The sequence below is a fragment of the Pleurodeles waltl genome, chromosome 3_2, assembly GCF_031143425.1.
Source record: "Pleurodeles waltl isolate 20211129_DDA chromosome 3_2, aPleWal1.hap1.20221129, whole genome shotgun sequence".
NCBI classification, from domain to species: domain Eukaryota; kingdom Metazoa; phylum Chordata; class Amphibia; order Caudata; family Salamandridae; genus Pleurodeles; species Pleurodeles waltl.
Genome location: NC_090441.1, coordinates 217,328,448 through 217,616,805, shown reverse-complemented (window position 1 = coordinate 217,616,805; position 288,358 = coordinate 217,328,448). Strand labels below are relative to the sequence as shown.

The following is a 288,358-nucleotide window of genomic DNA, read 5'->3' as shown; positions in this document are numbered from 1 at the left end:
GACACATAACAAACATACTGAAAACATAGTGTTTTCACTATGAGCACTGAGGCCTGGCTATCAGGATCCCAGTGAGACAGTGAAAACAGTGACAAACACTCTGACATACACTCACAAACAGGTCAAAAGTGGGGGTAACAAGGCTAGAAAGAGGCTACCTTCTCACACAACCCCCCCCCCAAACGAAGGACAATAAGGCTAACCTTGGCCAGTTGAGACTTTATTGTCTAAGTGGTGATAAGTAGAGAGTAGCTCTGCAATAGACTGGTTACTCCCTTTATCATCCACTATATGGTTACTTCCCTGTGGGGATGTAAACCACCCTGTTTGAAGTTTTTTAGCTAAGCAACAATGTGAAGATGTATTTTCAGAGTTTCTATCAGTAAGTTTTAGTTTAGAGCAGTGGGAATTGTCCACTGAACCTATTTGTAGTGATGGAAATGCCAGACGGGGATGCTGTCTCAGAAAAGCCATAGCTGGGCAAAAACTTTGTCCATCTGGGTGGAAGAGAGAACAGGGATGCTGTTTCTCTTGAGTTGGAGCAGGGCAGGGATGCTGTCCTATGAGCTCCACACTAGGGCAGGGATGCTGTCCTAAGTGTTGTGAGGTAGTGCAGGGTTTCTGCACTAAAGTTTCTCTGGGAGGGTTGGAGGGATGCTCCATGTTAACTAAAATGGTGCTCTTTTTCTCACCAATGTTAGTTATCCCACAGAGAGGTACTTCCACCTCAGGGAGTACAGTTTTGCCAACTGATGATTCCCTTGGAACAGGTGCCACCCCAGGAGAGGTTTCTCCCACCACAGGAATAGTATCCTGAATGGTAGGGTGGTTAGGGGATACTGTGATACCCTTTTTACCTGTTGATGGAGAGGGATCCTGAGTTTTCAGGCCTTCTCTCCTTTGCTTTTTCATTTCACTTGAAATGAGAGGGAACAATTCCTCAGGGATGCCCAGCATGGCTGCATGGGCATAAAACTCTACATCAGCCCAACCTGAGGCCTCTAGGTCATTACCTAAGAGACAGTCTACAGGTAAGCTAGGTGATACCACCACCTGCTTAGGGCCAGTATCTCCACCCCAACTAAACTGAATTATAGCTAAGGGAAGAAACTTAGTGGAGTTATGGACATCAATAATCTTATACTGTTGTCCAATGATGTGTTGTTCAGGAGGCACTAGGTTTTCAGTCACCAAAGTGAAACTGGCACCTGTGTCCCTGTAGGCCAAGGCCTCAACACCATTTATTGAAACTGTCTGCCTGTACTTATCCATTGTAAGGGGACAAGCAGCCAGTGTGGCAAGGCCAGTGCCACTAGGTGTGACAGAAACTGTCTTGGGACTGATTACATCAGTTTCCACTATGGACCCATAAGTGAACCCAACTACACCCTTTGCTTGACTGTTGCCAGCAGTCCCACCACTAGTACCACTACTGCTAGGGGCACTAGAGCTTGATGTATTAGTGGTGGTAGGCTCAGGGGGTTTACCTGGACAGGACTTATCCCCTGGCCTATGGCCTCTGTTTTTACACACAAAGCACCAAGGCTTTTTAATGTGTGCAGGTTGGGAAGAAGAGGAAGAATTTGTTTTATCCCCACCCTCTGAAGAGTGTTTAAGATTTGAAGTGGGATCTTTGGTTTTACCCTTATCCCCATGCTTATCTTGAGATTTTTCACCATCTTTCTTCTTATTGCCATCTTTGTCACCCCCTGTATGAACTTTTCTGTTCACCCTTGTTCTGACCCATTTGTCTGCCTTCTTTCCCAATTCTTGGGGAGAGGTCAGATCAGAGTCTACCAGGTACTGGTGCAACACATCAGACACACAATTATTAAGTATATGCTCTCTCAGGATTGTGTTATACAGGCTTTCATAATCAGTAACTTTACTGCCATGTAACCACCCCTCCAAGGCCTTCACTGCCTGGTCAATGAAATCAACCCAGTCTTGTGAAGACTCCTTTTTGGTCTCTCTGAACTTTATCCTGTACTGTTCAGTGGTTAAGCCATAACCATCCAGGAGTGCATTCTTAAGAACTGTAAAATTATTGGCATCACTTTCTTTCACAGTAAGGAGCCTATCCCTACCTTTTCCACTAAATGATGGCCATAGGATAGCAGCCCACTGCTTTTGAGGGACATCCTGTACAGCACAGGCCCTCTCAAGTGCAGCAAACCACTTGTTAATGTCATCCCCCTCCTTGTAAGGGGGAACTATCTTGTGCAGATTCCTGGAATCATGCTCTTTTGCAGGATGACTATGGGGAATACTGCTGCTGCCACCATGGGTATCTAAACCCAACTTCTGTCTTTCCTTCTCTAATTCTAAAGACTGTCTATCCAAATCCAGCTGTTGCTTCTTGAGCTTCAGTCTGGTTTGTTCCACTCTCAATCTATTGAGCTCCCTTTCTAACAATCTGTCATCAGGGTGGGTGGGAGGGACATTTCTAGATACAGAGGTATGATGGGAATGAACAGAAGGAGACCTGTCCCTTACAGAGGGCACCCTAACAGCTTGGCTACCAGTATAATGTGAGAGCACACCATCAGTATGGTGTGATTCAACCTCTGTACCAACTATGCTAGACTGTCTAGTAATGGGCAGGCTGAGAAGTTTCTTTCCTGAACCTTTTCCTGGGGGAGTCCCTGGATCAGATTGAGAACCATTAGCTACTTTTTCACCAGATTGGGCACTTATGGCCTTATCCTGTACTCTAAGCATATTAATTAACAGTTCTAAGGAAGGATTCTTCCCTACACTCAAACCTCTCTCTATGCAGAGACTCCTTGCTCCTTTCCAGCTAAGGTGATCATATGCAAGTTTGGACAGTTCAACATTTTTTCCTGTGCCAGACATTTTTTTAGAGAGAGTTAAAGTGATAGAAACAGAGAAAAAGTTTTCAGAACTTTTTGGAAAGACAGAAAAAACTTTTTAAACTTTTAAGAACTTTTTTGAAAGTTTTAGAAGTACTTTTCAGCACTTAGAAAAGAGTGCAAAGAGGAAATGCAAAACTTTTTGGCTATGTGTATATACACTGACCTTGTTTTGTATATTTTTCTCTTATGAAAAGTACAATGACAAGAGTGGTAAGTAGTCTCAAGCACTTATCCCACCACTGCACAACCAATGTAGGAGGCTGGACTGGCTTGTAGTGAGTACCAAGGGGCACTTGCACCTTGCACCAGGCCCAGTTATCCCTTATTAGTGTATAGGGTGTCTAGCAGCTTAGGCTGATAGATAATGGTAGCTTAGCAGAGCAGCTCAGGCTGAACTAGGAGACGTGTGAAGCTACTACAGTACCACCTAGTGTCATATGCACAATATCATAAGAAAACACAATACACAGTTATACTAAAAATAAAGGTACTTTATTTTTATGACAATATGCCAAAGTATCTTAGAGTGTACCCTCAGTGAGAGGATAGGAAATATACACAAGATATATATACACAATAGCAAAAATATGCAGTATAGTCTTAGAAAACAGTGCAAACAATGTATAGTTACAATAGGATGCAATGGGGAAACATAGGGATAGGGGCAACACAAACCATATACTCCAAAAGTGGAATGCGAACCACGAATAGACCCCAAACCTATGTGACCTTGTAGAGGGTCGCTGGGACTATTAGAAAATAGTGAGAGTTAGAAAAATAACCCTCCCCAAGACCCTGAAAAGTGAGTGCAAAGTGCACCAAAGTTCCCCTAAGGACAAAATAGTCGTGTTAGAAGAATAATGCAGGAAAGACACAAACCAGCAATGCAACAACTGTGGATTTCCAATCTAGGGTACCTGTGGAACAAGGGGACCAAGTCCAAAAGTCACAAGCAAGTCGGAGATGGGCAGATGCCCAGGAAATGCCAGCTGCTGGTGCAAAGAAGCTTCGACTGGACAGAAGAAGCTGAGGTTTCTGCAGGAACGAAAAGGGCTAGAGACTTCCCCTTTGGTGGACGGATCCCTCTCGCCTTGGAGAGTCGTGCAGAAGTGTTTTCCCGCCGGAAGGACGCCAACAAGCCTTGCTACACGCAAATCGTGCGTTTGGCGTTTTTGGACGCTGCTGGGGCCCAGGAGGGACCAGGAGGTCGCAAATTGGACCTGCAGAGAGAGGGGACGTCGAGCAAGACAAAGAGCCCTCACTGAAGCAGGTAGCACCCGGAGAAGTGCCAGAAACAGGCACTACGAGGATGCGTGAAACGGTGCTTGCCGAAGTTGCACAAAGGAGTCCCACGTCGCCGGAGACCAACTTAGAAAGTCGTGCAATGCAGGTTAGAGTGCCGTGGACCCAGGCTTGGCTGTGCACGAAGGATTTCCGCCGGAAGTGCACAGGGGCCGGAGTAGCTGCAAAGTCGCGGTTCCCAGCAATGCAGCCCAGCGAGGTGAGGCAAGGACTTACCTCCACCAAACTTGGGCTGAAGAGTCACTGGACCGTGGGGGTCACTTGGACAGCGTCGCTGGATTCGAGGGACCTCGCTCGTCGTGCTGAGAGGAGACCCAAGGGACCGGTAATGCAGCTTTTTGGTGCCTGCGGTTGCAGGGGGAAGATTCCGTCGACCCACGGGAGATTTCTTCGGAGCTTCTGGTGCAGAGAGGAGGCAGGCTACCCCCACAGCATGCACAAGCAGTAAAACAGTCGAGAAGGCGGCAGGATCAGCGTTACAGAGTTGCAGTAGTCGTCTTTGCTACTTTGTTGCAGGTTTGCAGGCTTCCAGCGCGGTCAGCGGTCGATTCCTTATCAGAAGGTGAAGAGGGAGATGCAGAGGAACTCGGCTGAGCTCATGCATTCGTTATCTAAAGTTTCCCCAGAGACAGAGACCCTAAATAGCCAGAAAAGAGGGTTTGGCTACCTAGGAGAGAGGAAAGGCTACTAACACCTGAAGGAGCCTATCAGCAGGAGTCTCTGACGTCACCTGGTGGCACTGGCCACTCAGAGCAGTCCAGTGTGCCAGCAGCACCTCTGTTTCCAAGATGGCAGAGGTCTGGAGCACACTGGAGGAGCTCTGGACACCTCCCAGGGGAGGTGCAGGTCAGGGGAGTGGTCACTCCCCTTTCCTTTGTCCAGTTTCGCGCCAGAGCAGGGGCTAAGGGGTCCCTGAACCGGTGTAGACTGGCTTATGCAGAATTGGGCACATCTGTGCCCAACAAAGCATTTCCAGAGGCTGGGGGAGGCTACTCCTCCCCTGCCTTCACACCATTTTCCAAAGGGAGAGGGTGTCACACCCTCTCTCAGAGGAAGTTCTTTGTTCTGCCATCCTGGGCCAGGCCTGGCTGGACCCCAGGAGGGCAGCTGCCTGTCTGAGGGGTTGGCAGCAGCAGCAGCTGCAGTGAAACCCCAGGAAGGGCAGTCTGGCAGTACCAGGGTCTGTGCTACAGACCACTGGGATCATGGAATTGTACCAACAATGCCAGGATGGCATAGAGGGGGCAATTCCATGATCATAGACATGTTACTTGGCCATATTCGGAGTTACCATGGTGAAGCTACATATAGGTAGTGACCTATATGTAGTGCACGCGTGTAATGGTGTCCCCGCACTCACAAAGTTCAGTGAATTGGCTCTGAACAATGTGGGGACACCTTGGCTAGTGCCAGGGTGCCCTCACACTAAGTAACTTTGCACCTAACCTTTACCATGTAAAGGTTAGACATATAGGTGACTTATAAGTTACTTAAGTGCAGTGTAAAATGGCTGTGAAATAACGTGGACGTTATTTCACTCAGGCTGCAGTGGCAGGCCTGTGTAAGAATTGTCAGAGCTCCCTATGGGTGGCAAAAGAAATGCTGCAGCCCATAGGGATCTCCTGGAACCCCAATACCCTGGGTACCTCAGTACCATATACTAGGGAATTATAAGGGTGTTCCAGTAAGCCAATGTAAATTGGTAAAATTGGTCACTAGCCTGTTAGTGACAATTTGAAGTAATGAGAGAGCATAACCACTGAGGTTCTGGTTAGCAGAGCCTCAGTGAGACAGTTAGGCACCACACAGGGAACATATACATGCACACCTATGAGCACTGGGGCCCTGTGTGACAGGGTCCCAGTGACACATACATATAGGCCACAAACCTATGAGCACTGGGGTCCTGAACAGCAGGATCCCAGTGACACATAACAAACATACTGAAAACATAGTGTTTTCACTATGAGCACTGAGGCCTGGCTATCAGGATCCCAGTGAGACAGTGAAAACAGTGACAAACACTCTGACATACACTCACAAACAGGCCAAAAGTGGGGGTAACAAGGCTAGAAAGAGGCTACCTTCTCACACTGTCATAATCAGTAACTTTACTGCCATGTAACCACCCCTCAAAGGCCTTCACTGAATGGTCAATGAAATCAACCCAGTCTTGTGAAGACTCCTTTTTGGTCTCTCTGAACTTTATCCTGTATTGTTCAGTGGTTAAGCCATAACCATCCAGGAGTGCATTCTTAAGAACTTTGTAATCATTGGCTTCACTTTCTTTCACAGTAAGGAGCCTTTCCCTACCTTTTCCACTAAATGATAGCCATAGGATAGCAGCCCACTGCCTTTGAGGGACATCCTGTACAGCACAGGCCCTCTCAAGTGCAGCAACCCACTTGTTAATGTCACCCCCCTCCTTATAAGGGGGAACTATCTTGTGCAGATTCCTGGAATCATGCTCTTTTGCAGGATGACTATGGGGAATACTGCTGCTGCCACCATGGGTTTCTAAACCCAGTTTCTGTCTCTCCTTCTCTACTTCTAAGGTCTGTCTATCCAAATCCAGCTGTTGCTTCTTGAGCTTCAGTCTGGTTTGTTCCACTCTCAATCTATTGAGCTCCCTTTCTAACAATCTGTCATCAGGGTGGGTGGGAGGGACATGCCTTGAAACAGAAGTATGGTGAGAATGGACAGAAGGAGACCTGTCCCTTACAGAAGGCACCTGTAGAAGGCTGGACTGGCTTGTAGTGAGTACCAAGAGGTACTTGCACCTTGCACCAGGCCCAGTTATCCCTTATTAGTGTATAGGGTGTCTAGCAGCTTAGGCTGATAGATAATGGTAGCTTAGCAAAACAGCTTAGGCTGAACTAGGAGACGTGTGAAGCTACTACAGTACCACTTAGTGTCATATGCACAATATCATAAGAAAACACAATACACAGTTATACTAAAAATAAAGGTACTTTATTTTTATGACAATATGCCAAAGTATCTTAGAGTGTACCCTCAGTGAGAGGATAGGAAATATACACAAGATATATGTACACAATACCAAAAATATGCAGTATAGTCTTAGAAAACAGTGCAAACAATGTATAGTTACCATAGGATGCAATGGGGACACATAGGGATAGGGGCAACACAAACCATATACTCCAAAAGTGGAATGCGAACCACGAATGGACCCCAAACCTATGTGACCTTGTAGAGGGTCGCTGGGACTATTAGAAAATAGTGAGAGTTAGAAAAATAACCCTCCCCAAGGCCCTGAAAAGTGAGTGCAAAGTGCACTAAAGTTCCCCTAAGGACAAAGAAGTTGTGTTAGAGGAATAATGCAGGAAAGACACAAACCAACAATGCAACAACGATGGATTTCCAATCTTGGGTACCTGTGGAACAAGGGGACCAAGTCCAAAAGTCACAAGCAAGTCGGAGATGGGCAGATGCCCAGGAAATGCCAGCTGTGGGTGCAAAGAAGCTTCTACTGGACAGAAGAAGCTGAGGTTTCTGCAGGAACGAAAAGGGCTAGAGACTTCCCCTTTGGTGGACGGATCCCTCTCGCCGTGGAGAGTCGTGCAGAAGTGTTTTCCCGCCGAAAGAACGCCAACAAGCCTTCCTAGCTGCAAATCGTGCAGTTAGCGTTTTTGGACGCTGCTGTGGCCCAGGAGGGACCAGGACGTCGCAAATTGGACCAGGAGAGAGAGGGGACGTCGAGCAAGACAAGGAGCCCGCTCAGCAGCAGGTAGCACCCAGAGAAGTGCCAGAAACAGGCACTACGAGGATGCGTGAAACGGTGCTCACCCGAAGTTGCACAAAGGAGTCCCACGTCGCCGGAGACCAACTTAGAAAGTCGTGCAATGCAGGTTAGAGTGCCGTGGACCCAGGCTTGGCTGTGCACAAAGGATTTCCGCCGGAAGTGCACAGGGGCCGGAGTAGCTGCAAAAGTCGCGGTTCCCAGCAATGCAGTCTAGCGAGGTGGGGCAAGGACTTACCTCCACCAAACTTGGACTGAAGAGTCACTGGACTTTGGAGTCACTTGGACAGAGTCGCTGGATTCGAGGGACCTCGCTCGTCGTGCTGAGAGGAGATCCAAGGGACCGGTAATGCAGCTTTTTGGTGCCTGCGGTTGCAGGGGGAAGATTCCGTCGACCCACGGGAGATTTCTTCGGAGCTTCTAGTGCAGAGAGGAGGCAGACTACCCCCACAGCATGCACCACCAGGAAAACAGTCGAGAAGGCGGCAGGATCAGCGTTACAGAGTTGCAGTAGTCGTCTTTGCTACTATGTTGCAGGTTTGCAGGCTTCCAGCGCGGTCAGCAGTCGATTCCTTGGCAGAAGGTGAAGAGAGAGATGCAGAGGAACTCGGAAGAGCTCTTGCATTCGTTATCTAAAGTTTCCCCAGAGCCAGAGACCCTAAATAGCCAGAAAGGAGGGTTTGGCTACTTAGGAGAGAGGATAGGCTACTAACACCTGAAGGAGCCTATCAGAAGGAGTCTCTGACGTCACCTGGTGGCACTGGCCACTCAGAGCAGTCCAGTGTGCCAGCAGCACCTCTGTTTCCAAGATGGCAGAGGTCTGGAGCACACTGGAGGAGCTCTGGACACCTCCCAGGGGAGGTGCAGGTCAGGGGAGTGGTCACTCCCCTTTCCTTTGTCCAGTTTCGCGCCAGAGCAGGGCTAAGGGGTCGACTGGCTTATGCAGAATTGCAGAATTGGGCACATCTGTGCCCAAGAAAGCATTTCCAGAGGCTGGGGGAGGCTACTCCTCCCCTGCCTTCACACCATTTTCCAAAGGGAGAGGGTGTAACACCCTCTCTCAGAGGAAGTCCTTTGTTCTGCCATCCTGGGCCAGGTCTGGCTGGACCCCAGGAGGGCAGATGCCTGTCTGAGGGGTTGGCAGCAGCAGCAGCTGCAGTGAAACCCCAGGAAGGGCAGTTTGGCAGTACCAGGGTCTGTGCTACAGACCCCTGGGATCATGGGATTGTGCCAACTATGCCAGGATGACATAGAGGGGGCAATTCCATGATCATAGACATGTTACATGGCCATATTCGGAGTTACCATTGTGAAGCTACATATAGGTAGTGACCTATATGTAGTGCACGCGTGTAATGGTGTCCCCGCACTCACAAAGTCCGGGGAATTGGCCCTGAACAATGTGGGGGCACCTTGGCTAGTGCCAGGGTGCCCTCACACTAAGTAACTTTGCACCTAACCTTTACCAGGTAAAGGTTAGATATATAGGTGACTTATAAGTTACTTAAGTGCAGTGTAAAATGGCTGTGAAATAATGTGGACGTTATTTCACTCAGGCTGCAGTGGCAGGCCTGTGTAAGAATTGTCAGAGCTCCCTATGGGTGGCAAAAGAAATGCTGCAGCCCATAGGGATCTCCTGGAACCCCAATACCCTGGGTACCTCAGTACCATATACTAGGGAATTATAAGGGTGTTCCAGTAAGCCAATGTAAATTGGTAAAATTGGTCACTAGCCTGTCAGTGACAATTTGAAAGAAATGAGAGAGCATAACCACTGAGGTTCTGATTAGCAGAGCCTCAGTGAGACAGTTAGTCACTACACAGGTAACACATTCAGGCACACTTATGAGCACTGGGGCCCTGGAGAACAGGGTCCCAGTGACACATACAACTAAAACAACATATATACAGTGAAAAATGGGGGTAACATGCCAGGCAAGATGGTACTTTCCTACACAACCCCCCCCCCAAACGAAGGACAATAAGACTAGCCATGACCTGATGAGTCTTCATTGTCTAAGTGGAAATATCTGGAGAGTCCATCTGCATTGGAGTGGCTATTCCCAGGTCTATGTTCCACTGTATAGTCCATTCCCTGTAGGGATATGGACCACCTCAACAATTTAGGATTTTCACCTTTCATTTGTTTTAGCCAAAGTAGAGGTTTGTGGTCTGTCTGAACAATGAAGTGAGTGCCAAACAGGTATGGCCTCAACTTCTTCAGTGCCCAGACCACAGCAAAGGCCTCCCTCTCAATGGCAGACCAACGCTTTTCTCTAGGGGTCAACCTCCTACTAATAAAAGCAACAGGTTGATCCTGGCCCTCAGAATTAAGTTGTGATAGGACTGCCCCTACTCCTAATTCAGATGCATCAGTCTGGACATATAATTTTTTAGAGTAACAAGGGCTTTTCAGGACAGGTGCAGAGCACATGGCCTGCTTCAGCTCCTCAAAAGCTTTCTGACAGTTTGCTGTCCATAATACCTTTTTAGGCATTTTCTTGGATGTGAGGTCATTAAGAGGGGCTGCAATGGAGCCATAGTTCTTAATGAACCTCCTGTAATACCCAGTGAGGCCTAGGAAGGCTCTCACCTGAGTCTGAGTAGTAGGGGGAACCCAATCAATAATTGTTTGGATTTTCCCCTGAAGTGGTGCAATCTGTTCCCCACCAACAAGGTGTCCCAGATAAACCACCTTACCCTGCCCTATCTGGCACTTTGAAGCCTTGATAGTGAGGCCTGCCTTTTGCAGGGCCTCCAAAACTTTCCATAGGTGGACCAGGTGATCATCCCAGCTGGAGCTAAAGACAGCTATATCGTCCAAATATGCTGCACTGAAAGCCTCCAGCCCTTGCAGGACTGTGTTCACCAACCTTTGAAAAGTGGCAGGTGCATTTTTCAAACCAAAAGGCATTACAGTAAACTGGTAATGGCCTCCAATGGTTGAAAATGCAGTTTTAGGTTTAGCATCTTCTGACAATTTGATCTGCCAATACCCTGCAGTCAAATCAAAAGTGCTTAGATACTTGGCAGATGCCAGTGTATCTATGAGCTCATCTGCCCTGGGTATAGGGTGAGCATCAGTTTTGGTTACCAGGTTGAGACCTCTATAGTCTACACAAAACCGCATTTCCTTCTTTCCATCTTTGGAATGGGGTTTTGGTACAAGTACCACAGGAGAAGCCCATGGACTTTTAGAGTGCTCAACCACTCCTAGTTCTAACATTTTCTGGACCTCTTGCTTTATGCAGTCCCTGACATGGTCAGGCTGCCTATAGATCTTACTTTTGACAGGTAAACTGTCTCCAGTATCTATAGTGTGCTCACACCAAGAAGTGGTACCTGGCACAGTAGAGAAGAGTTCAGAAAACTGACCCAGGAGATTTATGCAATGGTCTTTCTGCTCAGCAGTAAGACAATCAGCCAAAACTACACCTTCCACAAGAGCATCTTGTTCTGTGGAAGAGAAGAGATCAGGTAGAGGATCACTGTCTTCTTCCTGTCCCTCATCAGTTGCCATGAGCAGGGTGAGATCAGCCCTGTCATAGTAGGGTTTCAGGCGGTTTACATGGAGTACCCTAAGGGGACTCCTTGCAGTGCCTAAGTCAACTAAATAGGTGACTTCACCCTTTTTCTCAACAATTGTGTGGGGACCACTCCATTTATCTTGGAGTGCTCTTGGGGCCACAGGCTCCAAGACCCACACTTTCTGCCCTGGTTGGTACTGAACCAAAACAGCCTTCTGATTATGCCATTGCTTCTGGAGCTCTTGGCTGGCCTGAAGGTTTTTGCTGGCCTTTTTCATGTACTCAGCCATCCTTGATCTGAGGCCAAGTACATAATCCACAATATCCTACTTAGGAGCTTTTAAAGGTTGTTCCCAACCCTCCTTTACAAGTGTGAGTGGACCCCTAACAGGGTGTCCAAAAAGGAGTTCAAAGGGGCTGAAGCCCACTCCTTTCTGGGGTACCTCCCTGTAGGCAAAAAGGAGGCATGGTAGAAGGATATCCCATCTCCTGCGGAGTTTTTCAGGGAGACCCATAATCATGCCTTTGAGAGTTTTATTAAATCTCTCCACCAGTTCATTTGTTTGTGGATGATAGGGTGTTGTGAACTTGTAAGTTACACCACACTCCTTCCACATGGCCTTTAAGTATGCAGACATGAAATTGCTTCCCCTGTCTGATACCACTTCCTTTGGGAAGCCCACCCTGGAAAATATTCCCAGGAGGGCCTTTGCCACTGCAGGTGCTGTAGTGGTCCTTAAAGGAATAGCTTCAGGATATCTTGTGGCATGGTCCACTACCACCAAGATAAACCTATTGCCTGAAGCAGTAGGAGGGTCAAGGGGGCCAACTATGTCAACCCCTACCCTTTCAAAGGGAACCCCAACCACAGGCAGTGGGATAAGGGGTACCTTTGGGGTGCCACCTGTTTTGCCACTGGCTTGACAGGTTTCACAGGACTTACAAAATTCTTTTGTGTCCTCAGACATCCTAGGCCAATGAAACAAGGGGACAAGCCTGTCCCAAGTTTTCATTTGTCCTAGATGCCCAGCTAGGGGAATGTCGTGGGCAAGAGTTAGGAGGAACTTTCTGTACTCCTGAGGAATCACTAATCTCCTGGCAGCTCCAGGTTTAGGATCCCTATGCTCAGTGTACAAGAGGTTGTCCTCCCAGTAAACTCTGTGAGAGTCACTGACATCCCCATTAGCCTGTTTGACAGCTTGCTGTCTTAGACCCTCTAATGTGGGACAGGTTTGCTGTGCCACAATCAGCTCCTCTCTGGCAGGCCCCCCTTCACCCAAAAGCTCAGCAGTGTCTGCTTCCAGCTCCTCTGGTGTAGGTTCTGCACAGGGAGGGAATTCTTCTTCCTCAGAAGTTGAATCCACTGTAGAGGGAGGGATAGTAGGAAGTGGTTTGCTTCTACTAGCCCTAGCTTTAGGAAGCACTTGGTCCATTGTTCCAGGATCCAAGCTTCCCTGTCCTTTTTGCTTTTTGGACTGAGCCCTTGTCAAAGCAAAAATATGCCCTGGGATGCCCAGCATTGCTGCATGGGCCTCCAACTCCACATCTGACCAAGCTGATGTCTCCAAATCATTTCCTAGTAGACAGTCTACAGGTAAATCTGTGGCTACCACAACTTTCTTTGGACCAGTAACCCCCCCCCCCCAGTTGAGATTAACAACAGCCATGGGGTGGCTAAGTGTGTTGTTGTGAGCATCGGTTACTTGGTACTGGTGACCAAGTAGGTGTTGTTCAGGGTGGACCAGTTTCTCTATGACCATAGTCACACTGGCACCAGTGTTCCTGTAGGCCTGAACCTCAACACCATTTATTAGGGGTAGCTGCTTGTACTTATCCATATTAAGGGGACAAGCAACTAAGGTGGCTAAATCAATAGCCCCCTCAGAGACTAACACAGCCTCTGTGGCCTCCCTAACAAGGCCAACCCCAACTAAGTTACCAATAGTGAGCCCAGCTACTCCCTTGGATTGGCTATTAGTAGGTTTGCTCCCAACACCACTGCTATTAGTAGGGACACTAGGTGTAGCAGTAGGGGTTGTAGTGGTAGGAGGCTTGGTGCTTTTCTTGGGACAACTGGGATCTGTTGTCCAATGGCCTTTTATTTTACATAAATAGCACCATGGTTTCTTTTCCTTGTTTTGATTAGAAGAGGATTTGGGCCCACTACCCCCACCAGAGTGTTTTTGTGGGCCTGATGAAGACTCATTTTTAGATTTGTCCCCACCCTTGTCAGAAGACTTACCATCCTTCTTCTTGCCATCTTTGTCACCCCCTGTATGAACTTTTCTGTTCACCCTTGTTCTGACCCATTTGTCTGCCTTCTTTCCCAATTCTTGGGGAGAGGTCAGATCAGAGTCCACCAAGTACTGGTGCAACAAATCAGACACACAATTATTAAGAATATGCTCTCTCGGGATCAAGTTATACAGGCTGTCATAATCAGTAACTTTACTGCCATGTAACCACCCCTCCAAGGCCTTCACTGAATGGTCAATGAAATCAACCCAGTCTTGTGAAGACTCCTTTTTGGTCTCTCTGAACTTTATCCTGTACTGTTCAGTGGTTAAGCCATAACCATCCAGGAGTGCATTCTTAAGAACTGTAAAATTATTGGCATCACTTTCTTTCACAGTAAGGAGCCTATCCCTACCTTTTCCACTAAATGATAGCCATAGGTTGGCAGCCCACTGCCTTTGAGGGACATCCTGTACAGCACAGGCCCTCTCAAGTGCAGCAAACCACTTGTTAATGTCACCCCCCTCCTTATAAGGGGGAACTATCTTGTGCAGATTCCTGGAATCAGGCTCTTTTGCAGGATGACTATGGGGAATACTGCTGCTGCCACCATGGGTTTCTAAACCCAGTTTCTGTCTCTCCTTCTCTACTTCTAAGGTCTGTCTATCCAAATCCAGCTGTTGCTTCTTGAGCTTCAGTCTGGTTTGTTCCACTCTCAATCTATTGAGCTCCCTTTCTAACAATCTGTCATCAGGGTGGGTGGGAGGGACATGCCTTGAAACAGAAGTATGGTGAGAATGGACAGAAGGAGACCTGTCCCTTACAGAAGGCACCTGTAGGAGGCTGGACTGGCTTGTAGTGAGTACCAAGGGGTACTTGCACCTTGCACCAGGCCCAGTTATCCCTTATTAGTGTATAGGGTGTCTAGCAGCTTAGGCTGATAGATAATGGTAGCTTAGCAGAGCAGCTTAGGCTGAACTAGGAGACGTGTGAAGCTACTACAGTACCACTTAGGCCCTCATTACGACCCTGGCGGTTTGTAACCGCCAGGGCCGCGGGACGCGGTGGCACCGCCGACAGGCCGGCGGTGCCCCGCGGGGCATTCTGACCGCGGCGGCTTAGCCGCGGTCAGAGAAGGGAAACCGGCGGTCTCCCGCCAGTTTCCCGCTGCCCCCAAGGAATCCTCCAAGCCGGCGCAGCTTGCTGTGCCGGCTTGGGGATTCCGACTCCCCCTCCCGCCATCCAGTTCCTGGCGGTTCTCCCGCCGGGAACCGGATGGCGGGAGGGGGAGTCGCGGGGCCCCTGGGGGCCCCTGCATTGCCCATGCCAATGGCATGGGCACTGCAGGGGCCCCTGTAAGAGGGCCCCGCTTGTATTTCACTGTCTGCATAGCAGACAGTGAAATACGCGACGGGTGCAGTAGCACCCGTCGCACCTTCCCACTCCGCCGGCTCGATTACGAGCCGGCTTCATGGTGGGAAGGTCGTTTTCCCCTGGGCTGGCGGGCGGCCTTTCGGCGGCCGCCCGCCAGCCCTGGGGAAAACTTGGAATGCCGGCCGCGGTCTTCAGACCGCGGTGCGGTATTCCTGCGGCGCAACAATGGCGGGCGGCCTCCGCCGGCCGTCAAAGTTGTAATGAGGGCCTTAGTGTCATATGCACAATATCATAAGAAAACACAATACACAGTTATACTAAAAATAAAGGTACTTTATTTTTATGACAATATGCCAAAGTATCTTAGAGTGTACCCTCAGTGAGAGGATAGGAAATATACACAAGATATATGTACACAATACCAAAAATATGCAGTATAGTCTTAGAAAACAGTGCAAACAATGTATAGTTACCATAGGATGCAATGGGGACACATAGGGATAGGGGCAACACAAACCATATACTCCAAAAGTGGAATGCGAACCACGAATGGACCCCAAACCTATGTGACCTTGTAGAGGGTCGCTGGGACTATTAGAAAATAGTGAGAGTTAGAAAAATAACCCTCCCCAAGACCCTGAAAAGTGAGTGCAAAGTGCACCAAAGTTCCCCTAAGGACAAAATAGTCGTGTTAGAGGAATAATGCAGGAAAGACACAAACCAGCAATGCAACAACTGTGGATTTCCAATCTAGGGTACCTGTGGAACAAGGGGACCAAGTCCAAAAGTCACAAGCAAGTCGGAGATGGGCAGATGCCCAGGAAATGCCAGCTGCTGGTGCAAAGAAGCTTCGACTGGACAGAAGAAGCTGAGGTTTCTGCAGGAACGAAAAGGGCAAGAGACTTCCCCTTTGGTGGACGGATCCCTCTCGCCTTGGAAATTCGTGCAGAAGTGTTTTCCCGCCGGAAGGACGCCAACAAGCCTTGCTACACGCAAATCGTGCGTTTGGCGTTTTTGGACACTGCTGGGGCCCAGGAGGGACCAGGAGGTCGCACATTGGACCTGCAGAGAGAGGGGACGTCGAGCAAGACAAAGAGCCCTCACTGAAGCAGGTAGCACCCGGAGAAGTGCCAGAAACAGGCACTACGAGGATGCGTGAAACGGTGCTCGCCGAAGTTGCACAAAGGAGTCCCACGTCGCCGGAGACCAACTTAGAAAGTCGTGCAATGCAGGTTAGAGTGCCGTGGACCCAGGCTTGGCTGTGCACGAAGGATTTCCGCCGGAAGTGCACAGGGGCCGGAGTAGCTGCAAAGTCGCGGTTCCCAGCAATGCAGCCCAGCGAGGTGAGGCAAGGACTTACCTCCACCAAACTTGGGCTGAAGAGTCACTGGACCGTGGGGGTCACTTGGACAGCGTCGCTGGATTCGAGGGACCTCGCTCGTCGTGCTGAGAGGAGACCCAAGGGACCGGTAATGCAGCTTTTTGGTGCCTGCGGTTGCAGGGGGAAGATTCCGTCGACCCACGGGAGATTTCTTCGGAGCTTCTGGTGCAGAGAGGAGGCAGGCTACCCCCACAGCATGCACAAGCAGGAAAACAGTCGAGAAGGCGGCAGGATCAGCGTTACAGAGTTGCAGTAGTCGTCTTTGCTACTTTGTTGCAGGTTTGCAGGCTTCCAGCGCGGTCAGCGGTCGATTCCTTATCAGAAGGTGAAGAGGGAGATGCAGAGGAACTCGGCTGAGCTCATGCATTCGTTATCTAAAGTTTCCCCAGAGACAGAGACCCTAAATAGCCAGAAAAGAGGGTTTGGCTACCTAGGAGAGAGGAAAGGCTACTAACACCTGAAGGAGCCTATCAGCAGGAGTCTCTGACGTCACCTGGTGGCACTGGCCACTCAGAGCAGTCCAGTGTGCCAGCAGCACCTCTGTTTCCAAGATGGCAGAGGTCTGGAGCACACTGGAGGAGCTCTGGACACCTCCCAGGGGAGGTGCAGGTCAGGGGAGTGGTCACTCCCCCTTCCTTTGTCCAGTTTCGCGCCAGAGCAGGGGCTAAGGGGTCCCTGAACCGGTGTAGACTGGCTTATGCAGAATTGGGCACATCTGTGCCCAACAAAGCATTTCCAGAGGCTGAGGGAGGCAACTCCTCCCCTGCCTTCACACCATTTTCCAAAGGGAGAGGGTGTCACACCCTCTCTCAGAGGAAGTTCTTTGTTCTGCCATCCTGGGCCAGGCCTGGCTGGACCCCAGGAGGGCAGCTGCCTGTCTGAGGGGTTGGCAGCAGCAGCAGCTGCAGTGAAACCCCAGGAAGGGCAGTCTGGCAGTACCAGGGTCTGTGCTACAGACCACTGGGATCATGGAATTGTACCAACAATGCCAGGATGGCATAGAGGGGGCAATTCCATGATCATAGACATGTTACATGGCCATATTCGGAGTTACCATGGTGAAGCTACATATAGGTAGTGACCTATATGTAGTGCACGCGTGTAATGGTGTCCCCGCACTCACAAAGTTCAGTGAATTGGCTCTGAACAATGTGGGGGCACCTTGGCTAGTGCCAGGGTGCCCTCACACTAAGTAACTTTGCACCTAACCTTTACCAGGTAAAGGTTAGACATATAGGTGACTTATAAGTTACTTAAGTGCAGTGTAAAATGGCTGTGAAATAACGTGGACGTTATTTCACTCAGGCTGCAGTGGCAGGCCTGTGTAAGAATTGTCAGAGCTCCCTATGGGTGGCAAAAGAAATGCTGCAGCCCATAGGGATCTCCTGGAACCCCAATACCCTGGGTACCTCAGTACCATATACTAGGGAATTATAAGGGTGTTCCAGTAAGCCAATGTAAATTGGTAAAATTGGTCACTAGCCTGTTAGTGACAATTTGAAGTAATGAGAGAGCATAACCACTGAGGTTCTGGTTAGCAGAGCCTCAGTGAGACAGTTAGGCACCACACAGGGAACATATACATGCACACCTATGAGCACTGGGGCCCTGTGTGACAGGGTCCCAGTGACACATACATATAGGCCACAAACCTATGAGCACTGGGGTCCTGACCAGCAGGATCCCAGTGACACATAACAAACATACTGAAAACATAGTGTTTTCACTATGAGCACTGAGGCCTGGCTATCAGGATCCCAGTGAGACAGTGAAAACAGTGACAAACACTCTGACATACACTCACAAACAGGTCAAAAGTGGGGGTAACAAGGCTAGAAAGAGGCTACCTTCTCACACAACCCCCCCCCCAAACGAAGGACAATAAGGCTAACCTTGGCCAGTTGAGACTTTATTGTCTAAGTGGTGATAAGTAGAGAGTAGCTCTGCAATAGACTGGTTACTCCCTTTATCATCCACTATATGGTTACTTCCCTGTGGGGATGTAAACCACCCTGTTTGAAGTTTTTTAGCTAAGCAACAATGTGAAGATGTATTTTCAGAGTTTCTATCAGTAAGTTTTAGTTTAGAGCAGTGGGAATTGTCCACTGAACCTATTTGTAGTGATGGAAATGCCAGACGGGGATGCTGTCTCAGAAAAGCCATAGCTGGGCAAAAACTTTGTCCATCTGGGTGGAAGAGAGAACAGGGATGCTGTTTCTCTTGAGTTGGAGCAGGGCAGGGATGCTGTCCTATGAGCTCCACACTAGGGCAGGGATGCTGTCCTAAGTGTTGTGAGGTAGTGCAGGGTTTCTGCACTAAAGTTTCTCTGGGAGGGTTGGAGGGATGCTCCATGTTAACTAAAATGGTGCTCTTTTTCTCACCAATGTTAGTTATCCCACAGAGAGGTACTTCCACCTCAGGGAGTACAGTTTTGCCAACTGATGATTCCCTTGGAACAGGTGCCACCCCAGGAGAGGTTTCTCCCACCACAGGAATAGTATCCTGAATGGTAGGGTGGTTAGGGGATACTGTGATACCCTTTTTACCTGTTGATGGAGAGGGATCCTGAGTTTTCAGGCCTTCTCTCCTTTGCTTTTTCATTTCACTTGAAATGAGAGGGAACAATTCCTCAGGGATGCCCAGCATGGCTGCATGGGCATAAAACTCTACATCAGCCCAACCTGAGGCCTCTAGGTCATTACCTAAGAGACAGTCTACAGGTAAGCTAGGTGATACCACCACCTGCTTAGGGCCAGTATCTCCACCCCAACTAAACTGAATTATAGCTAAGGGAAGAAACTTAGTGGAGTTATGGACATCAATAATCTTATACTGTTGTCCAATGATGTGTTGTTCAGGAGGCACTAGGTTTTCAGTCACCAAAGTGAAACTGGCACCTGTGTCCCTGTAGGCCAAGGCCTCAACACCATTTATTGAAACTGTCTGCCTGTACTTATCCATTGTAAGGGGACAAGCAGCCAGTGTGGCAAGGCCAGTGCCACTAGGTGTGACAGAAACTGTCTTGGGACTGATTACATCAGTTTCCACTATGGACCCATAAGTGAACCCAACTACACCCTTTGCTTGACTGTTGCCAGCAGTCCCACCACTAGTACCACTACTGCTAGGGGCACTAGAGCTTGATGTATTAGTGGTGGTAGGCTCAGGGGGTTTACCTGGACAGGACTTATCCCCTGGCCTATGGCCTCTGTTTTTACACACAAAGCACCAAGGCTTTTTAATGTGTGCAGGTTGGGAAGAAGAGGAAGAATTTGTTTTATCCCCACCCTCTGAAGAGTGTTTAAGATTTGAAGTGGGATCTTTGGTTTTACCCTTATCCCCATGCTTATCTTGAGATTTTTCACCATCTTTCTTCTTATTGCCATCTTTGTCACCCCCTGTATGAACTTTTCTGTTCACCCTTGTTCTGACCCATTTGTCTGCCTTCTTTCCCAATTCTTGGGGAGAGGTCAGATCAGAGTCTACCAGGTACTGGTGCAACACATCAGACACACAATTATTAAGTATATGCTCTCTCAGGATTGTGTTATACAGGCTTTCATAATCAGTAACTTTACTGCCATGTAACCACCCCTCCAAGGCCTTCACTGCCTGGTCAATGAAATCAACCCAGTCTTGTGAAGACTCCTTTTTGGTCTCTCTGAACTTTATCCTGTACTGTTCAGTGGTTAAGCCATAACCATCCAGGAGTGCATTCTTAAGAACTGTAAAATTATTGGCATCACTTTCTTTCACAGTAAGGAGCCTATCCCTACCTTTTCCACTAAATGATGGCCATAGGATAGCAGCCCACTGCTTTTGAGGGACATCCTGTACAGCACAGGCCCTCTCAAGTGCAGCAAACCACTTGTTAATGTCATCCCCCTCCTTGTAAGGGGGAACTATCTTGTGCAGATTCCTGGAATCATGCTCTTTTGCAGGATGTCTATGGGGAATACTGCTGCTGCCACCATGGGTATCTAAACCCAACTTCTGTCTTTCCTTCTCTAATTCTAAAGACTGTCTATCCAAATCCAGCTGTTGCTTCTTGAGCTTCAGTCTGGTTTGTTCCACTCTCAATCTATTGAGCTCCCTTTCTAACAATCTGTCATCAGGGTGGGTGGGAGGGACATTTCTAGATACAGAGGTATGATGGGAATGAACAGAAGGAGACCTGTCCCTTACAGAGGGCACCCTAACAGCTTGGCTACCAGTATAATGTGAGAGCACACCATCAGTATGGTGTGATTCAACCTCTGTACCAACTATGCTAGACTGTCTAGTAATGGGCAGGCTGAGAAGTTTCTTTCCTGAACCTTTTCCTGGGGGAGTCCCTGGATCAGATTGAGAACCATTAGCTACTTTTTCACCAGATTGGGCACTTATGGCCTTATCCTGTACTCTAAGCATATTAATTAACAGTTCTAAGGAAGGATTCTTCCCTACACTCAAACCTCTCTCTATGCAGAGACTCCTTGCTCCTTTCCAGCTAAAGTGATCATATGCAAGTTTGGACAGTTCAACATTTTTTCCTGTGCCAGACATTTTTTTAGAGAGAGTTAAAGTGATAGAAACAGAGAAAAAGTTTTCAGAACTTTTTGGAAAGACAGAAAAAACTTTTTAAACTTTTAAGAACTTTTTTGAAAGTTTTAGAAGTACTTTTCAGCACTTAGAAAAGAGTGCAAAGAGGAAATGCAAAACTTTTTGGCTATGTGTATATACACTGACCTTGTTTTGTATATTTTTCTCTTATGAAAAGTACAATGACAAGAGTGGTAAGTAGTCTCAAGCACTTATCCCACCACTGCACAACCAATGTAGGAGGCTGGACTGGCTTGTAGTGAGTACCAAGGGGCACTTGCACCTTGCACCAGGCCCAGTTATCCCTTATTAGTGTATAGGGTGTCTAGCAGCTTAGGCTGATAGATAATGGTAGCTTAGCAGAGCAGCTCAGGCTGAACTAGGAGACGTGTGAAGCTACTACAGTACCACCTAGTGTCATATGCACAATATCATAAGAAAACACAATACACAGTTATACTAAAAATAAAGGTACTTTATTTTTATGACAATATGCCAAAGTATCTTAGAGTGTACCCTCAGTGAGAGGATAGGAAATATACACAAGATATATATACACAATAGCAAAAATATGCAGTATAGTCTTAGAAAACAGTGCAAACAATGTATAGTTACAATAGGATGCAATGGGGAAACATAGGGATAGGGGCAACACAAACCATATACTCCAAAAGTGGAATGCGAACCACGAATAGACCCCAAACCTATGTGACCTTGTAGAGGGTCGCTGGGACTATTAGAAAATAGTGAGAGTTAGAAAAATAACCCTCCCCAAGACCCTGAAAAGTGAGTGCAAAGTGCACCAAAGTTCCCCTAAGGACAAAATAGTCGTGTTAGAAGAATAATGCAGGAAAGACACAAACCAGCAATGCAACAACTGTGGATTTCCAATCTAGGGTACCTGTGGAACAAGGGGACCAAGTCCAAAAGTCACAAGCAAGTCGGAGATGGGCAGATGCCCAGGAAATGCCAGCTGCTGGTGCAAAGAAGCTTCGACTGGACAGAAGAAGCTGAGGTTTCTGCAGGAACGAAAAGGGCTAGAGACTTCCCCTTTGGTGGACGGATCCCTCTCGCCTTGGAGAGTCGTGCAGAAGTGTTTTCCCGCCGGAAGGACGCCAACAAGCCTTGCTACACGCAAATCGTGCGTTTGGCGTTTTTGGACGCTGCTGGGGCCCAGGAGGGACCAGGAGGTCGCAAATTGGACCTGCAGAGAGAGGGGACGTCGAGCAAGACAAAGAGCCCTCACTGAAGCAGGTAGCACCCGGAGAAGTGCCAGAAACAGGCACTACGAGGATGCGTGAAACGGTGCTCGCCGAAGTTGCACAAAGGAGTCCCACGTCGCCGGAGACCAACTTAGAAAGTCGTGCAATGCAGGTTAGAGTGCCGTGGACCCAGGCTTGGCTGTGCACGAAGGATTTCCGCCGGAAGTGCACAGGGGCCGGAGTAGCTGCAAAGTCGCGGTTCCCAGCAATGCAGCCCAGCGAGGTGAGGCAAGGACTTACCTCCACCAAACTTGGGCTGAAGAGTCACTGGACCGTGGGGGTCACTTGGACAGCGTCGCTGGATTCGAGGGACCTCGCTCGTCGTGCTGAGAGGAGACCCAAGGGACCGGTAATGCAGCTTTTTGGTGCCTGCGGTTGCAGGGGGAAGATTCCGTCGACCCACGGGAGATTTCTTCGGAGCTTCTGGTGCAGAGAGGAGGCAGGCTACCCCCACAGCATGCACAAGCAGTAAAACAGTCGAGAAGGCGGCAGGATCAGCGTTACAGAGTTGCAGTAGTCGTCTTTGCTACTTTGTTGCAGGTTTGCAGGCTTCCAGCGCGGTCAGCGGTCGATTCCTTATCAGAAGGTGAAGAGGGAGATGCAGAGGAACTCGGCTGAGCTCATGCATTCGTTATCTAAAGTTTCCCCAGAGACAGAGACCCTAAATAGCCAGAAAAGAGGGTTTGGCTACCTAGGAGAGAGGAAAGGCTACTAACACCTGAAGGAGCCTATCAGCAGGAGTCTCTGACGTCACCTGGTGGCACTGGCCACTCAGAGCAGTCCAGTGTGCCAGCAGCACCTCTGTTTCCAAGATGGCAGAGGTCTGGAGCACACTGGAGGAGCTCTGGACACCTCCCAGGGGAGGTGCAGGTCAGGGGAGTGGTCACTCCCCTTTCCTTTGTCCAGTTTCGCGCCAGAGCAGGGGCTAAGGGGTCCCTGAACCGGTGTAGACTGGCTTATGCAGAATTGGGCACATCTGTGCCCAACAAAGCATTTCCAGAGGCTGGGGGAGGCTACTCCTCCCCTGCCTTCACACCATTTTCCAAAGGGAGAGGGTGTCACACCCTCTCTCAGAGGAAGTTCTTTGTTCTGCCATCCTGGGCCAGGCCTGGCTGGACCCCAGGAGGGCAGCTGCCTGTCTGAGGGGTTGGCAGCAGCAGCAGCTGCAGTGAAACCCCAGGAAGGGCAGTCTGGCAGTACCAGGGTCTGTGCTACAGACCACTGGGATCATGGAATTGTACCAACAATGCCAGGATGGCATAGAGGGGGCAATTCCATGATCATAGACATGTTACATGGCCATATTCGGAGTTACCATGGTGAAGCTACATATAGGTAGTGACCTATATGTAGTGCACGCGTGTAATGGTGTCCCCGCACTCACAAAGTTCAGTGAATTGGCTCTGAACAATGTGGGGACACCTTGGCTAGTGCCAGGGTGCCCTCACACTAAGTAACTTTGCACCTAACCTTTACCATGTAAAGGTTAGACATATAGGTGACTTATAAGTTACTTAAGTGCAGTGTAAAATGGCTGTGAAATAACGTGGACGTTATTTCACTCAGGCTGCAGTGGCAGGCCTGTGTAAGAATTGTCAGAGCTCCCTATGGGTGGCAAAAGAAATGCTGCAGCCCATAGGGATCTCCTGGAACCCCAATACCCTGGGTACCTCAGTACCATATACTAGGGAATTATAAGGGTGTTCCAGTAAGCCAATGTAAATTGGTAAAATTGGTCACTAGCCTGTTAGTGACAATTTGAAGTAATGAGAGAGCATAACCACTGAGGTTCTGGTTAGCAGAGCCTCAGTGAGACAGTTAGGCACCACACAGGGAACATATACATGCACACCTATGAGCACTGGGGCCCTGTGTGACAGGGTCCCAGTGACACATACATATAGGCCACAAACCTATGAGCACTGGGGTCCTGAACAGCAGGATCCCAGTGACACATAACAAACATACTGAAAACATAGTGTTTTCACTATGAGCACTGAGGCCTGGCTATCAGGATCCCAGTGAGACAGTGAAAACAGTGACAAACACTCTGACATACACTCACAAACAGGCCAAAAGTGGGGGTAACAAGGCTAGAAAGAGGCTACCTTCTCACACTGTCATAATCAGTAACTTTACTGCCATGTAACCACCCCTCAAAGGCCTTCACTGAATGGTCAATGAAATCAACCCAGTCTTGTGAAGACTCCTTTTTGGTCTCTCTGAACTTTATCCTGTATTGTTCAGTGGTTAAGCCATAACCATCCAGGAGTGCATTCTTAAGAACTTTGTAATCATTGGCTTCACTTTCTTTCACAGTAAGGAGCCTTTCCCTACCTTTTCCACTAAATGATAGCCATAGGATAGCAGCCCACTGCCTTTGAGGGACATCCTGTACAGCACAGGCCCTCTCAAGTGCAGCAACCCACTTGTTAATGTCACCCCCCTCCTTATAAGGGGGAACTATCTTGTGCAGATTCCTGGAATCATGCTCTTTTGCAGGATGACTATGGGGAATACTGCTGCTGCCACCATGGGTTTCTAAACCCAGTTTCTGTCTCTCCTTCTCTACTTCTAAGGTCTGTCTATCCAAATCCAGCTGTTGCTTCTTGAGCTTCAGTCTGGTTTGTTCCACTCTCAATCTATTGAGCTCCCTTTCTAACAATCTGTCATCAGGGTGGGTGGGAGGGACATGCCTTGAAACAGAAGTATGGTGAGAATGGACAGAAGGAGACCTGTCCCTTACAGAAGGCACCTGTAGAAGGCTGGACTGGCTTGTAGTGAGTACCAAGAGGTACTTGCACCTTGCACCAGGCCCAGTTATCCCTTATTAGTGTATAGGGTGTCTAGCAGCTTAGGCTGATAGATAATGGTAGCTTAGCAAAACAGCTTAGGCTGAACTAGGAGACGTGTGAAGCTACTACAGTACCACTTAGTGTCATATGCACAATATCATAAGAAAACACAATACACAGTTATACTAAAAATAAAGGTACTTTATTTTTATGACAATATGCCAAAGTATCTTAGAGTGTACCCTCAGTGAGAGGATAGGAAATATACACAAGATATATGTACACAATACCAAAAATATGCAGTATAGTCTTAGAAAACAGTGCAAACAATGTATAGTTACCATAGGATGCAATGGGGACACATAGGGATAGGGGCAACACAAACCATATACTCCAAAAGTGGAATGCGAACCACGAATGGACCCCAAACCTATGTGACCTTGTAGAGGGTCGCTGGGACTATTAGAAAATAGTGAGAGTTAGAAAAATAACCCTCCCCAAGGCCCTGAAAAGTGAGTGCAAAGTGCACTAAAGTTCCCCTAAGGACAAAGAAGTTGTGTTAGAGGAATAATGCAGGAAAGACACAAACCAACAATGCAACAACGATGGATTTCCAATCTTGGGTACCTGTGGAACAAGGGGACCAAGTCCAAAAGTCACAAGCAAGTCGGAGATGGGCAGATGCCCAGGAAATGCCAGCTGTGGGTGCAAAGAAGCTTCTACTGGACAGAAGAAGCTGAGGTTTCTGCAGGAACGAAAAGGGCTAGAGACTTCCCCTTTGGTGGACGGATCCCTCTCGCCGTGGAGAGTCGTGCAGAAGTGTTTTCCCGCCGAAAGAACGCCAACAAGCCTTCCTAGCTGCAAATCGTGCAGTTAGCGTTTTTGGACGCTGCTGTGGCCCAGGAGGGACCAGGACGTCGCAAATTGGACCAGGAGAGAGAGGGGACGTCGAGCAAGACAAGGAGCCCGCTCAGCAGCAGGTAGCACCCAGAGAAGTGCCAGAAACAGGCACTACGAGGATGCGTGAAACGGTGCTCACCCGAAGTTGCACAAAGGAGTCCCACGTCGCCGGAGACCAACTTAGAAAGTCGTGCAATGCAGGTTAGAGTGCCGTGGACCCAGGCTTGGCTGTGCACAAAGGATTTCCGCCGGAAGTGCACAGGGGCCGGAGTAGCTGCAAAAGTCGCGGTTCCCAGCAATGCAGTCTAGCGAGGTGGGGCAAGGACTTACCTCCACCAAACTTGGACTGAAGAGTCACTGGACTTTGGAGTCACTTGGACAGAGTCGCTGGATTCGAGGGACCTCGCTCGTCGTGCTTAGAGGAGATCCAAGGGACCGGTAATGCAGCTTTTTGGTGCCTGCGGTTGCAGGGGGAAGATTCCGTCGACCCACGGGAGATTTCTTCGGAGCTTCTAGTGCAGAGAGGAGGCAGACTACCCCCACAGCATGCACCACCAGGAAAACAGTCGAGAAGGCGGCAGGATCAGCGTTACAGAGTTGCAGTAGTCGTCTTTGCTACTATGTTGCAGGTTTGCAGGCTTCCAGCGCGGTCAGCAGTCGATTCCTTGGCAGAAGGTGAAGAGAGAGATGCAGAGGAACTCGGAAGAGCTCTTGCATTCGTTATCTAAAGTTTCCCCAGAGCCAGAGACCCTAAATAGCCAGAAAGGAGGGTTTGGCTACTTAGGAGAGAGGATAGGCTACTAACACCTGAAGGAGCCTATCAGAAGGAGTCTCTGACGTCACCTGGTGGCACTGGCCACTCAGAGCAGTCCAGTGTGCCAGCAGCACCTCTGTTTCCAAGATGGCAGAGGTCTGGAGCACACTGGAGGAGCTCTGGACACCTCCCAGGGGAGGTGCAGGTCAGGGGAGTGGTCACTCCCCTTTCCTTTGTCCAGTTTCGCGCCAGAGCAGGGCTAAGGGGTCGACTGGCTTATGCAGAATTGCAGAATTGGGCACATCTGTGCCCAAGAAAGCATTTCCAGAGGCTGGGGGAGGCTACTCCTCCCCTGCCTTCACACCATTTTCCAAAGGGAGAGGGTGTAACACCCTCTCTCAGAGGAAGTCCTTTGTTCTGCCATCCTGGGCCAGGTCTGGCTGGACCCCAGGAGGGCAGATGCCTGTCTGAGGGGTTGGCAGCAGCAGCAGTGAAACCCCAGGAAGGGCAGTTTGGCAGTACCAGGGTCTGTGCTACAGACCCCTGGGATCATGGGATTGTGCCAACTATGCCAGGATGACATAGAGGGGGCAATTCCATGATCATAGACATGTTACATGGCCATATTCGGAGTTACCATTGTGAAGCTACATATAGGTAGTGACCTATATGTAGTGCACGCGTGTAATGGTGTCCCCGCACTCACAAAGTCCGGGGAATTGGCCCTGAACAATGTGGGGGCACCTTGGCTAGTGCCAGGGTGCCCTCACACTAAGTAACTTTGCACCTAACCTTTACCAGGTAAAGGTTAGATATATAGGTGACTTATAAGTTACTTAAGTGCAGTGTAAAATGGCTGTGAAATAATGTGGACGTTATTTCACTCAGGCTGCAGTGGCAGGCCTGTGTAAGAATTGTCAGAGCTCCCTATGGGTGGCAAAAGAAATGCTGCAGCCCATAGGGATCTCCTGGAACCCCAATACCCTGGGTACCTCAGTACCATATACTAGGGAATTATAAGGGTGTTCCAGTAAGCCAATGTAAATTGGTAAAATTGGTCACTAGCCTGTCAGTGACAATTTGAAAGAAATGAGAGAGCATAACCACTGAGGTTCTGATTAGCAGAGCCTCAGTGAGACAGTTAGTCACTACACAGGTAACACATTCAGGCACACTTATGAGCACTGGGGCCCTGGAGAACAGGGTCCCAGTGACACATACAACTAAAACAACATATATACAGTGAAAAATGGGGGTAACATGCCAGGCAAGATGGTACTTTCCTACACAACCCCCCCCCCAAACGAAGGACAATAAGACTAGCCATGACCTGATGAGTCTTCATTGTCTAAGTGGAAATATCTGGAGAGTCCATCTGCATTGGAGTGGCTATTCCCAGGTCTATGTTCCACTGTATAGTCCATTCCCTGTAGGGATATGGACCACCTCAACAATTTAGGATTTTCACCTTTCATTTGTTTTAGCCAAAGTAGAGGTTTGTGGTCTGTCTGAACAATGAAGTGAGTGCCAAACAGGTATGGCCTCAACTTCTTCAGTGCCCAGACCACAGCAAAGGCCTCCCTCTCAATGGCAGACCAACGCTTTTCTCTAGGGGTCAACCTCCTACTAATAAAAGCAACAGGTTGATCCTGGCCCTCAGAATTAAGTTGTGATAGGACTGCCCCTACTCCTAATTCAGATGCATCAGTCTGGACATATAATTTTTTAGAGTAACAAGGGCTTTTCAGGACAGGTGCAGAGCACATGGCCTGCTTCAGCTCCTCAAAAGCTTTCTGACAGTTTGCTGTCCATAATACCTTTTTAGGCATTTTCTTGGATGTGAGGTCATTAAGAGGGGCTGCAATGGAGCCATAGTTCTTAATGAACCTCCTGTAATACCCAGTGAGGCCTAGGAAGGCTCTCACCTGAGTCTGAGTAGTAGGGGGAACCCAATCAATAATTGTTTGGATTTTCCCCTGAAGTGGTGCAATCTGTTCCCCACCAACAAGGTGTCCCAGATAAACCACCTTACCCTGCCCTATCTGGCACTTTGAAGCCTTGATAGTGAGGCCTGCCTTTTGCAGGGCCTCCAAAACTTTCCATAGGTGGACCAGGTGATCATCCCAGCTGGAGCTAAAGACAGCTATATCGTCCAAATATGCTGCACTGAAAGCCTCCAGCCCTTGCAGGACTGTGTTCACCAACCTTTGAAAAGTGGCAGGTGCATTTTTCAAACCAAAAGGCATTACAGTAAACTGGTAATGGCCTCCAATGGTTGAAAATGCAGTTTTAGGTTTAGCATCTTCTGACAATTTGATCTGCCAATACCCTGCAGTCAAATCAAAAGTGCTTAGATACTTGGCAGATGCCAGTGTATCTATGAGCTCATCTGCCCTGGGTATAGGGTGAGCATCAGTTTTGGTTACCAGGTTGAGACCTCTATAGTCTACACAAAACCGCATTTCCTTCTTTCCATCTTTGGAATGGGGTTTTGGTACAAGTACCACAGGAGAAGCCCATGGACTTTTAGAGTGCTCAACCACTCCTAGTTCTAACATTTTCTGGACCTCTTGCTTTATGCAGTCCCTGACATGGTCAGGCTGCCTATAGATCTTACTTTTGACAGGTAAACTGTCTCCAGTATCTATAGTGTGCTCACACCAAGAAGTGGTACCTGGCACAGTAGAGAAGAGTTCAGAAAACTGACCCAGGAGATTTATGCAATGGTCTTTCTGCTCAGCAGTAAGATAATCAGCCAAAACTACACCTTCCACAAGAGCATCTTGTTCTGTGGAAGAGAAGAGATCAGGTAGAGGATCACTGTCTTCTTCCTGTCCCTCATCAGTTGCCATGAGCAGGGTGAGATCAGCCCTGTCATAGTAGGGTTTCAGGCGGTTTACATGGAGTACCCTAAGGGGACTCCTTGCAGTGCCTAAGTCAACTAAATAGGTGACTTCACCCTTTTTCTCAACAATTGTGTGGGGACCACTCCATTTATCTTGGAGTGCTCTTGGGGCCACAGGCTCCAAGACCCACACTTTCTGCCCTGGTTGGTACTGAACCAAAACAGCCTTCTGATTATGCCATTGCTTCTGGAGCTCTTGGCTGGCCTGAAGGTTTTTGCTGGCCTTTTTCATGTACTCAGCCATCCTTGATCTGAGGCCAAGTACATAATCCACAATATCCTACTTAGGAGCTTTTAAAGGTTGTTCCCAACCCTCCTTTACAAGTGTGAGTGGACCCCTAACAGGGTGTCCAAAAAGGAGTTCAAAGGGGCTGAAGCCCACTCCTTTCTGGGGTACCTCCCTGTAGGCAAAAAGGAGGCATGGTAGAAGGATATCCCATCTCCTGCGGAGTTTTTCAGGGAGACCCATAATCATGCCTTTGAGAGTTTTATTAAATCTCTCCACCAGTTCATTTGTTTGTGGATGATAGGGTGTTGTGAACTTGTAAGTTACACCACACTCCTTCCACATGGCCTTTAAGTATGCAGACATGAAATTGCTTCCCCTGTCTGATACCACTTCCTTTGGGAAGCCCACCCTGGAAAATATTCCCAGGAGGGCCTTTGCCACTGCAGGTGCTGTAGTGGTCCTTAAAGGAATAGCTTCAGGATATCTTGTGGCATGGTCCACTACCACCAAGATAAACCTATTGCCTGAAGCAGTAGGAGGGTCAAGGGGGCCAACTATGTCAACCCCTACCCTTTCAAAGGGAACCCCAACCACAGGCAGTGGGATAAGGGGTACCTTTGGGGTGCCACCTGTTTTGCCACTGGCTTGACAGGTTTCACAGGACTTACAAAATTCTTTTGTGTCCTCAGACATCCTAGGCCAATGAAACAAGGGGACAAGCCTGTCCCAAGTTTTCATTTGTCCTAGATGCCCAGCTAGGGGAATGTCGTGGGCAAGAGTTAGGAGGAACTTTCTGTACTCCTGAGGAATCACTAATCTCCTGGCAGCTCCAGGTTTAGGATCCCTATGCTCAGTGTACAAGAGGTTGTCCTCCCAGTAAACTCTGTGAGAGTCACTGACATCCCCATTAGCCTGTTTGACAGCTTGCTGTCTTAGACCCTCTAATGTGGGACAGGTTTGCTGTGCCACAATCAGCTCCTCTCTGGCAGGCCCCCCTTCACCCAAAAGCTCAGCAGTGTCTGCTTCCAGCTCCTCTGGTGTAGGTTCTGCACAGGGAGGGAATTCTTCTTCCTCAGAAGTTGAATCCACTGTAGAGGGAGGGATAGTAGGAAGTGGTTTGCTTCTACTAGCCCTAGCTTTAGGAAGCACTTGGTCCATTGTTCCAGGATCCAAGCTTCCCTGTCCTTTTTGCTTTTTGGACTGAGCCCTTGTCAAAGCAAAAATATGCCCTGGGATGCCCAGCATTGCTGCATGGGCCTCCAACTCCACATCTGACCAAGCTGATGTCTCCAAATCATTTCCTAGTAGACAGTCTACAGGTAAATCTGTGGCTACCACAACTTTCTTTGGACCAGTAACCCCCCCCCCCCCCAGTTGAGATTAACAACAGCCATGGGGTGGCTAAGTGTGTTGTTGTGAGCATCGGTTACTTGGTACTGGTGACCAAGTAGGTGTTGTTCAGGGTGGACCAGTTTCTCTATGACCATAGTCACACTGGCACCAGTGTTCCTGTAGGCCTGAACCTCAACACCATTTATTAGGGGTAGCTGCTTGTACTTATCCATATTAAGGGGACAAGCAACTAAGGTGGCTAAATCAATAGCCCCCTCAGAGACTAACACAGCCTCTGTGGCCTCCCTAACAAGGCCAACCCCAACTAAGTTACCAATAGTGAGCCCAGCTACTCCCTTGGATTGGCTATTAGTAGGTTTGCTCCCAACACCACTGCTATTAGTAGGGACACTAGGTGTAGCAGTAGGGGTTGTAGTGGTAGGAGGCTTGGTGCTTTTCTTGGGACAACTGGGATCTGTTGTCCAATGGCCTTTTATTTTACATAAATAGCACCATGGTTTCTTTTCCTTGTTTTGATTAGAAGAGGATTTGGGCCCACTACCCCCACCAGAGTGTTTTTGTGGGCCTGATGAAGACTCATTTTTAGATTTGTCCCCACCCTTGTCAGAAGACTTACCATCCTTCTTCTTGCCATCTTTGTCACCCCCTGTATGAACTTTTCTGTTCACCCTTGTTCTGACCCATTTGTCTGCCTTCTTTCCCAATTCTTGGGGAGAGGTCAGATCAGAGTCCACCAAGTACTGGTGCAACAAATCAGACACACAATTATTAAGAATATGCTCTCTCAGGATCAAGTTATACAGGCTGTCATAATCAGTAACTTTACTGCCATGTAACCACCCCTCCAAGGCCTTCACTGAATGGTCAATGAAATCAACCCAGTCTTGTGAAGACTCCTTTTTGGTCTCTCTGAACTTTATCCTGTACTGTTCAGTGGTTAAGCCATAACCATCCAGGAGTGCATTCTTAAGAACTGTAAAATTATTGGCATCACTTTCTTTCACAGTAAGGAGCCTATCCCTACCTTTTCCACTAAATGATAGCCATAGGATAGCAGCCCACTGCCTTTGAGGGACATCCTGTACAGCACAGGCCCTCTCAAGTGCAGCAAACCACTTGTTAATGTCACCCCCCTCCTTATAAGGGGGAACTATCTTGTGCAGATTCCTGGAATCAGGCTCTTTTGCAGGATGACTATGGGGAATACTGCTGCTGCCACCATGGGTTTCTAAACCCAGTTTCTGTCTCTCCTTCTCTACTTCTAAGGTCTGTCTATCCAAATCCAGCTGTTGCTTCTTGAGCTTCAGTCTGGTTTGTTCCACTCTCAATCTATTGAGCTCCCTTTCTAACAATCTGTCATCAGGGTGGGTGGGAGGGACATGCCTTGAAACAGAAGTATGGTGAGAATGGACAGAAGGAGACCTGTCCCTTACAGAAGGCACCTGTAGGAGGCTGGACTGGCTTGTAGTGAGTACCAAGGGGTACTTGCACCTTGCACCAGGCCCAGTTATCCCTTATTAGTGTATAGGGTGTCTAGCAGCTTAGGCTGATAGATAATGGTAGCTTAGCAGAGCAGCTTAGGCTGAACTAGGAGACGTGTGAAGCTACTACAGTACCACTTAGGCCCTCATTACGACCCTGGCGGTTTGTAACCGCCAGGGCCGCGGGACGCGGTGGCACCGCCGACAGGCCGGCGGTGCCCCGCGGGGCATTCTGACCGCGGCGGCTTAGCCGCGGTCAGAGAAGGGAAACCGGCGGTCTCCCGCCAGTTTCCCGCTGCCCCCAAGGAATCCTCCAAGCCGGCGCAGCTTGCTGTGCCGGCTTGGGGATTCCGACTCCCCCTCCCGCCATCCAGTTCCTGGCGGTTCTCCCGCCGGGAACCGGATGGCGGGAGGGGGAGTCGCGGGGCCCCTGGGGGCCCCTGCATTGCCCATGCCAATGGCATGGGCACTGCAGGGGCCCCTGTAAGAGGGCCCCGCTTGTATTTCACTGTCTGCATAGCAGACAGTGAAATACGCGACGGGTGCAGTAGCACCCGTCGCACCTTCCCACTCCGCCGGCTCGATTACGAGCCGGCTTCATGGTGGGAAGGTCGTTTTCCCCTGGGCTGGCGGGCGGCCTTTCGGCGGCCGCCCGCCAGCCCTGGGGAAAACTTGGAATGCCGGCCGCGGTCTTCAGACCGCGGTGCGGTATTCCTGCGGCGCAACTTTGGCGGGCGGCCTCCGCCGCCCGTCAAAGTTGTAATGAGGGCCTTAGTGTCATATGCACAATATCATAAGAAAACACAATACACAGTTATACTAAAAATAAAGGTACTTTATTTTTATGACAATATGCCAAAGTATCTTAGAGTGTACCCTCAGTGAGAGGATAGGAAATATACACAAGATATATGTACACAATACCAAAAATATGCAGTATAGTCTTAGAAAACAGTGCAAACAATGTATAGTTACCATAGGATGCAATGGGGACACATAGGGATAGGGGCAACACAAACCATATACTCCAAAAGTGGAATGCGAACCACGAATGGACCCCAAACCTATGTGACCTTGTAGAGGGTCGCTGGGACTATTAGAAAATAGTGAGAGTTAGAAAAATAACCCTCCCCAAGACCCTGAAAAGTGAGTGCAAAGTGCACTAAAGTTCCCCTAAGGACAAAGAAGTCGTGTTAGAGGAATAATGCAGGAAAGACACAAACCAACAATGCAACAACGATGGATTTCCAATCTTGGGTACCTGTGGAACAAGGGGACCAAGTCCAAAAGTCACAAGCAAGTCGGAGATGGGCAGATGCCCAGGAAATGCCAGCTGTGGGTGCAAAGAAGCTTCTACTGGACAGAAGAAGCTGAGGTTTCTGCAGGAACGAAAAGGGCTAGAGACTTCCCCTTTGGTGGACGGATCCCTCTCGCCGTGGAGAGTCGTGCAGAAGTGTTTTCCCGCCGAAAGAACGCCAACAAGCCTTGGTAGCTGCAAATCTTCCGGTTAGCGTTTTTGGACGCTGCTGTGGCCCAGGAGGGACCAGGAGGTCGCAAATTGGACCAGGAGAGAGAGGGGACGTCGAGCAAGACAAGGAGCCCTCTCAGCAGCAGGTAGCACCCGGAGAAGTGCAAGAAACAGGCACTATGAGGATGCGTGAAACGGTGCTCACCCAAAGTTGCACAAAGGAGTCCCACGTCGCCGGAGACCAACTTAAAAAGTCGTGCAATGCAGGTTAGAGTGCTGTGGACCCAGGCTTGGCTGTGCACAAAGGATTTCCGCCGGAAGTGCACAGGGGCCGGAGTAGCTGCAAAAGTCGCGGTTCCCAGCAATGCAGTCTAGCGAGGTGGGGCAAGGACTTACCTCCACCAAATTTGGACTGAAGAGTCACTGGACTGTGGGAGTCACTTGGACAGAGTCGCTGGATTCGAGGGACCTCGCTCGTCGTGCTGAGAGGAGACCCAAGGGACCGGTAATGCAGCTTTTTGGTGCCTGCGGTTGCAGGGGGAAGATTCCGTCGACCCACGGGAGATTTCTTCGGAGCTTCTAGTGCAGAGAGGAGGCAGACTACCCCCACAGCATGCACCACCAGGAAAACAGTCGAGAAGGCGGCAGAATCAGCGTTACAGAGTTGCAGTAGTCGTCTTTGCTACTATGTTGCAGGTTTGCAGGCTTCCAGCGCGGTCAGCAGTCGATTCCTTGGCAGAAGGTGAAGAGAGAGATGCAGAGGAACTCGGATGAGCTCTTGCATTCGTTGTCTAAAGTTTCCCCAGAGACAGAGACCCTAAATAGCCAGAAAAGAGGGTTTGGCTACTTAGGAGAGAGGATAGGCTACTAACACCTGAAGGAGCCTATCAGAAGGAGTCTCTGACGTCACCTGGTGGCACTGGCCACTCAGAGCAGTCCAGTGTGCCAGCAGCACCTCTGTTTCCAAGATGGCAGAGGTCTGGAGCACACTGGAGGAGCTCTGGACACCTCCCAGGGGAGGTGCAGGTCAGGGGAGTGGTCACTCCCCTTTCCTTTGTCCAGATTCGCGCCAGAGCAGGGCTAAGGGGTCCCCTGAACCGGTGTAGACTGGCTTATGCAGAATTGGGCACATCTGTGCCCAAGAAAGCATTTCCAGAGGCTGGGGGAGGCTACTCCTCCCCTGCCTTCACACCATTTTCCAAAGGGAGAGGGTGTAACACCCTCTCTCAGAGGAAGTCCTTTGTTCTGCCATCCTGGGCCAGGCCTGGCTGGACCCCAGGAGGGCAGATGCCTGTCTGAGGGGTTGGCAGCAGCAGCAGCTGCAGTGAAACCCCAGGAAGGGCAGTTTGGCAGTACCAGGGTCTGTGCTACAGACCACTGGGATCATGGGATTGTGCCAACTATGCCAGGATGACATAGAGGGGGCAATTCCATGATCATAGACATGTTACATGGCCATATTCGGAGTTACCATTGTGAAGCTACATATAGGTAGTGCCCTATATGTAGTGCACGCGTGTAATGGTGTCCCCGCACTCACAAAGTCCGGGGAATTGGCCCTGAAAAATGTGGGGGCACCTTGGCTAGTGCCAGGGTGCCCTCACACTAAGTAACTTTGCACCTAACCTTTACCAGGTAAAGGTTAGACATATAGGTGACTTATAAGTTACTTAAGTGCAGTGTAAAATGGCTGTGAAATAACGTGGACGTTATTTCACTCAGGCTGCAGTGGCAGGCCTGTGTAAGAATTGTCAGAGCTCCCTATGGGTGGCAAAAGAAATGCTGCAGCCCATAGGGATCTCCTGGAACCCCAATACCCTGGGTACCTCAGTACCATATACTAGGGAATTATAAGGGTGTTCGAGTAAGCCAATGTAAATTGGTAAAATTGGTCACTAGCCTGTCAGTGACAATTTGAAAGAAATGAGAGAGCATAACCACTGAGGTTCTGATTAGCAGAGCCTCAGTGAGACAGTTAGTCACTACACAGGTAACACATTCAGGCACACTTATGAGCACTGGGGCCCTGGAGAACAGGGTCCCAGGGACACATACAACTAAAACAACATATATACAGTAAAAAATGGGGGTAACATGCCAGGCAAGATGGTACTTTCCTACACAACCCCCCCCCAAACGAAGGACAATAAGACTAGCCATGACCTGATGAGTCTTCATTGTCTAAGTGGAAATATCTGGAGAGTCTATCTGCATTGGAGTGGCTACTCCCAGGTCTATGTTCCACTGAATAGTCCATTCCCTGTAGGGATATGAACCACCTCAACAATTTAGGATTTTCACCTTTCATTTGTTTTAGCCAAAGTAGAGGTTTGTGGTCTGTCTGAACAATGAAGTGAGTGCCAAACAGGTATGGCCTCAACTTCTTCAGTGCCCAGACCACAGCAAAGGCCTCCCTCTCAATGGCAGACCAACGCTTTTCTCTAGGGGTCAACCTCCTACTAATAAAAGCAACAGGTTGATCCTGGCCCTCAGAATTAAGTTGTGATAGGACTGCCCCTACTCCTAATTCAGATACATCAGTCTGGACATAGAATTTTTTAGAGTAAGAAGGGCTTTTCAGGACAGGTGCAGAGCACATGGCCTGCTTCAGCTCCTCAAAAGCTTTCTGACAGTTTGCTGTCCATAATACCTTTTAGGCATTTTCTTGGATGTGAGGTCATTAAGAGGGGCTGCAATGGAGCCATAGTTCTTAATGAACCTCCTGTAATACCCAGTGAGGCCTAGGAAGGCTCTCACCTGAGTCTGAGTAGTAGGGGGAACCCAATCAATAATTGTTTGGATTTTCCCCTGAAGTGGTGCAATCGGTTCCCCACCAACAAGGCGTCCCAGATAAACCACCTTACCCTGCCCTATCTGGCACTTTGAAGCCTTGATAGTGAGGCCTGCCTTTTGCAGGGCCTCCAAAACTTTCCATAGGTGGACCAGGTGATCATCCCAGCTGGAGCTAAAGACAGCTATATCGTCCAAATATGCTGCACTGAAAGCCTCCAGCCCTTGCAGGACTGTGTTCACCAACCTTTGAAAAGTGGCAGGTGCATTTTTCAAACCAAAAGGCTTACAGTAAACTGGTAATGGCCTCCAATGGTTGAAAATGCAGTTTTAGGTTTAGCATCTTCTGACAATTTGATCTGCCAATACCCTGCAGTCAAATCAAAAGTGCTTAGATACTTGGCAGATGCCAGTGTATCTAGGAGCTCATCTGCCCTGGGTATAGGGTGAGCATCAGTTTTGGTTACCAGGTTGAGACCTCTATAGTCTACACAAAACCGCATTTCCTTCTTTCCATCTTTGGAATGGGGTTTTGGTACAAGTACCACAGGAGAAGCCCATGGACTTTTAGAGTGCTCAACCACTCCTAGTTCTAACATTTTCTGGACCTCTTGCTTTATGCAGTCCCTGACATGGTCAGGCTGCCTATAGATCTTACTTTTGACAGGTAAACTGTCTCCAGTATCTATAGTGTGCTCACACCAAGAAGTGGTACCTGGCACAGTAGAGAAGAGTTCAGAAAACTGACCCAGGAGATTTATGCAATGGTCTTTCTGCTCAGCAGTAAGACAATCAGCCAAAACTACACCTTCCACAAGAGCATCTTGTTCTGTGGAAGAGAAGAGATCAGGTAGAGGATCACTGTCTTCTTCCTGTACCTCATCAGTTGCCATGAGCAGGGTGAGATCAGCCCTGTCATAGTAGGGTTTCAGGCGGTTTACATGGAGTACCCTAAGGGGACTCCTTGCAGTGCCTAAGTCAACTAAATAGGTGACTTCACCCTTTTTCTCAACAATTGTGTGGGGACCACTCCATTTATCTTGGAGTGCTCTTGGGGCCACAGGCTCCAAGACCCACACTTTCTGCCCTGGTTGGTACTGAACCAAAACAGCCTTCTGATTATGCCATTGCTTATGGAGCTCTTGGCTGGCCTGAAGGTTTTTGCTGGCCTTTTTCAGGTACTCAGCCATCCTTGATCTGAGGCCAAGTACATAATCCACAATATCCTGCTTAGGAGCTTTTAAAGGTTGTTCCCAACCCTCCTTTACAAGTGTGAGTGGACCCCTAACAGGGTGTCCAAAAAGGAGTTCAAAGGGGCTGAAGCCCACTCCTTTCTGGGGTACCTCCCTGTAGGCAAAAAGGAGGCATGGTAGAAGGATATCCCATCTCCTGCGGAGTTTTTCAGGGAGACCCATAATCATGCCTTTGAGACTTTTATTAAATCTCTCCACCAGTCCATTTGTTTGTGTATGATAGGGTGTTGTGAACTTGTAAGTTACACCACACTCCTTCCACATGGCCTTTAAGTATGCAGACATGAAATTGCTTCCCCTGTCTGATACCACTTCCTTTGGGAAGCCCACCCTGGAAAATATTCCCAGGAGGGCCTTTGCCACTGCAGGTGCTGTAGTGGTCCTTAAAGGAATAGCTTCAGGATATCTTGTGGCATGGTCCACTACCACCAAGATAAACCTATTGCCTGAAGCAGTAGGAGGGTCAAGGGGGCCAACTATGTCAACCCCTACCCTTTCAAAGGGAACCCCAACCACAGGCAGTGGGATAAGGGGTGCCTTTGGGGTGCCACCTGTTTTGCCACTGGCTTGACAGGTTTCACAGGACTTACAAAATTCTTTTGTGTCCTCAGACATCCTAGGCCAATGAAACAAGGGGACAAGCCTGTCCCAAGTTTTCATTTGTCCTAGATGCCCAGCTAGGGGAATGTCGTGGGCAAGAGTTAGGAGGAACTTTCTGTACTCCTGAGGAATCACTGATCTCCTGGCAGCTCCAGGTTTAGGATCCCTATGCTCAGTGTACAAGAGGTTGTCCTCCCAGTAAACTCTGTGAGAGTCACTGACATCCCCATTAGCCTGTTTGACAGCTTGCTGTCTTAGACCCTCTAATGTGGGACAGGTTTGCTGTGCCACACTCAGCTCCTCTCTGGCAGGCCCCCCTTCACCCAAAAGCTCAGCAGTGTCTGCTTCCAGCTCCTCTGGTGTAGGTTCTGCACAGGGAGGGAATTCTTCTTCCTCAGAAGTTGAATCCACTGTAGAGGGAGGGATAGTAGGAAGTGGTTTGCTTCTACTAGCCCTAGCTTTAGGGAGCACTTGGTCCATTGTTCCAGGATCCAAGCTTCCCTGTCCTTTTTGCTTTTTGGCCTGAGCCCTTGTCAAAGCAAAAATATGCCCTGGGATGCCCAGCATTGCTGCATGGGCCTCCAACTCCACATCTGACCAAGCTGATATCTCCAAATCATTTCCTAGTAGACAGTCTACAGGTAAATCTGTGGCTACCACAACTTTCTTTGGACCAGTAACCCCCCCCCCAGTTGAGATTAACAACAGCCATGAGGTGGCTAAGTGTGTTGTTGTGAGCATCGGTTACTTGGTACTGGTGACCAAGTAGGTGTTGTTCAGGGTGGACCAGTTTCTCTATGACCATAGTCACACTGGCACCAGTGTCCCTGTAGGACTGAACCTCAACACCATTTATTAGGGGTAGCTGCTTGTACTTATCCATATTAAGGGGACAAGTGTAGGAAAGTACCATCTTGCCTGGCATGTTACCCCCATTTTTCACTGTATATATGTTGTTGTAGTTGTATGTGTCACTGGGACCCTGGTAACCCAGGGCCCCAATGCTCATAAGTGTGCCTGAATGTGTTACCTGTGTAGTGACTAACTGTCTCACTGAGGCTCTGCTAATCAGAACCTCAGTGGTTATGCTCTCTCATTTCTTTCCAAATTGTCACTGACAGGCTAGTGACCATTTTTACCAATTTACATTGGCTTACTGGAACACCCTTATAATTCCCTAGTATATGGTACTGAGGTACCCAGGGTATTGGGGTTCCAGGAGATCCCTATGGGCTGAAGCATTTCTTTTGCCACCCATGGGGAGCTCTGACAATTCTTACACAGGCCTGCCACTGCAGCCTGAGTGAAATAACGTCCACGTTATTTCACAGCCATTTTACACTGCACTTAAGTAACTTATAAGTCACCTATATGTCTAACCTTTACCTGGTAAAGGTTAGGTGCAAAGTTACTTAGTGTGAGGGCACCCTGGCACTAGCCAAGGTACCCCCACATTGTTCAGAGCCAATTCCCTGAACTTTGTGAGTGCGGGGACACCATTACACGCGTGCACTACATATAGGTCACTACCTATATGTAGCTTCACAATGGTAACTCCGAATATGGCCATGTAACATGTCTATGATCATGGAATTGCCCCCTCTATGCCATCCTGGCATTGTTGGTACAATTCCATGATCCCAGTGGTCTGTAGCACAGACCCTGGTACTGCCAAACTGCCCTTCCTGGGGTTTCACTGCAGCTGCTGCTGCTGCCAACCCCTCAGACAGGCATCTGCCCTCCTGGGGTCCAGCCAGGCCTGGCCCAGGATGGCAGAACAAAGAACTTCCTCTGAGAGAGGGTGTGACACCCTCTCCCTTTGGAAAATGGTGTGAAGGCAGGGGAGGAGTAGCCTCCCCCAGCCTCTGGAAATGCTTCGTTGGGCACAGAGGTGCCCAATTCTGCATAAGCCAGTCTACACCGGTTCAGGGACCCCTTAGCCCCTGCTCTGGCGCGAAACTGGACAAAGGAAAGGGGAGTGACCACTCCCCTGACCTGCACCTCCCCTGGGAGGTGTCCAGAGCTCCTCCAGTGTGCTCCAGACCTCTGCCATCTTGGAAACAGAGGTGCTGCTGGCACACTGGACTGCTCTGAGTGGCCAGTGCCACCAGGTGACGTCAGAGACTCCTGCTGATAGGCTCCTTCAGGTGTTAGTAGCCTATCCTCTCTCCTAGGTAGCCAAACCCTCTTTTCTGGCTATTTAGGGTCTCTGTCTCTGGGGAAACTTTAGATAACGAATGCAAGAGCTCATCCAAGTTCCTCTGCATCTCTCTCTTCACCTTCTGCCAAGGAATCGACTGCTGACCGCGCTGGAAGCCTGCAAACCTGCAACATAGTAGCAAAGACGACTACTGCAACTCTGTAACGCTGATCCTGCCGCCTTCTCGACTGTTTTCCTGCTTGTGCATGCTGTGGGGGTAGTCTGCCTCCTCTCTGCACCAGAAGCTCCGAAGAAATCTCCCGTGGGTCGACGGAATCTTCCCCCTGCAACCGCAGGCACCAAAAAGTTGCATTACCGGTCCCTTGGGTCTCCTCTCAGCACGACGAGCGAGGTTCCTCGAATCCAGCGACTCTGTCCAAGTGACCCCCACAGTCCAGTGACTCTTCAGTCCAAGTTTGGTGGAGGTAAGTCCTTGCCTCACCTCGCTGGGCTGCATTGCTGGGAACCGCGACTTTTGCAGCTACTCCGGCCCCTGTGCACTTCCGGCGGAAATCCTTTGTGCACAGCCAAGCCTGGGTCCACGGCACTCTAACCTGCATTGCACGACTTTCTAAGTTGGTCTCCGGCGACGTGGGACTCCTTTGTGCAACTTCGGCGAGCACCGTTTCACGCATCCTCGTAGTGCCTGTTTCTGGCACTTCTCCGGGTGCTACCGGCTTCAGAGAGGGCTCCTTGTCTTCCTCGACGTCCCCTCTCTCTGCTGGTCCAATTTGCGACCTCCTGGTCCCTCCTGGGCCTCAGCAGCGTCCAAAAACGCTAACTGCATGATTTGCAGCTAGCAAGGCTTGTTGGCGTTCTTTCGGCGGGAAAACACTTCTGCACGACTCTCCACGGCGAGAGGGATCCGTCCACCAAAGGGGAAGTCTCTAGCCCTTTTCGTTCCTGCAGAAACCTCAGCTTCTTCTGTCCACTAGAAGCTTCTTTGCACCCGCAGCTGTTATTTCCTGGGCATTTGCCCATCTCCGACTTGCTTGTGACTTTTGGACTTGGTCCCCTTGTTCCACAGGTACCGTAGATTGGAAATCCACAGTTGTTGCATTGCTGGTTTGTGTCTTTCCTGCATTATTCCTCTAACGCGACTTCTTTGTCCTTAGGGGAACTTTAGTGCACTTTGCACTCACTTTTCAGGGTCTTGGGGAGGGTTATTTTTCTAACTCTCACTATTTTCTAATAGTCCCAGCGACCCTCTACAAGGTCACATAGGTTTGGGGTCCATTCGTGGTTCGCATTCCACTTTTGGAGTATATGGTTTGTGTTGCCCCTATCCCTATGTTTCCCCATTGCATCCTATTGTAACTATACATTGTTTGCACTGTTTTCTAAGACTATACAGCATATTTTTGCTATTGTGTATATATATCTTGTGTATATTTCCTATCCTCTCGCTGAGGGTACACTCTGAGATACTTTGGCATATTGTCATAAAAATAAAGTACCTTTATTTTTAGTATAACTGTGTATTGTGTTTTCTTATGATATTGTGCATATGACACTAAGTGGTACTGTAGTAGCTTCACACGTCTCCTAGTTCAGCCTAAGCTGCTCTGCTAAGCTACCATTATCTATCAGCCTAAGCTGCTAGACACCCTATACACTAATAAGGGATAACTGGGCCTGGTGCAAGGTGCAAGTACCCCTTGGTACTCACTACAAGCCAGTCCAGCCTCCTACATTGGTTGTGCAGCGGTGGGATAAGTGCTTTGAGACTACTTACCACTCTTGTCATTGTACTTTTCATAAGAGAAAAATATACAAAACAAGGTCAGTGTATATACACATAGCCAAAAAGTTTTGCATTTCCTCTTTTCACTATTTTCTAAGTGCTGAAAAGTACTACTAAACTTTCAAAAAGTTCTTAAAAGTTTAAAAAGTTTTTTTCTGTCTTTCCAAAAAGTTCTGAAAACTTTTTTCTCTTTGTCTATCACTTTAACTCTCTCTAAAAATGTCTGGCACAGGCCAAAATGTTGAACTGTCCAAACTTGCATATGATCACCTTAGCTGGAAAGGAGCAAGGAGTCTCTGCATAGAGAGAGGTTTGAGTGTAGGGAAGAATCCTTCCTTAGAACTGTTAATTAATATGCTTAGAGTACAGGATAAGGCCATAAGTGCCCAATCTGTAGAAAAAGTAGCTAATGGTTCTCAATCTGATCCAGGGACTCCCCCAGGAAAAGGTTCAGGAAAGAAACTTCTCAGCCTGCCCATTACTAGACAGTCTAGCATAGTTGGTACAGAGGTTGAATCACACCATACTGATGATGTGATCTCACATTATGCTGGTAGCCAAGCTGTTAGGGTGCCCTCTGTAAGGGACAGGTCTCCTTCTGTTCATTCCCATCATACCTCTGTATCTAGAAATGTCCCTCCCACCCACCCTGATGACAGATTGTTAGAAAGGGAGCTCAATAGATTGAGAGTGGAACAAACCAGACTGAAGCTCAAGAAGCAACAGCTGGATTTGGATAGACAGTCTTTAGAAATAGAGAGGGAAAGACAGAAGTTGGGTTTAGATACCCATGGTGGCAGCAGCAGTATTCCCCATAGTCATCCTGCAAAAGAGCATGATTCCAGGAATCTGCACAAGATAGTTCCCCCTTATAAGGAGGGGGATGACATTAACAAGTGGTTTGCTGCACTTGAGAGGGCCTGTGCTGTACAGGATGTCCCTCAAAGGCAGTGGGCTGCTATCCTATGGCTATCATTTAGTGGAAAAGGTAGGGATAGGCTCCTTACTGTGAAAGAAAATGATGCCAATAATTTTACAGTTCTTAAGAATGCACTCCTGGATGGTTATGGCTTAACCACTGAACAGTACAGGATAAAGTTCAGAGAGACCAAAAAGGAGTCTTCACAAGACTGGGTTGATTTCATTGACCATTCAGTGAAGGCCTTGGAGGGGTGGTTACATGGCAGTAAAGTTACTAATTATGAAAGCCTGTATAACACAATCCTGAGAGAGCATATACTTAATAATTGTGTGTCTGATTTGTTGCACCAGTACCTGGTAGACTCTGATCTGACCTCTCCCCAAGAATTGGGAAAGAAGGCAGACAAATGGGTCAGAACAAGGGTGAACAGAAAAGTTCATACAGGGGGTGACAAAGATGGCAATAAGAAGAAAGATGGTGAAAAATCTCAAGATAAGCATGGGGATAAGGGTAAAACCAAAGATCCCACTTCAAATCTTAAACACTCTTCAGAGGGTGGGGATAAAATAAATTCTTCCTCTTCTTCCCAACCTGCACACATTAAAAAGCCTTGGTGCTTTGTGTGTAAAAATAGAGGCCATAGGCCAGGGGATAAGTCCTGTCCAGGTAAACCCCCTGAGCCTACCACCACTAATACATCAAGCTCTAGTGCCCCTAGCAGTAGTGGTACTAGTGGTGGGACTGCTGGCAACAGTCAAGCAAAGGGTGTAGTTGGGTTCACTTATGGGTCCATAGTAGAAACTGGGGTAGTCAGTCCCAAGACAGTTTCTGTCACACCTAGTGGCACTGGCCTTGCCACACTGGCTGCTTGTCCCCTTACAATGGATAAGTACAGGCAGACAGTTTCAATAAATGGTGTTGAGGCCTTGGCCTACAGGGACACAGGTGCCAGTTTCACTTTGGTGACTGAAAACCTAGTGCCTCCTGAACAACACATCATTGGACAACAGTATAAGATTATTGATGTCCATAACTCCACTAAGTTTCTTCCCTTAGCTATAATTCAGTTTAGTTGGGGTGGAGTTACTGGCCCTAAGCAGGTGGTGGTATCACCTAGCTTACCTGTAGACTGTCTCTTAGGTAATGACCTAGAGGCCTCAGGTTGGGCTGATGTAGAGTTTTATGCCCATGCAGCCATGCTGGGCATCCCTGAGGAATTGTTCCCTCTCATTTCAAGTGAAATGAAAAAGCAAAGGAGAGAAGGCCTGAAAACTCAGGATCCCTCTCCATCAACAGGTAAAAAGGGTATCACAGTATCCCCTAACCACCCTACCATTCAGGATACTATTCCTGTGGTGGGAGAAACCTCTCCTGGGGTGGCACCTGTTCTAAGGGAATCATCAGCTGGCAAAGCTGGACTCCCTGAGGTGGAAGTACCTCTCTGTGGGATAACTAACATTGGTGAGAAAAACAGCACCATTTTAGTTAACATGGAGCATCCCTCCAACCCTTCCAGAGAAACTTTAGTGCAGAAACCCTGCACTACCTCACAACACTTAGGACAGCATCCCTGCCCTAGTGTGGAGCTCATAGGACAGCATCCCTGCCCTGCTCCAACTCAAGAGAAACAGCATCCCTGTTCTCTCTTCCAGCCAGATGGACAAAGTTTTTGCCCAGCTATGGCTTTTCTGAGACAGCATCCCTGTCTGGCATTTCCATCACTACAAATAGGTTCAGTGGACAATTCCCACTGCTCTAAACTAAAACTTACTGATAGAAACTCTGAAAATACATCTTCACATTGTTGCTTAGCTAAAAAACTTCAAACAGGGTGGTTTACATCCCCACAGGGAAGTAACCATATAGTGGATGATAAAGGGAGTAACCAGTCTATTGCAGAGCTACTCTCTACTTATCACCACTTAGACAATAAAGTCTCAACTGGCCAAGGTTAGCCTTATTGTCCTTCGTTTGGGGGGGGGTTGTGTGAGAAGGTAGCCTCTTTCTAGCCTTGTTACCCCCACTTTTGGCCTGTTTGTGAGTGTATGTCAGGGTGTTTGTCACTGTTTTCACTGTCTCACTGGGATCCTGATAGCCAGGCCTCAGTGCTCATAGTGAAAACACCATGTTTTCAGTATGGTTGTTATGTGTCACTGGGATCCTGCTGGTCAGGACCCCAGTGCTCATAGGTTTGTGGCCTATATGTATGTGTCACTGGGACCCTGTCACACAGGGCCCCAGTGCTCATAGGTGTGCATGTGTATGTTCCCTGTGTGGTGCCTAACTGTCTCACTGAGGCTCTGCTAACCAGAACCTCAGTGGTTATGCTCTCTCATTTCTTTCCAAATTGTCACTGACAGGCTAGTGACCATTTTTACCAATTTACATTGGCTTACTGGAACACCCTTATAATTCCCTAGTATATGGTACTGAGGTACCCAGGGTATTGGGGTTCCAGGAGATCCCTATGGGCTGCAGCATTTCTTTTGCCACCCATAGGGAGCTCTGACAATTCTTACACAGGCCTGCCACTGCAGCCTGAGTGAAATAACGTCCACGTTATTTCACAGCCATTTTACACTGCACTTAAGTAACTTATAAGTCACCTATATGTCTAACCTTTACCTGGTAAAGGTTAGGTGCAAAGTTACTTAGTGTGAGGGCACCCTGGCACTAGCCAAGGTGCCCCCACATTGTTCAGAGCCAATTCACTGAACTTTGTGAGTGCGGGGACACCATTACACGCGTGCACTACATATAGGTCACTACCTATATGTAGCTTCACCATGGTAACTCCGAATATGGCCATGTAACATGTCTATGATCATGGAATTGCCCCCTCTATGCCATCCTGGCATTGTTGGTACAATTCCATGATCCCAGTGGTCTGTAGCACAGACCCTGGTACTGCCAGACTGCCCTTCCTGGGGTTTCACTGCAGCTGCTGCTGCTGCCAACCCCTCAGACAGGCAGCTGCCCTCCTGGGGTCCAGCCAGGCCTGGCCCAGGATGGCAGAACAAAGAACTTCCTCTGAGAGAGGGTGTGACACCCTCTCCCTTTGGAAAATGGTGTGAAGGCAGGGGAGGAGTAGCCTCCCCCAGCCTCTGGAAATGCTTTGTTGGGCACAGATGTGCCCAATTCTGCATAAGCCAGTCTACACCGGTTCAGGGACCCCTTAGCCCCTGCTCTGGCGCGAAACTGGACAAAGGAAAGGGGAGTGACCACTCCCCTGACCTGCACCTCCCCTGGGAGGTGTCCAGAGCTCCTCCAGTGTGCTCCAGACCTCTGCCATCTTGGAAACAGAGGTGCTGCTGGCACACTGGACTGCTCTGAGTGGCCAGTGCCACCAGGTGACGTCAGAGACTCCTGCTGATAGGCTCCTTCAGGTGTTAGTAGCCTTTCCTCTCTCCTAGGTAGCCAAACCCTCTTTTCTGGCTATTTAGGGTCTCTGTCTCTGGGGAAACTTTAGATAACGAATGCATGAGCTCAGCCGAGTTCCTCTGCATCTCCCTCTTCACCTTCTGATAAGGAATCGACCGCTGACCGCGCTGGAAGCCTGCAAACCTGCAACATAGTAGCAAAGACGACTACTGCAACTCTGTAACGCTGATCCTGCCGCCTTCTCGACTGTTTTCCTGCTTGTGCATGCTGTGGGGGTAGTCTGCCTCCTCTCTGCACCAGAAGCTCCGAAGAAATCTCCCGTGGGTCGACGGAATCTTCCCCCTGCAACCGCAGGCACCAAAAAGCTGCATTACCGGTCCCTTGGGTCTCCTCTCAGCACGACGAGCGAGGTCCCTCGAATCCAGCGACACCGTCCAAGTGACCCCCACAGTCCAGTGACTCTTCAGCCCAAGTTTGGTGGAGGTAAGTCCTTGCCTCACCTCGCTGGGCTGCATTGCTGGGAACCGCGACTTTGCAAGCTACTCCGGCCCCTGTGCACTTCCGGCGGAAATCCTTCGTGCACAGCCAAGCCTGGGTCCACGGCACTCTAACCTGCATTGCACGACTTTCTAAGTTGGTCTCCGGCGACGTGGGACTCCTTTGTGCAACTTCGGCGAGCACCGTTTCACGCATCCTCGTAGTGCCTGTTTCTGGCACTTCTCCGGGTGCTACCTGCTTCACTGAGGGCTCTTTGTCTTGCTCGACGTCCCCTCTCTCTGCAGGTCCAATTTGCGACCTCCTGGTCCCTCCTGGGCCCCAGCAGCGTCCAAAAACGCCAAACGCACGATTTGCGTGTAGCAAGGCTTGTTGGCGTCCATCCGGCGGGAAAACACTTCTGCACGACTCTCCAAGGCGTGGTGGATCCATCCTCCAAAGGGAAAGTCTCTAGCCCTTGTCGTTCCTGCAGTATTCACAGTTCTTCAGCCTAGTAAGAGCTTCTTTGCACCAACCGCTGGCATTTCTTGGGCATCTGCCCATCTCCGAGCTGCTTGTGACTTTTGGACTTGGTCCCCTTGTTCCACAGGTACCCTCAGACAGGAATCCATCGTTGTTGCATTGCTGATTTGTGTTTTCCTTGCATTCTCCCTCTAACACGACTATTTTGTCCTTAGGGGAACTTTAGTGCACTTTGCACTCACTTTTCAGGGTCTTGGGGAGGGTTATTTTTCTAACTCTCACTATTTTCTAATAGTCCCAGCGACCCTCTACAAGGTCACATAGGTTTGGGGTCCATTCGTGGTTCACATTCCACTTTTGGAGTATATGGTTTGTGTTGCCCCTATCCCTATGTTTCCCCATTGCATCCTATTGTAACTATACATTGTTTGCACTGTTTTCTAAGACTATACTGCATATTTTTGCTATTGTGTATATATATCTTGTGTATATTTCCTATCCTCTCACTGAGGGTACACTCTAAGATACTTTGGCATATTGTCATAAAAATAAAGTACCTTTATTTTTAGTATAACTGTGTATGGTGTTTTCTTATGATATTGTGCATATGACACTAAGTGGTACTGTAGTAGCTTCACACGTCTCCTAGTTCAGCCTAAGCTGCTCTGCTAAGCTACCATTATCTATCAGCCTAAGCTGCTAGACACCCTATACACTAATAAGGGATAACTGGGCCTGGTGCAAGGTGCAAGTACCCCTTGGTACTCACTACAAGCCAGTCCAGCCTCCTACAGCTACTTAGGAGAGAGGATAGGCTACTAACACCTGAAGGAGCCTATCAGCAGGAGTCTCTGACGTCACCTGGTGGCACTGGCCACTCAGAGCAGTCCAGTGTGCCAGCAGCACCTCTGTTTCCAAGATGGCAGAGGTCTGGAGCACACTGGAGGAGCTCTGGACACCTCCCAGGGGAGGTGCAGGTCAGGGGAGTGGTCACTCCCCTTTCCTTTGTCCAGTTTCGCGCCAGAGCAGGGGCTAAGGGGTCCCTGAACCGGTGTAGACTGGCTTATGCAGAATTGGGCACATCTGTGCCCAAGAAAGCATTTCCAGAGGCTGGGGGAGGCTACTCCTCCCCTGCCTTCACACCATTTTCCAAAGGGAGAGGGTGTCACACCCTCTCTCAGAGGAAGTTCTTTGTTCTGCCATCCTGGGCCAGGCCTGGCTGGACCCCAGGAGGGCAGATGCCTGTCTGAGGGGTTGGCAGCAGCAGCAGCTGCAGTGAAACCCCAGGAAGGGCAGTTTGGCAGTACCAGGGTCTGTGCTACAGACCACTGGGATCATGGAATTGTACCAACAATGCCAGGATGGCATAGAGGGGCAATTCCATGATCATAGACATGTTACATGGCCATATTCGGAGTTACCATGGTGAAGCTACATATAGGTAGTGACCTATATGTAGTGCACGCGTGTAATGGTGTCCCCGCACTCACAAAGTTCAGGGAATTGGCTCTGAACAATGTGGGGGCACCTTGGCTAGTGCCAGGGTGCCCTCACACTAAGTAACTTTGCACCTAACCTTTACCAGGTAAAGGTTAGACATATAGGTGACTTATAAGTTACTTAAGTGCAGTGTAAAATGGCTGTGAAATAACGTGGACGTTATTTCACTCAGGCTGCAGTGGCAGGCCTGTGTAAGAATTGTCAGAGCTCCCTATGGGTGGCAAAAGAAATGCTGCAGCCCATAGGGATCTCCTGGAACCCCAATACCCTGGGTACCTCAGTACCATATACTAGGGAATTATAAGGGTGTTCCAGTAAGCCAATGTAAATTGGTAAAAATGGTCACTAGCCTGTCAGTGACAATTTGGAAAGAAATGAGAGAGCATAACCACTGAGGTTCTGATTAGCAGAGCCTCAGTGAGACAGTTAGTCACTACACAGGTAACACATTCAGGCACACTTATGAGCACTGGGGCCCTGGGTTACCAGGGTCCCAGTGACACATACAACTAAAACAACATATATACAGTGAAAAATGGGGGTAACATGCCAGGCAAGATGGTACTTTCCTACAAAAAGTACAATGACAAAAGTGGTAAGTAGTCTCAAAGCACTGATCCCACCGCTGCACAACCAATGTAGGAGGCTGGACTGGCTTGTAGTGAGTACCAAGGGGTACTTGCACCTTGCACCAGGCCCAGTTATCCCTTATTAGTGTATAGGGTGTCTAGCAGCATAGGCTGATAGATAATGGTAGCTTAGCAGAGCAGCTTAGGCTGAACTAGGAGACGAGTGAAGCTCCTACAGTACCACTAGTGTCACTTGCACAATATCATACGAAAACACAATACACAGATATACTAAAAATAAAGGTACTTTATTTTTATGACAATATGCCAAAGTATCTTAGAGTGTACCCTCAGTGAGAGGATAGGAAATATACACAAGATATATATACACACAATACCAAAAATATGCAGTATAGTCTTAGAAAACAGTGCAAACAATGTATAGTTACAATAGGATGCAATGGGGACACATAGGGATAGGGGCAACACAAACCATATACTCTAAAAGTGGAATGCGAACCACGAATGGACCCAAAACCTATGTGACCTTGTAGAGGGTGCTGGGACTATTAGAAAATAGTAAGGGTTAGAAAAATAGCCCACCCCAAGACCCTGAAAAGTGAGTGCAAAGTGCATTAAAGTTCCCCACAGGACATAGAAGTCGTGATAGGGGAATTCTGCAGGAAAGACACAAACCAGCAATGCAACAACAATGGATTTCCAGTCGAGGGTACCTGTGGAACAAGGGGACCAAGTCCAAAAGTCACAAGCAAGTCGGAGATGGGCAGATGCCCAGGAAATGCCAGCTGTGGGTGCAAAGAAGCTGCTACTGGACAGTAGAAGCTTAGGTTTCTGCAGGAACGACAAGGGCTAGAGACTTCCCGTTTGGAGGACGGATCCCCCACGCCGTGGAGAGTCGTGCAGAAGTGTTTTCCCGCCGAAAGACCGCCAACAAGCCTTGCTAGCTGCAAATCGTGCGGTTAGTGTTTTTGGATGCTGCTGTGGCCCAGGAGGGACCAGGATGTCGCCAATTACGTCAGGGGACAGAGGGGACGTCGAGCAAGACAAGGAGCCCTCTCAGCAGTAGGCAGCACCCGGAGAAGTGCCAGAAACAGGCACTACGAGGATGTGTGAAACGGTGCTCACCCGAAGTTGCACAAAGGAGGCCCACGTCGCCGGAGACCAACTTAGAAAGTCGTGCAATGCAGGTTAGAGTGCCGTGGACCCAGGCTTGGCTGTGCACAAAGGATTTCCGCCGGAAGTGCACAGAGGCCGGAGTAGCTGCAAAAGTAGCGGTTCCCAGCAATGCAGTCTGGCGTGGGGAGGCAAGGACTTACCTCCACCAAACTTGGACTGAAGAGTCACTGGACTGTGGGGGTCACTTGGACACAGTTGCTGGATTCGAGGGACCTCGCTCGTCGTGCTGAGAGGAGACCCAAGGGACCGGTAATGCAGTTCTTTGGTGCCTGCGGTTGCAGGGGGACGATTCCGTCGACCCACTGGAGATTTCTTCGGAGCTTCTAGTGCAGAGAGGAGGCAGGCTACCCCCCACAGCATGCACCACCAGGAAAACAGTTGAGAAGGCGGCAGGATCAGCGTTACAGAGTTGCAGTAGTCGTCTTTGCTACTATGTTGCAGTTTTGCAGGCTTCCAGCGCGGTCAGCAGTCGATTCCTTGGCAGAAGGTGAAGAGAGAGATGCAGAGGAACTCGGATGAGCTCTTGCATTCGTTATCTAAAGAATCCCCAGAGACAGAGACCCTAAATAGCCAGAAAAGAGGGTTTGGCTACCTAGGAGAGAGGATAGGCTAGCAACACCTGAAGGAGCCTATCAGAAGGAGTCTCTGACGTCACCTGGTGGCACTGGCCACTCAGAGCAGTCCAGTGTGCCAGCAGCACCTCTGTTTCCAAGATGGCAGAGGTCTGGAGCACACTGGAGGAGCTCTGGACACCTCCCAGGGGAGGTGCAGGTCAGGGGAGTGGTCACTCCCCTTTCCTTTGTCCAGTTTCGCGCCAGAGCAGGGCTAAGGGGTCCCTGAACCGGTGTAGACTGGCTTATGCAGAAATGGGCACCAAATGTGCCCATAAAAGCATTTCCAGAGGCTGGGGGAGGCTACTCCTCCCCTGCCTTCACACCATTTTCCAAAGGGAGAGGGTGTAACACCCTCTCTCAGAGGAAGTCCTTTGTTCTGCCATCCTGGGACAAGCCTGGCTTGACCCCAGGAGGGCAGAAACCTGTCTGAGGGGTTGGCAGCAGCAGCAGCTGCAGTGAAACCCCAGGAAAGGCAGTTTGGCAGTACCAGGGTCTGTGCTACAGACCACTGGGATCATGGGATTGTGCCAACTATGCCAGGATGGCATAGAGGGGGCAATTCCATGATCATAGACATGTTACATGGCCATATTCGGAGTTACCATTGTGAAGCTACATATAGGTAGTGACCTATATGTAGTGCACGCGTGTAATGGTGTCCCCGCACTCACAAAGTCCGGGGAATTGGCCCTGAACAATGTGGGGGCACCTTGGCTAGTGCCAGGGTGCCCTCACACTAAGTAACTTTGCACCTAACCTTTACCAGTTAAAGGTTAGACATATAGGTGACTTATAAGTTACTTAAGTGCAGTGTAAAAATGGCTGTGAAATAACGTGGACGTTATTTCACTCAGGCTGCAGTGGCAGGCCTGTGTAAGAATTGTCAGAGCTCCCTATGGGTGGCAAAAGAAATGCTGCAGCCCATAGGGATCTCCTGGAACCCCAATACCCTGGGTCCCTCAGTACCATATACTAGGGAATTCTAAGGGTGTTCCAGTAAGACAATGTAAATTGGTAAAATTGGTCACTAGCCTGTTAGTGACAATTTGAAAGAAATGAGAGAGCATAACCACTGAGGTTCTGATTAGCAGAGCCTCAGTGAGACAGTTAGTCACTACACAGGTAACACATTCAGGCACACTTATGAGCACTTACTGGGGCCCTGGCTGACAGGGTCCCAGTGACACATACAACTAAAACAACATATATACAGTGAAAAAAGGGGGTAACATGCCAGGCAAGATGGTACTTTCCTACAGGTGGATACACAATTGGCATATTTACGTTATTTGTAAGTCCCTTGTAAAGAGGTATAGCATATAACCAGGGCCCTTAACCTAAACACTACTAGTGGGCCTGCTGCACTGATTGTGCCATGTAGACTTTCGAAACCTGTCTCAGTCCTGCCATTGCAAGGCCTTTGTGTGCACATTACTACCACCTTAACCTGGCATTTAAAACTACTGGTCAAGCCTTAAACTCCCCTTTTATTACACAAGCCATCCCTAAGGTAGGCCCTAGATAGCCATAAGGGCAAGGTGCTGTGTAAATAAAATGTAGGACATGTACTTTTAAGTTTTACACTTCTGATAGGGAAAAATTCCCAAAGTCATTTTCACTACTGTGAGGCCTACTCCTCTCACAGGCTAGCATTGGGAATTCCTTAATACACTTCTAAGTTGTAATTATCAGGAAAGGTGTTAGCTGAATCATGTTTCATATATTTGGAATTGTAATGATAAAACCTCTTTAATGGTAAAGTTTGATTTACATTACTATTTTAGAGATGCCACTTTTAGAAAGTGAGCATTTCTCTGCTCTATTGTTCTGTGTGCCTTGCAGCCTGTCTCCTAAATACATCTGAGGTAGATGACAGCTACACTTTGTGCATTCCCACTAGTTCTCCACAAACACAGGAAGGCTGGGGGTGACAGGGAACTCATCCGCATTCTGATAGCTCTTCCTGGGCAGGAAGATGGAGGGGGAGCTGACAGTTACACCTGAATAGGGAGTGCCTGTGCCCACACAAAGGGCTGATTACCCCCTACTGTTAGTCTGGACCCAGGGCTAGGAAGAATGGACCTCTGTGCACTTCAAAGACCCTTCTTAGAAGTCAGCTCTACTTCAAAGGTACTTCTGGTTATCAATACTGGGCCTCTGACCCTACCAAGTCAGCCCACTACTGGAGCTGTGAAATACTCTGCCAGGAGTAAGCACTGCTGTGCTACAAGGATTGCCACTCTACTAGACTGCTGCCCTGGAAGGACTGCTTTCTACTTTGCTGAGCTGCCATGCTGCCTGCTGATCTCTGCCCTGCAGAGGACAAGGACTGGACCCATCTCGCTTAAACACAAAGTGACTCCAAGGGCTTGCTGGCTTGTCTCCTGTTCTGAAGTCTCAGGGCTATCAAAGACTTCCTTCAACCCTGCAACAGCACCAAGACTCTGAAATCGGTGAGTCCGGCCCTGTTAAGTGGTTCCAATCCAGTGTTGCGCCCCTGAAAGTTGATTTCTGCTGTGCAGACCAATCAGAACTGATGCACTGACACTGTTTTGCCGATCGGAACCAGCGCATTTTGACCTGACGATGACGCATCGCCTATCTTCAGCGCTGCTTGACGCTGAAGCTTCCCCGAGTGTTCGGCTCGACCATGGCACATTGCCCATCTCCAGTATTACTTGACACCGAATCTTCGTCGAGTGCGTGGATCGACAACGATGCAGCACCTGCATTTTGGGGGGTTCGACGTTGAAGCCTTCATAGACTGCGCAGATCGACACCAACATGTCGCCTCCATCCACGGTATAGGCGACGCAACACCTCCTCACATCAAGTCCATCCAAGGTACTTTAGCCACAGGACCTGTCTGAGTCCTATCTGAGTTCTATACCTGACCTGCCCTCCGTCGCGGTCAGCCTGGTCTTTGAATTTACCCCAGTCTAGCTGACCTCAAGTAGCTTTATAGCGCTATTGACATATAAGCACTACTTTTAGGTTTAGGTGTCAAAAATTCACATCTCAACTTCTACTGATTGGATTTTTTGTCACTTTAATCTGTATTTACTCATAAAACAATTGTTTATTTTTCTAAATATGTGTGGTGTATTTTTGTGGTGTTTTCAATATGCTACTGTGTGTGTTGCACATATACTTTACGCATTTCCTCTTTAGATAAGCCTTACTGCTCTGTTGCAAACTTCAGAGGGTGAGCCAAAGTGAGTATCTAGTGAGCCCTGACTAGAATTGTGGTTCCTGCTTTTACAGGGTGCATACCCTGACAATCAGAAACCCAATTTCTAACACATCCCAAATAATGATCTAATTTTGGCAGTTTCCCTGCTCTCCCTGGGTTGGGGTGAGCCCTGGCCCAAAATCTGCAGTTACCCACATAGACAAATGGGTTCAGTTTTCTCTCAGATGTTTTGGATCCACTGCTAGTTTTACAGTGTTTTGTGGCACGTGCAATATGCGCAAACACGGAAGTGGGGAATCATTTTTCTGAAGGGAAGTGTGAGAGTTCCAGAACGTCCTCTCGTTAGGACAATGGGTGTTTTAGCTGAAGTTTAAGGATTACAAGAACTTTTGAGTTAAAAAAAAAATCTTGGGATCCACATGAGTAACACCAACCTGGATGTCTAGTTTTCAGAAATGTATGGGTTGGGTAGGCTTCCCTGGGTGGCTGGTGAGTCAGTGCCCAAATTCCACAGCTACCCACAGTGTCAAAAAAAAATTGCTGACTTTCCTTGGTGATAAATGGGTCATGTTTGGGGGTGTTTTGTGTTGCGATGGCTCATCCATTCACACACGTAGGCTACTGTTCTTATCAGGAGACGTGGGGACAATGAATAGTAGAACATTTCAATTACCAATGTGAATTCTCTGCTGTACTAGAAGACATTTTGGAAAAAGCCCTCTGAATCACACTGCAGTATCGGTAACCACAAGTTCAGAGGTGTACAAATAACGACTGCTCCAAAACGTATTATTTGTTGTACAGCACAGAAATACATAGGTTTCTTTCATACTACTCTATAATTCTTTATATTATAACATATGAACTGCAATATGGTCAGTAATCATTATAAGCTGCAGCGGTTATTGGTTTTGTGTGTGACGTGTTTTTGGGGACCTAGAAACTCTATGGGGCTGATTTAAGAAAAGTGGTGCTGCACCAAGTGCAGTGCCACTATCCTTGCACCCCCTACCGCCACCACGTGTATGCCCTATTTAAAATACAGCGGACACATAGAGAAGGGTAGAGGAAATAGTGTCTTTTTTTTACGCTACTGGTGTACTCAGCAGGAGTAGGTAAGAAATGCTGGTGCTATTCCTGCAGAGTACATAGGGCCCATTGTATTCCATGCCATGCCACTTAAAGGTGCAGAGAAAAATGGCCCCCTTTGCATACATTTTGCCTGGCGCAGGCATAACGTAACGGAAAGGGTTACAAAGTGACACAGTGCATGCATTGCTCCACTTTGTAAATAAGGCGCTGCTTTTTTGGCCATCTAAAGCCACATTAGCCTGAAAAAAATTACACTAACGTGTCATTAGGGGCTCTTACATCAGACTGAAACGTCTAGCTGATCTAATGCTTTACTGCTTTCGTAAATCGGTCACCATAACGAAAAGATCTCACCAACAGCCGTTGTTCCCACTCGTTTACAGATGTATCTTCATTTCAAGGGTTGGGTTCTTTGGGACAACCTTGATAGCTCTACACAAGTAAACCCCGCGAGTTCAGAGCTGTGTTTACTTCTAAGGAATCTGCGTCTTCCTGGATCAGCCGCGGGGTTCGCGCCCGCTCCCACCAGAGAACTGGACGGAGCATGAAACCCGGAAAAGGAGTTTTTTAAACGGACTACCTCTTAGAAAAATGCAAAATCTGGGTTGAAAGTATTGTTGGATAAGCCTCCGCTTCTTCCCGGAGCCCGGGGGGCGGCGCAGGGGCCGCCCCCCGGGCATCCCACGGCAGCACGAGCGCCCGCGCGAACCTGCCCCCCTCGTCCCTGAAAGATAAAGCTACATGTTCCTGTTTTCTAGGTTACCGCCTGAAAAATCAACAAACTCTGAGAAAAAACGGAGGGCCGGCGCCAACCACCCGGACCCCCGAACCCCCAAAAACTGCCCTCGAGGGAGGTGCCTGGGCACGTGCTCTCCGCACTGAGCATGCGCACAAGAGTCTGGGGCCAGCAGGCTGCACGGGACGCTCCCACCGAGCATGCGCACACCGGGGCGCGCGCTTATGGAGACATCAGGACTCTGACTCCGAGGATGCGTACAGAGTAATGTCTGCGGGAGAAGAGGTAGCCTAACACTGAGCATGCGCATTCATGAATAGTGACGGCGGAACCGGCCTTCTCATAATGGGCATGCGCAGTAAGGAGAATGAGCGCAGGGGTGTACTTACACACTGAGCATGCGCAATAAGGAGTACACTCTGCAGGCGCTAGGTCTGAAATGAACCCTGATACCGAGAATGCGCCGCAAGGAATAGTGTCAACTAGGAGACGAAGCAGGGAGAGGCACAATTACACTGGGCATGCGCAGTGAGCAGCAGCGCCTCCAGGAGCTGAAGCAGGAAGTGGCACATTTACACTGGGCATGCGCAGTGAGCAGCAGCGCCTGCAGGAGCTGAAGCAGGAAGTGGCACAATTACACCGAGCATGCGCAGTGTGCAGCAGCGCCTGAAGGGGCTGAAGCAGGAAGTGACACTATTTCACCGAGCATGCGCAGTGTGCAGCAGCGCCTGAAGGGGCTGAAGCACGAAGTGGCACAATTACACCGAGCATGCGCAGTGTGCAGCAGCGCCTGAAGGGGCTGAAGCAGGAAGTGACACTATTTCACCGAGCATGCGCAGTGAGCAGCAGCGCCTGAAGGGGCTGAAGCAGGAAGCCCCAGCCTAACTCTCAGCATTATTAGTGCCTGACCCTGCCCCTCTTGCCCTGTCCTTTATCTGTCGCCCAGGGCGGCCGCCCCTCTCTGAAGCTCCACTGCTCGGGCGGTGTGAGAGCTATCTGTGTGCCTCCAACCTCCTCATCACTGGGGATTCACCTGTGACATACCTTGGGGTGGGCGGTTCATACCAGGAGCTGTGAGTCCCCCTCACCTACTGACCCCTCACCAGCTGCAGAGCTCACCCTCCTGCACAGCACTGGAGAGATGTCCCAGCAAGGCCCAGAGGAGGTGAGTACTCACCCCTCACCAGTGGGCATTGGAGGCGTGTCCCAGCAGTGTCCAGATGAGGTGAGTACTCACCCCTCACCTGCTACAGAACTCACCCACCTGGGCAGCATTGGAGAGATGTCCCAGCAGGGCCCAGATGAGGTGAGTACTCAGCCCTCACCAGCTGCAGAGCTCACCCACCTCCACAGCACTGGAGAGATGTCCCAGCAGGGTCCATAGGAGGTGAGTACTCACCCCTCACCTGCTACAGAACTCACCCACCAGTGGGCACTGTAGAGATGTCCCAGCAGTGTCCAGATGAGGTGAGTACTCACCCCTCACCTGCTACAGAACTCACCCACCTGGGCAGCATTGGAGAGATGTCCCAGCAGGGCCCAGATGAGGTGAGTACTCAGCCCTCACCAGCTGCAGAGCTCACCCACCTCCACAGCACTGGAGAGATGTCCCAGCAGGGTCCATAGGAGGTGAGTACTCACCCCTCACCTGCTACAGAACTCACCCACCAGTGGGCACTGTAGAGATGTCCCAGCAGGGCCCAGATGAGGTGAGTACTCACCCCTCACCTGCTACAGAACTCACCCACCTGGGCAGCATTGGAGAGATGTCCCAGCACGGCCCAGATGAGGTGAGTACTCAGCCCTCACCAGCTGCAGAGCTCACCCACCTCCACAGCACTGGAGAGATGTCCCAGCAGGGTCCATAGGAGGTGAGTACTCACCCCTCACCTGCTACAGAACTCACCCACCAGTGGGCACTGTAGAGATGTCCCAGCAGGGCCCAGATGAGGTGAGTACTCACCCCTCACCTGCTACAGAACTCACCCACCTGGGCAGCATTGGAGAGATGTCCCAGCAGGGCCCAGAGGACGTGAGTACTCACCCCTCACCAGTGGGCATTGGAGGCGTGTCCCAGCAGTGTCCAGATGAGGTGAGTACTCACCCCTCACCTGCTACAGAACTCACCCACCTGGGCAGCATTGGAGAGATGTCCCAGCAGGGCCCAGATGAGGTGAGTACTCAGCCCTCACCAGCTGCAGAGCTCACCCACCTCCACAGCACTGGAGAGATGTCCCAGCAGGGTCCATAGGAGGTGAGTACTCACCCCTCACCTGCTACAGAACTCACCCACCAGTGGGCACTGTAGAGATGTCCCAGCAGGGCCCAGATGAGGTGAGTACTCACCCCTCACCTGCTACAGAACTCACCCACATGGGCAGCATTGGAGAGATGTCCCAGCACGGCCCAGATGAGGTGAGTACTCAGCCCTCACCAACTGCAGAGCTCACCCACCTCCACAGCACTGGAGAGATGTCCCAGCAGGGTCCAGAGGAGGTGAGTACTCACCCCTCACCAGCTACAGACCTCACCCACCAGTGGGCACTGTAGAGATGTCCCAGCAGGGCCCAGATGAGGTGAGTACTCAGCCCTCACCAGCTGCAGAGCTCACCCACCTGGGCAGCATTGGAGAGATGTCCCAGCAGGGCCCAGATGAGGTGAGTACTCAGCCCTCACCAGCTGCAGAGCTCACCCTCCTCCACAGCACTGGAGAGATGTCCCAGCAGGGCCCAGAGGAGGTGAGTACTCACCCCTCACCAGTGGGCATTGGAGGCGTGTCCCAGCAGTGTCCAGATGAGGTGAGTACTCACCCCTCACCTGCTACAGAACTCACCCACCTGGGCAGCATTGGAGAGATGTCCCAGCAGGGCCCAGATGAGGTGAGTACTCACCCCTCACCAGCTGCATAGCTCACCCACCAGGGCAGTATCAGTGGGCACTAGAGAGATGTCCCAACAGGGCCCAGATGAGGTGAGAACTCACCCTTCACCAGTGAGCACTGGAGAGGTGTACCCGCAGGGTCCAGATGTGGTTAGTACTCACCCCTCACCAGTGTGCACTGGAGAGATGTCACAGCAGGGCCCAGATGAGGGGAGTACTCACCCCTCACCAGCTGCAGAGCTCACCCACCAGGGCAGTACCAGTGACTAGTTGGCATTGGAGAGATGCCCCAGCAGAGTCCAGATGAGGTGGGTAGTTCCCTGGCAGCAGGACACATGTGTGTACTTTTGGCATCTGTCATAATGTGCACTCAGTGCTGTCTACTTATTGTGTCAAGGATCCAGTCACAGTTTTCATTCAGTCACCACGTCACCCTTACACCTTCACCGTTTCCCTTGGAGAGCCACAAGGAAGGTCTCATCCCAGTGGAGGTGAAGAAGTGTCCTCCTGGAAAAGCACCTTTTGCCCTCGGTGCAAGGAGAGGCCTGAGGTGCACTGAAGCTGTGCATGTGTGCTAAAGCGTCTTTCACACTCACTTTAATGAAATAGCCTGTCTCCTTTATGCATGCTTATCTGACACTGAGGTTGTGCATTTGTTCCACCAAGCGGGAGAAATGGTTATTGTTCGAAATGGCCCTTTTTGCAGGGTTATCCCCAAACATTTTGCCTTTTTCCTCCTATTTTTTCAGGTCTGTTTTTGCTGGTTTGTTGTCTCTGCACACTTTACCACTGATAATCAGTGCTTAAGTGCAAGTGCTCCCTAGGTAAATTGTACTGTTGATTGAGTTATCCATGATTGGCATATTTGATTTACTGGTAAGTCCCTAGTAAAGTGCACCAGAGGTGCCCAGGGCCTGTAAATCAAATGCTACTAGTGGGCCTGCAGCATTTATTGTGCCACCCACATTTGTAACCCAGTAAACATGGCTCAGACCTGCCACTGCAGTGTCTGTATGTGTAGTTGTAAACAGCCAAACCTTCCCCTTTACTACATGTAAGGCACCCCAAGGTAGGCCATGGGTTAACCCCATAGGCAGGGTGCAGTGTATGTTTAAGGTAGTACATATATTAGTGTGTTTTATGTCCTAACAGTGACATACTGCCAAATTCGGTTTTCACTGTGTAGGGCCCATCTTTCTCATAGGTTAACATGGGGGCTCCCTTTAAATACCCCTAAAGCGCATATTCCCTTTGAGAGCAGATAAAAATGTGGAGTTTAGGGTCTCTGAACTCACAATTTAAAAATACATCTTTTATGGAAGTTGTTTTTTAAATTGTCTGTTTGAAAATGCCACTTTTAGAAAGTACGTATTTTCTTGCTTAAACCATTCTGTGTCTCTGCCTGTTTGTGGATTGTCTGTCTGGGTCAGTTTGACAGTTGGGCTGTTTTGCACCTCTCTAGACAGTGACACAAAAGGGGACGGGGTGTAGCCTGCATATCCCGATGAGCCATCTGAGCTAGAGAGGAGGGAGGAGTGGTCGTTCACACCTGAAAGGACTGTGCCTGCCCTCACTCAATCCAGTCTCCGACCCCTTGGTGTGCGTTTAGGGCCTGGCCTGGACAAGGAAGGATCTTGCAAGCACTTGAGACTTTGCATTGAAGTTTGCCAACTTCAAAGGCAGAACAGGGTATAAGAAACAAAAACAAAAAAACAGTCGTTTAGAATCGTTCTGGAATCGAGAGGAACCTCTGCCAAGGAGAAGAGCTGGAGGAGGAGTACTGGCCCTTTGCTGTGTTGCTTTGCTCGACTGGCCTGCAGTAGCTGCTTCTGCCTAAAAAGAGTGCAAAGGGTGAATTTTGCTGTGTATCCTGCTTGAGAAAGTTCTCCGAGGGCTTGGAGTAGAGCTTGCCTCCTGTTAGAAGTCTCAGGGACAGCAAAGACTTCGGTTTCCTCAACCTGCAGCACTGGGAACTGTGTGTTTTGTGCTGCTCAAGAGGAGAAACCACTGCAATGCCGCTGGCCTCCACGTGACCTGCCAATGCCGCACAGAGTCGTATTGCTCTGCTTCGCAGCACGACCCTGGTCTCACCGACGCCGTCATCGGATGACTTCACCGAGCTGCTGTTCACACTGCGACCAGTGGGCCTGCACTCCAGCATTGCCTGCTCACACCGTAGCCTGGGCATACCTGACGCCGCCGCCCCTGCTGACACCGGCACCGCTGCCCGCACGTTGCCTGGAGACACAGATCGTGAGGTACACGAAGCATCGTCCCGTCCCACACAGCAGGCCCGGTCCACCGACGCCAACATCATCGACTCCAGTGTCTTCACCAGGCATCCTGCCTGCACAGTGGCCTGTGGACAGCGCTCGTGAGGGTCACGAAGCACCATCCTGTCCCGCACCCCTGGCTTGGGCCTACCAACGACAGCGCTTCAGCAACGACGATGCTCTGCCTGCACCGTGACCTTGTGATACTGCACGTCGCACCACCCTGCTTTACACCGCAGCCCTGGTCTCACCGACTCCGCTGGATGCCGTCACCGAGCCGCTGCCTGGACTGTGGCCTGTGGACACCGCTCGTGAGGTACACGAAACACCGTCCCGTCCCACACCGCAGACCTGGTCCACCGATGCCAACATCATCGACTCCAGTGTCTTCACCAGGCATTCTGCCTGCACCTTGGCCTGTAGACACCGCTCATTAGGGTCATGAAGCACCGTCCCGTCCCTCACCACTGGCTTGGGCCTACCAACGACATCGCTTCAGCGACGACACTGCCTGCACTGTGACCTGGTGACACTGCACGTCGCACCGCCCCGCTTCACACCGCATCCCTGGTCTCTTCAACGCCGCTGGGCGCCGTCATTGAGCCGCTGCCTGCATCGTGACCTGTTGGCACTGCACGTCGCATCGTCCCGCTTCGTACCGCAGCCCCGATGCCATCCACGTCAGCGCTCCTGACTTCTTCAGCCCGGAATTCGTTCTGCAACGCATGAGACTTTAAGGGCCCAAACACTCCCACACCGACTCTGGAACCGACACCGCAACGCCAATGACACTGCTCTCTGGAGCTCACCGCAAGGATCACAACGTCCTACAAATCCAAGGAACTGTTTGCGGGTATTCCCGACACCGTAGCTGGCCCGCAATGCCACGGCCAGCCTGAATTGTTGGTTTTGTTGCCCACAATGCTGTGCTAGCCCCAGGTGGAGCTATCGACTTCAAGGAACTGTATTTTTAAGATAAATCTTACAAAATTCATACCTTTAGCACTGTATGTTGGATTTTTATCATTGTAGTTTTGTTTAACACAGATAAATATTTGCTATTTTTCTAAAACTGGTGTGGTGTCCCTTTGTAGTGTTTTCCCGTACTAATGTGTGTTATGTGCAAATGCTTTACACATTGCTTCTGAGATAAGCCTAACTGCTCGTGCCAAGCTACCAAGTGGGTGAGCAGGGTTTATCTGAGGGGGTATCTCCCTTATACTGACTACAATGTGGATCCTACTTGGACAGGGTGCAAACCAACTGCCAACTAGCGACCCCATTTCTAACAGTTATTATCCCTTGAGAGGAGATTTACTCGAAGGCCTTCTCACTCACATTCTCAGTCACACCACGGATGCTACATGCCCCTGTGGGGACAGTTACACATGTCTGAGCACCCAGTGTGTTTGACAAACTAATGATGCGGACTGCAGGACTTTGTGCAGGGTGGTAGTGTACTTGTCTGTGGTGTGCAAAAAGGGACCATTTGTGCAGAGGGACAATGAACTTGTCTGTGGAGTAGAAGAATGGGCCCTTTGTGCAGAGGAACAGTGTACTTGTCTTTGGAGTGAAAGAATGGACCCTTTGTGCAGAGGGAGTGTACTTGTCTGCGATATACAAGAACAGACCCTTTTTGCAGAGGGACAGTGTACCTGTCTGTGGTGTGCAAGAAGGGATACTATATGTGAGAGGGACAGTGTACTTGTCTGTGGTGTGCAAGAAGGGACCTTTTGTGCAGAGGTACAGTGTACTTGTCTGAGCACTTCTCTCTTGTGTTGAAGAAAGGATCCTTTGTGCAGAGGGACGGTATACCTGTCTGAGGTGTACAAGAGCAGACCCTTTGTGCAGTGGTGCACTGTACTTGTCTGTGGTGTCCAAGAAGGGACCCTGTTTGCAGAGGGGAAATATACTTGTCTGCGGTCCAAAAGAAGGGACCCTTTGTGCCAGAGGGACAGTATACCTGACCTGTCTGAGGTGTGAAAGAAAGCATTGATTGTGTAGAAGGGCAGTGTACTTGCCTGGGTACTTGTCTGTGATTTGACAGAATGGACTCTTTGTGCAGAGGGACAGTGTAATTGTCTGTGGTGTACAAGAGCAGTCCCTTTGTGCAGAGGGACAGTGTACTTGTCTGTGGTTTGCAAGAAGGGACACTTTATGCCAAAGGGACAGTGTACCTATCAGTGGTGTGCAAGAAGGAACCCTTTGTGCCAGAGAGACAGCTTACTTGTCTGCGGTGTACAAAAACGGACCCTTTGTGCAGAGGGACAATATACATGTCTGTGGTGTGCAAGAAGGGATGCCTTATGCCAGAAGGACAGTGTACTTGTCTGTGGTGTGGATAAAGGGACCCTTTGTGCCAGAACGACAGTGTACTTGTCTGTGATGTGCAAGAAGGGACCCTTTGTACAGAGAGACAGTGTACTTGTCTGATGTGTACAAGAGCAGACCTTTTGTGCAGATGGACAATGTACTTGTTTGTGATGTACACAAAGTGACTTTTTGTGAAGAGGGACAGTGTACTTGTCTGTGGTGTGCAAGAAGGGACCCTTTGTCCCAGAGGGACAGTGTACTGGTCTGTGGTGTGGGAAAAGGGACCCTTTGTACCAGAGGGACAGTGTACTGTTCTGTGGTGTGGGAGAAGGGACCCTTTGTATCAGATGGACAGTGTAGTTGTCTGTGGTGTGGAAAAAGGAACCCTTTGTGCCAGAGGGACAATGTACTTGTCTGTGGCGTGCACAAAGAAACCCTTTTTACCAGAGGGACAGTGTACTTGTCTGTGGTGTGCAAGAAGAGACCCTTTGTGCAGAGGGATAGTGTACTTGTCTACGGTGTACAAGAAGGGACCCTTTGTGCAGCGGGTCAGTGTACATGTCTGCAGTGTACAAGAATGGACCCTTTGTGCAGAGGGGCAGTGTACTTGTTTGTGATGTACACAAGGGGACTCTTTGTGCAGAGTGGCAGTGGACTTGTCTGTGATTTGCAAGAATGGACCCTTTGTACCAAAGGGACAGTGTACTTGTCTGCGGGTGTGGAAGAAGGGACCCTTTGTGCAGCGGGACAGTGTACCTGTCGGTGGTGTGGAAGAAGGGACCCTTTGTACAGAGAGACAGTGTACTTGTCTGATGTGTACTAGAGCAGACCCTTTGTGCAGAGAACAGTGTACTTGTCTGTGAATTGCAAGAATGGTCCCTTTGTTGCTGGCTGACAGTATACTTGTCTGTGGTGTACAAGAAGGGACCCTATGTGCAGAGAGTAAGTGTACATGTCTGGTGTACTAGAAGGGGCCCTTTGTACAGAGAGACAGTGTACTTGTCTGATGTGTACTAGAGCAGACCCTTTGTGCAGAGGAACAGTGTACTTGTCTGCGGTGTGGAAGAATGGACCCTTTGTGCAGAGGACAGTGCACCTGTCTGTGGTTTGCAAGAAGGGACCCTTTGTGCAGAGAGACAGTGTACGTTTCTGTGGTGTTGAAGAACAGACCCTTTGTACCAAGAAGGTATCTTTTGTGCAGAGGGACAGTGTACTTGTCTGTGATTTGCAAGAATGGTCCCTTTGTTGCTGGCTGACAGTATACATGTCTGTGGTGTACAAGAAGGGACCCTATGTGCAGAGAGACAGTGTACATGTCTGTGGTGTACTAGAAGGGGCCCTTTGTGCAGAGAAACAGTGTACATGTGTGTGGTGTGGAAGAAGGGGCCCTTTGTGCAGAGGCACAATGTACTTGTCTGCAGTGTGCATGAAGGCATCATATGTGCAGAGAGACAGCGTACATGTCAATCAATCAATCAGGGATTTGTAAAGCGCACTACTCACCCGGAAGGTCTCAAGGCAGGGGGGGAGGGGGAGCTACTGGTCCAACAGCCGGGTCTTAAGGTGTTTCCTGGAAGATAGGATGTCATCGGTAAGGCGGAGGTGGAGTGGTAGGGAGTTCCAGGTCTTTGCGGCGACGTAGGAGAATGATCTTCCTCCAGTGGTCGTGCGGCAGATGCGAGGAACGTAGGCAAGGGTGTGGTTGGTTGAGCGAAGGTTGCGGGTCGGGGTGTGAAAGGTGAGTCTGTCCTTGAGGTATGTTGGGCACGTGTTGTGGAGGGCCTTGTGTGCGTGGATGAGGATCTTGAAAGTGATCCTCTTCGATACTGGTAGCCAATGTAGGTCTCTGAGATGGGGGGAGATGTGGTTGCAGCGTGGAATGTCCAGAATGAGACGTGCAGATGCGTTCTGGATTCTTTGCAGTTTTGTCTGGAGTTTGTTTGCGATTCCTGCATATAGGGCATTTCTGTAATCCAGTCGACTACTGACAAAGGCGTGGGTGACGGTCTTCCTGGTTTCAATGGGAATCCACTTGGAGGTTCTGCGGAGCAGGCGGAGGGTGTAGTAGCAGGAAGAGGAGATGGCATTGACCTGCTGAGTCATGCTGAGTGTGGAATCCAAGATGACGCCCAGGTTGCGTGCGTGGGTGGTGGGTGAGGGTGAGGATCCTAGGGAGGTGGGCCACCAGGAGTCGTTCCATGCTGAGGGGTTGGTGCCGAAGATGAGTAATTCTGTTTTGTCTGTGTTTAGCCTTAGGTGGCTAACTTCCATCCAGCTGGCTATGGTTTGGAGTCCGTTGTGGAGGTTGTCCTTTGCAGTGGTGGGATCATTTGTGAGGGAGATGATGAGCTGAGTGTCGTCGGCGTAGGAGACTATGTTGATGTGTGTTCGTGCGATGTTGCCGAGGGGGGCCATGTATACGTTGAAAAATGTGGGGCTGAGTGAAGATCCTTGAGGGACGCCACAGGTGATATTGGAGGCTTCTGATAGGAACTGCGGGAGGCGAACTCTTTGGGTCCTGTCCTTAAGAAATGACGAGATCCAGTCAAGGGCTTTGTCGCGGATTCCAGCGTTGTGGAGGCGTGTGCAGAGAGTGTGATGGCATACTGTGTCGAAAGCTGCGGTGAGATCCAGGAGAATGAGTGCTGCTGTTTCTCCTTTGTCTAACATGGTCCTGATGTCGTCTGTTGCAGCAATGAGTGCGGTCTTGGTGCTGTGGTTTTTTCGGAATCCGGATTGGGAGGTGTCAAGTGCCTTGTTGTCCTCCAGGAACCGGGATAGTTGATTATTCACGATTTTTTCGATGACCTTGGCTGTGTGCAGTGGTGGTGAGTGACTTGTTTTTGTTAGAAAAAGTGGATGCATCGGTGGTCTGTCCAGTAGAGTCCGAGGATATTCTGCTCCAGTTGCGTCGGGCGGCTGTGTGCGGTGGTGGTGAGTGACTTGTTTTTGTTAGAAAAAGTGGATGCATTGGTGGTCTGTCCAGTAGAGTTCGGTGGTGTGGCTGAAGGTCACGTGTTTGCTGGTTGTGAAGATAGGATCGAGAGTGTGGCCTGTGGAGTGGGTCGGTGAGGAGACAAGTTGCTTGAGGCTGAGGTTGGCGAGGTTGGCGATAAGGTTGGTGGTGTTAGTATCGTTGTTATTTTCTATGTGGAAGTTCAGGTCGCCTAGGAGGATGTAGTCTGTTGAGGCGAGGACTTGGGAGACTTGGGAGCTGATGGTGTCGGTGTCCAAGAAGAGACCCTTTGTGCAGAGAGGCAGTGTGCTTGTCTGTGGTGTCCAAGAAGACACCCTTTGTGTAGAGAGGCGGTGTACTTGTCTGCAGTGTACATGAACAGACCCATTGTGCCAGAGGGACAGGATACTTGTCTGTGGTGTACAAGTGGCTGTTGGCTCCTTATCATAATCTTAGGAAATGTTCAGGTCATGCATGATGTGCGAGGATGTTTCACTGGTTGCACCTCCCAGAGTCCTTCCATTTACCTGTGTGGTGAAGAGGGTAAACTTGGCAGATTGTAAGGCTGAACGATCTCAAATGTGTTCCAGAGTAATAGCTTGCATATATTTTATGTATGTAGGCTCATACAATCTGATCTTTCTTTGGCTGAAGCCAGAGAGTGTGTTCAGTTAGGGCAACAGGTGGTGTTGGTGGTAGAGGCCAAATATGAGCCAGATTTTCTGACTCAGTCAGCACTGAAATAGCTGTGGTGTGCAGGCGCACTGTCTTGATGGGCCAGGCTGTCTGACTCAATCACATTTTGCGTACCTGTGCTGTGGAAGCGTAGCGTCTTCTGAGCTAGGTTGTTGGACTCAGTCAGTGCTGGCATAGCAGTGGTGTGAAAGTGCACTGACTTTACGATGATTCGCCTAGGGCTCCCAAGGACACCACAGATGGCCTTCATATATTCTTCAAGTGCTGAAAGTAAAATCACATACATTGCACAGCAGGCTGCTTTTTTAGATCTTGTTAAATCGCACAGATATTTATTGAGGATTTAATTTAAGGTGTTGACAGTTGTTCATTGTTATTTGAAAGGATGTCGTGTTTGTTGTCTTTACTGCTAGCACTGCGTAGGAGAGATTGGTTACGCCTAAGTCTTGCTAGAAACAGTGTCCTCTTTTACTTGAGTATCTTCCTTAGTGTGTATCACCTTTACTTTGTGGAGTTGGCGAATCATCGGTCAATCTTGCTGTTTCAGGCTTCAATTACATTCTACGATATTGCCGCCTGCTTCTCCGAAGAGGAGTGGAAGCTCTTGCATAACTGGCAGAAGGAACTGTACAGGAGTGTGATGAAGGAAATCCAAGAAGCCTTCTCTTCCCTGGGTGAGCTGCACTCTCTTCTTCCTTCATTGCAACAGTATGTTGGATTGCCCATCCTCATCTCTCTTTAGTTTTCATGGACTTGACATAGGTTGAACATTGTGGATGAGATTTGATAAGTGTGTAAGATAAGGCATATTAGTGTTTCCATCCTATAAGATTTTCTACGGATCTACTTAGAGATTAAAGTGAAAAATGGACCGGAGGGGAGAAATCAAGACACTTGTGCCTGCTGTGCTTCCGCACAGTGTTGCATGTACGTGCTGGTGAATCTAGCAGTGTGTGTCTGCTGTGAGTGGCGTGGCACCCCTATAACAGTGCCTAGGATTGGACTGGAGTCATACACAAGTCCTGAGCTCTGTCAAGGCTCCACTGCATCTCCAGCATAGATTGTCTGCATCCGAGTTCCAGAAGCTTGGGGGTATGACTGACTATTCCAAGGACCTGATTGCACACATATTTGCCCCTGACCACAGCAGTATACGTAGACACCCCAGGGATACTTAAACACACAGAAACTGATGCAGATATTTAGCTACTGCATTAGCTTTTCAGGGAATGATCACACACTGCGCTGCTTCAATCTACCTAAATCAGGTATTTTTCTGATTAACTTTTTAAATATAGCAAATGAGCACCATAGAGCCTCTGCCATCAGTTTTATACCCAAAGTAAAACAAAAGTTTTATTCAGATTTTGCACATGAAGAGAATCATTGCACATGAGTGATTCTTTTTATGTGACACAAAGGCTATTTCTTTATTAATTTGCGTTTAACTTTCATAAGCACCAGCCAGAATAATGTTTCGCAAATTTCTGTCTGCTTTTTCAAGGCCTAAGATACTGTATGTATATAGTCTTTTGTGTAGTAAGTACAGAGCACACACTGTCCTCACAAAAATATTTTTGGTTTTGGTGTATGTATAAATCTTAGGAAGGTAAAATACAGTGAGCTCATTAGCTGTGAGTACAAGTGAGGGTGAGGGTGAGGCTAATTCACTATTTCAGAATTGCTGCAAAGACAAGGTTTACAATAGTTATGATTTTTCAGAGTCTTTGAGTCAGATATGGAAACCTTTTGCACTGGGTTTGGATCACAAATGTGATGTACACCCGCACAAAATGTTTTTCATTGGATTTATTTTGGCATTAAAATGTGATGTACACCTTCACAAAATGTTTTTTGAATTATATTTCACATTAAAAAGTTACCTGAAAGTAACACAGAGCACTATTTTGCATTACTCTGTATCAAGAGGGCATTCCACGGGTATTACATGGTCATTCCCATGCAGCCAGCCATGGGTTTTGTTGCAAAACCCTATCTTTATCTTTAACCAATAGTAGATAGGGTTTTGCGCAAACAATTACCACTTTGAAACAGGCGTTAGAATGGAGAAATGCTTTTATTTTTCTGAACTTTTCCCACTTTGCATGTGTGCTACACTGTACAGCACACCTCTGAAGTGAAAAAAGTTTTAAAGTAAGTTTTAAGTATAGAACTTTACATTGGAAGGTAACCCTATACTAGAATCATGCAAACACCTTTGCACTAAGGTGCAAAGGTGTGTGCATGGTGCTCTGCAGCCTGATTGTGCATCATTGCTAGACAGAGCAGAATAGTACCATATCTTAGTAGATGTGCTGCTCTCTCCCTCTCACACATCACTGAATTATGTGACAGTTCGGTCAGTCTGGGCGAGAGTTTGTGCAACTCTAACCATTTGGAACAGAGATTGCCGGTCTTTGGGGGGACAAAGGGCCTCATTACAAGTCTGGTGGTCTCCCTAACAGACCCAGTGTAAAGTTTCCTTAAAACTGTGTGGCGGCATTGGACTCAGCTTAACATGGAGCAGAGTCCATTGTCGTTGCACGGGGCCATCCAGCACCCTCAAAATGCGCACTGTCTGCAAAGCAGATAGTGCGCATTCCGATGGTGCTGGGCAGGGGGGCCCATGCACTGCCCATGTCCCCTTTCCGCCAGCCTTTCCACGGTGGAGTCCCTGCCCTGAAAAGGCTCGCAGAAATTGTGGTAATAATCAGCGCCGCCCTGACTCGTTACAACTTCGACTGCCTTCACCCCGTCGGGATCAATGTTCCTGGTGGGAACGGCGGTCTCCTGGTGGATCTGTCTGCCAAGGTTGTAATATGACGATCGGGGTGCAAGAGTTGCGGCTGTCCGACCGCCACCGCAAGGCTGGCAGTCCGAGGACTGCTAGCCTCGTAATAAGGCCTAAAGGTTTAATATCTGTAAAAACAAATGTGTTTGGACAAAATATTGAGTTTTAAATATTGTGACAAAAATATTGTTAGTGCAGAAATATCGTGTTACAGAATATCTATAATTTATTCTAGGATATTTGTTTAAATATTATTGTTTTACTTAATGTTGTTTACTTAAATATATTTGTAAAATATTGTTTCTTGCGTAATGTAATATATATTAGTTATAATGTTCATTTTAGATGTTGGTATTATTAGTGTAATGGTTATTCATTATATGTAATATAGGTTATAATTTAAAATGTTGATTTTTAAAAATTGCTTTAGTAATTTATAATGTGGTAGTGGGTTACTGGGTTTTAGGGGAATAGGGTGGGGAGTAATTTAAATGATAAGTAATGTAATATTATTATTAATTATTGCATTGTAAATTAAATAGACATTTGATGTATAATTATTTAAATATATTTGTTTAATAGGCATGTTAGTATTTAAGTTTGATTTGTTTTTTTTAAAGTATATTGAGATTTTCACATTTTGATTAACTATTTTTGTTGTGATAGTGCAGTGTTGGGTTTTGGGGGAATAGGGTGGGAAGTTGTTCAGTGTATTAATATTTTTATTAATGAAATCATTCAATTGTTTATTAATTATGTAATTTATTGTTAATGATTTCAATTGTTTTTTAATTGTTTGGAATTTTACATTTGAAAGTATATTTAAATGTTTTTTTTTTTAGTTTATATTTTTTTGTCAGGCTGCTTGCTTTGAGGGAGAATAGGGTGAGAAGTTGATTAAAGTATAAATAATTTTATTGTAATGTAATTATTTTTTATTAATTTTGTAGCTTATGATTAATTTAGAAATTGTTATATTTTGTTATTATTTTAATAATTCATTTTTTTTTTAAACTTTACAGTTTATGTTAATGTTCCTATTGTTGCTAGTAGTGGATATTTTCGTAGAGTTTTTCGCATGGGAACAGTATATTTTGTATTATTAGTTACCAATATTTAATTGGCGAATTGATAATTATTAATTTATATAGCTGAAAATGTTATGTACTTTATTTGTTTTATATTACTGTTTTAGTGTTCAGTGTTTTAAATAATGACATTTGGTTAATACATTTTCCTAAGTTAAATATTTTATTTCATGTAAAGTAATATATATTTTAAATCGTGTTATTATTGTTGGGTGTTTCCCGTTTATTTCTAGTATGTAGTATATTTTATGTACATATGTTTACTATTCTGTATTATTTAATTATTTATTTATCAATTTTTGGTAGTATACAATATGTTTTTGTGTTTTTGATATGAAATTAATTTCTAATTATTTCTAGGTGTTTGCATATTTTGTAGAAAATTATTGGGAATCAGGTTGTTTTTTGCAGCCCTTCAAAAGACCTGCATTTTCTGTACTGTAGGTTACAATGGAGTGTGAATAGTAAATCTAACCCCTCCGAAGGTCAACACCTTCCCTATTGATGCATATGTATATGTGTGTGTGTGTGTGTGTGTTTGTGTGAGCATGTATTGCAAAATAGTATTTTCAAAGGTATTGCAAAACAAAATTGTGACAATAAGATTGTCAAAGGAAATATCACCACAAACAAGATAAGAATATTAATTAATTTAACACAAATGTACCCTGAAATAGGAGGTAGTAAATGGCAAGAAGTTTCGCACTTCCAAGTGGTGTCCAAAACAGTACATACAGAAAAACATAGTCAAACAAAAGTAGGTGCACGTGGTCAGGTGCCCTACTACCCAAAGGCACAAGAATAGTGCATACAAGTATGCACCAAGTACAATGAACAAATGCGACCACAGCACTCAAAGCATAAGAAGTAGCAGAGTACGGGTATAAGCTTGTGTGTAGCAAATCCGTTACTGAAGAGTAGAGCACTCCTCTTAGTATTCCAGAGAGTTGTTTATTAGGACCAAAGGTTGTGTGTCCAGAAGTACAGTCAATCAAGCACAGCCAACACATGTTTCGTCACAACATTCAGACCAAAGGTCGTGTGTCCAGAAGTACAGTCAATCAAGCACAGCCAACATGTGTTTCGTCACAATAGTGACTTCATCAAGGCTGTAAGAAATATACAGTACAGAGATTTGTCTAGATGTATTCACACTGGAACGGTATACATTAAGTAAAAGACCAAATTTTGTACGTTTGCAGACATGACAAAAGTGACCGAGTATGTAAACATAAGGTGCCAACACATATATAATATTATTAAAACTTGAAACGAGGGTGAGAGAGAGTGGAGACCGTAAAAGCAAGTGATAAACCGTGAATGTTAGTCCAAAAAAGTTTCATAAGATTAAAAAAGTGAAAAGACCGAAGTGTAAAAGACAGCAAACAGTTACGATATCAAGTGTGTCCCATGCAGTATTATCGATTCATCTAGAAGCTACTTGGTTTATCACTTGCTTTTACCGTCTCCACTCTCTCTCACCCTCATTTCAAGTTTTAATAGAATACACCTAGACAAATCTCTGTACTGTATATTTCTTACAGCCTTGATGAAGTCACTGTTGTGACGAAACACGTGTTGGCTGTGCTTGATTGACTATACTTCTGGACACACGACCTTTGGTCCGAATAAACAGCTCTCTGGAACACTAAGAGGAGTGCTGTACTCTTCATTAACGGATTTGCTACACACAAGCTCATACCCGTACTCTGCTACTTCTTATGCTCTGAGTGCTGTGGTCGCATTTGTTCATCAATTAATTTAATTAAAACTGTAAAATATCATTTTTACAATATCATTATAGTTTAACACAATACAATGTAAACAACATATTTTTATCAATTAATTATGTTTTTAAAATATTGCTTTACATTTTGAATTTATTTGAAAAAATAAGCATTTTACCTTGTTTTTGATGATATTTTCTTCCACAAAATGTTGGTCACAATATTTTTGTCATTCTTATAACTATACAAAGACAATATCTATGCAAACTATTTATTTTGGCAATATTTTTGTACTCTATATTTTGTCATGTAGTCCCAACAAGCCTTCCTGTGCCCTATGAACTATTGGGGACAACTCCAAGCCTGTAGGACAGGATGACAGAGTTTGTGATCACAACTAACTCTGTAACCCTCTCTTATGGCTGCATTATGAGGTACCGCTGGGGGTATGGTGGTCCAACCGCCACATTACAAGATTGGCAGGCAGACCTGCCTAAAGACCGCCGTCCCCGACAGGATCAAGGATCCCGACGGGGTGATGGCGGTTGGGCTTGCAACCAGCCACAACGGCCCTGAACTCAGCGCTGCCTGGCTGATTACAACCCTTCTTTCTGCCAGCCTTTTCATGGTGGGGAGCCCGCCATGAAAAGGCTGGCAGAAAGCCAGTGCCATGGGGGGGCCTGTGCACTACAGTGCAGACCCCCCCACCCAGTACCGTCGTGTGGTTTAAGTATTCCCCGTCCATGCAGCTCCTTAGTTAAGGTTATTCCACCCATAGTGCACTGAAGTATGGTAATGAAAGTACTGTTAAGGTGAATAGAACAGGTAAGGTGTCAGTTTAATGTACAAAGGACAAATTGCTTGTCCTTTCGTTTTTAACCCCTAGACATCATCTTTCAAGTGGGCTGCTAAACACACAGTGATCCTGATTTCAAGTGGGCCAGTAAATTGTGATCCCTGTGCACAGATATAGGAAAGTACCCTCTTTTTGACATGTTACCCCCAAATTCTGCCTGATGTCAGTGTGTTTTGACTGTGTCACTGGGATCCTGCTAGTCAGGACCCCAGTGCTTATGGTTTTTGGCCTGCTTGTCAGGATGTTTCACTGTTTTGAAAGTATGCTTGATTGTGTCACTGGAGTCCTGCTAACCAGGACCCCAGTGCTTATGCTCTCTCTGTTTCCAAATTGATCACTGCATACTGGTTACCCAGTATTTCATTCCAAATTGGCATACTGGTCACCCCTTATAAATCCCTAGTATATGGTACCTAGGTACCCAGGGCATTGGGGTTCCAGTGGATCCCTATGGGCTGCAGAATTACTTTTGCCACCCATAGGGAGCTCATGTAAAGGCTTCCTTGGGACTGCCATTGCAGCCTGTGTGAAATGGTGCCTGCACCATTTCACAGTCATTTACACTGCACCAGGTCACTTATAAGTCACCTATATGTCAGACCTTCCACCCTGAAGGCTGGGTGCAAATTACCTGTGTGTGAGGGCACCCCTGCACAGGCAGAGGTGCCCCTACGTCTCCAGGACCATTTCCCCAAACTTCGTGAGTGCGGGGACGCCATTTTCCACGTGCACTGGGCATGGGTCAATACCTATGTCCAGCTTCACAATGGTAACCCCGAATATGGCCATGTAAGGTGTCTAACAACTGGGAATTGTACCCCAATACTGATTCTAATATTGGTTTTACAATCCGATGCACTCGGGGGCTCCATAGTGGACCCACAATACTGCCATACCAGCCTTCTGAGGTTTTCTAGGTAGCCCTAGCTGCTGCCCTCCTGTTGCTTGAGCAGCTCAAGCCCAGGAAGCCAGAACAAAGTATTTCCTGTGGGAGAGGTGTGTTACACCTTCTCCCTTTGGAAATAGGTGTTACAGGCATGGGAGGGGTAGCCTCCCAGAGCCTCTGGAAATGCTTTGAAGGGCACAGATGGTGCCCTCCTTGCATAATCCAGTCTACACCGGTTTAGGGACTGCTAGTTCCTGCTCTGGTGTGAAACTGGTCAAAGGAAAGGGGAGTGACCAATCCCCTGTCCATCACCACCCCAGGGGTGGTGCCCAGAGCTCCTCCAGAGTGTCCCTGGGTTTTGCCATCTTGGATTCTAAAGTGGTGGGGCACTCTGGGAGTATCTGAGTGGCCAGTGCAAGAAGGTGAAATCAGAGCCCTCCCCTGATAGGTGCTTACCTGGTTGGGTGACCAATCCCCCTTTCATGGCTATTTAGGGGCCCTCATCTAGGTGTTTCTTCAGATTTGAGTTCCAATCCTCTGCATCCTTTACTTCATCTTCTACCGACGGAACCGCAGCTGAACCCTCCAGGAACTCTACAAACTGCAACAAAGAAGCAAAAACGACTTCTACCACATTGTATCTTTAGCTCTTGCCAGCAACTGCAACAGTTTCCAGGTCGTGCATTCTCCGAGGACTGCCTTTCTTCAGCCTGCACCAGAAGAACCGAAGGAATCTCACGTGGAGTGACGGAGTCACTTCCCTGCTTCAGTAGGCACCTCTCTGCCTCCTGGTGGTGTGGGTACCCTCTCCAGATGACGAGCGTGGATCCATCAACACGGGTGGTGGACTAAAGTGACCCCGACAGTCCCAAGGTCCGCTGTCCAACTTTGGTGGAGGTAAGAGCTTGCCTCCTCACGCAAGACAGTACCCAGTGTACCGCGTGACTTGCAGTTGCTAAGGCTTGTGTACGACCTTCCAAGATGTTCTTCGTGCACAGCACAGCTTAGGTCCCCAGCACTCCATCCTGCGACGCACAGCTTCCTGAGTGGTTCTCCGGCGGCGTGGGATCCTTTTGTGTCGTGCTGCGTGGGCCTCCATTTGCACCTTCTTTGTCCCCGTGCTGTGGGACTCCTGTGTGCGCTGCCTGGTCTTCTGAGGGCTCTCTGAGTTGCCGAGAGCCCCCTCTGTGCCCCCCTCCTGGGTAGAGGACACCAGGTCCCTCCTGGTCCAGGGCGGGGCCATTTTCTGCTAACCTCGAGCTTTGGGTGTGACAAGGCTTGTTGGCGCAATCCAGCAACGCAAACCAGACTGCAATCAGCTATCCGGTGTGGGACATCTTCTGCACCAACCAGGAACCCGGATCTGTCTTCTTGGGTGCATAACTGACTTTGTCTTCTCACCAGTGGTTCTTCTTTTGCACCTTCATCTGGGCTAGCATGGGCTCCTGTTCTCCCTGAACTCCTCACTGCTTCTCGGACCTGGTCCCCTTCTTCCACTGGTCTTCAGGGCCAGGAATCCATCGTTGGTGTCTTGCAGTCTCTTCTGGTTCTTGCACAATCTTCTATCACGACTTCTTGTGTGTTTCAGGAAACTTACTGTGATTTACTCCTGTTTTCCTGGGCTCTGGGATGGGTTCTATTACTTACCTTTGGTGTTTTCTCACACTCCCAGCACCCCTCTACACACTGCACTTGCCTAGGTGGGAGACCGACTTTCACATTCCACTATTTTAGTATATGGTTTGTGTTCTCCCTGAGCCCATTGCAATTTATTGTGATTTTCGTTATTTGCACAGTTTTCTAACTGTTTGCTTACCTGTATTCAGATTCTAGTGTATATACTGTATATATTATTGACCTCCTAAGGGAGTATAGTCACTAAGGTATTTTTGGCATTTGTGTCACCAAAATAAAATACCTTTATTTTTGTAACACTGAGTATTTTCTTTCATGTGTGTGAGTACTTTGAGACTACAGTGGTATTGCAAGAGCTTTGCATGGCTCCTAGTTCAGGCGTGGCTTCTCAGCTACAGCTACCTTTAGACAGCCTGGCTGCTAGACACTGAATCCATTTCACTAATAAGGGATAACTGGACCTGATATAAGGTGTAAGTTCTTTTGATACTCACTACAAACAAGGCCAGCCTCCTACAACAGGCTTCGGAATTCTGAGATTGCTAATTACTCCACAAGTTTCCAGTGGTGAATTTCAGGTCTGCCCACCCAAATTCACTGAGTGAAGTTCACCCCTCTGGCCCACTTGGAATCAAAGGGTCTCATTACGACTTTGGCGGTCGGACCAGCTGACTGCGAAAGCCATGGGGAGAAAGCGGTCGTCAAACTGGTGGCCTCCCCACTAGATGTATTATGATTTTTCCACCAGTCAGACCATCGAAAGCAGTGCCACGGCTTTAGCCTTGGCTCCCTTAATGAGCCGAGGCCAATGCCATCGCACAACAGCACCTTTGGAATGCACACACTGTGCATTGCGCGGGTGCAGGGGCCCCATCTGGTCCCCAGCACTGGCTTTCCTCCAGCTTTTCCATGGCAGTGAAACCGCCATGGAAAGGTTGGTGGAAAGTGAACTACTGATTAGCAAAGCTGTGCTGCCATAGGTACCACCGTGGCTGACCATGACTTCAACCAACGCCACCCCGTTCTGATCCCTGATCCTGGCGGTGGCAGTGGTCAGACTGCCAGAATTGTAATCTGGCGATCGGACTGCCAGGACTGCAGCGGTCCGACCGCCGCTGTGAGTTTGGCGGTTGCAGAGTCTATGAATTCAGCATTTAGTTATCCGATTTCACATTTAATCATTTGAAGCAATGAATATTACTGTTTTGCAATAATTTGTATTAATGATGTTTTCTTTCACAATAGGTCCGCTCATTGCTACCTCTATCTTTTCATTAAGACCAAAACAAAAGAAAAATGTGTGCTCCATGGACATTCAGCAATTTGAGAAAAGAGCACATATTACCCCTTCATTGAGTGAGTACAAACTTCAGAAGCGATGTGTTGAAACTTTCAGAATTAGAAGTTATTCTGAACATATGATTTGTGGCACCAGTATATTCAGCAGCTTTGCAAAAATTGCCTTGTGCATATTTATAGCATTACTAGCCTTGAACGTTTCTTTACCACCATGTGGGTGGCTTTGATTCCATGTAGCCTTCCGTCTCCACTCCTGTGTGTTTGCTGTCCATCTGCCCACCCACAGAGCAAACCTGTCTTCACAACTAGTACTGATCTCATCCTCTGCAGTATGTCTCTCCTATCCCCCCCTTGCGCAGCATGCACCTGTTCTGCAGGACAACATGTGAGTCTGCAAGGTACATCCTGTCGCTTCTGTCCTGTGCAATCAGCCGGCCTCCATTCACAATCTTCCCACAGCTTAGCCTCCTCCAATCTAAGGTTACTCCCTGTGGTTCACGCCCCCTTCTTCCAGAGCTTAAGCCAACTATTTATGGACAAAATCAACAGCTACCCCATCTTACTAGTTTGCTCTCTCCTTTGCAGCCATGCTAATTCCTCCGTTGCCACATCATGTGATGATGATGTCATCCCATTTTTTTATAGCATGTATTTAAGTATTCGTTTATGCATGTATTGCCTTTATAAAAAGAGAATCTTGCCAGGTGTGCACAGCGTGATGCAGACAGTGGAAGGCGTTACTCGCTAGTCTTCGAGGGGCACAGGCAGGAGGAGAAGTGTGCTCTTGAGAAAGCAGCTCTTTTTAGAATTATAGAAGTGGGATGGCCTGTGGATTTGAACTGTGATATTTTTCCATGGACTGACACAAGGCAGGAAAAAGGGTTGTTGTGTAATTTATTTCCTTCTTGTAGTTCTTATTTTCTAATCTGGTCCGCTGCTGCTGCATATTGTCCCTGCTCTTACCAGAGATCTTCATCTTAGTTGCTAAGTATGAGTAAGAGTAGGCTTTGACAGCCTTTTAGATGATGGATTATGTTTCAGATGTGATCTTGCTTGCAGAGGGAGCAAGTATGGCTTTCGGAGTATCTGAGAAATTCATTCATATTTGTGAAGACATTGACGAGGGGACCTGTAGCATGAAAATCACTTTTGCAGGTTGGTCTCTGGAATATGGTCCAATCTTGAACTGGAAAAGAACCAACACCTGCATGAAGGTCCTGAAGTCAGATTACGAAATGAAGAGCTTTACCATGCAGAGGTCATGTGGTGCCAGGATAGTTTTCATTTTGTGCTTGGTTTGATTATTGATCCAGAGGTTTGTGTTAGTGTGGAAGCCCAGAGACAGCACATTTGACACTTTGGGGGTCATTATGACCCCAGCGGTAGTGTGGTGATGTGGCAGTAGTACCACCAATAGGCTGGCGGTACATACCGCCACATTATGACATTGGCGGTTTGGCTTCAGCCAACCGGCCAATGTACCACTCCGACCGCCATGGCAGTAGCAGCCGCCAGACTGGATATAAGAATCTCCAGCCCGGTGGTACGCCTCAGGCATTTTGACCCAGCCCGCCGACATGGTTTTCGTGGTGTCCGTAACGTCACGAAAACCATGGCAGCAGGACCTATCAGTGACAGGGAATTCTTTCCCTGTCACTGATAGGAGGCCCCCCCCAACAACTCCCCAGATGCCCCCCCACCCTCCCATCCATCCACGCTTCCCCCCTTCCAATCACCCTCTACACACACACACCCGCAGACATTCACCACGCATACACACACCCACTCACACAGGCATACATGCGTTCATACACACATGCATCTATTCATTCATGCACACATCCGCACCACATTCACACTGACACGCAGACATGCATTCACATATCCATACTTACACGCATTCTCACGCATGCATACACGGACGCACACAACAGTACTCATACATTCTCATTCACACACACACTCGTGCACAGACCCACACACACACGCAACCCCCTCCACCCCCAACCCCTGTCGGAAACCCGACTTACCTGGATCCAGGGGGTCTTACGGCAGGGGCGATATTATTTCCTATAATACGGCTGGCGGTGGTCTACTGGTGTGGTGCTGCTGGTGTTAGCAGCGCCACCTTAACACCGTCCGCCAGCATGACTGCAGCCGGATTTTCACCCGTCTTGTGGCGGAAATCCGGCTGTGGTCATAGTATGGTGGACGGCTGTTAGCCACGGCGACGGTATTTTGGGGGCCGTCGCCGTGGCTGGAGGCAGTACTTACCGCCAATGTCATAATGACGCCTTTGTTCAGTTTTGAGAGCCACATACATATTTTATGTAGTTCGCTATCATTGATGATGAGAAAAAATAGGACTTTTTGAGGTACAGCTTGCGGAAGAATTAAAAAATTTGTGCTAAGACTGTGACGAGGCAGTCCTTTAACTGGACTGATGTCAAGGCTCAATGAGATTCACAGAAGCAGTTGGGTGGCACCGGCTTATTGGTGGATATTGACACTCCTACCAGCCAGCACGATCCTCAAGGGCTCCACATAGAAGTTGGAGAGTACTGAGGAGAGAATAGGACCTTGGGGCTTCCTCAGCAAATTGTAATGGAGCCCAACCACTTCAGTTCAGCTCTGCTGTTGAAGCAGATAGTGAATCACAATCAGACGATTCTGGTTCAGTCCCAATGAGTAGGCTTTGGTGCCCAATGATGTTGAGGGCTGTAGAGAGGTTGAGAATGGTGCGAAGCCTGGTGTTGCCGTTCCGCAGATCAAGAGAACACCATTAACCACTTAGTAGTGTGTGCCTCCGTATTGCGCTCTAGTCTGGACCCAGACTGGTAATTTTGAGTTAGGTCATTGGTTCTGATCATCTCCAAGAGGTTGGAGGCAATGGCTTTTTTTAGAATGTCACTTTTTATATTAGAGTCCGATACATGGGGGTGATTACCTTGTGGATATATTATGTATACACACACTAATATAATGCGCTTTCTTGCAGTGTAACTCACCCTCCTGTTATACTTTACTACGATTTAACATCCCTTGAAGTAACGCCTCTGGTGTAACAGTCGCATACCCTTTTCATTAATCCTCCACAGGAATAACAGGCGGTTGATAGGGCAGTAATGAGCAAGCTAATATGGGTTCAGAAGGGCTTCATCAAGAGAGGGTGGATCTGACTGTCTTCTTGGTGTTTGAGGAGAGCAGCAGCTAAATGAAGAGTTGATGATGGCTAGCGGGGTGACAAGGCTTCCACAGTCATCTGCTTCACATTGGAGGATTGAGTGACCTCGTCTGCATGTGAACTGACCTTCAGGGATTAGAGGCGTGTGGCCAAGACATCAGCAGAGGGCTTGGTGAAGGTTGATGTTTTTTGTGTGATGAAGGAATTGATTGATGTGGTGATGTCAAGTGGTTTTGAGAAATGTTATCTCTCCCTTGACGTACAGGTTGATTGCTGGAAATGTATGCACATAATAGATAATTGGTGGAGCAGGGGTGGGGTTTGCAGAATGTTTGATTACCATGAAATATTGTTTCTTAAAATAGAGGCTTAATTGGTAACACTCTTCAAGGTAAGTGGCTGTAGTAGAGCAGATCTCTGGTGAACCGTTTCCACTGCCTCTGAACATTGCCAGTTTATCGCTTGCCCAAGCTGCCTTCCCAGATGATCTTAAGAACAGAACGATCTGGAACTTTCAGAAGACCCCTACCTGGACACCAGTGAACTTGCAGACCAGAGCCCAATCACTTATCTGCCTTTCCAGAGGAAGACTTGAGAAGTTCATCGCCAACCACTTCATGAGAAAAGGCTACCCACCCGACGCAGACGATAATGCAGCAACGATACAGCCACCATCAAGTTACCAATGACGGCTTTCAAGTGCCCTGAAAATGGTAGCCATCTCTTCATATCCCGCTTGACCTCTTACAGTCTTTGACACTGTTTTGACTTCTGTTGCCCTACACAGCACCCTCTCAGCCTGCATGGACTTTAATAGCACCATCCTCTAAGAGATCACATCCTACCTGAAGAACAGAGCCCAGCTGGTCCCGATGATTTCCTCCAGGTCTGGGACCGTTCCTATTGTAGAAAAGTACCCTCTTTTTGGCAGGGTTACCCCACATTGTGCCTGCTATCAAAATTCTTAAACTGTTTTTACTGGGATCCTGCTAACCAGGACCCCAGTGAACGTGCTCTCTCCCTCCAATTTGGTTACCTTGGACATTTGTGCACTCCACAATTGGAATACTGGTGTCCCCTTGTAAGTCCCTAGTATGTAGTGTAGGAGGCTGGCCTGGCTTGTAGTGGGTACCAAGGGGTACTTACACTCTGTACGAGGTCCAGTTATCCCTTATTAGTGTAGAAGAGGTGTTTTTAGCAGCTTAGGCTGATAGAAGGTAGCTATAGCAGAGCAGCATAGGCTGAACTAGGAGACATGCAAAGCTCCTACTATACCACTGGTGTCATATGCACAATATCATAAGAAAACACAATACACAGATATACTAAAAATAAAGGTACTTTATTTTTATGACAATATGCCAAAAGTATCTCAGTGAGTACCCTCAGTATGAGGATTCCAAATATACACAAGATATATGTACACAATACCAAAAATATGCAGTAATAGCAAAAGAAGTAATGCAAGCAATGTAAAGTTACAGTAGATTGCAATAGGAGCACATAGGTATAGGGGCAACACAAACAATATACTCCAAAAGTGGAATGCGAACCACAAATGGACCCCAAACCTATGTGAACTTGTAGAGGGTCGCTCGGGCTGTAAGAGAACAGTGAGGGTTAGAAAAATAGCCCACCCCAAGACCCTGAAAAGTAGGTGTAAAGTGCACCTATAACCCCCAGAGAGCACAGAAGACGTGATAGGGGGTTTCTGCAAGGAAGACCAACACTAGCAAAGCAACAACAGTGGATTTCCGGACCTGAGTACCTGTGAAACAAGGGGACCAAGTCCAAGAGTCGCGACAATGTCGAGAGTGGGCAGATGCCCAGGAAATGCCAGCTAAGGGTGCAAAGAAGCTGCCACCGGATGGTAGAAGCTGTGGATTCTGCAAGAACGAAGAGGGCTAGAAATGTCCCCTTTGGAGGATGGATGTCCCACGTCGTGAAGAAGCTTGCAGAGGTGTTCCCATGCAGAAAGACTGCAAACAAGCCTTGCTAGCTGCAAGGGTCGCGGTTAGGGTTTTTGGATGCTGCTGTGGCCCAGGAGGGACCAGGATGTCGCCACTTGGATGAGGAGACAGAGGGGACGCCCAAAAAGTCAGGGAGCCCTCACAGAAGCAGGCAGCACCCGCAGAAGTACCGGAACAGGCACTTGGAAGAGGAGTGAACCGGAGTCCACCCGAAGACACAAAAGGGAGTCCCACGATGCCGGAGGACAACTCAGGAGGTTGTGCACTGCAGGTTAGAGTGTCGGGGACCCAGGCTTGGCTGTGCACAAAGGAAATCCTGGAAGAGTGAACAGGAGCCGGAGCAGCTGCAAATCACGCAGTACCCAGCAATGCAGTCTAGCGTGGGGAGGCAAGGACTTACCTCCACCAAACTTGGACTGAAGAGTCACTGGACTGTGGGAGTCACTTGGACAGAGTTGCTGAGTTCCAGGGACCACGCTCGTTGTGCTGAGAGGGGGCCCAGAGGACCGGTGATACAGTCTTTTGTTGCCTGCGGTTGCAGGGGGAAGATTCCGTCGACCCACGGGAGATTTCTTCAGAGCTCCTGGTGCAAGAAGGAGGCAGGCTACCCCCAGAGCATGCACCACCAGGAAACAGGCGAGAAAGCCAGCAGGATGAAGCGATACAAGGTTGCAGTAGTCGTCTTTGCTACTTTGTTGCGGTTTTGCGGGCGTCCTGAGCAGTCAGCGGTCGATCGTTTGGCTGAAGGTGAAGAGAGAAGTGCAGAGGAACTCTGGTGAGCTCTTGCATTCGGTATCTGAAGAATTCCACAAAGCAGAGACCCTAAATAGCCAGAAAAGGAGATTTGGCTACCTAGGAAAGAGGATAGGCTAGTAAGAAAGGTAAGAGCCTATCAGAAGGCTTCTCTGACGTCACCTGATGGCACTGGCCACTCAGAGCAGTCCAGTGTGCCAGCAACACCTCTGTTTCCAAGATGGCAGAGGTCAGGGGCACACTGGAAGAGCTCTGGGCACCTCCCCTGGGAGGTGCAGGACAAGGGAGTAGTCACTCCCCTTTCTTTTGTCCTGTTTCGCGCCAGAGCAGGGCTGGGGGGATCCCTAAACCGGTGTAGACTGGCTTATGCAGAGATGGGCAGCATCTGTGCCCATCAAAGCATTTCCAGAGGCTGGGGGAGGCTACTGCTCCCCAGCCTTCACACCTATTTCCAAAGGGAGAGGGTGTCACACCCTCTCTCAGAGGAAATCCTTTGTTCTGCCTTCCTGGGCCAGGGCTGCCTGGACCCCAGGGGGGCAGAAACCTGTCTGAGGGGTTGGCAGCAGCAGCAGCTGCAGTGTAAACCCTGAAAAGGCAGTTTGGCAGTACCCGGGTTCTGTACTAGAGACCCGGGGGATCATGGAATTATCTCCCCAATGCCAGAATGGCATTGGGGTGACAATGCCATGATCTTAGACATGTTACATGGCCATGTTCGGAGTTACCATTGTGACGCTATACATAGGTAGTGACCTATGTATAGTGCACGCTTGTAATGGTGTCCCCGCACTCACAATGTCCGGGGAATTTGCTCTGAACAATGTGGGGGCACCTTGGCTAGTGCCAGGGTGCCCTCACACTAAGTAACTTTGCACCCAACCTTCACCAGGTGAAGGTTAGACATATAGGTGACTTATAAGTTACTTAAGTGCAGTGGTAAATGGCTGTGAAATAACGTGGACGTTATTTCACTCAGGCTGCAGTGGCAGGCCTGTGTAAGAATTGTCAAATCTCCCTATGAGTGGCAAAAGAAATGCTGCAGCCCCTAGGGATCTCCTGGAGCTCCAATACCCTGGGTACCTCAGTAGCATATCCTAGGGAATTATATGGGTGTACCAGTATGCCAATGTGAATTGGTGAAATTGGTCACTAGCCTGTTAGTGACAATTTGGAAAGCAGAGAGAGCATAACCACTGAGGTTCTGGTTAGCAGAGCCTCAGTGAGACAGTTAGGCATCACACAGGGAACACATACATATAGGCCACAAACTTATGAGCACTGGGGTCCTGGATAGTAGGGTCCCAGTGAGACATAACAAACATACTGATTACATAGGGTTTTCACTATGAGCACTGGGCCCTGGCTAGCAGGATCCCAGTGAGACAGTGGAAACACCCTGACATATACTCTCAAACAGGCCAAAAGTGGGGTAACAAGGCTAGAAAGAGGCTACTTTCTCACATGTAGTACTTAGATAGCCAGGGCATTGGGACACCAGGGGTCCCCCATGGGCTGCTGCATGTATTATGCCACTCATAGGAGCCCACCCCATAGGAGTCCATGCAAAATGTGTCTGCAGGCGTGCCATTGCAGCTTGCATAAAAAGGTGCATGAACCCTTTCAGCACAGGTCACTACACCAGGTCACTGAAAGTCACCCCAATGGTAGGCCCTTCCAGCCCAAAGGGCAGGGTGCAGGTTCCTGTATGTGAAGGGCATCCCTGCATGAGCATAGGTGCCCCTACGAACTCCTGTTCCAGTTCACTGGACTTCCTAAGTATGTCCATTTTACTCTTGTACTGGCCACAGGTCACTCTCTGTGGCCCGCTACGTAATGGTAACTCAGAACCTGGGCATGTTTGGTGTCAAACATGTCAGAATCATATCCCAATACTAATGTCAGTATTGGTGGCATGATTTCATGCACTCTGGGGCTCCTTAGAGGATCCCCGATGTATTGCTCCTACCAGTCTTCCAGGGTTTATGGGCAGCCCATGTTGCTGCTCCCCTCAGACAGGTTTCTGCCCTCCTGGTGCTTGACCAGCTCAGGCAGGGGAAGGCAGAACAAAGTATTTCCTGTGGTAGAGGGAGGCAACACCCTCTCTCTTGGAAATAGGTGTTACAAGGCTGGGGAGGGGTTGCCTCCCCAAGGCACCGGTTTGCTTTGAAGGGCACATTTGGTGCCCTCTTTGCATAAACCAGTTTGCACCAGTCCAGGGATCCCCAGTCCCTGCTCTGGTGTGAAACTGGACAAAAGAAAGGGGAGTGACCACTCCACTGTCTAGCACCACCCCAGGGTTGGAGCCCAGGGCTCCTCCAGGTGGCTATGTGGTTCTGCCATTTTGAAAACAAGATGTGTAGAGGCCCTTAGGAGCATCTGAGTGACCAGGTCAGGCAGGTGACGTCAGTGACCCTGTCTGGTAGATGGTGTGAGAAGGTAGCCTTGTTACCCCCACTTTTGGCCTGTTTGTGAGTGTATGTCAGGGTGTTTGTCACTGTTTTCACTGTCTCACTGGGATCCTGATAGCCAGGCCTCAGTGCTCATAGTGAAAACACTATGTTTTCAGTATGGTTGTTATGTGTCACTGGGATCCTGCTGGTCAGGACCCCAGTGCTCATAGGTTTGTGGCCTATATGTATGTGTCACTGGGACCCTGTCACACAGGGCCCCAGTGCTCATAGGTGTGCATGTATATGTTCCCTGTGTGGTGCCTAACTGTCTCACTGAGGCTCTGCTAACCAGAACCTCAGTGGTTATGCTCTCTCATTACTTTAAAATTGTCACTAACAGGCTAGTGACCAATTTTACCAATTTACATTGGCTTACTGGAACACCCTTATAATTCCCTAGTATATGGTACTGAGGTACCCAGGGTATTGGGGTTCCAGGAGATCCCTATGGGCTGCAGCATTTCTTTTGCCACCCATAGGGAGCTCTGACAATTCTTACACAGGCCTGCCACTGCAGCCTGAGTGAAATAACGTCCACGTTATTTCACAGCCATTTTACACTGCACTTAAGTAACTCATAAGTCACCTATATGTCTAACCTTTACCTGGTAAAGGTTAGGTGCAAAGTTACTTAGTGTGAGGGCACCCTGGCACTAGCCAAGGAGCCCCCACATTGTTCAGAGCCAATTCACTGAACTTTGTGAGTGCGGGGACACCATTACACGCGTGCACTACATATAGGTCACTACCTATATGTAGCTTCACCATGGTAACTCCGAATATGGCCATGTAACATGTCTATGATCATGGAATTGCCCCCTCTATGCCATCCTGGCATTGTTGGTACAATTCCATGATCCCAGTGGTCTGTAGCACAGACCCTGGTACTGCCAGACTGCCCTTCCTGGGGTTTCACTGCAGCTGCTGCTGCTGCCAACCCCTCAGACAGGCAGCTGCCCTCCTGGGGTCCAGCCAGGCCTGGCCCAGGATGGCAGAACAAAGAACTTCCTCTGAGAGAGGGTGTGACACCCTCTCCCTTTGGAAAATGGTGTGAAGGCAGGGGAGGAGTAGCCTCCCCCAGCCTCTGGAAATGCTTTGTTGGGCACAGATGTGCCCAATTCTGCATAAGCCAGTCTACACCGGTTCAGGGACCCCTTAGCCCCTGCTCTGGCGCGAAACTGGACAAAGGAAAGGGGAGTGACCACTCCCCTGACCTGCACCTCCCCTGGGAGGTGTCCAGAGCTCCTCCAGTGTGCTCCAGACCTCTGCCATCTTGGAAACAGAGGTGCTGCTGGCACACTGGACTGCTCTGAGTGGCCAGTGCCACCAGGTGACGTCAGAGACTCCTGCTGATAGGCTCCTTCAGGTGTTAGTAGCCTTTCCTCTCTCCTAGGTAACCAAACCCTCTTTTCTGGCTATTTAGGGTCTCTGTCTCTGGGGAAACTTTAGATAACGAATGCAAGAGCTCAGCCGAGTTCCTCTGCATCTCTCTCTTCACCTTCTGATAAGGAATCGACTGCTGACCGCGCTGGAAGCCTGCAAACCTGCAACAAAGTAGCTAAGACGACTACTGCAACTCTGTAACGCTGATCCTGCCGCCTTCTCGACTGTTTTCCTGTCTGTGCATGCTGTGGGGGTAGTCTGCCTCCTCTCTGCACCAGAAGCTCCGAAGAAATCTCCTGTGGGTCGACGGAATCTTCCCCCTGCAACCGCAGGCACCAAAAAGCTGCCTTACCGGTCCCTTGGGTCTCCTCTCAGCACGACGAGCGAGGTCCCTCGAATCCAGCGACTCTGTCCAAGTGACCCCCACAGTCCAGTGACTCTTCAGTCCAAGTTTGGTGGAGGTAAGTCCTTGCCTCACCTCGCTGGGCTGCATTGCTGGGAACCGTGACTTTTGCAGCTACTCCGGCCCCTGTGCACTTCCGGCGGAAATCCTTTGTGCACAGCCAAGCGTGGGTCCACGGCACTCTAACCTGCATTGCACGACTTTCTAAGTTGGTCTCCGGCGACGTGGGACTCCTTTGTGCAACTTCGGCGAGCACCGTTTCACGCATCCTCGTAGTGCCTGTTTCTGGCACTTCTCCGGGTGCTACCTGCTTCAGAGAGGGCTCCTTGTCTTGCTCGACGTCCCCTCTCTCTCCTGGTCCAATTTGCGACCTCCTGGTCTCTCCAGGGCCACAGCAGCGTCCAAAAACGCTAACCGCACGATTTGCAGCTAGCAAGGCTTGTTGGCGTTCTTTCGGCGGGAAAACACTTCTGCACGACTCTCCACGGCGAGAGGGATCCGTCCACCAAAGGGGAAGTCTCTAGCCCTTTTCGTTCCTGCAGAAACCTCAGCTTCTTCTGTCCAGTAGAAGCTTCTTTGCACCCGCAGCTGGCATTTCCTGGGCATCTGCCCATCTCCGACTTGCTTGTGACTTTTGGACTTGGTCCCCTTGTTCCACAGGTACCCTAGATTGGAAATCCACAGTGGTTACATTGTTGGTTTGTGTCTTTCCTGCATTATTCCTCTAACACGACTTCTTTGTCCTTAGGGGAACTTTAGTGCACTTTGCACTCACTTTTCAGGGTCTTGGGGAGGGTTATTTTTCTAACTCTCACTATTTTCTAATAGTCCCAGCGACCCTCTACAAGGTCACATAGGTTTGGGGTCCATTCGTGGTTCACATTCCACTTTTGGAGTATATGGTTTGTGTTGCCCCTATCCCTATGTTTCCCCATTGCATCCTATTGTAACTATACATTGTTTGCACTGTTTTCTAAGACTATACTGCATATTTTTGCTATTGTGTATATATATCTTGTGTATATTTCCTATCCTCTCACTGAGGGTACACTCTGAGATACTTTGGCATATTGTCATAAAAATAAAGTACCTTTATTTTTAGTATAATTGTGTATTGTGTTTTCTTATGATATTGTGCATATGACACTAAGTGGTACTGTAGTAGCTTCACACGTCTCCTAGTTCAGCCTAAGCTGCTCTGCTAAGCTACCATTATCTATCAGCCTAAGCTGCTAGACACCCTATACACTAATAAGGGATAACTGGGCCTGGTGCAAGGTGCAAGTACCCCTTGGTACTCACTACAAGCCAGTCCAGCCTCCTACATTGGTTGTGCAGTGGTGGGATAAGTGCTTGAGACTACTTACCACTCTTGTCATTGTACTTTTCATAAGAGAAAAATATACAAAACAAGGTCAGTGTATATACACATAGCCAAAAAGTTTTGCATTTCCTCTTTTCACTCTTTTCTAAGTGCTGAAAAGTACTCCTAAACTTTCAAAAAGTTCTTAAAAGTTTAAAAAGTTTTTTTTCTGTCTTTCCAAAAAGTTCTGAAAACTTTTTTCTCTTTTTCTATCACTTTAACTCTCTCAAAAAAATGTCTGGCACAGGCAAAAATGTTGAACTGTCCAAACTTGCATATGATCACCTTAGCTGGAAAGGAGCAAGGAGTCTCTGCATAGAGAGAGGTTTGAGTGTAGGGAAGAATCCTTCCTTAGAACTGTTAATTAATATGCTTAGAGTACAGGATAAGGCCATGAGTGCCAAATCTGGTGAAAAAGTAGCTAATGGTTCTCAATCTGATCCAGGGACTCCCCCAGGAAAAGGTTCAGGAAAGAAACTTCTCAGCCTGCCCATTACTAGACAGTCTAGCATAGTTGGTACAGAGGTTGAATCACACCATACTGATGGTGTGCTCTCACATTATACTGGTAGCCAAGCTGTTAGGGTGCCCTCTGTAAGGGACAGGTCTCCTTCTGTTCATTCCCATCATACCTCTGTATCTAGAAATGTCCCTCCCACCCACCCTGATGACAGATTGTTAGAAAGGGAGCTCAATAGATTGAGAGTGGAACAAACCAGACTGAAGCTCAAGAAGCAACAGCTGGATTTGGATAGACAGTCTTTAGAATTAGAGAAGGAAAGACAGAAGTTGGGTTTAGATACCCATGGTGGCAGCAGCAGTATTCCCCATAGTCATCCTGCAAAAGAGCATGATTCCAGGAATCTGCACAAGATAGTTCCCCCTTATAAGGAGGGGGATGACATTAACAAGTGGTTTGCTGCACTTGAGAGGGCCTGTGTTGTACAGGATGTCCCTCAAAGGCAGTGGGCTGCTATCCTATGGCTATCATTTAGTGGAAAGGGTAGGGATAGACTCCTTACTGTGAAAGAAAGTGATGCCAATAATTTTACAGTTCTTAAGAATGCACTCCTGGATGGTTATGGCTTAACCACTGAACAGTACAGGATAAAGTTCAGAGAGACCAAAAAGGAGTCTTCACAAGACTGGGTTGATTTCATTGACCATTCAGTGAAGGCCTTGGAGGGGTGGTTACATGGCAGTAAAGTTACTGATTATGAAAGCCTGTATAACACAATCCTGAGAGAGCATATACTTAATAATTGTGTGTCTGATTTGTTGCACCAGTACCTGGTAGACTCTGATCTGACCTCTCCCCAAGAATTGGGAAAGAAGGCAGACAAATGGGTCAGAACAAGGGTGAACAGAAAAGTTCATACAGGGGGTGACAAAGATGGCAATAAGAAGAAAGATGGTGAAAAATCTCAAGATAAGCATGGGGATAAGGGTAAAACCAAAGATCCCACTTCAAATCTTAAACACTCTTCAGAGGGTGGGGATAAAACAAATTCTTCCTCTTCTTCCCAACCTGCACACATTAAAAAGCCTTGGTGCTTTGTGTGTAAAAATAGAGGCCATAGGCCAGGGGATAAGTCCTGTCCAGGTAAACCCCCTGAGCCTACCACCACTAATACATCAAGCTCTAGTGCCCCTAGCAGTAGTGGTACTAGTGGTGGGACTGCTGGCAACAGTCAAGCAAAGGGTGTAGTTGGGTTCACTTATGGGTCCATAGTGGAAACTGATGTCATCAGTCCCAAGACAGTTTCTGTCACACCTAGTGGCATTGGCCTTGCCACACTGGCTGCTTGTCCCCTTACAATGGATAAGTACAGGCAGACAGTTTCAATAAATGGTGTTGAGGCCTTGGCCTACAGGGACACAGGTGCCAGTTTCACTTTGGTGACTGAAAACCTAGTGCCTCCTGAACAACACATCATTGGACAACAGTATAAGATTATTGATGTCCATAACTCCACTAAGTTTCTTCCCTTAGCTATAATTCAGTTTAGTTGGGGTGGAGTTACTGGCCCTAAGCAGGTGGTGGTATCACCTAGCTTACCTGTAGACTGTCTCTTAGGTAATGACCTAGAGGCCTCAGGTTGGGCTGATGTAGAGTTTTATGCCCATGCAGCCATGCTGGGCATCCCTGAGGAATTGTTCCCTCTCATTTCAAGTGAAATGAAAAAGCAAAGGAGAGAAGGCCTGAAAACTCAGGATCCCTCTCCATCAACAGGTAAAAAGGGTATCACAGTATCCCCTAACCACCCTACCATTCAGGATACTATTCCTGTGGTGGGAGAAACCTCTCCTGGGGTGGCACCTGTTCCAAGGGAATCATCAGCTGGCAAAGCTGGACTCCCTGAGGTGGAAGTACCTCTCTGTGGGATAACTAACATTGGTGAGAAAAAGAGCACCATTTTAGTTAACATGGAGCATCCCTCCAACCCTCCCAGAGAAACTTTAGTGCAAAAACCCTGCACTACCTCAAAACACTTAGGACAGCATCCCTGCCCTAGTGTGGAGCTCATAGGACAGCATCCCTGCCCTGCTCCAACTCAAGAGAAACAGCATCCCTGTTCTCTCTTCCAGCCAGATGGACAAAGTTTTTGCCCAGCTATGGCTTTTCTGAGACAGCATCCCTGTCTGGCATTTCCATCACTACAAATAGGTTCAGTGGACAATTCCCACTGCTCTAAACTAAAACTTACTGATAGAAACTCTGAAAATACATCTTCACATTGTTGCTTAGCTAAAAAACTTCAAACAGGGTGGTTTACATCCCCACAGGGAAGTAATCATATAGTGGATGATAAAGGGAGTAACCAGTCTATTGCAGAGCTACTCTCTACTTATCACCACTTAGACAATAAAGTCTCAACTGGCCAAGGTTAGCCTTATTGTCCTTCGTTTGGGGGGGGGGTTGTGTGAGAAGGTAGCCTCTTTCTAGCCTTGTTACCCCCACTTTTGGCCTGTTTGTGAGTGTATGTCAGGGTGTTTGTCACTGTTTTCACTGTCTCACTGGGATCCTGATAGCCAGGCCTCAGTGCTCATAGTGAAAACACTATGTTTTCAGTATGGTTGTTATGTGTCACTGGGATCCTGCTGGTCAGGACCCCAGTGCTCATAGGTTTGTGGCCTATATGTATGTGTCACTGGGACCCTGTCACACAGGGCCCCAGTGCTCATAGGTGTGCATGTATATGTTCCCTGTGTGGTGCCTAACTGTCTCACTGAGGCTCTGCTAACCAGAACCTCAGTGGTTATACTCTCTCATTACTTTAAAATTGTCACTAACAGGCTAGTGACCAATTTTACCAATTTACATTGGCTTACTGGAACACCCTTATAATTCCCTAGTATATGGTACTGAGGTACCCAGGGTATTGGGGTTCCAGGAGATCCCTATGGGCTGCAGCATTTCTTTTGCCACCCATAGGGAGCTCTGACAATTCTTACACAGGCCTGCCACTGCAGCCTGAGTGAAATAACGTCCACGTTATTTCACAGCCATTTTACACTGCACTTAAGTAACTTATAAGTCACCTATATGTCTAACCTTTACCTGGTAAAGGTTAGGTGCAAAGTTACTTAGTGTGAGGGCACCCTGGCACTAGCCAAGGTGCCCCCACATTGTTCAGAGCCAATTCACTGAACTTTGTGAGTGCGGGGACACCATTACACGCGTGCACTACATATAGGTCACTACCTATATGTAGCTTCACCATGGTAACTCCGAATATGGCCATGTAACATGTCTATGATCATGGAATTGCCCCCTCTATGCCATCCTGGCATTGTTGGTACAATTCCATGATCCCAGTGGTCTGTAGCACAGACCCTGGTACTGCCAGACTGCCCTTCCTGGGGTTTCACTGCAGCTGCTGCTGCTGCCAACCCCTCAGACAGGCAGCTGCCCTCCTGGGGTCCAGCCAGGTCTGGCCCAGGATGGCAGAACAAAGAACTTCCTCTGAGAGAGGGTGTGACACCCTCTCCCTTTGGAAAATGGTGTGAAGGCAGGGGAAGAGTAGCCTCCCCCAGCCTCTGGAAATGCTTTGTTGGGCACAGATGTGCCCAATTCTGCATAAGCCAGTCTACACCGGTTCAGGGACCCCTTAGCCCCTGCTCTGGCGCGAAACTGGACAAAGGAAAGGGGAGTGACCACTCCCCTGACCTGCACCTCCCCTGGGAGGTGTCCAGAGCTCCTCCAGTGTGCTCCAGACCTCTGCCATCTTGGAAACAGAGGTGCTGCTGGCACACTGGACTGCTCTGAGTGGCCAGTGCCACCAGGTGACGTCAGAGACTCCTGCTGATAGGCTCCTTCAGGTGTTAGTAGCCTTTCCTCTCTCCTAGGTAGCCAAACCCTCTTTTCTGGCTATTTAGGGTCTCTGTCTCTGGGGAAACTTTAGATAACGAATGCAAGAGCTCAGCCGAGTTCCTCTGCATCTCTCTCTTCACCTTCTGATAAGGAATCGACTGCTGACCGCGCTGGAAGCCTGCAAACCTGCAACAAAGTAGCTAAGACGACTACTGCAACTCTGTAACGCTGATCCTGCCGCCTTCTCGACTGTTTTCCTGTCTGTGCATGCTGTGGGGGTAGTCTGCCTCCTCTCTGCACCAGAAGCTCCGAAGAAATCTCCCGTGGGTCGACGGAATCTTCCCCCTGCACCCGCAGGCACCAAAAAGCTGCATTACCGGTCCCTTGGGTCTCCTCTCAGCACGACGAGCGAGGTCCCTCGAATCCAGCGACTCTGTCCAAGTGACCCCCACAGTCCAGTGACTCTTCAGTCCAAGTTTGGTGGAGGTAAGTCCTTGCCTCACCTCGCTGGGCTGCATTGCTGGGAACCGCGACTTTTGCAGCTTCTCCGGCCCCTGTGCACTTCCGGCGGAAATCCTTTGTGCACAGCCAAGCCTGGGTCCACGGCACTCTAACCTGCATTGCACGACTTTCTAAGTTGGTCTCCGGCGACGTGGGACTCCTTTGTGCAACTTCGGCGAGCACCGTTTCACGCATCCTCGTAGTGCCTGTTTCTGGCACTTCTCCGGGTGCTACCTGCTTCAGAGAGGGCTCCTTGTCTTGCTCGACGTCCCCTCTCTCTCCTGGTCCAATTTGCGACCTCCTGGTCTCTCCAGGGCCACAGCAGCGTCCAAAAACGCTAACCGCACGATTTGCAGCTAGCAAGGCTTGTTGGCGTTCTTTTGGCGGGAAAACACTTCTGCACGACTCTCCACGGCGAGAGGGATCCGTCCACCAAAGGGGAAGTCTCTAGCCCTTTTCGTTCCTGCAGAAACCTCAGCTTCTTCTGTCCAGTAGAAGCTTCTTTGCACCCGCAGCTGGCATTTCCTGGGCATCTGTCCATCTCCGACTTGCTTGTGACTTTTGGACTTGGTCCCCTTGTTCCACAGGTACCCTAGATTGGAAATCCACAGTGGTTGCATTGTTGGTTTGTGTCTTTCCTGCATTATTCCTCTAACACGACTTCTTTGTCCTTAGGGGAACTTTAGTGCACTTTGCACTCACTTTTCAGGGTCTTGGGGAGGGTTATTTTTCTAACTCTCACTATTTTCTAATAGTCCCAGCGACCCTCTACAAGGTCACATAGGTTTGGGGTCCATTCGTGGTTCACATTCCACTTTTGGAGTATATGGTTTGTGTTGCCCCTATCCCTATGTTTCCCCATTGCATCCTATTGTAACTATACATTGTTTGCACTGTTTTCTAAGACTATACTGCATATTTTTGCTATTGTGTATATATATCTTGTGTATATTTCCTATCCTCTCACTGAGGGTACACTCTGAGATACTTTGGCATATTGTCATAAAAATAAAGTACCTTTATTTTTAGTATAATTGTGTATTGTGTTTTCTTATGATATTGTGCATATGACACTAAGTGGTACTGTAGTAGCTTCACACGTCTCCTAGTTCAGCCTAAGCTGCTCTGCTAAGCTACCATTATCTATCAGCCTAAGCTGCTAGACACCCTATACACTAATAAGGGATAACTGGGCCTGGTGCAAGGTGCAAGTACCCCTTGGTACTCACTACAAGCCAGTCCAGCCTCCTACAGATGGTCATAGTGCAAAGTGACCAATCCCCCTGGTAGGGCTATTTTGTAACTCCCTTGCGGGTGGGTCGCTAGATTCAGCATGCAGGACTCCACCAGGACTCCTCTGCATCGACAGCTTCTGCTACTGGCCACCAGAACCGCAACTGGACACTTCAGGATCAGACAAGACTGCAACACCTGACATGACCTCGCTTTGCAACATTGTTTCCCCTGGCTCCTTCCAGCAACTGCGACATTTCCACGGCTGTTCATCTTATGGGGTCGGCAAGACTTCAGCTGCACCAGGAAGCAAGAAGGAATCTCCCTTAGGGTGAAGGAGTCACTCCCCTGCATCTGCAGGCACCTACAGCAACAACATCCAGCTGCGTGGATCTGCCCTCTTCTGGAACTACATGGATCCTGCAACACAGGTGGTGGTCCAGCGTGGTCCCCTTGGTCCTCTCTGCCCTCTGTCCACTTTGGGAGACAGCGAGCCCTTGCCTCTCTTTGCAGGACGGTACCCCTGTGCACCACAACTCTTGCAGCAACCAAGGCTTGTTGATTCCTGCTCCAAGGGATCAAGTAGCCCCATGAGAAAAGGTAAAGCCCTCTTGCAAGGCTTGCCAGCACGTCATCCTTGCAAGGACAGTCTTCTCTCTGCTGCTCCAGCGACGTAAGAATCCTCTCCAGGTGTGCTAACTGGGCCTCACTTCAACTTACTGTGCCTGCTGCCAGTGGGTCGCCTGTGGGGGCTGCGACTGCTTTTGCTGGCTCTCCCGACTGCTGAGGGTCAGCCCGGATTCCCCTCCAAGGGTCGAGTCCCCTGGACCTTGCTGGTCCTCTTCAGCCTGCCAACTCTTCCTTTGCTCCAACTTGCATTTGCCAAGGCTTGTTGGTGGTCCTTCTGATCACTGACCGGCTGCAACCCGCCGACTGATGTGGGACATCATCTGCATGGTTCCAAGGACTTCTCTGCAGCTCCTGGGCTCGACAGCTGATCTTCTTCTTACTCCGTTGACCTGGATCTACATCCACAGAATAGTGGGTAGTGGCTCCTGCCCCGCCTAGACACTCCTGCGTGGACTGGACTCTGTCCTCTTCTTTTGCAGGTCCTCTTCTTCCAGATTCCACCTTTGGGTTCCTCTGGTCCTGTTCTTGCAAAGTTCCTTTTTTAAGTCCACTTGTTAGTCCTTGGGAACCCAGGTATTTACCTCCGCCCTCCTGGTCACTGGGGGTCACATAGGTATTCAGCTCTTGGGGTCCCGTGTTCTCCCAGCTCCCTCTAACTACTACATATCCTGGGGTGGGGGACTTCACTTCGCAGTCCACTATTTTAGTATATGTTGTGTCCCTCCCATAGGGCCCTATTTTCTACAATTCCTTGCCAATGCTTGTTGTTTCCTATGCTAATTCCTGATTATTTATATATACATATATATGTATATATATATATATATATATATATATATATATATATATATATATATATAGTGTATACGTACCTCCAGTTGGGGGAGTGCCTATAAGTAATCTAGTTCAGCGCTACTATAATTAAGTACTATTTTTGTAACACTGTGTGGTTCTTTTCAGGTGTGATACGTTGCTGTGTGACTGTTGTGGTATTGGAAGTGCATTACACTCCTCCTAGATAAGTCTTGGCTGCTCATCCACAGCTACATCTAGAGAGCCTGGCTTCCTAGACACCTTCTTCATTCACTAATAGGGGTTTCCTGGGCCTGGTATAACGTGCCAACATCATAGGTGTCATCCACACACAAGGCCAGCTTCCTACACCTATCACCTGCTGGGACTCCTGCGGGGACTCCTGAGGCTCCAACCTCTCATCTTAGTTCTGCTCATTGTTTCTTTGTAGGGTTGCTGATGAGGTCAAATATAATAGTGTGTTCTCTTTTACTACACAAGGAGTTGTTTCTGGGTTTCTTGGCTAACATCGCCATGTATAAGACAGTGAGCTGTCTAAATAAAAGGGGGAGTTTCTCTGGGCGTTAGGAGGTGGCTTCTTCGTACATAAGGGTTGCTTCCACTAAGTATAAGTTGTCTTCTCTCAAGGTATCAGGGGTGGTCTCTTAACCTGCAAGGGAGTGGTACCCCAGGTACAAGTGGATGATCTCTTTAGGTATGAACAGTCATACGGGGTATTCTTCTGGGTACAAGGGGGGGATTATGTCCAGGTCGAAAGACTGCGTTAGCTATGCATGAGTTTTTTTATCCAGATGTAAGAGGGGCTTTATCTAGGTTAAAGTGGGAAGCCCACCAGGAATAAGTGGTTGTTTCTGCAAAGGTGGTACATCCAGCTGTGAGGGGGTTCTTTCTGTAATGTTATGGGTGAGCTCGCCATGTACAAATGTAAAGGGGTGATGTCTCCATGAGTGAGGCAAGGTTTGTTTCTGGTATAAAGGGGTGCTATCTCTGGGTTGAATAAGGCATTCTCCAAGTATGTGCAGTGATATCTTTAGAGTAATGATGCTGTTCATCCTTGTATACAGGAGTGCTCTTTCCAGGTATTACTGTGTGCCCACTCAATGTACAACAGGCGTGTGTGTATGTGTGCGCACCTGTGTGTCTGTTTGCATGTTTGTGTGTTTACACAGTTGCTTAATTATAGGCCTTCAAGGGTTTTACAGCTCAGATGTAAGTTGTTGAATCCCCCGAAGAAATGGTCTCTTGAAGTCCACATTCTTGCAGGTGATTCTTCCATTTTGTCTTTTTGCACAGGAGGCAATTCTGATACCCTGCTCGGTGAAAGGAATCATCTGAAGCATTCTGAGGCCTCCATGCATATTTTGAAGCATCGTGAGAACACAGATGAGAAGGAAAGCGGTGACGATCCCAGCGCAGGTCAGAACAAAGCAGTGGGAATTGTTTTTCTGAATAAAATGATCACATGGTTTAAAGTTAAAATGATGACTGTAAAATAAGAAAACGGCCTACGAAACAAGGAATGGCAAGATATTTTTTTTTGCATATTAAAAGAAATAACCTTTTCAAAAATAACTTAAAAAAGCAGAGCAGATGTGGTTTCTCGTACAGACTTGACTGGAAGGCAACAATGAAATCCACAGTATGAGTCTGGGAGCTCCGTGGTGGGGGGTGCTGGACTAGCCGGGTGGGTGAAGCAGCTGATGGAGCAGCGTTTCTCGTAGCCAGTTTTTCAGTGCTGTTCCAACACTACTGAGGCATACAGTAACATTGTGCGCATAAACATGCCTGTATTTCCACTCAGCCTGCTTGCCAACACTTCACCAAGATCACTCAGAAATTCACTTCCCAATATTCAAGACGTGAGTTACAATAGTAAATTATCTTTTCCTCCAGTATTTAGGCATATTTCAATGCGGCCCCTACCTTTTCTGTTCGAGGAGCCTCACACATGTACATTTACTGCTTAGTACTAAATGTGGGAGGGACCGGGGGAGTGGCTGGAAAAAGAAGTGTACTAACTACTGAATGGTTAAGGGAGGAGTACGGAGGGGTTTAAGAAGGGGCTGCACCCACCCACAAAAGAGAAAGGCAGTTGCTGTTCACAAATTGCATTTCTAAAATTACTACAGCAAAAAACAGTAATAAACATACTCCAGCTCAGAGCTGTAAGTCCAGCACCAGGCATAGCCAGTCACCTGGTACTGCAAGACCCTCACATAGAAGCCATGGCAGTAGGTAATTAAAATAAAGCCCGTTGGAAAATAATGTTAAATTAATTTAAATTATTTCACCTATTTAAAAATAAACTAAATGTAATTTAACATTAAAATACTATCTAAATTAAACCATATTTATTCTCATTTTAAAGTGTTATAATAACCTTTTCCATTAAAAAAGTAGGGTAACATTAATTTGTATTAATTAAAATATTAACTTACTTGTAATTCTATACATAACTTTTAATAATTATTAATACATGAAATATATATGTATATATTTGTTTACTTTAGGTGGGGTATTTTTATTTTAATTCGAACTTTAGAATTTATTTTATTTAATTGAACTGTATTGAAATTAACTTGTTTAAATCAAAGTCAGATTAATCATCCTGTAACATTTTTTAATTTATGCTGCATATAAAATACATACATACAATTTTGTATACATTAAACCTCAACATAAACATATTTTACTTGTTCTTTCAAATTTAATAAACACTTTTTCCTATTCTTTACCATAGGTAGTATCGGGGCAGAGATGTTATTACTGCAAAGCATAGGTTGAATGTAAAAAATGTATTAAATTAAAAACAAATAGTAAAAATACTTTTATGTTAAATAGTAATGTAAATTAATTTGATATATTTATGTTAAATATAGAATATTATCAAAACTAAACTGTGAGATATTAAATTAATTTAAATATAATAATGCAATTAACATTGTTTCTTTTCAAGAGTTATTAACATATAAAACCTATCTAAAGTAAATTGTTTATATTTAATTATTATGTATTCATATTTACAAAACGGTATGCCTACAATTAATTAAATTACTTACTATTTTTTGTTAAAAACGCCTTTCTTGTACCTCAAGCTGAGAGAGAAACTCTTCAACCTCATTCCATTTACTAACAGACTGGATTTTGGGAAAGGATAGCCTGCCCAGAAATTCCTTTACATCATAGGTTTGAAGTCCGTTCTTGCCACTGTTTCCCATAGGAAGGGGCACTTCACCTGCATGAAAGCCTTTTCCATGTTAATGGCTATAATTACTGTTAGAAATCGGGTTTCTGGTGGCTAGGGTATGCACCTAAGCCAGGCAGAACCAACCCAATGTAGATAGGGTGAGGGAGTTACACACCCAAGATAACCCCTGCGCACCCCCTTGGTAGCTTGGCACGAGCAGTCATCCCCCTTGTGCTGGCCTGCTGCTGGGCCCTGCCTCCCTGTGCTCCATCTTTCTGTCCCTAGGGGCTGGGTCCCTGTAATTGCCTGCCTGAAGCGCATGAGGAGTGTTACATTTCTGGTGCATAGTGCCTGGAGAGCGCTGTGTTTAATTGGCTTCAAGCCCCTTGAGAGTGCTTTTGTTTTATCCAATTTTGTGCCCTGAGAGCACTTCTTACATTGAAAATCACTGCCGCGACCCAGGCGTTTTTGATTGACAAGAGCATTGAAAACATGCTCCTTGAAGTGCCCCCGGGGCACAAGTGAAGCGAAGACTGGAGCGAGCACGCTCTTAACAGTGTCCCCGGAGCGAATTACGCTCCGGGGAGTGCCCCAGGGCACCAACTAGCTCCAGCCTGTGCGAGAATCACCGTTGCAGTCCGAGCGGGCTGCATTTTACTTGTGTACCAGATCAGATGCGGGCAAGTCAAGGAGCTGTAAGGACGAGCAGGAGGAGGCCTCATCGGAGGCCCCCGCTCCATCGAGGCCCCAGTGAGTGCTGTGAGGACAGGCGGAGTGGAGGCCTTATCAGAAGCTCTCTGCCCCACTGGGCCCCCATCTTCACACAGAGGTCGCCGGTGAGGAGAAAGCCTCATCGAAGGCCCCCGCACCGCTAGGCCCCTTTTCGATGCTCTGCTTCCCCCAGGAGGGACGGCCGTGGCCCCGGGGTGGCGCAGGGACCAAGAGGGGTCCCTGTAGAAGCACAGAGGGTGTGCGTGTCACACCCCTCCCCCAATCATAAAGTGGCCCCCATTTTAGCACCAAGGAGCGCTTGGGGCACCCTTTCCTTTGTGGCACTTGAGGTGCCTTCCACATAACAGACAGGTACCATTTTAATGGCTAATAATCCTGTTATGGGCATGTAAGCTAATATGTTTCCCTGACTTGCCACATATTCTTTCTGATGTTTCTTTTATGGGCATTCTGGGAATGTTATGCTAACCTGTTTTTATGACTTACCATGTAGTTCCTAATATTTCTGGTATGGGAATTTATGAGGACCTTGTGACGTGCATTATTGTATTAATGGTGTTCCTGACTAGTGCTTAGGTTGCAGAATAATGAGTAACCTGCTGGTTTTTGCAGAGTATTAGCACTGTGTAACATTCTGACAACTGCTTGGGTAGCAGGGTATTGCTGACGTGTTTGGTCTAATAATGTTGTGTACAATAGTTTATTTTTATATAACTTGGTGTTGTGTTACCTCTGTGGTGGGACAGTGCGTCATGTGTGATGTGTGTGTTGTGCAAACTCTTTACACATTGCCTCTGGGATAGGCCTGACTGCTCGTGCCAGGCTACCAAGGGGGTGAGCAGGGGTTATCTTGGCTGTGTAACTCCCCCGCCCCGACTACAGTGGGTGGGTTCTGCCTGGATTAGGTGGTGCCCCAGCCAACCAGAAACCCCATTTCTAACATTGGTGGCAGCCATGGGATAGGACTTGCGCTTGCACAATACCGTTGTGACTCATTCTTGCACCACAAACTGTATTTTAGAGCATCGCATTTTGTTTTTCCTAATTTTCTCTATTTGGTCATTTTTCCTGTTTTCAGTTCTTACACTTGGGTATTTGGGTTGTGAATGAGGCTGGCCTGGCTTACAGTGGGTACCTTGTGGTACTTACACCTTGTGCCAGGTCCAGTTATCCTTATTAGTAGATTAGTAGTGTTCTAGCAGGTTAGGCTGATAGATAATGGTAGCTTAGCAGAGCAGCTTAGGCTGAACTAGGAGACGTGTGAAGCTACTACAGTACCACTTAGTGTCATATGCACAATATCATAAGAAAACACAATACACAGTTATACTAAAAATAAAGGTACTTTACTTTAGTGACAATATGCCAAAAGTATCTCAGAGGATACCCTCACTTAGGAGGTAAGTAATATACACAATTTATGTGTACACAAAACCAAAACAGGTAAGTAACAGTTAAGACAAGTAGTGCAAACAATGTAGAATCACAATAGGATGCAATAGGTAGACATAGGCCTAGGAGCAACACAAACCATAAACTCCAAAAGTCGAATGCGAACCACAAATGGACCCCAGGCCTATGGGAGATTGTAGAGGGTCGCTGGCACTGTGAGAAAACAGTAAGTGTGTCCAAAATACCCCATCCCAAGACCCTTAAAAGTAGGAGTAAAGTTACCCTACTACCCCAGAAAGACAGAATAGTCGTGATAGGGGATTCTTCAAGAACCACAACTGCTACTAAAGCACTGAAGACAGATTCCTGGAACTTTAAAGGAAGGGGACCAAGTCTAAGAGTCATGCAAGTGTCCAGGGGGGGCAGGAGCCCACTAAACCCCGGATGAAGGTACAAAAGGGCTGCCTCCCGGTGGAAGAAGCCGAAGATTCTGCAACAACGGAAGGTGCCAGGAACTTCTCCTTTGGTCAGAAGATGTCCCACGGCATGCTGGAGGATGCAGAAGTGTTTCCACACAGACTGCAAACAAGCCTTGCTAGCTGCAAGAGTCGCGGTTGAGGATTTTGGGTGCTGCTGGGGACCAGGAAAGACCAGGATGTTGCCCCTTGGAGGAGGAGACAGAGGGGGCGCTCAGCAACTCAGACAGCCCCCACAGAAGCAGGCAGCACCCGCAGAAGTACCGGAACAGGCACTTTGAAGATCTGAGGACAGCGGTCGACTCAGAGTCACAAAGGAGGGTCCCATGACGTCGGAGTCCAACTCAGCGAGTTGGGCAATGCAGGACGGAGTGCTGGGGACCCATGCTAGGCTGTGCACAGAGGAAGTCCTGGAAAAGTGCACAGAAGCCGGAGCAGCTGCAAATCATGCAGTACACACAAGGACTTACCTCCACCAAATTTGGACAGAAGGGCCACTGGACTGTGGGAGACACTTGGACCCAGCTCCTGTGTTCCAGGGACCATGCTCGTCAGAATGAGAGGGGACCCAGAGGACCGGTGATGCAGAAATTTGGTGCCTGCGTTGGCAGGGGGAAGATTCCGTCGACCCACGGGAGATTTCTTCTTGAGTTCCAGTGCAGGGTGAAGGCAGACGGCCCTCAGAGCATGTACCGCCAGGAAACAGTCAAGAAAGCCGTCAGGATGAGGCGCTACAATGTTGCTGGTAGTCGTCTTGCTACTTTGTTGCGGTTTTGCAGGCGTCCTGGAGCAGTCAGCGGTCGATCCCTGGCAGAAGTTGAAGAGGGAAGTGCAGAGGAACTCTGGTGAGCTCTTGCATTCGTTGTCTGAGGAACAGCCCAGAGGAGAGACCCTAAATAGCCCAAAAAGGAGGTTTGGCTACTGAGAAAGAAGGCTTGGCTACTAAGAGAGGCAAGCACCTATCAGGAGGGGTCTCTGACGTCACCTGCTGGCACTGGCCACTCAGAGCTGTCCATTGTACCCCAACACCTCTGAATCCAAGATGGCAGAGGTCTGGGACACACTGGAGGAGCTCTGGGCACCTCCTCTGGGAGTTGCTGGTCAGGGGAGTGGTCACTACCCTTTCCTTTGTCCAGTTTCGCTCCAGAGCAGGACTGGGGGATCCCTGAACCGGTGTAGACTGGCTTATGCAGAGATGGGCACCATCTGTGCCCATCAAAGCATTTCCAGAGGCTGGGGGAGGCTACTCCTCCCCAGCCCTTCACACCTATTTCCAAAGGGAGAGGGTGTAACACCCTCTCTCAGAGGAAATCCTTTGTTCTGCCTTCCTGGGACCAGGCTGCCCAGGCCCCAGGGGGGCAGAAACCTGTCTGACGGTTTGGCAGCAGCAGCAGCTGCAGTGGAGACCCCGGAAAGGCAGTTTGGCAGTACCCGGGTTCTGTACTTTCCTACAGGTTGTCACACTTGTGTTTACTGTACCTTTTCAAAATGGGGCCACCCTCTAACCTAGAGGACCTGCCATTTTACATGCAGGAGGAATTAAAGGGGTTGTGTAGAGAGAGAGGACTGCCAGTGGGCGGGGACCTCAGGAGATCTCTGAATTTATTTGAAAGGTTTGTGACATATGCCCAGGTCTCCCGCCAGTTTCCCGCTGCCCTGCAGAATCCTCCATGGCGGCGGAGCGCGCTCCGCCGCCATGGGGATTCTGACACCCCCTACTGCCGATGGCGGTAGGGGGTGCCGCGGGGCCCCCGTAAGAGGGCCCCACAAAGTATTTCAGTGTCTGCTATGCAGACACTGAAATACGCGACGGGTGCCACTGCACCCGTCGCACCTTCCCACTACGCCGGCTCAATTCTGAGCCGGCGTCCTCGTGGGAAGGTTGATTTGCCCTGGGCTGGCGGGCGGCCTTTTGGCGGCCGCCCGCCAGCCCAGGGCCAATCCCAAAATACCCTCAGCGGTCTTTCGACCGCGGAGCGGTATTTTGGTGGGGGAACTTTGGCGGGCGGCCTCCGCCGCCCGCCGAAGTTAGAATCACCCCCAATATGCCAAAAGTATCTCAGAGGATATACTCCCTTAGGAGGTAAGTAATATACACAAAATATACACACACAACCAAAATCAGGTAAGTAAACAGAAAAGTAGTGCAAACACTGTAGAACACAATAGAATGCAATAGGAGAAAAAAGGCCTAGGGGCAACACAAACCATATACTCCAAAAGTGGAATGCGAACCACGAATGGACCCCAGGCCTAGTGTACTGTGTGGGGGGTCGCTGGGAGTGTAAGAAAACACTAAGAGTGTCCAGATGCCCTACTCCAAGACCCTGAAAAGTAGGAGTAAAGTTACCCTACTACCCCAGAAAGACAGTAAAGTCGAGATAGGGGATTCTGCAAGGCCAACAACTGACTGCAAAGCACTGAAGACGGATTCCTGGACCTGGGGACCTGCAAAGGAAGCGGACCAAGTCCAAGAGTCACACAAGTGTCCAGGGGGTGCAGGAGCCCCCTAAACCCTGGATGAAGGTACAAAAGGGCTGCCTTCGGGTGGAAGAAGCCGAAGATTCTGCAACAACGGAAGGTGCCAGGAATTTCTCCTTTGGTCAAAAGATGTCCTACGGTGTGCTGGAGGGTGCAGATTTGTTTCCACGCAGAAAGACCACAAACCAGCCTTGCTAGTCACGGTTGAAGGTTTTGGGTGCTGCCAGGGCCCAGGAAGGTCCAGGAGGTCGCCCCTTGGAGGAGAAGACAGAGGGGGCGCTCAGTAACAGAGAGAGCCCACGCAGAAGCAGGCAGCACCCGCAGAAGCACCTGAACAGGCGTTCAGAAGATCTGAGCACGACGGTCGACTCAGCACAACAAAAGGGGGTCCCATGAAGTCGGAGTCCAACTCGGCGAGTTGGGCAATGCAGGACGGAGTGCTGGGGACCTGGGCTAGGCTGTGCACAAAGGAAGTCTTGCAAAAGTGCACAGTAGCCCTAGCAGCTGCAGTTCACGCAGTACACAGGATTACTGTCTGGCGTTGGGAGGCAAGGACTTGTCTCCACCAAATTTGGACAGAAGGGCCACTGGACTGTCGGGACACTTGGACCTAGCTCCTGTGTTCCAGGGACCACGCTCGTCAGGATGAGAAGGGACACAGAGGACCGGTGATGCAGAAGTTTGGTGCCTGCGTTGGAAGGGGGAAGATTACGTCGACCAATGGGAGATGTCTTCTTGGCTTCCAGTGCAGGGTGAAGGCAGACAGCCCTCAGAGCATGCACCACCAGGAAACAGTCGAGAAAGCCGGCAGGATGAGGCGCTACAATGTTGCTGGTAGTCTTCTTGCTACTTTGTTGCGGTTTTGCAGGCTTCCTGGAGCAGTCAGCGGTCGATCCTTGGCAGAAGTTGAAGAGGGAGATGCAGAGGAACTCTGGTGAGCTCTTGCATTCGTTATCTGATGAGATACCCACAGGAGAGACCCTAAATAGTCCTCAGAGGAGGATTAGCTACAGAGAAAGGTAAGCACCTATCAGGAGGGGTCTCTGATGTCACCTGCTGGCACTGGCCACTCAGAGCTGTCCATTGTGCCCTCACACCTCTGCATCCAAGATGGCAGAGGTCTGGGACACACTGGAGGAGCTCTGGGCACCTCCCCTGAGAGGTGCTGGTCTGGGGAGTGGTCACTCCCCTTTCCTTTGTCCAGTTTCACGCCAGAGCAGTGCTGGGGAGATCCCTGAACTGGTGTAGACTAGCTTATGCAAGGAGGGCAACATCTGTGCCCTTCAAAGCATTTCCAGAGGCCAAGAGAGGCTACTCCTCCCAGGCCCTTCACACCTATTTCCAAAGGGAGAGGGTGTAACACCCTCTCTCAGAGGAAATCCTTTGTTCTGCCTTCCTGGGGACTGGGCTGCCCAGGCCCCAGGGGGCAGAAACCTGTCTGAGGGTTGGCAGCAGCGGTAGCTGCAGAGAAAACCCCGGAAAGTTAGTTTGGCAGTACCCGGGCTCTATGGTGGAGATCCGGGATGCATGGAATTGTCTCCCCAATACCAGAATGGCATTGGGGTGACAATTCCATGATCCTAGACATGTTACATGGCCATGTTCAGAATTACCAATGTGACGCTACATATAGGTATTGACCTATATGTAGTGGACGCGTGTAATGGTGTCCCCGCACTCACAAAGTTCGGGGAATTTGCCCTGAACGATGTGGGGGCACCTTGGCTAGTGCCATGGTACCCTCACACTAAGTAACTTTGCACCTAACCTTCACTAAGTGAGGGTTAGACATATAGGTGACTTATAAGTTACATAAGTGCAGTGTAAAATGGCTGTGAAATAACATGGATGTTATTTCACTCAGGCTGCAGTGGTAGTCTTGTGTAAGAATTGTCTGAGCTCCCTATGGGTGGTAAAAGAAATGCTTCAGCCCATAGGGATCTCCTGGAACCCTAATACCCTGTGTACCTAGGTACCATATACTAGGGGATTATAAGGGTGTTCCAGTGTGCCAATGAGAATTGGTAAAATGAGTCACTAGCCTGCAGTGACAATTTTAAAAGCAGGGAGAGCATAAACACTGAGGTTCTGGTTAGCAGAGCCTCGGTGAGACAGTTAGGCACCACACAGGGAACACATATAGGCCACAAACTTATGAGCACTGGGGTCCTGGTTAGCAGGATCCCAGTGACACATATCAAACACACTGACAACATAGGGTTTTCACTATGAGCACTGGGCCCTGGCTAGCAGGATCCCAGTGAGACAGTAAAAACACCCTGACATATACTCACAAACAGGCCAAAAGTGGGGGTAACAAGGCTAGAAAGAGGCTACCTTCCTACAGGAAGGTCCATTTAAAACATGAGCCTGAATAGGTCAGTTTTCAGTGCTTCCTAAAAAGCATGTAGCACTGCTAGGGACCTGCCTCTGTGTTTCAGCTGCTTGAGTGAAGGTTGCTGGATCATTTATCTGTTGATACTTGAGGTGTTTTGCAGGGATTGCAAGAAAACCTACATTTTGAAAGTATTTTCTCCTTTTTCCCAGCAGGCTTTAGGGGCGCCTAGAGAACTTTCCATTTGATCTTGGTTTCAGTTAGTATAATTTCAGTAGACATTTGGTGTCTCATTACAAGTGTGGCGGTCTACAGACTGCCACACTTATGGCGGCGGCCCGACCACCACATTAAAACCTGCTGGTTGGACCACCAGAGATCCGCCAGCACCATCACAGAACTGCCAGCACCGCCAGGATCTTGGATCCCGGCGGTCTGGAAGTGGCAGAGATCCTATTTGGCCAGGGCAGGGGATTATGACTTCGTTCTCCACCAGCCTTTTCATAACAGTAACACCGCACACCATCTGCTTTGCAGACAGAAAACATTGCGAGGGTGCTAGTGCACCCTGCAGGCTACAATATTGCCGTCGGCTCAACTACGAGCCGGTGACAGTGCTGTAGTCTGTTTCCCGCTAGGCTGGCGGGTGGAAACCGAGATTTCCGCACGCCATTCTAGCAGGAAACTATTAATGGGGCTGGCAGGGAGGTAGCCTCTGTGGCGGCAACCTCCCCGTCAGAAGTTCGGTGGACATTAAAAACCAACTGCCGAATTCGTAATGACCCCCGTGGTGTGCTCTCTTCCACGAGTTAAGACATTACATTAAGATATTGAAGAGCTCAGGTGTTTTGTTACTGACATCTGGTAGTAAGGGATTAATTTAGGATATTAGGTGCCCTGGAGCCTTCTGACAGCTTTTAACACTCAGAACAGCATGTGCCGGTGTCCAGCTTTGATTTCCTCCATTGGATTGAATGGCCTCTTTCTAGTCCAACCTACTGGCTGCCTCACATACAGTCTTGACTTTCTTGTGTTTCACCCGGGCAGGTATTCCCAAGTGTCAGCTTAGATCCGCATGGAAGCTGTTCAGGTTACTCGGCTGGGGAATAGAAGGCCACTTGCATCTAGGTGGCACAAAGATGTGTGGTGTAACATGTTTCATAACATGTTTTGGAATGGTCTGTGCTGTGGTTGTAATTGGCGGCAGGTTGTGGGTGTTGGTTTGTAAACTGTGTTTGGTAGTCTGCAGTGAGTGAAGAATGATCCAGTCACAAGGGTGCAATGACTTGTAACTTTTACATTTAGATTTCTAGCTCTTTACCAGCTGTAGGCAGCTTTGTTCCAGGATAGCAGGTACCTCACTGCTGGTTGGCTCAGAACTGATTACAATTAATTCCATTTTGTTTTTATTTAGTTTTAATTTGAGCTTTGGAATACAGTTTTTAATTTGGGAGAGGCATTCCTTCGTTTGTTGATGGATGAGACATTATTAATTATGATATAAAGGTGTGTCTCATCCACATATGGGCGGTATTTAGCAAGTCCCCTAGAAGAAGTGGATTCGGATAAAATACACTAGGGGCCAGCATGGATACTTGTGGTTTAAGAGTGATGTTGATTCAGTTTGTGAGAGTACATCACAGAATTTAACAATCTGGTAGGGCTTGGTGTGCCTTGAACCCTTTAATACTGTTCCACCAAATCCAAAACATGTTGAAAGACTGTGAAGTTGTGTATCCACATAGAGAGCTGCTGTGTGGTCTAATAGGATAAGCAGAAGGATGCACTGTCACACTCTGAGCATCGGCGTCTTCTCATCAGGGTATTTGGGCACAGACCAGGAACCTATTACAGCAAATGCACTGTTCACAGCCATGGTTGAAACTTGTGCTAACACTGTGCACACCACGTTAGTGAAAGCAGACCAGCTGGTTGAAGCCACCAATCTGCAGATGGAGAACCAGCCTCATACTCTAAGGGGGAGGGGAGAAGGATGCCCTATAGGCTGGTGTAATGAGTCACTGCACTCACCTGCAGAGGGTGCTTAGGGCAGAGTCTGTATGGCTCAGTTATCCTCTTCCAGGGATTACTCTTGCGGGGGTGCACTGACTACGCACCATCTCATATGTTGTGCAGAACCAGTGCACCTCCCAACACCTGCTTTTTTCTTGTCCTCACATCTGTAATATGGCACACATAGGGCCATATGTACAAACACTTTTTCCCATAGACACAGAATGGGTAAAAACCTTTGCTACACCTGGCCCTTCGTAAGGTAAGGGGTTCCCTCATTTGCATGGGGCACCTGGTGGTTGGAATGAAAGTGAAGCAATTGAGGACTGATTCCAGGGTGCTCTTTTGACTGTCCGATGTGTTATGGTGTCAAAGGCCACTTACAGATGATGCTGGACAAGGAGGCGTGATTCATCCTTGTGAGTTACACTACTTCATCAACGAGCTGTAGAGCTGTAGATCTGGTGCTGCAGCCGGAGAGGAGCTGTTACTTGCATACCTGGGGAGGTTGGGATGATCAACATTATGCTGACAGTGCAGTGCCTCAACTCCTTGGCAAACCCTGACAAGGAAGGGACACCCAAGGCTACCTTCTTCTGCTGTTCTTGAGCATGGAAAGGTTTTGGATGGCTTTTAGTGAGGTTGGTACCAGTTGGTGATGATGTCCAGGCAGCTGTGGGATCTGCAGCGCATGTTCACTCATTACTCAGGAGAGTAATTGAATCCCAGTGTCCACTGCATAGAGGAATAAACACTGTGTAGTGGTTCCCATTGAACTACTCCCACTTCTGACATCTTCTTCCGTCCCTCACTCTTAAGCCATTGTAAGAGTCCAGTTCATGATATGCCCTGTGTTATACCATCATGAAAAAGTATTTATTATTTCTGCACAACCTCATCCCAAAAAGTAAATGAAGTAAAATCATAGGGTCCTTAAATACAAAAACCCCAAATTAGGATTTGAAATGACCGGCTTGTGTTTTTCTAATAGGATATCACATTCTTAATTCCGACAATATCCTGAGGATGGACGAAGAGTTACTCCCTGGTTCGATGGATCAGTACAGCTCAGAAGGAGGAGAATGCAGCACTGGCCTACGCTTAGGTAAGTAGGACCTTGTAAGCGATCCAAACAATGGAAACCAGTCTTGTGCATGAATCAAAGAATTGGTATTGACGAAAGTGCAAACTGAGTCACATCCAGCATTGGTAGGCACCCAACAGCTAAAGTGCGGCGTGGTGGTGTGGTAGGGCAGGTGTTTAGATGTGCACAGCCATGTGTGGTCACATACATGTACCTTACTTAACGCCACTGGCTGGAGAAAGGAGGAGCCTGTTTGCTGCTGTAGAGAACGTGGCACCCACTGAATATTTGCTAGGAAGCATCCCTGAAGGATTTACTTTGGCTCCACTGTGTGGTTCTTATTGTCTTTAAGACCATTTGCATCGCATGCAAGGCCATCAGAAACACCCCCTCGTACATGGGCAAAAAACTAACCATTTTTGGTAGGCAGGACCATTTCAGGAGCCAATATATTACCAGACTGACCAAATAGGAAACATAAATAATCAGGGACGAAAACCAGACTTCACTGCTTTCACTCTTAGGACAAAGAACAATATCATCAGAAATGCTCCAGCTCCGCCCTGCAGAAGGAAACTTAAAACACGCCTCTTGCAGGAACAGCATCCGCTTCACAGTCAGGATGCCGCAGTAGCTGCCTCATCATAAGCGTTCTTGAATCTAATCTCTTGCCTCTTGGCCATTGTTCAGCACTCTGTGGCTTCCATGCCCGGGCTGTGATTTAGAAAGATCCTTATGTCCCACATAGCTACATAGGAGAGCTGACAGAAAGGATAATAATCCAGGATTCAGCTCTTCTGATGCTTACAACCTCACTTTGCGACAGTCTGATCCCTGCTGCTGTGCAGCCTTAGGAGTGATTGGGATTAGGACGCTAACTTTAGGTTGTCTGCTTTATTCATAAGCCCCTCCAATGTACAAGTGTCCAGGTCAAACACACAAAAACCACTGGAACCCCAACATACCGGATCAAAACTTTGCTTTAGGTTTAACTCTGTGGGAAGGGGTCACTTCCTGTACAGTAGTTGTGACCTGCAGCTTCAAAGGTAACCTGTCCATAAAGAAACTTAAAAGGCAATTACTAATTGTTCTTAAACAGTGTCTGAAGATGTCGTAAAATACGAGTTTGCACCTAGTCAGTACCTGCACCTCACCTCATAGGGAGGCGCATGGGGTTTGTTATACTGTTCCCCGTCACTGTGCAATCAAGGAATGTCTTCAGACAGGGAACACAAGCTGACCATATTGAATCAGATATTGCTCCAGAGTTCACCTAGCACTCTCCTAACCCGGTGGCATCACATACACAAAAGGTATATTATGATACATGGTTGAGAATATTATTATTTCCACCAGAGACTTCACCACCAGGGGTGACACTGGCTAGGCTGAATCTCCTGAAACCTAGAGAGAGAGAGAGAGAGAGACTCGGAGAGAGTCAGAGCACGTGTCCTCCACCTCCATCACAAGCTTCATTTAGCATCTGACTCACCACCTCCGGAAAGTGTTTCAGCAGGTCTTCAGCAGCACAACCCGAAACAAAAGGCATAGCGCTTGCCCCCCAGCTTGTGACTCTGACTTCTCCACCCGTCCCGAGGAGGTCTGAAGCATGTGTTCCCCTAAGGCCCTACGGCATGCTGCAAGATTACAATCTGCACTGTCCCCTTACTGACCGATTCCAGTTTTAAGGAACTTGGAAAGTCTGAGATTTCATGAAAGTTGTCCTTGCAGCACTTTTTCATCTCCCCAGTGAAAGTGATCTTGAATGATACCGTGAACTCCACAGATGCTTCGTAAGGCCATCCAAGTGAGCCAGGACCAGCAGCTGGATGGATTCATAGGTTGTTTTCGAGAGGTATGGTTTGAACTTATTTAACAGGGACAAAAAATTTAACAACTTTGGCTCTTGTCTTTCCTTTATTGTAGCTTATGTTTTGATAGAGAGGTGGCTATCGATGTGGAAGCAAGGGGGTTTTGGTGTCACGTTTTGGGAATGAAGTTCTGTCTTCATGGTTTATGACCACTTAGCTGGGCCAGATACACGGCTTGTCACATAGGCTATCCTTATCCTAATGAGGCTGCTGGATTCGAGCAGCAGAATCACCTGAATTGTGGGGAATTGAGTCTAATCCCACACCAGGTGACACCTGTCGGCCTAATCTGGGTTTCCGGCTAACTAGCAGCGCCTTACCTCTACCCAAGAGCTGGGATGATTGTGGCAACCGGGCCCATGACAGAAATTACTCCTTAGGGAAATTGTGGTTGATCAGATCTCACATATTGAAAGACAAACAGAGGCAGAGAATGGTTAAATAAGGTTTGTTGAATTAGCTGCATCTTAGATAAAAGTGCATGAATGGCAATAACCAGGATGATAAAACATGCTATAAGCAAAATGGTGACAAAAAAAGTTAAACACAGGAAGAGTCGCACCATACTGTCACTAGGAGTAATATATGTGGTTCCTACCTAAGCTATATTAGAGCACAGTGTGATAAGTCCTAATCTGCCCTTTAGGTTTGCCCCCGGGAAGACATCATCCCTCGTACCTGAGCAAGGAAGCCTGTTGTCTAGAAAGACACTATCCCCATGCAGGATGGGGATCTGGTAGTCGAAGCAAGCAGCTGCAGCAGAGTCAATCAGCATGCACTTGTGGTCACCTGGCTGGAATCTCCCTCTAACGTGTATGGAACAGAGAAGTGCTTTTATCATAAAACAGCTGATGTTCTGAGAAAATGTCCCCACATAAGGATGTATATGTTTCTGTGAATGTTAGAGACACAGATTACCACTTTGCCGGCAACTCTATCTGGCTGCAGCCTTGAGGAAAGCACAAAGTGAAAAGAATGTCTTGCTAGAAACGCAATGCTTTCCTAGGACAATAGGACAACTTGATAAAGAAAAGAAAACAGCACCGCAAGTGTGGCCTATGATAAAGTAATAAAATTAAACTGAATAAAACGTAACAAGGTTAAAGTGCACAAGCGGCAGGCCTAGTTGTTAAAATAATGTGTCTAAAAACATGACTATAAATGGCTATACAACAGGCTGTCACTTGTTTGTGCGCAGTGTCAGCTCTGTCCATTTAGGATTATGTTATGGGTATGCACTTGAAATCCGGATTCAGTGAAGGTGTCACTTGATGATTTTGTTTAGCAAGTCCACAAGAATTGTGTGAGTTTTGGGCCACAGTGTTTTCTGAATAATTATGGGTTTGCCACTTTACCACATAATCTGCTACATAATTTGATCTACCCAAACCGCAAAATTCTAGTAGCTGTGCCTTTAAGTCGAGGTGGTTATTATCCCTAGCGGCTGTATGTAGATTCAAGTACTGGGTACGTTTGGGTAAGGGACCCCAGTGGGTTCCCTCTGGAATGAACCCTGGGCACCACAGGCAGTCACTATTATATTTCAAGTCCCTACCACCGTTATTCTCTACCGGAGGGTGTTGCAGTACTGGTGACTGCCCATGTGTGGTGCTGGATTTACTTCAAATCTGAGCTGGAGTAATTTACTACTGTTTCGGCTGTAGTAACTTTAGAAGTGCTGTTTGTGAATGGCAGTGACTGTACTCTTTTGTGGGTAGATGCACGTCCCTTCCTTACCCTTACCTAATCATCTTCCTATTTTCCAGCCACTGCCCCAGTCCCTCACACATTTCCTACTAAAACATGAACTTACGTGTGTGGTGACTCCGCAGTCAGTATAAGGTAAGAGAGTCAGGGCCTCCATGCCTGTGTTTGTGAACAGCTTTTTGCAGGGCACTAGTAACACTATTGCAGTACTTTTAAATGCATTACAGCATGCAGCAGGCCCGTGTGTTTACTGAATCTGTAGTAAGCCCCTCTCCTTCTCACTTGCTGGTGGCACGGCAAAGTGGGACCAAACAGATGCGTTGTGAGAATAATGTGTAAAAAATAACTGCCCGCAACACGATCTAATGAACGTGTGATCACGTGATACTACACTGGGAAATATTTTACTTTCTTTCACTCATTGAGCCTTGAAGAAAGGGACTTACTGAAGCAATGGCACATTTTCAGAAGTCACACACATCCTTCAAAAGCAGAATAATGTTCTTTAACATTTTTTGCGATTTTATAGAGAATACGCTGGCGTATTGCATCAGGGACCCATTCATGGATTGCTCAGCTGTGGAATTTTTATGGAAGGTGTGGGCTATCACAACTCTCAAGGCTGCTTAATTCATGCTGGGATACCGAAAGGTTGGAGCACACATCAAGTATGTAAAAGTAGCTGTAGAAAACCAGTAAGTGAACGTCAGAAGCTTGTTAAATCTAAAAGAATAAATTTATTGTTCTTAAACAGTTGTTATGATAGAACAGTGGTTGATAAAGAAATATGAACAGCCGGGTACGTAGAACAGCTATGGCAGTCAACACCTGTTTCTTCGTCTCAGATTTGATCAAGGATGACAAACTAGATGGACTAAAGGTCAGACATTGTTGCGTTCAAATGACGATTAATTGTGTAAATTGATTAGCTTGTATTTAAAATCACATAGTCAAGGTAAAGTCAATGATTGCTAAACTAAATGTGAATAATGTAGGCATCATCAGTTGAGAAGAGCTGGAGTCTGAAGGGCTCCTAAAGTAAGCTTGTAGACGGTGTAGAGTGTGGCCATGATAAGCCATTTGAGAATAACCAGTCCACCAAATATCATAGGTGCTCCTTGTGAGCTCTCAACATACCTACGCTCCCATCTTTACTGCCACGTACTGTATGATGTGTAACTGCATCTACTCACTGCTACCACTGTAATAGTAAACAATTCACAGTGTCTTTATGCTGAGATCATCGCGAGATCCAGGAATTGAACTCATGGGTCATGATGTGTCTTGTATCACTGAGGATGTACGTAAAGTCTGGCATCCATCAGCTGCTGCAGAAAAACTAGAGACTTCCCACTTTTACTGCTCCTGACCCTTTCCTCCTCACTAATGGTCTTATTTACAGATGGGTTACTCCGTCACAGGCGTGACGGGTGTCCTCTCCACAGCACCACAAGTGGCATAGGTTATAATAGACTTGTAATATGGTGGATGGGATACCCATCATGTTTGTGCCTGAGTTACCCAGTTGCCAAACTTTAAATCAGGGCCTAATGTTTTTTACATGACAGATTGACAACACACTTGCTTCGTACATGTCTACCACAAACAGTGTGGAATATGTAGACAGAATAATAACTTGGATATTAGTGCAGCGGCAAGAAAAGCTTTTCATTCAACAAACAGTGAATGGCCCAGGGAATACTCATTAAAGATACGCATTTTGTACAAACTGCATCAAAAGCATTACAGATCGAGCTTGTTGAAAGCAACATGTCCCTTTCTGTACTCCTAACTCAACTCATAATGCAAACCTTTGCTTGCTTGTGATAATGTTCTTTACCCAGGCACAATACTTGTTGAGACACAACCTTCTGAAGAACCATGGGATAAATTAAGAACATTTTTTTCTTAATTTAGAAAAGAGCTCAGGCATCTCAGCTCTAAGGACTGGTGCATCTCTCATTCCAGGCAGGGAGGGACCAGGCCCTGGCTTTCCTAGTATATTGCTTTTAAGCTGGATATTAGCTATTTATGTGGGACTTTGTAAGGCAGCCTCACCAGCAGCCTTGTGCCTCAGTTTTGTAGTGTGGGTGTGTGCTCCAACTGCAGTGCCAGTGATCACCAAGATTAATAATGGATCATGTATCATGTGATTCTGGCACCAGCTGTCCAGACTCTTATGGAAGCCGACGCAGGGCCTGACGTACAGTTTGGCAGGCGGGGTACTCCATCACAAACATGGCAGAGACCCCGTCTGCCATATTACGATCTCCGTAGATGTTTGTGACAGAGTATTCCCCTCCACCAAGATCCAAATCAGGCCCTAAGTTCTCTGTTGTCCGTTCAAACAGAAGAAAATTCCACATGAAGAATGATCTTCTCCAGCGAGCAATAAAAAAGCTTAGAGATAGAACGAAGACCTACCGGTGGGTTCTACTTATGCAAATCTTTTGCCTAGAAGAAAAGGCATCTTAAGTAAAAAAATAAAAAAAAGTGATGCATCATCCAGGGGGTTTAATAGCACCCTCTTCTTCAGCGGGAACAAGGGTAACTCCCTAATTCAGGTGCAATCCACTACATGGTTCTCAGGTTCAGCAGCACTCCTGTAGCTAGATTCTGCTTGTACTGTAATCTGGCTCAGACTTTCACATTTTGCATTTTCTGAGCCTGCCTAGTTGTCTGTTTTTCTAGATCATACAGGTCTTTTCCTTCCGTCCCACTATTGACAACAAACACGTACACTCTCATATCTTCTCTTCATGGAGGACATGTTCTGCCTTTGTTCATAGTCCTTCCACTTTCGTGGTCTTTCTTAAAGTTCTGCCCTCCTCTAGTGTGCAGGAGAGCAAGTACAAGTTGTGAGTACGAGCTTCAGCCAAGGATACAGTGGTCATGTTGGCCGAGCTAGCAACGCTGCAGCTTCTACAAGGTACATAGTCTCATTTTTGTTAAGACTTTCATGGGCATGAGCCAATATAGTCTAAGCTTTATTGTACATAGAGGTACATCTGTGGTGCATCCCACGTCTGTCAGCAAATCCCACCTCCCTACCTAGAACTATGCCCCATTAGATTCCAATTCCATACTGCTAGCATCCTAGCTCAGTCGCCATGGAAACGCAGACACAGGAGAGTACAACACACCCCTTTCTTTTCAGAACATACCACAACAAACACACTAAGACCAGGTAACTCATGAGGCATCCAACAAAGCAAAGACAGTGTAGAATCACCACTGAGAAGGATTTGACACGAGAGTCACATGCAAATAACTCCAGCCACCTTTTAAGTACTTCTCTCTATGTCCCTCATCTTCTTTCTCCGCCCACTCTGTGAGAAGGTAGCCTCTTTCTAGCCTTGTTACCCCCACTTTTGGCCTGTTTGTGAGTGTATGTCAGGGTGTTTGTCACTGTTTTCACTGTCTCACTGGGATCCTGATAGCCAGGCCTCAGTGCTCATAGTGAAAACACCATGTTTTCAGTATGGTTGTTATGTGTCACTGGGATCCTGCTGGTCAGGACCCCAGTGCTCATAGGTTTGTGGCCTATATGTATGTGTCACTGGGACCCTGTCACACAGGGCCCCAGTGCTCATAGGTGTGCATGTGTATGTTCCCTGTGTGGTGCCTAACTGTCTCACTGAGGCTCTGCTAACCAGAACCTCAGTGGTTATGCTCTCTCATTACTTTCAAATTGTCACTGACAGGCTAGTGACCATTTTTACCAATTTACATTGGCTTACTGGAACACCCTTATAATTCCCTAGTATATGGTACTGAGGTACCCAGGGTATTGGGGTTCCAGGAGATCCCTATGGGCTGCAGCATTTCTTTTGCCACCCATAGGGAGCTCTGACAATTCTTACACAGGCCTGCCACTGCAGCCTGAGTGAAATAACGTCCACGTTATTTCACAGCCATTTTACACTGCACTTAAGTAACTTATAAGTCACCTATATGTCTAACCTTTACCTGGTAAAGGTTAGGTGCAAAGTTACTTAGTGTGAGGGCACCCTGGCACTAGCCAAGGTGCCCCCACATTGTTCAGAGCCAATTCACTGAACTTTGTGAGTGCGGGGACACCATTACACGCGTGCACTACATATAGGTCACTACCTATATGTAGCTTCACCATGGTAACTCCGAATATGGCCATGTAACATGTCTATGATCATGGAATTGCCCCCTCTATGCCATCCTGGCATTGTTGGTACAATTCCATGATCCCAGTGGTCTGTAGCACAGACCCTGGTACTGCCAGACTGCCCTTCCTGGGGTTTCACTGCAGCTGCTGCTGCTGCCAACCCCTCAGACAGGCAGCTGCCCTCCTGGGGTCCAGCCAGGCCTGGCCCAGGATGGCAGAACAAAGAACTTCCTCTGAGAGAGGGTGTGACACCCTCTCCCTTTGGAAAATGGTGTGAAGGCAGGGGAGGAGTAGCCTCCCCCAGCCTCTGGAAATGCTTTGTTGGGCACAGATGTGCCCAATTCTGCATAAGCCAGTCTACACCGGTTCAGGGACCCCTTAGCCCCTGCTCTGGCGCAAAACTGGACAAAGGAAAGGGGAGTGACCACTCCCCTGACCTGCACCTCCCCTGGGAGGTGTCCAGAGCTCCTCCAGTGTGCTCCAGACCTCTGCCATCTTGGAAACAGAGGTGCTGCTGGCACACTGGACTGCTCTGAGTGGCCAGTGCCACCAGGTGACGTCAGAGACTCCTGCTGATAGGCTCCTTCAGGTGTTAGTAGCCTTTCCTCTCTCCTAGGTAGCCAAACCCTCTTTTCTGGCTATTTAGGGTCTCTGTCTCTGGGGAAACTTTAGATAACGAATGCATGAGCTCAGCCGAGTTCCTCTGCATCTCCCTCTTCACCTTCTGATAAGGAATCGACCGCTGACCGCGCTGGAAGCCTGCAAACCTGCAACATAGTAGCAAAGACGACTACTGCAACTCTGTAACGCTGATCCTGCCGCCTTCTCGACTGTTTTCCTGCTTGTGCATGCTGTGGGGGTAGTCTGCCTCCTCTCTGCACCAGAAGCTCCGAAGAAATCTCCCGTGGGTCGACGGAATCTTCCCCCTGCAACCGCAGGCACCAAAAAGCTGCATCTCCGGTCCCTTGGGTCTCCTCTCAGCACGACGAGCGAGGTCCCTCGAATCCAGCGACACCGTCCAAGTGACCCCCACAGTCCAGTGACTCTTCAGCCCAAGTTTGGTGGAGGTAAGTCCTTGCCTCACCTCGCTGGGCTGCATTGCTGGGAACCGCGACTTTGCAAGCTTCTCCGGCCCCTGTGCACTTCCGGCGGAAATCCTTCGTGCACAGCCAAGCCTGGGTCCACGGCACTCTAACCTGCATTGCACGACTTTCTAAGTTGGTCTCCGGCGACGTGGGACTCCTTTGTGCAACTTCGGCGAGCACCGTTTCACGCATCCTCGTAGTGCCTGTTTCTGGCACTTCTCCGGGTGCTACCTGCTTCAGTGAGGGCTCCTTGTCTTGCTCGACGTCCCCTCTCTCTGCAGGTCCAATTTGCGACCTCCTGGTCCCTCCTGGGCCCCAGCAGCGTCCAAAAACGCCAAACGCACGATTTGCGTGTAGCAAGGCTTGTTGGCGTCCATCCGGCGGGAAAACACTTCTGCACGACTCTCCAAGGCGTGGGGGATCCATCCTCCAAAGGGGAAGTCTCTAGCCCTTGTCGTTCCTGCAGTATTCACAGTTCTTCAGCCTAGTAAGAGCTTCTTTGCACCAACCGCTGGCATTTCTTGGGCATCTGCCCATCTCCGAGCTGCTTGTGACTTTTGGACTTGGTCCCCTTGTTCCACAGGTACCTTCAGACAGAAATCCATCGTTGTTGCATTGCTGATTTGTGTTTTCCTTGCATTCTCCCTCTAACACGACTATTTTGTCCTTAGGGGAACTTTGGTGCACTTTGCACTCACTTTTTAGGGTCTTGGGGTGGGTTATTTTGCTAACTCTCACTATTTTCTAATAGTCCCAGCGACCCTCTACAAGGTCACATAGGTTGGGGGTCCATTCGTGGTTCGCATTCCACTTCTGGAGTATATGGTTTGTGTTGCCCCTATCCCTATGTTTCCCCATTGCATCCTATTGTAACTATACATTGTTTGCACTGTTTTCTAAGACTATACTGCATATTTTTGCTATTGTGTATATATATCTTGTGTATATTTCCTATCCTCTCACTGAGGGTACACTCTAAGATACTTTGGCATATTGTCATAAAAATAAAGTACCTTTATTTTTAGTATAACTGTGTATTGTGTTTTCTTATGATATTGTGCATGTGACACTAAGTGGTACTGTAGTAGCTTCACACGTCTCCTAGTTCAGCCTGAGCTGCTTTGCTAAGCTACCATTATCTATCAGCCTAAGCTGCTAGACACCCTATACACTAATAAGGGATAACTGGGCCTGGTGCAAGGTGCAAGTACCCCTTGGTACTCACTACAAGCCAGTCCAGCCTCCTACATTGGTTGTGCAGCGGTGGGATAAGTGCTTTGAGACTACTTACCACTCTTGTCATTGTACTTTTCATAAGAGAAAAATATACAAAACAAGGTCAGTGTATATACACATAGCCAAAAAGTTTTGCATTTCCTCTTTTCACTCTTTTCTAAGTGCTGAAAAGTACTTCTAAACTTTCAAAAAGTTCTTAAAAGTTTAAAAAGTTTTTTCTGTCTTTCCAAAAAGTTCTGAAAACTTTTTTCTCTTTGTCTATCACTTTAACTCTCTCTAAAAAATGTCTGGCACAGGCCAAAAAGTTGAACTGTCCAAACTTGCATATGATCACCTTAGCTGGAAAGGAGCAAGGAGTCTCTGCATAGAGAGAGGTTTGAGTGTAGGGAAGAATCCTTCCTTAGAACTGTTAATTAATATGCTTAGAGTACAGGATAAGGCCATAAGTGCCCAATCTGTAGAAAAAGTAGCTAATGGTTCTCAATCTGATCCAGGGACTCCCCCAGGAAAAGGTTCAGGAAAGAAACTTCTCAGCCTGCCCATTACTAGACAGTCTAGCATAGTTGGTACAGAGGTTGAATCACATCATACTGATGATGTGCTCTCACATTATGCTGGTAGCCAAGCTGTTAGGGTGCCCTTGGTAAGGGACAGGTCTCCTTCTGTTCATTCCCATCATACCTCTGTATCTAGAAATGTCCCTCCCACCCACCCTGATGACAGATTGTTAGAAAGGGAGCTCAATAGATTGAGAGTGGAGCAAACCAGACTGAAGCTCAAGAAGCAACAGCTGGATTTGGATAGACAGTCTTTAGAAGTAGAGAGGGAAAGACAGAAGTTGGGTTTAGAAACCCATGGTGGCAGCAGCAGTATTCCCCATAGTCATCCTGCAAAAGAGCATGATTCCAGGAATCTGCATAAGATAGTTCCCCCTTACAAGGAGGGGGATGACATTAACAAGTGGTTTGCTGCACTTGAGAGGGCCTGTGCTGTACAGGATGTCCCTCAAAAGCAGTGGGCTGCTATCCTATGGCTATCATTTACTGGAAAAGGTAGGGATAGGCTCCTTACTGTAAAAGAAAATGATGCTAACAATTTCCAAGTTCTTAAGAATGCACTCCTGGATGGTTATGGCTTAACCACTGAACAGTACAGGATAAAGTTCAGAGATACCAAAAAGGAGTCTTCACAAGACTGGGTTGATTTCATTGACCATTCAGTGAAGGCCTTGGAGGGGTGGTTACATGGCAGTAAAGTTACTGATTATGAAAGCCTGTATAACACAATCCTGAGAGAGCATATACTTAATAATTGTGTGTCTGATTTGTTGCACCAGTACCTGGTAGACTCTGATCTGACCTCTCCCCAAGAATTGGGAAAGAAGGCAGACAAATGGGTCAGAACAAGGGTGAACAGAAAAGTTCATACAGGGGGTGACAAAGATGGCAATAAGAAGAAAGATGGTGAAAAATCTCAAGATAAGCATGGGGATAAGGGTAAAACCAAAGATCCCACTTCAAATCTTAAACACTCTTCAGAGGGTGGGGATAAAACAAATTCTTCCTCTTCTTCCCAACCTGCACACATTAAAAAGCCTTGGTGCTTTGTGTGTAAAAACAGAGGCCATAGGCCAGGGGATAAGTCCTGTCCAGGTAAACCCCCTGAGCCTACCACCACTAATACATCAAGCTCTAGTGCCCCTAGCAGTAGTGGTACTAGTGGTGGGACTGCTGGCAACAGTCAAGCAAAGGGTGTAGTTGGGTTCACTTATGGGTCCATAGTGGAAACTGATGTAATCAGTCCCAAGACAGTTTCTGTCACACCTAGTGGCATTGGCCTTGCCACACTGGCTGCTTGTCCCCTTACAATGGATAAGTACAGGCAGACAGTTTCAATAAATGGTGTTGAGGCCTTGGCCTACAGGGACACAGGTGCCAGTTTCACTTTGGTGACTGAAAACCTAGTGCCTCCTGAACAACACATCATTGGACAACAGTATAAGATTATTGATGTCCATAACTCCACTAAGTTTCTTCCCTTAGCTATAATTCAGTTTAGTTGGGGTGGAGTTACTGGCCCTAAGCAGGTGGTGGTATCACCTAGCTTACCTGTAGACTGTCTCTTAGGTAATGACCTAGAGGCCTCAGGTTGGGCTGATGTAGAGTTTTATGCCCATGCAGCCATGCTGGGCATCCCTGAGGAATTGTTCCCTCTCATTTCAAGTGAAATGAAAAAGCAAAGGAGAGAAGGCCTGAAAACTCAGGATCCCTCTCCATCAACAGGTATAAAGGGTATCACAGTATCCCCTAACCACCCTACCATTCAGGATACTATTCCTGTGGTGGGAGAAACCTCTCCTGGGGTGGCACCTGTTCCAAGGGAATCATCAGCTGGCAAAGCTGGACTCCTTGAGGTGGAAGTACCTCTCTGTGGGATAACTAACATTGGTGAGAAAAACAGCACCATTTTAGTTAACATGGAGCATCCCTCCAACCCTCCCAGAGAAACTTTAGTGCAGAAACCCTGCACTACCTCACAACACTTAGGACAGCATCCCTGCCCTAGTGTGGAGCTCATAGGACAGCATCCCTGCCCTGCTCCAACTCAAGAGAAACAGCATCCCTGTTCTCTCTTCCAGCCAGATGGACAAAGTTTTTGCCCAGCTATGGCTTTTCTGAGACAGCATCCCTGTCTGGCATTTCCATCACTACAAATAGGTTCAGTGGACAATTCCCACTGCTCTAACCTAAAACTTACTGATAGAAACTCTGAAAATACATCTTCACATTGTTGCTTAGCTAAAAAACTTCAAACAGGGTGGTTTACATCCCCACAGGGAAGTAACCATATAGTGGATGATAAAGGGAGTAACCAGTCTATTGCAGAGCTACTCTCTACTTATCACCACTTAGACAATAAAGTCTCAACTGGCCAAGGTTAGCCTTATTGTCCTTCGTTTGGGGGGGGGTTGTGTGAGAAGGTAGCCTCTTTCTAGCCTTGTTACCCCCACTTTTGGCCTGTTTGTGAGTGTATGTCAGGGTGTTTGTCACTGTTTTCACTGTCTCACTGGGATCCTGATAGCCAGGCCTCAGTGCTCATAGTGAAAACACCATGTTTTCAGTATGGTTGTTATGTGTCACTGGGATCCTGCTGGTCAGGACCCCAGTGCTCATAGGTTTGTGGCCTATATGTATGTGTCACTGGGACCCTGTCACACAGGGCCCCAGTGCTCATAGGTGTGCATGTGTATGTTCCCTGTGTGGTGCCTAACTGTCTCACTGAGGCTCTGCTAACCAGAACCTCAGTGGTTATGCTCTCTCATTACTTTCAAATTGTCACTGACAGGCTAGTGACCATTTTTACCAATTTACATTGGCTTACTGGAACACCCTTATAATTCCCTAGTATATGGTACTGAGGTACCCAGGGTATTGGGGTTCCAGGAGATCCCTATGGGCTGCAGCATTTCTTTTGCCACCCATAGGGAGCTCTGACAATTCTTACACAGGCCTGCCACTGCAGCCTGAGTGAAATAACGTCCACGTTATTTCACAGCCATTTTACACTGCACTTAAGTAACTTATAAGTCACCTATATGTCTAACCTTTACCTGGTAAAGGTTAGGTGCAAAGTTACTTAGTGTGAGGGCACCCTGGCACTAGCCAAGGTGCCCCCACATTGTTCAGAGCCAATTCACTGAACTTTGTGAGTGCGGGGACACCATTACACGCGTGCACTACATATAGGTCACTACCTATATGTAGCTTCACCATGGTAACTCCGAATATGGCCATGTAACATGTCTATGATCATGGAATTGCCCCCTCTATGCCATCCTGGCATTGTTGGTACAATTCCATGATCCCAGTGGTCTGTAGCACAGACCCTGGTACTGCCAGACTGCCCTTCCTGGGGTTTCACTGCAGCTGCTGCTGCTGCCAACCCCTCAGACAGGCAGCTGCCCTCCTGGGGTCCAGCCAGGCCTGGCCCAGGATGGCAGAACAAAGAACTTCCTCTGAGAGAGGGTGTGACACCCTCTCCCTTTGGAAAATGGTGTGAAGGCAGGGGAGGAGTAGCCTCCCCCAGCCTCTGGAAATGCTTTGTTGGGCACAGATGTGCCCAATTCTGCATAAGCCAGTCTACACCGGTTCAGGGACCCCTTAGCCCCTGCTCTGGCGCAAAACTGGACAAAGGAAAGGGGAGTGACCACTCCCCTGACCTGCACCTCCCCTGGGAGGTGTCCAGAGCTCCTCCAGTGTGCTCCAGACCTCTGCCATCTTGGAAACAGAGGTGCTGCTGGCACACTGGACTGCTCTGAGTGGCCAGTGCCACCAGGTGACGTCAGAGACTCCTGCTGATAGGCTCCTTCAGGTGTTAGTAGCCTTTCCTCTCTCCTAGGTAGCCAAACCCTCTTTTCTGGCTATTTAGGGTCTCTGTCTCTGGGGAAACTTTAGATAACGAATGCATGAGCTCAGCCGAGTTCCTCTGCATCTCCCTCTTCACCTTCTGATAAGGAATCGACCGCTGACCGCGCTGGAAGCCTGCAAACCTGCAACATAGTAGCAAAGACGACTACTGCAACTCTGTAACGCTGATCCTGCCGCCTTCTCGACTGTTTTCCTGCTTGTGCATGCTGTGGGGGTAGTCTGCCTCCTCTCTGCACCAGAAGCTCCGAAGAAATCTCCCGTGGGTCGACGGAATCTTCCCCCTGCAACCGCAGGCACCAAAAAGCTGCATCTCCGGTCCCTTGGGTCTCCTCTCAGCACGACGAGCGAGGTCCCTCGAATCCAGCGACACCGTCCAAGTGACCCCCACAGTCCAGTGACTCTTCAGCCCAAGTTTGGTGGAGGTAAGTCCTTGCCTCACCTCGCTGGGCTGCATTGCTGGGAACCGCGACTTTGCAAGCTTCTCCGGCCCCTGTGCACTTCCGGCGGAAATCCTTCGTGCACAGCCAAGCCTGGGTCCACGGCACTCTAACCTGCATTGCACGACTTTCTAAGTTGGTCTCCGGCGACGTGGGACTCCTTTGTGCAACTTCGGCGAGCACCGTTTCACGCATCCTCGTAGTGCCTGTTTCTGGCACTTCTCCGGGTGCTACCTGCTTCAGTGAGGGCTCCTTGTCTTGCTCGACGTCCCCTCTCTCTGCAGGTCCAATTTGCGACCTCCTGGTCCCTCCTGGGCCCCAGCAGCGTCCAAAAACGCCAAACGCACGATTTGCGTGTAGCAAGGCTTGTTGGCGTCCATCCGGCGGGAAAACACTTCTGCACGACTCTCCAAGGCGTGGGGGATCCATCCTCCAAAGGGGAAGTCTCTAGCCCTTGTCGTTCCTGCAGTATTCACAGTTCTTCAGCCTAGTAAGAGCTTCTTTGCACCAACCGCTGGCATTTCTTGGGCATCTGCCCATCTCCGAGCTGCTTGTGACTTTTGGACTTGGTCCCCTTGTTCCACAGGTACCTTCAGACAGAAATCCATCGTTGTTGCATTGCTGATTTGTGTTTTCCTTGCATTCTCCCTCTAACACGACTATTTTGTCCTTAGGGGAACTTTGGTGCACTTTGCACTCACTTTTTAGGGTCTTGGGGTGGGTTATTTTGCTAACTCTCACTATTTTCTAATAGTCCCAGCGACCCTCTACAAGGTCACATAGGTTGGGGGTCCATTCGTGGTTCGCATTCCACTTCTGGAGTATATGGTTTGTGTTGCCCCTATCCCTATGTTTCCCCATTGCATCCTATTGTAACTATACATTGTTTGCACTGTTTTCTAAGACTATACTGCATATTTTTGCTATTGTGTATATATATCTTGTGTATATTTCCTATCCTCTCACTGAGGGTACACTCTAAGATACTTTGGCATATTGTCATAAAAATAAAGTACCTTTATTTTTAGTATAACTGTGTATTGTGTTTTCTTATGATATTGTGCATGTGACACTAAGTGGTACTGTAGTAGCTTCACACGTCTCCTAGTTCAGCCTGAGCTGCTTTGCTAAGCTACCATTATCTATCAGCCTAAGCTGCTAGACACCCTATACACTAATAAGGGATAACTGGGCCTGGTGCAAGGTGCAAGTACCCCTTGGTACTCACTACAAGCCAGTCCAGCCTCCTACACACTCCCATTAACTTCAGGGACAGGGAGAATCCATTCCATTAGAAGTTGGACCAAACCCTGTGGATCCACTAAGAAATGAGGAATTACAGTCTGAATCTGTTATCCCGAGTCTGATTTCCCCTGTAATTCCTCATTTTCTCAGGATTTTCAGACCGACGTCTTGAATATTTTCAGAAGATTAAATCCTGAAGTGAAAGTGGAAGGCGTATAATTCCGCTTGGGCCGGTTACGGAATAAAAAGGCCACTTGTAACGAGGACCTTAGCAGATTTCCCCTTGTTCCAGCTCTTTATATTTTCAGCTACCACATTGCTGTTCCTCACTTCAGCGAGATCCCTGAACTCACTACACCTGGATCTGCACTCCACAACAACAGCATCTACACCTACGCCCCTACACACCTCAGCGTGCCTTATGCCATTTTCATGTTTGCTCCTATCCTGCATCAATTGAACGTTCTTTTCTTTTCCTGACCCAGTCTTGCAGCTCCTGGGTGCGAGATGTGTGACGGTTTACGGTCAATACAAGCTCTGTGGCAGAAGGTCTCCACTGTCCGCACCACCCTTGGGATGCACATTTTACTCCCCAGATTCTTAAACTCTTGGCAAAACACTTCAATGAAGCGATCTGAACCCGCAGCCATCAACAAAATACACAGTTTCTTCACGCCAGAGGCGTGGCTTGTATGTCCACATTCGCCTCTTTTATCATAAGACATTATGGGGGTCATTCCGACAGACCGGCGGTGCCCCGCAGGGCATTCTGACCGCGGCGGTTCCGCCGCGGTCAGATGCGGGAAACCGGCGGTCTCCCGCCGGTTTCCCGCTGCCCTGCAGAATCCTCCATGCCATGGGGATTCTGACACCCCCTACCGCCACGCCAGGAACAGGATGGCGGTAGGGGGTGCCGCGGGGCCCCTGTTGGGCCCGTAAGAGGGCCCCACAAAGTATTTCAGTGTCTGCTATGCAGACACTGAAATGCGCGACGGGTGCCACTGCACCCATCGCACCTTCCCACTATGCCGGCTCAATTCTGAGCCGGCGTCCTCGTGGGAAGGTTGATTTGCCCTGGGCTGGCGGGCGGCCTTTTTGCGGCCGCCCGCCAGCCCAGGGCAAATCCCAAAATACCCTCAGCGGTCTTTCGACCGCGGAGCGGTATTTTGGTGGGGGAACTTTGGCGGGCGGCCTCCGCCGCCCGCCGAAGTTAGAATCACCCCCTATGTTTGCTGCTCATGACCACACCTAAGAGTCCTTCTTTAATAGGCAGCTGATGGGCTCCATTTCATTCAGTTGTGTAGCGTCATTTATAGAGCGCTAACTACCCAAGTGTGGGGCGCTGAATCCCTGGCCTGCGTGAATATCTTGCCACAGCGTGTAAGGTATGTGGTTAGAAGGGTGTTGTCCTTGCTTTAGAAAGTGTTTCTCTGTTGTGTGTGAAGAACACCGAGGTGTGGTGATCATGTTGTGAGATGCAGTGCTTAGCAGTGTGGTCCATAAAGAAGTGTGAGACAGTTGTGCAGTTTATGTTTTTGGTGGGCTGGCAGCTTTCACCAGCTTTGCCGGTCAGTCCCTTGAGGGTATTTCTTATTGATGTCGTCCACTTAGTTGGTCAGTGCACTGGGATGTCCATTCTGAGGTATTTTGTTAAAAGTTTATGGTCGTAAGCAGGTATAGTTTGGAGGGAGAAATGGTGGAGGAATCTATTATTAAAATAATCAATTAGTGTGTATGAGATTTGCAGATACCATGGAAAGAGAATAATAGCTTTTCAAATATTCTGTTTGTACAAGGACTCCTTTTTGACTCCGTCTTCAGCTGTGTGTCCACACTTCAATATACGGATCGATGAGAGGCTCTTTAAAGTTACTGACAGCCAACTGCGAGATCAGTTTGTCCCTTCTTGGGACATTTTGGATCCCGCGGTGTATGAAGAATTGTCTACCATGTCTTCTGTCTCTCTGTGGGTCTCCCATGGCTCACGCTGTTGGCCCCTTCCCCCCATTATGAGCTTCCTTCCTTCTCCTGCTCCCTCCTCACTCCCTCAGTCAGTCCTTCCGCCTGGTTTTCCAATGCTCATGGAGCCGCACGTGGAAACTCATCGACAACAAGATTTGACTGCTGATTAGCAAACCCCTTATAAGCAACTCCGACTGAAGGCGCCGCATTATAGCCCAGAGTTGATTCAGCTGCAGAAAGAAACCTCAATATCCAGACATTTCCCTGAGCTTGGCAGCAAGAATTCCCAGCAATAGGCCGCAGCTCGGGAAGCAGCAGGCGGAGGCTCGTGGGTGCTCTGTTCTATAATTAAGATTGGTACATCTTCAGTCAGAAGCGACGCATATTGTGTGTGTTGTGTCTTAGCAATGAGCAGTTTACAATGTCTCATGATCATCACACTCTCAGCTACAATGGAATATGTTGGGACTGTAGCTTGCATCTTATGGACTGAACTTGATGAAACACTGACCTACAAGGCCAGATACCAAGACTGTCAATATGGTAAATACGGATTTTCTGGATACCCACTGTATCGAATATTGTGCCCCCTCCTTCTCTCCTGCCATCATCTGCAGAAACTCCCAAGGAATGGGCTGCATGTTGAATGGGGCTGCAGGTAGGGTTGCCTCCTTTCGAAGAGAAAAATAAGGGCCATTTGTTGTTATTTTAAAAGCCTGCAAAGACCGGCACGTGATACTAAATACGATTTTTCACTGAATCGTATGTATGCATTTGCATCATAACTTTTCTGTCTTTGTTTAATGTAATTATTAGTCATGGATCATTAACCAGCTCTAAAACACATATAAAAGTGCTTTCTATTTATATTTTCTGTTTGACGTTTGTACAGATAAGGGCTAAAAATACCAGCTTTTGATGACTTGACTTTGCATATTTTTGTTCCAACAGGGACATTAAAATACCAGTGGTGCAGATAGAAAATCGGTCAGGTGGCAACCGTGGTGGAGGGCGAGGTTTGAACACCTCAAGGGAAACTGTCTTTACTAAAACATTACCAGGGTGGCGAAGGACTGAAAGAATTTAAAGGTTTGCCACGTGATGGGAATCCTGGAGACCTAAATGTATTTGACTGTGCGGTAAAACTAATGACACTGCAAAATGGCAGGAAGGTCCACGCTGTCCTGGAATAATCCAAGTTTAATTCCCGGACGTTTGAAGTAGAGGAATTCATAGCAGAGCGCCCGCAGGAACGTGGGTCTTTAAAGACATGAGTTAGTACTCGGGTTCGAGAGATCAGATCCAGAGAGGTAGTGGGTGGGTTCAGACCTAACTCTGGGGGATTTATGGAGGAGATCAGATGACAGCCCACACAAAAGGGTTGTGGGTTGGAAAAAAACATGTGGAATGAAATTACGGGGAAAGAAGAAATATGGAACAGTGCTGCAGCTGTGGTCGCTCTGTCCGTTTAGGAAACTCAAAATTGTACTCAGCTGTGCAGAAAATAAGCAACAAATGCGAAAAGAAGAGGGACTTTGGTAGAGTGTGCAAGAATGCCTCAGTGAATAGGGTCAGTGAGGAAGGAACTGACATTTTTGTGATGAATCCTAATGTCCTGTGCTGTAGTATGGGAACATCAAGGAAATGTAAAGGATTACCCAGGTGTACCTCAGGAATCAGGGGTAGGGCAGTAACAGTCATGTTTGACACCTGCACATGATTTAAGGATCTTGTACGTGCATTGTGTAGTCTCAGGAAACTTCTTCCCGAATATATATATATGCCCTGGAGTGTACACAGGACATAAAATTCATCTTTCAGGGTACTTTTGAGTGTAACTGAACTTTAGAAAGAACAAGAGCCAGAAAGAATACTTATGTCGCTGAGAAACAGAAGACAATCTTAGGTTTACCTTATCAAAATTAAATTGTTATACAATGGGATCCTGACTCTAATCTCCTGTCTGTAACAGAGATGGAAGGAGGTATTAATCAGCAGCTTTGTCCGAAAACTTGCAACTCTAGCTTGAGGGGCAACAGAACTGCTTTGATAAATGAATGTAGAAGTTCATTTCAGTGGGAGCTTGGGTGCGTATCAGGAATTGGCTGATTCCATTGTCTTGAATGAATGTGTCACTATGGTTAGTTATAATGTGAGAAATGTGCCTTGACTTACAGGGAGAATCTACAAGACATGTTAAAGAATCTGTGCATGAATATTATTCAACAAATTAAATCATCCACTTAGGGGACTCCTGTGGCAGCTTCTCTCAAAAACTCTGGTGACTTAAGGTGGTGTGTGGCTTTTGATAGCTTGAACAGATATCCACTCCCCAATATACACAAAGTGACCCAAACTCTGGCTTGTGCAACAGTGTTTGCCACCTTAGATATTAAACACACATATCATCATGTGGCTGCCAAAGACAATTCATACAATTTAACTGATTTTCTAATTCCCAAAAAACTGTTTCAATATAAGCTGATACCATTTGGGCAGGGTAGAGTGGCTTCTGTGTTTCAGAGAGTCATGAAAGAGACATTACAAGGGATTAGTGGTACAGTGGCATTCCAAGATTATATTCTTGTCTTTGGAGGACCAGGACGAACGTGACAAGAATTTGGAGAAAGTTTTGTTGGCCTTGGAGAAAAGAAAAAGGCTTACCATTGCAGGGATGTGGAATTCATTAAAATATCTACTTGTCAATGGGGCAGTTTTTCTTCATAAATCTTCCTGTCATGTAAAAAATTCCACTTGTCCCTTTGGTGCCATTTAGTGTGGCGAGAAATTCTGAAAGCGACAATCTCATTATATCAGAGCTCTGATAATAGTCTCTCTGATTATGCCAAGGCTCATGTTATAGTAGAGCTTGAAGACTAGCAATTTCCTGATTTTGTCACCTTTCTGCAGATCTACATACTGGGGCTGCAGGTAGCGGTAAGCAGTACTCCCAAGGTTGGGATGTCCTTCTGTGTCTGTGCAAACCTACTAACTTGCATATTTGGAAATGTACTCCTGACGAGGGCAGAAGTAAAGCTTCTTTCATGGTTCGGAAAAAAAGTGGTTGGAAAGTGAACTTGTAAACACTCAACAGATTTTCACGAATAAATCTTCCCACGCCTTTTTGCTTGTGCTAAAATACAGTTCACAAATACTTTCTGAGAGAACGATTCCATGGTCTACTTCTGTAAATTCTTGTCAGTTCATGAAATATGTTAATCTGCAATAATGCAAAGACATATACATTTGTGACCTTCTTTAAGAATTGGGCCCCTACTATGTCTGCATTAATCAAGACCTTTTCTTTTTATTAAAATTATATCTCTCTCTCTATCCACCTGTCGGCTGGCTTCACCGTGAGTGATAGCAATCTGCTCATTCACAATGCGCACATTGGCACACAAAGTAAGTTAGTTCAGTGCCAGGATCTACTGTGTTAATGTCTGCTTTTTTAGACCAAAACATAGTTTTGCTTTTTGCCATTGATTTTTACAATGGTGAGGGGCTGGAAGCTCCAACAACAAAGTTTTACAAAAGCCATGTCAAAACAAGACATGCAGTGACAAAACCAAAAGACTGTCAACCCATGTCAGACCTATTGGCTTTGCCGATGCTTGTTTATTTTCATGTTTCCATAATGTTGCTGAAACTGGTTACACTGATTTTCCGTTATATTTTTTAAATACTAGCATTCATCAATACATTATACTAAATGATGCTTTAAAAAAATGGTATCTAATATTTCACAATAGTTAAGCAATACATATTTCCCTAGTTGCATTTCTGTGATCATTTTATTTTGAAAGCAAAGAATCATCATTCTTGCTTTCAAGCTTCTGCACATATTTGCATTTAATCAGAGAGCATTCTGGGAGCATTATACATAGCCTCATATTGCTAAATATTGCAAATGAATGTTCACATTTTTAGGGTCGAGCCTGCGTTGCATGCGCTCGCGCATGCGTATCGCACGAAGATGCTTTAGTGTTTAGAAAAGGGCTCGGAGCCCTGTCGACGTCACACCAGTGTTTTTCATTGGTTCGTGGGCTTGACTATTAAAATCTGCTTGCTTTCATTAGTCAAAGGCATGCATACGTCATGCCTTTTCCGGTGGTTAGCCCTCCTCGAGCGCAGTGACCGAGTACAGAAAACATGCGCGGCTCGCTGTTTTCTGTCCGGCTCGTGGACTACTTTTTCTCTAATTTACTAGCGTGATTTTGCTTGGCAGAAGTTGAGCGCTTTACACAGTTAATTGCACTTTTTCGGGTTACGTTCATAAATGCACTTTTGCCAATAGGTGAAAAGTCGGGTTAGGAGTTTACAACGCTATCAGCTCTAACATGAGCAAACGTGAGACCCTTTGCATTGCAAATGCTTGTTGTTTTACTGAAACCACAATCGGTAGTGCAATCCAAGCTTACATTTATTTAGAGCGCTCACCTTAGTAATAAAGACTTTATGTTAATGAACCATAAATGCAAGTTCTGAACAATGTAAACACATGAACAAAAATATTACCTCAAATGCACATATCCCTTCCCTGCTCCATAATGTGTTAACTGTAAACTGGTAGCCGAAGGGTTTGTGCTGCAGGGGGTTGAGCCTACTTGTCCTTATGACAAAGTAAACATGAAATCTTGTTGCCCTAGACCTCAAACAATATGTCCTGGGCGTCGGCTACAAGAATTCCACACCCCTGCATTGTAGTTGAAATTGCAGATTCAGCTGGTTGGAACTGGAGTATCTTGAGCATCCTATATCTGTTTGGAGTAATGCCAAGACTATTCTAGAGGCTACAGTACTGACATTCTAAGAACAAACAATGTCCTTTGTTTGGCTTCATGGAGGGGTCTGGGAGAGTATTGTTGGATAAGGACATCAAGGAATGTCAGGGACTATACATGGGGTCCGCCAAAATATTGCTAGCCAGGTATGAATGCAATGACAGACAGATGGGTTAGCAATGGTAACCTATGTAAAGCCATACATAAATCTGTTGAACCATGTCCTCTTGCTTCCATGCCTGTGTATTATTAGATGGTCCTTCAAAGTTGCTCGCACTATTGTGAGAATTAATTATTTCTCCAAATAGCTTGAGGTAAGCATTGCTGAGAATGTCATATCTGACACTGTTAGTGAATTCTTAGAAGATGTATTCTGTCTTGACGTTCTACCCGCAATATATAGTACACATAGGAAAAGGTTTGGCTAGGGGCATTCTTCTAGCACCACAGGATTTCTGTGTACCATCCCAAGAGGGAGCGGTGAAGTGGAAGGATTTAACAGAGCTATAGCTAAATTTTTTCAAGTGGTGACAAAGGGTGGTCCTTGTTGGAGGAGACCCTTGCAGGCTACTCTCTGGTCCTATCACACAACACTTTATTGTGTTTTGGGATATTCTGTTTTTGAATTCTTGTGAGGCTGTAAACATGGATCCCATTCAACACCATGATACTTAAAGTATAAGAGAAGGGTTTCTAGTGAATCAGCAACTGTTGAGTTGTGGGAGAAGGTCGTCATGTACAAAGAAAGGGTGCATATTTAAATGTATATTTTGTAAATGAAATCAGGTTAGAACTGTGGACCAGCAATAAATTACCTAGGGACTCGAAGAAGGATTTTTGTCAAAGGTCAGATCCTGTTAGGACTGATGCTTGACTTTTTGCAGGTGCTGTGAAAGTCGAACGTGGTTCTGCTCCTGGTAGTTTTATGCGAATGTGAGTTCTAGGGAGAATGTAAAATCTAATGACAGTAAAATGTCTCTGGATAGTCCTTTATTTATAAACCTCACAGGGTACTACTGGGGAGCTTCTTGCACATGGAACATTGGAGTTGATGTGCATCGGGTTGTGCCATCGCTTTGGACGGCCAAGAAAAAGTGAGTGAAGGACGGTGCCATCCCACACTCAGCGTGAGGCCACCACAACAGCATAGGCTGCCACTGCAGGTCCACTTAGGGGGTACAAAGAGGGTGCGCATAGTATCATAGTGTGAGGCCCTTCCACTTTCACCACTGAAGCATCAACAGAATCCTGACTCGATCCAACGTCTAGTAGTAACAGTCTCTGATGTGCAGGCTACAGACCACAACTATGGAAATTTCACTCTAGGCACATGGCGTAATGCTTCTCCACTTGGCTCCGTCTGGTCCACCCCACACACTGGCTCCTCTAAAGTTGATTCCCTAGGGTCATCCGGTATTGGGATGAGAAGAATATCAGCTGGGTTGGCAACGATTCTTTATTTAAAATTGGAGACATTGCGAGAGCACCACTTTTGCGCAGCCAGCCAACTTGGCTGCTGGTCCGCCTCGCCCATGGTACTTTATTCTTCACTTATCTGTTCAAGTGGCCTCAGGACACTGATGATTGTGGCACAGATCCTGATTGTGATTGAACATATTTTACCAATCAGCATTCTAAGCAATGTTATGATGTGACTCTTGGCGTTTCTTGATTGTTCCACGTTACCATGATTAAAAGAAGTGGCTAATGCTGCTGGAGATTGCCGGTGATTTAGTGTCTGTCCAAGGGGACCATTAGCAAGTCATGCTATGTGGGACGACGGATATAGTGTGTGTTTTAAACTTTAATTGTTGATAATTTTTCAGCTGTTTTATTAACAGTAGTTTTCTCACATAAATATTAAATTTTTTGTAGTTTAATTTTTGTACTGTTAATTTTATGCTGCTGCCAGTAGTAGGTTGTTATTTAAAAACAAGATATTTTACAAAGTAGGGTTTGAGGTAGTGTGAGGGTGGCATTCATGCCTCTACGAGAGACAGCGTAACATCATTTCTGACCGACTATAGTGAACACTATGGCCCTCATTACGACCCTGGCAGTCCAAAAGACTGCCAGGGCCGCAGTGGCGGTCTCACCACCGACGGGCCGGCAGTGAAGACCGCCACATTACGAGTGTGGCAGTTTGGCCTCTTCCTGCACCCCTCCCCGCATACATGCACACCCACACGCACCCCGCATACAATCATACACCAACACTTACATACATGCATTCACCAACATTTACATACATGCATACACCAACACTTACATACATGCATTCGCCAACACGCATACATACACTGGCACCAACACACACATTCACACTTACATTCCAACTCACTCACTTCAGCAATCTCACACACATTCACACATGCATACATACACCTACTCACACATGCACACACAACACCCCCAACCCTCCTACCCATCTCCCTTGTCGGACGATTGACTTACCTGGTGCGGCAAGGAGGTTGTCCGCCAGGGAACGGAACTCGTTGCTTCCACCGCTGGCAGCGCCCTGCCATCAGGACACCGGCTACCAGCACGACTGCTGAAGGAATTCTGCCCAAATTGTGGCAGAAATCCTTCTGTACTCGTAATATGGCGGTCGGAAGACCATCAGCACTGGCGGTTTTCTGACACTCAAGGCTTCGGCGCTCTGTGTAAAAGACCGTCAAAGTCGTAATGAGGGCCTATATTTGGTAGCAACGGCTATGGTGATAAAAGCACAACATATTCAGCCGTGCCTGTGCCTCAATGAGGGCTTGTGCCCACATTGTAGTAGCTCATATTATGGCTGCCACGGATCACCTGCACGTTTAGGGTCTTAAACTCAACTATTCACATACCTCACAACATTGTGTGACCCTTCAGATGGAGGCTCTTACAGTTTTCAAAACCACTAACAAGTATAATGATGCTTATTACAATATCTTAAGTCCTGTGAAGACACCACATAGAAATCAGCTGGCAAGACATAGGACCAAGATCAGAGGTAATGGCCGGGTGGCTTTTGACCCACATGACATCATGAGATAACCCTGTGAGCACAGAAGCCAACATTAACCTCATTAACACTTTTGTTACCAGCAAACTTCTCTGTTCAGAAATGGGTATTAGTAAATAAGCCTTTCAGAGGCTTGCTGGCAGTTAGTGACTTCCTGCTCAGAAAGCTCTAGCCGTGACTTCTTAAGTGGTCCAGTCTTCCTCTCACCCAAGTGTAGTGTGGTGACTCAACCTGCAGGTTGTAAAATTGCTAAGAAAGCAGTAGCTTACCTCCTACGTTTGCTGGGCTGGAGTGTGATTCCATTTATTTTACTCTTTAATATCTAATGTGGTAAATCACCTCCCCTAGGCATTGTTTCTGTTTCGTCGTGCACGTAATGCGTAATACAAATAGAGGGTAAGTGATGATGATCTTTTATGAGTAGCCTCAGACAAGGCATGGACCATTTTATCCTAATGGAAGCAACCTAACTGGGCACCTCATTTACCAGCTTGTTCTTCTGTCCTTATGTTACAGCGCCTTAGTGTTAAGGAGAGGACGCGTCTAGTGGCTGAGCTGCTAGGTATGTGTAGGAAAGTACCATCTTGCCTGGCATGTTACCCCCATTTTTCACTGTATATATGTTGTTTTAGTTGTATGTGTCACTGGGACCCTGTTCTCCAGGGCCCCAGTGCTCATAAGTGTGCCTGAATGTGTTACCTGTGTAGTGACTAACTGTCTCACTGAGGCTCTGCTAATCAGAACCTAAGTGGTTATGCTCTCTCATTTCTTTCAAATTGTCACTAACAGGCTAGTGACCAATTTTACCAATTTACATTGGCTTACTGGAACACCCTTATAATTCCCTAGTATATGGTACTGAGGTACCCAGGGTATTGGGGTTCCAGGAGATCCCTATGGGCTGCAGCATTTCTTTTGCCACCCATAGGGAGCTCTGGCAATTCTTACACAGGCCTGCCACTGCAGCCTGAGTGAAATAACGTCCACGTTATTTCACAGCCATTTTATACTGCACTTAAGTAACTTATAAGTCACCTATATGTCTAACCTTTACCTGGTAAAGGTTAGGTGCAAAGTTACTTAGTGTGAGGGCACCCTGGCACTAGCCAAGGTGCCCCCACATTGTTCAGGGCCAATTCCCCGGACTTTGTGAGTGCGGGGACACCATTACACGCGTGCACTACATATAGGTCACTACCTATATGTAGCTTCACAATGGTAACTCCGAATATGGCCATGTAACATGTCTATGATCATGGAATTGCCCCCTCTATGCCATCCTGGCATAGTTGGCACAATCCCATGATCCCAGTGGTCTGTAGCACAGACCCTGGTACTGCCAAACTGCCTTTCCTGGGGTTTCACTGCAGCTGCTGCTGCTGCCAACCCCTCAGACAGGTTTCTGCCCTCCTGGAGTCAAGCCAGGCTTGTCCCAGGATGGCAGAACAAAGGACTTCCTCTGAGAGAGGGTGTTACACCCTCTCCCTTTGGAAAATGGTGTGAAGGCAGGGGAGGAGTAGCCTCCCCCAGCCTCTGGAAATGCTTTCATGGGCACAGATGTGCCCAATTCTGCATAAGCCAGTCTACACCGGTTCAGGGGACCCCTTAGCCCTGCTCTGGCGTGAAACTGGACAAAGGAAAGGGGAGTGACCACTCCCCTGACCTGCACCTCCCCTGGGAGGTGTCCAGAGCTCCTCCAGTGTGCTCCAGACCTCTGCCATCTTGGAAACAGAAGTGCTGCTGGCACACTGGACTGCTCTGAGTGGCCAGTGCCACCAGGTGATGTCAGAGACTCCTTCTGATAGGCTCCTTCAGGTGTTGCTAGCCTATCCTCTCTCCTAGGTAGCCAAACCCTCTTTTCTGGCTATTTAGGGTCTCTGTCTCTGGGGAAACTTTAGATAACGAATGCAAGAGCTCATCAGAGTTCCTCTGCATCTCTCTCTTCACCTTCTGCCAAGGAATCGACTGCTGACCGCGCTGGAAGCCTGCAAAACTGCAACAAAGTAGCTAAGACGACTACTGCAACTCTGTAACGCTGATCCTGCCGCCTTCTCGACTGTTTTCCTGGTGGTGCATGCTGTGGGGGTAGTCTGCCTCCTCTCTGCACTAGAAGCTCCGAAGAAATCTCCTGTGGGTCGACGGAATCTTCCCCCTGCAACCGCAGGCACCAAAAAGCTGCATTACCGGTCCCTTGGGTCTCCTCTCAGCACGACGAGCGAGGTCCCTCGAATCCAGCAACTGTGTCCAAGTGACCCCCACAGTCCAGTGACTCTTCAGTCCAAGTTTGGTGGAGGTAAGTCCTTGCCTCCCCACGCCAGACTGCATTGCTGGGAACCGCGACTTTTGCAGCTACTCCGGCCCCTGTGCACTTCCGGCGGAAATCCTATGTGCACAGCCAAGCCTGGGTCCACGGCACTCTAACCTGCATTGCACGACTTTCTAAGTTGGTCTCCGGCGACGTGGGACTCCTTTGTGTAACTTCGGTGAGCACCGTTTCACGCATCCTCGTAGTGCCTGTTTCTGGCACTTCTCCGGGTGCTACCTGCTGCTGAGAGGGCGCCTTGTCTTGCTCGACGTCCCCTCTCTCTCCTGACGCAATTTGCGACATCCTGGTCCCTCCTGGGCCATAGCAGCATCCAAAAACGCTTACTGCACGATTTGCAGCTAGCAAGGCTTGTTGGCGGTCTTTCTGCGGGAAAACACTTCTGCACGACTCTCCACGGCGAGAGGGATCCGTCCACCAAAGGGGAAGTCTCTAGCCCTTTTTGTTCCTGCAGAAACCTCAGCTTCTTCTGTCCAGTAGAAGCTTCTATGCACCCACAGCTGGCATTTCCTGGGCATCTGCCCATCTCCGACTTGCTTGTGACTTTTGGACTTGGTCCCCTTGTTCCACAGGTACCCTCGACTGGAAATCCATCGTTGTTGCATTGCTGGTTTGTGTCTTTCCTGCAGTATTCCTCTATCACGACTTCTATGTCCTTGGGGGAACTTTATTTTGCACTCACTTTTCAGGGTCTTGGGGTGGGCTATTTTTCTAACCCTCACTATTTTCTAACAGTCCCAGCGACCCTCTACAAGGTCACATAGGTTTGGGGTCCATTCGTGGTTCGCATTCCACTTTTGGAGTATATGGTTTGTGTTGCCCCTATCCCTATGTGTCCCCATTGCATCCTATTGTAACTATACATTGTTTGCACTGTTTTCTAAGACTATACTGAATATTTTTGGTATTGTGTACATATATCTTGTGTATATTTCCTATCCTCTCACTGAGGGTACACTCTGAGATACTTTGGCATATTGTCATAAAAATAAAGTACCTTTATTTTTAGTATAACTGTGTATTGTGTTTTCTTATGATATTGTGCAAGTGACACTTGTGGTACTGTAGGAGCTTCACTCGTCTCCTAGTTCAGCCTAAGCTGCTCTGCTAAGCTACCATTATCTATCAGCCTATGCTGCTAGACACCCTATACACTAATAAGGGATAACTGGGCCTGGTGCAAGGTGCAAGTACCCCTTGGTACTCACTACAAGCCAGTCCACCCTCCTACATTGGTGGCAGCGGTGGGATAAGTGCTTTGAGACTACTTACCACTCTTGTCATTGTACTTATCATAAGAGAAAAATATATAAAACAAGTTCAGTGTGTGTGTACACATAGCTAAAAAGTTTTGCATTTCCTCTTTTCACTCTTTTCTAAAGTGCTGAAAAGTACTTCTAAACTTTCAAAAAGTTCTTAAAAGTTTAAAAAGTTTTTTCTGTCTTTCTAAAAAAGCTCTGACAAACTTTTTTCTCTTTTTCTATCACTTTAACACTCTCTAAAAATGTCTGGCACAGGCCAAAATGTTGATCTGTCCAAAATTGCACATGATCACCTTAGCTGGAAAGGAGCAAGGAGTCTCTGCATAGACAGAGGTTTGAGTGTAGGGAAGAATCCTTCCTTGGAATTGTTACTTAACATGCTTAGAGAACAAGATAAGGCTAAAAGTGCCCCATCTGTTGAAAAAGTAGCTAATGGTTCCCAATCTGATCCAGGGACTCCCCCAGGAAAAGATTCAGGAAAGAAACTTCTTAGCCTGCCCATTACTAGACAGTCTAGCATAGTTGGTACTGAGGTGGAGTCACATCATACAGATGATGTGCTCTCACATTACACTGTCAGCCAAGCTGTTAGGGTGCCCTCTGTAAGGGACAGGTCTCCTTCTGTTCATTCCCATCATACCTCTGTATCTAGAAATGTCCCTCCCACCAACCCTGATAACAGATTGTTAGAAAGGGAACTCAATAAGTTGAGGGTGGAACAAACCAGACTGAAGCTTAAAAAGCACCAGCTGGATTTGGATAGACAGTCTTTAGAACTAGAGAAGGAAAGACAGAAGTTGGGTTTAGAAACCCATGGTGGCAGCAGCAGTATTCCCCATAGTCATCCTGCAAAAGAGCATGATTCCAGGAATCTGCATAAGATAGTTCCCCCTTATAAGGAGGGGGATGACATTAACAAGTGGTTTGCTGCACTTGAGAGGGCCTGTGTTGTACAGGATGTCCCTCAAAGGCAGTGGGCTGCTATCCTATGGCTATCATTTAGTGGAAAAGGTAGGGATAGGCTCCTTACTGTGAAAGAAAGTGATGCCAATAATTTCCAAGTTCTTAAGAATGCACTCCTGGATGGTTATGGCTTAACCACTGAACAATACAGGATAAAGTTCAGAGAGACCAAAAAGGAGTCTTCACAAGACTGGGTTGATTTCATTGACCATTCAGTGAAGGCCTTGGAGGGGTGGTTAAATGGCAGTAAGGTTACTGACTTTGAAAGCCTGTATAACTTAATCCTGAGAGAGCATATTCTTAATAATTGTGTGTCTGATTTGTTGCACCAGTACTTGGTGGACTCTGATCTGACCTCTCCCCAAGAATTGGGAAAGAAGGCAGACAAATGGGTCAGAACAAGGGTGAACAGAAAAGTTCATACAGGAGGTGACAAAGATGGCAACAAAAAGAAGGATGGTAAGTCTTCTGACAAGGGTGGGGACAAATCTAAGAATGAGTCTTCATCAGGCCCACAAAAACACTGGTGGGGGTGGTGGGCCCAAATCCTCTTTTAATCAAAACAAAGAAAAGAAACCATGGTGCTATTTATGTAAAGTAAAAGGCCATTGGACAACAGATCCCAGTTGTCCAAAGAAAAGCACCAAGCCTCCTACCACTACAACCCCTACTGCTACCCCTAGTGTCCCTACTAATAGCAGTGGTGGTGGGAGCAAACCTACTAATAGCCAATCCAAGGGAGTAGCTGGGCTCACTTTTGGTAACTTAGTTGGGGTTGGTCTTGTTAGGGAGACCACAGAGGCTGTGTTAGTCTCTGAGGGGGCTATTGATTTAGCCACCTTAGTTTCTTGTCCCCTTAATATGGATAAGTACAAGCAGCTACCCCTAATAAATGGTGTTGAGGTTCAGGCCTACAGGGACACTGGTGCCACTGTGACTATGGTCATAGAGAAACTGGTCCACCCTGATCAACACCTACTTGGTCACCAGTACCAAGTAACCGATGCTCACAACAACACTTAGCCACCCCATGGCTGTTGTAAATCTCAACTGGGGGGGGGTTACTGGTCCAAAGAAAGTTGTGGTAGCCTCAGATTTACCTGTAGACTGTCTGCTAGGAAATGATTTGGAGACATCAGCTTGGTCAGATGTGGAGTTGGAGGGCCATGCAGCAATGCTGGGCATCCCAGGGCATATTTTTGCTTTAACCAGGGCTCAGGCCAAAAAGCAAAAAGGACAGGGAAGCTTGGATCCTGGAACAATGGACCAAGTGCTCCCTAAAGCTAGTGCTAGTAGAAGCAAACCACTTCCTACTATCCCTCCCTCTACAGTGGATTCAACTTCTGAGGAAAAAGAATTCCCTCCCTGTGCAGAACCTACACCAGAGGAGCTTGAGGCAGACACTGCTGAGCTTTTGGGTGAAGGGGGGGCCTGCCAGGCAGGAGCTGAGTGTGGCACAGCAAACCTGTCCCACATTAGAGGGTCTGAGACAGCAAGCTGTCAAACAGGCTAATAGGGATGTCAGTGACTCTCACAGAGTTTACTGGGAGGACAACCTCTTGTACACTGAGGCAAGGGATCCTAAACCTGGAGCTGCCAGGAGATTAGTGATTCCTCAGGAGTACAGAAAGTTCCTCCTAACTCTTGCCCACGACATTCCCCTAGCTGGACATCTGGGACAAATGAAAACTTGGGACAGGCTTGTTCCCTTGTTTCATTGGCCTAGGATGTCTGAGGACACAAAAGAGTTTTGTAAGTCCTGTGAAACCTGTCAAGCCAATGGCAAGACAGGTGGCACACCAAAGGCACCCCTTATTCCACTGCCTGTGGTTGGGGTCCCCTTTGAAAGGGTAGGGGTTGACATAGTTGGCCCCCTTGACCCTCCTACTGCTTCAGGCAATAGGTTTATCTTGGTGGTAGTGGACCATGCCACAAGATATCCTGAAGCTATTCCTTTAAGGACCACTACAGCTCCTGCAGTGGCAAAGGCCCTCCTGGGAATATTTTCCAGGGTGGGCTTCCCAAAGGAAGTAGTATCAGACAGGGGAAGCAATTTCATGTCTGCATACTTAAAGGCCATGTGGAAGGAGTGTGGTGTAACTTATAAATTCACTACACCCTATCATCCACAAACAAATGGATTGGTGGAGAGGTTTAACAAAACTCTCAAAGGCATGATTATGGGTCTCCCTGAAAAACTCCGCAGGAGATGGGATATCCTTCTACCATGCCTCCTTTTTGCCTACAGGGAGGTACCCCCAGAAAGGAGTGGGCTTCAGCCCCTTTGAACTTCTTTTTGGTCACCCTGTTAGGGGTCCACTCACACTTGTCAAGGAGGGTTGGGAACAACCTTTAAAAGCTCCAAAACAAGATATTGTGGATTATGTACTTGGCCTCAGATCAAGGATGGCTGAGTATATGAAAAAGGCCAGTAAAAACCTTCAGGCCAGCCAAGAGCTCCAGAAGCAATGGCATGACCAGAAGGCTGTTTTGGTTCAGTACAAACCAGGGCAGAAAGTGTGGGTCTTGGAGCCTGTGGCCCCAAGAGCACTCCAAGATAAATGGAGTGGACCCCACACAATTGTTGAGAAAAAGGGTGAAGTCACCTATTTAGTTGACTTAGGCACTGCCAGGAGTCCCCTTAGGGTGCTCCATGTCAACCGCCTGAAACCCTACTATGACAGGGCTGATCTCACCCTGCTCATGGCAACTGATGAGGGACAGGAAGAAGACAGTGATCCTCTACCTGATCTCTTCTCTTCCACAGAACAAGATGCTCTTGTGGAAGGTGTAGTTTTGGCTGATTGTCTTACTGCTGAGCAGAAAGACCATTCTTTAAATCTCCTAGATCAATTCTCTGAACTCTTCTCTACTGTGCCAGGTACCACTTCTTGGTGTGAGCACACTATAGATACTGGAGACAGCTTGCCTGTCAAAAGTAAGATCTATAGGCAGCCTGACCATGTCAGGGACTGCATAAAGCAAGAGGTGCAGAAAATGTTAGAACTAGGAGTGGTTGAGCACTCTGAAAGTCCATGGGCTTCTCCTGTGGTACTTGTACCAAAACCCCATTCCAAAGATGGAAAGAAGGAAATGCGGTTTTGTGTAGACTATAGAGGTCTCAACCTGGTAACCAAAACTGATGCTCACCCTATACCCAGGGCAGATGAGCTCATAGATACACTTGCATCTGCCAAGTATCTAAGCACTTTTGATTTGACTGCAGGGTATTGGCAGATCAAAGTATCAGAAGATGCTAAACCTAAAACACCATTTTCAACCATTGGAGGACATTACCAGTTCACTGTAATGCCTTTTGGGTTGAAAAATGCACCTGCCACTTTTCAGAGGTTGGTGAACACAGTCCTGCAAGGGCTGGAAGCTTTCAGTGCAGCATATCTGGACGATATAGCTGTCTTTAGCTCCAGCTGAGATGATCACCTGGTCCACCTATGGAAAGTTTTTGAGGCCCTGCAAAAGGCAGGCCTCACTATCAAGGCTTCAAAGTGCCAGATAGGGCAGGGTAAGGTGGTTTATCTGGGACACCTTGTTGGTGGGGAACAGATTGCACCACTACAGGGGAAAATCCAAACAATTATTGATTGGGTTCCCACTACTACACAGACCCAAGTGAGAGCCTTCCTAGGCCTCACTGGGTATTACAGGAGGTTCATTAAGAACTATGGCTCCATGGCAGCCCCTCTTAATAACCTCACATCCAAGAAGATGCCTCAAAAGGTATTATGGACAGCAAACTGTCAGAAAGCTTTTGAGGAGCTGAAGCAGGCCATGTGCTCTGCACCTGTCCTGAAAAGCCCTTGTTACTCTAAAAAATTCTATGTCCAGACTGATACATCTGAATTAGGAGTAGGGGCAGTCCTATCACAACTTAATTCTGAGGGCCAGGATCAACCTGTTGCTTTTATTAGTAGGAGTTTGACCCCTAGATAAAAGCGTTGGTCTGCCATTGAGAGGGAGGCCTTTGCTGTGGTCTGGGCACTGAAGAAGTTGAGGCCATACCTGTTTGGCACTCACTTCATTGTTCAGACAGACCACAAACCTCTACTTTGGCTAAAACAAATGAAAGGTGAAAATCCTAAATTGTTGAGGTGGTCCATATCCCTACATGGAATGGACTATACAGTGGAACATAGACCTGGGAGTAGCCACTCCAATGCAGATGGACTCTCCAGATATTTCCACTTAGACAATGAAGACCCATCAGGGAATGGCTAGTCTTATTGTCCTTCGTTTGGGGGGGGTTGTGTAGGAAAGTACCATCTTGCCTGGCATGTTACCCCCATTTTTCACTGTATATATGTTGTTTTAGTTGTATGTGTCACTGGGACCCTGTTCTCCAGGGCCCCAGTGCTCATAAGTGTGCCTGAATGTGTTACCTGTGTAGTGACTAACTGTCTCACTGAGGCTCTGCTAATCAGAACCTCAGTGGTTATGCTCTCTCATTTCTTTCCAAATTGTCACTAACAGGCTAGTGACCAATTTTACCAATTTACATTGGCTTACTGGAACACCCTTATAATTCCCTAGTATATAGTACTGAGGTACCCAGGGTATTGGAGTTCCAGGAGATCCCTATGGGCTGCAGCATTTCTTTTGCCACCCATAGGGAGCTCTGACAATTCTTACACAGGCCTGCCACTGCAGCCTGAGTGAAATAACGTCCACGTTGTTTCACAGCCATTTTACACTGCACTTAAGTAACTTATAAGTCACCTATATGTCTAACCTTTACCTGGTAAAGGTTAGGTGCAAAGTTACTTAGTGTGAGGGCACCCTGGCTCTAGCCAAGGTGCCCCCACATTGTTCAGGGCCAATTCCCCGGACTTTGTGAGTGCGGGGACACCATTACACGCGTGCACTACATATAGGTCACTACCTATATGTAGCTTCACAATGGTAACTCCGAATATGGCCATGTAACATGTCTATGATCATGGAATTGCCCCCTCTATGCCATCCTGGCATAGTTGGCACAATCCCATGATCCCAGTGGTCTGTAGCACAGACCCTGGTTCTGCCAAACTGCCTTTCCTGGGGTTTCACTGCAGCTGCTGCTGCTGCCAACCCCTCAGACAGGTTTCTGCCCTCCTGGGGTCAAGCCAGGCCTGTCCCAGGATGGCAGAACAAAGGACTTCCTCTGAGAGAGGGTGTTACACCCTCTCCCTTTGGAAAATGGTTTGAAGTAGGAGGCAGGACTGGCTTGTAGTGAGTACCAAGGGGTACTTGCACCTTGCACCAGGCCCAGTTATCCCTTATTAGTGTATAGGGTGTCTAGCAGCTTAGGCTGATAGATAATGGTAGCTTAGCAGAGCAGCTTAGGCTGAACTAGGAGACGTGTGAAGCTACTACAGTACCACTTAGTGTCATATGCACAATATCATAAGAAAACACAATACACAGTTATACTAAAAATAAAGGTACTTTATTTTTATGACAATATGCCAAAGTATCTTAGAGTGTACCCTCAGTGAGAGGATAGGAAATATACACAAGATATATATACACAATAGCAAAAATATGCAGTATAGTCTTAGAAAACAGTGCAAACAATGTATAGTTACAATAGGATGCAATGGGGAAACATAGGGATAGGGGCAACACAAACCATATACTCCAAAAGTGGAATGCGAACCACGAATGGACCCCAAACCTATGTGACCTTGTAGAGGGTCGCTGGGACTATTAGAAAATAGTGAGAGTTAGCAAAATAACCCTCCCCAAGACCCTGAAAAGTGAGTGCAAAGTGCACTAAAGTTCCCCTAAGGACAAAGAAGTCGTGTTAGAGGAATAATGCAGGAAAGACACAAACCAGCAATGCAACAACTGTGGATTTCCAATCTAGGGTACCTGTGGAACAAGGGGACCAAGTCCAAAAGTCACAAGCAAGTCGGAGATGGGCAGATGCCCAGGAAATGCCAGCTGCGGGTGCAAAGAAGCTTCGACTGGACAGAAGAAGCTGAGGTTTCTGCAGGAACGAAAAGGGCTAGAGACTTCCCCTTTGGTGGACGGATCCCTCTCGCCTTGGAGAGTCGTGCTTTCCCGCCGGAAGGACGCCAACAAGCCTTGCTAGTCGCAAATCGTGCGTTTGGCGTTTTTGGACGCTGCGGGGGCCCAGGAGGGACCAGGAGGTCGCAAATTGGACCTGAAGAGAGAGGGGGCGTCGAGCAAGACAAAGAGCCCTCACTGAAGCAGGTAGCACCCGGAGAAATGCCAGAAACAGGCACTACGAGGATGCGTGAAACGGTGCTCGCCGAAGTTGCACAAAGGAGTCCCACGTCGCCGGAGACCAACTTAGAAAGTCGTGCAATGCAGGTTAGAGTGCCGTGGACCCAGGCTTGGCTGTGCACAAAGGATTTCCGCCGGAAGTGCACAGGGGCCGGAGTAGCTGCAAAGTCGCGGTTCCCAGCAATGCAGCCCAGCGAGGTGAGGCAAGGACTTACCTCCACCAAACTTGGGCTGAAGAGTCACTGGACTGTGGGGGTCACTTGGACAGAGTCGCTGGATTCGAGGAACCTCGCTCGTCGTGCTGAGAGGAGACCCAAGGGACCGGTAATGCAGCTTTTTGGTGCCTGCGGTTGCAGGGGGAAGATTCCGTCGACCCACGGGAGATTTCTTCGGAGCTTCTGGTGCAGAGAGGAGGCAGACTACCCCCACAGCATGCACAAGCAGGAAAACAGTCGAGAAGGCGGCAGGATCAGCGTTACAGAGTTGCAGTAGTCGTCTTTGCTACTATGTTGCAGGTTTGCAGGCTTCCAGCGCGGTCAGCAGTCGATTCCTTATCAGAAGGTGAAGAGGGAGATGCAGAGGAATTCGGCTGAGCTCATGCATTCGTTATCTAAAGTTTCCCCAGAGACAGAGACCCTAAATAGCCAGAAAAGAGGGTTTGGCTACCTAGGAGAGAGGATAGGCTACTAACACCTGAAGGAGCCTATCAGCAGGAGTCTCTGACGTCACCTGGTGGCACTGGCCACTCAGAGCAGTCCAGTGTGCCAGCAGCACCTCTGTTTCCAAGATGGCAGAGGTCTGGAGCACACTGGAGGAGCTCTGGACACCTCCCAGGGGAGGTGCAGGTCAGGGGAGTGGTCACTCCCCTTTCCTTTGTCCAGTTTCGCGCCAGAGCAGGGGCTAAGGGGTCCCTGAACCGGTGTAGACTGGCTTATGCAGAATTGGGCCCATCTGTGCCCAAGAAAGCATTTCCAGAGGCTGGGGGAGGCTACTCCTCCCCTGCCTTCACACCATTTTCCAAAGGGAGAGGGTGTCACACCCTCTCTCAGAGGAAGTTCTTTGTTATGCCATCCTGGGCCAGGCCTGGCTGGACCCCAGGAGGGCAGCTGCCTGTCTGAGGGGTTGGCAGCAGCAGCAGCTGCAGTGAAACCCCAGGAAGGGCAGTTTGGCAGTACCAGGGTCTGTGCTACAGACCACTGGGATCATGGGATTGTGCCAACTATGCCAGGATGGCATAGAGGGGGCAATTCCATGATCATAGACATGTTACATGGCCATATTCGAAGTTACCATTGTGAAGCTACATATAGGTAGTGACCTATATGTAGTGCACGCGTGTAATGGTGTCCCCGCACTCACAAAGTTCAGGGAATTGGCTCTGAACAATGTGGGGGCACCTTGGCTAGTGCCAGGGTGCCCTCACACTAAGTAACTTTGCACCTAACCTTTACCAGGTAAAGGTTAGACATATAGGTGACTTATAAGTTACTTAAGTGCAGTGTAAAGTGGCTGTGAAATAACGTGGACGTTATTTCACTCAGGCTGCAGTGGCAGGCCTGTGTAAGAATTGTCAGAGCTCCCTATGGGTGGCAAAAGAAATGCTGCAGCCCATAGGGATCTCCTGGAACCCCAATACCCTGGGTACCTCAGTACCATATACTAGGGAATTATAAGGGTGTTCCAGTAAGCCAATGTAAATTGGTAAAAATGGTCACTAGCCTGTTAGTGACAATTTGGAAAGAAATGAGAGAGCATAACCACTGAGGTTCTGATTAGCAGAGCCTCAGTGAGACAGTTAGTCACTACACAGGTAACACATTCAGGCACACTTATGAGCACTGGGGCCCTGGGTTACCAGGGTCCCAGTGACACATACAACTAAAACAACATATATACAGTGAAAAATGGGGGTAACATGCCAGGCAAGATGGTACTTTCCTACACAACCCCCCCCCAAACGAAGGACAATAAGACTAGCCATGACCTGATGAGTCTTCATTGTCTAAGTGGAAATATCTGGAGAGTCCATCTGCATTGGAGTGGCTACTCCCAGGTCTATGTTCCACTGTATAGTCCATTCCCTGTAGGGATATGGACCACCTCAACAATTTAGCATTTTCACCTTTCATTTGTTTTAGCCAAAGTAGAGGTTTGTGGTCTGTCTGAACAATGAAGTGAGTGCCAAACAGGTATGGCCTCAACTTCTTCAGTGCCCAGACCACAGCAAAGGCCTCCCTCTCAATGGCAGACCAACGCTTTTCTCTAGGGGTCAACCTCCTACTAATAAAAGCAACAGGTTGATCCTGGCCCTCAGAATTAAGTTGTGATAGGACTGCCCCTACTCCTAATTCAGATGCATCAGTTTGGACATAGAATTTTTTAGAGTAACAAGGGCTTTTCAGGACAGGTGCAGAGTACATGGGCTGCTTCAGCTCCTCAAAAGCTTTCTGACAGTTTGCTGTCCATAATACCTTTTTAGGCATTTTCTTGGATGTGAGGTCATTAAGAGGGGCTGCAATGGAGCCATAGTTCTTAATGAACCTCCTGTAATACCCAGTGAGGCCTAGGAAGGCTCTCACCTGAGTCTGAGTGGTAGGGGGAACCCAATCAATAATTGTTTGGACTTTCCCCTGTAGTGGTGCAATCTGTTCCCCACCAACAAGGTGTCCCAGATAAACCACCTTACCCTGCCCTATCTGGCACTTTGAAGCCTTGATAGTGAGGCCTGCCTTTTGCAGAGCCTCCAAAACTTTCCATAGGTGGACCAGGTGATCATCCCAGCTGGAGCTAAAGACAGCTATATCGTCCAAATATGCTGCACTGAAAGCTTCCAGCCCTTGCAGGACTGTGTTCACCAACCTCTGAAAAGTGGCAGGTGCATTTTTCAAACCAAAAGGCATTACAGTAAACTGGTAATGTCCTCCAATGGTGGAAAATGCAGTCTTAGGTTTAGCATCTTCTGACAATTTGATCTGCCAATACCCTGCAGTCAAATCAAAAGTGCTTAGATACTTGGCAGATGCCAGTGTATCTATGAGCTCATCTGCCCTGGGTATAGGGTGAGCATCAGTTTTGGTTACCAAGTTGAGACCTCTATAGTCTACCCAAAACCGCATTTCCTTCTTTCCATCTTTAGAATTGGGTTTTGGTACCAGTACCACAGGAGAAGCCCGTGGACTGTCAGAGTGCTCAACCACTCCTAGTTCCAACATTTTCTGAACTTCTTGCTTTATGCAGTCCCTGACATGGTCAGGCTGCCTATAGATCTTACTTTTGACAGGTAAACTGTCTCCAGTATCTATAGTGTGCTCACACCAAGAAGTGGTGCCTGGCACAGTAGAGAAGAGTTCTGAAAATTGTCCTAGGAGATTTATGCAATTGTCTTTCTGCTCAGCAGTAAGACAATCTGCCAAAACTACACCTTCCACAAGAGCATCTTGTTCTGTGGAAGAAAAGAGATCAGGTAGAGGATCACTGTCTTCTTTCTGTCCCTCATCTGTTGCCATGAGCAGGGTGAGATCAGCCCTGTCATAGTAGGGTTTCAGGCGGTTGACATGGAGCACCCTAAGGGGACTCCTGGCAGTGCCTAAGTCAACCAAGTAGGTGACTTCACCCTTCTTTTCAACAATTGTGTGGGGACCACTCCATTTATCTTGGAGTGCTCTTGGGGCCACAGGCTCCAAGACCCACACTTTCTGCCCTGGTTGGTACTGAACCAAAACAGCCTTCTGATCATGCCATTGCTTCTGGAGCTCTTGGCTGGCCTGAAGGTTTTTACTGGCCTTTTTCATGTACTCAGCCATCCTTGATCTGAGGCCAAGTACATAATCCACAATATCCTGCTTAGGAGCTTTTAAAGGTTGTTCCCAACCCTCCTTTACAAGTGTGAGTGGACCCCTAACAGGGTGTCCAAAAAGAAGTTCAAAGGGGCTGAAGCCCACTCCTTTCTGGGGTACCTCCCTGTAGGCAAAAAGGAGGCATGGTAGAAGGATATCCCATCTCCTGCGGAGTTTTTCAGGGAGACCCATAATCATGCCTTTGAGAGTTTTATTAAATCTCTCCACCAGTCCATTTGTTTGTGGATGATAGGGTGTTGTGTACTTGTACGTTACACCACACTCCTTCCACATGGCCTTTAAGTATGCAGACATGAAATTGCTTCCTCTGTCTGATACTACTTCCTTTGGGAAGCCCACCCTGGAAAATATTCCCAGGAGGGCCTTTGCCACTGCAGGTGCTGTAGTAGTCCTTAAAGGAATAGCTTCAGGATATCTTGTGGCATGGTCCACTACCACTAAGATAAACCTATTGCCTGAAGCAGTAGGAGGGTCAAGGGGGCCAACTATGTCAACCCCTACCCTTTCAAAGGGAACCCCAACCACAGGCAGTGGAATAAGGGGTGCCTTTGGTGTGCCACCTGTCTTGCCACTGGCTTGACAGGTTTCACAGGACTTACAAAATTCCTTTGTGTCCTCAGACATCCTAGGCCAATGAAACAATGGAACCAATCTGTCCCAAGTTTTCATTTGACCCAGGTGTCCAGCTAGGGGAATGTCATGTGCCAGTGTTAGGAGGAACTTTCTGTACTCTTGAGGAATCACTAATCTCCTGGCAGCTCCAGGTTTAGGATCCCTATGCTCAGTGTACAAGAGGTTGTCCTCCCAGTAAACTCTGTGAGAGTCACTGACATCCCCATTAGCCTGTTTGACAGCTTGCTGTCTGAGACCCTCTAATGTGGGACAGGTTTGCTGTGCCACACTCAGCTCCTCTCTGGCAGGCCCCCCTTCACCCAAAAGCTCAGCAGTGTCTGCTTCCAGCTCCTCTGGTGTAGGTTCTGCACAGGGAGGGAATTCTTCTTCCTCAGAAGTTGAATCCACTGTAGAGGGAGGGATAGTAGGAAGTGGTTTGCTTCTACTAGCCCTAGCTTTAGGGAGCACTTGGTCCATTGTTCCAGGATCAAGCTTCCCTGTCCTTTTTGCTTTTTGGCCTGAGCCCTTGTTAAAGCAAAAATATGCCCTGGGATGCCCAGCATTGCTGCATGGGCCTCCAACTCCACATCTGACCAAGCTGATGTCTCCAAATCATTCCCTAATAGACAGTCTACAGGTAAATCTGAAGCTACCACAACTTTCTTTGGACCAGTTACCCCCCCCCCCCCAGTTGAGATTTACAACAGCCATGGGGTGGCTTTGTGTTATGTTGTGAGCATCGGTTACTTGGTACTGGTGTCCAAGTATGTGTTGTTCAGGGTGCACCAGTTTCTAAATCACCATTGTGACACTGGCACCTGTGTCCCTGTAGGCCTGGACCTCAACACCATTTATTAGGGTTAGTTGCTTGTACTTCTCCAAGTTATGGGGGCAAGCAACCAAAGTGGCTAAATCAATAGCCCCTTCAGAGACTAAAGTAGCCTCTGTGGTCTCCCTAATCAGACCAACCCCAACTAAATTACCAAAAGTGAGCCCAGCTACTCCCTTAGATTGGCTATTAGTAGGTTTGCTCCCACCACCACTGCTATTAGTAGGGACACTAGGTGTAGCAGTAGGGGTTGTAGTGGTAGGAGCAGTGGTGCCTTTCTTTGGACAACTGGGATCTGTTGTCCAATGGCCTTTTATTTTACATAAATAGCACCATGGTTTCTTTTCCTTGTTCTGATTAAAGGAGGATTTGGACCCACCACCCCCACCAGAGTGTTTTTGTGGGCCTGATGAAGACTCATTTTTAGATTTGTCCCCACCCTTGTCAGAAGACTTACCATCCTTCTTTTTGTTGCCATCTTTGTCACCCCCTGTATGAACTTTTCTGTTCACTCTTGTTCTGACCCATTTGTCTGCCTTCTTTCCCAATTCTTGGGGAGAGGTCAGATCAGAGTCCACCAAGTACTGGTGCAACAAATCAGACACACAATTATTAAGAATATGCTCTCTCAGGATTAAGTTATACAGGCTGTCATAATCAGTAACTTTACTGCCATGTAACCACCCCTCCAAGGCCTTCACTGAATGGTCAATAAAATCAACCCAGTCTTGTGAAGACTCCTTTTTGGTCTCTCTGAACTTCATCCTGTACTGTTCAGTGGTTAAGCCATAACCATCCAGGAGTGCATTCTTAAGAACTTGGAAATTATTAGCATCATGTTCTTTCACAGTAAGGAGCCTATCCCTACCTTTTCCACTAAATGATAGCCATAGGATAGCAGCCCACTGCCTTTGAGGGACATCCTGTACAACACAGGCCCTCTCAAGTGCAGCAAACCACTTGTTAATGTCATCCCCCTCCTTATAAGGGGGAACTATCTTGTGCAGATTCCTGGAATCATGCTCTTTTGCAGGATGACTATGGGGAATACTGCTGCTGCCACCATGGGTATCTAAACCCAACTTCTGTCTTTCCTTCTCTAATTCAAAAGACTGTCTATCCAAATCCAGCTGTTGCTTTTTAAGCTTCAGTCTGGGTTGTTCCACCCTCAACTTATTGAGTTCCCTCTCTAACATTCTGTCATCAGGGTTGGTGGGAGGGACATTTCTAGAAACAGAGTTATGATGGGAATGAACAGAAGGAGACCTGTCCCTTACAGAAGCCACCCTAACAGCTTGGTTTACAGAAACATTACTACCAGTATGGTGAGAATAAATGCTTTTGCTATGATGTGAGACAACACTATTTATTTGGTGTGGCTCATCATCATTACCCTCTATGCTAGATTGTCTAGTAATGGGCAGGCTAGGAAGTTTCTTTCCTGAATCTTTTCCTGGGGGAGTCCCTGAATCAGATTGGGAACTATTAGGTACTTTTTCAACAGATGGGGCACCTATGGCCTTATCCTGTTCTCTAAGCATGTTAAGTAACAGTTCCAAGGAAGGATTCTTCCCTACACTCAAACCTCTCTCTATACAGAGACTCCTTGCTCTTTTCCAGCTAAGGTTGTCATATGCAAGTTTGGACAGATCAACACTTTGGCCTGTGCCAGACATTTTTTAGAGAGAGTTAAAGTGATAGAAAAAGATAAAAAAGTTTTCAGAACTTTTTGGAAAGACAGAAAAAACTTTTTAAACTTTTAAGAACTTTTTTTAAAGTTTAGGAGTACTTTTCAGCACTTAGAAAAGAGTGAAAAGAGGAAATGCAAAACTTTTTGGCTATGTGTATATACACTGACCTTGTTTTGTATATTTTTCTCTTATGAAAAGTACAATGACAAGAGTGGTAAGTAGTCTCAAGCACTTATCCCACCACTGCACAACCAATGTAGGAGGCTGGACTGGCTTGTAGTGAGTACCAAGGGGTACTTGCACCTTGCACCAGGCCCAGTTATCCCTTATTAGTGTATAGGGTGTCTAGCAGCTTAGGCTGATAGATAATGGTAGCTTAGCAGAGCAGCTTAGGCTGAACTAGGAGACGTGTGAAGCTACTACAGTACCACTTAGTGTCATATGCACAATATCATAAGAAAACACAATACACAGTTATACTAAAAATAAAGGTACTTTATTTTTATGACAATATGCCAAAGTATCTTAGAGTGTACCCTCAGTGAGAGGATAGGAAATATACACAAGATATATATACACAATAGCAAAAATATGCAGTATAGTCTTAGAAAACAGTGCAAACAATGTATAGTTACAATAGGATGCAATGGGGAAACATAGGGATAGGGGCAACACAAACCATATACTCCAAAAGTGGAATGCGAACCACGAATGGACCCCAAACCTATGTGACCTTGTAGAGGGTCGCTGGGACTATTAGAAAATAGTGAGAGTTAGCAAAATAACCCTCCCCAAGACCCTGAAAAGTGAGTGCAAAGTGCACTAAAGTTCCCCTAAGGACAAAGAAGTCGTGTTAGAGGAATAATGCAGGAAAGACACAAACCAGCAATGCAACAACTGTGGATTTCCAATCTAGGGTACCTGTGGAACAAGGGGACCAAGTCCAAAAGTCACAAGCAAGTCGGAGATGGGCAGATGCCCAGGAAATGCCAGCTGCGGGTGCAAAGAAGCTTCGACTGGACAGAAGAAGCTGAGGTTTCTGCAGGAACGAAAAGGGCTAGAGACTTCCCCTTTGGTGGACGGATCCCTCTCGCCTTGGAGAGTCGTGCAGAAGTGTTTTCCCGCCAGAAGGACGCCAACAAGCCTTGCTAGTCGCAAATCGTGCGTTTGGCGTTTTTGGACGCTGCCGGGGCCCAGGAGGGACCAGGAGGTCGCAAATTGGACCTGAAGAGAGAGGGGGCGTCGAGCAAGACAAAGAGCCCTCACTGAAGCAGGTAGCACCCGGAGAAATGCCAGAAACAGGCACTACGAGGGTGCGTGAAACGGTGCTTGCCGAAGTTGCACAAAGGAGTCCCACGTCGCCGGAGACCAACTTAGAAAGTCGTGCAATGCAGGTTAGAGTGCCGTGGACCCAGGCTTGGCTGTGCACAAAGGATTTCCGCCGGAAGTGCACAGGGGCCGGAGTAGCTGCAAAGTCGCGGTTCCCAGCAATGCAGCCCAGCGAGGTGAGGCAAGGACTTACCTCCACCAAACTTGGGCTGAAGAGTCACTGGACTGTGGGGGTCACTTGGACAGAGTCGCTGGATTCGAGGGACCTCGCTCGTCGTGCTGAGAGGAGACCCAAGGGACCGGTAATGCAGCTTTTTGGTGCCTGCGGTTGCAGGGGGAAGATTCCGTCGACCCACGGGAGATTTCTTCGGAGCTTCTGGTGCAGAGAGGAGGCAGACTACCCCCACAGCATGCACAAGCAGGAAAACAGTCGAGAAGGCGGCAGGATCAGCGTTACAGAGTTGCAGTAGTCGTCTTTGCTACTATGTTGCAGGTTTGCAGGCTTCCAGCGCGGTCAGCAGTCGATTCCTTATCAGAAGGTGAAGAGGGAGATGCAGAGGAACTCGGCTGAGCTCATGCATTCGTTATCTAAAGTTTCCCCAGAGACAGAGACCCTAAATAGCCAGAAAAGAGGGTTTGGCTACCTAGGAGAGAGGATAGGCTACTAACACCTGAAGGAGCCTATCAGCAGGAGTCTCTGACGTCACCTGGTGGCACTGGCCACTCAGAGCAGTCCAGTGTGCCAGGAGCACCTCTGTTTCCAAGATGGCAGAGGTCTGGAGCACACTGGAGGAGCTCTGGACACCTCCCAGGGGAGGTGCAGGTCAGGGGAGTGGTCACTCCCCTTTCCTTTGTCCAGTTTCGCGCCAGAGCAGGGGCTAAGGGGTCCCTGAACCGGTGTAGACTGGCTTATGCAGAATTGGGCACATCTGTGCCCAAGAAAGCATTTCCAGAGGCTGGGGGAGGCTACTCCTCCCCTGCCTTCACACCATTTTCCAAAGGGAGAGGGTGTCACACCCTCTCTCAGAGGAAGTTCTTTGTTCTGCCATCCTGGGCCAGGCCTGGCTGGACCCCAGGAGGGCAGCTGCCTGTCTGAGGGGTTGGCAGCAGCAGCAGCTGCAGTGAAACCCCAGGAAGGGCAGTTTGGCAGTACCAGGGTGTGAGAAGGTAGCCTCTTTCTAGCCTTGTTACCCCCACTTTTGGCCTGTTTGTGAGTGTATGTCAGGGTGTTTGTCACTGTTTTCACTGTCTCACTGGGATCCTGATAGCCAGGCCTCAGTGCTCATAGTGAAAACACTATGGTTTCAGTATGTTTGTTATGTGTCACTGGGATCCTGCTGGTCAGGACCCCAGTGCTCATAGGTTTGTGGCCTATATGTATGTGTCACTGGGACCCTGTCACACAGGGCCCCAGTGCTCATAGGTGTGCATGTATATGTTCCCTGTGTGGTGCCTAACTGTCTCACTGAGGCTCTGCTAACCAGAACCTCAGTGGTTATGCTCTCTCATTACTTTCAAATTGTCACTAACAGGCTAGTGACCATTTTTACCAATTTACATTGGCTTACTGGAACACCCTTATAATTCCCTAGTATATGGTACTGAGGTACCAAGGGTATTGGGGTTCCAGGAGATCCCTATGGGCTGCAGCATTTCTTTTGCCACCCATAGGGAGCTCTGACAATTCTTACACAGGCCTGCCACTGCAGCCTGAGTGAAATAACGTCCACGGTATTTCGCAGCCATTTTACACTGCACTTAAGTAACTTATAAGTCACCTATATGTCTAACCTTTACCTGGTAAAGGTTAGGTGCAAAGTTACTTAGTGTGAGGGCACCCTGGCACTAGCCAAGGTGCCCCCACATTTTTCAGAGCCAATTCACTGAACTTTGTGAGTGCGGGGACACCATTACACGCGTGCACTACATATAGGTCACTACCTATATGTAGCTTCACCATGGTAACTCCGAATATGGCCATGTAACATGTCTATGATCATGGAATTGCCCCCTCTATGCCATCCTGGCATTGTTGGTACAATTCCATGATCCCAGTGGTCTGTAGCCCAGACCCTGGTACTGCCAGACTGCCCTTCCTGGGGTTTCACTGCAGCTGCTGCTGCTGCCAACCCCACAGACAGGCATCTGCACTACTGGGGTCCAGCCAGGCCTGGCCCAGGATGGCAGAACAAAGAACTTCCTCTGAGAGAGGGTGTGACACCCTCTCCCTTTGGAAAATGGTGTGAAGGCAGGGGAGGAGTAGCCTCCCCCAGCCTCTGGAAATGCTTTGTTGGGCACAGATGTGCCCAATTCTGCATAAGCCAGTCTACACCGGTTCAGGGACCCCTTAGCCCCTGCTCTGGCGCGAAACTGGACAAAGGAAAGGGGAGTGACCACTCCCCTGACCTGCACCTCCCCTGGGAGGTGTCCAGAGCTCCTCCAGTGTGCTCCAGACCTCTGCCATCTTGGAAACAGAGGTGCTGCTGGCACACTGGACTGCTCTGAGTGGCCAGTGCCACCAGGTGACGTCAGAGACTCCTTGTGATAGGCTCCTTCAGGTGTTAGTAGCCTTTCCTCTCTCCTAGGTAGCCAAACCCTCTTTTCTGGCTATTTAGGGTCTCTGTCTCTGGGGAAACTTCAGATAACGAATGCATGAGCTCAGCCGAGTTCCTCTGCATCTCCCTCTTCACCTTCTGATAAGGAATCGACCGCTGACCGCGCTGGAAGCCTGCAAACCTGCAACATAGTAGCAAAGACGACTACTGCAACTCTGTAACGCTGATCCTGCCGCCTTCTCGACTGTTTTCCTGCTTGTGCATGCTGTGGGGGTAGTCTGCCTCCTCTCTGCACCAGAAGCTCCGAAGAAATCTCCCGTGGGTCGACGGAATCTTCCCCCTGCAACCGCAGGCACCAAAAAGCTGCATTACCGGTCCCTTGGGTCTCCTCTCAGCACGACGAGCGAGGTCCCTCGAATCCAGCGACACCGTCCAAGTGACCCCCACAGTCCAGTGACTCTTCAGCCCAAGTTTGGTGGAGGTAAGTCCTTGCCTCACCTCGCTGGGCTGCATTGCTGGGAACCGCGACTTTGCAAGCTACTCCGGCCCCTGTGCACTTCCGGCGGAAATCCTTCGTGCACAGCCAAGCCTGGGTCCACGGCACTCTAACCTGCATTGCACGACTTTCTAAGTTGGTCTCCGGCGACGTGGGACTCCTTTGTGCAACTCCGGCGAGCACCATTTCACGCATCCTCGTAGTGCCTGTTTCTGGCACTTCTCCGGGTGCTACCTGCTTCAGTGAGGGCTCTTTGTCTTGCTCGACGTCCCCTCTCTCTGCAGGTCCAATTTGCGACCTCCTGGTCCCTCCTGGGCCCCAGCAGCGTCCAAAAACGCCAAACGCACGATTTGCGTGTAGCAAGGCTTGTTGGCGTCCATCCGGCGGGAAAACACTTCTGCACGACTCTCCAAGGCGTGGGGAATCCATCCTCCAAAGGGGAAGTCTCTAGTCCTTGTCGTTCCTGCAGTATTCACAGTTCTTCAGCCTAGTAAGAGCTTCTTTGCACCAACCGCTGGCATTTCTTGGGCATCTGCCCATCTCCGAGCTGCTTGTGACTTTTGGACTTGGTCCCCTTGTTCCACAGGTACCCTCAGACAGGAATCCATCGTTGTTGCATTGCTGATTTGTGTTTTCCTTGCATTCTCCCTCTAACACGACTTTTTTGTCCTTAGGGGAACTTTAGTGCACTTTGCACTCACTTTTCAGGGTCTTGGGGAGGGTTATTTTTCTAACTCTCACTATTTTCTAATAGTCCCAGCGACCCTCTACAAGGTCACATAGGTTTGGGGTCCATTCGTGGTTCGCATTCCACTTCTGGAGTATATGGTTTGTGTTGCCCCTATCCCTATGTTTCCCCATTGCATCCTATTGTAACTATACATTGTTTGCACTGTTTTCTAAGACTATACTGCATATTTTTGCTATTGTGTATATATATCTTGTGTATATTTCCTATCCTCTCACTGAGGGTACACTCTAAGATACTTTGGCATATTGTCATAAAAATAAAGTACCTTTATTTTTAGTATAACTGTGTATTGTGTTTTCTTATGATATTGTGCATATGACACTAAGTGGTACTGTAGTAGCTTCACACGTCTCCTAGTTCAGCCTGAGCTGCTTTGCTAAGCTACCATTATCTATCAGCCTAAGCTGCTAGACACCCTATACACTAATAAGGGATAACTGGGCCTGGTGCAAGGTGCAAGTACCCCTTGGTACTCACTACAAGCCAGTCCAGCCTCCTACATTGGTTGTGCAGCGGTGGGATAAGTGCTTTGAGACTACTTACCACTCTTGTCATTGTACTTTTCATAAGAGAAAAATATACAAAACAAGGTCAGTGTATATACACATAGCCAAAAAGTTTTGCATTTCCTCTTTTCACTCTTTTCTAAGTGCTGAAAAGTACTTCTAAACTTTCAAAAAGTTCTTAAAAGTTTAAAAAGTTTTTTTCTGTCTTTCCAAAAAGTTCTGAAAACTTTTTTCTCTTTGTCTATCACTTTAACTCTCTCTAAAAATGTCTGGCACAGGCCAAAAAGTTGAACTGTCCAAACTTGCATATGATCACCTTAGCTGGAAAGGAGCAAGGAGTCTCTGCATAGAGAGAGGTTTGAGTGTAGGGAAGAATCCTTCCTTAGAACTGTTAATTAATATGCTTAGAGTACAGGATAAGGCCATAAGTGCCCAATCTGTAGAAAAAGTAGCTAATGGTTCTCAATCTGATCCAGGGACTCCCCCAGGAAAAGGTTCAGGAAAGAAACTTCTCAGCCTGCCCATTACTAGACAGTCTAGCATAGTTGGTACAGAGGTTGAATCACATCATACTGATGATGTGCTCTCACATTATGCTGGTAGCCAAGCTGTTAGGGTGCCCTTGGTAAGGGACAGGTCTCCTTCTGTTCATTCCCATCATACCTCTGTATCTAGAAATGTCCCTCCCACCCACCCTGATGACAGATTGTTAGAAAGGGAGCTCAATAGATTGAGAGTGGAACAAACCAGACTGAAGCTCAAGAAGCAACAGCTGGATTTGGATAGACAGTCTTTAGAAATAGAGAGGGAAAGACAGAAAATGGGTTTAGATACCCATGGTGGCAGCAGCAGTATTCCCCATAGTCATCCTGCAAAAGAGCATGATTCCAGGAATCTGCATAAGATAGTTCCCCCTTACAAGGAGGGGGATGACATTAACAAGTGGTTTGCTGCACTTGAGAGGGCCTGTGCTGTACAGGATGTCCCTCAAAAGCAGTGGGCTGCTATCCTATGGCTATCATTTACTGGAAAAGGTAGGGATAGGCTCCTTACTGTAAAAGAAAATGATGCTAACAATTTCCAAGTTCTTAAGAATGCACTCCTGGATGGTTATGGCTTAACCACTGAACAGTACAGGATAAAGTTCAGAGAGACCAAAATGGAGTCTTCACAAGACTGGGTTGATTTCATTGACCATTCAGTGAAGGCCTTGGAGGGGTGGTTACATGGCAGTAAAGTTACTGATTATGAAAGCCTGTATAACACAATCCTGAGAGAGCATATACTTAATAATTGTGTGTCTGATTTGTTGCACCAGTACCTGGTAGACTCTGATCTGACCTCTCCCCAAGAATTGGGAAAGAAGGCAGACAAATGGGTCAGAACAAGGGTGAACAGAAAAGTTCATACAGGGGGTGACAAAGATGGCAATAAGAAGAAAGATTTTGAAAAATCTCAAGATAAGCATGGGGATAAGGGTAAAACCAAAGATCCCACTTCAAATCTTAAACACTCTTCAGAGGGTGGGGATAAAACAAATTCTTCCTCTTCTTCCCAACCTGCACACATTAAAAAGCCTTGGTGCTTTGTGTGTAAAAACAGAGGCCATAGGCCAGGGGATAAGTCCTGTCCAGGTAAACCCCCTGAGCCTACCACCACTAATACATCAAGCTCTAGTGCCCCTAGCAGTAGTGGTACTAGTGGTGGGACTGCTGGCAACAGTCAAGCAAAGGGTGTAGTTGGGTTCACTTATGGGTCCATAGTGAAAACTGATGTCATCAGTCCCAAGACAGTTTCTGTCACACCTAGTGGCATTGGCCTTGCCACACTGGCTGCTTGTCCCCTTACAATGGATAAGTACAGGCAGACAGTTTCAATAAATGGTGTTGAGGCCTTGGCCTACAGGGACACAGGTGCCAGTTTCACTTTGGTGACTGAAAACCTAGTGCCTCCTGAACAACACATCATTGGACAACAGTATAAGATTATTGATGTCCATAACTCCACTAAGTTTCTTCCCTTAGCTATAATTCAGTTTAGTTGGGGTGGAGTTACTGGCCCTAAGCAGGTGGTGGTATCACCTAGCTTACCTGTAGACTGTCTCTTAGGTAATGACCTAGAGGCCTCAGGTTGGGCTGATGTAGAGTTTTATGCCCATGCAGCCATGCTGGGCATCCCTGAGGAATTGTTCCCTCTCATTTCAAGTGAAATGAAAAAGCAAAGGAGAGAAGGCCTGAAAACTCAGGATCCCTCTCCATCAACAGGTAAAAAGGGTATCACAGTATCCCCTAACCACCCTACCATTCAGGATACTATTCATGTGGTGGGAGAAACCTCTCCTGGGGTGGCACCTGTTCCAAGGGAATCATCAGCTGGCAAAGCTGGACTCCCTGAGGTGGAAGTACCTCTCTGTGGGATAACTAACATTGGTGAGAAAAAGAGCACCATTTTAGTTAACATGGAGCATCCCTCCAACCCTCCCAGAGAAACTTTAGTGCAGAAACTCTGCACTGCCTCGCAACACTTAGGACAGCATCCCTGCCCTAGTGTGGAGCTGATAGGACAGCATCCCTGCCCTGCTCCAACCCAAGAGAAACAGCATCCCTGTTCTCTCTTCCAGCCATATGGACAAAGTTGTTGCCCAGCTATGGCTTTTCTGAGACAGCATCCCTGTCTGGCATTTCCATCACTACAAATAGGTTCAGTGGGCAATTCCCACTGCTCTAAACTAAAACTTACTGATAGAAACTCTGAAAATACATCTTCACATTGTTGCTTAGCTAAAAAACTTCAAACAGGGTGGTTTACATCCCCACAGGGAAGTAACCATATAGTGGATGATAAAGGGAGTAACCAGTCTATTGCAGAGCTACTCTCTACTTATCACCACTTAGACAATAAAGTCTCAACTGGCCAAGGTTAGCCTTATTGTCCTTCGTTTGGGGGGGGGTTGTGTGAGAAGGTAGCCTCTTTCTAGCCTTGTTACCCCCACTTTTGGCCTGTTTGTGAGTGTATGTCAGGGTGTTTGTCACTGTTTTCACTGTCTCACTGGGATCCTGATAGCCAGGCCTCAGTGCTCATAGTGAAAACACTATGGTTTCAGTATGTTTGTTATGTGTCACTGGGATCCTGCTGGTCAGGACCCCAGTGCTCATAGGTTTGTGGCCTATATGTATGTGTCACTGGGACCCTGTCACACAGGGCCCCAGTGCTCATAGGTGTGCATGTATATGTTCCCTGTGTGGTGCCTAACTGTCTCACTGAGGCTCTGCTAACCAGAACCTCAGTGGTTATGCTCTCTCATTACTTTCAAATTGTCACTAACAGGCTAGTGACCATTTTTACCAATTTACATTGGCTTACTGGAACACCCTTATAATTCCCTAGTATATGGTACTGAGGTACCAAGGGTATTGGGGTTCCAGGAGATCCCTATGGGCTGCAGCATTTCTTTTGCCACCCATAGGGAGCTCTGACAATTCTTACACAGGCCTGCCACTGCAGCCTGAGTGAAATAACGTCCACGGTATTTCGCAGCCATTTTACACTGCACTTAAGTAACTTATAAGTCACCTATATGTCTAACCTTTACCTGGTAAAGGTTAGGTGCAAAGTTACTTAGTGTGAGGGCACCCTGGCACTAGCCAAGGTGCCCCCACATTTTTCAGAGCCAATTCACTGAACTTTGTGAGTGCGGGGACACCATTACACGCGTGCACTACATATAGGTCACTACCTATATGTAGCTTCACCATGGTAACTCCGAATATGGCCATGTAACATGTCTATGATCATGGAATTGCCCCCTCTATGCCATCCTGGCATTGTTGGTACAATTCCATGATCCCAGTGGTCTGTAGCCCAGACCCTGGTACTGCCAGACTGCCCTTCCTGGGGTTTCACTGCAGCTGCTGCTGCTGCCAACCCCACAGACAGGCATCTGCACTACTGGGGTCCAGCCAGGCCTGGCCCAGGATGGCAGAACAAAGAACTTCCTCTGAGAGAGGGTGTGACACCCTCTCCCTTTGGAAAATGGTGTGAAGGCAGGGGAGGAGTAGCCTCCCCCAGCCTCTGGAAATGCTTTGTTGGGCACAGATGTGCCCAATTCTGCATAAGCCAGTCTACACCGGTTCAGGGACCCCTTAGCCCCTGCTCTGGCGCGAAACTGGACAAAGGAAAGGGGAGTGACCACTCCCCTGACCTGCACCTCCCCTGGGAGGTGTCCAGAGCTCCTCCAGTGTGCTCCAGACCTCTGCCATCTTGGAAACAGAGGTGCTGCTGGCACACTGGACTGCTCTGAGTGGCCAGTGCCACCAGGTGACGTCAGAGACTCCTTGTGATAGGCTCCTTCAGGTGTTAGTAGCCTTTCCTCTCTCCTAGGTAGCCAAACCCTCTTTTCTGGCTATTTAGGGTCTCTGTCTCTGGGGAAACTTCAGATAACGAATGCATGAGCTCAGCCGAGTTCCTCTGCATCTCCCTCTTCACCTTCTGATAAGGAATCGACCGCTGACCGCGCTGGAAGCCTGCAAACCTGCAACATAGTAGCAAAGACGACTACTGCAACTCTGTAACGCTGATCCTGCCGCCTTCTCGACTGTTTTCCTGCTTGTGCATGCTGTGGGGGTAGTCTGCCTCCTCTCTGCACCAGAAGCTCCGAAGAAATCTCCCGTGGGTCGACGGAATCTTCCCCCTGCAACCGCAGGCACCAAAAAGCTGCATTACCGGTCCCTTGGGTCTCCTCTCAGCACGACGAGCGAGGTCCCTCGAATCCAGCGACACCGTCCAAGTGACCCCCACAGTCCAGTGACTCTTCAGCCCAAGTTTGGTGGAGGTAAGTCCTTGCCTCACCTCGCTGGGCTGCATTGCTGGGAACCGCGACTTTGCAAGCTACTCCGGCCCCTGTGCACTTCCGGCGGAAATCCTTCGTGCACAGCCAAGCCTGGGTCCACGGCACTCTAACCTGCATTGCACGACTTTCTAAGTTGGTCTCCGGCGACGTGGGACTCCTTTGTGCAACTCCGGCGAGCACCATTTCACGCATCCTCGTAGTGCCTGTTTCTGGCACTTCTCCGGGTGCTACCTGCTTCAGTGAGGGCTCTTTGTCTTGCTCGACGTCCCCTCTCTCTGCAGGTCCAATTTGCGACCTCCTGGTCCCTCCTGGGCCCCAGCAGCGTCCAAAAACGCCAAACGCACGATTTGCGTGTAGCAAGGCTTGTTGGCGTCCATCCGGCGGGAAAACACTTCTGCACGACTCTCCAAGGCGTGGGGAATCCATCCTCCAAAGGGGAAGTCTCTAGTCCTTGTCGTTCCTGCAGTATTCACAGTTCTTCAGCCTAGTAAGAGCTTCTTTGCACCAACCGCTGGCATTTCTTGGGCATCTGCCCATCTCCGAGCTGCTTGTGACTTTTGGACTTGGTCCCCTTGTTCCACAGGTACCCTCAGACAGGAATCCATCGTTGTTGCATTGCTGATTTGTGTTTTCCTTGCATTCTCCCTCTAACACGACTTTTTTGTCCTTAGGGGAACTTTAGTGCACTTTGCACTCACTTTTCAGGGTCTTGGGGAGGGTTATTTTTCTAACTCTCACTATTTTCTAATAGTCCCAGCGACCCTCTACAAGGTCACATAGGTTTGGGGTCCATTCGTGGTTCGCATTCCACTTCTGGAGTATATGGTTTGTGTTGCCCCTATCCCTATGTTTCCCCATTGCATCCTATTGTAACTATACATTGTTTGCACTGTTTTCTAAGACTATACTGCATATTTTTGCTATTGTGTATATATATCTTGTGTATATTTCCTATCCTCTCACTGAGGGTACACTCTAAGATACTTTGGCATATTGTCATAAAAATAAAGTACCTTTATTTTTAGTATAACTGTGTATTGTGTTTTCTTATGATATTGTGCATATGACACTAAGTGGTACTGTAGTAGCTTCACACGTCTCCTAGTTCAGCCTGAGCTGCTTTGCTAAGCTACCATTATCTATCAGCCTAAGCTGCTAGACACCCTATACACTAATAAGGGATAACTGGGCCTGGTGCAAGGTGCAAGTACCCCTTGGTACTCACTACAAGCCAGTCCAGCCTCCTACACAGGGTCTGTGCTACAGACCACTGGGATCATGGGATTGTGCCAACTATGCCAGGATGGCATAGAGGGGGCAATTCCATGATCATAGACATGTTACATAACCATATTCGGAGTTACCATTGTGAAGCTACATATAGGTAGTGACCTATATGTAGTGCACGCGTGTAATGGTGTCCCCGCACTCACAAAGTTCAGGGAATTGGCTCTGAACAATGTGGGGGCACCTTGGCTAGTGCCAGGGTGCCCTCACACTAAGTAACTTTGCACCTAACCTTTACCAGGTAAAGGTTAGACATATAGTTGACTTATAAGTTACTTAAGTGCAGTGTAAAATGGCTGTGAAATAACGTGGACGTTATTTCACTCAGGCTGCAGTGGCAGGCCTGTGTAAGAATTGTCAGAGCTCCCTATGGGTGGCAAAAGAAATGCTGCAGCCCATCGGGATCTCCTGGAACCCCAATACCCTGGGTACCTCAGTACCATATACTAGGGAATTATAAGGGTGTTCCAGTAAGCCAATGTAAATTGGTAAAAATGGTCACTAGCCTGTTAGTGACAATTTGGAAAGAAATGAGAGAGCATAACCACTGAGGTTCTGATTAGCAGAGCCTCAGTGAGACAGTTAGTCACTACACAGGTAACACATTCAGGCACACTTATGAGCACTGGGGCCCTGGGTTACCAGGGTCCCAGTGACACATACAACTAAAACAACATATATACAGTGAAAAATGGGGGTAACATGCCAGGCAAGATGGTACTTTCCTACAAGGCAGGGGAGGAGTAGCCTCCCCCAGCCTCTGGAAATGCTTTCATGGGCACAGATGTGCCCAATTCTGCCTAAGCCAGTCTACACCGGTTCAGGGGACCCCTTAGCCCTGCTCTGGCGCGAAACTGGACAAAGGAAAGGGGAGTGACCACTCCCCTGACCTGCACCTCCCCTGGGAGGTGTCCAGAGCTCCTCCAGTGTGCTCCAGACCTCTGCCATCTTGGAAACAGAGGTGCTGCTGGCACACTGGACTGCTCTGAGTGGCCAGTCCCACCAGGTGACGTCAGAGACTCCTGATAGGCTCCTTCAGGTGTTGCTAGCCTATCCTCTCTCCTAGGTAGCCAAACCCTCTTTTCTGGCTATTTAGGGTCTCTGTCTCTGGGGAAACTTTAGATAACGAATGCAAGAGCTCATCCGAGTTCCTCTGCATCTCTCTCTTCACCTTCTGATAAGGAATCGACTGCTGACCACGCTGGAAGCCTGCAAACCTGCAACATAGTAGCAAAGACGACTACTTCAACTCTGTAACGCTGATCCTGCCGCCTTCTCGACTGTTTTCCTGCTTGTGCATGCTGTGGGGGTAGTCTGCCTCCTCTCTGCACCAGAAGCTCCGAAGAAATCTCCCGTGGGTCGACGGAATCTTCCCCCTGCAACCGCAGGCACCAAAAGCTGCATTACCGGTCCCTTGGGTCTCCTCTCAGCACGACGAGCGAGGTCCCTCGAATCCAGCAACTGTGTCCAAGTGGCCCCCACAGTCCAGTGACTCTTCAGTCCAAGTTTGGTGGAGGTAAGTCCTTGCCTCACCTCGCTGGGCTGCATTGCTGGGAACCGCGACTTTTGCAGCTACTCCGGCCCCTGTGCACTTCCGGCGGAAATCCTTCGTGCACAGCCAAGCCTGGGTCCACGGCACTCTAACCTGCATTGCACGACTTTCTAAGTTGGTCTCCGGCGACGTGGGACTCCTTTGTGTAACTTCGGGTGAGGACCGTTTCACGCATCCTCGTAGTGCCTGTTTCTGGCACTTCTCCGGGTGCTACCTGCTGCTGAGAGGGCTCCTTGTCTTGCTCGACGTCCCCTCTCTCTGCTGGTCCAATTTGCGACCTCCTGGTCCCTCCTGGGCCACAGCAGCGTCCAAAAACGCTAACCGCACGATTTGCAGCTAGCAAGGCTTGTTGGCGTTCTTTCGGCGGGAAAACACTTCTGCACGACTGTAAGGAAATGCCTCCTTGGCATGGTTGCCCCCTGACTTTTTGCCTGTGCTGATGCTATGTTTACAATTGAAAGTGTGCTGAGGCCTGCTAACCAGGCCCCAGCACCAGTGTTCTTTCCCTAACCTGTACTTTTGTATCCACAATTGGCAGACCCTGGCATCCAGATAAGTCCCTTGTAACTGGTACTTCTAGTACCAAGGGCCCTGATGCCAAGGAAGGTCTCTAAGGGCTGCAGCATGTCTTATGCCACCCTGGAGACCTCTCACTCAGCACAGACACACTGCTTGCCAGCTTGTGTGTGCTAGTGAGAACAAAACGAGTAAGTCGACATGGCACTCCCCTCAGGGTGCCATGCCAGCCTCTCACTGCCTATGCACGTATAGGTCAGTCACCCCTCTAGCAGGCCTTACAGCCCTAAGGCAGGGTGCACTATACCATAGGTGAGGGTACCAGTGCATGAGCATGGTACCCCTACAGTGTCTAAACAAAACCTTAGACATTGTAAGTGCAGGGTAGCCATAAGAGTATATGGTCTGGGAGTTTGTCAAACACGAACTCCACAGCACCATAATGGCTACACTGAAAACTGGGAAGTTTGGTATCAAACTTCTCAGCACAATAAATGCACACTGATGCCAGTGTACATTTTAGTACAAAATACACCCCAGAGGGCACCTTAGAGGTGCCCCCTGAAACTTAACCAACTATCTGTGTAGGCTGACTAGTTCCAGCAGCCTGCCACACTAGAGACATGTTGCTGGCCCCATGGGGAGAGTGCCTTTGTCACTCTGAGGCCAGTAACAAAGCCTGCACTGGGTGGAGATGCTAACACCTCCCCCAGGCAGGAGCTGTAACACCTGGCGGTGAGCCTCAAAGGCTCACCCCTTTGTCACAGCACCGCAGGACACTCCAGCTAGTGGAGTTGCCCGCCCCCTCCGGCCCCGGCCCCCACTTTTGGCGGCAAGGCCGGAGAAAATAAGGAGAATAACAAGGAGGAGTCACTGGCCAGTCAGGACAGCCCCTAAGGTGTCCTGAGCTGAGGTAACTCTAACTTTTAGAAATCCTCCATCTTGCAGATGGAGGATTCCCCCAATAGGGTTAGGATTGTGACCCCCTCCCCTTGGGAGGAGGCACAAAGAGGGTGTACCCACCCTCAGGGCTAGTAGCCATTGGCTACTAACCCCCCAGACCTAAACACGCCCTTAAATTTAGTATTTAAGGGCTACCCTGAACCCTAGAAAATCAGATTCCTGCAACTACAAGAAGAAGGACTGCCTAGCTGAAAACCCCTGCAGAGGAAGACCAGAAGACAACAACTGCCTTGGCTCCAGAAACTCACCGGCCTGTCTCCTGCCTTCCAAAGAACTCTGCTCCAGCGACGCCTTCCAAAGGGACCAGCGACCTCTGAATCCTCTGAGGACTGCCCCGCTTCGACGACGACAAGAAACTCCCGAGGACAGCGGACCTGCTCCAAAAAGACTGCAACTTTATCCAAAGGAGCAGATTTAAAGACCCCTGCAACTCCCCGCAAGAAGCGTGAGACTTGCAACACTGCACCCGGCGACCCCGACTCGGCTGGTGGAGAACCAACACCTCAGGGAGGACCCCCGGACTACTCTACGACTGTGAGTACCAAAACCTTTCCCCCCTGAGCCCCCACAGCGCCGCCTGCAGAGGGAATCCCGAGGCTTCCCCTGACCGCGACTCTCTGAAACCTAAGTCCCGACGCCTGGAAAAGACCCTGCACCCGCAGCCCCCAGGACCTGAAGGACCGGACTTTCACTGCAGAAGTGACCCCCAGGAGTCCCTCTCCCTTGCCCAAGTGGAGGTTTCCCCGAGGAAGCCCCCCCTTGCCTGCCTGCAGCGCTGAAGAGATCCCTTGATCTCTCATTGACTTACATTGCGAACCCGACGCTTGTTCTAACACTGCACCCGGCCGCCCCCGCGCCGCTGAGGGTGAAATTTCTGTGTGGGCTTGTGTCCCCCCCCGGTGCCCTACAAAACCCCCCTGGTCTGCCCTCCGAAGAGGCGGGTACTTACCTGCAAGCAGACCGGAACCGGGGCACCCCCTTCTCTCCATTGAAGCCTATGCGTTTTGGGCACCACTTTGAACTCTGCACCTGACCGGCCCTGAGCTGCTGGTGTGGTAACTTTGGGGTTGCTCTGAACCCCCAACGGTGGGCTACCTTGGACCAAGAACTGAACCCTGTAAGTGTCTTACTTACCTGGTAAAACTAACAAAAACTTACCTCCCCCAGGAACTGTGAAAATTGCACTGTGTCCACTTTTAAAGTAGCTATTTGTGAATAACTTGAAAAGTATACATGCAATTGAAATGATTCAAAGTTCCTAATGTACTTACCTGCAATACCTTTCAAACAAGATATTACATGTTAAATTTGAACCTGTGGTTCTTAAAATAAACTAAGAAAAGATATTTTTCTATAACAAAACCTATTGGCTGGATTTGTCTCTGAGTGTGTGTACCTCATTTATTGTCTATGTGTATGTACAACAAATGCTTAACACTACTCCTTGGATAAGCCTATTGCTCGACCACACTACCACAAAATAGAGCATTAGTATTATCTATTTTTACCACTATTTTACCTCTAAGGGGAACCCTTGGACTCTGTGCATGCTATTCCTTACTTTGAAATAGCACATACAGAGCCAACTTCCTACATTGGTGGATCAGCGGTGAGATACAAGACTTTGCATTTGCTGGACTACTCAGCCAATACCTGATCACACGACAAATTCCAAAATTGTCATTAGAAATTGATTTTTGCAATTTGAAAAGATTTCTAAATTCTTTAAAGTCCTGCTAGGGCCTTGTGTTAGTCCCTGTTAGCATTTCTTTTAGAGTTTAAAAGTTTGGTAAAAGTTTGAATTAGATTCTAGAACCAGTTTTAGTTTCTTAAAAAGTATTCCAACTTTTAGAAGCATAATGTCTAGCACAGATGTGAATGTGGTGGAACTCGACAACACACCTTACCTCCATCTACAGATGAGAGAGCTAAGGTCACTCTGTAAACTAAAGAAAATAACAATGGGCTCCAAACCTACCAAAGTACAGCTCCAGGAGCTTTTGGCAGAGTTTGAAAAAGCCAACCCCTCTGAGGATGGCAACTCAGAGGATGAAGATAGTGACTTGGAGGGAAATTCCCCCCCTCCAGTCCTACTTAGGGAGAGCAGGGCTTCTCAAGCCCTGACTCCACAAATAATAGTCAGAGATGCAGGTTCCCTCACAGGAGGGACCAACAACTCTGAAATCACTGAGGATAACTCCAGTGAAGAGGACATCCAGTTAGCCAGGATGGCCAAAAGATTGGCTTTGGAAAGACAGATCCTAGCCATAGAAAGGGAAAGACAAGAGATGGGCCTAGGACCCATCAATGGTGGCAGCAACATAAATAGGGTCAGAGATTCTCCTGACATGTTGAAAATCCCTAAAGGGATTGTAACTAAATATGAAGATGGTGATGACATCACCAAATGGTTCACAGCTTTTGAGAGGGCTTGTGTAACCAGAAAAGTGAACAGATCTCACTGGGGTGCTCTCCTTTGGGAAATGTTCACAGGAAAGTGTAGGGATAGACTCCTCACACTCTCTGGAAAAGATGCAGAATCTTATGACCTCATGAAGGGTACCCTGATTGAGGGCTTTGGATTCTCCACTGAGGAGTATAGGATTAGATTCAGGGGGGCTCAAAAATCCTCGAGCCAGACCTGGGTTGACTTTGTAGACTACTCAGTAAAAACACTAGATGGTTGGATTCAAGGCAGTGGTGTAAGTAATTATGATGGGCTGTACAATTTATTTGTGAAAGAACACCTGTTAAGTAATTGTTTCAATGATAAACTGCATCAGCATCTGGTAGACCTAGGACCAATTTCTCCCCAAGAATTGGGAAAGAAGGCGGACCATTGGGTCAAGACAAGGGTGTCCAAAACTTCCACAGGGGGTGACCAAAAGAAAGGGGTCACAAAGCCTCCCCAGGGGAAAGGTGGTGAGACAGCCAAAAATAAAAATAGTAAAGAGTCTTCTACAGGCCCCCAAAAACCTGCACAGGAGGGTGGGCCCAGAGCCTCTTCACAAAACAATCCTGGGTACAAGGGTAAAAACTTTGATCCCAAAAAGGCCTGGTGTCGTAGCTGTAATCAGCCTGGACACCAAACTGGAGACAAGGCCTGTCCCAAGAAAGGTTCCACTCCAAACTCCAATCCAGGTAACACTGGAATGGCTAGTCTCCAAGTGGGATCAACAGTGTGCCCAGAGCAAATCAGGGTCCACACTGAAGCTACTCTAGTCTCTGAGGGTGGGGTGGATTTAGCCACACTAGCTGCCTGGCCGCCTAACATGCAAAAATACAGGCAGCAGCTCTGTATTAATGGGACAAGTGTAGAGGGCCTGAGGGATACAGGTGCCAGTGTCACCATGGTGACAGAGAAACTGGTTTCCCCTGGCCAATACCTGACTGGAAAAACCTATACAGTCACCAATGCTGACAATCAGACTAAAGCACATCCCATGGCAATGGTAACTTTAGAATGGGGAGGGGTCAATGGCCTGAAACAGGTGGTGGTCTCCTCAAACATCCCAGTAGACTGTCTGCTTGGAAATGACCTGGAGTCCTCAGCATGGGCTGAGGTAGAACTAAAAACCCATGCAGCCATGCTGGGTATCCCTGAACTGGTGTGTGTAAAAACAAGAGCACAGTGCAAGGCACAGGGTGAAAAAGTAGAGCTGGAGTCTGGAAGAAAGGCCCAGCCTACCAAGAGAAAAGGAAAGTCAGTTGGGAAACCCACTGCAACACAGTCAGAAAAAGAGAACCTCTCTTCTCAGGAAGAAGTTCTGCCCTCTGAGGGAACTGAGCCTTTGGAGCTTGAACCTTATCAGGTTGAGCTCTTAGGCCCAGGGGGACCCTCAAGGGAGGAGCTGTGTAAGGGACAAGAAACCTGTCCCTCTCTTGAAGGCCTTAGGCAGCAAGCTGCTGAAGAGTCCAAGGGCAAGAAAAATGGAACACATAGGGTCTATTGGGAAGATGGACTCCTGTACACTGAGGCCAGAGACCCCAAACCTGGTGCCACTAGGAGAGTGGTAGTGCCTCAGTCGTTCAGAGAGTTTATTCTGACCTTAGCCCATGATATTCCCCTTGCTGGGCATTTGGGACAAACCAAGACGTGGGAGAGGTTAGTCAACCACTTCTACTGGCCCAATATGTCCCAGAAGGTTAAGGAGTTTTGCCTCTCCTGCCCCACCTGTCAATCCAGTGGTAAGACAGGTGGGCACCCAAAGGCCCCCCTCATCCCACTTCCAGTGGTGGGGGTCCCCTTTGAAAGAGTGGGTGTGGACATAGTTGGTCCACTAGAACCTCCCACAGCCTCAGGAAATATGTACATCCTAGTAGTAGTGGATCATGCTACTAGGTATCCAGAAGATATTCCCCTTAGGTCGGCTACTGCCCCTGCAGTAGCCAAGGCCCTCATTGGTATCTTTACCAGAGTGGGTTTCCCTAAGGAGGTGGTGTCTGACAGAGGTACCAACTTCATGTCAGCATACCTAAAACACATGTGGAATGAGTGTGGAGTGACTTACAAATTCACTACACCATACCATCCACAAACTAATGGCTTAGTTGAGAGATTCAACAAGACATTAAAAGGCATGATCATGGGGCTCCCAGAAAAACTCAAAAGGAGATGGGATGTCCTCTTGCCATGTCTGCTTTTTGCTTACAGAGAGGTGCCACAGAAGGGAGTAGGATTCTCACCCTTTGAACTTCTGTTTGGTCACCCTGTAAGGGGACCACTTGCTCTTGTTAAAGAAGGCTGGGAGAGACCTCTTCATGAGCCTAAACAAGACATAGTGGACTATGTACTTGGCCTTCGCTCTAGAATGGCAGAGTACATGGAAAAGGCAACCAAAAACCTTGAGGCCAGCCAACAGCTCCAGAAGTTTTGGTATGACCAAAAGGCTGCAATGGTTGAGTTCCAACCAGGGCAGAAAGTCTGGGTTCTGGAGCCTGTGGCTCCCAGGGCACTCCAGGACAAATGGAGTGGCCCTTACCCAGTGCTAGAAAGGAAGAGTCAGGTCACCTACCTGGTGGACCTGGGCACAAGCAGGAGCCCCAAGAGGGTGATCCATGTGAACCGCCTTAAGCTCTTCCATGACAGGGCTGATGTAAATCTGTTGATGGTAACAGATGAGGATCAGGAGGCAGAGAGTGAACCTCTCCCTGATCTTCTGTCATCAGACCCAAAAGATGGCTCAGTAGATGGAGTGATCTACTCAGACACCCTCTCTGGCCAACAGCAAGCTGATTGTAGGAGAGTCCTACAACAGTTTCCTGAACTCTTCTCCCTAACCCCTGGTCAGACACACCTGTGTACCCATGATGTGGACACAGGAGACAGCATGCCTGTCAAAAACAAATTTTTTAGACAGTCTGACCATGTTAAGGAAAGCATCAAGGTGGAAGTCCACAAGATGCTGGAATTGGGAGTAATTGAGCGCTCTGACAGCCCCTGGGCTAGCCCAGTGGTCTTAGTCCCCAAACCTCACACCAAAGATGGAAAGAAAGAGATGAGGTTTTGTGTGGATTACAGAGGACTCAACTCTGTCACCAAGACAGATGCTCATCCAATTCCTAGAGCTGATGAGCTCATAGACAAATTAGGTGCTGCCAAATTCTTAAGTACCTTTGACTTGACAGCAGGGTACTGGCAAATAAAAATGGCACCTGGAGCAAAAGAGAAAACAGCATTCTCCACACCTGATGGGCATTATCAGTTTACTGTTATGCCCTTTGGTTTAAAGAATGCCCCTGCCACCTTCCAAAGGTTGGTGAATCAAGTCCTTGCTGGCTTGGAGTCCTTTAGCACAGCTTATCTTGATGATATTGCTGTCTTTAGCTCCACCTGGCAGGATCACCTGGTCCACCTGAAGAAGGTTTTGAAGGCTCTGCAATCTGCAGGCCTCTCTATCAAGGCATCCAAATGCCAGATAGGGCAGGGAACTGTGGTTTACTTGGGCCACCTTGTAGGTGGAGGCCAAGTTCAGCCACTCCAACCCAAGATCCAGACTATTCTGGACTGGGTAGCTCCAAAAACCCAGACTCAAGTCAGGGCATTCCTTGGCTTGACTGGGTATTACAGGAGGTTTGTGAAGGGATATGGATCCATTGTGACAGCCCTCACTGAACTCACCTCCAAGAAAATGCCCAAGAAAGTGAACTGGACTGTGGAATGCCAACAGGCCTTTGACACCCTGAAACAAGCAATGTGCTCAGCACCAGTTCTAAAAGCTCCAGATTATTCTAAGCAGTTCATTGTGCAGACAGATGCCTCTGAACATGGGATAGGGGCAGTTTTGTCCCAAACAAATGATGATGGCCTTGACCAGCCTGTTGCTTTCATTAGCAGGAGGTTACTCCCCAGGGAGCAGCGTTGGAGTGCCATTGAGAGGGAGGCCTTTGCTGTGGTTTGGTCCCTGAAGAAGCTGAGACCATACCTCTTTGGGACTCACTTCCTAGTTCAAACTGACCACAGACCTCTCAAATGGCTGATGCAAATGAAAGGTGAAAATCCTAAACTGTTGAGGTGGTCCATCTCCCTACAGGGAATGGCCTTTATAGTGGAACACAGACCTGGGACTGCCCATGCCAATGCAGATGGCCTTTCCAGGTTCTTCCACTTAGAAAATGAAGACTCTCTTGGGAAAGGTTAGTCTCATCCTCTTTCGTTTGGGGGGGGGGTTGTGTAAGGAAATGCCTCCTTGGCATGGTTGCCCCCTGACTTTTTGCCTGTGCTGATGCTATGTTTACAATTGAAAGTGTGCTGAGGCCTGCTAACCAGGCCCCAGCACCAGTGTTCTTTCCCTAACCTGTACTTTTGTATCCACAATTGGCAGACCCTGGCATCCAGATAAGTCCCTTGTAACTGGTACTTCTAGTACCAAGGGCCCTGATGCCAAGGAAGGTCTCTAAGGGCTGCAGCATGTCTTATGCCACCCTGGAGACCTCTCACTCAGCACAGACACACTGCTTGCCAGCTTGTGTGTGCTAGTGAGAACAAAACGAGTAAGTCGACATGGCACTCCCCTCAGGGTGCCATGCCAGCCTCTCACTGCCTATGCAAGTATAGGTCAGTCACCCCTCTAGCAGGCCTTACAGCCCTAAGGCAGGGTGCACTATACCATAGGTGAGGGTACCAGTGCATGAGCATGGTACCCCTACAGTGTCTAAACAAAACCTTAGACATTGTAAGTGCAGGGTAGCCATAAGAGTATATGGTCTGGGAGTTTGTCAAACACGAACTCCACAGCACCATAATGGCTACACTGAAAACTGGGAAGTTTGGTATCAAACTTCTCAGCACAATAAATGCACACTGATGCCAGTTTACATTTTAGTACAAAATACACCCCAGAGGGCACCTTAGAGGTGCCCCCTGAAACTTAACCGACTATCTGTGTAGGCTGACTAGTTCCAGCAGCCTGCCACACTAGAGACATGTTGCTGGCCCCATGGGGAGAGTGCCTTTGTCACTCTGAGGCCAGTAACAAAGCCTGCACTGGGTGGAGATGCTAACACCTCCCCCAGGCAGGAGCTGTAACACCTGGCGGTGAGCCTCAAAGGCTCACCCCTTTGTCACAGCACCGCAGGACACTCCAGCTAGTGGAGTTGCCCGCCCCCTCCGGCCCCGGCCCACACTTTTGGCGGCAAGGCCGGAGAAAATAAGGAGAATAACAAGGAGGAGTCACTGGCCAGTCAGGACAGCCCCTAAGGTGTCCTGAGCTGAGGTAACTCTAACTTTTAGAAATCCTCCATCTTGCAGATGGAGGATTCCCCCAATAGGGTTAGGATTGTGACCCCCTCCCCTTGGGAGGAGGCACAAAGAGGGTGTACCCACCCTCAGGGCTAGTAGCCATTGGCTACTAACCCCCCAGACCTAAACACGCCCTTAAATTTAGTATTTAAGGGCTACCCTGAACCCTAGAAAATCAGATTCCTGCAACTACAAGAAGAAGGACTGCCTAGCTGAAAACCCCTGCAGAGGAAGACCAGAAGACAACAACTGCCTTGGCTCCAGAAACTCACCGGCCTGTCTCCTGCCTTCCAAAGAACTCTGCTCCAGCGACGCCTTCCAAAGGGACCAGCGACCTCTGAATCCTCTGAGGACTGCCCCGCTTCGACGACGACAAGAAACTCCCGAGGACAGCGGACCTGCTCCAAAAAGACTGCAACTTTATCCAAAGGAGCAGATTTAAAGACCCCTGCAACTCCCCGCAAGAAGCGTGAGACTTGCAACACTGCACCCGGCGACCCCGACTCGGCTGGTGGAGAACCAACACCTCAGGGAGGACCCCCGGACTACTCTACGACTGTGAGTACCAAAACCTGTCCCCCCTGAGCCCCCACAGCGCCGCCTGCAGAGGGAATCCCGAGGCTTCCCCTGACCGCGACTCTCTGAAACCTAAGTCCCGACGCCTGGAAAAGACCCTGCACCCGCAGCCCCCAGGACCTGAAGGACCGGACTTTCACTGCAGAAGTGACCCCCAGGAGTCCCTCTCCCTTGCCCAAGTGGAGGTTTCCCCGAGGAAGCCCCCCCTTGCCTGCCTGCAGCGCTGAAGAGATCCCTTGATCTCTCATTGACTTACATTGCGAACCCGACGCTTGTTCTAACACTGCACCCGGCCGCCCCCGCGCCGCTGAGGGTGAAATTTCTGTGTGGGCTTGTGTCCCCCCCCGGTGCCCTACAAAACCCCCCTGGTCTGCCCTCCGAAGACGCGGGTACTTACCTGCAAGCAGACCGGAACCGGGGCACCCCCTTCTCTCCATTGAAGTCTATGCGTTTTGGGCACCACATTGAACTCTGCACCTGACCGGCCCTGAGCTGCTGGTGTGGTAACTTTGGGGTTGCTCTGAACCCCCAACGGTGGGCTACCTTGGACCAAGAACTGAACCCTGTAAGTGTCTTACTTACCTGGTAAAACTAACAAAAACTTACCTCCCCCAGGAACTGTGAAAATTGCACTGTGTCCACTTTTAAAGTAGCTATTTGTGAATAACTTGAAAAGTATACATGCAATTGAAATGATTCAAAGTTCCTAATGTACTTACCTGCAATACCTTTCAAACAAGATATTACATGTTAAATTTGAACCTGTGGTTCTTAAAATAAACTAAGAAAAGATATTTTTCTATAACAAAACCTATTGGCTGGATTTGTCTCTGAGTGTGTGTACCTCATTTATTGTCTATGTGTATGTACAACAAATGCTTAACACTACTCCTTGGATAAGCCTATTGCTCGACCACACTACCACAAAATAGAGCATTAGTATTATCTATTTTTACCACTATTTTACCTCTAAGGGGAACCCTTGGACTCTGTGCATGCTATTCCTTACTTTGAAATAGCACATACAGAGCCAACTTCCTACAACGACTCTCCACGGCGAGAGGGATCCGTCCACCAAAGGGGAAGTCTCTAGCCCTTTTCGTTCATGCAGAAACCTTTGCTTCTTCTGTCCAGTAGAAGCTTCTTTGCACCCACAGCTGGCATTTCCGGGGCATATGCCCATCTCCGACTTGCTTGTGACTTTTGGACTTGGTCCCCTTGTTCCACAGGTACCCTAGATTGGAAATCCACAGTTGTTGCATTGTTGGTTTGTGTCTTTCCTGCATTATTCCTCTATCACGACTTCTTTGTCTTTGGGGGAACTTCAGTGCACTTTGCACTCACTTTTCAGGGTCTTGGGGAGGGTTATTTTTCTAACTCTCACTATTTTCTAATAGTCCCAGCGACCCTCTACAAGGTCACATAGGTTTGGGGTCCATTCGTGGTTCGCATTCCACTTTTGGAGTATATGGTTTGTGTTGCCCCTATCCCTATGTTTCCCCATTGCATCCTATTGTAACTATACATTGTTTGCACTGTTTTCTAAGACTATACTGCATATTTTTGCTATTGTGTATATATATCTTGTGTATATTTCCTATCCTCTCACTGAGGGTACACTCTAAGATACTTTGGCATATTGTCATAAAAATAAAGTACCTTTATTTTTAGTATAACTGTGTATTGTGTTTTCTTATGATATTGTGCATATGACACTAAGTGGTACTGTAGTAGCTTCACACGTCTCCTAGTTCAGCCTAAGCTGCTCTGCTAAGCTACCATTATCTATCAGCCTAAGCTGCTAGACACCCTATACACTAATAAGGGATAACTGGGCCTGGTGCAAGGTGCAAGTACCCCTTGGTACTCACTACAAGCCAGTCCAGCCTCCTACACCCATTTACTAGGAACTTACAGTAATATTTAAGATTGTATCCAATTGTGCCAAGCATCACAACAGATTTAGGGAAATAGCTCAGGCCAAGGCAACCAGGTTAGCAGGGGCTCTAGGCACTACAACTTCTAGGACACATCAACATCAGGCAAAAAGTGGGGGCTAAGCGTGCAAAAAGAGGCCGCCTCTCACACTCAGTGCCTGCATTCATATTGTATAAGTGTGTCACTTCTGTTTATATGATAGACTACTTTGCTTCTCACCGCGGCTCCTCTCACACAGCCTGTGCCCTGCAGCGCTGTCTTTGCTGGTGTTTCTACTGAGGCACCAGCTCCATCGACTCCTTGTTTACTGGATACAGCCGGGCAGCACCATCCTCAACCTGTGCCTGCTCTCTCTTCCTCATTGGCAACTTTTTCTTGGGGTCTCCTGTCCATCTTCCCCTTGCAGCAACATCTTCAACCTGTGCCTGCTCTCTCTTCTTCATTGCCAGAGTTTTCTTGGGGTCTCCTTTCCATACTCTCCTTGCAGAAGTATCTTCATCCCATGCCTGCTCTCTCTTTTTCATTGCCGGAGCTTTTTTGGGGTCTCCTGTCCATACTCTCCTTGCAGCAACATCTTCAACCCGTGCCTGCTCTCTCTTCTTCATTGACAGAGCTTTCTTGGGGTCTCCTGTCCATACTCTCCTTGCAGCAGTATCTTCAACCCGTGCCTGCTCTCTCTTCTTCATTGCCGGAGCTTTCTTGGGGTCTCCTGTCCATACTCTCCTTGCAGCAGTATCTGCAACACGTGCCTGCTCTCTCTTCTTCATTGCCGGAGCTTTCTTGGGGTCTCCTGTCCATACTCTCCTTGCAGCAGTATCTTCAACCCGTGCCTGGTCTCTCTTCTTCATTGACAGAGCTTTCTTGGGGTCTCCTGTCCATACTCTCCTTGCAGCAGTATCTTCAACACGTGCCTGCTCTCTCTTCTTCATTGCCGGAGCTTTCTTGGGGTCTCCTGTCCATACTCTCCTTGCAGCAGTATCTTCAACACTTGCCTGCTCTCTCTTCTTCATTGCCGGAGCTTTCTTGGGGTCTCCTGTCCATACTCTCCTTGCAGCAGTATCTTCGACCCGTGCCTGCTCTCTCTTCTTCATTGCCGGAGCTTTCTTGGGGTCTCCTGTCCATACTCTCCTTGCAGCAGTATCTTCGACCCGTGCCTGCTCTCTCTTCTTCATTGCCGGAGCTTTCTTGGGGTCTCCTGTCCATACTCTCCTTGCAGCAGTATCTTCGACCCGTGCCTGGTCTCTCTTCTTCATTGCCGGAGCTTTCTTGGGGTCTCCTGTCCATACTCTCCTTGCAGCAGTATCTTCGACCCGTGCCTGGTCTCTCTTCTTCATTGACAGAGCTTTCTTGGGGTCTCCTGTCCATACTCTCCTTGCAGCAGTATCTTCAACACGTGCCTGCTCTCTCTTCTTCATTGACGGAGCTTTCTTGGGGTCTCCTGTCCATACTCTCCTTGCAGCAGTATCTTCAACCCGTGCCTGCTCTCTCTTCTTCATTGCCGGAGCTTTCTTGGGGTCTCCTGTCCATACTCTCCTTGCAGCAGTATCTGCAACCCGTGCCTGCTCTCTCTTCTTCATTGCCGGAGCTTTCTTGGGGTCTCCTGTCCATACTCTCCTTGCAGCAGTATCTTCAACCTGTGCCTGCTCTCTCTTCTTCATTGCCGGAGCTTTCTTGGGGTCTCCTGTCCATACTCTCCTTGCAGCAGTATCTTCAACCCGTGCCTGCTCTCTCTTCTTCATTGCCGGAGTTTTCTTGGGGTCTCCTGTCCTTACTCTCCTTGCAGCAGTATCTTCAACACGTGTCTGCTCTCTTGTATACTGCCGGAGCTTTCTTGGGCTCTCCAGCTGTATCTTCTCCTTGCAGCAACATCTTCAACCCGTGATAGACTACTTTGCTTCTCACCGCGGCTCCTCTCACACAGCCTGTGCCCTGCAGCGCTGTCTTTGCTGGTGTTTCTACTGAGGCACCAGCTCCATCGACTCCTTGTTTACTGGATACAGCCGGGCAGCACCATCCTCAACCCGTGCCTGCTCTCTCTTCCTCATTGGCAACTTTTTCTTGGGGTCTCCTGTCCATCTTCCCCTTGCAGCAACATCTTCAACCCGTGCCTGCTCTCTCTTCTTCATTGCCAGAGTTTTCTTGGGGTCTCCTTTCCATACTCTCCTTGCAGCAGTATCTTCAACCCGTGCCTGCTCTCTCTTCTTCTTTGCCGGAGCTTTCTTGAAGTCTCCTGTCCATACTCTCCTTGCAGAAGTATCTTCAACCCATGCCTGCTCTCTCTTCTTCATTGCCGGAGCTTTCTTGGGTTCTCCTGTCCATACTCTCCCTGCAGCAGTATCTTCAACACGTGTCTGCTCTCTTGTTTACTGCCGGAGCTTTCTTGGGGTCTCCAGCTGTATCTTCTCCTTGCAGCAACATCTCCAACCCGTGTTTGTTTGCTCGTCTTTTTGCTGGAGTTTCTTGGGGGTCACCTGCCCATCTGCTCCTTGTCTGCTTGGCTTGTCGTGGCTTAACTCTTCTGTAGTTCACCTTGGTTGGAGATTTATGGTCTGAGACTGTTGATATTCCGAGGCAGATCTCTGATATCTTCCCTTTCCTGGTCAGAGTTCCCCCAGTCCAACTCAACTCACTGCAGTGATTGACACAGTCCAGCTCTACTTTGCCAGGAACTGCGTCCTCAGGCGAAATGTGGCATGTTATCTTTTGCCCCTTGAGGACAATTACTCAGGGAGTGTACACTTATATTACGCACACTGTTCATGTCATACCGTGTGTGTTGTGGTGACACAACCTTTTTCTGTTTCAAGCAAATGTATACAGGTTATTTTTAATCTGTTTGCAACAGTGATTCTCACGCCTTCGATCAGTCGCTGGGTGTCACTTGACCACCCGTCATATAATGCACTTTTAATCTCCTCTATTTTCCCATTTAATAACTTCATGGGACATTTCAAGATTACCTATTCCCAGAAACTTTGTGTGTAACGGTGATACGCACCCCCACTTTTATACTTAATTCAGTTTGATGCACGTGCGCTCATTCAAGCACTACATCACACAGTGACACACACCTTGGCATTCACCTTGTGTGCCACAGAGTTACATCTGCCTCTCTCTGGACGAAGTGTCTACGTGTTGTGTGCAGTGCTGGCACACACTACACACTCTACTGACATTGTACTTTGTTATAAATCTTCTTTTGATATTGTGGTATACACTTTTGCTTCTGATATTTTGAGTGCATATGGTTGCAACAGTCACAGGTCTTATGAGCCTTGGCTTATTCCAGCAGTATCTTCTGTAGTATTGACTATTTTCATTTCTTACATTGCTGTATTTGCTCATGCCATCACTGCATTTTGTGGCCTCAACTGTATCATTTCCCTAATTTGCCTTAACATTTATTATGGCAGCTGCAAGCATGACACAGTCTCCACTTTTTTACACGAGGTGGATGAACCAAATGTACCTTGGGCAGAATGGGTCAGGTTTTCAAATTATATTAAATATCAATTGGAGGTGAACAATCAGCCCAGTTACAAGACATTTTATTACACAACCTAAGAGTTTATGGAAGGGAAATCTATGAAACACATCCTGGGCATGTGGAGGAAGGCCATCTCAATACGTATATAAGAAAAGCTACATAAAACTCAAAATCCATTTTGGTGACAAATTGAATATTGAGTTATTGAATTAGAAAATCACAAATTCTTTAGCAGAGTTCAAGATGAACTTGGAAGTGTAAGTAACTACGTTGCTGTTCTTAGAGGCCTTTCAAAGTTGTGTGGCTTTGGGACGCCTACAGAATCTCTAATTAGAGATCAATTCGTCAGGCAAACAAGTAACTGCCAGGTCCAAGAAAAGGTATTATCCAAGAATCCTAGTGTACAGGAAGAAGTTGTAATCACCACATTGACTGAATGTGCTGCTGAATGCATGAAAGAAATGAAGACTCCACCTGAGTCAGCTGCTGACATCAAAGTAGATAAGTAATACCAGGGCACAGGATAAAAAAATCACCACCTATTAATTCCAAATAAGATAAGAATGATGGGAGGGCAGTGACAGTGTTTGCAGATTCCGCTCGCCTCATCCTTTGATTAACAGTGAACCATCTGTAGGAAAGTACCATCTTCCCTGGCATGTTACCCACATATTTCACTGTATATATGTTGTTTTAGTTGTATGTGTCACTGGGACCCTGCCAGCCAGGGCCCCAGTGCTCATAAGTGTGCCCTGTATGTGTTCCCTGTGTCATGACTAACTGTCTCACTGAGGCTCTGCTATCCAGAACCTCAGTGGTTATGCTCTCTCTGCTTTCCAAATTGTCACTAACAGGCTAGTGACCAATTTCACCGATTTACATTGGCATACTGGAACACCCTTATAATTCCCTAGTATAGGGTGCCTAGGTACCCAGGGTATTGGGGTTCCAGGAGATCCCTATGGGCTGCAGCATTTCTTGTGCCACCCATAGGGAGCTCTGACAATTCTTACACAGGCCTGCCATTGCAGCCTGAGTGAAATAACGTCCACGTTATTTCACAGCCATTTACCACTGCACTTAAGTAACTTATAAGTCACCTATATGTCTAACCTTTACCTGGTAAAGGTTGGGTGCTAAGTTACTTAGTGTGTGGGCACCCTGGCACTAGCCAAGGTGCCCCCACATTGTTCAGGGCAAATTCCCCGGACTTTGTGAGTGCGGGGACACCATTACACGTGTGCACTATACATAGGTTACGACATATGTATAGCGTCACAATGGTAACTCCGAACATGGCCATGTAACATGTCTAGGATCATGGAATTGCGTCACAATGGTAACTCCGAACATGGCCATGTAACATGTCTAGGATCATGGAATTGTCACCCCAATGCCATTCTGGCATTAGGGAGACAATTCCATGATCCCCCGAGTCTCTAGCACAGACCTGGGTACTGCCAAACTACCTTTCCCAGGGTTTCACTGCAGCTGCTGCTGCTGCCAACCCCTCAGACAGGTTTCTGCCCTCCTGGGGTCCAGCCAGGCTTGGCCCAGGAAGGCAGAACAAAGGACTTCCTCAGAGAGAGGGTGTTACACCCTCTCCCTTTGGAAAAAGGTGTCAGGGCTGGGGAGGAGTAGCCTCACCCAGTCTCTGGAAATGCTTTGATGGGCACAGATGGTGCCCGTCTTTGCATAAGCCAGTCTACACTGGTTCAGGGATCCCTCAGCCCTGCTCTGGCGCCAAACTGGACAAAGGAAAGGGGAGTGACCACTCCCCTGACCTGCACCTCCACTGGGAGGTGCCCAGAGCTCCTCTAGTGTGCTCCAGACCTCTGCCATATTGGAAACAGAGGTGCTGCTGGCACACTGGACTGCTCTGAGTGGCCAGTGCCAGCAGGTGACGTCAGAGACTCCTTCTGATAGGCTCCTTCAGGTGTTGCTAGCCTATCCTCTCTCCTAAGTAGCCAAACCTCCTTTTCTGGCTATTTAGGGTCTCTGCTTTGGGGAATTCCTTAGATAACGAATGCAAGAGCTCATCTCTTAACCTTCTGCCAAGGAATCGACTGCTGACCGCACTGGAAGCCTGCAAAACTGCAACAAAGTAGCAACGACGACTACTGCGACCTTGTAACGCTGATCCTGCTGCCTTCTCGACTGTTTTCCTGGTGGTGCCTGCTGTGGGGGTAGTCTGCCTCCTCTCTGCACGAGAAGCTCCGAAGAAATCTCCTGTGGGTCGATGGAATCTTCCCCCTGCAACCGCAGGCACCACAGAACTGCATCACTGGTCCTCTGGGTCTCCTCTCAGCACGACGAGCGAGGTCCCTTGAACTCAGCAACTCTGTCCAAGTGACTCCCACAGTCCAGTGACTCTTCAGTCCAAGTTTGGTGGAGGTAAGTCCTTGCCTCCCCACACTAGACTGCATTGCTAGGAACCGCGTGTTTTGCAGCTACTCCGGCTCCTGTACACTCCCCGAGGATTTCCTTTGTGCACAGCCAAGCCTGGGTCCCCAGCACTCTAACCTGCATTGCACAACCTCCTGAGTTGTCCTCTGGCGTCGTGGGACTCTCTTGTGCAACTTCGGGTGAGTACCGATTCACTCCACTTCGTAGTGCCTGTTCCAGCACTTCTCCGGGTGCTGCTTGCTTCTGAGTGGGCTCCTTGTCTTGCTGGACGCCCCCTCTGTCTCCTCACGCAATTGGCGACATCCTGGTCCCTCCTGGGCCACAGCAGCATCCAAAAACCCTAACTGCGACTCTTGCAATTAGCAAGACTTGTTTGCGGTCTTTCTGCGGGAAAACACTTCTGCACGACTCTTCACGACGTGGGACATCCATCCTCCAAAGGGGAAGTTTCTAGGCCTTGTCGTTCGTGCAGAATCCTTAGCTTCTACCATCCGGTGGCAGCTTCTTTGCACCCACAGCTGGCATTTCCTGGGCATCTGCCCACTCCTGACTTGATCATGACTTTTGGACTTGGTCCCCTTGTTCCACAAGTACTCTCGTCTGGAAATCCATCGTTGTTGCATTGCTGGTGTTGGTCTTGCCTGCAGAATTCCCCTATCACGACTTCTGTGCTCTCTGGGGAACTTAGGTGCACTTTGCACCCACTTTTCAGGGTCTTGGGGTGGGCTATTTTTCTAACCTTCACTGTTTCTTTACAGTCCCAGCGACCCTCTACGAGGTCACATAGGTTTGGGGTCCATTCGTGGTTCGCATTCCACTTCTAGAGTATATGGTTTTTGTTGCCCCTATCCCTATGTACCCCCATTGCATTCTATTGTGACTATACATTGTTTGCACTGTTTTCTATTGCTATTACTGCATATTTTGGTATTGTGTACATATATCTTGTGTATATTTGCTATCCTCATACTGAGGGTACTCACTGAGATACTTTTGGCATATTGTCATAAAAATAAAGTACCTTTATGTTCGATGGCATCTGTCGCTGTAGATACGCATGTTTTGCATAGCTCGCCATCTGGTGTTGGGCCGGAGTGTTACAAGTTGTTTTTCTTCGAAGAAGTCTTTCGAGTCACGGGACCGAGTGACTCCTCCTTTTGTCTCCATTGCGCATGGGCGTCGACTCCATCTTCGATTGTTTTTTTTCCGCCATCGGGTTCGGACGTGTTCCTGTCGCTCCGAGTTTCGGAACGGAAAGATAGCTAATTTCGGAAGATTTCCGTCGGTATTGTTGCGTTCAGGATCGGCGTAGTTAGATTCAACACCGCATCGAAGATCGAAGAGCTCCGGTGCCCTTCGGGGTAGTTTTTCGATCCCCCGTCGGGGCCTGGTCGGCCCGACCGCGTGCAGAAGAACGCCGATGGAACGGACCCCGTTCCGTTTCTGTCCCAAATGCCACAATAAATACCCCTATACAGACCAACACTTGGTCTGTAACCTGTGCCTGTCACCTGAGCACAGTGAAGACACTTGCGAGGCCTGTCGTGCATTCCGGTCCCGAAAAACACTCCGAGACCGTCGAGCCAGAAGACTTCAGATGGCGTCCGCGCCGACAGCCCACCGGGAGTTCGAGGAACAAGAAGAGGAGGGAACCTTTTCGATCCAAGAATCGGACTCCGAAGGATTCGACGATACACAAACCGTGAGTAAGACGTCGAAAGCCACTCAGAAGAAGATTTACAAGGCCCAGGGGACGCCACTGCCACCAGGCCATGGCTCGACCCATAAATTCGGTGACCGACCGTCGGCACCGAAAAAGGCCCAAACAGTGGCGAGATCGTCCGACTCCGGTCGAGTCACCGGCACGCAGCCTTCTCGGGACCGAGAAAGTGCTGGAGACAAGCATCGACACCGAGATACCGGTGTAGACACGGCTCGACGCCGAGACAGCGGCACCGAAGAAGATCGACGCCAAAAGGTTTCGGCCCCGAAAAAGAAAAAAGTCACCTCGGAGCCGAAAAAAGATGCAGACAGGGTTTCGGTGCCAAAACAAACTGCAACCGACCCAGTTTCAGGCTCTTATACAGAAGAGCACTTGCTAACCTCCCAAATGCAAAAGCATAGGTTTGAGGAAGAGCTACACTCAACTGATGTAGACCATACGCAAAAGCGTATTTTCATACAGCAGGGGACAGGAAAAATAAGCACCCTTCCCCCTATTAGAAGAAAGAGAAGATTGGAGTTCCAAACTGAACAGACACCACAAACAAAAGTGGTGAAAAAAGTTACCCCACCACCCTCTCCTCCACCTGTGATTAACGTCTCACCAGCACAAACTCCATCACATTCCCCAGCTCACACCACCATGAGCCAGGGTGACCAAGATCAAGACGCATGGAACTTATACGACGCCCCAGTGTCAGATAACAGTCCGGAGGCATACCCTACGAAGCCATCTCCACCAGAGGACAGCACTGCGTATTCTCAAGTGGTGGCTAGAGCAGCACAATTTCACAATGTAAGCCTCCACTCAGAACAGGTCGAGGATGACTTTTTATTCAACACACTCTCCTCCACCCACAGCTCCTACCAAAGCCTGCCTATGCTCCCTGGTATGCTCCGGCACGCAAAAGAAATCTTTAAGGAGCCGGTCAAAAGCAGGGCAATCACACCAAGAGTGGAAGAGAAGTATAAGGCGCCTCCTACAGACCCGGCTTTCATCACTACACAGCTGCCACCAGACTCTGTCGTTGTAGGAGCAGCTAGGAAAAGGGCCAACTCCCACACATCTGGAGATGCACCAGATAAAGAAAGCCGCAAGTTCGATGCAGCTGGTAAGAGAGTCGCAGCACAAGCTGCAAACCAGTGGCGCATCGCTAACTCCCAGGCACTACTTGCGCGCTATGACAGAGCCCATTGGGATGAGATGCAACATCTCATTGACCATCTGCCCAAGGACCTACAAAATAGGGCAAAACAAGTGGTTGAGGAGGGACAGACCATTTCCAACAACCAAATCCGCTCCTCCATGGACGCTGCAGATACAGCTGCACGGACAATTAATACATCTGTAACTATCAGAAGGCATGCATGGCTCCGAACGTCTGGATTTAAACCAGAGATTCAGCAAGCAGTTCTCAATATACCTTTTAACGAAAAAGAACTGTTCGGTCCAGAAGTGGACACAGCGATTGAGAAGCTCAAAAAAGACACGGACACTGCTAAAGCCATGGGCGCACTCTACTCCCCGCAGAGCAGAGGGAATTACAGCACATTCCGTAAAACACCCTTTAGAGGGGGGGTTTCGGGGTCAGAGCACACAAGCCAGCACCTCACAGGCAACACCGTCCAGTTACCAGGGACAGTACAGAGGAGGTTTTCGGGGACAATATAGAGGAGGGCAATTCCCTAGGAATAGAGGAAAATTTCAAAGCCCCAAAACCCCTACTACTAAGCAGTGACTCACATGTCACTCATCCCCTCCACACAACACCAGTGGGGGGAAGAATAAGTCATTATTACAAAGCATGGGAGGAAATCACTACAGACACTTGGGTTCTAGCAATTATCCAACATGGTTATTGCATAGAATTTCTACAATTCCCTCCAAACATACCACCAAAAGCACAAAATTTGACAAAACATCATTCCAATCTCCTGGAGATAGAAGTGCAGGCACTATTGCAAAAGAATGCAATCGAATTAGTGCCAAACACACAAATAAACACAGGGGTTTACTCACTGTACTTTCTGATACCAAAGAAGGACAAAACGCTGAGACCAATCCTAGACCTCAGAATAGTGAACACATTCATCAAATCAGACCATTTTCACATGGTCACACTACAAGTATTACCATTGCTAAAACTACACGACTACATGTCAACTTTAGACCTCAAGGACGCGTATTTCCATATACCAATACACCCGTCGCACAGGAAATACCTAAGGTTTGTATTCAAAGGAATACATTACCAATTCAAGGTACTGCCTTTCGGATTAACAACCGCACCAAGAGTCTTTACCAAATGTCTAGCGGTAGTCGCTGCACACATCAGAAGGCAGCAAATACATGTGTTCCCATATCTAGACGACTGGCTAATCAAGGCCCATTCGTTAATAGAGTGCTCAAATCACACAAATCAGATCATACAAACCCTTTTCAAACTAGGGTTCACCGTCAACTTCACAAAATCCAACATTCTGCCGTGCAAGGTACAACAATACCTAGGAGCCATAATAGACACAACAAAAGGAGTAGCCACTCCAAGTCCCCAAAGAATTCAAAATTTCAACACCATCATACAACGCATGTATCCAACACAAAAGATACAAGCAAAGATGGTATTACAACTCCTAGGCATGATGTCTTCATGCATAGCCATTGTCCCAAACGCAAGACTGCACATGAGGCCCTTACAACAATGCCTAGCATCACAGTGGTCTCAAGCACAGGGTCATCTTCTAGATCTGGTGTTAATAGACCGCCAAACTTACCTCTCGCTTCTGTGGTGGAACAACATAAATTTAAACAAAGGGCGGCCTTTCCAAGACCCAGTGCCACAATACGTAATAACAACAGATGCTTCCATGACAGGGTGGGGAGCACACCTCGATCACCACAGCATACAAGGACAATGGAACGTACATCAAACAAGACTGCATATAAATCACCTAGAACTTCTAGCAGTTTTTCAAGCACTAAAAGCTTTCCAACCAATAATAGTTCACAAATACATTCTCGTCAAGACAGACAACATGACAACAATGTATTATCTAAACAAGCAAGGGGGGACGCACTCCACGCAGTTAAGCCTGCTAGCACAAAAAATTTGGCGTTGGGCAATTCACAACCAAATTCGCCTAATAGCACAATTTATACCAGGGATCCAAAATCAACTCGCAGACAATCTCTCTCGAGATCACCAACAGGTCCACGAATGGGAAATTCACCCCCAAATTCTGAACACCTATTTCAAACTCTGGGGAACACCTCAAATAGACTTGTTTGCGACGAAGGAGAACGCAAAATGCCAAAACTTCGCATCCAGATACCCACACAAACAGTCCCAAGGCAATGCCCTATGGATGAACTGGTCAGGGATATTTGCTTACGCTTTTCCTCCTCTCCCTCTCCTTCCTTACCTAGTAAACAAACTCAGTCAAAACAAACTCAAACTCATATTAATAGCACCAACTTGGGCAAGGCAACCCTGGTACACAACGCTGCTAGACCTATCAGTAGTACCCCACATCAAATTGCCCAACAGGCCAGATCTGTTGACACAACACCACCAAAAGATCAGACACCCAGATCCAGCATCGCTGAATCTAGCAATCTGGCTCCTGAAATCCTAGAATTCGGGCACTTACAACTTACCCAAGAATGTATGGAAGTCATAAAGCAAGCCAAAAGGCCATCCACCAGGCACTGCTATGCAAGTAAATGGAAGAGGTTTGTTTGCTACTGCCATATTAATCAAATACAACCATTACACACAACTCCAGAACATGTAGTGGGTTACTTGCTTCACTTACAAAAATCTAACCTGGCTTTCTCTTCCATTAAAATACACCTTGCAGCAATATCTGCATACCTGCAGACTACCTATTCAACTTCCCTATATAAGATACCAGTCATTAAAGCATTCATGGAGGGCCTTAGGAGAATTATACCACCAAGAACACCACCTGTTCCTTCATGGAACCTAAATGTTGTCCTAACTAGACTTATGGGTCCACCTTTTGAACCCATGCACTCCTGCGAAATACAGTTCCTAACCTGGAAGGTTGCATTTCTCATCGCCATTACTTCCCTAAGAAGAGTAAGCGAGATTCAGGCGTTTACAATACAAGAACCTTTTATACAACTACACAAGAATAAGGTCGTCCTAAGGACTAATCCTAAATTTTTGCCAAAGGTTATTTCACCGTTCCATCTAAATCAAACAGTGGAACTTCCAGTGTTCTTTCCACAGCCAGATACCGTAGCTGAAAGGGCACTACATACATTAGATGTCAAAAGAGCATTGATGTATTACATTGACAGAACAAAGAACATCAGAAAGACTAAACAACTATTTATTGCATTTCAAAAACCTCATGCAGGAAACCCAATATCAAAACAAGGTATAGCCAGATGGATAGTTAAATGCATCCAAATCTGCTACCTTAAAGCTAAACGACAGCTGCCCATTACACCAAGGGCACACTCAACCAGAAAGAAAGGTGCTACCATGGCCTTTCTAGGAAACATCCCAATGCAAGAAATATGTAAGGCAGCCACATGGTCTACGCCTCACACATTCACCAAGCACTACTGTGTAGACGTGTTATCCGCACAACAAGCCACAGTAGGTCAAGCCGTATTAAGAACATTATTTCAAACTACTTCCACTCCTACAGGCTGATCCACCGCTTTTGGGGAGATAACTGCTTACTAGTCTATGCAAAACATGCGTATCTACAGCGACAGATGCCATCGAACTGAAAATGTCACTTACCCAGTGTACATCTGTTCGTGGCATCAGTCGCTGTAGATTCGCATGTGCCCACCCGCCTCCCCGGGAGCCTGTAGCAGTTCGGAAGTTACCTTCAACTATTTGTATATATATCATCTCAACCTTAAATAGGTACATACTTAGTCAATCCATTGCATGGGCACTATTACTACAATTCAACTCCTACCTCACCCTCTGCGGGGAAAAACAATCGAAGATGGAGTCGACGCCCATGCGCAATGGAGACAAAAGGAGGAGTCACTCGGTCCCGTGACTCGAAAGACTTCTTCGAAGAAAAACAACTTGTAACACTCCGGCCCAACACCAGATGGCGAGCTATGCAAAACATGCAAATCTACAGCGACTGATGCCACGAACAGATGTACACTGGGTAAGTGACATTTTTCATTTTAGTATATCTGTGTATTGTGTTTTCTTATGATATTGTGCATATGACACTAGTGGTACTGTAGGATCTTCACTCGTCTCCTAGTTCAGCATAAGCTGCTCTGCTAAGCTACCTTTTCTATCAGCCCAAGCTGCTAGACACCCCTCTACACTAATAGGGGATACCTGGGCCTGGTGCAAGGTGTAAGTACCCCTTGGTACTCACTACAAGCCAGTCCAGCCTCCTACACCATCCAAACAGTTTCTGATACCTAAGGACCTAATCTTAGAAACCCTGACACGTCCCCCGGGGGACATCCCAAGTAGCCCGTCCCGCTTGAAGAGATGAATGAATGACTGTTCCACATGTCGAGAGTAGATGTGGTAAAAGAAAGCTCCATTTGTTAGGATGGCAACTTCAAAAAGAGTTAGAAATCACATTTGACCATAGTAATATTGAACAGGTTCTACTATTTGACTGATCCTTGTGTGATAACACAGTTTATAACGATTTTCCATAATTCTTTTCTTAAAAACCAGCTCTGTTACACAGTTTTAGATTAAAATCTGGTGTGAAACCCGCTGTACACAAACCTCGTCCTGCTCCCTACGTGATGATAGAATTGTTCGAACAAGAGTTTAAAAACTTTCTGATCTTTGTATTGTTTAACCCACGGGCTGTTCCAAGTGGTCAGCCGCCATTGTGTCGATTTATATCATCTCAACAACAAAATGTTGCTTGAAAGACGCCCGTTACCCTGATTCAAATAAATGTTGAGTACCATGGGAGACATGTTGTTTCAACATCATCAATCTTTCCACAGCATAACATGAGGTTGAGCTCTACCTTGACGTTGTGACGTTGGTAGCATTTGTACAACAGTATTCAGTTTTTCGGTTCCACATAAGCTGTGGGAGACATTGCTTTAGACCTCATCGGTCCCATAAAGCAGCCAATGCCCCTGTTGGCTTTCTGGAGGAGATCTGGCATCAATAGAGAGGGAGATGTTGAAAGAGAAAGCAGAAACCCCTAAAGTGATTACACAAAGTGGTGTGAGTCTAGACATAGAAGTAAAACACAGTGATAAGAAGTAGTTGATTGGGGTCGCATAAAGATGGACGGTGGGTCATTCTGTGGAAGGGACAGGCTTGCCAAGTTTACACAAGTCTTCTGACAGTCGTGATAAACAATTGCGCTGTGTCTTTCAACAGAAAGAAGGGAAAGAACAATATCTTCCCGAGGAGGTGCAGACTTACACCCAGATGGCAGAATGATTGCACCTTTTCGTCCTTTCCTTAACCGTGACTTTTATTTTTTTATATTGGAAGGAGATGTGTTATATTCTATATTCTTCATTATTGGTTTTATGTTGTCATTAGTTGTATCGCCCACATTGCTTCTTAGGCCTGTGGGTGTATATCCACTCCCTCTTCCTTACACTTTGGTTCACCCTGATGTCAGTTTATAACATCGGTACCTGTAAGGTTGTGTGATTCACAAACACATTCTCACTTGTATTTTGTTTTTACTTCAGATCAACCTGTCATTCCATCCGTGTTTTCACTGAAGATTAAACAAGAAGATAAGAAACAAAAGGAAGAGATGCATCTTCAGGAGATGGTGGAACATGTGAGGAGAAGCTCAGGTGGGCAGCTGTCGGAGTCTGGCTTTGGCTACAAGAGGGCGGATGATGGGGCAAGTTCTCCATGACAGTCGGCAGCTTACTCTTGCCGGGTTCTTTGGTCAGCTCTGCGCCTCGCTGCGTCTTTGTGGTCTCCTTAGTGTGCCTACCGTCAGTGCAGCTGCATGGTTGGTAGCCTCTGCTAGGGCTCTTCGGTGAGTGCCTTCCTACTGGGGGTGCCATTATCCTGTATCCTGAGGTACGAGGCGCATAGTATTTATGTGGTATCCGCAGACCTTGTGCTGTGGAAGATGTGCAGGAAAAGAAGTGCATACCTGGCGGAGGCCCTTCTTTGTCTACATTCAGTCCAAGTGCCTGCTCTCCCTATACGTCTTTCCAGGTTCCTCCTATGCCTGCAGATCTCTTCAGGTTTCTGCTATTTCTGCGGATCTGCTCAGGTTGCTGCTATTCCTGAGGTTCTGCTCAGTTTGCTGCTACGTCTGCAGATCTGCTCAGGTTGCTGCGAACATGAAGCTCTGCTCCGGTTGCTGTAATGCCTGCAGTTCTGCTCAGGTTGCTGCTGTGCCTGCAGATCTGCTCAGGAAGCTGCTATGCCTGCAGATCTGCTCAGGTTGCTGTAATGCCTGCAATTCTGCTCAGGTCGCTGCTGTGCCTGCAGATCTGCTCAGGAAGCTGCTATGCCTGCAGATCTGCTCAGGTTGCTGTAATGCCTGCAGTTCTGCTCAGGTTGCTGCTGTGCCTGCAGATCTGCTTAGGAAGCTGCTATGCCTGCAGATCTGCTCAGGTTGCTGTTATGCCTGCAGTTCTGCTCAGGCTCCTACTATGCCTACAGATCTGCCTCAGGTTGCTGCTATGCCTGTAGATTTGCTCAGGTTGCTGCTATCCCTGCAGATCTGCTCAGGTTGCTGCTATGCCTGCAGTTCTGCTCAGGTTGCTGCTATGCCTGCACATCTGCTCCGGAAGCTGCTATGCCTGCAGATCTGCTCAGGTTGCTGTAATGCCTGCAGTTCTGCTCAGGTTGCTGCTGTGCCTGCAGATCTGCCAGGAAGCTGCTATGCCTGCAGATCTGCTCTGTTATGCCTGCAGTTCTGCTCAGGCTCCTGCTATGCCTACAGATCTGCCTCAGGTTGCTGCTATGCCTGTAGATTTGCTCAGGTTGCTGCTATCCCTGCAGATCTGCTCAGGTTGCTGCTATGCCTGCAGTTCTGCTCAGGTTGCTGCTGTGCCTGCAGTTCTGCTCAGGTTGCTGCTATGCCTGCAGATCTGCTCAGGTTGCTGTAATGCCTGCAGTTCTGCTCAGGTTGCTGCTGTGCCTGCAGATCTGCTCAGGAAGCTGCTATGCCTGCAGATCTGCTCAGGTTGCTGTAATACCTGCAGTTCTGCTCAGGCTTCTGCTATGCCTACAGATCTGCCTCAGTTTGCTGCTGTGCCTGCAGATCTGCTCAGGAAGCAGCTATGCCTGCAGATCTGCTCAGGTTGCTGTTATGCCCGCAGTTCTGCTCTGGTTGCTGCTGTGCCTGCAGATCTGCTCAGGTTGCTGATGTGCCTGCAGATCTGCTCAGGAAGCTGTTATGCCTGCAGTTCTGCTCAGGTTGCTGTTATGCCTGCAGATCTGCTCAGGTTGCTGTTATGCCCGCAGTTCTGCTCAGGCTCCTGTTATGCCTACAGATCTGCCTCAGTTTGCTGCTATACCTGCAGATCTGCTCAGGTAGGTGCTATGCCTGCGGATCTACCCAAGGAGCTGCTGTGCCTGATTCTGGTTCCTCCAGATCTGCCCAGGATGCCACCTCTGCAGCTCCTTCCTCTCTTTGTGACGTCTGCTCCGTCCAGCAGCCCATGCAAAGAATCATATCACTGTCCTTCATTCACGGCATATACCAGTAGAGAAGGAGGGATCAGAGAAAGGTTATGAAAGGTTCTAGTATTCAGACAACCTGATTTCAACATGGGCGGAAACAATCATGAGCGATACGTAGGGAATTGAATAGGCATGGTATAATGTTTTTTATGTCGACGTAATCTTTCATAATTTTGTGTTATGCTTGTTAATCATAATTCTCAAAATATCTGCTGTTACCACTCGTCGCATTACTGCACATTGTTAATTCAAAGATTTAGCACACAGGTATTGACCAGAATTCAGGTGGCTGCTGCTTGCAGCACTTGTGCTTTTTGCACCTCATTTTTTTGCACTACATGCATCACAACAGGAAACATTTTATGGTAACATAAGCTCTAAATGCCAGTTTTCAATGTTTGCATAATAACCCACAATGTAGTGTAATTTTCCAGAAATTTCACATAATTATGCGAATGCAAATGACACTGGTTTTGCAGATAGCTAGGGCCTAATTCACAAAAGGCCTTTGCAGCCGCAGCGGAGGCCCCGCACTAGGAAACTGCTATACGGAGTCCAACCACCAGTGCGGGACCCCGCCGCGACTACAGAGGCCCTTTCTGAAGTAGGCCAACAGAATTCAGTGTAGTTTGGGGAAAGGTAGTGTTCTTGAGGACTGAGTGACTCAGGTGGCTCATGGCCAACAACTTAATGTAAAAGAGAAAAGAGACAAGAACAGTCTCAGCCACAGAGGGCAGGTTATGAGGTTCTGGGGCATGGCACTGAGAGGTTTCATAAGATACATAGTGCACTCAAAGAGCTTATGAAGTTCTTCAAACCTTTACTCAGATTAAATGATGGAAACTGGTGTAACATGCTGCACTGCATTGCGCTCCGCCTGAGACATTTCATGCCAGATTGCATCCTTTGTCGTCTTCTGGACGCTGTTGCAGCACAAAGGGGCTTCCTACATCAGGATCCGTATTCTCACAAAGAACAATCATGCAGTGGGAATGCTAAATACTTGGGGGCCTTACGTAGGGTTTGGCAGGCAGATACTCTGTCAAGCATGGAGAATATCCCATCCGCTGTTCTGCAAGCACCATAGGCTAGAATGCTCTTATAATACGGCAAAGGGGACTTCCACAATCTTTGTGACAGCGTATTCTATCTGCCAAACTCTAAATAAGGCACCTAGGACCTATTTCACAAAGGTAATCTTACACTTTTGTGTAAGTTTACGATTGCCTGCTATTCACAAAGGGATTCACGAGTAGTATCTTTACAAGTAAGGAGTCTCCGCACATAAACAGATAGGTCTTTTTATGTGCATAGACTCCGCATTCATAAAGGTACTACACGTAAATCCCTTTGTGAATAGAAAACAATCGGAAACTTACACAAAAGTGTAAGTTTTTCTTTGTAAATCAGGCCCTTGGTTTTTATTTTGAGAAGGGCGGGGCATCTGGCAAAACGGGCAGCTACCCCAACCACCCTTCAGTCAGTTTCTTTAAATGTTGCAAACACCTTTGTTGCTGAACTTAGGTGGCATAATAAATAGGGTGGAGCCTCAAAACAAATTCTGTCAGACATCTGTCCTGTTTGGGGCCGCCATTTCAATCAATCGGACAAAAAAACCTCCAGAAATATCCCCACATGCCGGCAGGATACTCCCAGCATGTCGGCGACCTTAGTTCTTATATTTCTATAGAAAAGCCCCTGCTTTAAGGATCTGTCTTTAGAATAAATATAATTAACTGCAGGAATTTAAATCAGCCTTCCCATTGCAGACAAGGAGTTAAGTGTTTTTTCAGAAGTGACTCCTGTTGTGAAGAAAGAAGGTGCTTGGGGGAGAAACAAAACCTTCTGCGAACCGTACCTTTAGAGGGTAGTGAAGGCCTTTCATTTATTGTTTCTTGGGTTCTTTTGGTTTCACTGGTCCACTTGCAGCATGAAGCCTTCAGCTCGGCCAAGTTGCAGGAATAGCTGGATCTGAGTGTTTTGGACTGTCTTCCAGGGCACTTGAACTCTCGCTCAATTACCCGACATGTGGTCTTCAAGTGATGCTTTCACAAGCCCCGCCAGTCACTGCACTCTTACTTGGGGCTGTGCGACTCCAAGGCTGAAATCATGCCTTTGGCTTTTACCTCCCAATCATTTAAGTTGCTTCAACTGTTTCTACAATGTGACACAATCATAATCCTCAAAATAGTGAGCATCAGAGCATTTCGAAGATTCTCTGCAAGTGGTTGGTTGATGGACTCATTGATGACTACTAATAACTGGCAAATTCAGTTCGGCTGCAGTGTTTCTTGATCTAAACCTTGTCATGTGTTAAGTAGCACATTCCAGCCATATCCTGCAGTTGGGTCCATTACAAATACCAGGGTGTGGAATTTAATAAAATATCTACTTGTCCATGGGACAGGTTGCTTCTTAAATCTACTTGTCCTGTAAAAAAATCTACTTGTCCCTTTAGTGCCATGTAGTGTGGAGATAAATTATGGTAGCGATCTCATTATGTGAGAGCGCTGATAAAAGCCTCTCTGATTATGCCAGGGCTACTACTATAGTAGGGCTTGAATGCTTGCAATTTCAATCCCTACTATAGCAATTTCCTTATTTTGTCACCTTTCTGCAGATCTACATACTGGGGCTGGCAGAAGCAGTAAGCAATAGTTCCAGTGCTGGAATGCCTTTGAATCTGCAAACCTACTAACTTGCATGTTTTAAGGATTTTCACCTGCTCTTCCCTAATCTTTTCCCATAATGAGAAAGGTTGGAAATTTGCTACTGACAATGGCAGAAGTAGAAGCTCTTTTAGGGTTGGGAAAAAAGTGGTTGGAGGGAAAGTGAACTTTAAACGCTCAGTGGATTTTCACATGAGTCAATCTGCACACACATATTTGCTCATGCTAAAATACAGTTCACAAATATTTTCTAGAAGTATGGTTTCATGGTCTTTTTCTGTAAGTTCTTCTGAATTCATGAAAGCCACAAATTCAAAGACATTTATCAAATTAGTTCTGGCATTAATAAAGACATTTTGTTTCTATTAAACCTCTGTTTCTCTCTCTATGTATCGGCCAGCTTTACTGTGAGTGATCACATTCTGCTCTTCCACAAGGAGCATTTTGGCACACAAAGTAGTTTTGTTCAGTGCCAGGAACCACTGTCACAATCCGTGGCGTAACGAAACTGGAGGGGGTCCCCCTGCAGAGAATGTGGAGGGCACCCCCTCCGGACTCAGGGCAAGTGCTGTGCCGAGGGGGCCCCCTGGAGGGGAGCTGCGGGTCTTTGTTGCGCCAATAGTGGCAATTTGTGCATTTTAAGACCAAAAACATTTTTTTTTCTTTTTGCCAGTGTTTGTTACAATGGTGAGGGTCTGGCAGCTCCCACAACAATAAAGTTGTACAAAAGCCTTGTCAAAACAAGACAGGCATTGACAAAACCAAAAACCCACAAAAAATGTTGTATCGATTGGCTTTGCAGGGCTTGTTTATTTTCATGCTTCCCATAATCTTGTGGAAAATGGTAACAGGGATTTTCCATTAGGATTATTTTTTGGAAATACTAGCATGCATCAAAACATTTTGCTAAATGACGCTTCGAAGAAATAGCACCTACATTTTCATAGTAGAGAAAATGTTTTTTTAACCTACTTGCATTTTTTTCTGAAATTTGATTTTGAAAGCAAAGAATCATCACTCTTGCTTACAACAAGCTTCTGCAAATATTTGCATCTAATCCGAGAGCATTCTGGGAGCCTTATACATAGCCTCATATTGTTAAACTTTTCAAACGTGTTGTAGGAGGCTGGCCTGGTTTGTAGTGGGTACCTTGGGTACTTACACCTTACACCAGGTCCAGTTATCCCTTGTTAGTGAATGTAGTAGTGTTCTAGCAGCTTAGGCTGATAGAGAAAGCTATAGCAGAGCAGCTTAGGCTGAACTAGGAGACATGCAGAGCTCATGCAACACCATTTATAGTTACACAGTATTTATACACAAGTAAAGACAATACTCAATGTTACCAAAAATAAAGGTATTTATTTGGGTGACACAGTATCAAAAATATCTTAGAGACAATACTCCTTTTGAAGGTAAGCATTATACACAATATATACACTAGACACCAAAATTAGACAAGTAAATAGTCGTAGAACAATACAAACAGTAGGAAGTCCTATAGAATGCAATGGGATAAAATAGGCCTAGGGGCAACACAAACTATATACTAAAAGTGGAATGTGAGTCACAAATGCCCCCTAGACAAGTGTAGTGTGTGCAGAATCGCTGGGAGGGTTAGAATACAGTAAAGGTAAGTATATTACCCGACCCCAGAGCCCAGAAAAGCAGGAGTAACGTACTACAAGTTTCCTTAGGACACACTACACCTTGTTTTGGGGATTTTGCAGCAGCCAACCAAGTCTGCAAAGGACAACTGCTGGATTATTGGACGTGAAGACTTGCAAAGGAAGGTGACCAAGTCCAGAAGTCGAAAGAAGTTCCAGGAAGGACAGGAGCCCCTGCCAACACAGAAGAGGGTACAAAAGAAGAGTCCCTGGTTAGTAGAAGACTGCAGAAATGCACAATATGAAGATGCCAGTGGGGTCCTGTGTGATGTAAAAGATGTCCCACGTCTTTAAGATGATTGCAGGCGAGATTTCGTCTTGGAAGGCGCCAACAAGCTTTGGCTACGACAAAAGTGCGTTTTTCATCAAAATGGCACTGTATGGACCCAGGAGGGACCTGGGGGCCTCAACTCTATGTAAGGAGGAAGAGGGGGCACTCAGCACTTTAGAGAGCCCTCAGGATGCCAGCCAGCACCCCCAGAAGCCGCAGGATCCGGATTCAAAGGGGGTGCAAAACGCGATTGATGCAGCACAACAAAAGAAGGTCCCACTCCGCCAGAGAACAACGCAGTGAGTTGAGCGTCGCAGGGTGGAGTGCTGGGGACCTGGGCCAGGCTGTGCACAAAGGAATTTTGCAAAGAGTGCACAGAGACCTCAGGAGGCGAAGAAGACACAATGCACAGGGGTACCATTGTTCTCATGGAAGGCAAGGTCTTACCTCCTCCAAATTGCGTCAGCAGGACCTCAGAACAGTCCATGTCGATGATATCCACCCTCTGTGTCCTTAGGAGCACGCTCATTGCCGCAAGAGGAGTCCCAGGGTACAGATCGTCACCTTGGAAGGTGCCTGCTTGGAACAGGGGAGTGACTGTCACTCCACAGGAGATTTCTTCATCCTTCTGATGCAGGATGAAGACAGGGAGTCCCCAAAGCATGCACACCGTGGAAACTGTTGCAGTTGCTGACTTGGAGCTGAAGTTGCTGAAGAAAAGTGTCTCTTGTAGACACTTTGTTGCAGTTTCAGCGTATCTTGTAGCAGGCTGCGGTTGATCCAAGAGTCTGAAGTTGTTGCAGAGGATTCCAGAAGGAAACATGCAGGCAGAATCTGAAGAGAACCCACAGGAGAGTCCTTAAATAGCCCTGAGAAGGGGATTGGCTAGCTTATCAGGTATGGACCTATCAGGAGGGGTCTCTGACGTCACCTGCTGGCACTGGCCAATCAGAGCACACTGGAGGAGCTCCGGGCACCACCTATGGGGTGGTCACTCACCTTTCCTTTGTCCAGTTTTGCGCCAGAGCAGAGACTATTGGTTCCTTAAACTGGTGTAGACTGGCTTATGCAAGGAGGGCACCATCTGTGCCCTTCAAAGCATTTCCAGAGGCTGGGAGAGGCTACCCATCCCCATCCTTTAACACATATTTCCAAAGAGAGAGGGTGTAACACCCTGCTCTCAGAGGAAATGCTTTGTTCTGCCTTCCTGGGCTGCCTGGACCCCTGGAGGGCAGAACCCTGTCTGTGGGGTGGCCGCAGCTTTAGCTGCAAAGAAAACCCCAGAGAGCTGGTCTGGCAGTACTAGGGGTCCATAGTAAAGCCCCCAGGGTGCATGGAATTGGCTCCCTAATACCAGATGTGGAATGGGGGGACAATTCTATGATCTTAGACATGTTACATGGCCATATTCGAACCTACAATTGTGCAGCCACATATAGGTATTGACCTATATGTAGTGCACACGTGTAATGGTGTCCTCGCACTCACAAAACCCGGGGAAATGGCCCTGAACTATGCAGGGGAACCTTTGCTAGTTCAAGGGTGCCCTCACACTTAGTAACTTTGCACCTAACCTTCAGCAAGTGAAGGTTAAACATATAGGTGACTTATAAGTTATTTAAGTGTAGTGAAAATGGCTGTGAAATAACGTGTGCGTTATTTCACGCTGGCTGCAATGGCAGTCCTGTGTAAAGGTTTGTCTGAGCTCCCTATAGGTGGGAAAAGAAATGCTGCAGCCCATAACTATGAACTGCATATGCCTATGTGGATAAATATTTTTTCCGATTATATGTATATTTCTATTTATTTATAGTTTCTTTGGAAAATATGTATTGCTACTGTCATAACAATAAAATACACACACACTCTTTTAAACCTGTCTGACTAAGTATTTTTTACCTGTGATTCTAATTATGTATTGTATGTGCATATGTGTGTGTATTCATGTGTGTGTGTATAAATATATAGATATATATATATGTGTATGTATGTGTATATGTTGTTTCTGTGCCTGGCATGTTTGTGGATCATTGCATGGCTCCTGGTTTTTTTCTGGGTTGTTATACTAGATATCTATGAATTTCTGCTCTCTTTTTATCACACTTATCTACTCATCACTCTTATGTCATGTCTCTATCAAACTATCCTCCATTCTCACTCTGACTCATCCCAAATGCCTTCGACCACTTTCATCTCCTAAATATCTCTGCCTAAGCTCTTCCCTCCACCTCCACATCTAACTCACCAAACCTCACTCTACCTCTGTGACCTCCCACACAACCCTACTAAATTCTCCTGCATTCATCTCACCCTGCTACTATGCTCTCCCTAACCCTTCCACATACTCTTCCCCCTCCACCCCCCTTTATTCATCCCAAGCCTTTGGATTGAGTAAATGAAGGATATACTCCCAATTAACACTTCTGGATTTCTTTCCTCCTCCACCCTTCCATTACTCCAGTCAATCTAACTAACAAACTCTCATATCCTCGCTCAAATTAACTCATAATAATACTAAAACTGTACTCATTATTAAATGATACTAATCCATCACTAATTCTTGTTGGGTTCCGGAGTAGCGTGCTACTCATCGAAAATCGCTTCGACGCCTCGTCAGGGGTAGTAAGCGCTATATAAATACGATTACAATACAATACAATACAATATGGATCTCCTGGAACCCCAACGCCCTGGGTACCTAGGTACCATATACTAGGGACGTTTAAGGGGGGTCCAGTATGCCAATTGAAATTGGTAAGTGTAGTCACTGGCCTACAGTGACAAATTTAAAAGCAGAGAGAGCATAAGCACTGAGGTTCTGATTAGCAAAGCCTTAATGACACAGTTAGGCACTACACAGGGGACACAGGCACTACATTAGGCCACAAACTATGAGCACTGGGGTCCTGGCTAGCAGGATCCCAGTGACACAGTAAAAACACCCTGACATATACTCACAAATAGGTCAAAAGTGGGGGTAACCATGCTAGAAAGACGCTACTTGCCTACACATGTATACACTTTTTTTCCCTTTTTTTTACTAGAACCACTGGCAGTAAACGTTTATTTACGGAGCTCACCCCAATAATGAAGGCTTTTCATTACTGAACTATAAATACGAGTTCAAACAGCATTAACATTTGGAGACACATATTACCTCATCTGGCCAGCTCCCTTCTCTGTAAACAGGCAGCCAAAGGGATTGTGCTGTAGGGGGTTGGGCCTGCTTCTCCCAAGGACAAAATAAACATGAAAACTTGTTGCCCTTGATCCCAAACAATATGTCCCGGGCTTTGGGTGATAGGAATTCCACATCCATGGAATACCAAAGCAGTGTGTCATGAAATTAATTTCCCCTAATATTAACAATTTCCTACATCGGCAATAGTACTTAAGCAACAGGAGGCAAGGGGTGTTCGCAGTAGCATCAAGCCAAGGAGATCTGTATTTTATAATCTTAATCTTTATTTGTTTTCAGTTTTCTTGTTCTTTTCTACTGTCTGCTTTTTCTTTGTGTTTTATTTCTTCAACTATACCCACTACTCCCATTTCTTCCCTGTTATTTTTTTCTGGGAATTCCACCAGCCTAACAACATTTTAAATTCTATTTATTCTCCATTTATCTGCATGTTTCTTCAATTTATTTTTATTTTAACTCTATGCAATTCTTGTAAAGTTTAGGCATTCCTTGTTTCCATTCTGGTATTTGTAAATATTTAATCTATTTGTATTCACTGTCCTTTTCCATTAGACGATGGATTCAGCAGCCGTTGCTACCAGAAACAGCAGCCACATCAGAAGCACTCCGACCACTGTCAGCTCCAGCGATCTCACCCTCCGGCGCATGAGTCTGGAACCTCTAGCATGGTCATGCCCAAGGAGGAGGAACAGGAGAGCACCATCGCCGTGGATGAGGATCCAGCTGGCACTGAGGAGGAATACAGGCCTCCAAAGAAAAAAATCAGCAGGCCTGGCCCTGCACCAGGTGGCAGCTTCCGCTCGTGGACCTGGAGGTATTTTGTAATGCCAGAGGGACAAGCGTTGAGGAATGCCCACATAGTCAACTGCAGGCTGTGCTGCAAGCCAGTAAAGAGGGGGATACCCAAACAAAAATCCTCTCTTGGGACATCATGCCTCGCAATGCACTTGCGGAGAAATCACAACATTACCGAAGACTCCCAGCTCAGTGACCTGCTCCTGCTTCCACCCATGTCTGCTGGAGGAGAGACAGTCCCACAGGCAGGGGAAGGCACGTCAGCCGCCCCCTATGATTTCAGCTACTGGCCCACAGCTTTTGCAGACCGCTACACGTCAACTATGAACTCTTTTGCCCATTTGAGCTGAGACTGAGAGCACCTTGGGCCAAAAACTGTTTTCTTTACGGTGACCAAAACATGCAGGTTTGGGACAGTGCTTAATTTGCCAAAACTTTCAGCATCCCCAATATCTCCCACCAGGAAGGCGGTGCTGGATGTCTCATTGGATGGGTTGCGGTGCGTTTGGGATTGCGGGCGTGAAGCATACATATAGCTTCAGCTTGGAAATTTATGCTGGCTTACCAATATGTTAAACCTATGGATATTATATGAAAAAGTACCAAAAGGAACACAGTGTTTCATTTAGCACCTTCTGAAATAATAAGCTGAGAAAACAGTTATATTTAAGAGGAGCAGTTTTCAAGGGTTGCATAGTGGGGGGACAGGTCCCCAAAAATAATTCTCTAGCAGTGGGAGCCATAGGGCATAATTTAGTCCCATTCTGGCCTGCTCGAGCCCTAACAGATGGGGTTTGCAGTGAGACTACGAGGCGCACGGTATCTTTATATAAGCAATATCTGGTATGCTAACCTCAATACAAAAGAAAGCAGAAGGCAGTGTGAATATTCAGAAAGAAACATTGCATGGTAAAGGTAATTAAACAAGTTTTACAAAAAACAAAAAGTGCACTAGAACACATGTATGAATATCTTTTTAAATTCCAAGAAGACTATGGGCGGTCATTACGACTTCGGTGGACGGAAAAGCCCATCCGCCGATGTCCCGATGGGTAGGTTGCCGCCATTGTGGTCGCCTCCCTGCTGGCCCCATTATGAGTTATCACTGGCCTAGGTTGAAACGGCCCACAGCATTGTCTCCGGCTCGTAATACAGCTGATGTCAATGCGGAAGTGCATAGTGTGCACCAGCACCCGTCGCAAAAGTTCACTGTCTGCACTGCAGACAGTGAACTTTGTGGCGGGGCTGGCCAGGGGGGCCCTACACTGCCAATGCAAGTGCATGGGCAGTGCAGGGCCCCCCTGGGGGACTCTGCACCCCGTCTCTGCCAGCCGTTTCATGGTGGTGCTACCGCAATGAAACCGCTGGCAGAGAAGGAAGTGTTAATCCCCAGGGTACCACTGCCCTGGCAGATTAGGACCGCCAGCACCGCCACACCGTTGTGTCCATGAAAAGTTGCAGTGCTGGCGGTCTGACCCCGGCGCTACCGCTGCAGTCGTAATGTGGTAGTCAGACCAGTGCCTTAGAGGCGTTCCGCCTGCAACCGCGACCTGGCAGTCATTGGGCCGCCAGGGTCGTAATAAGGCCCTCTGCATCTTTAGCCCGCTAAGTCACAAAAAGGCAAACTGTTTCTTGAAAAGGATAAACCTAAAGAATAGGAAAATATTTCAAAAGAAATATGTTATGTAGTCAGTGCACAATTATAATTATGAATAGCAAAGCAACATTTCCGAACATATGATCTTCCAGAAAACACCACAGAAATAAAATAAAGAATAAAAAAAAGAAGTGGCTAGTGTATCAAAAGACGCAGGGTCACAGCACCGAGAGGCGGTGCTCCTAGACGTTGCTTCTCATCTATAATGCATAATCTAGGCAGCTTTGGAGAGGCTAAAAGTGAGTGTGCAGTCGCACCAAGCTTCCGAGGCAGCTCCACCACAGTCCACTTGGAGAACATCTTTAGTCCTCACACGCTGCTCCCAGGTTCTTCCAAAGAGAACACTCCATCTACGGAGAGTTCCAGCCACATAAACAGGTTCAAGCTTCAGATCACTCCAGGAAACAACAACAGTGCCAGGAGCCACACCAGGGCATTTGTGCGCCAGATGTAACAACATAAAACTTCAGGAAAACTACCTAAGATTGAATATATGAAACTGAGCATTTATGAATAGATAGGTAACAATTTACCCCAAACATTGAACAATTGTGGTGAAACTTAATTGCCAAAAGAAGCAATATAATCCTAAAAGGCGAACATAATATGTCAGTGATACTGAGATAATGCACATGGCAGTATTTGCATCCCAAACACATAGTAACTTTTTCAAAGACTCCAGTATTACGACTCTTTGCAGGTCCTAACAGTCAAGCGCCTCTCTGCCAACAACAATTATTGAAAGTCTTGGAACTTATCTGTTCTAGTTTCATTGCACCATAGCTTGCGAAGAAGACATTTCTGCAAGTTATGATGTATTCAAACTAGAATCCAAGCTGCGTTGTCTCTCTGCCCAACCAGTTGTTCAAGTAATTAGTGCTAGATCTCTTTTTGATTCCTCATGGTGCTACAGTACAGACTGAAAACTTTTCTTGACCTCTTAACCACAGATTAGCTGGATTGTGACTATTAGAAATAGCACATTCAGTTGACTATTAGCTTAATGTATGGATTTAAGATACACCATATAGAATCAAAACTGTTGGGCTCCTTGATTGAGACAGAAGTATCCACATCCCCAATGATTGGAGATCCTCTCTAGATGATTGTTTCAAGGAGCTAGAACTATCGGAACTTGGGTTCACCCGGACACGACTTGTACAGAAAACTGACTGAAATGAAAGCTCTGTTGTTGGAGACTGTATTGCGTTAGAACCATAAAGCACAGCACTTCTTATGATTTACTCCAACCTCAACCCCAGGACTCAAAGCTGAGCTCCCCACTGATTCATAAAGTAAGATTTATTTTTATAAGATTTACATTACTTAAAATTCCTATTGCTAGATTTTGATGTTCTTGGAAATTCCTGGACTCAGAGTGTGCATGTGGTAGGCTACGTGGGTCAGCATCTGAAGATCGTTGCCATCGTTTTATCTTTGTCCTTTACTTGCCCAACAAAATAAGAAATGATTGTTATCTGTTTTATAGAGTAACTACAGGAACATGTTAATGGCAGTTTTAATGCATCTAGAAGCACCAAGGAATCAACTCTGTTCAGAAACTGTTACATTTTTAGAAACTTTTTTAAGTGATAACACATTTTTCACGAGGGTTTTAAAGCTGTGATGATATAACCTTTATAGCTTCTGTATTTTTAGGTCAGTACAATCCATGGGAACAACTTGTATAGTAAAGTTTTAAGACCCTTCTCAATAAAGCATTACTTTCTATCTTTCTTTTTTCATCGCCTTCCACTCAATCAATCAATAAATCAATAAATAACTTTATTTCGGCTGAAAGCCATAAAAGTATCCAATAAAGCAGCATACCATATTCGTTTAAAAAATCACACAAATATAAGAACAGTATAGGACAGGCATTAAAAAAAAAAATTCTAACTTAATTCCACTTAATAATCTGCTTCTGTCTAAAGTGTGTTTGGTTTTGCCAATCAGTCAGCAAGATTTTCTCTGGATCTTATACTCCATGCACTTTGGAGATATCTTGCGACTGCAAAAACTACCTTATCACTTGTATCACTTGCCAAAATTCGTAAAGATGTATTGTATTTCCTTATCCCGAATGATCTACATAAAGGAATAATCCACTTCTTTCTAGAGACCAAATATCTAGGGCAGAAGAATATAAAGTGTGCAAGTGTCTCTGGTTGCTCATGGCAAAAATAGCAAAAGCTCAAATTGTTGTCCTCCTTACTCCACCTTACAGTGAATGTCTTGAGTGGCAAAATCCCTAGCCTGAATTTAATAAAAAGGCTTTTAATGTAGGGAGGGTTTATATTATCCATATAGGCCTCAAACCTGGGACTGCATTTATGGTCTAAATACTGTAGTGTCCTACTACCTTGGACTTTTTTGGTCCAAGTCTGCACCAGAATCGTCTCCCAGTAGCACCGCCTTATGCGTATTTTTGCTTCCTTGGTTAAATTACAAGGATCTCTCCACACTTCCTCCATTTTAATGAATTGGCTCATATCTCTAATGTATTTGAACCAAGGAATTTTCAATGCACCACCATCCTCTAGCAGCTCAGCTGCTGCTGCTTGATAGGTGGACAGATGTTCAGATGTCCAGAGACGGACCTAATACATAAGAGGTCTCGGGCAATTTCATTATGGATCTCATTTAAAGCAAAATCAAATCTGAGGGGTGTGAGAGGAGTACTCATCGGCAAACGCAAAAAGTTACGCATAAAGGGATTTTCTATTGTTGTCAAACTTCTGGAATTACAGTATCCCCATAACTCTGAACCATAAATCGAAGCAGCCACTGCTGCTGCCTTATATACTGTAATGGCAGGTGAAATTTCCCCTTTGGAGATGTTAGCAATTTTCCTCCCTATCACTGCTGACCTCTGCCGGAGGACAGACAAACGCCTTCCAATCTGTGCCGACCACTGTTGGTCATCCGCTCGTCTGATCCCCAAATAATTAAACTGGCTAACTCTCTCTACCAATTGTCCAGCTATGGTCATTTTACCCCTAAATGACTTATGCGGATTAAAGGCCATAAACTTGGTCTTAGTTGGATTTATTTCAAATCCCCTCTTGGCACAAAAGATAGAAAAAGCATCAAGTTCATTTTGGAGGCCCATTGGGGTTCTTGAGATCAATAAAGTATCGTCCGCAAACATTAAAATGGGGACCGGGACTCCTGCTAGCTTCGGGGCATCATGGTTACAATGCATCAGGTGATCTACCACTCCGTTGATGAAGAGGTTGAACAGTGTGGGAGCTAAGACACACCCCTGTCTACCCCCCCTATCAACGGGTATGGCTTCAGTTAAGTCTTGAGACCAGCGTACCTGAGCATAAGTTCCCTCATGGAGATATTTTATCAATCTCAGCAATTCTTTATCAAGTTGATAGGACTCCAAGACATTCCACAACAAGTCTTGTGGGACCATATCAAAGGCGGCCTTTAAATCAATAAAGGCCACATACAAGTGGCTCTTATGGAGTATCAGGTATTTCCAGCAAAGGAGATTGAACTTGAACGCCTGGTCTATTGTACTCACTCCTTTCCTGAATCCCGCCTGAAAATCGGAGAGGATCTGAGAGTCCTCTATCCATGTCTGCAATCTGGTCAGGACCTGCTTGCAAAATACTTTTTGGCTCACGTCAATTAAGCTTATTGGTCTGTAGTTAGTTGGTAATTCCCTTGACCCCTTTTTAAAAACAGGAACTATGATTGCTCCTTGCCATGTAGGGGGAAGCCCACCACCCCTCAGAATCACATTGCTAAGTACATTTAGATATAAAGACCAAGTTCTGGGTCGGGACAAATACAAGTCACCTGGAATGCCATCTAGACCAGGAGCCTTTCCTCTGCGTAATGTTTGAAGAGCAGGAGTTGTTCCCTTTAGGGAAAAAGAGTCCAAATCAACATTAGGTGAAATAGCTGCCCCAGAAGTTGGTATATAAGAAGTAGAAGACCCCTCTGGTATTGGTGGAGGAGCATTGATGCAGCTAATCTGAACTGCTCTGTACAGATTTCCAAAGAGTGACGCACAGATTTCTGGCTGGATTGCTGGATAGCTCTCCACGTTTTGGGAATGTCCTTTTTCTGCCACCAATTTCCAAAACAGTTTTATATCCTTCTCATGGAGAGCATCTAGCAGAACATTCCAATATTTTGTTTCCCACTCTTTTTTGGCATTTTTCAGTGTTATTTTATATGCAGTCCTAGTTGCTCTTATCTCTAGGCGACTCCCTACCTGCAATGCTCTCAACAGCTGTAATTTGGCCTGTCGGCAGGAACTAGAGAACCATCTCAGTGGTCTAGCCCTAGTTTCCACCCACCTCCTTACTACCCGAAAAAATGGTCTAAACCGGTTGACCATGGTACCATGCAAATTAATCAGGTCAACCAGTACAAAATCAGTGTACTTCATGGGGAGAAGAATAGATATAACTACTTTATATATTGATATCTGGAACTTTACATCTTCTGCCACCATTTCCCATCTCACGTTTTTGTAATCGTTTGTCGCAATTAAAGTGTTACCCTTCACCCATTTAGTCAGTGTGTCACAATTAAATGTGGAAGTTAAGAAGGATGTGCAGAGAGCTTGGTAGTCGCATTCGTCTCGTGGAGAGACAGCCATATCAATGAGAGTTCCAGAGTATACCATCTACCCAAATATAATCTAAATGGCTTGAATATGGTCCTTTTCTGTATGTAGGCAACCCCAGAGTATCCAACTTCATATTCCCATTTACTACTCTTAGCCCCATATTTTTTATTAGGTTCTCGAGTAGATCTAATGCTCCCCCTGTTTTCTTTGTTGCGACCTGGACCGGGCCAGATCTGTCCCGGGGTCTGGAAGCTGAGTTCCTTCTTGCAGGTAATCATCCTTACAACTCAGTTGCATATTGCAGTCCCCTGCAACGATTAAGCCCTGCCCCCCTGGTAGATGGTTCAAAAGATCTGTAAGGGAATTTAGCAGAGCAATCTGTGTGCTTTGTGGGCCAGGTCTAATGTATATATTTACAAGTACTATACGAGTAGGCCCCCTTGGACTGTGAAATTCCACCTCCACAGCTAATATATCCCTAGTGGGGCTAAGTAGCTCCGTCGCCTTGGGGAACAGATCGTGCTTTAGCCATGTTATCAAGCCCTCTGATGCCCTCCAAGATGGCGATGGAAGGTCCAGTAACCTGCTCTATAGATCATGGAAGGGGCCCATGTCTCCTGTAAAAGAATGATATGAGGTTGATCTATGAAACTGCACCACTCTGGATTAGTTGTTTTTGATAGCACACCTGCCACATTCCAGGATAAAAATGTAATTAGGGGATCATTACCATCCCCAATGTTTTGCAATCTCTCATTGGTCTTTTTTATAAAGGATGCTACTCTGCAGTCCCTCCCTTCTACTTGGCCATTACAATGTGCTCCTACCTCTGCTCCCACAATGCCCAGTGACAGATTGCTTAGGGCACAGGGTTCCAGAACCCTTTTAGTAAGTACATCATCCCTCCCTGCCTTTGCTATGGGGGCTTTGCATCAATCCACGGTTGAAGTTGGGCTACTCCTAAGGCCCGCCTTGAGGTATATATACTGGGACGCAGTAGATTGTTAGGGCTACCTCTAAAAAACAAGTTAGCCATTGATGGCGGAATCGTTTGGATAAGAGTCACTTGGGATAAGGGTACCAGGTCTCAATCTTTGCTCAAGCACTAGAAGACCCTTTATTAGGCTCTGGCTGTTCAATTTCAACCCTATGAGGTCCGTTTCTGAGCTATCACTTGAATATCTCTGGACAGTAACTATATCATCCCGTATAACGGACCTACATTTCTTTACTCTCCTTACTCCGTGGGGGGTCTTTATTACGGTTAAAGGCTTATTTCTGTACACCTCATGGTTTGCACCTGTAAGGAAATGCCTCCTTGGCATGGTTACCCCCTGACTTTTTGCCTTTGCTGATGCCAAGTTATGATTTGAAAGTGTGCTGAGGCCTGGTAACCAGGCCCCAGCACCAGTGTTCTTTCCCTAAACCTGTACCTTTGTTTCCACAATTGACACACCCTGGCATCCAGGTAAGTACCTTGTAACTGGTACCCCTGGTACCAAGGGCCCTGATGCCAGGGAAGGTCACTAAGGGCTGCAGCATGTCTTATGCCACCCTGGGGACCCCTCACTCAGCACAGACACACTGCTTGCCAGCTTGTGTGTGCTGGTGGGGAGAAAATGACTAAGTCGACATGGCACTCCCCTCAGAGCGTCCTGCCAACCTCACACTGCCTATGGCATAGATAAGTCACCCCTCTAGCAGGCCTTACAGCCCTAAGGCAGAGTGCACTATACCATAGGTGAGGGCATAGGTGCATGAGCACTATGCCCCTACAGTGTCTAAGCAAAACCTTATACATTGTAAGTGCAGGGTAGCCATAAGAGTATATGGTCTGGGAGTCTGTCATACACGAACTCCACAGCACCATAATGGGCTCACTGAAAACTGGGAAGTTTGGTATCAAACTTCTCAGCACAATAAATGCACACTGATGCCAGTGTAAATTTTTTTGTGAAATACACCCCAGAGGGCATCTTAGAGATGCCCCCTGAAAACATACCCGACTTCCAGTGTGGGCTGACTAGTTTTGCCAGCCTGCCACACACCAGACACGTTGCTGGCCACATGGGGGGAGTGCCTTTGTCACTCTGTGGCTAGTAACAAAGCCTGTACTGGGTGGAGGTGCTTCTCACCTCCCCCTGCAAGAACTGTAACACCTGGCGGTGAGCCTCAAAGGCTCACCCCCTTTGTTACAGCGCCACAGGGCATTCCAGCTAGTGGAGATGCCTGCCCCCTCCGGCCACGGGCCCACTTTTGGCGGCAAGTCCGGAGGAGATAATGAGAAAAACAAGGAGGAGTCACTGGCCAGTCAGGACAACCCCTAAGGTGTCCTGAGCTGAGGTGACTCTGACTTTTAGAAATCCTCCATCTTGCAGATGGAGGATTCCCCCAATAGGATTAGGGATGTGCCCCCCTCCCCTCAGGGAGGAGGCACAAACAGGGTGTAGCCACCCTCAGGGCTAGTAGCCATTGGCTACTAACCACCCAGACCTAAACACACCCCTAAATTGAGTAGTTAGTGGCCCCTAGAACCAAGCAAGACAGATTCCTGCAACCTGAAGACGAAGAAGGACTGCTGACCTGAAAGCCCTGCAGAGAAGACAGAGACACCAACTGCTTTGGCCCCAGCCCTACCGGCCTGTCTCCCCACTTCAAGAAAAACTGCAACAGCGACGCGTCCCCCAGGGTCCAGCAACCTCTGAAGCCTCAGAGGACTACCCTGCATCTAAAAGGACCAAGAACTCCCGAGGACAGCGGCTCTGCTCCAAAGAAGATACAACTTTGCAACAAAGAAACAACTTTTAAAGGACTGCACGTTTCCCGCCGAAAGCGTGAGACTTTCCACTCTGCACCCGACGCCCCCGGCTCGACCTGCGGAGAACCAACACTACAGGGATGACTCCCCGGCGACTGCGACCCTGTGAGTAGCCAGAGTTGACCCCCCTGACTCCCCCCAGCGACGCCTGCAGAGGGAATCCAGAGGCTCCCCCTGACCGCGACTGCCTGCTTCTAAGAACCCGACGCCTGGTAAAGACACTGCACCCGCAGCCCCCAGGACCTGAAGGATCCGACCTCCAGTGCAGAAGCGACCCCCAGGTCGCCCTCTCCCTTGCCCAGGTGGTGGCTACCCTGAGGAGCCCGCCTGCTTCTCTGAAGAGACCCCTGGGTCTCCCATTGAACTCCATTGCAAACCCGACGCCTGTTTGCACTCTGCACCCAGCCGCCCCCGTGCCGCTGAGGGTGTACTTTTTGTGCTGACTTGTGTCCCCCCCGGTGCTCTACAAAACCCCCCTGGTCTGCCCTCGGAAGACACAGGTACCTACCTGCTGGCAGACTGGAACTGGGGCACCCCCTTCTCCATTGAAGCCTATGTGTTTTGGGCACCACTTTGACCTCTGCACCTGACTGGCCCTGAGCTGCTGGTGTGGTAACTTTGGGGTTGCCCTGAACCCCCAACGGTGGGCTACCTTGGACCCAACTTTGAACCTGTAGGTGGTTTACTTACCTGAAAATTAACAAATACTTACCTCCCCCAGGAACTGTTGAAATTTGCACTGTCTAGTTTTAAAATAGCTTATTGTCATTTTTGCCAAACCTGTACATGCTATTTTTCTGATTCAAAGTTCCTATGATACCTAAGTGAAGTACCTTTCATTTGAAGTATTGATTGTAAATCTTGAACCTGTGGTTCGTAAAATAAACTAAGAAAATATATTTTTCTATACAAAAACCTACTGGCCTGGAATTGTCTTTGAGTGTGTGTTCCTCATTTATTGCCTATGTGTGTACAACAAATGCTTAACACTACCCTCTGATAAGCCTACTGCTCGACCACACTACTACAAAATAGAGCATTAGAATTATCTCTTTTTGCCACTATCTTACCTCTAAGGGGACTGTGCATGCTATTTCTTAATTTGAAATAGTACATACAGAGCCAACTTCCTACATTGGTGGATCAGCGGTGGGGTACAAGACTTTGCATTTACTGGACTACTCAGCCAATACCTGATCACACGACTAAATTCCAAGAATTGTCATTAGAAACTGATTTTTGAAATTTTCGCAATTTTTCTAAATTTTTAAGAGTCTTGCTAGGGTCTTGTGTTAGTCCCTGTTAGCATTTCTTTTAGAGTTTAAAAGTTTTGTAAAAAGTTTGAATTAAGTTCTAGAGATAGTTTTAGATTCTTAAAAAGTATTCCAACTTTTAGAAACATAATGTCTGCTGCAGAAGAGATAGTGATGGAACTCAACCTCACCCCTTACCTGCATCTTAGGATGCCATAGTTAAGGTCTCTTTGCAAAATCAAAAAGATAAAGACTGGTTCAAACCCTACCAAAAGATAAAGACTGGTTCAAACCCTACCAAAGTACAGCTCCAGGAGCTCTTAGCAGAGTTTGCTAAAAATAACCCCTCTGATGATATCTTCATCGAGGGGGAAGCTACTGATGTGGAGGATTTCCCACCTCCAGTCCTAGATAGGGAGCCCAGGGTTTCTCAAACCCTGTCTCCACAATTGATAGTCAGAGATGTTGCTTCTCTCACAGGAGAGTCCAACAGCTCTGCAAGCATTGAGGGCAGCCTCAATGAAGATGAACTCCTGCTAGCCAGGTTGGCCAAAAGATTGGCTTTGGAAAGACAGATCCTAACCATAGAAAGGGAAAGACAAGAGATGGAACTAGGTCCCATCAATGGTGGCAGCAACATAAATAGGGTCAGAGATTCTCCTGACATGTTAAAAATCCCTAAAGGGATTGTAACTAAATATGAAGATGGTGATGACATCACCAAATGGTTCACAGCTTTTGAGAGGGCTTGTGCAACCAGAAAAGTAAACAAATCTCACTGGGGGGCTCTCCTTTGGGAAATGTTCACTGGAAAGTATAGGGATAGACTCCTCACACTCTCTGGAAAAGATGCAGAATCCTATGACCTCATGAAGGCTACCCTGATTGAGGGCTTTGGATTCTCAACTGAGGAGTACAGGATTAGGTTCAGGGGGGCTCAAAAATCCTTGAGCCAGACCTGGGTTGATTTTGTTGACTTCTCAGTCAAAACACTGGATGGTTGGATTCATGGCAGTTGTGTAAATGATTATGATGGACTGTACAATTTATTTGTGAAAGAACACCTGTTAAGTAATTGTTTCAATGATAAACTGCATCAGCATCTGGTAGACCTAGGACCAATTTCTCCCCAAGAATTGAGAAAGATGCGGACCATTGGGTCAAGACTAGGGTGACCAAGACTTCCACAGGGGGTGACCAAAAGAAATGGGTCACAAAGACTCCCCAGGGGAAGAGTGTTGAGACATCCAAGGGAAAAAGTAAAGAGTCTTCTACAGGGCCCCAAAAACCTGCTCAGGAGGCAGGGTCCAAAGCCTCTTCACAATCCAATTTTGGGTACAAGGGTCAAAACTTTGATCCCAAAAAGGCCTGGTGTCGTAGCTGTAATCAGCAGGGACACCAAACTGGAGACAAGGCCTGTCCCAAGAAAGGTTCCACTTCAAACTACTCCAGCTAACACTGGAATAGCCAGTCTCCAGGCGGGATCAACAGTGTGCCCAGAGCAAATCAGGGTTCACAAAGAAGCTACATTAGTCTCTGAGGGTGGGGTGGACTTAGCCACACTGGCTGCCTGGCCCCCTAATATGCAAAAATACAGACAGCAACTCCTAATTAATGGGACAAGTGTAGAAGGCCTGAGGGATACAGGTGCCAGTGTCACCATGGTAACAGAGAAACTGGTTTCCCCTGGTCAATACCTGGCTGGACAAACTAATCCAGTCACCAACGCTGACAATCAGACTAAAGTACATCTCATGGCTATGGTAACCTTAGAGTGGGGAGGGGTCAATGGCCTGAAACAGGTGGTGGTCTCCTCAAATATCTCTGTAGACTGTTTGCTTGGAAATGACCTGGAGTCCTCAGCATGGGCTGAGGTAGAACTGAAAACCCATGCAGCCATGCTGGGTATCTCTGAACTGGTGTGTGTCAAGACAAGGGCACAGTGCAAGGCTCAGGGTGAAAAAGTGGTGTTGGAGCCTGGAAAAGGGGCCTAACCCCCCAAGAGAAAAGGAAAGAAGACTGCGGAACCAGCTTCAACACAACAAGAGAAAGAGAACCTCTCTTCCCAGGAAGAAGTTCTGCCTTCTAAGGGAACTGAGCCCATGGAGTTGGAACCTTATCAGGTTGAACTCTTAGGCCCAAGGGGACCCACAAGGTAAAAGTTGTGTAAGGGGCAAGAAATATGTCCCTCTCTTGAAGGCCTTAGGCATCAAGCTGCTGAAGAGACTAAAGGAAAGATCATTGGAACACATAGAGTCTATTGGGAAGATGGACTCCTCTACACTGAGGAAAGAGATCCCAAACCTGGTGCCACTAGGAGAGTGGTAGTGCCTCAGGAGTTCTCTTGGAGGACTTGCAAGATTTAGTGGCTAGCAAGCTCTCTACTTCCTCTACTAGATCATCAATTTGGGTCAGTGTGCAATTTTCAGCAGTATGTCGGGGTAGTTTCTTCGCCCCTCCCTGCCCAATGGAATTACCACTATCTTTTCTTTTTCCCATCCTGATTAAATTAATGAGATTTCTCAAAGATGAATATGGAGGGAAAAAGAAAACCAAGAGAATAGGCCCTGCCCTGTCTCTTCCTGTCAATGACGGGCAAAAGACGGGCCCGCCCTTGGCCCGGGCTTCGCCCGCGCGCGTCCCGCGAGCGGGAGCTGTGAGAAAGTAGCCTCTTTCTAGCCTTGTTACCCCCACTTTTGGCCTGTTTGTGAGTATATGTCAGGGTGTTTTCACTGTCTCACTGAGATCCTGCGAGCCAGGGCCCAGTGCTCATAGTGAAAACCCTATGTTTTCAGTATGTTTGTTATGTGTCACTGGGACCCTGCTAGTCAGGCCCCAGTGCTCATAAGTTTGTGACCTATAGGTATGTGTTCCCTGTGTGATGCCTAACTGTCTCACTGATGCTCTGCTAACCAGAACCTCAGTGGTTATGCTGTCTCTTTACTTTCTAAATTGTCACTAACAGGCTAGTGACCAATTTCACTAATTCACATTGGCATACTGGAACACCCTTATAATTCCCTAGTATATGGTACTGAGGTACCCAGGGTATTGGGGTTCCAGGAGATCCCTATGGGCTGCAGTATTTCTTTTGCCACTCAATGGGGAGCTCTGACAATTCTTACACAGGCCTGCCACTGCAGCCTGAGTGAAATAACATCCACGTTATTTCACAGCCATTTACCACTGCACTTAAGTAACTTATAAGTCACCTATATGTCTAACCTTTACCTGGTAAAGGTTGGGTGCTAAGTTACTTAGTGTGTGGGCACCCTGGCACTAGCCAAGGTGCCCCCACATCGTTCAGGGCAAATTCCCCGGACTTTGTGAGTGCGGGGACACCATTACACGCGTGCACTATACATAGGTCACTACCTATGTATAGCGTCACAATGGTGTAGGAAAGTACCATCTTGCCTGGCATGTTACCCCCATATTTCACTGTATATATGTTGTTTTAGTTGTATGTTTCACTGGGACCCTGTCAGGGCCCCAGTGCTCATAAGTGTGCCCTGTATGTGTTACCTGTTATGACTAACTGTCTCACTGAGGCTCTGCTATCCAGAACCTCAGTGGTTATGCTCTCTCATTTCTTTCCAAATTGTCACTAACAGGCTAGTGACCAATTTCACCAATTTACATTGGCATACTGGAACACCCTTATAATTCCCTAGTATATGGTACTGAGGTACCCAGGGTATTGGGGTTCCAGGAGATCCCTATGGGCTGCAGCATTTCTTTTGCCACCCATAGGGAGCTCTGACAATTCTTACACAGGCCTGCCACTGCAGCCTGAGTGAAATAACGTCCACGTTATTTCACAGACATTTACTCCTCCCCAGCCTTGACACCTTTTTCCAAAGAGAGAGGGTGTAACACCCTCTCTCTGAGGAAGTCCTTTGTTCTGCCTTCCTGGGCCAAGCCTGGCTGGACCCCAGGAGGGCAGAAACCTGTCTGAGGGGTTGGCAGCTGCAGCAGCTGCAGTGAAACCCTGGGAAAGGTAGTTTGGCAGTACCCAGGTCTGTGCTAGAGACTCGGGGGATCATGGAATTGTCTCCCCAATGCCAGAATGGCATTGGGGTGACAATTCCATGATCTTAGATATGTTACATGGCCATGTTCGGAGTTACCATTATTACGCTATACATATGTCGTGACAGATGTATAGTTCACGCGTGTAATGGTGTCCCCGCACTCACAAAGTCTGGGGAATTGGCTCTGAACAATGTGGGGGCACCTTGGCTAGTGCCAGGGTGCCCTCACACTAAGTAACTTTGCACCTAACCTTTACCAGGTAAAGGTTAGACATATAGGTGACTTATAAGTTACTTAAGTGCAGTGTAAAATGGCTGTGAAATAACGTGGACGTTATTTCACTCAGGCTGCAGTGGCAGGCCTGTGTAAGAATTGTCAGAGCTCCCCATGGGTGGCAAAAGAATTGCTGCAGCCCATAGGGATCTCCTGGAACCCCAATACCCTGGGTACCTCAGTACCATATACTAGGGAATTATAAGGGTGTTCCAGTAAGCCAATGTAAATTGGTAAAATTGGTCACTAGCCTGTTAGTGACAATTTGAAAGTAATGAGAGAGCATAACCACTGAGGTTCTGGTTAGCAGAGCCTCAGTGAGACAGTTAGGCACCACACAGGGAACATATACATGCACACCTATGAGCACTGGGGCCCTGTGTGACAGGGTCCCAGTGACACATACATATAGGCCACAAACCTATGAGCACTGGGGTCCTGACCAGCAGGATCCCAGTGACACATAACAAACATACTGAAAACATAGTGTTTTCACTATGAGCAATGACGCCTGGCTATCAGGATCCCAGTGAGACAGTGAAAACAGTGACAAACACCCGGACATACACTCACAAACAGGCCAAAAGTGGGGGTAACAAGGCTAGAAAGAGGCTACCTTCTCACACAACCCCCCCCCCCAAACGAAGGACAATAAGGCTAACCTTGGCCAGTTGAGACTTTATTGTCTAAGTGGTGATAAGTAGAGAGTAGCTCTGCAATAGACTGGTTACTCCCTTTATCATCCACTATATGGTTACTTCCCTGTGGGGATGTAAACCACCCTGTTTGAAGTTTTTTAGCTAAGCAACAATGTGAAGATGTATTTTCAGAGTTTCTATCAGTAAGTTTTAGTTTAGAGCAGTGGGAATTGTCCACTGAACCTATTTGTAGTGATGGAAATGCCAGACAGGGATGCTGTCTCAGAAAAGCCATAGCTGGGCAAAAACTTTGTCCATCTGGCTGTAAGAGAGAACAGGGATGCTGTTTCTCTTGAGTTGGAGCAGGGCAGGGATGCTGTCCTATGAGCTCCACACTAGGGCAGGGATGCTGTCCTAAGTGTTGTGAGGTAGTCCAGGGTTTCTGCACTAAAGTTTCTCTGGGAGGGTTGGAGGGATGCTCCATGTTAACTAACATGGTGCTGTTTTTCTCACCAATGTTAGTTATCCCACAGAGAGGTACTTCCACCTCAGGGAGTCCAGCTTTGCCAGCTGGTGATTCCCTTGGAACAGGTGCCACCCCAGGAGAGGTTTCTCCCACCACAGGAATAGTATCCTGAATGGTAGGGTGGTTAGGGGATACTGTGATACCCTTTTTACCTGTTGATGGAGAGGGATCCTGAGTTTTCAGGCCTTCTCTCCTTTGCTTTTTCATTTCACTTGAAATGAGAGGGAACAATTCCTCAGGGATGCCCAGCATGGCTGCATGGGCATAAAACTCTACATCAGCCCAACCTGAGGCCTCTAGGTCATTACCTAAGAGACAGTCTACAGGTAAGCTAGGTGATACCACCACCTGCTTAGGGCCAGTAACTCCACCCCAACTAAACTGAATTATAGCTAAGGGAAGAAACTTAGTGGAGTTATGGACATCAATAATCTTATACTGTTGTCCAATGATGTGTTGTTCAGGAGGCACTAGGTTTTCAGTCACCAAAGTGAAACTGGCACCTGTGTCCCTGTAGGCCAAGGCCTCAACACCATTTATTGAAACTGTCTGCCTGTACCTATCCATTGTAAGGGGACAAGCAGCCAGTGTGGCAAGGCCAGTGCCACTAGGTGTGACAGAAACTGTCTTGGGACTGACTACCCCAGTTTCTACTATGGACCCATAAGTGAACCCAACTACACCCTTTGCTTGACTGTTGCCAGCAGTCCCACCACTAGTACCACTACTGCTAGGGGCACTACAGCTTGATGTATTAGTGGTGGCAGGCTCAGGGGGTTTACCTGGACAGGACTTATCCCCTGGCCTATGGCCTCTATTTTTACACACAAAGCACCAAGGCTTTTTAATGTGTGCAGGTTGGGAAGAAGAGGAAGAATTTGTTTTATCCCCACCCTCTGAAGAGTGTTTAAGATTTGAAGTGGGATCTTTGGTTTTACCCTTATCCCCATGCTTATCTTGAGATTTTTCACCATCTTTCTTCTTATTGCCATCTTTGTCACCCCCTGTATGAACTTTTCTGTTCACCCTTGTTCTGACCCATTTGTCTGCCTTCTTTCCCAATTCTTGGGGAGAGGTCAGATCAGAGTCTACCAGGTACTGGTGCAACAAATCAGACACACAATTATTAAGTATATGCTCTCTCAGGATTGTGTTATACAGGCTTTCATAATCAGTAACTTTACTGCCATGTAACCACCCCTCCAAGGCCTTCACTGAATGGTCAATGAAATCAACCCAGTCTTGTGAAGACTCCTTTTTGGTCTCTCTGAACTTTATCCTGTACTGTTCAGTGGTTAAGCCATAACCATCCAGGAGTGCATTCTTAAGAACTGTAAAATTATTGGCATCACTTTCTTTCACAGTAAGGAGTCTATCCCTACCCTTTCCACTAAATGATAGCCATAGGATAGCAGCCCACTGCCTTTGAGGGACATCCTGTACAACACAGGCCCTCTCAAGTGCAGCAAACCACTTGTTAATGTCATCCCCCTCCTTATAAGGGGGAACTATCTTGTGCAGATTCCTGGAATCATGCTCTTTTGCAGGATGACTATGGGGAATACTGCTGCTGCCACCATGGGTATCTAAACCCAACTTCTGTCTTTCCTTCTCTAATTCAAAAGACTGTCTATCCAAATCCAGCTGTTGCTTTTTAAGCTTCAGTCTGGTTTGTTCCACCCTCAACTTATTGAGTTCCCTCTCTAACATTCTGTCATCAGGGTTGGTGGGAGGGACATTCCTAGAAACAGAGCTATGATGGGAATGAACAGAAGGAGACCTGTCCCTTACAGAAGCCACCCTAACAGCTTGGTTAACAGAAACATTACTACCAGTATGGTGAGAATAAATGCTTTTGCTATGATGTGAGACAACACTATTTATATGGTGTGGCTCATCATCATTACCATCTATGCTAGATTGTCTAGTAATGGGCAGGCTAGGAAGTTTCTTTCCTGAATCTTTTCCTGGGGGAGTCCCTGAATCAGATTGAGAACTATTAGGTACTTTTTCAACAGATGAGGCACCTATGGCCTTATCCTGTTCTCTAAGCATGTTAAGTAACAGTTCCAAGGAAGGATTCTTCCCTACACTCAAACCTCTCTCTATACAGAGACTCCTTGCTCTTTTCCAGCTAAGGTTGTCGTATGCAAGTTTGGACAGATCACCATTTTGGCCTGTGCCCGACATTTTTAGAGAGAGTTAAAGTGATAGAAAAAGAGAAAAAAGTTTTCAGAACTTTTTGGAAAGACAGAATTTTTTTTAAAAAACTTTTAAGAACTTTTTGAAAGTTTAGAGGTACTTTTCAGCACTTAGAAAAGCGTGAAAAGAGGAAATGCAAAACTTTTTGGCTATGTGTATATACACTGACCTTGTTTTGTATATTTTTCTCTTATGAAAAGTACAATGACAAGAGTGGTAAGTAGTCTCAAGCACTTATCCCACCACTGCACAACCAATGTAGGAGGCTGGACTGGCTTGTACTGAGTACCAAGGGGTACTTGCACCTTGCACCAGGCCCAGTTATCCCTTATTAGTGTATAGGGTGTCTAGCAGCTTAGGCTGATAGATAATGGTAGCTTAGCAGAGCAGCTTAGGCTGAACTAGGAGACGTGTGAAGCTACTACAGTACCACCTAGTGTCATATGCACAATATCATAAGAAAACACAATACACAGTTATACTAAAAATTATGACAATATGCCAAAGTATCTTAGAGTGTACCCTCAGTGAGAGGATAGGAAATATACACAAGATATATATACACAATAGCAAAAATATGCAGTATAGTCTTAGAAAACAGTGCAAACAATGTATAGTTACAATAGGATGCAATGGGGAAACAGGGATAGGGGCAACACAAACCATATACTCCAAAAGTGGAATGCGAACCACGAATGGACCCCAAACCTATGTGACCTTGTAGAGGGTCGCTGGGACTATTAGAAAATAGTGAGAGTTAGAAAAATAACCCTCCCCCAGACCCTGAAAAGTGAGTGCAAAGTGCACTAAAGTTCCCCTAAGGACAAAGTAGTCGTGTTAGAGGAATAATGCAGGAAAGACACAAACCAGCAATGCAACAACTGTGGATTTCCAATCTAGGGTACCTGTGGAACAAGGGGACCAAGTCCAAAAGTCACAAGCAAGTCGGAGATGGGCAGATGCCCAGGAAATGCCAGCTGCGGGTGCAAAGAAGCTTCTACTGGACAGAAGAAGCTGAGGTTTCTGCAGGAACGAAAAGAGCTAGAGACTTCCCCTTTGGTGGACGGATCCCTCTCGCCTTGGAGAGTCGTGCAGAAGTGTTTTCCCGCCGAAAGGACGCCAACAAGCCTTGCTAGTCGCAAATCGTGCGTTTGGCGTTTTTGGACGCTGCCGGGGCCCAGGAGGGACCAGGAGGTCGCAAATTGGACCTGAAGAGAGAGGGGACGTCGAGCAAGACAAAGAGCCCTCACTGAAGCAGGTAGCACCCGGAGAAGTGCCAGAAACAGGCACTACGAGGATGCGTGAAACGGTGCTCGCCGAAGTTGCACAAAGGAGTCCCACGTCGCCAGAGACCAACTTAGAAAGTCGGGCAATGCAGGTTAGAGTGCCGTGGACCCAGGCTTGGCTGTGCACAAAGGATTTCCGCCAGAAGTGCACAGGGGCCGGAGTAGCTGCAAAGTCGCGGTTCCCAGCAATGCAGCCCAGCGAGGTGAGGCAAGGACTTACCTCCACCAAACTTGGGCTGAAGAGTCACTGGACTGTGGGGGTCACTTGGACAGAGTCGCTGGATTCGAGGGACCTCGCTCGTCGTGCTGAGAGGAGACCCAAGGGACCGGTGATGCAGCTTTTTGGTGCCTGCGGTTGCAGGGGGAAGATTCCGTCGACCCACGGGAGATTTCTTCGGACCTTCTGGTGCAGAGAGGAGGCAGGCTACCCCCACAGCATGCACAGGCAGGAAAACAGTCGAGAAGGCGGCAGGATCAGCGTTACAGAGTTGCAGTAGTCGTCTTTGCTACTATGTTGCAGGTTTGCAGGCTTCCAGCGCGGTCAGCAGTCGATTCCTTATCAGAAGGTGAAGAGGGAGATGCAGAGGAACTCGGATGAGCTCTTGCATTCGTTATCTAAAGTTTCCCCAGAGACAGAGACCCTAAATAGCCAGAAAAGAGGGTTTGGCTACTTAGGAGAGAGGATAGGCTACTAACACCTGAAGGAGCCTATCACAAGGAGTCTCTGACGTCACCTGGTGGCACTGGCCACTCAGAGCAGTCCAGTGTGCCAGCAGCACCTCTGTTTCCAAGATGGCAGAGGTCTGGAGCACACTGGAGGAGCTCTGGACACCTCCCAGGGGAGGTGCAGGTCAGGGGAGTGGTCACTCCCCTTTCCTTTGTCCAGTTTCGCGCCAGAACAGGGGCTAAGGGGTCCCTGAACCGGTGTAGACTGGCTTATGCAGAATTGGGCACATCTGTGCCCAAGAAAGCATTTCCAGAGGCTGGGGGAGGCTACTCCTCCCCTGCCTTCACACCATTTTCCAAAGGGAGAGGGTGTCACACCCTCTCTCAGAGGAAGTTCTTTGTTCTGCCATCCTGGGCCAGGCCTGGCTGGACCCCAGGAGGGCAGATGCCTGTCTGAGGGGTTGGCAGCAGCAGCAGCTGCAGTGAAACCCCAGGAAGGGCAGTTTGGCAGTACCAGGGTCTGTGCTACAGACCACTGGGATCATGGGATTGTGCCAACTATGCCAGGATGGCATAGAGGGGGCAATTCCATGATCATAGACATGTTACATGGCCATATTCGGAGTTACCATGGTGAAGCTACATATAGGTAGTGACCTATATGTAGTGCACGCGTGTAATGGTGTCCCCGCACTCACAAAGTTCAGGGAATTGGCTCTGAACAATGTGGGGGCACCTTGGCTAGTGCCAGGGTGCCCTCACACTAAGTAACTTTGCACCTAACCTTTACCAGGTAAAGGTTAGACATATAGGTGACTTATAAGTTACTTAAGTGCAGTGTAAAATGGCTGTGAAATAACGTGGACGTTATTTCACTCAGGCTGCAGTGGCAGGCCTGTGTAAGAATTGTCAGAGCTCCCCATGGGTGGCAAAAGAATTGCTGCAGCCCATAGGGATCTCCTGGAACCCCAATACCCTGGGTACCTCAGTACCATATACTAGGGAATTATAAGGGTGTTCCAGTAAGCCAATGTAAATTGGTAAAATTGGTCACTAGCCTGTTAGTGACAATTTGAAAGTAATGAGAGAGCATAACCACTGAGGTTCTGGTTAGCAGAGCCTCAGTGAGACAGTTAGGCACCACACAGGGAACATATACATGCACACCTATGAGCACTGGGGCCCTGTGTGACAGGGTCCCAGTGACACATACATATAGGCCACAAACCTATGAGCACTGGGGTCCTGACCAGCAGGATCCCAGTGACACATAACAAACATACTGAAAACATAGTGTTTTCACTATGAGCACTGAGGCCTGGCTATCAGGATCCCAGTGAGACAGTGAAAACAGTGACAAACACCCGGACATACACTCACAAACAGGCCAAAAGTGGGGGTAACAAGGCTAGAAAGAGGCTACCTTCTCACATAGACAGACAAGCATTTGACTTAGAAAAAGAAAGACAGAGGTTGGAGTTTGGACCCCATGGTGGCAGCAGCAGTATTACAGATAGTAATCCTGTAAAAGAGCATGATTCTAGGAATCTGCACAAGGAGGGGGATGACATTAACAAGTGGTTTGCTGCACTTGAAAGGCCTGTAATGTACAGGGGGTCCCTCAAAGGCAGTGGGCTGCTATCCTATGGCTATCTTTCAGTGGAAAGGGTAGGGATAGGCTCCTTACTGTTAAGGAAAGTGATGCCAATGATTTTACAGTTCTTAAGAATGCACTCCTAGATGGTTATGGCTTAACCACTGAACAGTACAGGATCAAGTTCAGAGAAACCAAAAAGGAGTCTTCACAAGACTGGGTAGACTTTGGTGACCATTCAGTGAAGGCCTTGGAGGGGTGGTTACATGGCAGTAAAGTTTCTGACTATGAAAGCCTGTATAACTTAATCCTGAGAGAGCATATTCTTAATAATTGTGTGTCTGATTTGTTGCACCAGTACCTGGTAGACTCTGATCTGACCTCTCCCCAAGAATTGGGAAAGAAGGTAGACAAATGGGTCAGAACAAGGGTGAACCGAAAAGTTCATACAGGGGGTGACAAGGATGGCAAGAAGAAGGATGGTAAGTCTTCAGACAAGGGTGGGGACAAATCTAAAAATGAGTCTTCATCAGGCCCACAAAAACACTCTGGTGGGGGTGGTGGGCCCAAATCCTCTTCAAATCAAGTTAAGAAACCATGGTGCTATTTATGTAAAATAAAAGGCCATTGGACAACTGATCCCAGCTGTCCAAAGAAAAGCACCAAGCCTCCCACTACTACAACCCCTACTGCTACACCTAGTGCCCCTAGTAATAGCAGTGGTGGTGGGAGCAAACCTACTAATAGACAATCCAAGGGAGTAGCTGGGCTCACTTTTGGTAATTAATTGGGGTTGGTCTTGTTAGGTAGACCACAGAGGCTGTGTTAGTCTCTGAGGGTGCCATCGATTTGGCCACCTTGGTTGCTTGTCTCCTTAATATGGATAAGTACAAGCAACTGCCCCTAATAAATGGTGTTGAGGTTCAGGCCTACAGGGACACAGGTGCCAGTGTTACCATGGTAATAGAGAAACTGGTCCACCCTGAACAACACCTACTTGGTCACCAGTACCAAGTGACTGATGCTCATAACAACACTCTTAGCCACCCCATGGCTGTTGTGAATCTCAACTGGGGGGGGAGGGGGGTTACTGGTCCAAAGAAAGTTGTGGTTGCCTCAGATTTACCTGTAGACTGTCTACTAGGAAACGATTTAGAGACATCAGCTTGGGCAGAAGTGGAGTTGGAGGCTCATGCAGCAATGCTGGGCATTCCAGGGCATATTTTTGCTTCAACCAGGGCTCAGGCCAAAAAGCAAAAAGGACAGGGTGACTTGGATCCTGGAAGAATGGACCAAGTGCTCCCTAAAGCTAGGGTTAGTAAAGGTAAAACACTACCTACTATCCCTCCCTCTACAGTGGATTCAACTTCTGAGGAAGAAGAATGTCCACCCTGTGCAGAACCTACACCAGAGGAGCTGGAAGCAGACACTGCTGAGCTTTTGGGTGGAGGGGGGCCTGCCAGGGAGGAGCTGAGTGTGGCACAGCAGACCTGTCCCACACTAGAGAGTCTAAGACAGCAAGCTGTCAAACAAGCAAATGGGGATGTCAGTGACTCTCACAGAGTTTACTGGGAGGACAACCTCTTGTATACTGAAGCAAGGGATCCAAAACCTGGAGCTGCCAGGAGATTGGTGATTCCTCAGCAATACAGAGAGTTCCTCCTAACTCTAGCCCACGACATTCCCTTGGCTGGACATTTAGGGCAAATGAAAACTTGGGACAGGCTTGTCCCCTTGTTTCATTGGCCTAGAATGTCAGAGGACACAAAGGAATTTTGTAAGTCCTGTGAAACCTGTGAAGCCAGTGGCAAGACAGGTGGCACTCCAAAGGCACCACTTATTCCACTGCCTGTGGTTGGGGTTCCCTTTGAAAGGGTAGGGGTTGACATAGTTGGCCCCCTTGATCCTCCTACTGCTTCAGGCAATAGGTTTATCTTGATGATAGTGGACCATGCCACCAGATATCCTGAAGCAATTCCTCTAAGGACCACTACAGCTCCTGCAGTGGCAAAGGCCCTCCTGTGTATCTTTTCCAGGGTGGGCTTCCCAAAAGAGGTGGTATCAGACAGGGGAAGCAATTTCATGTCTGCTTACTTAAAGGCCATGTGGAAGGAATGTGGTGTGACATACAAGTTCACCACACCCTATCATCCACAAACAAATGGACTGGTTGAGAGGTTTAATAAAACTCTCATAGGAATGATAATGGCACTCCCTGAAAAACTCCGGAGGAGATGGGATGCCCTGTTACCTTGCCTCCTTTTTGCTTACAGGGAGGTACCCCAAAAAGGAGTGGGCTTCAGCCCCTTTGAACTCCTATTTGGACACCCTGTAAGAGGTCCTCTAACACTTGTGAAGGAGGGTTGGGAACAAACTTTAAAAGCTCCAAAGCAAGACATAGTGGACTATGTACTTGGCCTAAGATCTAGGATGGCTGAGTACATGAAAAAGGCCAGTAAAAACCTTCAGGCCAGCCAAGAGCTCCAAAAGCAATGGCATGACCAGGAGGCTGTTCTGATTCAGTACCAACCAGGGTAGAAAGTGTGGGTCTTGAAGCCAGTGGCCCCAAGAGCACTCCAAGACAAATGGAGTGGACCCCACATAATTGTTCAAAAGAAGGGAGAAGTCACCTACTTGGTTGACTTAGGCACTGCCAGGAGTCCCCTTAGGGTGCTCCATGTCAATTGCCTGAAACCCTACTATGACAGGGCTGATCTCACCCTGCTCATGGCAACAGATGAAGGACAGGAAGAAGAGAGTGACCCTCTCCCTGATCTTTTCTCTTCCACAGAACAAGATGCTCTAGTGGAAGGTGTAGTATTGGCAGATTGTCTTACTGCTGAGCAGAAAGACCACTGCATAAATCTCCTGGGTCAGTTTTCTGAACTCTTTTCTACTGTGCCAGGCACCACTTCCTGGTGTGAGCACACTATAGATACTGGAGACAGCTTGCCTGTCAAACGTAAGATCTATAGGCAGCCTGACCATGTCAGAGACTGCATAAAACAAGAGGTTCAGAAAATGCTTGAACGGGAGTGGTTGAGCACTCTGAAAGTCCATGGGCCTCTCCTGTGGTACTTGTACCAAAACCTCATTCCAAAGATGGGAAAAGGGAAATTAGATTTTGTGTTGACTACAGAGGTCTCAACCAGGTAACTAAAACTGATGCTCACCCTATACCCAGGGCAGATGAGCTAATAGATACACTGGCATCTGCCAAGTATCTAAGCACCTTTGATTTGACTGCAGGGTATTGGCAGATCAAGTTATCAGAGGATGCTAAAGCAAAAACTGAATTTTAAAACCATTGGAGGGCACTACCAATTCACAGTAATGCCTTTTGGATTGAAAAAATGCACCTCCCACTTTTCAGAGGTTGGTGAATACAGTCCTGCAAGGGGTGGAAGCTTTTAGTGCAGCATATCTAGATGATATAGCTGTCTTTAGCTCCAGCTGGGATGATCACCTGGTCCACCTATGGAAAGTTTTGGAGGCCCTGCAGAAGGCAGGCCTCACTATCAAGGCTTCAAAGTGCCAGATAGGGCAGGGGAAAGTGGTTTATCTGGCACACCTGGTAGGTGGAGAACAGATTGCACCACTTCAGGGGAAAATCCAAACTATTATAGATTGGGTTACCCCTACAACTCAGACTCAGGTGAGAGCCTTTTTAGGCCTCACTGGGTACTACAGGAGGTTCATAAAGAACTATGGCTCCATTGCAGCCCCTCTTTTTTTTTTAAATCTGTTTATTGAACATAGCATTCACATAACAGTACATTGGCTGTTAATGATTTATCAAATTATTTGCCTACATATATAAACTTGCGCAGCCTTATTGCATAGTGACTTGTACAAAAGCGAGAAGAAAGACGAAGAAAGAAAACAAGATATAAACAAACAGAGCTAACAGAGCAATAAAGGAAGAAACATTCAACTTAAATACTGTGCGACAACTGCTTGTCGAGTAGTTATGCAGCTAAACGCGATTAATGTCATTGCTGATGTTTGCTACCTCTGACAGAGGTTAGTATAAATAAGAGGAAGGAGTACAGCTAATATGTGTAAGTTTGTGTAGAGCGAAGGACATAATTGGGGCGAGGATTATGTTTTGCGGAGTGCGGCAGGATGCTGAGCAGGATTAGTGTTGAATGAGCTGGGTTTATCTTGCATGAAGGCTTAAACGCAGTGAAAGCAGCCTGGTGTAGCACATTGATTCTTTGAGGATAGTAATGAGAATGCCAGTAGTGACAATAAATGAGATTGAGGCAGTTCAATTATCATGCTGAACGTGTCAACCTGGACTGTAAGGGTTATGTATGGTGCGCTGTTCATGGGGGGTGCAAGTCATCACGTGCTTCTATCGCCACCACAAAAGTGTTCCAGATTTCGGGGCCCACCTCAATAAGACCTTTGTGTTGCAGTAGGTTGAGTGTCTGCGCTTCGGCTTGTGAGCGACTGTGTAAGTCACAAAGCCAAACCAGGTGGGGTGGGACATGTGGAGCCTTCCAATGTGTTGCTATCAGACGTTTGAAGACAACAAACGCTACGTCTATAAATCTGTGTATCTGTTTATCTCCCTTAGTGCAGTGACGTATGCCCAATAAGCAGGACTCTGGTGTGGGGGATAGGGCGAGGGACGAGATGTCTGCTGTGACGTCTGTGACACGGTGCCAGGCCGAGTTTATTGAGTGGCAGCTCCAAACCATGTGGTAAAAGTCGGCTGCTGGGGTAGTGCATCTTGGGCATGTCGGAGTTGTGTTCGGGTATATTCTTTGGATGCGGGCTGGAGATAAATAAGAATGGTGGATATAATTGAATTGGGTGTATCGTAAACGAGGATTTCGGGATATTGATTTGATCATTGCAAGAGCTGCGATCCAAGTTTTTTGTGGTAATGGTGAAGAAAGGGCCATGTCCCAACGTGCCTTAGCTTGCGGCAGGGTGGTACAGACTGCTGCTAGTAATATTTTGTATATTTTAGTTATGGTACCTTTTGTGCTACCTATTGTAAGGATAGTGGTGAGCAATGGAGACTCAAGAGGTTTGTCATTGCCGACACCCCAAAGCTTATTAAGAAGCCGTTTAATGGCGATGTGCGTCAGGAAGGCCCCATTGTGCATCACCCCGGCAGACACCAGTTCCGCGAAGGAGTACAGCGCGGAACTGGAGTATAGATCGCCCACCTTCAGTGTATTTATTTCCCGTGTGTTATGATGTGTTGAGATAGTTTGGGTGCCTGGCAATTGGAACAGTGGTAGCAAGGGTGAATAAGGGGGGAAGGGAGTCTTGCCTTGGACATATCTACGCCAACAGAAGCGAGCTGCTTCCAGCAGTATGAGTTTCGGGGATAGGGAGTGAGGGCTAGATATCAATGTAGGCAGAAGCCTTTGTGGGGCCATACATGCCTGCAGCATTACGCCCTCGGTGGAAGGAACATCACAAAGCCATGCAGACAGCCACGACAATTGAACGGCTGCGTATTATCTTTCAAGGTTGGGCATGCCCAGCCCACCCATTTCCTGCGGGTGTTGTGTTATGGTCAGCGCTACTCTGCCTCTATCTTTGCCCCAGAGTATGTCGGTTAGTATTGAGTGCAGTTTGCTAAAGAAGGAGCGTGGCAGGAACACCGGGAGGGCAGTGAAATAATATAGGAACCTCGGAAGGATAAGCATCTTGGCTATTGCTACCCGGTCCATCGGGGATAAGGGGAGTGAGCTCCAAAATGGTATTGAGCTGCGGGTGGAGCTTAGTACTCTGTCAATGTTGCCCTCTTTTAGATCTATAATAGAATGATAAATCTGTACTCCGAGGTATTTAAAGGTTGCAAATTACCACAGTAGTTTATACTGCGGTAGTGTCGTATGTGTGTCAGCCGGGATGGAGGTAAGAGGGAAGATACTGGACTTGGACCAGTTTACGTGCACTCCAGAGGCGAGGGCAAAGGAGTCCAGCAATTTCAACACTCCTGTCAAGGAGGCAGAGTGATTATGCAAATAAATCAGGGCATCATCTGCATATAGGGATATAATATGATGGGTGTTAGATTCCGGGATGCCCCATATATGTGCGCAGCTGCGTAGTTCAATTGCTAATGGCTCCATGGCAATGGCAAATAGCAAGGGAGACAATGGGCAGCCTTGTCTGGTGTCTCTGCTTATGGCGAATGCTTTGGAGATAATGCGGCCATTTTTGACACGTGCTGTGGGCTTAGAGTAAAGCGTTTTGATCCAGCTGATGAAGCCGGGACCAAAACCGAACGCCTTGAGTGTGCAAAGAAGATAGTTCTGGCTTAGTGTGTCAAACGCTTTTTCAATATCTAGGGAGAGGGCGATCGCTTCGGTGTCTGTGTTGCTGTGCATTATATGGAGCAGCCTCCTGATATTTAGGAAGGTGCTCCTACCAGGGATAAAGCCGGACTGGTCGTGATGTATCAAGCTTGATAGAAGGGAGGAGCCTGTTCGCTAATACTTTCCCTAATAATTTGCAGTCTGTATTGAGGAGGGAGAGCGGTCTGTATGATTTAACATCAAGGGGGTCGCGACCAGCTTTTGGAAGGACAACTATTAAAGCTCTGCGCATAGAATCTGGCAGTTGTAAGTTATGGTGCACTTCGTTGAACACCTCTACAAGCGGGATTAGGAGATGACTAGCATGGGAGTTAAAATATTCCACCAGAAGTCCATCCGATCCGGGGGTTTTGCTTTGCGCCATTTGTGCCAGAGCTGAGCGCAGCTCTTCAATGGTAATGGGGCCGTCCAGAGTAGGGGAGTTATCGAGGATAAGTTGGTTTTGAGAGACCAGTTGTAGTATATCAGTTAGATGTTGTTCCGGCGGAGGGGGAGGAGACGTGTAAAGTGTGCGGTAATATGTGGAAAAGGCTTCGTTGATGCCTGACTGAGTGTTGACGATAACGTCAGGGTTTAGGTGTATCGCGCCGATAGGCGTTGGCTGCGAGGGCTGTCGAGTCAGCCAGGCTAATAGTCTACCGGATCTGTCTCCTTCAGCGTGCTGTCTTGTCATATAGTGTCTGTAGTCATGTTTGCCTAGTCTGGTGTCTGCTTCATTATGGGCAGTCCTAAGCAAGTTCAGTGTTGTTAGTGTGGACTCGTCCCTGACGACCATTTTCTCTGCATTGCGGAGTTTTACCTCTAATGCTTGTAGTTCTTTGGTAAGTTCTTTTCTAACCCCCACCGTGGCTGCAAGGCAGTGTCCCCGTATCACTGCTTTATGGGCATCCCACTCTATAGAGCGGGATGATGTCGTGTTTTTATTTAGCAGGAAGTAATCAGCTAATCTTTTAGATATATCTGCTTGAAAGGGGGGTCTAAAAGAGCTTCCGGCTGCAATCGCCCTGTTGGTATGCAAGTGTGTATGTGACCCCAGGCCATTGTTACACATAAAGGATTATGGTCTGATATAGTGCGCGCTAGGTATTCAGACATGCACACTTTCTGAATTACGGTTGCAGATACAAAAATCATATCTATTCTGGTATATAACTTGTGTACAGGGGAATAATAAGAGTATTCACATCGGGTGGGATGGGCCGTCCTCCATACATCTCTCAAGCCGTTATTTAAAGCCCAGCTTGCTAGTGCTTGAGAGGCGCGATTGGAAGGGGCTGAGGTAAGCAGGGGAAACGAGCGGTCTATTTGAGTGTCTAAGACACTATTGAAGTCGCCCCCCCATATGCACTCAAACTCTGGTTTGCGTTTGGGGAGTACAGTGCAACTAGGGCTAGAGGGAACCCATCTAGGATGCCCTCAACTATCACGTGCCGGCCGTTTGAGTCACATTGTGTACGAGATACAGTAAATGGGACCCCGGGGGCGATCCAGATCGCTACTCCGCGGGCAAATGAAGAAGATGTTGTGCCATGCAATTGCCCCTTCCATTTCAAGCGTGTGTTTTCCAGCGTGGATTTAGAGAGATGTGTCTCTTGTAGTAGAGCTATGTTTAGCTGATGCCTCTTAAGAAAGCCATGAACCCTTTGCCGCTTCCATGGAGTTGCCATGCCTCTAATGCTCCATGTGAGCACCTTGTATTTCACATTGCTTTGATGAGTTTGAGTGGCCATGATGTTTTTGTGGTTTTCGTGTGACTGAGGGAGTGGGTGTCTGCTGACCACAGCATGAAAGCATTGTGATGCTCGCTCGCTGAGATTGGGCAGCCGATGACTACGATAGTGTGAGCTGTAATCCTATTGCTATAATAGATATGACATGTTCGTTTGCTGCTGCGTTTGCAATTAACTAGCATGTTACAGTACCAACAACTAAATAAAAAAATGCACTCTAAAACAAAATATAATAACTGAATTAAAAGATAGAAAACAATTCCAACAATTGCTGGCTTGAGAGAATGGTCCATATGGAACAGGGGGGTGCCGGGGAGCATTGGTGCAGAGTCATGGGTTTACCCTGCCCGAGTCACTCGTAGTGCAGAGTGCGCCGCCCAGGGGCATAAGCGGAGCACGCGACGTAATAGGGAGACACTAATGGCACCCAGCAGGAGGTGTAGGAGAGTTGTGACGCTGTCTTCAATTCGTGGAAACAAATAGAACCCAGCTGCTTAGCAGATATCGTCCGCTGTGCGTGGTGTGAGGGTAGGACCACGCGAGGATTCGGCTGAGTCAGAGTTTGCATCTTGTTCCTGCTCGACGTCCGTTTGTATGGAGAGAGCAGTTGGCGATGTGTTAACGAATCTGGATGTGGCCCGCAGGAGCCGGGAGCGTTCAGTTAGCACTTGTTCAGGCGAGGGCTTAGCGCCTTGTTTTTTGCGCTGTCTGCGACCCGACATGGAGGAGGGTCTATTGTCTCCCAGAGTATTTGTGTCTAACGGGTCAGCTAGACCTTTGGCATCTAGCCAGGTCCAGGCGTCTTCCAGAGAGGTGAAGAAGAGTGTACGAGTGTCATCTTGCACCCGGAGTGTGGCAGGGAACATCAGCGCATACTTGATGTTGTGTTTTCGGAGACATGCCTGAACGTGGTAGAAAGAGTTTCGTTTCTTCTGTACTTCTGCTGTAAAGTCTGGGTAAGCTGTGATCTGGGCTTCTAGAGTAGTTTTAGTGTCTAGAATGGCTTGTATTATCTTTTCAAATTGTGACGTGTGTGATTGCAGAGTGAGTTCCAGCTACTGCAAAGCCACTTGCGTGGTGGCGTGTGCCTCGGAGGAAGGGTGAGGTGGCGTGATCCATTTTGCCCAAAGGTGCTCGTGGGGTCTTTGGTTTGACCATTTGGCAAGTGCGGGAGCGTTTAGACGTTAACGTACTTAGAAATCATGGAGCAGTGTGTGCGGACAAGTCAAGTATCATGCCAGTTCAGCCTGGGTGTTAAGGAGGAGTAAGGCGAAGACAAAAAGAAGATGTAGATGAGTAGTAGCCTGGCACATTAACTATCACTTGTGGAGCTTAATAATTATGGTGCTAGTGTGAGTTTATAAGTCTAGTGGGGTAGGGGCAGTGCGCTATGTAGTATATTGGAGGTTGCAGCTGCACTGATTATCTTGTGTCCCGAAGGGGGTGATTAATGCGTGTACGCTCTGTACGCTCTGCGACTCGGTAAGTGTCGCCGATAGGCTCACCTCTCGTGATCGGCCAGATCCGTTGTGCGCTTTTCCCCCAAGCGAATAGCTGAATTCTTGTTGCCTCGCCCCTCCGGAGGTGGAGCCCGGACCAATACTGAGCAAGGATCCGTGTAGTGGGGACTGCAGTTATAGCACAGTGTGCTAGTGAAACAATCCACGTCAAATCAGTGCGTCTGAATGATCACGATTAATAGTTCAGTACAGCCCGCACCACTGGGTCAAATTAATTTGTGAACCTGCTCCCTCAGGCCGCTCCGTGCGGGAGGCAGGATTGTCAGCAGGTCAGTGCCGCCGCACAGCAACGCCACAAGGTGACTTTTTGATGTATGCGCCCTAATACGATGTGCCGCTGCACAGCGCTTCCCGCGTGCCAGTTGAACTTGTATGGCAAAGTTAGGCACTGTTGTTGCAGAAAATGCGGAGTTTAAAAATATTGGCTGCAGCTTGTTGGGCCCGACGATGCGGATTTTTGCATGGTCCGGCCACTGGGCAGGACACGGAGCGCAGTGTTGCTTACGGTAAGCGGGGGGGAAGCCAGGACATGGACACCCCCACCAGCTGCCTACCTCGATGAATGGAGAGCGGGAGAGCTTGCCACAGCAAGGTCTCAGCCTGCGCGGGACTTCGTTGCTGCAAAAGGGAATCCAGCCGTCGCCGCCCCCTCAGGGAGTCCCTCACGAGTTGATGTGCAATATCAGTGCCCAGGTCCGGATGGAGTCCGCGGCGGTGCCCCCAATCCGTGCAGCGCGAACCCGAGCTCTAGCTGCGGGTCGCGAGTAGAGGCGTTTCCCGCGCGGCTCGGCCTCCAGGCCGGCTGTGGGGCGCTGTGCCGCTACAAGATAGCGGGGGGAGCCCTGTCGCGGAGAGCCCCGCCCGCCGTCTGCCACGATGGGTGACGATCAGGTAAGCCTGTTCTGACCCCACCAGAATGCCCACGACAGGCCGGCGCGCGGCACCACCTCTCACCTCCAGGCAAAATCCACGATGGAGCTCCTCAACGGTGGAACGCGAGCTTGCGCTCCAGCTTCGGTCCGCAAGAGGTACTTCGCAGCGCCCGCGGCGAGCGTGTTATTTGAAGATCAGGTACAGGCCTCAATCCAACCGAGTGCCATCTGCGCGTCGGTGGCTCATTTCCGGTCACGGGCGTTGATGCAGCCCCTGGGCTACGCACTAATCGACGGTCAGACCCACTCGAGGGGGGGCCCGAGCGCCGCTAGCAGGATGTTTGTTCGGGCCAGGGATCGGAGCTACAGTTTATGCTGCCGCTCCGGTCACCATCTTGGCCACGCCCCCCATTGCAGCCCCTCTTAATGACCTCAGATCTAAGAAAATGCCTAAAAAGGTATTATGGACAGCAAACTGTCAGAAAGCTTTTGAGGAGCTGAAGCAGGCCATGTGCTCTGCACCTGTCCTGAAAAGCCCCTGTTACTCCAAAAAATTCATTGTCCAAACTGATGCATCTGAATTAGGGGTAGGCGCAGTCTTATCACAACTTAATTCTGAGGGCCAGGATCAACCTGTTGCTTTTATCAGCAGGAGGTTGACCCCTAGAGAAAAGCGTTGGTCTGCCATAGAGAGGGAGGCCTTTGCTGTGGTCTGGGCACTGAAGAAGTTGAGGCCATACCTGTTTGGCACTCACTTCATTGTTCAGACAGACCACAAACCTCTACTTTGGCTAAAACAAATGAAAGGTGAAAACCCTAAATTGTTGAGGTGGTCCATATCCCTACAGGGAATGGACTATACAGTGGAACATAGACCTGGGAGTACCCACTCAAATGCAGATGGACTCTCCAGATATTTCCACTTAGACAATGAAGACTCATCAGGTCATGGCTAGTCTATTGTCCTTCGTTTGGGGGGGTTGTGTTGAAAGTACCATCTTGCCTGGCATGTTACACCCATATTTCACTGTATATATGTTGTCTTAGTTGTATGTGTCACTGGGACCCTGCCAGCCAGGGCCCCAGTGCTCATAAGTGTGCCCTGTATGTGTTACCTGTGTTATGACTAACTGTCTCACCGAGGCTCTGCTATCCAGAACCTCAGTGGTTATGCTCTCTCATTTCTTTCAAATTGTGACTAACAGGCTAGTGACCAATTTGACCAATTTACATTGGCTTACTGGAACACCCTTATAATTCCCTAGTATATGGTACTGAGGTACCCAGGGTATTGGGGTTCCAGGAGATCCCTATGGGCTGCAGCATTTCTTTTGCCACCCATAGGGAGCTCTGACAATTCTTACACAGGCCTGCCACTGCAGCCTGAGTGAAATAACGTCCACGTTATTTCACAGCCATTTTACACTGCACTTAAGTAACTTATAAGTCACCTATATGTCTAACCTTTACCTGGTAAAGGTTAGGTGCAAAGTTACTTAGTGTGAGGGCACCCTGGCACTAGCCAAGGTGCCCCCACATTGTTCAGGGCCAATTCCCCGGACTTTGTGAGTGCGGGGACACCATTACACGCGTGCACTACATATAGGTCACTACCTATATGTAGCTTCACAATGGTAACTCCGAATATGGCCATGTAACATGTCTATGATCATGGAATTGCCCCCTCTATGCCATCCTGGCATTGTTGGCACAATTCCAGGATCCCAGTGATCTGTAGCACAGACCCTGGTACTGCCAAACTGCCTTTCCTGGGGTTTCACTGCAGCTGCTGCCAACCCCTCAGACAGGTTTCTGCCCCCCTGGGGTCAAGCCAGGCTTGTCCCAGGATGGCAGAACAAAGGACTTCCTCTGAGAGAGGGCGTTACACCCTCTCCCTTTGGAAAATGGTGTGAAGGCAGGGGAGGAGTAGCCTCCCCCAGCCTCTGGAAATGCTTTCTTGGGCACAGATGTGCCCAATTCTGCATAAGCCAGTCTACACCGGTTCAGGGACCCCTTAGCCCTGCTCTGGCGCGAAACTGGACAAAGGAAAGGGGAGTGACCACTCCCCTGACCTGCACCTTCCCTGGGAGGTGTCCAGAGCTCCTCCAGTGTGCTCCAGACCTCTGCCATCTTGGAAACAGAGGTGCTGCTGGCACACTGGACTGCTCTGAGTGGCCAGTGCCACCAGGTGACATCAGAGACTCCTTCTGATAGGCCCCTTCAGGTGTTAGTAGCCTATCCTCTCTCCTAGGTAGCCAAACCCTCTTTTCTGGCTATTTAGGGTCTCTGTCTCTGGGGAAACTTTAGATAACGAATGCAAGAGCTCATCCGAGTTCCTCTGCATCTCTCTCTTCACCTTCTGCCAAGGAATCGACTGCTGACCGCGCTGGAAGCCTGCAAACCTGCAACATAGTAGCAAAGACGACTACTGCAACTCTGTAACGCTGATCCTGCCGCCTTCTCAACTGTTTTCCTGGTGGTGCATGCTGTGGGGGTAGTCTGCCTCCTCTCTACACTAGAAGCTCCGAAGAAATCTCCCGTGGGTCGACGGAATCTTCCCCCTGCAACCGCAGGCACCAAAAAGCTGCATTACCGGTCCCTTTGGTCTCTTCTCAGCACAACGAGCGAGGTCCCTCGAATCCAGCAACTCTGTCCAAGTGACTCCCACAGTCCAGTGACTCTTCAGTCCAAGTTTGGTGGAGGTAAGTCCTTGCCTCACCTCGCTAGACTGCATTGCTGGGAACCGCGACTTTTGCAGCTACTCCTGCCCCTGTGCACTTCCGGCGGAAATCCTTTGTGAACAGCCAAGCCTGGGTCCACGGCACTCTAACCTGCATTGCACGACTTTCTAAGTTGGTCTCCGGCGACGTGGGACTCCTTTGTGCGACTTCGGGTGAGCACTGTTACACGCATCCTCGTAGTGCCTGTTTCTGGCACTTCTCCGGGTGCTACCTGCTGCTAAGAGGGCTCCTTGTCTTGCTCGACGTCCCCTCTACCTCCTGGTCCAATTTGCGACATCCTGGTCCCTCCTGGGCCACAGCAGCATCCAAAAACTCTAACCGCACGATTTGCAGCTAGCAAGGCTTGTTGGCGTTCTTTCGGCGGGAAAATACTTCTGCACGACTCTCCACGGCGAGAGGGATCCGTCCACCAAAGGGGAAGTCTCTAGCCCTTTTCGTTCCTGCAGAAACCTCAGCTTCTTCTGTCCAGTAGAAGCTTCTTTGCACCCACAGCTGGCATTTCCTGGGCATCTGCCCATCTCCGACTTGCTTGTGACTTTTGGACTTGGTCCCCTTGTTCCACAGGTACCCAAGATTGGAAATCCATTGTTGTTGCATTGTTGGTTTGTGTCTTTCCTGCATTATTCCTCTAACACGACTTCTTTGTCCTTAGGGGAACTTTAGTGCACTTTGCACTCACTTTTCAGGGTCTTGGGGTGGGTCATTTTTCTAACTCTCACTATTTTCTAATAGTCCCAGCGACCCTCTAAAAGGTCACATAGGTTTGGGGTCCATTCGTGGTTCGCATTCCACTTTTGGAGTATATGGTTTGTGTTGCCCCTATCCCTATGTGTCCCCATTGCATCCTATTGTAACTATACATTGTTTGCACTGTTTTCTAAGACTATACTGCATATTTTTGGTATTGTGTACATATATCTTGTGTATATTTCTTATCCTCTCACTGAGGGTACACTCTAAGATACTTTGGCATATTGTCATAAAAATAAAGTACCTTTATTTTTAGTATAACTGTGTATTGTGTTTTCTTATGATATTGTGCATATGACACTAAGTGGTACTGTAGTAGCTTCACACGTCTCCTAGTTCAGCCTAAGCTGCTCTGCTAAGCTACCATTATCTATCAGCCTAAGCTGCTAGACACCCTATACACTAATAAGGGATAACTGGGCCTGGTGCAAGGTGCAAGTACCCCTTGATACTCACTACAAGCCAGTCCAGCCTCCTACAGCCAGTGTATAAGAAAGATGACATTTTGAAAACGACCCTAAAAATCATACTCTAGTATGGGTACCCAAAAGGTACAAATAACCACTGCTCCTAAACTCTATCTTGTGCCCCTTTTCAGAAATACATACGTTTCTTTGATAGACATTTTTCACTCTGCCTATTTCACTATAAGAATTGGTCTATAATTGGTACTCAATGAAAACCCATTGAACGGTACAGCTCAGTTGTGGGCTCTAAGTACCTTGGGTTCCTGGAGAACCTACAAATCCTATGGCTTAAATTTAAGAAAAGTGGCGCTGCATTATTTGCAGCACCACTTTTCTTGCACCCCTTAGTGCCCCCTTCACATCACCTATAGCGTCAACATTTGTGATGCTATTGTTGTACTTTGCAACACTAGCACCACACATTTTGGCACTAATCCTGCAGAGCACATGGAGTGCATGGAGGCTGTTAGATTTGGCATCCTTGGTGTGGTTTCTCCAAACATTTTGCCATAGTTTCCCAGGTCGTTGATGTGTGCTCGACTCTGTTTTTGCTGTTTTTGTTACTCTGGGTGCTTTACCACTACTATCCAGCCCTCCTGGCCGCAACAGACGACATCCGCTCCCTGCTGGACAAGGGAGAGACGGCGGCACTCATCCTACTAGACCTCTCGGCGGCCTTCGACACAGTCTCCCATCACACCCTGATAAGAAGACTCCACGAAGCCGGCATCAGAGACAAGGTCCTCAACTGGATCCAATCCCTCCTCTCAGGCAGAACTCAACAAGTAAAACTCGCCCCCTTCCTTGCAGACCCCACACCCACCACCTGCGGAGTGCCCCAGGGATCCTCCCTCAGCCCCACATTGTTTAATGTCTACATGGCCCTGTTAGCCACCCTCGTCAGAAGCTACAGAATCACCATCCTCTCCTATGCCGACGACATCCAACTCATCCTCTCCAACGAACCCGACAAAACCAGACAAAACTTCCATGAAGGCATGGAAGCAGTCTCCAACTGGATGAGAAACAGCTGCCTTCAACTGAACGCAAACAAGACAGAAGTACTCATCATGGGTCCTTAACCCAACGCGTGGAACGACTCCTGGTGGCCACCCACCCTCATAAACCCGCCCACCCCCACCAGCCAAGGCTGCAACCTAGGAATCATCCTGACTCCAACCTCAGCATGAACCGGCAAATCAACTCAGTCACCTCCACCTGCTTCCACACCCTCCGCTTCCTACGCAAGTCCTTCAAGTGGATCCCCCTCGAAGATAGAAAGACCGTCACACATACCGTGATCACTAGCAAACTACAGCAATACAGTCCACGCTGGAACTCACCCGCAAGCTACAACACAGCCAGAACGTCGATGCCAGACTGATCCTCAACCTACCTAGACACTGCCACATCTCGCAACCCCTGCGTACACTACACTGGCTTCCCATAGAAAAAAGAATCACCTTCAAGATCCTCACCCATACACACAAAACCCTCCACAACACCGGACCAGCATACCTGAACCAGCGATTCAAACTCCAAGTACCCCACAGGGCCCTACGCTCAGCCCAGCTCTCTCTCCGAGAAGTACCCCACATCAGGAAAACCAGAACAGGAGGACGCTCCTTTTCCTACCTCGCAGCCAACACCTGGAACGCCCTTCCTCTCCACATCAGAAAAACCACCTCTCTCCTCAGATTTACGAAGGAACTGAAGACATGGCTTTTCTAATAACCACCTCACCGGTATATGCTACTCCTTCCCCCCCCAGCCCCTTGAGACCCTAACAAGTGAGTAGTTGTGCTTTACATGGACGGATTGATTGATTCATTGATTGATATCCAGTGCTAAAGTGCAAGTGCTCCTATGAAAAATGTATGTGTAATTGGCTCTCCATGACTGGCGTATTTCATTTACTAGTAAGTCCCTAGTACAGTGCACTAGAGGTGCCTAGGGCCTGTTGTAGGAAAGTACCATCTTGCCTGGCATGTTACCCCCATTTTTCACTGTATATATGTTGTTTTAGTTGTATGTGTCACTGGGACCCTGGTAACCCAGGGCCCCAGTGCTCATAAGTGTGCCTGAATGTGTTACCTGTGTAGTGACTAACTGTCTCACTGAGGCTCTGCTAACCAGAACCTCAGTGGTTATGCTCTCTCATTTCTTTCCAAATTGTCACTGACAGGCTAGTGACCATTTTTACCAATTTACATTGGCTTACTGGAACACCCTTATAATTCCCTAGTATATGGTACTGAGGTACCCAGGGTATTGGGGTTCCAGGAGATCCCTATGGGCTGCAGCATTTCTTTTGCCACCCATAGGGAGCTCTGACAATTCTTACACAGGCCTGCCACTGCAGCCTGAGTGAAATAACGTCCACGTTATTTCACAGCCATTTTACACTGCACTTAAGTAACTTATAAGTCACCTATATGTCTAACCTTTACCTGGTAAAGGTTAGGTGCAAAGTTACTTAGTGTGAGGGCACCCTGGCACTAGCCAAGGTGCCCCCACATTGTTCAGAGCCAATTCCCTGAACTTTGTGAGTGCGGGGACACCATTACACACGTGCACTACATATAGGTCACTACCTATATGTAGCTTCACAATGGTAACTCCGAATATGGCCATGTAACATGTCTATGATCATGGAATTGCCCCCTCTATGCCATCCTGGCATAGTTGGCACAATCCCATGATCCCAGTGGTCTGTAGCACAGACCCTGGTACTGCCAAACTGCCCTTCCTGGGGTTTCACTGCAGCTGCTGCTGCTGCCAACCCCTCAGACAGGCAGCTGCCCTCCTGGGGTCCAGCCAGGCCTGGCCCAGGATGGCAGAACAAAGAACTTCCTCTGAGAGAGGGTGTGACACCCTCTCCCTTTGGAAAATGGTGTGAAGGCAGGGGAGGAGTAGCCTCCCCCAGCCTCTGGAAATGCTTTGTTGGGCACAGAGGTGCCCAATTCTGCATAAGCCAGTCTACACCGGTTCAGGGGACCCCTTAGCCCTGCTCTGGCGCGAAACTGGACAAAGGAAAGGGGAGTGACCACTCCCCTGACCTGCACCTCCCCTGGGAGGTGTCCAGAGCTCCTCCAGTGTGCTCCAGACCTCTGCCATCTTGGAAACAGAGGTGCTGCTGGCACACTGGACTGCTCTGAGTGGCCAGTGCCACCAGGTGACGTCAGAGACTCCTTGTGATAGGCTCCTTCAGGTGTTGCTAGCCTATCCTCTCTCCTAGGTAGCCAAACCCTCTTTTCTGGCTATTTAGGGTCTCTGTCTCTGGGGAAACTTTAGATAACGAATGCAAGAGCTCATCCGAGTTCCTCTGCATCTCTCTCTTCACCTTCTGATAAGGAATCGACTGCTGACCGCGCTGGAAGCCTGCAAACCTGCAACATAGTAGCAAAGACGACTACTGCAACTCTGTAACGCTGATCCTGCCGCCTTCTCGACTGTTTTCCTGCTTGTGCATGCTGTGGGGGTAGTCTGCCTCCTCTCTGCACCAGAAGCTCCGAAGAAATCTTCCGTGGGTCGACGGAATCTTCCCCCTGCAACCGCAGGCACCAAAAAGCTGCATTACCGGTCCCTTGGGTCTCCTCTCAGCACGACGACCGAGGTCCCTCGAATCCAGCGACTCTGTCCAAGTGACCCCCACAGTCCAGTGACTCTTCAGTCCAAGTTTGGTGGAGGTAAGTCCTTGCCTCACCTCGCTGGGCTGCATTGCTGGGAACCGCGACTTTGCAGCTACTCCGGCCCCTGTGCACTTCCGGCGGAAATCCTTTGTGCACAGCCAAGCCTGGGTCCACGGCACTGTAACCTGCATTGCACGACTTTCTAAGTTGGTCTCCGGCGACGTGGGACTCCTTTGTGGAACTTCGGCGAGCACCGTTTCACGCATCCTCGTAGTGCCTGTTTCTGGCACTTCTCCGGGTGCTACCTGCTTCAGTGAGGGCTCTTTGTCTTGCTCGACGTCCCCTCTCTCTTCAGGTCCAATTTGCGACCTCCTGGTCCCTCCTGGGCCCCAGCAGCGTCCAAAAACGCCAAACGCACGATTTGCGACTAGCAAGGCTTGTTGGCGTCCTTTCGGCGGGAAAACACTTCTGCACGACTCTCCAAGGCGACAGGGATCCGTCCACCAAAGGGGAAGTCTCTAGCCCTTTTCGTTCCTGCAGAAACCTCAGCTTCTTCTGCCCAGTAGAAGCTTCTTTGCACCCGCAGCTGGCATTTCCTGGGCATCTGCCCATCTCCGACTTGCTTGTGACTTTTGGACTTGGTCCCCTTGTTCCACAGGTACCCTAGATTGGAAATCCACAGTTGTTGCATTGCTGGTTTGTGTCTTTCCTGCATTATTCCTCTAACACGACTTCTTTGTCCTTAGGGGAACTTTAGTGCACTTTGCACTCACTTTTCAGGGTCTTGGGGAGGGTTATTTTTCTAACTCTCACTATTTTCTAATAGTCCCAGCGACCCTCTACAAGGTCACATAGGTTTGGGGTCCATTCGTGGTTCGCATTCCACTTTTGGAGTATATGGTTTGTGTTGCCCCTATCCCTATGTTTCCCCATTGCATCCTATTGTAACTATACATTGTTTGCACTGTTTTCTAAGACTATACTGCATATTTTTGCTATTGTGTATATATATCTTGTGTATATTTCCTATCCTCTCACTGAGGGTACACTCTAAGATACTTTGGCATATTGTCATAAAAATAAAGTACCTTTATTTTTAGTATAACTGTGTATTGTGTTTTCTTATGATATTGTGCATATGATACTAAGTGGTACTGTAGTAGCTTCACGTCTCCTAGTTCAGCCTAAGCTGCTCTGCTAAGCTACCATTATCTATCAGCCTAAGCTGCTAGACACCCTATACACTAATAAGGGATAACTGGGCCTGGTGCAAGGTGCAAGTACCCCTTGGTACTCACTACAACCAGTCCAGCTTCCTACATTGGTTGTGCAGTGGTGGGATAAGTGCTTGAGACTACTTACCACTCTTGTCATTGTACTTTTCATAAGAGAAAAATATACAAAACAAGGTCAGTGTATATACACATAGCCAAAAAGTTTTGCATTTCCTCTTTTCACTCTTTTCTAAGTGCTGAAAAGTACTTCTAACTTTCTAAAAAGTTCTTAAAAGTTTAAAAAGTTTTTTTCTGTCTTTCCAAAAAGTTCTGAAAACTTTTTTCTCTTTTTCTATCACTTTAATTCTCTCTAAAGATGTCTGGCACAGGCCAAAATGTTGATCTGTCCAAACTTGCATATGACAACCTTAGCTGGAAAAGAGCAAGGAGTCTCTGTATAGAGAGAGGTTTGAGTGTAGGGAAGAATCCTTCCTTGGAACTGTTACTTAACATGCTTAGAGAACAGGATAAGGCCATAGGTGCCTCATCTGTTGAAAAAGTACCTAATAGTTCTCAATCTGATTCAGGGACTCCCCCAGGAAAAGATTCAGGAAAGAAACTTCCTAGCCTGCCCATTACTAGACAATCTAGCATAGATGGTAATGATGATGAGCCACACCATATAAATAGTGTTGTCTCACATCATAGCAAAAGCATTTATTCTCACCATACTGGTAGTAATGTTTCTGTTAACCAAGCTGTTAGGGTGGCTTCTGTAAGGGACAGGTCTCCTTCTGTTCATTCCCATCATAGCTCTGTTTCTAGGAATGTCCCTCCCACCAACCCTGATGACAGAATGTTAGAGAGGGAACTCAATAAGTTGAGGGTGGAACAAACCAGACTGAAGCTTAAAAAGCAACAGCTGGATTTGGATAGACAGTCTTTTGAATTAGAGAAGGAAAGACAGAAGTTGGGTTTAGATACCCATGGTGGCAGCAGCAGTATTCCCCATAGTCATCCTGCAAAAGAGCATGATTCCAGGAATCTGCACAAGATAGTTCCCCCTTATAAGGAGGGGGATGACATTAACAAGTGGTTTGCTGCACTTGAGAGGACCTGTGTTGTACAGGATGTCCCTCAAAGGCAGTGGACTGCTATCCTATGGCTATCATTTAGTGGAAAAGGTAGGGATAGGCTCCTCACTGTGAAAGAAAATGATGCTAATAATTTCCAAGTTCTTAAGAATGCACTCCTGGATGGTTATGGCTTAACCACTGAACAGTACAGGATAAAGTTCAGAGAGACCAAAAAGGAGTCTTCACAAGACTGGGTTGATTTCATTGACCATTCAGTGAAGGCCTTGGAGGGGTGGTTACATGGCAGTAAAGTTACTGATTATGACAGCCTGTATAACTTAATCCTGAGAGAGCATATTCTTAATAATTGTGTGTCTGATTTGTTGCACCAGTACTTGGTGGACTCTGATCTGACCTCTCCCCAAGAATTGGGAAAGAAGGCAGACAAATGGGTCAGAACAAGAGTGAACAGAAAAGTTCATACAGGGGGTGACAAAGATGGCAACAAAAAGAAGGATGGTAAGTCTTCTGACAAGGGTGGGGACAAATCTAAAAATGAGTCTTCATCAGGCCCCCAAAAACACTCTGGTGGGGGTGGTGGGTCCAAATCCTCCTTTAATCAGAACAAGGAAAAGAAACCATGGTGCTATTTATGTAAAATAAAAGGCCATTGGACAACAGATCCCAGTTGTCCAAAGAAAGGCACCACTGCTCCTACCACTACAACCCCTACTGCTACACCTAGTGTCCCTACTAATAGCAGTGGTGGTGGGAGCAAACCTACTAATAGCCAATCCAAGGGAGTAGCTGGGCTCACTATTGGTAACTTAGTTGGGGTTGGTCTGATTAGGGAGACCACAGAGGCTACTTTAGTCTCTGAAGGGGCTATTGACTTAGCCACTTTGGTTGCTTGCCCCCATAACTTGGAGAAGTACAAGCAACTAACCCTAATAAATGGTGTTGAGGTCCAGGCCTACAGGGACACAGGTGCCAGTGTCACAATGGTGATTGAGAAACTGGTGCACCCTGAACAACACATACTTGGACACCAGTACCAAGTAACCGATGCTCACAACATAACACAAAGCCACCCCATGGCTGTTGTAAATCTCAACTGGGGGGGGGGGTAACTGGTCCAAAGAAAGTTGTGGTAGCTTCAGATTTACCTGTAGACTGTCTATTAGGGAATGATTTGGAGACATCAGCTTGGTCAGATGTGGAGTTGGAGGCCCATGCAGCATTGCTGGGCATTCCATGGCATATTTTTACTTTGACAAGGGCTCAGGCCAAAAAGCAAAAAGGACAGGGAAGCTTGGATCCTGGAACAATGGACCAAGTGCTCCCTAAAGCTAGGGCTAGTAGAAGCAAACCACTTCCTACTATCCCTCCCTCTACAGTGGATTCAACTTCTGAGGAAGAAGAATTCCCTCCCTGTGCAGAACCTACACCAGAGGAGCTGGAAGCAGACACTGCTGAGCTTTTGGGTGACGGGGGGCCTGCCAGAGAGGAGCTGAGTGTGGCACAGCAAACCTGTCCCACATTAGAGGGTCTCAGACAGCAAGCTGTCAAACAGGCTAATGGGGATGTCAGTGACTCTCACAGAGTTTACTGGGAGGACAACCTCTTGTACACTGAGCATAGGGATCCTAAACCTGGAGCTGCCAGGAGATTAGTGATCCCTCAGGAGTACAGAAAGTTCCTCCTAACACTGGCACATGACATTCCCTTAGCTGGGCATCTAGGACAAATGAAAACTTGGGACAGGCTTGTTCCCCTGTTTCATTGGCCTAGGATGTCTGAGGACACAAAGGAATTTTGTAAGTCCTGTGAAACCTGTCAAGCCAGTGGCAAGACAGGTGGCACCCCAAAGGCACCCCTTATCCCACTGCCTGTGGTTGGGGTTCCCTTTGAAAGGGTAGGGGTTGACATAGTTGGCCCCCTTGACCCTCCTACTGCTTTAGGCAATAGGTTTATCTTGGTGGTAGTGGACCATGCCACAAGATATCCTGAAGCTATTCCTTTAAGGACCACTACAGCTCCTGGAGTGGCAAAGGCCCTCCTGGGAATATTTTCCAAGGTGGGCTTCCCAAAGGAAGTAGTATCAGACAGAGGAAGCAATTTCATGTCTGCATACTTAAAGGCCATGTGGAAGGAGTGTGGTGTAACGTACAAGTTCACAACACCCTATCATCCACAAACAAATGGACTGGTGGAGAGATTTAATAAAACTCTCAAAGGCATGATTATGGGTCTCCCTGAAAAACTCCGCAGGAGATGGGATATCCTTCTACCATGCCTCCTTTTTGCCTACAGGGAGGTACCCCAGAAAGGAGTGGGCTTCAGCCCCTTTGAACTTCTTTTTGGACACCCTGTTAGGGGTCCACTCACACTTGTAAAGGAGGGTTGGGAACAACCTTTAAAAGCTCCTAAGCAGGATATTGTGGACTATGTACTTGGCCTCAGATCAAGGATGGCTGAGTACATGAAAAAGGCCAGTAAAAACCTTCAGGCCAGCCAAGAGCTCCAGAAGCAATGGCATGATCAGAAGGCTGTTTTGGTTCAGTACCAACCAGGGCAGAAAGTGTGGGTCTTGGAGCCTGTGGCCCCAAGAGCACTCCAAGATAAATGGAGTGGACCCCACACAATTGTTGAAAAGAAGGGTGAAGTCACCTACTTGGTTGACTTAGGCACTGCCAGGAGTCCCCTTAGGGTGCTCCATGTCAACCGCCTGAAACCCTACTATGACAGGGCTGATCTCACCCTGCTCATGGCAACTGATGAGGGACAGGAAGAAGACAGTGATCCTCTACCTGATCTCTTCTCTTCCACAGAACAAGATGCTCTTGTGGAAGGTGTAGTTGTGGCTGATTGTCTTACTGCTGAGCAGAAAGATAATTGCATAAATCTCCTAGATCAATTCTCTGAACTCTTCTCTACTGTGCCAGGTACCACTTCTTGGTGTGAGCACACTATAGATACTGGAGACAGTTTACCTGTCAAAAGTAAGATCTATAGGCAGCCTGACCATGTCAGGGATTGCATAAAGCAAGAGGTCCAGAAAATGTTAGAACTAGGAGTGGTTGAGCACTCTGACAGTCCATGGGCTTCTCCTGTGGTACTGGTACCAAAACCCCATTCCAAAGATGGAAAGAAGGAAATGCGGTTTTGTGTAGACTATAGAGGTCTCAATTTGGTAACCAAATCTGATGCTCACCCTATACCCAGGGCAGATGAGCTCATAGATACACTGGCATCTGCCAAGTATCTAAGCACTTTTGATTTGACTGCAGGGTATTGGCAGATCAAATTGTCAGAAGATGCTAAACCTAAGACTGCATTTTCTACCATTGGAGGACATTACCAGTTTACTGTAATGCCTTTTGGTTTGAAAAATGCACCTGCCACTTTTCAGAGGTTGGTGAACACAGTCCTGCAAGGGCTGGAAGCTTTCAGTGCAGCATATTTGGACGATATAGCTGTCTTTAGCTCCAGCTGGGATGATCACCTGGTCCACCTATGGAAAGTTTTGGAGGCTCTGCAAAAGGCAGGCCTCACTATCAAGGCTTCAAAGTGCCAGATAGGGCAGGGTAAGGTGGTTTATCTGGGACACCTTGTTGGTGGGGAACAGATTGCACCACTTCAGGGGAAAATCCAAACTATTATTGATTGGGTTCCCCCTACCACTCAGACTCAGGTGAGAGCCTTCCTAGGCCTCACTGGGTATTACAGGAGGTTCATTAAGAACTATGGCTCCATTGCAGCCCCTCTTAATGACCTCACATCCAAGAAAATGCCTAAAAAGGTTTTATGGACAGCAAACTGTCAGAAAGCTTTTGAGGAGCTGAAGCAGGCCATGTGCTCTGCACCTGTCCTGAAAAGCCCTTGTTACTCTAAAAAATTCTATGTCCAAACTGATGCATCTGAATTAGGAGTAGGGGCAGTCCTATCACAACTTAATTCTGAGGGCCAGGATCAACCTGTTGCTTTTATTAGTAGAAGGTTGACCCCTATAGAAAAGTGTTGGTCTGCCATTGAGAGGGAGGCCTTTGCTGTGGTCTGGGCTCTGAAGAAGTTGAGGCCATACCTGTTTGGCACTCACTTCATTGTTCAGACAGACCACAAACCTCTACTTTGGCTAAAACAAATGAAAGGTGAAAATCCTAAATTGTTGAGGTGGTCCATATCCCTACAGGGAATGGACTATACAGTGGAACATAGACCTGGGAGTAGCCACTCCAATGCAGATGGACTCTCCAGATATTTCCACTTAGACAATGAAGACTCATCAGGTCATGGCTAGTCTTATTGTCCTTCGTTTGGGGGGGGGGGGGTTGTGTAGGAAAGTACCATCTTGCCTGGCATGTTACCCCCATTTTTCACTGTATATATGTTGTTTTAGTTGTATGTGTCACTGGGACCCTGGTAACCCAGGGCCCCAGTGCTCATAAGTGTGCCTGAATGTGTTACCTGTGTAGTGACTAACTGTCTCACTGAGGCTCTGCTAACCAGAACCTCAGTGGTTATGCTCTCTCATTTCTTTCCAAATTGTCACTGACAGGCTAGTGACCATTTTTACCAATTTACATTGGCTTACTGGAACACCCTTATAATTCCCTAGTATATGGTACTGACGTACCCAGGGTATTGGGGTTCCAGGAGATCCCTATGGGCTGCAGCATTTCTTTTGCCACCCATAGGGAGCTCTGACAATTCTTACACAGGCCTGCCACTGCAGCCTGAGTGAAATAACGTCCACGTTATTTCACAGCCATTTTACACTGCACTTAAGTAACTTATAAGTCACCTATATGTCTAACCTTTACCTGGTAAAGGTTAGGTGCAAAGTTACTTAGTGTGAGGGCACCCTGGCACTAGCCAAGGTGCCCCCACATTGTTCAGAGCCAATTCCCTGAACTTTGTGAGTGCGGGGACACCATTACACGCGTGCACTACATATAGGTCACTACCTATATGTAGCTTCACAATGGTAACTCCGAATATGGCCATGTAACATGTCTATGATCATGGAATTGCCCCCTCTATGCCATCCTGGCATAGTTGACACAATCCCATGATCCCAGTGGTCTGTAGCACAGACCCTGGTACTGCCAAACTGCCCTTCCTGGGGTTTCACTGCAGCTGCTGCTGCTGCCAACCCCTCAGACAGGCAGCTGCCCTCCTGGGGTCCAGCCAGGCCTGGCCCAGGATGGCAGAACAAAGAACTTCCTCTGAGAGAGGGTGTGACACCCTCTCCCTTTGGAAAATGGTGTGAAGGCAGGGGAGGAGTAGCCTCCCCCAGCCTCTGGAAATGTTTTGTTGGGCACAGAGGTGCCCAATTCTGCATAAGCCAGTCTACACCGGTTCAGGGGACCCCTTAGCCCTGCTCTGGCGCGAAACTGGACAAAGGAAAGGGGAGTGACCACTCCCCTGACCTGCACCTCCCCTGGGAGGTGTCCAGAGCTCCTCCAGTGTGCTCCAGACCTCTGCCATCTTGGAAACAGAGGTGCTGCTGGCACACTGGACTGCTCTGAGTGGCCAGTGCCACCAGGTGACGTCAGAGACTCCTTGTGATAGGCTCCTTCAGGTGTTGCTAGCCTATCCTCTCTCCTAGGTAGCCAAACCCTCTTTTCTGGCTATTTAGGGTCTCTGTCTCTGGGGAAACTTTAGATAACGAATGCAAGAGCTCATCCGAGTTCCTCTGCATCTCTCTCTTCACCTTCTGATAAGGAATCGACTGCTGACCGCGCTGGAAGCCTGCAAACCAGCAACATAGTAGCAAAGACGACTACTGCAACTCTGTAACGCTGATCCTGCCGCCTTCTCGACTGTTTTCCTGCTTGTGCATGCTGTGGGGGTAGTCTGCCTCCTCTCTGCACCAGAAGCTCCGAAGAAATCTCCCGTGGGTCGACGGAATCTTCCCCCTGCAACCGCAGGCACCAAAAAGCTGCATTACCGGTCCCTTGGGTCTCCTCTCAGCACGACGAGCGAGGTCCCTCGAATCCAGCGACTCTGTCCAAGTGACCCCCACAGTCCAGTGACTCTTCAGTCCAAGTTTGGTGGAGGTAAGTCCTTGCCTCACCTCGCTGGGCTGCATTGCTGGGAACCGCGACTTTGCAGCTACTCCGGCCCCTGTGCACTTCCGGCGGAAATCCTTTGTGCACAGCCAAGCCTGGGTCCACGGCACTCTAACCTGCATTGCACGACTTTCTAAGTTGGTCTCCGGCGACGTGGGACTCCTTTGTGCAACTTCGGCGAGCACCGTTTCACGCATCCTCGTAGTGCCTGTTTCTGGCACTTCTCCGGGTGCTACCTGCTTCAGTGAGGGCTCTTTGTCTTGCTCGACGTCCCCTCTCTCTTCAGGTCCAATTTGCGACCTCCTGGTCCCTCCTGGGCCCCAGCAGCGTCCAAAAATGCACGATTTGCGACTAGCAAGGCTTGTTGGCGTCCTTTCGGCGGTAAAACACTTCTGCACGACTCTCCAAGGCGAGAGGGATCCGTCCACCAAAGGGGAAGTCTCTAGCCCTTTTCGTTCCTGCAGAAACCCCAGCTTCTTCTGTCCAGTAGAAGCTTCTTTGCACCCGCAGCTGGCATTTCCTGGGCATCTGCCCATCTCCGACTTGCTTGTGACTTTTGGACTTGGTCCCCTTGTTCCACAGGTACCCTAGATTGGAAATCCACAGTTGTTGCATTGCTGGTTTGTGTCTTTCCTGCATTATTCCTCTAACACAACTTCTTTGTCCTTAGGGGAACTTTAGTGCACTTTGCACTCACTTTTCAGGGTCTTGGGGAGGGTTATTTTTCTAACTCTCACTATTTTCTAATAGTCCCAGCGACCCTCTACAAGGTCACATAGGTTTGGGGTCCATTCGTGGTTCGCATTCCACTTTTGGAGTATATGGTTTGTGTTGCCCCTATACCTATGTTTCCCCATTGCATCCTATTGTAACTATACATTGTTTGCACTGTTTTCTAAGACTATACTGCATATTTTTGCTATTGTGTATATATATCTTGTGTATATTTCCTATCCTCTCACTGAGGGTACACTCTAAGATACTTTGGCATATTGTCATAAAAATAAAGTACCTTTATTTTTAGTATAACTGTGTATTGTGTTTTCTTATGATATTGTGCATATGATACTAAGTGGTACTGTAGTAGCTTCACACGTCTCCTAGTTCAGCCTAAGCTGCTCTGCTAAGCTACCATTATCTATCAGCCTAAGCTGCTAGACACCCTATACACTAATAAGGGATAACTGGGCCTGGTGCAAGGTGCAAGTACCCCTTGGTACTCACTACAAGCCAGTCCAGCCTCCTACACCTGTAAATCAAATGCTACTAGTGGGCCTGCCTGCAGTGTCTCTGTGTGCAGTTTTAAACTGCCAATTTGACTTTGCAAGTGTACCTACTTGCCAGGTCTAAAACTTCCCTTTTTATATATTTAAGGCACCCCTAAGGTAGGCCCTAGGTAGCCCCATGGGCAGGGTGCAGTGTATGTTTAAGGTAGGACATATACTAATGTGCCAAATTCGGTTTTCACTGTGCAAGGCCTATCTGTCCCATAGGTTAACATCGAGAGTGCCTTTAAATATCTTTTAAGTGCAGTTTCCCATTGGGAGCAGATGGATATGTGGAGTTTGGTGTCTCTGAACTCACAATGTAAAAACACATCTTTTGGTAGAGTTAGTTTTAAGATTATTTGTTTAAAAGTGCCACTTTTAGAAAGTGGCATTTTCTTACTTAACCATTCTGTGCCTCTGCCTGCCTGTGAAATCCAAGTCTGAGTCAGACTGACAGTTGCGCTGTTTGTGAATTCCCGCTAGACAGTGACACAAAGGAAGCTGGGTTGTGTTCTGCATATCCTGAGGAGTCTTCCTGGGTTAGAGTGGGGAGGGAGGAGCTGACACTTGCACCTGAAAGGGCTGTGCCTGTCCTCACACAATGCAGCCTCCAACGCCCTGGAGTGTGTCTGGGGCTAGGCCTGAGCAGAAATGAGTATGAGTAGTGGACCCAAAACCCCAGATTTTTAAAATCTTTCTGGATCAAAAGGAACCTCTTCCAAGGAGAAGAGCTGAAGAGCTGGAGGAGGAGTGCTGCCCCTTTGCTGTATGTACTTTGCTGGGGTGGCCTACAGCTGCTGCTTCTGCCTTAAAGAGGACAAAGACTGGACTTTGCTGTTTATCCTGCTTGTAAAGTTTCTCCAAGGACTTGAAGTAGAGCTTGCCTCCTGTTGGAAATGTCAGGGATATCAAAGACGTCAGGTTCTTTTGTCTGCAGTATTGGGAACTCTGTGTTTTGTGCTGCAACAGAAGAAAAACCTCCACAATGCCGTCCACAAAGCCGCTGCCTGCACCGTGAGCTGACGACGACGCACAGAGCTGTGCCCCCCCCTCACACTGCAACCCTGGTCTCACCGATGATGCCACCTGACGCCGTCACCAAGCCGCTGCTTGCACTGTGACCTGTGGGTCCCGCACTCCGCATCGCCTTGCTCACACCACAGCCTTGTTATCCCCAGTGATGCCACTCTATGCTGACACCAATGCCGCTGCCTACATTGTGGCCTAAGGACACTGCTCATGAGGTACAAGGAGCACCATCCCGTCCCGCACCGCAGCCCCAGTCCACCGACACCAGCGCCATTGACTCCAGCCTCATCAATAAACAACCCTGCCTGCACCACAACCCATGGGTGCCGCACGGAGCCGACCTGCGGCATACCGCCACCTTGGGCCTACTGACAACAGTGCTTCAGCAATGGCGACAACGCTGCCTGCACCATGACCTGGAGACACCGCATGTCGCACAGCCCAATTTCATACCGCAACCCCGGTCTCACCGACTGTAGGAAACTACCATCTTGTCTGGCATGTTACCCCCATATTTCAATGTATATATGTTGTTTTAGTTTATGTGTCACTTGGAACCTCCCAGTGCTCATAAGTATGTGTCCTGTATGTGTTCCCTATGTGATGACTAACTGTCTCACTGAGGCTCTGCTAACCAGAACCTCAGTGGTTATGCTCTCTCTGCTTTCCAAATTGTCACTAACAGGCTAGTGACCAATTTCACCAATTCACATTGGCATACTGGAACACCCATATAATTCCCTAGTATATGGTACTGAGGTATCCAGGGTATTGGGGTTCCAGGAGATCCCTGGCCCAGGAAGGCAGAACAAAGGATTTCCTCTGCGAGAGGTTGTGACACCCTCTCCCTTTGGAAATAGGTGTGATGGCTGGGGAGGAGTAGCCTCCCCCAGCCTCTGGAAATGTTTTGATGGGCACAGATGCTGCCCATCTCTGAATGAGCCAGTCTACACCGGTTTAGGGATCCCCCAGCTGGTGCGAAACTTGACAAAGGAAAGGGGAGTGACCACTCCCCTGACCTGCACCTCCCAGGGGAGGTGCCCAAAGCTCCTCCAGTGTGCCCCAGACCGCTGCCGTCTTGGAAACAGAGGTGTTGCTGGCACACTGGACTGCTCTGAGTGGCCAGTGCCAGCAGGTGACGTCAGAGACTCCTTCTGATAGGCTCTTACCTCTCTTAGTAGCCAATCCTCCTTCCTAGGTAGCCAAACTTCCTTTTCTGGCAATTTAGGGTCTCTGCTTTGGGGAATTCTTCAGATACCAAATGCAAGAGCTCACCAGAGTTCCTCTGCATCTCCATCTTCACCTTCTGCCAAAGGATCGACCGCTGACTGCTCAGGACGCCTGCAAAACCGCAACAAAGTAGCAAAGACGACTACTGCAACCTTGTATCGCTTCATCCTGCCGGCTTTCTCGACTGTTCTCGACCAGCAATGCAACACTGATGGATTTCCAAACGAGAGTACCTGTGGAACAAGGGGACCAAGTCCAAAAGTCACGATCAAGTCGGGAGTGGGCAGATGACCAGGAAATGCCAGCTGTGGGTGCAAAGAAGCTGCTACTGGACAGTAGAAGCTGAGGATTCTGCAAGAACAACAAGGGCTAGAAACACCCCCTTTGGAGGATGGATGTCCCACGCCGTGGAGAGTCGTGCAGAAGTGTTTTCCTGCGGAAAGACCACAAACAAGCCTTGCTAGCTGCAAATCGTGGGGTTAGGGTTGTTGGATGCTGCTGTGTCCCAGGAGGGACCAGGATGTCACCAATTGCGTGAGGGGACAGAGGGGGCGTCCAGCAAGACAAGGAGCCCACTCAGAAGCGAGCAGCTCCCGGAGAAGTGCCAGAAAACGCACTACGAAGTGGAGTGAAACGGTGCTCACCCGAAGTTGCACAAGAGAGTCCCACGCCGCCGGAGGACAACTCAGGAGGTCGTGCAATGCAGGTTAGAGTGCCGTGTACCCAGGCTTGGCTGTCCACAAAGGAAATCTTCGTGGCGTGCACAGGAGCCGGAGTAGCTGCAAAACACGCGGTTCCCAGCAATGCAGTCTAGCGTGAGGAGGCAAGGACTTACCTCCACCAAACTTGGATTGAAGAGTCACTGGACTGTGGGAGTCACTTGGACAGAGTTGCTGAGTTCAAGGGACCTCGCTTGTCGTGCTGAGAGGAGACCCAGAGGACCGGTGAAGCAGTTCTTTGGTGCCTGCGGTTGCAGTGGGAAGATTCTGTCGACCCACGGGAGATTTCTTCGGAGCTTCTAGTGCAGAGAGGAGGCAGACTACCCCTACAGCATGCACCACCAGGAAAACAGTTGAGAAGGCGGCAGGATCAGCGTTACAGTGTCGCAGTAGTCGTCTTTGCTATTTTGTTGCAGTTTTGCAGGCTTCAAGCGCGGTCAGCAGTCGATTCCTTATCAGAAGGTGAAGAGAGAGATGCAGAGGAACTCGGATGAGCTCTTGCATTCGTTATCTAAAGTTTCCCCAGAGACAGAGACCCTAAATAGCCAGAAAAGAGGGTTTGGCTACTTAGGAGAGAGGATAGGCTAGCAACACCTGAAGGAGCCTATCAGAAGGAGTCTCTGACGTCACATGCTGGCCCTGGCCACTCAGAGCAGTCCAGTGTGCCAGCAGCACCTCTGTTTCCAAGATGGCAGAGGTCTGGAGCACACTGGAGGAGCTCTGGGCACCTCCCAGGGGAGGTGCAGGTCAGGGGAGTGGTCACTCCCCTTTCCTTTGTCCAGTTTCGCGCCAGAGCAGGGCTGAGGGGTCCCTGAACCGGTGTAGACTGGCTTATGCAGAAATGGGCACCATCTGTGCCCATGAAAGCATTTTCAGAGGCTGGGGGAGGCTACTCCTCCCCTGCCTTAACACCTTTTTCCAAAGGGAGAGGGTGTAACACCCTTTCTCTGAGGAAGTCCTTTGTTCTGCCTTCCTGGGCCAAGCCTGGCTGGACCCCAGGAGGGCAGAAACCTGTCTGAGGGGTTGGCAGCAGCAGCAGCTGCAGTGAAACCCCGGGAAAGGTAGTTTGGCAGTACCAGGGTCTGTGCTACAGACCCGTGGGATCATGGGATTGTGCCAACTATGCCAGGATGGCATAGAGGGGGCAATTCCATGATCATAGACATGTTACATGGCCATATTCGGAGTTACCATTGTGAAGCTACACATAGGTATTGACCTATGTGTAGTGCACGCTTGTAATGGTGTCCCCGCACTCACAAAGTCCGGGGAATTTGCCCTGAACAATGTGGGGGCACCTTGGCTAGTGCCAGGGTGCCCACACACTAAGTAACTTTGCGCCTAACCTTTACCAGGTAAAGGTTAGACATATAGGTGACTTATAAGTTACTTAAGTTCAGTGGTAAATGGCTGTGAAATAACGTGGACGTTATTTCACTCAGGCTGCAGTGGCAGGCCTGTGTAAGAATTGTCAGAGCTCCCTATGGGTGGCAAAAGAAATGCTGCAGCCCATAGGGATCTCCTGGAACCCCAATACCCTGGGTACCTCAGTACCATATACTAGGGAATTATAAGGGGTGTTCCAGTATGCCAATGTAAATTGGTGAAATTGGTCACTAGCCTGTTAGTGACAATTTGTACAGAAAGAGCATAACCACTGAGGTTCTGGTTAGCAGAGCCTCAGTGAGAAAGTTAGGCACCACACAGGGAACACATACATATAGGCCACAAACTTATGAGCACTGGGGTCCTCACTAGCAGGGTCCCAGTGACACATAACAAACATACTGAAAACATAGGGTTTTCACTATGAGCACTGGGCCCTGGCTAGCAGGATCCCAGTGAGACAGTGAAAACACCCTGACATACACTCACAAACAGGCCAAAAGTGGAGGTAACAAGGCTAGAAAGAGGCTACTTTCTCACACAACCCCCCTCCACAAACGAAGGACAATAAGGCTAACCTTGGCCAGTTGAGACTTTATTGTCTAAGTGGTGATAAGTAGAGAGTAGCTCTGCAATAGACTGGTTACTCCCTTTATCATCCACTATATGGTTACTTCCCTGTGGGGATGTAAACCACCCTGTTTGAAGTTTTTTAGCTAAGCAACAATGTGAAGATGTATTTTTAGAGTTTCTATCAGTAAGTTTTAGTTTAGAGCAGTGGGAATTGTCCACTGAACCTATTTGTAGTGATGGAAATGCCAGACAGGGATGCTGTCTCAGAAAAGCCATAGCTGGGCAAAAACTTTGTCCATATGGCTGGAAGAGAGAACAGGGATGCTGTTTCTCTTGGGTTGGAGCAGGGCAGGGATGCTGTCCTATGAGCTCCACACTAGGGCAGGGATGCTGTCCTAAGTGTTGTGAGGCAGTGCAGGGTTTCTGCACTAAAGTTTCTCTGGGAGGGTTGGAGGGATGCTCCATGTTAACTAAAATGGTGCTCTTTTTCTCACCAATGTTAGTTATCCCACAGTGAGGTACTTCCAGCTCTGGGAGTACAGCTTTGCCAGCTGATGATTCCCTTTGAACAGGTGCCACCCCAGGAGAGGTTTCTCCCACCACAGGATTGGTATCCTGAATGGTACGGTGGTTAGGGGACACTGTGATACCCTTTTTACCTGTTGTTGGAGAGGGATCCTGAGTTTTCAGGCCTTCTCTCCTTTGCTTTTTCATTTCAGTAGAAATGAGAGGGAACAATTCCTCTGGGATGCCCAGCATGGCCTCATGGGCATAAAACTCTACATCAGCCCAACCTGAGGCCTCTAGGTCATTACCTAAGAGACAGTCTACAGGTAAGCTAGGTGATACCACCACCTGCTTAGGGCCAGTAACTCCACCCCAACTAAACTGAATTATAGCTAAGGGAAGAAACTTAGTGGAGTTATGGACATCAATAATCTTATACTGTTGTCCAATGATGTGTTGATCAGGGTGCACTAGGTTTTCAGTCACCAAAGTGATACTGGCACCTGTGTCCCTGTAGGCCAAGGCCTCAACACCATTTATTGAAACTGTCTGCCTGTACTTATCCATTGTAAGGGGACAAGCAGCCAGTGTGGCAAGGCCAATGCCACTAGGTGTGACAGAAACTGTCTTGGGACTGACTACCCCAGTTTCTATGATGGACCCATAAGTGAACCCAACTACACCCTTTGCTTGACTGTTGCCAGCAGTCCCACCACTAGTACCACTACTGCTAGGGGCACTAGAGCTTGATGTATTAGTGCTGGTAGGCTCAGGGGGTTTACCTGGACAGGATTTATCCCCTGGCCTATGGCCTCTGTTTTTACACACAAAGCACCAAGGCTTTTTAATGTGTGTGGGTTGAGAAGAAGAGGAAGAATATGTTTTATCCCCACCCTCTGAAGAGTGTTTAAGATTTGAAGTGGGATCTTTGGTTTTACCCTTATCCCCATGCTTATCTTGAGATTTTTCACCATCTTTCTTCTTATTGCCATCTTTGTCACCCCCTGTATGAACTTTTCTGTTCACCCTTGTTCTGACCCATTTGTCTGCCTTCTTTCCCAATTCTTGGGGAGAGGTCAGATCAGAGTCCACCAAGTACTGGTGCAACAAATCAGACACACAATTATTAAGAATATGCTCTCTCAGGATCAAGTTATACAGGCTTTCATAATCAGTAACTTTACTGCCATGTAACCACCCCTCCAAGGCCTTCACTGAATGGTCAACAAAGTCTACCCAGTCTTGTGAAGACTCCTTTTTGGTCTCTCTGAACGTCATCCTGTACTGTTCAGTGGTTAAGCCATAACCATCCAGGAGTGCATTCTTAAGAACTGTAAAATTATTGGCATCACTTTCTTTCACAGTAAGGAGCCTATCCCTACCTTTTCCACTAAATGATAGCCATAGGATAGCAGCCCACTGCCTTTGAGGGACATCCTGTACAACACAGGCCCTCTCAAGTGCAGCAAACCACTTGTTAATGTCATCCCCCTCCTTATAAGGGGAAACTATCTTGTGCAGATTCCTAGAATCATGCTCTTTTGCAGGATGACTATGGGCAATACTGCTGCTGCCACCATGGGTTTCTAAACCCAATTTCTGTCTTTCCCTTTCCACTTCTAAGGACTGTCTTTCCAAATCCAGCTGTTGCTTCTTGAGCTTCAGTCTGGTTTTTTCCACTCTCAATCTATTGAGCTCCCTTTCTAACAATCTGTCATCAGGGTGGGTGGGAGGGACATTCCTAGACACAGAAGTATGGTGAGAATGGACAGAAGGAGACCCATCCCTTACAGAAGGCATCCTAACAGCTTGGTTAACAGAAACATCACTTCTACTATGGTGAGAAGGAATACTCTTGCTATGATGTGAGACAACACTATCAGTATGGTGTGAATCTACATCAGTACCAACTATGCTAGGCTGTCTAGTAATGGGCAGGCTAGGAAGTTTCTTTCCTGACTCTTTTTCTAGGGGAGTCCCTGGATCAGATTGGGAACCATTAGCTACTTTTTCCACAGAAGGGGCATCTCTGGCCTTATCCTGTTCTTTAAGCATGTTAGCCAACAGTTCTCTGGGGGGATTCTTCCCTACACTTAAACCTCTTTCTATGCAGAGACTCCTTGCTCCTTTCCAGCTAAGGTGATCATAAGCAAGTTTGGACAGATCAACAGTTTGGCCTGTGCCAGACATTTTTAGAAAGTGTTTATGTGACAGAAAAAGTGAGAAATTGTTTTTAGAACTTTTTAAAGAACAGGAAAAAAAGCTTTTTAAACTTTTTAAGAACTTTTTAGAAAGTTAGAGGTACTTTTCAGCACTTAGAAAAGAGTGAAAAGAGGAAATGCAAAACTTTTTGGTTATGTGTACATACACTGAACTTGTTTTGTATATTTTTCTCTTATGAAAAGTACAATGATTAGTTACAGAGCACTTATTCCACCACTGCCACCAATGTAGGAGGCTGGACTGGCTTGTAGTGAGTACCAAGGGGTACTTACACCTTGCACCAGGCCCAGTTATCCCTTATTAGTGTATAGGGTGTCTAGCAGCTTAAGCTGATAGATAATGGTAGCTTAGCAGAGCAGCTTAGGCTGAACTAGGAGACGAGTGAAGCTCCTACAGTACCACTAGTGTCACTTGCACAATATCATAAGAAAACACAATACACAGATGTACTAAAAATAAAGGTACTTTCTTTTTATGACAATATGCCAAAAGTATCTCAGTGAGTACCCTCAGTATGAGGATAGCAAATATACACAAGATATATGTACACAATACCAACAATATGCAGTATAGTATTAGAAACAGTGCAAACAATGTATAGTTACAATAGGATGCAATGGGGACACATAGGGATAGGAGCAACACAAACCATGTACTCCAAAAGTGGAATGCGAACCACGAATGGACCCCAAACCTATGTGACCTTGTAGAGGTTCGCTGGGACTGTAAGAAAACAGTGAGGGTTAGAAAAATAGCCCACCCCAAGACCTTGAAAAGTGAGTGCAAAGTGCACTGAAGTTCCCCAAAGAGCACAGAAGTCGTGATAGGTGAATTCTGCAGGAAAGACCAACACCAGCAATGCAACAATGATGGATTTCCAGACGAGAGTACCTGTGGAACAAGGGGACCAAGTCCAAAAGTCACGATCAAGTCGGGAGTGGGCAGATGCCCAGGAAATGCCAGCTGTGGGTGCAAAGAAGCTGCTACTGGACAGTAGAAGCTGAGGATTCTGCAAGAACGACAAGGGCTAGAAACTTCCCCTTTGGAGGATGGATGTCCCACACCGTGGAGAGTCGTGCAGAAGTGTTTTCCTGCGGAAAGACGGCAAACAAGCCTTGCTAGCTGCAAAGGTCGCAGTTAGGGTTTTTGGATGCTGCTGTGGCCCAGGAGGGACCAGGATGTCACCAATTGCGTGAGGGGACAGAGGGGGCGTCCAGCAAGACAAGAAGCCCACTCCGAAGCAAGCAGCACCCGGAGAAGTGCCGCAAAAGGCACTACGAAGTGGAGTGAAACGGTGCTCACCCGAAGGTGCACAAGAGAGTCCCACGCCGCCGGAGGACAACTCAGGAGGTCGTGCAATGCAGGTTAGAGTGCCGTGGACCCAGGCTTGGTTGTGCACAAAGGAAATCTTCGTGGCATGCACAGGAGCCGCAGTAGCTGCAAAACACGCGGTTCCCAGCAATGCAGTTATGAGAAAGTAGCCTCTTTCTAGCCTTGTTACCCCCACTTTTGGCCTGTTTGTGAGTGTATGTCAGGGTGTTTTCACTGTCTCACTGGGATCCTGCTAGCCAGGGCCCAGTGCTCATAGTGAAGACCCTATGTTTTCAGTATGTTTGTTATGTGTCACTGGGACCCTGCTAGTCAGGACCCCAGTGCTCATACGTTTGTGGCCTATATGTAGGTGTTCCCTGTGTGGTGCCTAACTGTCTCACTGAGGCTCTGCTAACCAGAACCTCAGTGGTTATTCTCTCTCATTTCTTTCAAATTGTCACTAACAGGCTAGTGACCAATTTTACCAATTTACATTGGCTTACTGGAACACCCTTATAATTCCCTAGTATATGGTACTGAGGTACCCAGGGTATTGGGGTTCCAGGAGATCCCTATGGGCTGCAGCATTTCTTTTGCCACCCATAGGGAGCTCTGACAATTCTTACACAGGCCTGCCACTGCAGCCTGAGTGAAATAACGTCCACGTTATTTCACAGCCATTTTACACTGCACTTAAGTAACTTATAAGTCACCTATATGTCTAACCTTTACCTGGTAAAGGTTAGGTGCAAAGTTACTTAGTGTGAGGGCACCCTGGCACTAGCCAAGGTGCCCCCACATTGTTCAGGGCCAATTCCCCGGACTTTGTGAGTGCGGGGACACCATTACACGCGTGCACTACATATAGGTCACTACCTATATGTAGCTTCACAATGGTAACTCCGAATATGGCCATGTAACATGTCTATGATCATGGAATTGCCCCCTCTATGCCATCCTGGCATAGTTGGCACAATCCCATGATCCCAGTGGTCTGTAGCACAGACCCTGGTACTGCCAAACTGCCTTTCCTGGGGTTTCACTGCAGCTGCTGCTGCTGCCAACCCCTCAGACAGGTTTCTGCCCTCCTGGGGTCAAGCCAGGCTTGTCCCAGGATGGCAGAACAAAGGACTTCCTCTGAGAGAGGGTGTTACACCCTCTCCCTTTGGAAAATGGTGTGAAGGCAGGGGAGGAGTAGCCTCCCCCAGCCTCTGGAAATGCTTTCATGGGCACAGATGTGCCCAATTCTGCATAAGCCAGTCTACACCGGTTCAGGGACCCCTTAGCCCTGCTCTGGCGCGAAACTGGACAAAGGAAAGGGGAGTGACCACTCCCCTGACCTGCACCTCCCCTGGGAGGTGTCCAGAGCTCCTCCAGTGTGCTCCAGACCTCTGCCATCTTGGAAACAGAGGTGCTGCTGGCACACTGGACTGCTCTGAGTGGCCAGTGCCACCAGGTGACGTCAGAGACTCCTTCTGATAGGCTCCTTCAGGTGTTGCTAGCCTATCCTCTCTCCTAGGTAGCCAAACCCTCTTTTCTGGCTATTTAGGGTCTCTGTCTCTGGGGAAACTGTAGATAACGAATGCAAAAGCTCATCCGAGGTCCTCTGCATCTCTCTCTTCACCTTCTGCCAAGGAATCCACTGCTGACCGCGCTGGAAGCCTGCAAAACTGCAACATAGTAGCAAAGACGACTACTGCAACTCTGTAACGCTGATCCTGCCGCCTTCTCGACTGTTTTCCTGGTGGTGCATGCTGTGGGGGTAGTCTGCCTCCTCTCTGCACTAGAAGCTCTGAAGAAATCTCCCGTGGATCGACGGAATCTTCCCCCTGCTACCGCAGGCACCAAAGAACTGCATCACCGGTCCCTTGGGTCTCCTCTCAGCACGACGAGCGAGGTCCCTCGAATCCAGCAACTGTGTCCAAGTGACCCCCACAGTCCAGTGACTCTTCAGTCCAAGTTTGGTGGAGGTAAGTCCTTGCCTCCCCACGCCAGACTGCATTGCTGGGAATCGTGACTTTTGCAGCTACTCCGGCCTCTGTGCACTTCCAGGCGGAAATCCTTTGTGCACAGCCAAGCCTGGGTCCACAGCACTCTAACCTGCATTGCACGACTTTCTAAGTTGGTCTCCGGCGACGTGGGACTCCTTTGTGCAACTTCGGGTGAGCACTGTTTCACGCATCCTCGTAGTGCCTGTTTCTGGCACTTCTCCAGGTGCTACCTGCTGCTGAGAGGGCTCCTTGTCTTGCTCGACGTCCCCTCTGTCTCCAGACGCAATTTGCGACATCCTGGTCCCTCCTGGGCCACAGCAGCATCCAAAAACGCTAACCGCACGATTTGCACCTAGCAAGGCTTGTTGGCGGTCTTTCGGCGGGAAAACACTTCTGCAGGACTCTCCACGGCGTGAGGGATCCGTCCTCCAAAGGGGAAGTCTCTAGCCCTTGTCGTTCCTGCAGAAACCTAAGCTTCTTCTGTCCAGTAGAAGCTCCTTTGCACCCACAGCTGGCATTTCCTGGGCATCTGCCCATCTCCGACTTGCTTGTGACTTTTGGACTTGGTCCCCTTGTTCCACAGGTACCCTCGACTGGAAATCCATTGTTGTTGCATTGCTGGTTTGTGTCTTTCCTGCAGAATTCCCCTATCACGACTTCTATGTTCTTTGGGGAACTTTAGTGCACTTTGCACTCACTTTTCAGGGTCTTGGGGTGGGCTATTTTTCTAACCCTCACTATTTTCTAATAGTCCCAGCGACCCTCTACAAGGTCACATAGGTTTGGGGTCCATTCGTGATTCGCATTCCACTTTTGGAGTATATGGTTTGTGTTGCCCCTATCCCTATGTGTCCCCATTGCATCCTATTTTAACTATACATTGTTTGCACTGTTTTCTAAGACTATACTGCATATTTTTGGTATTGTGTACATATATCTTGTGTATATTTCCTATCCTCTCACTGAGGGTACACTCTGAGATACTTTGGCATATTGTCATAAAAATAAAGTACCTTTATTTTTAGTATAACTGTGTATTGTGTTTTCTTATGGTATTGTGCAAGTGACACTTGTGGTACTGTAGGAGCTTCACTCGTCTCCTAGTTCAGCCTAAGCTGCTCTGCTAAGCTACCATTATCTATCAGCCTATGCTGCTAGACACTCTATACACTAATAAGGGATAACTGGGCCTGGTGCAAGGTGCAAGTACTTCTTGGTACTCACTACAAGCCAGTCCAGCCTCCTACAGCAGTCTAGCGTGGGGAGGCAAGGACTTACCTCCACCAAACTTGGACTAAAGAGTCACTGGACTGTGGTACTCACTTGGACAGAGTTGCTGAGTTCAAGGGACCTCGCTCGTCGTGCTGAGAGGAGACCCAGAGGACCGGTGAAGCAGTTCTTTGGTGCCTGCGGTTGCAGGGGGAAGATTCCGTCGACCCACGGGAGATTTCTTCGGAGCTTCTAGTGCAGAGAGGAGGCAGACTACTCCCACAGCATGCACCACCAGGAAAACAGTCGAGAAGGAGGCAGGATCAGCGTTACAGTGTCGCAGTAGTCGTCTTTGCTACTTTGTTGCAGTTTTGCAGGCTTCCAGCGCGGTCAGCAGTCGATTCCTTGGCAGAAGGTGTAGAGAGAGATGCAGAGGAACTTCTGCACGACTCTCCACGGCGTGGGGGATCCATCCTCCAAAGGGGAAGTCTCTAGCCCTTGTCGTTCCTGCAGAACCTTCAGCTTCTACTGTCCAGTAGCAGCTTCTTTGCACCCACAGCTGGCATTTCCTGGGCATCTGCCCATCTCCGACTTGCTTGTGACTTTTGGACTTGGTCCCCTTGTTCCACAGGTACCCTCGACTGGAAATCCCTCGTTGTTGCATTGCTGGTTTGTGTCTTTCCTGCAGAATTCCCCTATCACGACTTCTATGTCCTTTGGGGAACTTTAGTGCACTTTGCACTCACTTTTCAGGGTCTTGGGGTGGGCTATTTTTCTAACCCTTACTATTTTCTAATAGTCCCAGCGACCCTCTACAGGGTCACATAGGTTTGGGGTCCATTCGTGGTTCGCATTCCACTTTTGGAGTATATGGTTTGAGTTGCCCCTATCCCTATATGTCCCCATTGCATCCTATTGTAACTATACATTGTTTGCACTGTTTTCTAATACTATTACTGCATATTTTGGTATTGTGTACATATATCTTGTGTATACTTTCTATCCTCATACTGAGGGTACACTCTGAGATACTTTGGCACATTGTCATAAAAATAAAGTACCTTTATTTTTAGTATATCTGTGTATTGTGTTTTCTTATGATATTGTGCATATGACACTTGTGGTACTGTAGGAGCTTCACTCGTCTCCTAGTTCAGCCTACGCTGCTCTGCTAAGCTACCATTATCTATCAGCCTATGCTGCTAGACACCCTATACACTAATAAGGGATAACTGGGCCTGGTGCAAGGTGTAAGTCCCCCGAGGTACTCACTACAAGCCAGTCCAGCCTCCTACATTGGTTGTGCAGTGGTGGGATGACTGCTTTCAGACTACTTACCACTTTTGTTATTGTACTTTTCATAAGAGAAAAATATACAAAACAACTTCAGTGTATGTACACCTAACCAAAAAGTTTTGCATTTCTTTTCTCACCTCTTTTCTAAAGTGCTGAAAAGTACCTCTAAACTTTCTAAAAGTTCTTAAAAGTTTAAAAAGTTTTTTTCTGTCTTTCTAAAAATTCTGAAAACTTTTTTCTCTTTTTCTGTCACTTAAACTCTTTCTAAAAATGTCTGGCACAGGCCAAAATGTTGATCTGTCCAAACTTGCATATGATCAACTTAGCTGGAAAGGAGCAAGGAGTCTCTGCATAGAGAGAGGTTTGAGTGTAGGGAAGAATCCTTCTTTGGAATTATTGCTTAACATGCTTAAAGAACAAGATAAGGCCAGAAGGGCCCCATCTGTTGAAAAAGTAGCTAATGGTTCCCAATCTGATCCAGGGACTCCCCTAGGAAAAGATTCAGGAAAGAAACTTCCTAGCCTGCCCATTACTAGACAGCCTAGCATAGTTGGTACTGATGTTGAGTCACACCATACAGATAGTGTTGTCTCACATCTTAACAAGAGTATTCCTTCTCACTACAGTAGAAGTGATGTTTCTGTTAACCAAGCTGTTAGGGTGCCTTCTGTGAGGGATAGGTCTCCTTCTGTCAATTCTCATCATACTTCTGTTTCAAGACATGTCCCTCCCACCCACCCTGATGACAGATTGTTAGAAAGGGAGCTCAATAAATTGAGAGTGGAACAAACCAGACTGAAGCTTAAGAAGCAACAGCTGGATTTGGATAGACAGTCCTTAGAACTAGAGAAGGAAAGACAGAAGTTGGGTTTAGAAACCCATGGTGGCAGCAGCAGTATTCCCCATAGTCATCCTGCAAAAGAGCATGATTCCAGGAATCTGCATAAGATAGTTCCTCCTTATAAGGAGGGGGATGACATTAACAAGTGGTTTGGTGCACTTGAGAGGGCCTGTGTTGTACAGGATGTCCCTCAAAGGCAGTGGGCTGCTATCCTATGTGAGAAGGTAGCCTCTTTCTAGCCTTGTTACCCCCACTTTTGGCCTGTTTGTGAGTGTATGTCAGGGTGTTTGTCACTGTTTTCACTGTCTCACTGGGATCCTGATAGCCAGGCCTCAGTGCTCATAGTGAAAACACCATGTTTTCAGGATGGTTGTTATGTGTCACTGGGATCCTGCTGGTCAGGACCCCAGTGCTCATAGGTTTGTGGCCTATATGTATGTGTCACTGGGACCCTGTCACACAGGGCCCCAGTGCTCATAGGTGTGCATGTGTATGTTCCCTGTGTGGTGCCTAACTGTCTCACTGAGGCTCTGCTAACCAGAACCTCAGTGGTTATGCTCTCTCATTTCTTTCCAAATTGTCACTGACAGGCTAGTGACCATTTTTACCAATTTACATTGGCTTACTGGAACACCCTTATAATTCCCTAGTATATGGTACTGAGGTACCCAGGGTATTGGGGTTCCAGGAGATCCCTATGGGCTGCAGCATTTCTTTTACCACCCATAGGGAGCTCTGACAATTCTTACACAGGCCTGCCACTGCAGCCTGAGTGAAATAACGTCCACGTTATTTCACAGCCATTTTACACTGCACTTAAGTAACTTATAAGTCACCTATATGTCTAACCTTTACCTGGTAAAGGTTAGGTGCAAAGTTACTTAGTGTGAGGGCACCCTGGCACTAGCCAAGGTGCCCCCACATTGTTCAGAGCCAATTCACTGAACTTTGTGAGTGCGGGGACACCATTACACGCGTGCACTACATATAGGTCACTACCTATATGTAGCTTCACCATGGTAACTCCGAATATGGCCATGTAACATGTCTATGATCATGGAATTGCCCCCTCTATGCCATCCTGGCATTGTTGGTACAATTCCATGATCCCAGTGGTCTGTAGCACAGACCCTGGTACTGCCAGACTGCCCTTCCTGGGGTTTCTCTGCAGCTGCTGCTGCTGCCAACCCCTCAGACAGGCAGCTGCCCTCCTGGGGTCCAGCCAGGCCTGGCCCAGGATGGCAGAACAAAGAACTTCCTCTGAGAGAGGGTGTGACACCCTCTCCCTTTGGAAAATGGTGTGAAGGCAGGGGAGGAGTAGCCTCCCCCAGCCTCTGGAAATGCTTTGTTGGGCACAGAGGTGCCCAATTCTGCATAAGCCAGTCTACACCGGTTCAGGGACCCCTTAGCCCCTGCTCTGGCGCGAAACTGGACAAAGGAAAGGGGAGTGACCACTCCCCTGACCTGCACCTCCCCTGGGAGGTGTCCAGAGCTCCTCCAGTGTGCTCCAGACCTCTGCCATCTTGGAAACAGAGGTGCTGCTGGCACACTGGACTGCTCTGAGTGGCCAGTGCCACCAGGTGACGTCAGAGACTCCTTGTGATAGGCTCCTTCAGGTGTTAGTAGCCTTTCCTCTCTCCTAGGTAGCCAAACCCTCTTTTCTGGCTATTTAGGGTCTCTGTCTCTGGGGAAACTTCAGATAACGAATGCATGAGCTCAGCCGAGTTCCTCTGCATCTCCCTCTTCACCTTCTGATAAGGAATCGACCGCTGACCGCGCTGGAAGCCTGCAAACCTGCAACATAGTAGCAAAGACGACTACTGCAACTCTGTAACGCTGATCCTGCCGCCTTCTCGACTGTTTTCCTGCTTGTGCATGCTGTGGGGGTAGTCTGCCTCCTCTCTGCACCAGAAGCTCCGAAGAAATCTCCCGTGGGTCGACGGAATCTTCCCCCTGCAACCGCAGGCACCAAAAAGCTGCATCTCCGGTCCCTTGGGTCTCCTCTCAGCACGACGAGCGAGGTCCCTCGAATCCAGCGACACCGTCCAAGTGACCCCCACAGTCCAGTGACTCTTCAGCCCAAGTTTGGTGGAGGTAAGTTCTTGCCTCACCTCGCTGGGCTGCATTGCTGGGAACCGCGACTTTGCAAGCTTCTCCGGCCCCTGTGCACTTCCGGCGGAAATCCTTCGTGCACAGCCAAGCCTGGGTCCACGGCACTCTAACCTGCATTGCACGACTTTCTAAGTTGGTCTCCGGCGACGTGGGACTCCTTTGTGCAACTTCGGCGAACACCGTTTCACGCATCCTCGTAGTGCCTGTTTCTGGCACTTCTCCGGGTGCTACCTGCTTCAGTGAGGGCTCCTTGTCTTGCTCGACGTCCCCTCTCTCTGCAGGTCCAATTTGCGACCTCCTGGTCCCTCCTGGGCCCCAGCAGCGTCCAAAAACGCCAAACGCACGATTTGCGTGTAGCAAGGCTTGTTGGCGTCCATCCGGCGGGAAAACACTTCTGCACGACTCTCCAAGGCGTGTGGGATCCATCCTCCAAAGGGGAAGTCTCTAGCCCTTGTCGTTCCTGCAGTATTCACAGTTCTTCAGCCTAGTAAGAGCTTCTTTGCACCAACCGCTGGCATTTCTTGGGCATCTGCCCATCTCCGAGTTGCTTGTGACTTTTGGACTTGGTCCCCTTGTTCCACAGGTACCCTCAGTCAGGAATCCATCGTTGTTGCATTGCTGATTTGTGTTTTCCTTGCATTTTCCCTCTAACACGACTATTTTGTCCTTAGGGGAACTTTAGTGCACTTTGCACTCACTTTTCAGGGTCTTGGGGAGGGTTATTTTGCTAACTCTCACTATTTTCTAATAGTCCCAGCGACCCTCTACAAGGTCACATAGGTTTGGGGTCCATTCGTGGTTCGCATTCCACTTCTGGAGTATATGGTTTGTGTTGCCCCTATCCCTATGTTTCCCCATTGCATCCTATTGTAACTATACATTGTTTGCACTGTTTTCTAAGACTATACTGCATATTTTTGCTATTGTGTATATATATCTTGTGTATATTTCCTATCCTCTCACTGAGGGTACACTCTAAGATACTTTGGCATATTGTCATAAAAATAAAGTACCTTTATTTTTAGTATAACTGTGTATTGTGTTTTCTTATGATATTGTGCATATGACACTAAGTGGTACTGTAGTAGCTTCACACGTCTCCTAGTTCAGCCTGAGCTGCTTTGCTAAGCTACCATTATCTATCAGCCTAAGCTGCTAGACACCCTATACGCTAATAAGGGATAACTGGGCCTGGTGCAAGGTGCAAGTACCCCTTGGTACTCACTACAAGCCAGTCCAGCCTCCTACATTGGTTGTGCAGTGGTGGGATAAGTGCTTGAGACTACTTACCACTCTTGTCATTGTACTTTTCATAAGAGAAAAATATACAAAACAAGGTCAGTGTATATACACATAGCCAAAAAGTTTTGCATTTCCTCTTTTCACTCTTTTCTAAGTGCTGAAAAGTACTTCTAAACTTTCAAAAAGTTCTTAAAAGTTTAAAAAGTTTTTTTCTGTCTTTCCAAAAAGTTCTGGAAACTTTTTTCTCTTTTTCTATCACTTTAACTCTCTCTAAAAATGTCTGGCACAGGCCAAAAAGTTGAACTGTCCAAACTTGCATATGATCACCTTAGCTGGAAAGGAGCAAGGAGTCTCTGCATAGAGAGAGGTTTGAGTGTAGGGAAGAATCCTTCCTTAGAACTGTTAATTAATATGCTTAGAGTACAGGATAAGGCCATAAGTGCCCAATCTGTAGAAAAAGTAGCTAATGGTTCTCAATCTGATCCAGGGACTCCCCCAGGAAAAGGTTCAGGAAAGAAACTTCTCAGCCTGCCCATTACTAGACAGTCTAGCATAGTTGGTACAGAGGTTGAATCACATCATACTGATGATGTGCTCTCACATTATGCTGGTAGCCAAGCTGTTAGGGTGCCCCTTGTAAGGGACAGGTCTCCTTCTGTTCATTCCCATCATACCTCTGTATCTAGAAATGTCCCTCCCACCCACCCTGATGACAGATTGTTAGAAAGGGAGCTCAATAGATTGAGAGTGGAACAAACCAGACTGAAGCTCAAGAAGCAACAGCTGGATTTGGATAGACAGTCTTTAGAAGTAGAGAGGGAAAGACAGAAGTTGGGTTTAGATACCCATGGTGGCAGCAGCAGTATTCCCCATAGTCATCCTGCAAAAGAGCATGATTCCAGGAATCTGCATAAGATAGTTCCCCCTTACAAGGAGGGGGATGACATTAACAAGTGGTTTGCTGCACTTGAGAGGGCCTGTGCTGTACAGGATGTCCCTCAAAAGCAGTGGGCTGCTATCCTATGGCTATCATTTAGTGGAAAGGGTAGGGATAGACTCCTTACTGTGAAAGAAAGTGATGCCAATAATTTTACAGTTCTTAAGAATGCACTCCTGGATGGTTATGGCTTAACCACTGAACAGTACAGGATAAAGTTCAGAGAGACCAAAAAGGAGTCTTCACAAGACTGGGTTGATTTCATTGACCATTCAGTGAAGGCCTTGGAGGGGTGGTTACATGGCAGTAAAGTTACTGATTATGAAAGCCTGTATAACACAATCCTGAGAGAGCATATACTTAATAATTGTGTGTCTGATTTGTTGCACCAGTACCTGGTAGACTCTGATCTGACCTCTCCCCAAGAATTGGGAAAGAAGGCAGACAAATGGGTCAGAACAAGGGTGAACAGAAAAGTTCATACAGGGGGTGACAAAGATGGCAATAAGAAGAAAGATGGTGAAAAATCTCAAGATAAGCATGGGGATAAGGGTAAAACCAAAGATCCCACTTCAAATCTTAAACACTCTTCAGAGGGTGGGGATAAAACAAATTCTTCCTCTTCTTCCCAACCTGCACACATTAAAAAGCCTTGGTGCTTTGTGTGTAAAAACAGAGGCCATAGGCCAGGGGATAAGTCCTGTCCAGGTAAACCCCCTGAGCCTACCACCACTAATACATCAAGCTCTAGTGCCCCTAGCAGTAGTGGTACTAGTGGTGGGACTGCTGGCAACAGTCAAGCAAAGGGTGTAGTTGGGTTCACTTATGGGTCCATAGTGGAAACTGATGTAATCAGTCCCAAGACAGTTTCTGTCACACCTAGTGGCATTGGCCTTGCCACACTGGCTGCTTGTCCCCTTACAATGGATAAGTACAGGCAGACAGTTTCAATAAATGGTGTTGAGGCCTTGGCCTACAGGGACACAGGTGCCAGTTTCACTTTGGTGACTGAAAACCTAGTGCCTCCTGAACAACACATCATTGGACAACAGTATAAGATTATTGATGTCCATAACTCCACTAAGTTTCTTCCCTTAGCTATAATTCAGTTTAGTTGGGGTGGAGTTACTGGCCCTAAGCAGGTGGTGGTATCACCTAGCTTACCTGTAGACTGTCTCTTAGGTAATGACCTAGAGGCCTCAGGTTGGGCTGATGTAGAGTTTTATGCCCATGCAGCCATGCTGGGCATCCCTGAGGAATTGTTCCCTCTCATTTCAAGTGAAATGAAAAAGCAAAGGAGAGAAGGCCTGAAAACTCAGGATCCCTCTCCATCAACAGGTAAAAAGGGTATCACAGTATCCCCTAACCACCCTACCATTCAGGATACTATTCCTGTGGTGGGAGAAACCTCTCCTGGGGTGGCACCTGTTCTAAGGGAATCATCAGCTGGCAAAGCTGGACTCCCTGAGGTGGAAGTACCTCTCTGTGGGATAACTAACATTGGTGAGAAAAACAGCACCATTTTAGTTAACATGGAGCATCCCTCCAACCCTTCCAGAGAAACTTTAGTGCAGAAACCCTGCACTACCTCACAACACTTAGGACAGCATCCCTGCCCTAGTGTGGAGCTCATAGGACAGCATCCCTGCCCTGCTCCAACTCAAGAAAAACAGCATCCCTGTTCTCTCTTCCAGCCAAATGGACAAAGTTTTTGCCCAGCTATGGCTTTTCTGAGACAGCATCCCTGTCTGGCATTTCCATCACTACAAATAGGTTCAGTGGACAATTCCCACTGCTCTAAACTAAAACTTACTGATAGAAACTCTGAAAATACATCTTCACATTGTTGCTTAGCTAAAAAACTTCAAACAGGGTGGTTTACATCCCCACAGGGAAGTAACCATATAGTGGATGATAAAGGGAGTAACCAGTCTATTGCAGAGCTACTCTCTACTTATCACCACTTAGACAATAAAGTCTCAACTGGCCAAGGTTAGCCTTATTGTCCTTCGTTTGGGGGGGGGTTGTGTGAGAAGGTAGCCTCTTTCTAGCCTTGTTACCCCCACTTTTGGCCTGTTTGTGAGTGTATGTCAGGGTGTTTGTCACTGTTTTCACTGTCTCACTGGGATCCTGATAGCCAGGCCTCAGTGCTCATAGTGAAAACACCATGTTTTCAGGATGGTTGTTATGTGTCACTGGGATCCTGCTGGTCAGGACCCCAGTGCTCATAGGTTTGTGGCCTATATGTATGTGTCACTGGGACCCTGTCACACAGGGCCCCAGTGCTCATAGGTGTGCATGTGTATGTTCCCTGTGTGGTGCCTAACTGTCTCACTGAGGCTCTGCTAACCAGAACCTCAGTGGTTATGCTCTCTCATTTCTTTCCAAATTGTCACTGACAGGCTAGTGACCATTTTTACCAATTTACATTGGCTTACTGGAACACCCTTATAATTCCCTAGTATATGGTACTGAGGTACCCAGGGTATTGGGGTTCCAGGAGATCCCTATGGGCTGCAGCATTTCTTTTACCACCCATAGGGAGCTCTGACAATTCTTACACAGGCCTGCCACTGCAGCCTGAGTGAAATAACGTCCACGTTATTTCACAGCCATTTTACACTGCACTTAAGTAACTTATAAGTCACCTATATGTCTAACCTTTACCTGGTAAAGGTTAGGTGCAAAGTTACTTAGTGTGAGGGCACCCTGGCACTAGCCAAGGTGCCCCCACATTGTTCAGAGCCAATTCACTGAACTTTGTGAGTGCGGGGACACCATTACACGCGTGCACTACATATAGGTCACTACCTATATGTAGCTTCACCATGGTAACTCCGAATATGGCCATGTAACATGTCTATGATCATGGAATTGCCCCCTCTATGCCATCCTGGCATTGTTGGTACAATTCCATGATCCCAGTGGTCTGTAGCACAGACCCTGGTACTGCCAGACTGCCCTTCCTGGGGTTTCTCTGCAGCTGCTGCTGCTGCCAACCCCTCAGACAGGCAGCTGCCCTCCTGGGGTCCAGCCAGGCCTGGCCCAGGATGGCAGAACAAAGAACTTCCTCTGAGAGAGGGTGTGACACCCTCTCCCTTTGGAAAATGGTGTGAAGGCAGGGGAGGAGTAGCCTCCCCCAGCCTCTGGAAATGCTTTGTTGGGCACAGAGGTGCCCAATTCTGCATAAGCCAGTCTACACCGGTTCAGGGACCCCTTAGCCCCTGCTCTGGCGCGAAACTGGACAAAGGAAAGGGGAGTGACCACTCCCCTGACCTGCACCTCCCCTGGGAGGTGTCCAGAGCTCCTCCAGTGTGCTCCAGACCTCTGCCATCTTGGAAACAGAGGTGCTGCTGGCACACTGGACTGCTCTGAGTGGCCAGTGCCACCAGGTGACGTCAGAGACTCCTTGTGATAGGCTCCTTCAGGTGTTAGTAGCCTTTCCTCTCTCCTAGGTAGCCAAACCCTCTTTTCTGGCTATTTAGGGTCTCTGTCTCTGGGGAAACTTCAGATAACGAATGCATGAGCTCAGCCGAGTTCCTCTGCATCTCCCTCTTCACCTTCTGATAAGGAATCGACCGCTGACCGCGCTGGAAGCCTGCAAACCTGCAACATAGTAGCAAAGACGACTACTGCAACTCTGTAACGCTGATCCTGCCGCCTTCTCGACTGTTTTCCTGCTTGTGCATGCTGTGGGGGTAGTCTGCCTCCTCTCTGCACCAGAAGCTCCGAAGAAATCTCCCGTGGGTCGACGGAATCTTCCCCCTGCAACCGCAGGCACCAAAAAGCTGCATCTCCGGTCCCTTGGGTCTCCTCTCAGCACGACGAGCGAGGTCCCTCGAATCCAGCGACACCGTCCAAGTGACCCCCACAGTCCAGTGACTCTTCAGCCCAAGTTTGGTGGAGGTAAGTTCTTGCCTCACCTCGCTGGGCTGCATTGCTGGGAACCGCGACTTTGCAAGCTTCTCCGGCCCCTGTGCACTTCCGGCGGAAATCCTTCGTGCACAGCCAAGCCTGGGTCCACGGCACTCTAACCTGCATTGCACGACTTTCTAAGTTGGTCTCCGGCGACGTGGGACTCCTTTGTGCAACTTCGGCGAACACCGTTTCACGCATCCTCGTAGTGCCTGTTTCTGGCACTTCTCCGGGTGCTACCTGCTTCAGTGAGGGCTCCTTGTCTTGCTCGACGTCCCCTCTCTCTGCAGGTCCAATTTGCGACCTCCTGGTCCCTCCTGGGCCCCAGCAGCGTCCAAAAACGCCAAACGCACGATTTGCGTGTAGCAAGGCTTGTTGGCGTCCATCCGGCGGGAAAACACTTCTGCACGACTCTCCAAGGCGTGTGGGATCCATCCTCCAAAGGGGAAGTCTCTAGCCCTTGTCGTTCCTGCAGTATTCACAGTTCTTCAGCCTAGTAAGAGCTTCTTTGCACCAACCGCTGGCATTTCTTGGGCATCTGCCCATCTCCGAGTTGCTTGTGACTTTTGGACTTGGTCCCCTTGTTCCACAGGTACCCTCAGTCAGGAATCCATCGTTGTTGCATTGCTGATTTGTGTTTTCCTTGCATTTTCCCTCTAACACGACTATTTTGTCCTTAGGGGAACTTTAGTGCACTTTGCACTCACTTTTCAGGGTCTTGGGGAGGGTTATTTTGCTAACTCTCACTATTTTCTAATAGTCCCAGCGACCCTCTACAAGGTCACATAGGTTTGGGGTCCATTCGTGGTTCGCATTCCACTTCTGGAGTATATGGTTTGTGTTGCCCCTATCCCTATGTTTCCCCATTGCATCCTATTGTAACTATACATTGTTTGCACTGTTTTCTAAGACTATACTGCATATTTTTGCTATTGTGTATATATATCTTGTGTATATTTCCTATCCTCTCACTGAGGGTACACTCTAAGATACTTTGGCATATTGTCATAAAAATAAAGTACCTTTATTTTTAGTATAACTGTGTATTGTGTTTTCTTATGATATTGTGCATATGACACTAAGTGGTACTGTAATAGCTTCACACGTCTCCTAGTTCAGCCTGAGCTGCTTTGCTAAGCTACCATTATCTATCAGCCTAAGCTGCTAGACACCCTATACGCTAATAAGGGATAACTGGGCCTGGTGCAAGGTGCAAGTACCCCTTGGTACTCACTACAAGCCAGTCCAGCCTCCTACATCCTATGGCTATCATTTAGTGGAAAGGGTAGGGATAGGCTCCTTACTGTGAAAGAAAGTGATGCCAATAATTTTACAGTTCTTAAGAATGCACTCCTGGATGGTTATGGCTTAACCACTGAACAGTACAGGATAAAGTTCAGAGAGACCAAAAAGGAGTCTTCACAAAACTGGGTTGATTTCATTGACCATTCAGTGAAGGCCTTGGAGGGGTGGTTACATGGCAGTAAAGTTACTGATTATGACAGCCTGTATAACTTGATCCAGAGAGAGCATATTCTTAATAATTGTGTGTCTGATTTGTTGCACCAGTACTTGGTGGACTCTGATCTGACCTCTCCCCAAGAATTAGGAAAGAAGGCAGACAAATGGGTCAGAACAAGGATGAACAGAAACGTTCATACAGGGAGTGACAAAGATGGCAATAAGAAGAAGGATGGTAAGTCTTCTGACAAGGGTGGGGACAAATCTAAAAATTAGTCTTCATCAGGCCCACAAAAACACTCTGGTGGGGGTGGTGGGTCCAAATCCTCTTCCAATCAAAACAAAAAGAAGAAACCATGGTGCTATTTATGTAAAATAAAAGGCCATTGGACAACCGATCCCAGTTGTCCAAAGAAAAGCACCACGCCTCCTACCACTACAACCCCTACTGCTACACCTAGGGTCCCTACTAATAGCAGTGGTGGTGGGAGCAAACCTACTAATAGCCAATCCAAGGGAGTAGCTGGGCTCACTATTGGTAACTTAGTTGGGGTTGGTCTTGTTAGGGAGACCACAGAGGCTGTTTTAGTCTCTGAGGGGGCTATTGATTTAGCCACCTTAGTTGCTTGTCCCCTTAACATGGATAAGTACAAGCAGCTACCCCTAATAAATGGTGTTGAGGTTCAGGCCTACAGGGACACTGGTGCCAGTGTTACTATGGTAATAGAGAAACTGGTCCACCCTGAACAACACCTACTTGGTCACCAGTACCAAGTAACCGATGCTCACAAAACACACTTAGCCACCCCATAGCTGTTGTAAATCTCAACTGGGGGGGGTTTACTGGTCCAAAGAAAGTTGTGGTAGCCACAGATTTACCTGTAGACTGTCTACTAGGAAATGATTTGGAGACATCAGCTTGGTCAGATATGGAGTTGGAGGCCCATGCAGCAATGCTGGGCATCCCAGGGCATATTTTTGCTTTAACCAGGGCTCAGGCCAAAAAGCAAAAAGGACAGGGTGACTTGGATCCTGGAACAATGGACGAAGTGCTCCCTAAAGCTAGGGCTGGTAGAAGTAAAGCACTTCCTACTATGCCTCCCTCTACAGTGGATTCTAATTCTGAGGAAGAAGAATTTCCACCCTGTGCAGAACCTACACCAGAGGAGCTGGAAGCAGACACTGCTGAGCTTTTGGGTGAAGGGGGCCTGCCAGGGAGGAGCTGAGTGTGGCACAGCAAACCTGTCCCACACTAGAGGGTCTAAGACAGCAAGCTGTCAAACAAGCTAATGGGGAAGTCTGTGACTCTCACAGAGTTTACTGGGAGGACAACCTCTTGTACACTGAAGCAAGGGATCCTAAACCTTGAACTGCCAGGAGGTTAGTGATTCCTCAGGAGTACAGAAAGTTCCTCCTAACTCTAGCCCACGACATTCCCCTAGCTGGACATTTGGGACAAATGAAAACTTGGGACAGACTTGTTCCCTTGTTTCATTGGCCTAGAATGTCAGAGGACACAAAGGAATTTTGTAAGTCCTGTGAAACCTGTCAAGCCAGTGGCAAGACAGGTGGCACTCCAAAGGCACCCCTTATCCCACTGCCTGTGGTTGGGGTTCCCTTTGAAAGGGTAGGGGTTGACATAGTTGGCCCCCTTGACCCTCCTACTGCTTCAGGCAGTAGGTTTATCTTGGTGGTAGTGGACCATGCCACCAGATATCCTGAAGCAATTCCTCTAAGGACCACTACAGCACCTGCAGTGGCAAAGGCCCTCTTGGGAATATTTTCCAGGGTGGGCTTCCCAAAAGAGGTGGTATCAGACAGGGGAAGCAATTTCCTGTCTGCTTACTTAAAGGCCATGTGGAAGGAGTGTGGTGTGACTTACAAGTTCACTACACCCTATCATCCACAAACAAATGGACTGGTGGAGAGATTTAACAAAACTCTCAAAGGCATGATTATGGGACTCCCTGAAAAACTCCGCAGGAGATGGGATATCCTTTTACCATGCCTCCTTTTTGCCTACAGGGAGGTACCCCAGAAAGGAGTGGGCTTCAGCCCCTTTGAACTCCTCTTTGGACACCCTGTTAGGGCTCCACTAACACTTGTCAAGGAGGGTTGGGAACAACCTTTAAAAGCTCCAAAGCATGATATTGTGGATTATGTACTTGGCCTCAGATCAAGGATGGCTGAGTACATGAAAAAGGCCAGTAAAAACCTTCAGGCCAGCCAAGAGCTCCAAAAGCAATGGCATGACCAGAAGGCTGTTTTGGTTCAGTACAAACCAGGGCAGAAAGTGTGGGTCTTGGAGCCTGTGGCCCCAAGAGCACTCCAAGACAAATGGAGTGGACCCCACACAATTGTTGAGAAAAAGGGTGAAGTCACCTACTTAGTTGACTTAGGCACTGCCAGGAGTCCCCTTAGGGTGCTCCATGTCAATCGCCTGAAACCCTACTATGACAGGGCTGATCTCACCCTGCTCATGGCAACTGATGAGGGACAGGAAGAAGACAGTGATCCTCTACCTGATCTCTTTTCTTCCACAGAACAAGATGCTCTAGTGGAAGGTGTAGTTTTGGCTGATTGTCTTACTGCTGAGCAGAAAGACCATTGCATAAATCTCCTGGGTCAGTTTTCTGAACTCTTCTCTACTGTGCTAGGTACCACTTCTTGGTGTGAGCCCACTATAGATACTGGAGACAGCTTGCCTGTCAAAAGTAAGATCTATAGGCAGCCTGACCAGGTCAGGGACTGCATAAAGCAAGAGGTGCAGAAAATGTTAGAACTGGGAGTGGTTGAGCACTCTGAAAGTCCATGGGCTTCTCCTGTGGTACTTGTACCAAAACCTCATTCCAAGGATGGAAAGAAGGAAATGCGGTTTTGTGTAGACTACAGAGGTCTCAACCAGGTAACCAAAACTGATGCTCACCCTATACCCAGGGCAGATGAGCTCATAGATACACTGGCATCTGCCAAGTATCTAAGCACTTTTGATATGACTGCAGGGTATTGGCAGATCAAATTATCAGAAGATGCTTAACCTAAAACTGCATTTTCAACCATTGGAGGCCATTACCAATTCACAGTAATGCCTTTTGGATTGAAAAATGCACCTGCCACTTTTCAGAGGTTGGTGAACACAGTCCTGCAAGGGCTGGAAGCTTTTAGTGCAGCATATATGGACGATATAGCTGTCTTTAGCTCCAGCTGGGATGATCACCTGGTCCACCTATGGAAAGTTTTGGAGGCCCTGCAAAAGGCAGGCCTCACTATCAAGGCTTCAAAGTGCCAGATAGGGCAGGGGAAGGTGGTTTATCTGGGACACCTTGTTGGTGGGGAACAGATTGCACCACTTCAGGGGAAAATCCAAACTATTATAGGTTGGGTTCCCCCTACTACTCAGACTCAGGTGAGAGCCTTCCTAGGCCTCACTGGGTACTACAGGAGGTTCATTAAGAACTATGGCTCCATTGCAGCCCCTCTTAATGACCTCACATCCAAATAAATGCCTAAAAAGGTATTATGGACAGCAAACTGTCAGAAAGCTTTTGAGGAGCTGAAGCAGGCCATGTGCTCTGCACCTGTCCTGAAAAGCCCTTGTTACTCTAAAAAATTCTGGGCCATATTTATACTTTTTGATGCAAAACTGCGCTAACGCAGTTTTGCGGCAAAAAAATTAGCGCCGGCTAACGCCATTCTGAAGCACCATGCGGGCGCCGTATTTATTGAATGGCGTTAGCCGGCGTTAGCCGACCGGCGCTGCCAGGTGTGCGTGAAAAAAAACGACGTACACCAGGCAGCGCCGGCGTAGGTAAAAATGGCGTTTGGGCGTCCCAAAATGGGGCAAGTCAGGCTGAGGCAAAAAAATCGTCTTAACCCGATTTGCGCCATTTATTTGGGGCGCCCAGACGCCATTAACATGACTCCTGTCTTAGCAAAGACAGGAGTCATGCCCCCTTGCCCAATGGCCATGCCCAGGTGACTTATGTCCCCTGGGCATGGTCATTGGGCATAATGGCATGTAGGGGGGCACAAATCAGGCCCCCCTATGCCACAAAAAAAAATTAAAAAAATACTTACCACAACTTACCTTTTCTTCCCTGGGATGGGTCCCTCCATCCTTGGGTGTCCTTCTGGGGTGGGCAAGGGTGGCAGGGGGTGTCCCTGGGGGCAGGGGAGGGCACCTCTGGGCTCATTCTGAGCCCACAGGTCCCTTAACGCCTGCCCTGACCCAGGCGTTAAAAAGAGGCGCAAATGCGGGGGTTTTTGCCCCGCCCACTCCCGGGCGTCATTTTTGCCCGGGAGTATAAATACCACGCACATGCCTGGGAGTCATTTTTTAAGACGGGAACGCCTACCTTGCATCTCATTAACGCAAGGAAGGTGTTCACGCCAAAAAATGACGCTAACTCCATGAACTTTGGCGCTACACGCGTCTAACGCCAAAGTATAAATATGGAGTTAGTTTTGCGTCGAAAAAAATGACGCAAATTCGGCGCAAACGGAGTATAAATATGCCCCTCTATGTCCAAACTGATGCATCTGAATTAGGAGTAGGGGCAGCCCTATCGCAACTTAATTCTGAGCGCCAGGATCAACCTGTTGCTTGTATTAGTAGGAGGTTGACCCCTAGAGAAAAGCGTTGGTCTGCCATAGAGAGGGAGGCCTTTGCTGTGGTCTGGGCACTGAAGAAGTTGAGGCCATACCTGTTTGACACTCACTTCATTGTTCAGACAGACCACAAACCTCTACTTTGGCTAAAACAAATGAAAGGTGAAAATCCTAAATTATTGAGGTGGTCCATATCCCTACAGGGAATGGACTATACAGTGGAACATAGACCTGGGAGTAGCCACTCCAATGCAGATGGACTCGCCAGATATTTCCACTTAGACAATGAAGACTCATCAGGTCATGGCTAGTCTTATTGTCCTTCGTTTGGGGGGGGGGGGGTTGTGTAGGAAAGTACCATCTTGCCTGGCATGTTACCCCCATTTTTCACTGTATATATGTTGTTTTAGTGGTATGTGTCACTGGGACCCTGCCAGCCAGGGCCCTAGTGCTCATAAGTGTGCCTGAATGTGTTACCTGTGTTATGACTAACTGTCTCACTGAGGCTCTGCTAATCAGAACCTCAGTGGTTATGCTCTCTCATTTCTTTCAAATTGTCACTAACAGGCTAGTGACCAATTTTACCAATTTACATTGGCTTAGTGGAACACCCTTATAATTCCCTAGTATATGGTACTGAGGTACCCAGGGTATTGGGGTTCCAGGAGATCCCTATGGGCTGCAGCATTTCTTTTGCCACCCATAGGGAGCTCTGACAATTCTTACACAGGCCTGCCACTGCAGCCTGAGTGAAATAACGTCCACGTTATTTCACAGCCATTTTACACTGCACTTAAGTAACTTATAAGTCACCTATAAGTCTAACCTTTACCTAGTAAAGGTTAGGTGCAAAGTTACTTAGTGAGTGGGCACCCTGGCACTAGCCAAGGTGCTCCCACATTGTTCAGGGCCAATTCCCCGGACTTTGTGAGTGCGGGGACACCATTACACGCGTGCACTACATATAGGTCACTACCTATATGTAGCTTCACAATGGTAACTCCGAATATGGCCATGTAACATGTCTATGATCATGGAATTGCCCCCTCTATGCCATCCTGGCATAGTTGGCACAATCCCATGATCCCAGTGGTCTGTAGCACAGACCCTGGTACTGCCAAACTGCCTTTCCCGGGGTTTCACTGCAGCTGCTACTGCTGCCAACCCCTCAGACAGGTTTCTGCCCTCCTGGGGTCCAGCCAGGCTTGTCCCAGGATGGCAGAACAAAGAACTTCCTCTGAGAGAGGGTGTTACACCCTCTCCTTTTGGAAAATGGTGTGAAGGCAGGGGAGGAGTAGCCTCCCCAGCCTCTGGAAATGCTTTCATGGGCACACATGGTGCCCATTTCTGCATAAGCCAGTCTACACCAGTTCAGGGACCCCTCAGCCCTGCTCTGGCGCGAAACTGGACAAAGGAAAGGGGAATGACCACTCCCCTGACCTGCACCTCCCCTGGGAGGTGCCCAGAGCTCCTCCAGTGTGCTCCAGACCTCTGTCATCTTGGAAACAGAGGTGCTGCTGGCACACTGGACTGCTCTGAGTGGCCAGTGCCAGCAGGTGACGTCAGAGACTCCTTCTGATAGGCTCCTCCAGGTGTTGCTAGCCTATCCTCTCTCCTAGGTAGCCAAACCCTCTTTTCTGGCTATTTAGGGTCTCTGTCTCTGGGGATTCCTTAGATAACGAATGCAAGAGCTCATCCGAGTTCCTCTGCATCTCTTTCTTTGCCTTCTGCCAAGGAATCGACTGCTGACCGCGCTGGAAGCCTGCAAAACTGCAACAAAGTAGCAAAGACGACTACTGCAACTCTGTAATGCTGATCCTGCCGCCTTCTCGACTGTTTTCCTGGTGGTGCATGCTGTGGGTGTAGTCTGCCTCCTCTCTGCACTAGAAGCTCCGAAGAAATCTCCAGTGGTTCGACGGAATCGTCCCCCTGCAACCGCAGGCACCAAAGAACTGCATCACCGGTACCCTGGGTCTCCTCTCAGCACGACGAGCGAGGTCCCTTGAATCCAGCAACTCTGTCCAAGGGACTCCCAGAGTCCAGTGACTCTTCAGTTCAAGTTTGGTGGAGGTAAGTCCTTGCCTCCCCACGCCAGACTGCATTGCTGGGAACCGCGACTTTTGCAGCTACTCCGGCCTCCGTGCACTTCCGGCAGAAATCCTTTGTGCACAGTCCAGCCTGGGTCCACGGCACTCTAACCTGCATTGCACAACCTCCTAAGTTGTCCTCCGGCGGTTTGGGACTCCTTTGTGCAACTTCAGGTGAGCACCGTTTCACTCCACTTCGTAGTGCCTGTTCCGGCACTTCTGCGGGTGCTGCCTGCTTCTGAGAGGGCTCTTTTTCTTGCTCGACGGCCCCTCTGTCCCCAGACGCAATTGGCGACATCCTGGTCCCTCCTGGGCCACAGCAGCATCCAAAAACCCTAACTGCACTATTTGCAGCTAGCAAGGCTTGTTGGCGGTCTTTCTTCAGGAAAACACTTCTGCACGACTCTCCACGGCGTGGGGGATCCATCCTCCAAAGAGGAAGTCTCTAGCCCTTGTCGTTCCTGCAGAACCTTCAGCTTCTACTGTCCAGTAGCAGCTTCTTTGCACCCACAGCTGGCATTTCCTGGGCATCTGCCCATCTCCGACTTGCTTGTGACTTTTGGACTTGGTCCCCTTGTTCCACAGGTACCCTCAACTGGAAATCCAGCGTTGTTGCATTGCTGGTTTGTGTCTTTCCTGCAGAATTCCCCTATCACGACTTCTATGTCCTTTGGGGAACTTTAGTGCACTTTGCACTCACTTTTCAGGGTCTTGGGGTGGGCTATTTTTCTAACCCTTACTATTTTCTAATAGTCCCAGCGACCCTCTACAGGGTCACATAGGTTTGGGGTCCATTCGTGGTTCGCATTCCACTTTTGGAGTATATGGTTTGTGTTGCCCCTATCCCTATGTGTCCCCATTGCATCCTATTGTAACTATACATTGTTTGCACTGTTTTCTAATACTATTACTGCATATTTTGGTATTGTGTACATATATCTTGTGTATATTTGCTATCCTCATACTGAGGGTACACTCTGAGATACTTTGGCATATTGTCATAAAATTAAAGTACCTTTATTTTTAGTATATCTGTGTATTGTGTTTTCTTATGATATTGTGCATATGACACTTGTGGTACTGTAGGAGCGTCACTCGTCTCCTAGTTCAGCCTAAGCTGCTCTGCTAAGCTGCCATTATCTATGAGCCTATGCTGCTAGACACCCTATACACTAATAAGGGATAACTGGGCCTGGTGCAAGGTGTAAGTACCCCTAGGTACTCACTACAAGCCAGTCCAGCCTCCTACAGGCAGCACCTCTGTTTCCAAGATGGCAGAGGTCTGGAGCATACTGGAGGAGCTCTGGGCACCTCCCCGGGGAGGTGCAGGTCAGGGGAGTGGTCACTCCCCTTTCCTTTGTCCAGTTTCACGCCAGAGCAGGGCTGAGGGGTCCCTGAACCGGTGTAGACTGGTTTATGCAGAAATGGGCACCATCTGTGCCCATGAAAGCATTTCCAGAGGCTGGGGGAGGCTACTCCTCCTCAGCCCTGACACCTTTTTCCAAAGGGAGAGGGTGTAACGCCCTCTCTCTGAGGAAGTCCTTTGGTCCTTTGTTCTGCCTTCCTGGTCCAAGCCTGGGTGGACCCCAGGAGTGCAGAAACCTGTCTGAGGGGTTGGCAGCAGCTGCAGTGAAACCCCTGAAAAGGCAGTTTGGCAGTACCCGGGTCTGTGCTAGAGACCCGTGGGATCATGGGATTGTGCCATCAATGCCAGGATGGCTTTGAGGGGGCAATTCCATGATCATAGACATGTTACATGGCCATATTCGGATTTACCATTGTGAAGCTACACATAGGTAGTGACCTATGTGTAGTGCACGCGTGTAATGGTGTCCCCGCACTCACAAAGTCCGGGGAATTTGCCCTGAACCATGTGGGGGCACCTTGGCTAGTGCCAGGGTGTCCACACACTAAGTAACTTAGCACCCAACCTTTACCAGGTAAAGTTTAGACATATAGGTGACTTATAAGTTACTTAAGTGCAGTGGTAAATGGCTGTGAAATAACGTGGACGTTATTTCACTCAGGCTGCAGTGGCAGGCCTGTGTAAGAATTGTCAGAGCTCCCTATGGGTGGCAAAAGAAATGCTGCAGCCCATAGGGATCTCCTGGAACCCCAATACCCTGGGTACCTCAGTACCATATACTAGGGAATTATAAGGGTGTTCCAGTGTGCCAATGTAAATTGGTGAAATTGGTCACTAGCCTGTTAGTGACAATTTGGAAAGAAATGAGAGAGCATAACCACTGAGGTTCTGGATAGCAGAGCCTCAGTGAGACAGTTAGTCATAACACAGGTAACACATACAGGGCACACTTATGAGCACTGGGGCCCTGGCTGGCAGGGTCCCAGTGACACATACAACTAAAACAACATATATACAGTGAAATATGGGGGTAACATGCCAGACAAGATGGTACTTTCCTACAATTACTTGCAGTGTGTTATTGTCAGTAAAGCTGCTCCTGCTGTGAGAGTGAGTATTAATTGCAGTGTGTGATTGTCAGTAAAGTTGTACCTGCTGTGAGAGTGAGTATTACTTGCAGTGGCTGATTGTCAGTAAGTTGCTCCTACTGTGAGAGTGAGTATTACCTGCAGTGTGTGATTGTCAGTAAAGTTGTTCTTGCTGTAAGAGTGAGTATTACTTGCAGTGTGTGGGTGTCAGGATGTTGCTCCTGCTGTAAGAGTAATATTTGCAGTGAATGTTAGTAAAGTTGCTTCTGCTGGGAGACTGAGTATTATGTGCAGTGTGCGATTGTCAGTAAAGTTGCTCCTGCTGTGAGAGTGAGTATTACTTGCAGTGTTTGATTGTTTACTAAAGTTGCTCCTGCTGTGAGAGTGAGTATTACTTGCAGTGTGTGATTGTCAGTAAAGTTGCTCTTGCTGTGACAGTGAGTATTACTTGCAGTGTGTGATTCTCAGTAAATTTGCTCTTGCTGCGAGAGAGAGTATTACTTGCAGTGAGTGAGTGTCAGTAAGTTGCTCCTGCTGCGAGAGTGAGTATTTCCTGCAGTGAGTGCGTATCAGTAATTCGCTCCTGGGGCGAAAGTCACTCCTGGTGCGAGAGTGAGTATTACTTGCAGTGAGTGAGTATCAGTATGTCGCTCCTGGGATGAGAGTTTGTATTACTTGCGGTGAGTGAGTGTCAGTAAGTCGCTCCTGGTATGAGAGTGAATATTAGGTGTAGTGTGTGAGTGTCAGTAAGTCGCTGTTGTTGTAAGTGTGAGTATTAGTTGTAGTGTGTGAGTTTCAGTAAGTTTCTCCTGGGGTGAGAGTGAGTATTAGTTGCAGTGTGTGAGTGTCAGTAAGTTGCTCCCGGTGTGAGAGTATTAGTTGCATTGTGTGAGTGTCAATAAGTTGCTCTTGGGGTGAGAGTGAGTATTACTTGCAGTGAGAGAGTGTCAGTAAGTCACTCCTGGTGTGAGAGTGAGTATTACTTGCAGTGTGTGAGTGTCAGTAAGTTGCTCCTGGGCTGAGTGTAGGAGGCTGGACTGGCTTGTAGTGAGTACCAAGGGGTACTTGCACCTTGCACCAGGCCCAGTTATCCCTTATTAGTGTATAGGGTGTCTAGCAGCTTAGGCTGATAGATAATGGTAGCTTAGCAGAGCAGCTTAGGCTGAACTAGGAGACGTGTGAAGCTACTACAGTACCACTTAGTGTCATATGCACAAGATCATAAGAAAACACAATACACAGTTATACTAAAAATAAAGGTACTTTCTTTTTATGACAATATGCCAAAGTATCTTAGAGTGTACCCTCAGTGAGAGGATAGGAAATATACACAAGATAT

The 288,358-nt window shown here is 47.9% G+C and overlaps 1 protein-coding gene across 2 annotated transcripts; it reads left to right on the top strand.

Annotated features, from left to right (window-relative positions):
* The first annotated feature begins 57,765 nt into the window (after nucleotides 1-57,765).
* Nucleotides 57,766-208,048, top strand: LOC138286729 (uncharacterized). 2 transcript variants are annotated; one of them, XM_069227252.1, is made up of 7 exons: nucleotides 57,766-58,099; nucleotides 68,600-68,726; nucleotides 78,281-78,391; nucleotides 98,626-98,748; nucleotides 110,940-111,053; nucleotides 194,092-194,202; nucleotides 204,413-208,048. In XM_069227252.1, the coding sequence occupies exons 1-7, from the start codon at nucleotides 58,076-58,078 to the stop codon at nucleotides 205,003-205,005; spliced, it is 1,203 nt and encodes a 400-aa protein (XP_069083353.1). In that variant the 5' UTR covers nucleotides 57,766-58,075; the 3' UTR covers nucleotides 205,006-208,048. The 2 variants fall into 2 exon arrangements, with proteins under 2 accessions (XP_069083353.1, XP_069083352.1); XM_069227251.1 differs by lacking the exon at nucleotides 57,766-58,099 and adding an exon at nucleotides 59,560-59,813.
* Nucleotides 208,049-288,358: the final 80,310 nt, after the last annotated feature.

Coding starts and splice junctions, on each gene's coding strand:
- LOC138286729 (XM_069227251.1), top strand. CDS start 59,568: ATGTCCCAGCAGGGCCCAGATGAGGTGAGTACTCAGCCCTCACCAGCT. Junction 68,727..78,280: donor AGAAGCCTTCTCTTCCCTGG/GTGAGCTGCACT, acceptor CTTTCACAATAG/GTCCGCTCATTGCTACCTCT. Junction 194,203..204,412: donor ACATGTGAGGAGAAGCTCAG/GTGGGCAGCTGT, acceptor CTTTTCCATTAG/ACGATGGATTCAGCAGCCGT.